We start from the raw sequence: 266,746 nt of genomic DNA, 5'->3' as shown, positions 1-266,746 counted from the left end.
AGATATAATCACTGTATGTCAAAACAAACTTCTACACTATATCCATACTAAAGATATAATCACTGTATGTCAACACAAACTTCTACACTATATCCATACTAAAGATATAATCACTGTATGTCAAAACAAACTTCTACACTATATCCATACTAAAGATATAATCACTGTATGTCAAAACAAACTTCTACACTATATCCATACTAAAGATATAATCACTGTATGTCAAAACAAACTTCTACACTATATCCATACTAAAGATATAATCACTGTATGTCAACACAAACTTCTACACTATATCCATACTAAAGATATAATCACTGTATGTCAAAACAAACTTCTACACTATATCCATAATAAAGATATAATCACTGTATGTCAACACAAACTTCTACACTATATCCATACTAAAGATATAATCACTGTATGTCAAAACAAACTTCTACACTATATCCATACTAAAGATATAATCACTGTATGTCAAAACAAACTTCTACACTATATCCATACTAAAGATATAATCACAGTATGTCAAAACAAACTTATACACTATATCCATACTAAAGATATAATCACTGTATGTCAAAACAAACTTATACACTATATCCATACTAAAGATATAATCACTGTATGTCAACACAAACTTCTACACTATATCCATACTAAAGATATAATCACTGTATGTCAAAACAAACTTCTACACTATATCCATACTAAAGATATAATCACTGTATGTCAAAACAAACTTCTACACTATATCCATACTAAAGATATAATCACTGTATGTCAAAACAAACTTCTACACTATATCCATACTAAAGATATAATCACTGTATGTCAAAACAAACTTCTACACTATATCCATACTAAAAGATATAATCACTGTATGTCAAAACAAACTTCTGCACTATATCCATACTAAAGATATAATCACTGTATGTCAAAACAAACTTCTACACTATATCCATACTAAAGATATAATCACTGTATGTCAACACAAACTTCTACACTATATCCACACTAAAGATATAATCACTGTATGTCAAAACAAACTTATACACTATATCCATACTAAAGATATAATCACTGTATGTCAACACAAACTTCTACACTATATCCATACTAAAGATATAATCACTGTATGTCAAAACAAACTTCTACACTATATTCATACTAAAGATATAATCACTGTATGTCAAAACAAACTTCTACACTATATCCATACTAAAGATATAATCACTGTATGTCAACACAAACTTCTACACTATATCCATACTAAAGATATAATCACTGTATGTCAACACAAACTTCTACACTATATCCACACTAAAGATATAATCACTGTATGTCAAAACAAACTTATATACTATATCCATACTAAAGCTATAATCACTGTATGTCAAAACAAACATCTACACTATATCCATACTAAAGCTATAATCACTGTATGTCAAAACAAACATCTACACTATATCCATACTAAAGATATAATCACTGTATGTCAAAACAAACTTCTACAGTATATCCATACTAAAGATATAATCACTGTATGTCAAAACAAACTTCTACACTATATCCATACTAAAGATATAATCACTGTATGTCAAAACAAACTTCTACACTATATCCATACTAAAGATATAATCACTGTATGTCAAAACAAACTTCTACACTATATCCATACTAAAAGATATAATCACTGTATGTCAAAACAAACTTCTACACTATATCCATACTAAAGATATAATCACTGTATGTCAAAACAAACTTCTACACTATATCCATACTAAAGATATAATCACTGTATGTCAACACAAACTTCTACACTATATCCACACTAAAGATATAATCACTGTATGTCAAAACAAACTTATACACTATATCCATACTAAAGATATAATCACTGTATGTCAACACAAACTTCTACACTATATCCATACTAAAGATATAATCACTGTATGTCAAAACAAACTTCTACACTATATTCATACTAAAGATATAATCACTGTATGTCAAAACAAACTTCTACACTATATCCATACTAAAGATATAATCACTGTATGTCAACACAAACTTCTACACTATATCCATACTAAAGATATAATCACTGTATGTCAACACAAACTTCTACACTATATCCACACTAAAGATATAATCACTGTATGTCAAAACAAACTTATATACTATATCCATACTAAAGCTATAATCACTGTATGTCAAAACAAACATCTACACTATATCCATACTAAAGATATAATCACTGTATGTCAAAACAAACATCTACACTATATCCATACTAAAGATATAATCACTGTATGTCAAAACAAACTTCTACACTATATCCATACTAAAGATATAATCACTGTATGTCAAAACAAACTTCTACACTATATCCATACTAAAGATATAATCACTGTATGTCAAAACAAACTTCTACACTATATCCATACTAAAGATATAATCACTGTATGTCAAAACAAACTTCTACACTATATCCATACTAAAGATATAATCACTGTATGTCAAAACAAACTTCTACACTATATCCATACTAAAGATATAATCACTGTATGTCAAAACAAACTTCTACACTATATCCATACTAAAGATATAATCACTGTATGTCAACACAAACTTCTACACTATATCCATACTAAAGATATAATCACTGTATGTCAAAACAAACTTCTACACTATATCCATACTAAAGATATAATCACTGTATGTCAAAACAAACTTCTACACTATATCCATACTAAAGATATAATCACTGTATGTCAAAACAAACTTCTACACTATATCCATACTAAAGATATAATCACTGTATGTCAAAACAAACTTCTACACTATATCCATACTAAAGATATAATCACTGTATGTCAACACAAACTTCTACACTATATCCATACTAAAGATATAATCACTGTATGTCAAAACAAACTTCTACACTATATCCATACTAAAGATATAATCACTGTATGTCAAAACAAACTTCTACACTATATCCATACTAAAGATATAATCACTGTATGTCAAAACAAACTTCTACACTATATCCATACTAAAGATATAATCACTGTATGTCAAAACAAACTTCTACACTATATCCATACTAAAGATATAATCACTGTATGTCAACACAAACTTCTACACTATATCCATACTAAAGATATAATCACTGTATGTCAAAACAAACTTCTACACTATATCCATACTAAAGATATAATCACTGTATGTCAAAACAAACTTCTACACTATATCCATACTAAAGATATAATCACTGTATGTCAAAACAAACTTCTACACTATATCCATACTAAAGATATAATCACTGTATGTCAAAACAAACTTCTACACTATATCCATACTAAAAGATATAATCACTGTATGTCAAAACAAACTTCTACACTATATCCATACTAAAGATATAATCACTGTATGTCAAAACAAACTTCTACACTATATCCATACTAAAGATATAATCACTGTATGTCAACACAAACTTCTACACTATATCCACACTAAAGATATAATCACTGTATGTCAAAACAAACTTATACACTATATCCATACTAAAGATATAATCACTGTATGTCAACACAAACTTCTACACTATATCCATACTAAAGATATAATCACTGTATGTCAAAACAAACTTCTACACTATATTCATACTAAAGATATAATCACTGTATGTCAAAACAAACTTCTACACTATATCCATACTAAAGATATAATCACTGTATGTCAACACAAACTTCTACACTATATCCATACTAAAGATATAATCACTGTATGTCAACACAAACTTCTACACTATATCCACACTAAAGATATAATCACTGTATGTCAAAACAAACTTATATACTATATCCATACTAAAGCTATAATCACTGTATGTCAAAACAAACATCTACACTATATCCATACTAAAGATATAATCACTGTATGTCAAAACAAACATCTACACTATATCCATACTAAAGATATAATCACTGTATGTCAAAACAAACTTCTACAGTATATCCATACTAAAGATATAATCACTGTATGTCAAAACAAACTTCTACACTATATCCATACTAAAGATATAATCACTGTATGTCAAAACAAACTTCTACACTATATCCATACTAAAGATATAATCACTGTATGTCAAAACAAACTTCTACACTATATCCATACTAAAAGATATAATCACTGTATGTCAAAACAAACTTCTACACTATATCCATACTAAAGATATAATCACTGTATGTCAAAACAAACTTCTACACTATATCCATACTAAAGATATAATCACTGTATGTCAACACAAACTTCTACACTATATCCATACTAAAGATATAATCACTGTATGTCAAAACAAACTTATACACTATATCCATACTAAAGATATAATCACTGTATGTCAACACAAACTTCTACACTATATCCATACTAAAGATATAATCACTGTATGTCAAAACAAACTTCTACACTATATCCATACTAAAGATATAATCACTGTATGTCAAAACAAACTTCTACACTATATCCATACTAAAGATATAATCACTGTATGTCAACACAAACTTCTACACTATATCCATACTAAAGATATAATCACTGTATGTCAACACAAACTTCTACACTATATCCATACTAAAGATATAATCACTGTATGTCAAAACAAACTTATACACTATATCCATACTAAAGATATAATCACTGTATGTCAAAACAAACATCTACACTATATCCATACTAAAGATATAATCACTGTATGTCAAAACAAACATCTACACTATATCCATACTAAAGATATAATCACTGTATGTCAAAACAAACTTCTACACTATATCCATACTAAAGATATAATCACTGTATGTCAAACAAACTTCTACACTATATCCATACTAAAGATATAATCACTGTATGTCAAAACAAACTTCTACACTATATCCATACTAAAGATATAATCACTGTATGTCAAAACAAACTTCTACACTATATCCATACTAAAGATATAATCACTGTATGTCAAAACAAACTTCTACACTATATCCATACTAAAGATATAATCACTGTATGTCAAAACAAACTTCTACACTATATCCATACTAAAGATATAATCACTGTATGTCAACACAAACTTCTACACTATATCCATACTAAAGATATAATCACTGTATGTCAAAACAAACTTCTACACTATATCCATACTAAAGATATAATCACTGTATGTCAAAACAAACTTCTACACTATATCCATACTAAAGATATAATCACTGTATGTCAAAACAAACTTCTACACTATATCCATACTAAAGATATAATCACTGTATGTCAAAACAAACTTCTACACTATATCCATACTAAAGATATAATCACTGTATGTCAACACAAACTTCTACACTATATCCATACTAAAGATATAATCACTGTATGTCAAAACAAACTTCTACACTATATCCATACTAAAGATATAATCACTGTATGTCAAAACAAACTTCTACACTATATCCATACTAAAGATATAATCACTGTATGTCAAAACAAACTTCTACACTATATCCATACTAAAGATATAATCACTGTATGTCAAAACAAACTTCTACACTATATCCATACTAAAGATATAATCACTGTATGTCAACACAAACTTCTACACTATATCCATACTAAAGATATAATCACTGTATGTCAAAACAAACTTCTACACTATATCCATACTAAAGATATAATCACTGTATGTCAAAACAAACTTCTACACTATATCCATACTAAAGATATAATCACTGTATGTCAAAACAAACTTCTACACTATATCCATACTAAAGATATAATCACTGTATGTCAACACAAACTTCTACACTATATCCATACTAAAGATATAATCACTGTATGTCAAAACAAACTTCTACACTATATCCATACTAAAGATATAATCACTGTATGTCAACACAAACTTCTACACTATATCCATACTAAAGATATAATCACTGTATGTCAAAACAAACTTCTACACTATATCCATACTAAAGATATAATCACTGTATGTCAAAACAAACTTCTACACTATATCCATACTAAAGATATAATCACTGTATGTCAAAACAAACTTATACACTATATCCATACTAAAGATATAATCACTGTATGTCAAAACAAACTTATACACTATATCCATACTAAAGATATAATCACTGTATGTCAACACAAACTTATACACTATATCCATACTAAAGATATAATCACTGTATGTCAAAACAAACTTCTACACATTATTCTCTCATAAACTATGCAACAGAATTTTGTAACAACAATATGGACTTAACTACTTCAAAAAATTTCAACCCTGATATCACAGAGCTATTAACAAACTCAAAAATCACAAACAATTCTACACTAATTCCATCCTTTCCCTTAACTAACATAAATCAAAAGTTTCTCATTTCCTTTTGTTCCTGAAATAGTTACTAAAATATTTCACTTATTTAACAACTTATAATCCGAAGCTAAAATTATATATACATAAAACCTTTCACGTAAGCTAACTGCTTTATTACCCACCTTAAAACAAGCTCTAAAGAATGAACAAAACCAAGGTATATATAACATAGAATGTGAGTGTGGTAAGAAAAATACTATATAAACTGTTTGATCTCTTGAAATTAAATGAAAACACCTCCAAAGTCATAGCCTTATAGGAGATTTTGAAAAATCCATCTTAACACACTGTCAATTTGAAACTGGTCATAGGAATATTTTGAAAACATAAAAACTTGCACTGACAGAACATGAAATAGAATGAAATATTCTCAAAAGCACTAAAGTTGTGAAAACAAGTTTTACCTTTAAACTGTGACAACAGCCTAAAAAACATTACATTTATTCAAATAACTTCCCCTCTCTCTGACCTTCCATTAAGTAATATTCTGTCTGTCACATGATAATACCCTCTTACACCTGATCCCTAGACATTTTTGTTCTGTATATGAACCTCTTTGTTTGGATTTATATCATATATAGAAAAGATAGAACAAGACTGTTGAAACATGTATGTATGTACTAAAATATTATGCATGCAAATTGTTGACTTGTATATACATGTCTTCTAGCATAATGTGTTTCCCTACACAAATTGTCACAATTAGTTTAAAAACACTGACTGCAATGTGATGAACAAGATGTGTTGTATCACATAAATTGTAAATAATCAAATGGTAAATCTTTTTCTACATATAATGATATGGTCCACTTCCACACAAGTCTTACTGCATCAAAGATGATGTGTTGAATGCTCAGAACACTGGAACAAATGGCTAAAAGAATGCTGAATATCAATGCAAAAGGTTTATTCAATATATTAGTAAAGAATTTTACCAAGCATAAAAACTATGAAGGTAATGAAACAATAAGTGTAAACTGTCTGTTTATCTGTTTGTCATGACAAATACTCACTATATTGATATCAGAGAATTGCTAATATAGAAGCTTTTACCTATCCTATAAGCAATGTCAAGAAAGTGATGGCTCCCTCAAGTAAATAGTAAAGTCCAAATTACTGAATGATGTGGCTGGAAAAATACAGGTTGTAGACAACCTGCCAATGTGTCCGCAGTTTGAATGTTATTGGTTGGCAGACACTATAACCATTCTGAATATGATGAACTCTAGTGGTAAGTCCTTCCTAGCCTTCAGATACAGCATTAGGTCTCAGGAAACTACTAAGAAATGGACATGCTTTCAACTAAATGATATTTAACCGGGAGCACATTTCAGTCCCCATCAAAACTGGTGGAAGAACTAGACAATCAAACTGGCCACAGTAGTAAACACATATGGCCTGATGCAACAATTACCAAAACATGTAAACCAAATTCTTTGTTCTATCTATAACTATATCTATAACGTGGAATTAGCAGATGCCTAGTGCAGTGGGTATACCTCCACATAAATGCAAGCAAGAGTAATCATAAATGGTCAATAAAGCAGCACTTGATAAATGTTGCATATTGACAGGCTCTTTTTTGAAACTAAATGTGGATTTCTGAATACTCTTTTTCACTCATCACATTCTAAATAAAATGTTTTACATGCACTCAGGTAACATATAAAGAAGCTGATTAATTTTGTATGTCCAACTATTATGTTATTTTTACTATCTTTGTGTTCACGAATATTTTCATCAATGAATACTGGTTTAAAAAAAATTGAGTATGTTTTATTACAATTCACCAAACTTCTAAAAACAATGACAAGAATGTCTTCAACTATGCTGCTAATAGTACATTACACAAATGATTGTTATAGTATAAGAGTACTGCTAAGTGAGGTAAAAGCCCAATAATGGTATTTGGTAGTTAACACGATTTTGAAAAGTTTTGTTGAGATGTTTTTGCAGATAGTTGTTTGTTACTAACCAAGATTCAGTTTGATTGTTCACCAAAACACAGGAAAAAAACAAACTGTTGCCACTAACTTACAGTTCTCTCTCAAACTGCATGGTTATTACCAAACATTGGAAAAACACAACAATCTCTTTAACCAGGTATATCAACTATGGCTAAGAAAAGAAAAGCAATGAATATCCTCAAATTCCTCAACTGATGTAACTAAATGCCAATGTGACCTTGACAAACATGGCTGCCATTGAAGATTTCATGCACTGATATTAACATACCTACATGATGCTGTAGACTTGAACCACAAAAAGTTCTGAAAACAATTAACAACACTCAGAATCATGATAATAGCCCATAAACACTGACAAAGACTAAGTATGCCCAATAAATAAAAGAGTACACTCTTCTCATATCTATACTGCTAAATAGAACTAGATGATTTTGGTGTTGGAATACTGTCAGATATACAGCTGAAAGCTTTTGAAAACCTTTTTCTTTTGTGCCATATTATGTCTTTATAAAACACCTGTAATAAAACCATAGTTATCACATCTAAACTATGTACCATGCATAAGGGTAGTAGCATAATTAGAAACTATACAATTGATTAACACCAAATTCCTGACTCAACTGTAAATTTGGCCACACTAATTTTTTTTTAGAAATAAGATTCATATATAGTTATACTGGAATATAAAACAGTTGTTTTTATTAGAATGATGTCCAAAGAAATCAAATTACAACACTCTTATCCAACCACATATCTGTCACACCCATTGAATGCAGTTTTCAGTTTTTATACCTTTGGTCAGTTTAAGTGGTTTGTTTAAAATTAAGCACAAAGCTATGCAATAGGCTGTCTGTGTTCTGCTCCCCATGGGTAATAAAACCAAGATTCTAGCATTGGAAGTCTGCAGACATACCACTGTGCTACTGGAGGTTCAGCTCAAATGAACTTTTGAAAAGTCAAAGTCCATTTATAACAGATAGTCTGTGAAAAGTCTGCCAAGATGAGTGATTTAAGGCTGACAAGGTCTACTTTTGCAGAAGACACTTCAGCTTTCACAGCAGTGCATAATCACAGCATTTAGACTAAACATAGATGATGGAAGAAGTAGCTTCAACAGAATCAGTAGATACTAAACATCATTCCTATACTGTGACTAGCCCTTAACATAAGTAAATTTACCTAGGTAATTGAGGAGGAACTAAAATTTTATAAAAAAAACCTTATATAAAGTTTTACTGAATAGATACAACACTCTTGTAAGAACAGCTGAAAATACTTTACAAAAAATGCAAGTCTTCAACAATGTTTCCTCTAATTTTCCAATCCACATGCAAAATAAATTTTTCTCATGCATATTAGTATCAAGGCAATGTGTGGACGTTTGCTTCCGATTTTTTAGGGGGGGGGGAAGTAATTTTGGACCATTGACCATACTGAATCATCTGACTGCTCTACAATGCTACTAGTTAGTTATTTGGACTTTGGCCTATTGATTGCCAAGGTCATTAAGACGATCAATGTGTTGAGACTCCTCACCATTACTTAGAATGTACATGGTTGTACTAATGAATTGCACAGCACTTGATTGGTTGTTGTGTGGCCACACAGCCTATAGGAAACACTGGTCTTGAGTGTCTCTAAATGATATTAAAAGAAATTGACAGTACAACTGAAAACATTAGATAGTTTGTAATTAGTTTGTAAGTTTCTATTAGCATTACTTAATTATGAGAATGCAATAAAAATAAATCTTCTCAAAAGGTAAAATTCAAATGTATTTTTCAAATGATATATATCTGCTTTGAAATTTACTTAGATCTTTAATGCTCACTTATAGTATTGTGCAGTTTTTTTTTGATAAACTGGTGTTATAAAGGAAATGCTTTTTTATTATTATTAGTTGATAACATCAGGTTAATTTCAATTTAATTTCTAAAACCAAATGGAACAGTACAGAACATATAAATCACTTTACAATCACCATCAAAGTACAGTTGTTTTCAGGTGATTTATCAAATACATTTCCATTTTAAATGAAAAAAGTAGTCTTGAATATTGAAAACAATACTTTCCATTGACATGAGAATTTTGTATTTGTTTAAAATATATCACACATACATAATGCTTAGCTTAATGAAACCATTATTTGCTTCATGTGGTATCTATGGTAATAAATCTCTTGTCAAAACTCCAATCCACATACATTATCTATTAGGTTGAGGAATAATTCGTGAGCGTTTTTAAATAATATCATTCAAGCATTACATGCAAGACTATACAATACTTCAATGCATGAACACATTACACCCAAAACATTTATTATGATACTTTATTTCATGTAATACCTAGGTATATAGTATGCATTGTTTTAAACGAAATTGCAAGAAATTAAATGCGAAAAGCAGATGGTGTCGAAAATGCTTGATTTTGTCCACTTGACATTCCTAAATTTATGAGCTGAAAATGAAAGCAAAAATTAAAGACATATGAATATCAAACACACCATCTATTAGAGCAAAAAATTATCTACCAAATGACATGAAATATTTTGCAAAAGCGTTTCATTTACGAATATATTTTTTTAACTTGAAAAAACGCTCACGAATTATTCCTCAACCCAATACATAACAAGCCTACTGTCAAAACTCCAACTCACAGATATAGCATTTCTCTATTGTTTCTTCTTCCAAACACTTTTCAGTTGACTGACATTCCTTCATTTCTTGTAAGTTTGACTTGAAACTTAGTTAGGTTATACCTTGGTCAAACATGCTTAGACAGCTTTTTCATTTCTTTTATTTGGGTCTTTTTAAGACTGTTATGAAGCAAAAAGCCAAACAACCCACAAATGCATGTTTTGGGCTCCTGTGCATTTGTATTTACAACTATGAAAATGAAAATTGGTACAAATATAAGCTTTCATGTACTAAACACACTGACATACAAAAAAAGTTAGGTTTGCTCATTTTGAGTCTTTTTAAAGATGTCAGAACACACAAAAAAGTGTAATTTGGGGATTTTTGGTCTATTAATCAACCATATTCTTACCAATTTACATGGAATTTGGTAAAAAGATATTTTTCTACAGGTCCCACACAATGACAAACAAAAATGGTAGAATCACCCATTTTTAGTATTTACAGGATATCAAGACTACAAAAAAAAGCATAATTTTTGACAATTACTCCACCATATTTCTGCAAAATTACACTGGATTTATTCTAAAGATACTCTGTCTACAGGTCCTACATACATATGTACAAAAATGTGTCATTTTAGAGGGTCAAAAAGTTTAATAAACCAATAATTCTAGGAGTTTTGGTCAAGTACTTAGTCTTGTGTCAATTGATTTACGTGGAATTTGGCACAAAGTTACTCATTGCATGGCCCAATCAAAGATGAGAACAGTTTAGGGTTTTTGTCTTTTGCTAAATTTGTCATCAAGGAAAGTACAATTTGGGGTTGTTTTGAACCATTAATGTGTTTGTTACCTACTTACATGGACGTTGGTACAAATACACCTTCTTGCCGGCTTAGATTTTTCTGGGTTTTAAATTATTTTTCTGGTGTCAAAACTAACCATGTTCGGATTGCATGGTAGAGACATGTTCATGTTGCATTCACCTGTGAATATTTAGCCTTTGTAATCATGATAGTAAATCTCCCCTCAAAACTCTTATCTGCATGAATATCTACAATGACAAACTTCCATTGTTGGAACCCTAACAATATGCACTGTGGTAATAAATCTTCTGTCGAAACCCTAACTCACATGTGATATTAATGATGATAAACTTTACTGCATAACAATTTTGATGACAGACTTCTCATTCTCTTTACTCACAGATTATTAAGTCTTAAAATGTACTTGAAACAAGAAACTGCAACTTTTTATATGAAATTAGAAATTGTTCATAAAAATATTTCTTAAATATCTGATAATTCAGCTAGTTACTTATGAAGAATATCACTTTTCCACCTGAGAATTCCAAGTGAGGCTCAGTACTTCACTACTAAGAAACATGACAGTAGCATATACGAATACTGTTTCTTATATAAAAAAAAAAATTAACATTTAAGAAGAATGGATTAGAAAAAAACCCAAAAACAACAACCTACAAATATAAATCACTAATAAGAAAACCACAGGACTCAACTATTCACCAACAATAAAATCCTACTTGACCAATATTGTTAGTACATTCAGATGCCAGGTTTATTACAGTCACCTTTGACGTTTTCTAGAAATAAAATCTTATTTTCTAGTTGGTCAATTTTGTGATATGATTTAACTGACCTTAACAAATAAGACTCATGACTCAAGATTAATGTTATATAAAACAAAAAACAATTTCCAACAAGTGATCTATTACTGGGGAAATTACTGAACTTGTTAACCATGAATGACAGAAAAGGTGTTTTTATGTAGCCTGCCCTCTGCAATGCTAAATAGTCAATAAGAATGAAAGAAAACCTGGTAAGCTACATCTAAGAATTTGGCATCCAAAGGTATTAAACTATATAACTGCCATTTGTTATTCCAAGCAGAGAGTCTTAAGCGTGTGAAACCTACTGTCTGAAAGTGCTTAAGGACCAACTGAATACAGAGACCTCGTGAATTTACCAAGTGTAATTAGATTGATTACAGAAGGAGTATTTCATCCACTTCTACACACTACCAAACAGTTTTAACATAGAGAATTATTATTCCATGTGATAATGAACAAAAATTGAAAGAATACAAACTGTGGAATTTATTTTTCATAATAGTCATGTTTCATATGTAAATTAACTTTTATTTTAACTGTTAACAAACACATCCCACATTTTTAAGCACTGATTTTTTATATTTTATTGAGATTATATAACTCTCTGTTTTTTAAAATAATATTTACTGGAAACAAAGCTCACATTCATAAATCTCTGCTTTAAAAAGAAAAAATGAAAAAAAATATCACAAAAAGTTTATATTCATGAGTACAGGATGCCAGACTTCTAATGCCACATATTTTTAATTTATATCAGTATCATGCTATTGTTTGTAAATATACAGTCCAAGCACACATGACAAAAATCAAAAAATGGTCTGAGCATGTTATATTAGTTTCTTCAAATACAGAATATTTAACAATTTTTAGACTTTTTTGTAACTTCAAAACATCACTCTTTTAATACTGGAAGTGTAAATATATCTCTTCTTATAGCAAAACTACATCAAGCTATGTGCTATGTCCACCGAGGGGAACCAAGCTTCTGATTTTACCACTGTAACTCTGAAGACTTACCACTGTCACAGCAGGAGACTGGTGTAAATATATGAATTATTTTAAATATATTGCTTTTATAACCTGTATGGACCTCAAATAAAGTGAATGTTATTTTGTAAGTTATAATCTATTTCTTTTTTATTTATAAATATAATAATAATAAGATTTAAGCCTGAAAACACATTTGAATATTTATGTAACTAACTTTTACTATTATTTTTATAAGATTTAGAAATATCTTAAGCTGATAGAACCACAGGAGATACTAAAATTATGACCGAAAATATTACTAACAGATGATTCAACACATTTTAATTATAACGTTTTTGTTTTCTATTGAACTTGTTTATGATGTTAAGTTTATTAATATACAGGTTTATATAGCTAAATTAATAAATTACTTTTTAATTTTGTTCTATATAAATAGCTTACTTTTCACCTTAAGTAGTAATAACCATTCATTCAGAGGTTATGTGTTTGGAATGGATCTATTTTACAATTAACAAAGTGCTATGGAATGGGTAAAACAAAAATGTTATTGTATTTTTAGATGACTGATGTATTACTGCAGCAAAAATGTAACCATTTATATAAAAGAAAATTACTTTCATTATGAGTGATGAGGCATATGCCTTTCCATAAGAATTTGTAGGCTACTAGATCAAAGTTAGCACAAGTACCAAAATTATTTTATTCTAATAGATTTGCTGAAATGTTTACATGAGAGAAAAAACATTTTAATACAGTGAATAAAACTCTTTCCTGTTCAAGAATGTGCAGTCAAAAAATAAAGTTTTTAATAAGGGTTTTCTGATTAGACAAATGACTAGATATATGTATATCAAAAAAATAACCTGTAGAGACTATCACATGTTTAAACAAAATATGTGTACTTAAAGAACTATGACAAAGAAAACAAAAACCTAAACACCTCAAATCACATAAAAAATATTAAAATAAGTGTCAAGCATTTCAAGCTAGCTGGTGATTATTTTTTAATTTTCTGGTGTTACACAACAAAACCTAAATATATTACGTTACCAAGTTTGAGATAAAGAACATTCAAAAAAAGTTTAAAAAAGGAAAAATTCACACTGACTAGAAATTCAGAATGTTAAGCTATATTTCAGTAGGAATGGCACTAATTTTCAGCAATTCCTCTCTTCTACTTCTTCATCCTTCTTTCCTACTGCATCTGGATTGGCCAAAGGATCAAGATCAGCAAACAAGTTAAACCATGCCGACCTATCACGTTTCAGACCCTGTTCACAGAACATAAGAATCAGAAGTGGAAATAACAGTCGAACTTCAAGAACCAAATACATGATTATCTTTGAAGCTAAAGCTATAAATATAACATAAATGTTAACAGTTTCAGCTATCACAGTAATTTAGACATCTCACAATATAAATGTTCTCATGCAAATCTTTCAAAACAGAAACTTAAGTTTCACATTTACGTGTTATGTACAATTATAATTTTGGTTTTCATGAACTTTTCTCAGTAATTTGGTTTCACAGTTAACATAAAGGTATAATATACATAAAAGGCATACATGCAAAACTTAAAAAGTTAGTTAACATATCTTGATGTCATAATTAACATTTTAAGGCTTAAGTTTCTCAACAATGTTATTGTATTGTGGTGGATGACACTTTACTTCCAATGTGACCATGGTGTGGTTGAATTCAGTACTTTTACATCAACTTCAAAATGTGGAAATTTCTCTCTATAATAGTTTTAAAGAGTAATAATCATGAGCAAGACATAAAAAAGAAGAATGAAACATAACAGTCTTATACACTATGGCATTCTAGGTAAACTCTGCTACTATGGAATGCTTAAATGGAAAATTAAATTTTCTGCATGTTTGTTGGTTTAATTTTATCATCCAGCTACTTCCTATACAGAATTAAATTATGGGGAATTTTGCACACAACTGTGACTTTCTGATTTTAAAGAGAATAGGAAGGTTTTTTTATCTTGACACTATATTAAGAGCAATTATATCTGATTACTGTCTTGCATATCTTGTGAAACATCTTGGCTAATACTCGCACAGAGTAATCATATAAACTCTACTATGTGGCAAGTTATAAGCATATTTTAAAATCAAGTTTCAGGCCTTTTTTGAATAAAAATTGGTAAAAGGACTTACAGCATATTAATTTTTGCCAGAAAGAAAACTGGTATGATGAAAGAAACATATACAGTTATATGTTGAGCCTCTGAATGCTTAATAATAAAAAAGTAAATACAGAAGAATGCAAAGTTTTCTTGGGATCTAAGTAAAACCTTTCTTTTCTTAGATTAATATCAGTTACCATATTATTTAAAAAGTTAAAATGAAGCCTAGCTTGCCTCTAATTCTGAGAATATTTGCATTTGATCAATTTATTTAACACATATTACATTTGTATCTAACTGGATATACAGAACACTTTATCTTCTCATTATATTAAAACCATGTAAATACTACATCTACTGCAATACTCTTAGTTGTACTAAGAATGCATAAATTGTGCAAAAAAGAAAGTGATAAAAATTTATGTCACACTTATATTCTACCTATTAAGAATAAAAAAATCATATGTATAAAAACTAACAATTTAACACTTTAAAATAAGTAGTATTTTAGCCACTTCATTCTTTCCTTAAAATAAATATAATAGCATTGAAGTGGAATCACTTGGCAAGGTTCATTTCATGTATCTTTTCCCAAACTTTGTGAAGAGAAATATTTACATGGGAAAAGCCACAAAAAATAAAGCAGATATTAAAACAGCACAGTGCAGTCAATGATGCCATAATAGTAATAAGTTTGTAAACAATGGTTAATAAGTATAATGAAGTAATTTAAATTCACAAATAAATCATTTCATTATGATTATAAATTGTTGTTTACCAATTTATTGTAATACTAGCATAATGTGCCTCCATATTCCAGTATCAGAGCTGTAATACATGTACATATTAAACATCTTCACAAAGACTACTGATCATATATGTCAAGTTTAGGGTTGTTAATTAACCCTCTCTCTACTGGTTTGGTTGATTCAATCACATTTGAGACACCAAAATCACATTTAGAATTTCCACACTATGCATTTTAATACATGATGATGAGAAACCCACTTGAAATAAAAATGTATTTCAGAATGGCTGGTATGTTACCAACATAAAGTAGAGAACAATGTTTCACCCTTCCTAGGTCATCTTCAGGTTAACAAAGAACCTGTCCTGAGATACATTTCCATGCATTTTAATATGTTTTGTGAATTTTCATGGACTGTTTGTTTTGAATTTCACGCAAAGCTACATGAGGGATATCTGTGCTAGCCATCCTTAATTTAGCAGCATAAGACTAGAGGGAAGGAAACTAGTTATCACCACTCACTACCAATTCTTGGGCTGCTCTTTTATCAATGAATAGTGGGAGATTGACCATCATATTATAATGCTCCTACAACTGAAAGAGGAGCATGTTTGGTGCAATGGGTATTCAAACTTGTGACCCTCAGATTACAAGTTGAGTGCCCTAACCACCTGGCCATGCTGGGCCTATCTTCATGGAATTTTGTAAGCTTTCATTAAACATTACAAGTCTTTTATAAACCAAAATCAAGAAATTTTAGTGCAGTATTTTTACTGAAAGTTTCTCCAGGAATGCATAGAGTCAAAGAATTGACTAATCCAAATGTAAATTTCATGACAAGATTAAAAATATTTTTCTTTACACCAAAATTGTCAAATTTCCCTTACATAATCTTTAATACCTCCCAAATAAATATAAAATGTTTTTTTTCAATAAAATTTTTATTTTATGTTATTTTTCATATCCTAACTCTATATGTATCTAATCAATTTGTCCAACATTGTTACCACCATCAAAATATGAAATAAACCTAATTTACCCATTTTTTTATTTCTAGAATGACTGAAAACTGTAACAAGAAATCATAGTTGTTTATACATAATAGCTTGAAGCTCATGACAGCATAAATCTGTTTCTACATAAAGTTTATCATTTTATTGTCTTTTCAACCATGTCACACAAACAGTAAATTGCATGGTGAACATGTAGCTCACTCTGCTGTATCTATTTACATAATGCATGAGCATACTTTGTGAAGAATTTTGATTACTATTATTTTTATCTTACTTAATCTAGGCCTGGCATGGCCAAGTGCATAAGGCGTGCGACTCGTAATCCGAGGGTCGCGGGTTCGCGCACGCGTCGCGCCAAACATGCTCGCCCTCCCAGCCGTGGGGCGTTATAATGTGACGGTCAATCCCACTATTCGTTGGTAAAAGAGTAGCCCAAGAGTTGGCGGTGGGTGGTGATGACTAGCTGCCATCCCTCTAGTCTTACACTGCTAAATTAGGGACGGCTAGCACAGATAGCCCTCGAGTAGCTTTGTGCGAAATTCCAAAAACCAAACCAAACCTTACTTAATCTAACCTTATCTAATGTAATAAGTTTCTAAACAAGAAAAAAAAGTATTTACCAGGGTCTCTCTCTCTTCTTTTTTTCTGTCATCTGCCAGTAAAACTTAAGCCTATTTTTTATACTAATGGTACTACATCACTAAATTGTTCATTTAATTATATAATACACTTAAGAAGACAGAATAAGAGCACATAAAACAAATCATGTCATAAATGTTCTAGTTTGCTAATTATGCAATAAAATCCTTTATAATTTCATCTGAGCCAGTTAATGTGATTCCCATGAAATAGACAATTCTGTATGAAAGAATAATGTAATATGTCATTTTATAGATTGAAACTTTAGATTTCTATTGGTTATAGATGATATAGCAAAAATATCAGAAAACCAACTATTAACAATTTGTGAAAAAGGAAATGTGGACAGGTAGACATAGCAAGTTGATCTGATTTTCTTGTTTGTGGCTTTGTAAACAAATAGGTTTGAAGGCTATAAAAATTATGCTTTGTCTAAGTAATGATTATATTATAGTAAGTAATGGGTGATAAATAACTTAATGAAAAAAAGGAAGACCTAGAGAGCAAATGTCACAATTCTCATACTAGAGGGAATAATTAAGGAATTTTTTAAATGTTTCTTTATAAAATTAAAAATGTAAAACTTATATAATATTTAAACTTGATTTATTAACTACATTTTGATGCCACACTTATGTGTATACAGTTATACATTTCAAACACTGTTAAAAAATAGATTTCTGGGAAACCAGGTGCATCCTTTACTGCACATGTCAAGAGGTTTTAGTGACTTGCATTCTAAACTCAATTACTAATTTTTATGTTACACCAATTAGTAAAGCATAAATTCATAGCTAATAATACATATTTTAATAGTATCTAAGTTTTTCAATTCTTAATTTTATAAGACAATATTAAATAAAACCCTGAACTTCTCCTATTGTGAGAAATATTACAATCTCTCTTGGCATCCTCTCTTTTCTATTCAATTCACCACTCTTCCAATACATATGAAATTTATTGTAAATTACTCACTAAAATCTCTTGCTGAGAAAAAACATTTTTATAACCTTCATCCTGTCTGGTTACAGAGCCATCAAACAATAAATCAGACCCCTCTTGCCACACCCACCTGTCATATCCTCTTTCAGTCTCTATGACTCTCTTAAAGTAGCCAAATGCCTCATCATCTAATTATAGACTCGCATGAATGGATTAATGAGATTCCCACTGTCCCTATCTACTATTTAGTGAAACCACAGCCAAGGGAATGAGCTTGGAGAAATCAATAGAAAGCCACTGATTTCATCTATCAAATGACGTATATTATGATGTGTTCTGAACAGGAAATTGTCATTTTGTCTGTTAGTACAATTTTCATTCCTTCAGGAAAGGTAATGACTAGCTTAAAATTAGCTTGTAAAGCCAGAGAAATTGTCTACTTTTTGTAAGTTATTATTCTATGTTCTTTGGTGCATTATTTAATTAAATAAAAATGATTTAGTGCATTACTACTATTAGAATAAAAACACAGGGTTACGTGTCATTGACAGTCAAAAGAAAAAACTGGTTAAATACTTCATTTCTTTTTTTTCATTTTTCAAGTTTATTATTTATTATTATTAGAATAACTAAAATATAGAATTAGGAATATCATTAGGTTATTTGGTAAAATAAATAATATAATAAAAATGTTTCAGGCCCTTATGTAAGCACAGCACAAAATAACTCATAGGTAGTGTAGCTCACTCAATAAAGTGAGCTCCATATAAAGTGATATAGTAGTAGTTAGACATGGTTCAAAGAGCAAAAAATGCAAGTAAAAAATGATGTATACTGTTAGAAGTCTATAGCTACTTAGAATACAAAAGTGTAGTTTTATGTTACAATATGAAGGGTAATTTAGATTCACTTTTAGTTTAATTTTTTTGTGGTTATGAGACAAGTAAAACTGTTCAATTTTGTATGCTGGTAGGGTACAAAAAACAGATAAAATGTAAAGTTTCAATGAAAATAAACACTCAACATGTATTTAGGGTTTTACAAATTATGTAGATTAAGTTGATATTTATGAGATGAAGAAAAGTATTTTAATCTTAACATTGAAAATCCCTTTGTATATGAACTAGTAGAAAAAAATACTTCACTAAAATATTTTTTTGTATGTAAAAGATTTAAAATGTTTACTGAAAGTCTGTTAAAGAGTGTGAAAACATACCTACTATATTAAAAGTTAGAAGTATAAAATTCATGAAGACTTTAAAAGAGTACAAAGGGATTATGTAGTTGGTCAAATTGAACCAAACCCATGTTGAGAATTATTAATGTGTATTTGTCTCAAAATCTTAACAACAGCCAATGTGGCTGGTTTTACACAATGACAGTTCCAAAAATAGTTGTATTACAATAACAGCTAATGGTTGTTTAAGTACAACTGGATAATTTTTAAGAATTTCCTAATTTATTTAGCTTTAAAATATATTTTTATTTATATAATACCTATTAAAACAGATTGCAAACACTTATTTTCCTATGTTATGGAAAATAGGAAATCAGTTCATAAAACCTTTAAATAAATAAAATAAAAATAGAAAAGTTTATTTACTAAAGACATACTTCATTCTATATAAATCATACTGCAGTTTCTGTGTGTTCTGAACATGCAGATAGATACCCATTACTATCTATATGTGCATGCACATGCACTTCATTTCAATAGGTGTAAAAAAATGTTCATGTAAATATATTTTAGTAGACATTTCAAACAATAACAGGTTAAAAGCTTATCAAAGTGTTCAAGAAAATCAGCATTCAGTTGCAGGTAACATGACAATACAGTGGAACCCCTCTAAGCGGCCACCCCTTGAAAGCGGTCATTCAATCACAGTCCATTTTTTGTTTAAATAATCCCTAATTATGTACAGTGAAACCCCTCTAATCAGACCAGTTTGTCTCGGTCCTGAAGGTGGCTGCTTTAGAGGGTTTCCACTGTAGTAAGTAAAGTTTAGCCCTAACTAAACTAAAGCATCAAAAGGTACACAAGTAAGTTTGTTAATTTATCTCTTTAATGATTATAGGTTGTACTTAAAGCCTTAACTGATTAAGCCTAACACAAGTGGATTTGTAGATTTTGATGTTTGTGATTAGAATTCTTCAGTATGATACTCAAAATCTTGTATTTAAAGAAGTACTGTCATAGTTATATGAAATTGACTACAAATGTTCTGTGGGTATCTGCTAGTATATACAGATTTAGTAATATTCATATTTTCTTTCAATTGTAAAGGTTGATATTCATCCAACTTTTACCCAATAAACAATTGTTTATCTATAATGATATTTTTTTATGAGTATAATAAAACAGGACACATACATATACACACACATACCAAGTTATGCAATCAGTAATTTTATTTTAACACTCCTACGAAAAGTGGGGCCTAATAGGCCCCAGAGCAACTTGAAAGGTTATTAATATTAGGCTAATAAATTTGTATTTAAATGAAATTGTCATTTCATTTGATTTCATTTCATTAAATGAATTTAAATGGCAATTTCATTTAAATACAAAATTATTAGCCTAATATTAATAACCTTTCAAGTTGCTCTGGGGCCTATTAGGCCCCACATTTCGTAGGAGTGTTAATAATTTAGTTGCCACTAAACTTCTCTGAAATATTATTCAAACTCTTACCATCTTCTCTGAGGCTGACAGCTTGACTGGTCTGGAAATTGGTGACTGAGCTATGTTATGGTTTCCATGTGACTCCTGTTCACTGACTGGTGGTACCATTCGAGACTCCATACAAGTATCTGTGGTAGAAGATGCTGCTAAAATAATTAGAAAGAATAAGAAATCTCTAGAGCATTGGACTGTATGAAATGTATATTATGTTTGTGTAATTAATTATAAAAAATACTAAAGTCACAAATATTTCTACAGTGGTACACATCTAATATTAGATTATCACTTAACAAACCAATATCTGTTTTACAATGAAGTTGAAGTTTGTGAAAGTGTATTATGTCAATTAAATGGTATTCAGACAGTTCAACTAGTCAGGCAAAGTGGAGATTGGATATGGTACTAGCAGGGTGCTAGGCTAAGAAAATACAATCTAATTTTGATCAGTAGTTCTTGATGATTCTCACTAATATTGTGGTTTTCTTTTTATTCTAGAGGAATATAAAGTTCAACAGAAGCAACATGTGAATAAGTCAAATGTACATTTGTCACATTAACATTTGGAAGCTAGCCTCAGTGACTATCCCTGAGATAATGAATAAAGAGCACCCTTGAACCTAAGTAACACACTTTTAAAATCACTTGCTCTGATAAGAGGTTATATTATCTATTTCTGTAAGCTGGCAAAACTAACAAAGAGAAGTGCTGCTGTGTTATACGATACTGAATTGTTACGTAACCAAAATATAGAAAACTCAAAATTTTTAACACGGACAATGTATAAATGACGTATACTACCAAAATATATAGAAACTAAAACTGAAACATATTTGGAATATCTGTTCAGATTACATAAATATTACTGAAAACACAGAAAAAAAAAACTATTCAGAAAAGCATAAAAAATAACAAAAACAAATCACAACAGAAAATAGCCTTTGATGGTGTCAATAAAAAATCAATAATGAAAATACCTGTCTCACAAACACCTCAGGTCTAAAAAGACTTACAGAGAAGCATGAAAACGAACATGAAAACAAAATAGCAGCCTACATAGTGAAGGTAATCCAGTTACACTTTATAACTGAGGAAAGTGAAAATCAGTTAACAGGTAAGATCATCTTTCAACATTATCTATAGGATTTTGAGTCTTTTACTTTACAGTATGGTAACTAAAAATAATTTTGACATGTGAATCATGTTGTATTTATACAAATTTAATACTATTCAGCAGACCAAGTGTTTAGTGATTATATACACGTATATTTTAAAGATTTTTCTTTTTCACTGAAGATAAAATTTAAAAAAAATAAGCTGTGTTTTAGAGGCCTAATGCATTCTTCAATTGGCTATATCCTCTGTGGTAGATTGTAATTCAAGGCTCATCAGCACAGCTTGAGTTAGCAAATCAAAGAAATATTATTATGCCTATTATAAATGTGAAATGTATGTAAAATACTGCATTTATGGGTTTTGAGCCCATTTTATTTCACCATACAGTAACTTCATGAAAATAAAAGAAATTGTTAGATTTTTTTGTTTAGTAATAAACCATTTTAAGCATATTTTACTTTAAGTTTACATTGCATTTTCAAGTTAAACCTTCATTTGCAAATGATGTAGGAGCAAAAAAGTATTATGAAGATATTACACTTCTGGTACAAGAAACAGTTACATTATTTAAGATCAGGTGATTTTTTTTCAAATAGACACCTCAACTCTAACATATTATTCTATAATTTTCAAAAAAATTCTACAAATTTAACTACACTTCATATTTCAATTCAAAATAATAATAATTTTCCTAACCAGTATCTTTTAAATGGAGGTTTGATATATCGGTAGTCATATCCAGAAGCTGAGATGGCAAAATTCCACAAGCTGTAGTACCATTTGACTGATGACCAAACTGATCCACTTCATTGTTTTGTTTGGACAAAAGTGATTTCTGTGGGCTCTGGGGAATGTTTCCAAAAGCAGCTTGCCACTGGTGAGAAAAGCTGTCTTCATTTTCAGACATATTTGGAATAAAAGGTAAGCTGTCTTTGGAAGCATTTAAGATTTCATTGAGAAGTGTCAGGTCATCTTTTTCACTATCTTCAATTTCTGGGTTGTCAGTCAAAAAGTCTTTCTGCCCTGGAAACAGTAAAATACATTCACAGGTTAAATTTGTTTTACAAAAACAAAAAGCTTGTTAATTTAATCACTCAAAATATAGTTGCATTACAAATGTGAAGCAATAAATGAGACACCAAATAAAAACAGTAATTTCTAATTTACTTTTGTTTACACACAAATGCTATTTTACTGCATCATATCTTGATTTTTTGATGAATATCACAGTTTAAGATTGATTAACATAAAAATATTTAAACTGGAAACTCTAATGCAAGACAGGTATAAAAAAATAACTTAATACTTGAGTTATATTTTTACATACATCCTTTAGTTGCTTTGTTTTCTTTAGCAGATTCAGTTTGATGAGAATGTATTGACTGGGTTTCTTCAGAAAGTTTCAGTAAAGGCATATTATTATCAGGTTTTCCTGTAGAATCAATGCCTATTAATTCCTGATTGGAAGAAAAGTTAAGATTCTTTCCTGATGGCATTACTTGTTTTTTTGGTGAGGACAACATGCCTTGAAGATCAGAATGTTTCTTCTGTAATTTCTTTGAAATTTCTTTATTTTCCTCCTCTTCATCATGATACTCAGACTCAAAGAAAAGTAACCTGAAAATACATTGAATAATTTTACTTACAGATAAAGCAACAATTATACTTCAATGATGCAGACTTAGGTTACAAAGACACACTATTATCAATCATACTAAACCACTAAGTATATTTGTGCAAAGTTATACACAGACTATCAGCTCAGAAACATTCCTAATTTTAAACAGAATAAAGGCAGCTATTCAATGATATCTGCAAATCATAAATGAATGGTTTGTTGTTAATGGTGCACAATGAGATATTTGAACACTGCTCCCATCAAGTACAGGAACCTGATCTGTTAGCATTATAAGCCCTCAGACTTAACACTGAGAGGGGGGAATGTTTCAATAAACAGTAGAATTTGAATGCTATTCTTCTCTTACAGATGAGCTAGTTCCAAACTGTGAAGTACGTTTTTGTGGTAAGGGATCATAAACCATAAAACCCCAGATTAACAGTCCAGCAAACTAGCACCACTACAGAATCCCAGCTTTTAACTGGTAATAGCTGTAATTATAGTTGGTAATAAATGCCTTTTATTTTTTAACACAACATACTGTCCTTCACGTGGACAGAAGTTTAATGTGTACAACAATAGCAATTCCAAATGCTAAGTTCTTTTTTTCTTTAACACCATATACAGTAAAATATTTTTACTCCAAACCCTTTTGTGATGAGTTATTTATTCTAGATGAATGACACATCTGGGAAGTAAAATCAGTCACTTTGAATACACTGAAAACTATTACAGGCATAATCCACTGATAAATGAATGTAAGGGTCTAAAACTGGTTAAGGTGGGTATGAACCTGGTAAACAAAAAGCAACTGTACATGCAATACAATTAACAATTATTACTGTACATGTTATCAACAGTTATACAAATTGCATAATCATTGAGCCATAAATCATCACTTTGTATAAACACTCTCAAATGGCAATTTTTACTAATATTCTATAAAGCAATTTATTTAGGGTTTAACCTCACATATAGTAAATATAGGTTTTGAATCTATGTGTATCTGTAATACTTTTAGATACAAACAGAGGAAACACCTATGTCAAATCTCTAATAATGTCTGACAATTTACATATTGTTCTAAACACTACTAAGAGTACAGTTTGATAAGCTAATCAATTACTAAAACTGAGTACCTATGGCATTAATTAGTGCCTCATAAGTTTGTTAATTAACGAAAATTAAGCATTCATGATTATTACTGTTTTTACTATTTCTTTCTTTTCTTTAAATACTGTAGCAGGAAGCCTACTGTTTGCAAAATGTATCTTGCATTGCTTCCCTTATTTACCAACTGTACCAAAAGGCTACTGTAGGTTAGAACATACTTTGCATCACTTTTCCTTTTTTATTTATTTAACCACTGTACAAGGAAGCCTACTGTTGAGTAAGATACTTTTTGTATTAGTTTCCCTTTTATACTTACCTACTGCACCAAGAAACCTACTGTTGGATAAACACACTTTTTATTACTTTTGTTTTTTAATGGAAAACAAAAATCATTTTGTTGATAGTATCATGTTACTCACAAGTAAAAAACCACTTAGAATAAAAACACTTCTCTGGTTTTGTTTGGCTTATGGTTATATTTTTTTCATATTATAATTAACGTAATCTATGTACTACTTTTACAAAGATGAAATAAAAAACAAACATTGAGCACTCACTGATCTGTATCTATGTTGTTTTCCTCCAAAACTGGTTTCTCAGAATTGGATGTTTCTTCTGCAAGTTTCTTTGATGGTTCAGTCAATTCCTTGGATGAAAAGATAAATTAATGTTCATAAAAATTATTTTAATTCTCATTACTGAATTACCAGAAGTTAATATAACTCATCAATACCAACAACTCTTTGTGAAATGTAAAGATGATTGTTTTGATTTTGTTAGTCATGAGGTTTGTTAACATTATGTCAGGCCAAAAGAAATATTGGTAAGGTTATAAACTTATATTACAGCATAATAATCTCAGACTATCTTTTGTCATGAACCATTTAATTTCAAGTCAAATGATAAACACTGTGTTTAAAACCTAATAAATGTTGAGTAAAAATGTTTGAAATTTAGTCAATAAATCCTTTTTATATTTAATACTGTTTATCTGTCAACATAAGTCTTTGTCATTTCAACCACCATGTAATCACAAAACTATATGTTATAATTCTGAATTTAATAAATGAATCTTTGCAAAATTTGATAAGCTTTTAGTAAACAGAAGTTTGTTGTGTGCACACACACACACACACACACAAGGGTGTTTTAATAAAGTACCATTACAAAGAATTTGCATGTGAATATATGAAGCCTTTACTGAGTCAATCTCAGTGAAGGTTAATTTCATGCTAAGAATAAAAATACTTTTCACATAACAGTTTTCACATTTTATTTGCAAAACCTCTAAAGCCTCCTAAATTAATACAACTTCTTTAGCATCTTTCTAGACTGACTGCAGATCATAAAATGCAATTATGATTATTTATTCTAAGTAGTGTCATGCTTTTATAGGTTTCACCTTTGCTTTAAATTAATTTTGTTGTTCATATTTCCCTTTGAACCAGGTATAAGTAACATAGTAAGGCGATAAACCATCTGGTGGAAATTAAAATAAATAATCTATTGAGTTACATCATGCATCTGGCCTTCTAACCTAACCTAACCTATAAACAGTTTTAGAAATACCATTAGTGCTTGAAGCAATGTCTTTAGTCGAAACACACTGAACTCTGTATTGCCACTAATAAAAAAACAAAATAGACCATTATTTGAGTGGTGAAGCATATAATCTGCTCTTTCTATTAGTTATAATGATGTCTAATGGCAATATTAATATAACTGCCAAAAAAGTTGAAAAAAAAATCTAAATTTCTATTTTTATTTTCTTTTTAGAATAACATTAAAGTAGAATGTGAAACTACATTGTTTATCTAGAATGTTTATCCTAAGTATCTTTAAACCGATAACAGCACAGATCTATTTATACTTAAATTTTATTGTTTTATTGCCCTTTGACCCATGTCTAACTACTCATTATATGCCATCGGTTCCCAAACTGTGCGCTGTGGCATCACGAGAACTCACAGGAGTGCCGCAGGATATTTCAAAGTTTCAAGGGAAACACTGTAATGTCGACATCTGTCGGACACCATGCAAACTACTAGCTTGAGGTAGTTCAGTTTTAACATTAGATCATGCAACATTCCTTTGATGATATTTTTGAATGTTTGACATGTATTTATTTACTTGTACTTCTGGCTAGGCCAGTAACATCTAGAACTTTCTCGCTTCTTAGATTTTGTATATAAATACCAGTCGACTCTCCAGGTCCGTCAGTAATCAAAATAACTGAAGGGTGTTGTGATCAAGTGTCTGCGAGGTGTAGCGAAGTTCAGTGAATTATTTTGTTGATTTTTAGTCTTTGTGCATAAAAATGTAAATATTTTTTAACATTAATAAGAAGTGTGGGAGTGAAAAAAAAGGATGGCGAACCATAGACCAGTGGCAAAGTTGTGAAGACACAAAAATATTGGAAATATGACGATAGTTTTCTAGATTTTGGTTTTATTTTGGTAGATGTCTATCACAAAGAGTATCTGCAGTGTGTATTATATTTAAAGTTTTGGCTCCAAAACCTACTAAAATGCCACTTAGAGACCAAAGTTAAAAAGAAAATGAGCTGAAACTAGAAAATTAATATCTGAAATCAGTTATTTTCTTCAGTTATTTTACATCTATCAGTCTTTACTAAAATGAAATTATCTACCAATAATGTTATATAAATATCCTGTGGACTAAATAATTTCAAGTGAAGGATCTTCAATGCTTGAGCTATAATGTGGTTACATAAATTAAGGACAGGTGCATTGACTATTTAAAAATAAACAAACATTAATTGGATCTCAGGCACGTAAAGGAATTTTAATGAAAAATATAGCAGTTATAAATTGTAATAATTATTTTATTTCACTATATAATTATGCCATATATTTACTTTTCACAGAAGAATAAAACGTACTACCTACATAGATCAGAACTCAAAATCAACATTGTTAATAATTAAGTGTAATAAAGAGAAGAGCTACAATACTTTATTAACACTAAACAAACTTGAAATTAATCAGTTAATTGCATTTTACATCTCTGAACTCACATCACATAAATGATTGGGTTGTCATAAGGCAACTCTATAAATTTTCCTATCCAATATCCTTCATTCAACTTTCTATATTACTTCTATCACTCGCTGCATAGAAGGAACAGATTACACAAGCTCTGACTAATTATAATTTTTATGACAATATCAGGACTTCATCAATAATAGAAAACCATCAAGTAACAGATGACATATTTTTGTCAATCACTAATATGGATTTGAGTTTATTTTAACATTGATATAGGTAGTTTGGTTTGTGCCAGTATGCTCAAATTAGAGAAGTTTTAGGCACTAGAAATGGTTCAAAATTTGAATTCAAATGAGTTTTAAATAAAACTTTGCATAAAATTACAAAAGTCCTTTAGATATCCACTTTAGATATACTAATTTATCTTCATTTTTATATCCCTGAATAGGAAAGATATTTCTTTTTTTTAACAAATTTATTGAACTTCAGTTTTTAAGTAATGAATTATTCAGACACCGGAGTAGGTGGAGGAAGACGAAATTGCTCATCAAAGAAATGATAAAAAATATTTTGAATTTTTTCCTTGTCATTTTATATACTCATCTTTGGTCACTAACTAGGTGTTGGTAAATAATATATAGTATTAATAATTTTTAAGTTTTCCAGTCACCTCACTAGGCTTACACTTGCATCTTTGACAGATACATCACAGATTCCTTCCAATACCTATATCTATGTATCTTGTTTATTTTTCAAAAAATGTCAGGGAATATTTAATAAATATTTTGTTATTGGTACAATGCACAAGCATTTTTAAAGTAAAAGACTAAACAATGCATTTTCATCATTGTATGTAACAATAAATAAATTATGCAAATAATGTTGTATGAGACTGGTTGAATGATATAAATAACAATTTCAATCCTTCTTAAATATAACCAAAACTTCACCATTGTGAAGAGTCACTTTCAAACTTTCATTTCTGATTTCACATGCTTGCTGATCTCTTACAAACTGCATCCAAACAAATCAAAGTATTTGTATAGCTCTGTATGCATTGATACCTGTCTTATGATCACAAGTTTATGGAAGTAAGATAAAGCTATATATTAGATATTGAGAAACACTTCCCAGAAACATATATATATCTTCTGATTTCTATTTTATGATCATGAAATTACAAGCTATAGATTAAACCTTAAGAAAACATTTTTCTTAGAAAAATATATACGTACTTATACTGTTATGACAAGCATTTTAACAGTAAGTTGCATCATGAAATCAAATCTTATCATCTTACTAAATATGAAACATCAAATAACATGAAAGAGATTAGATTACTATGTAACAAAGTTCTGTATTGATGTTCAAATAACATCTGAAATAACATTTTATATTGTAAATCAAAGTTTCAATCTAAATTTCACCTTACACAACACCTAAATTGAACAGCTCAGATATGGCTAACTTATAAGTATTGATTAGAGAAAAGACAACCAGTCAGCAACATTCACATATTTCTAACTAAATAACAAGACTAACTGTTACACTTATAACTCCCCACAGCTAATAATACAAAACAGTCAACAACATACTGTAACGCAAACTGGAAATCTACTGATATGCAGATTAGCATGCTAACCACTAGACCATGTCTGGCCCCATGTTCAAAAATAATATTCTCTTGGTATCTTACCTTTAACATAGAGAACTCATAATGTTGATATCCTTTGAAACTTTCAGCTACAGCAGACATTGTGCGAGAAGTTTTCTCCCAGAACTGAAGCAATGTACATTGGTATGTTGCAAGAGCAAGAGAGAGCATGTTGCATCGAGAAGCTGATAGTAGATCAACCTTTTGAAGAGTGTCAACCTTCATTTTATCAAATCTGGTTTTTGTTTTTTTGACGTAACTCTGGACCTATTACATTTGAAAGGAGAAAAATAATGAAACTTAAGCAATGATTTTGATTTCAATAATTTAATACTATATCACATGAAGTGAATAAACAGAAGGTTGTAGTCAATCTCTGTGAACGAAAAAATCTTTTTAACAACAAACAGTAGTAACACAAACATGAAAACAATAAATAAATTTGAAACCCAAGTTATATCACCACTGTGTAATTTTGTCAAGCCTCAATTTTATACTGTTCAACCAGATACGTATATTTCCTGTAATCAGAATTCTAAAAAAACGGTTATTACCAGTGCTGCATAACTGCAGACCATATAACTGATAAGGTTCTTAGTTTCATTAATTTCACTTCAATAAGTCAAATCTCACAACTTATTTTCATGAATTTTCCTGAACCACATTAAAATTTATAATTTCACACTATTTTGACATTCTTCATCTACGTTCTTTTATAGCTAGGAGACAAATACATTAACAGAGTATTTATAAGTGTTATATTTACAGAGATAAAGTTCTTTGTTTTAGAGCAAAGTCACATAAAGCTATCTGCTGCATATTTTAGCATTGCAAGTCCATAGAGGACCAGGGAGAAAGTATCAGCTTTGTTAGTCGAACTGTAGGTCTATTGATGTAAACAACTATTATTTTCCTTGTAAGAAAACAGTGATGAAAGCTATTTATGAATATCATTATTTGAAATGAGATCTGAAAATATTTTACAACATGATTAATAGACAATGATCCATTTTTCTTGTTAAAAAACAAAACAAAAAGACCTCAGTGGCTATAAACTACATTATATACAAGCAGTTTTTCCTGAAAATGATCTATAAGACTTTTAACTTCTTGCCTTTCAGAGGATGGAGATTACAGTGATTAATGTTGACTTACTCTTAGTAATGAAAGGGAATTTTCGGAATGTTTCATAAAAGTTGTGACACATAATAGTGTCAGAAAGTGCACGCATTATGAAATATCATCATTATACATTATACTATGACTAAGAGCACAGCTGGCAAGATGTAAAAATCTCAATCAAAAGAATTGAAAGCATTTAAAAGAATACCTGCCAAAAAGGAATACTATATCCACTATAAGACAGTGAAGTATTTATGAAAAATGTTAATGATGTAGAACAAAGACAGAGTTCTCATTTAGCCAAAACACATCAAGGATTGATGTTCCTTTCAAAAGCTGGCACTGTATTAATTTGTAATCAAAGATAAAGAGAGGCAATTAAAAACTTCACAGATGTCAGAAAAACACCTTCTAATTTTCCTTAAAAACTGAGAACAGATAGAATAGGTGGAATAAGTTCCACGTAATATAGAACAAGATTAGGTGCTATAAGAACTTGTCCACCATGACATTCCAAGAAGACTGCAGACAATGAAATTCACACTGTATGGCAGTTACAAACACTGTTTACAGTTACTATTTACTAAGATTTTTAAAGTTTCATGACAAATAAAATAATAATGCTCTGAAGGTTTAGCTACAAATTATTATTTGCTAATCTTGTATAATGCATCAAAAAGGCAGACTGGAGTTTTCTAACAACCTCCTGGGGATCCCTACCCTTCCTTTAGTGAGTTTTGTTCATCTAATTTCTCCCTTCATCATAAAAGAAAAAGCAACCACACACTGAGAAAATAAAAGTAATTCTCAAGTACATTTTCAGAATAACAATAAGAACTGTATAAATATAAATTAAAGATAACTTATAATATGAGTAGCAGCAGAAAAATAGTGCCATGCAAAAGTTCATAACTTTTATATGAATTTATGAAAATCAAAACAAACTCTTAAGTTTTGTTGTTGTTTTTCTACTTTCAGTTTATTCTCCACATTATGAATATACCAAGAATGTTTAAATGACACTTCTAACATTAAAAAGCATTTCATAAATGAGTGATTTTCAACATTTTAATTATCGCTTTATAATACAACATTTCAAAATGTTTTAGCAAGGCAATGCATGACACTGGTTTCTTGGGTAGTAATAAAAAAACTCTAGGCAGTAGAAGTCCAAGACTTCACTAACATATTACTCAAACTCGTAACTCATATTAGCCTGGCAGAAATAATTGAAGAATACCCAATTTATTAACATAATGAAGTTGTCTTACTCATCAAGTGACTTTGTTGTAAGTGGAAGATTTCACAAATCTATTGATATTTGACATGTACCACAATATATTTTTATAACAACATTATATAACCTAATAATTACACTTTAAATGCTGAAAGATGAAGCACCCAAAACTAAATATAATCCTACACAATACTGACAATTATAATTCAAAAATGTAGTGTACTTCAGATTTAAAAAGTTGTAATTCAAGTAATTCAACCAGTACCATGTTTGTCATATCCCAGTCAGCTTGTTGAATCCAGGTATAGAGTAAAAGGCTTTTTTTGTAATGGATGTAACAGGCAAAGTGTAATTTATATATCATTACATTCTTTACTTTCATTCATAAGTTTTTATAATCATTTCTTTTTCTGTGCAACAGGCTCAGAGGAATTAATTCTTGGATGTGGGATCCTCAGATCAGAAAAAGATATGCAGGATTTCCTGTTTAAGCCACAAACTTAAGGACTCAGTAGCAGCCTAGAACTTTCATAGGTGTTAGATGGGATGTCTCTCCTAACTTCACTTTAAATAAATGGAAGAATTAAATGAACATAGATCATTATGGTGGTACAAGATCTGAATGTCCAAAGACTAAATAAGGAAGTTTCTACAGAGCTCCACATTTGTCATCAATCAGTGTTGATGGAGTTCACAAGGAGGTATTTTATTAATGTTAACTTCTTTTCAAAGCATGTTACCTATATAGATCAAAACTTAAAATAAACCAATTGATAAGTATACTAATTTAATAAACCATTCTTAGTGAAGTGATAAAAACATATTATTTCATTGTTTGGTTAGTTCAGTATATTTGCTGTTCACAATATTTTCAACATGAAATTTACTAACCAGAGCAACTTCACACTCAGGTGAGAAAAATATTTCTCAGAGTAAGAACCTTTCCAAGAAAAACAGCAAGCTGCTATATATTGTGTGGGGATCTTTATTAAGCACAGTAAACTAATGAAGTGAATGGTGAGAAGGAAAAAAAGCTGTATGCTTGTACAAATGCTGGTACTTTCAGTCACTGAGAAAGGAGACAGTAAATCTGTTAGTGTTTCAAGTGAAAAAATGTCAGATAAGTAAGACTTGAATCATTTCTTTAACAATGCCATTCTTGAACTCCTTTCTGCATGTCACTGAGATACATTCAAAATTGTTGTATATACTGGTTGAATTATCATCATTGGTGGCTTTGTTTATGATAACACTTCAGCTGTTTCTACCTAAAATATGTTACACCTGTAGAAATGATTAAACTGTATTTAGGTTTTATATTTTACCTAGTTATGCATTATTCCTGTTTTAAAATTCATATTTGAAAGATTTAATAATTTTTATAAAATAACCAAAGCTTTCCTTATTCTGTGAGGTTTTACTACTAAGTGTGTATACAAATATGATTCCTGAGGTTAGGGTATTTCTACACTTCATACGATTCTGTTGTTCATGGGTACCTGTTGACATGTCACTGGTAAAGAATAAAAAAGGAAAATAAACTATGAAAAATAAATTAAAGTAAAAAATGGAAGAATATAAAATTATTCATGTTCCATAGAAGGCTATTCAACAAAGAGTTAAAAATATATATGCACATTTTTATTTCTTAATTTTAAGCATTTCACTGTGCTGTCCACTGATGATAATAGGTACACATAGTAATATGGTAAAGAAAATGAAAATACAATATAAACATTTACCATATAAAACTTTTGTTATTTATTTTGGAGGTTCTAGAGATTATGCAAGAGAAATATAAAACTAAGATAATAAATAGTATTTTTATATTCAAAGTGAAAATCACTTTGCAGGTGAATTATTCAGAGTCTGAGTGCAAGTAAGTAAAATAAATAAATTTTTATTATAAATATTTCATCTTTTCTCAAACTACATACTTTTATCAAAGTTCTTGTCAAGTTTTGAATAATTTTATTTATGAAAGAAAATATACTGCAAATTACATAATGTGTTGTACTTTGCAACATGTTGTAATAGAATTAAATGTTTCATACAAATAACTCCTTGGAACAGATGAACTCAGAAACATGGTACTTGAATTAACTGAATGTGAGGTTAGATAGTCTAAAACTTGATACCATTGAATATTTGAACAAGAAGCAGTTTAACAGTTATGACAAACTGATAACTAACTTTCTCAAAAGGTACCACATATTAAGGGATATTTAAAGTTTTAGACTGTGGGCCCTAAGATTGTGAGTACACAAATACTATTTCAGTGATGATTCTTGATTATCAACAGTAATAAAGTATTATTGTCCTAATGACTGTGTATGAGAATATAGGAACAAATAAAAATAAATAAAATACAAAAGGAAAGAGGAAGTACACAGGAATAAGGAAGTGGACAAACAAATGAGAGTGCCTTGAAGTTGAAACTGTAACTCGCATAACAAAAGTAGATTTTTATGAAAACAGTACAGTTAAGCTAAGAGAACAAATTCCATAACAATTAAATGAAACTAAAACTTTGCAGTTAGTTATTGTATATATCACATTACACAACATGTTGTACACTAAATATTCAATAAGTTTGTTTTTGCGAACAGGCCCATTCACACGTGTTACAGATACACTTTAGTCAGCACAGAGTACCTGCATTATACTATAATAAGTAGAAATAAAATATGCTCTCTTTCCCTAATATATATATTACACATGTTATATATATCCTATTTTACAGTTACTTTAAGAAATAGTTGACTGTTACCATCTAGTTACAAAACTTAATATTGTATTAATAAATAAGCTTCTAATTTTGGAACTCATTTCAAACACGTACTTTATCATACTAAAATAAGAGATTGCATAAATTTCAAAACTAGTGGTTTTAAACTGCATTATACTGAAGAAGAACCACACTTACCTTTTAATCTCCCAAAAGTTTAGGGTCAGTATAACATCAATAAACTTTGAAACTAAGGTTGGAGGGTCTTACATAGAAAATATCATAATTTATGTCTTTCCAATCAATGAACTAAAGAACTTTCAAGGTATGGACCACTGAAGAAAACATTTTGAAAGAAAAGTACTTGTTTGAATGAAGTAAGAAATAAAAACAAAAACTTGAACCTGTTTTCAGAAGTTTAAAAAACTGACTTTTATAATATCCTTACATCATACAAGACTTAAAGAAAACCATACAGTTCATACTCCATCTAAATGAAACAGAAAGTTACTTAATATTTTGACCTTAACTAAAAGTTGTTTAATTGCAGGTTCTACTCATAGCATATTTTAGGAGAATTTTGTGTTTTAAATTAAAGACCTAAAATTTGTATATTACCAACTTCCCATTTAATGGCAAAAACAAGACTGCAAAGAATAAAAGAAACTGATGCATATGTACACTGGTGATGCACATATTTCTTGATCATTCAAAACCTAAACTACTAAATTTCATGATAACAATAACTGAAAAATCATAAGAAAACAACATTTGAAGATTTTGTAAGAAAGGTAGAGATCTCTTCTAAACTACTAAATTAAATGTGAACAATACTAATAACCATCAACCTAAGCTAAGCCAAGCCAGTGTGCTCTACTGCTAGAGCTATCTCACTGATGTCTAACCAATGTCATGTCACTTTTGTCTAATAAGAGGAAATTTCCACAGCTCTTATTGTAACAAATAATCATATTTTCTCTATAATGCACAATGCTCAAGGATTACTATTAATATGTAACACAATGTTTATAAATTTAATTGATTACATATCTTTTAAGCAATAAACTGAAACATAGGAAATATTACTAAAAATGTCAAAATCAGTTCTCCTAATTTTAAGAAATTTTATAAATACATGAGAAATAGAAGAATTTGTTACAAATTTATATACATATTTTATGAAAATGACAGTTACTGTCAAAGTGCAATTGTGGAAATCATGGTGGTTAAAAGATACTTTTCAAAGTCAATTTCTTCATACAATGATTTTCAAGTGATATTTTCTTGTATTTAATCATTAGCTTTCATATACTTACTAAACTGCTAAACTGTCATGTGTTCTTAAATGCTGTCCTGTAAGTTTAACTTTTGCCTTAACTGTAGACCTACAAGTTCAATTTTCCAGTACAGAGCAACTATTTAATTAACCCTCTCACCATGTCACAAGGATTTTTTAATGTTATTCCCAAAAAACTAGTTATGTCCTTTTCATGATATAGCAATAAATATAGCACAAAAATGTAGCTAATAATATAAAAGTTTCAATTACAATATAAAAAACAATTTCCCCTAGTGTGTATTTGCTTTCTAAGCCTTCTGTCTTATCTAAGTTATTGATCACCCATCCAAGAAGTACAAAGTTTAACATAAATTGTTTATTATAATATTGTCATTGCTCAGGCAAAGCATAATTTTTATAGCCTTTAATCGTGTCTGGTTACAGAGTTATAAAATAAACAACCAAAATGAATGTAATAAGTTATAAAACAGAAACTATAACAAGTACAAAAGTGGTTACAAGGTCAGTCAGTTGAACCAACATCATCATGAGAGAGTTAACAAAAATATTGAATTTCTTGTAACTGATTTAAATGTACAAAGAAATATTTTACTCATTTTATCTAAAATAACCACAAATTTTCTATATATATATATACATACCATTAAATTTCCAGAAATAAAAACTACAGTTCTTATTGTAAAATCTAAGAAATTTAGTATTTGTAAATTATAACTGAGATTTAAATCAGGTTTTATTTAACTCTCTCACTGCAAGCTCAGTCCAAGAGACTGGCCTCACAGTCATTTTATTCTTGTTATAGTTTCGTGCTATAACTTAATATAGTATATCTTTGTTGACAAAATTTTTCAAGATTTTTAATAATCATTACATGTCCTTTGCATACAAGAAATCAGTTTTTAAGGGAACATTTTTACTAAAGATCTATACATTAATATATCAATTTTTTTTTACTAGTGCAAGTGTAAAGTGAATTTTAAATTAAGATTAAAATAATTCTTTGTCTCAAAATCTCACATTTCATGTGTAACCTCTAAAACCCTCCTTAATAAACAACTTTTTATCAATAAAACTTTACATTTTGTTATTTTCTATGTTAATCTCTTTACAGGTTTGGTCTATTTGACTGACTTTGTAACCACCAAAAGTCATTAGAAAATAGGTCTAAATTTTACTTTATTTGTTCTAAAATGACAACAGTTTATAATACAAAACCACAAATGTTTATTCAAAATAGCTTAAATCTTGTAACATTATAATTCTATTTATATCTTTTATTTTTGTTTTTTAACCTATCAACTGTTTCTAACATTCCAGAAATTGCATGCAGCATACGAAACTATATTATCATACTCAGTAGCATAAAACTGGCCATTACAAAGTGTAACTGTTAACTTTGTTTTAATGAACCAGTGCTTTATAAAATACAATCATTTCAGTTGTAATATATTTTGTATACATATATATATATTTTATTACTATTTATAAATATTTTTTTAAATTTCAGTTACTTTTCTTAAAACATAGAACAGTAAACACAGAAAGATAAAAAATAATGATTTCTTCTATTTACGAAATTTGTACTCTTTTACCATGATTTGCTAAGTTATGTCAAACTTCACCCAAGAGGTATGTAAAACAAAGCAAGTTTTTTGGGTTTTATGTATGAATTTAAAAATAAAATATCACAAATTACTTCACCAATACCTTATAATGTTACTGTAATTATTCAATCTTACTAACTAAGCTGTATTTGGGTCTGAAAAAAATAATCTTTTTCGAGAACCATTTCATCTTACCATATCCTTTAAAATTCTACTATGTCATAGATAAGTTTTATGATGAATATAGTTTGCAAAAGCTAAGAAAACCACAAGGGAGAATTCTGAACTTTTGCTTTGTTATAAACACATCACAGAGCAAAGAAGGTGCAAGTAAACAAACATTTCCAAAGATGGAAAAGGTGGGCAGGACTGACTTATCTGATTCACTAAATATAATATCTCAAAAATAGGAGTTTCTTATTTTATATTCTAGCTTGTCAGTATCAGTAATTTGAGTTTCTATTTCACAAAAAAACTACAGACTTTGTATTTAAAAATCAAAAACATCTAATCTGAACTACAGCTGCATTGAAAACACCATCTGATAAACAAAAATAGATAATTTAATATTTAATTTTAAATTAAGAAATTAACCAATGTATAATATTAAAACTTCAATTATAATATACAATTTGATACCAAATGTATTCACATATATTCATAAAATAATTGCTCAGTAAAATGTTTAATGTAGGTCTATAATGACGTTCCCTCTGACCCCTAACTGTAGCAAAATGGTTAAACAATTCGCACAGAATAGAGATGTGGCAATATGATTTAACCAACAAGTAACTGGCTGATTTTCACAATTATTCTGTGAAAATACAGATTCTAATACCCAAAAAACAATAAACAGGAAACCAGAGTTTCAGAATGTACAATTAAAGGTTACAGACCTTATATTAAACAAAACCAAAACCTCAAATCTAAGCATTTTGATCCATATTTTATTAAGCTGTCCTACAGTCTCGTTATATTTTAATTCTGAGACAATAAAATGATATAAGAATTTACAAATGTTATATGTAACACATTTCATGGACTTCACTAACAGTTTTTACCTTTCCGAATTTCTCTAATTGTTTGTAAGTGTCTGGATCAAGCTGTTGTGAAACATCTTTCATCCACATCAAAGCACCTCGATACATGTTTCTTGATTTCTCCATCTTCTCCACAGTGAGAAGAGTATCAGCAACAGCTCGGTAGTTAAAGGTTTCCACTTCTTGATAAATTCTTACCAAAGGAACTCTCAGGGACAACCTATATTTTGACAATTAGCCAAATTACTATGCAAAATCCATGAAAATAAACTAGTTTACATAAGTTTTCCATTGTATCATTCTCACAAATAAAAAATTATACATATGCAAACATAGTATTTAGTGAAATAATAATGGAATAAGAAAACCAGAAATAATTCAAACACAATTTTTTCAATCACATTAAATCCCAACATTAACTTCATATGTGAACAAGAAGAAAGCAATAAAATATCATTTCTTAACCTCAAAATTACAAGAACCGATACACAACTTAAAACAGAAATCCACCGAAAAATCACCCATACTGGACTATACATTTCTTGGACCTCAGCACATGAAACAAAACAAAAAAAATATCAAATTACTAAGAAACCAAATAAACACAGCCATAAAATTATGCTCACCAGATAAAAATAATGATGAATCAGACAAAATAAAACAATACTTCATCAACATCATTACATATGTAAAAATGGCTGGTATGGATATAGAAAGCACTATGTAGAGGAGTGAACAACATTTCAACCTTCTCATTCATCAACATCAACCAGCTTCCTCCACAAACTGTAGAAAACATTATACCCACACACCCAGACAAAAAGCCATATCAACTAACAAAAGTAAATACACCCCACGATTTAAAAAAATCACAAAACCTTATACTGCTGCATACCATATATTCCCGACATCAGCAGAAAAATAACCAACATTTGGCAAAAACTAGTAACAAAATATGACATTCTAGTTGATACCAAATTTATTCAAAAATCAAGCACAAAACTGAGGTCTATATTATGTAAAAACAACACTGACAAACACCACACCAACATTATTTATAAAATACAATGTGATAACTGCCAAGACTTCTATATTGGAGAAACAAGTAGAAAAATGGAAATCAGATTCAAAGAACATAAAAAGTCACCTTCACACATTTTCAAACACTGCAAATCAAATACACACAACATAACCATAGAAAACACACAGATATTAAGTAGGGAAATAAACATAAACAAATGCAAAATTAAAGAAGCCTGACTTATACAGCAACTAAAACCAAAACTAAACCAATATAAAGGAATACCTTTATACCTATACTAATTACGTGTCCCTAACACGTGTCCATCAACAGCCACATTCAAACTCTTTCTTAACGTGAAGATGACATAGGAAGGTCGAAACATTGTTCTCTCCTTGTCAAAAAAAGAATTTTCACAATGACATTCAACTACAAACAAGTAGCATGTTGAATAACAGTATTTTTTACTAAAATTAAAATAATCTCATGTCACATGTAACACAACATGCTGTATTTTTGTGAAACAGGTGCCAAATACACTGAAAATTCAAATTGTTAAAATACACTGTTTTTTGAAAATATGCCATTACAAGTACTACACATTAAGTATGTATCTAAGAAGCATTTTTCTCACTAGCTTAGGAACTCACACAACAAGACAAACCTCTGTTGAGCTGTGTAACTCAGTGTTTTTCCAGTTGATGTCATCATTTTCCCTGCTCTTGTTTTATCATGTTTTCCACACTCCTTTAGAAATCGACCCATTGCATTCTCTTCCTGAGACAGTGCTAAAAATTATGGAGTAACTCATTATACACATAATATGGTCACTTGATTAGTCATGCTTTGTTCACCAAAATGTTTGAGCATTCTGGCATTTAAGATATTCAAGTTTGACATATCTTAAAAGGAATTATTATTTACACTTGTATTAGTTAAGCAAGACATTTAAATAAATCAACCCATTTTCAAATACTTATACAAAACTTTATATTAAATTAGTCTTTCTGGATATTTCAAATGTCACTAAACTAACTGAAAACTGACCATGCTATCATAGAATTTTAATCAGAAGTAGAATACTTACAAAAGTTATTTGTTGCCGAATTTCGTTCAAAGCTATTTAAGGTGTATTTGTACTAACTGCCCATTATTTTGAAATGATAAGACTACAGGGAAGGTAGCTATTCAACATCACACACCATCAACCCATGGGATATTCTAACTGAACAGCAGGATTCTACATTTACTCTTAAAATGCATACATGACCCAGAGTCTGATTTTTGTTCAGTGAAAACAAGGCATTAGCCATGAAACATTGAAACCACACTTCAGTACGTTAACCATTGTATAGTAGAAACCTTCAGGTTCTAAGTGTAAAAATTATTTATACAAAGACTTTTAACTTTATTTTAACTGTACTGTGGTACCAAAGTTTAGTGAAATGGTAATTATATGCTTGAGTCATAGGCAGGATATCTAGATCTATAATTTCTAAGGTGTGATAAACTTTCTACTGCTACAATATTGTTTTCTGCATTTTATTTAAAAACATTTTTGTGCATATATTATGCACTATTTTAGATATTTATTATAAAGTGCATACATTCCTGTTTTGGTATTTATTTTTTAAAAAACAAATTACAGGTCAAACAGATACTACCTTTTCAAACATTACCAATACATGTTGGACACAAAGTGTCATTCATAAATTATCCTTGTGTACTGCCTGACCTCTATAAAAATTTAACTTGTTTGGTGACTTGTGGTAATCCTCAAATATATTAATGTACTTTCTGACTAGCTGGTTTTCCTCCATCCTAATACTGTCTGTATGTCAATTATTGGTAAATCTATTGATGGAACAGTACATGGCCATCTCACATGGTTGGTAGAGGATCTCCACCTATCACAAACAGGATGAAAAATACCCGATGCCACTGGATTTTGGACTGGAGTTGACTTCCTATGTTTATTTTCCTCATTACTATCTCTGCCCAGGTGTTTGGTTCCAAGGTGGTCATAAAGGAAGTAACTTTTCCCTTTTGCTAACAGGTCTAGAGATAAAGATGGTTGAGAACCACCTCCTATCATGGACTGAAAGACATATACCTGATGCAGCCTGGTTTTGGACTTCAGTTGACCAACCAAGCATACCTAACATGTCTATTTTCCCTACTGGTGTTGCTTCCTTTCTGACCAGTTTAGCAATATGTATCTTTACTGTGCACAAAGATTATACCCTGTAACAGAAGAAGTTCAGCCTCCCAGAGATGCAACCCTTGATTTCCTAGTTTTAGGGTATCACATTACATGACTTATCTTTATGACCTTTCCAAAGGGAGTCATTATGCTACATAGGTTATCTTCAAGTACCTTCCAAATGAGGTCATCATGCTACATGGATTACCCTCAAACACTGTCCGCAAGAGGGTCCATTTAGGTTAATTCAGCACTGGTCTATCTGTCATTTTAGCATGGGAATCTAGCCATTCTGTGAGAGAGGTAAGATATATATGAATTTAATACTTTCAAGAAATACCTCTTCTCACCGATTCTCCCCACTTTTAATGCCTCTTTTATTGTCTAATCTTGAAGTGATGATTGTGCTCTACAATATAGACAAGGATCCTTGCATTAGGAGGGTGTTTCATACACCTACTAACGAAGGTTTGTTACATGCTAACTTGCAAGTTACAATGCAGCTATGCAAATACATGAGGTTAGGTGAGTGCCTCAAAGCTAATGACAAGCAAAAATTGTACATACAAATGATAAAGTAAACATGTAAGCACATACTGTTTCAACAATTATCCAAGTCAGAAAACTTGACAGCCAAGAAAAAAAAAATGCAATTACAAAATATTAAAGCCTCAGAAACTATTCCATTTCACAAACTTACCACATATCTTATCCTGATAATTCTCTAAAACTCTCATGAGTGTGTTGCATGTTTCACTGATTGCTTCAAATAACTGCAAAGAAAAATATTTTGATGAAATCTAAATAAGATAACATTTAGTTCCCATAACATATATAAATTTTAATGCACATAAAAGAATATCATATACCTTAGTTCAGTGAGAGTATAAACTGCTGTAGTATAATACAGACTACTAGAAGAAGTATCTACAGAAATATAACATAAACAGTGTCAGAGATGTTTTTATGTTCCTCCATTATGTATTTGTTACTCTTTGCAAAAAATCATGCACACTGACAGCAACTCTCTCAAGTTGTGCAACAACAAAATAATATTACAGCTATCCATGCAGTTTCATTCTTTGACCATTTTTTTCATTTATAGCATAGTTTATATGATTTATGACAATTCTCCACAGCAGCATTTCCCAAAGTAAAGAGCATGCCATTTCAAGCACAAGCAATTTGAAGTCAATAGTACAATAATGTAAAAATCAAGCATTTTAATACATTTTTTGTTAATAAAAATAACAAGTGGATTTGTCAATAGTGGGATTGACTTAACAGTAACATTATAACACTCCCACGACTAGAATGAAGAGTTAAAGAGAAAAACCAAAGGATACAAATAAACAGAAATTTGTGCCAAAAATATATCCAAACTACAAATTGTAATTCTAGGTTGTAGAAGATGCACAACTTAGTAAAAGTTTTTTGTTTTTTTCTTTTTTTTAGTTTGATCAGATGAGCTAGTAATGTTCTGAAATTTTTACACGTACATTTTTATAAATGTGTATAGTTTCTACAGCATAATTCAGGTCACGGAATATGGATAGACTACTTTCATTTTAGCTACCTACTTCTATAAGTCATTCCCTCTTTAGTGTCAAATATACTTTTTGTTGGAAAGATTCATGTGTAAGGGAACTTTTTATGTAAAGATGGACTGATTTTTTCCACTGATAAGTCATATCTTACAGATATATATCCTCCTTGTTAAAAATGACTAACAATGATGTGCATATCACATGCATCCTACAAAATTTTATATATAGTACCTTTCTTTCTCTGATGGAGAAAATCAGTTTGAGTTTTAATTAAGTCACTACAGAAATCTCTCTGCTACACCCTGTAAACAGTGAGTGCACTCATTTCTTTATGTTTCTGCTAAATAAAATTTATTTTACACTTTATGTTATATACCGTGTTCATTTTCTTCCTTGCTTAAACTCTGTAAGTGAAATAATTTAGATATATTCCTATAACACATTTTCTGCCTGACATCAAATTATTTATATATATTATCTTCCTATTCTTTTTTTCAATCAGAGATGAACATACTTTGTACTTTTACATGTATAGTAATGCACTGGAACTCACAATTTTCTTCATGTAGTCACTGCTTACAATATCACTTTTCCAGGCTTAACTGTTCACAATTAAGATTAAAAAATTGTATAATAATTATTTTCTTCATGAGTGAACATTAGATGTAATAACTCCTATTCAGAAATTTCAGAATATCAGTCTTCCAATGAAATAAATTGTTAAAACTAGGTGATTCAACATAATAAATGAAATAATGGTCAATACAAATAATAAAAATTAAAGTAAAGGTGAATTGTAATGTCACAGTTCTTTGTAGGTATATGGTATATATTCTGTTTACATGGATTACTCCATCCATTTCTTCAATTTCTCTTGACACTGAAGAGCAATACTTCATTTTGAAGTTCTTTCCTTAGCTGCTGATTCATATATTACAATGAAACTTTCTTGAAGAAATCTATATAAATGAACATCAATGTGTGTGTGAGTGTCTGTCTGTCTGTTCCTTATACATTTCCACATTTCTTGATCACTCAGCATAAGTTAACACAGTTATACAGGATGACATGAAGGTAATAAGGGGGGATTGGGTGTATAGTGCCAGCCTATGATGTAATCATTATAAGACCATAGTATTTCACCAGCAGAAAAATAATACATCCTCTCTGTACAGTAATCCCCTTGAGCACAAGCATTTGAATAGAAGCTCATTCTTTCCTAAGCACTGCTCTGTCCAGATGTTTTTCTCAGAAATCAATACAATTCTTACCAATTATTGCTCCAGCATTTTGTGGCATTCTTTATTTTATTAATTTTATTGATCATGAAAAAAAATGACAAATTTGATATATTTCAGTTAGAGTTTGATTCAGATTGTTTTCAATGTGATTTTTCTTTTGGTGAAACCTGTCAGTTTGGGGCATGTGCTCCATTATCTGTAATTAGGTATCTTTGAGAGCACTATTTCTCATTGTATTAACTCAACATACAGGTTTCATTAAATATTTTCAATTGTATCATTAGGCAAATGAAACCATCAACAAGCTAATTTGTATTTCTAAAAAAGTCAGTTTCATAGACCATGTGGATTACAAATTTGTTTCCACAATTTTGACACTTCTTTTGATTTTTATGTTCCTCAACAAGAGTAACCATTATTGTAATAGCAAGATGAAGTACTCGAACAGTCACCAAAGTTACTGCCATTGTGAGCTAAATGGTTGGTTTCATTCTGATCCCAGACCCAAGAGCTCTAATCTCCTGCTTCTGTTACAACAGCTGAGTCGAGTTTGCCCCATCTTTAAATGTGTTTCACCAATGTTTTATCCACCCTTGCTTTTGCTTTAAGTTCCCTATTCCCAATGAGGATCAAGTAATACCACCTTCATCCTTCACTGTTTGAATTACATAGGTATGTGTCTTTTGCTTTCTATTTTTAAAATTATTTTTTGCTGAATATCAAACTATCATCATGAGTCTTTATCAGTTCAATCCATTGTTTTCACCTCAGGGATATTCTCTTTTTCCTTCACTCTCCCTCAGTCTCCATTTACTTATCTTCATCTATTTTTTATCTAACTTAATTATATGTCTATGTTTCACCTTCTTTGAGAGGTTATGCATCATTATCCTTTCAGTTTTACCAGAGGAACTTACACATACCTATTTTTCATCTATCCCTAATTTTTTTACATTGTACCTGATTTAAATTGGATGTACTCTGTCAAACAGCCTTACTTTCCAAGTTTGCCATAATCAGTCTTCTTTCAAAAACCTCTGTGTTGCACCATTCCTTTGTGATGAGTTTTTTGTAAGATATACAACACAACCATCATATTAGCTGAGGAACTTACACACATCTATTTTCCACTTTGCCCTCATGAATTCTTCTTCAACTGCATCCAAATTAATTAACTTAGAAGTGCCTTTGTGTTGCACCTCTTCTTTGCAAGGAGGTTGTTTTGAAGTGTTTTCTATTCTCTGGAGTCTTAAACTGATGCAGCTCATCAACCTGCATTTCTGTTCACTTAGGTTTTTTCTCTTTTTGAATCATGTGACTTCTAGGTTTCTTGTCCCCTCTTTCTTATTCCTAGTTATCCTGTTACTATTAGACATTTCAACCTTCTCTGTGGACTAATCACTGCGAGTCTTGAAAATGATTTGCTTTTGAAGCCATCCCAAAGCTCCACTCCACTAAAAGCTCAGATTTCCTACTTTATATATGTGTGGACTCCTTTTGCCTCAGACTACTAGATTACTCAGGTGCTTTTTTTCAGGGATTTCTATCCATCCTTACAATCTTTATCTCATCTAATTTGAATGTCATGGAACAATACCTTGAACCCGCTCTAGGGTTTTACTCCTGTCTTTTGCCATTTCCACGAATATCAGAAGTTGACATCCTGTCATGGATATGTCTCATTTGAATGTGGATGAATATATCAAGGTCTTAGATGCTTTCTCTACACCCAAATATGTCTGCCTACCTTTTACTTGCTGTGAAGTAGAGTTGAGGTGTTGCCTGGAAACACAGTGGAGACCACCTCATAACACTATAAACCAAGCCATTCCTTGTGGATAAGCTAGCTGGATGAATTGTGTGTTCTCCTCAGGGTGCAGGTCTGGGAAATTTCTTTTTGAAACTGATTATTCTGATAAACATTAGTTGTCTCAATATCTGCTGATTCATGTTCCTGAGATCAAACAGGAGAAAGTGTAGTAGGAAGAGATGGACGAGAAGGAAGTGATCCACAGCTATAACTATTGGTAACAAAAATAGAAGCCACAGTATGGAAAAGATACAGGAGGAAATACTGTTTGTGTAGATCGCTCCTTACAGATGAGCCAAGCCTGTTCAGTAATTTTTCACAGAGGTTATATACAGAACAAGGGTCATGAATGGTTTCTCCAGTATTAGCACTGGGGCCAGTTTGTCATGAAGTGCTGTGAAGACCTTCTCTTTGAGCATTAGAGTTTAACAGACGGGGTTGGTCTGTTAGTGGTAAGGCTTCAGAAGGATGGACAACCAAGAAACAAAGTAGATTCAGAACATTGGAAAAAGAAAAGAAAGTGGAGAGTAATCCTCTATATTATACATGTCCATCAAGACAGAAGTTTCATCATCTTCATCCTCATTATTTATTTCATCCTAATCATTCCAAGCATTCAGAGACAATCAATCACGAAGTTCATTTCCTGCAACACCATCTAATATTGGCCACATGTAAAAAATGATAGCATAAAATACATAAGCCACATGCCTAGGGAAAGATATGTCAATCACAGGAAGAAAATCAAAGTGTTCATTATGATGAGGTTTCATCAGGGAAAGAGCATAAGACAGGAAATCTCATCAAGCCGATATACTGTCAGACCCCATCTGTGTAAACCACCCACGGCTGTTGAGAACTGGTAGGTTATGAGTATCCTCAGTACATTTAGTAAAATGAATGTTTTGAACTGGTAAGAAATGAAACCAATGAGTGGGGTCAGAAATGTTAGCCAATGCACATTGCAACTGTAACTGGGCCTCAGCGAAGTCCATAACTGTAGTAAACCACTCCCAGGTGAGTTTCAAGCAGTATTCCAGGTAATACTGTAAATTATCTGACTACTTACATGGTACATCTAGAACACAAGCTAAACTTGGAGAAAAGGCAGTTTAATCTTTTAGAATTGTCAGAAGATCTGAATTATGATGAATTACTGTTGTAAAAGCTCGAGCCAGTGAGATAAAAGTAGTAGTTGTGGTAAAAGCACATCCCTGAGCAACAGCTACTGAAGAAGATATGTTTACATTCATAGTGCATCAAAGCAAAGAATGACTGATGTAAATGATTTCACCAGATCCAGAAGCAGTGATTGAGTTAGAACTTTGTTCCCTGTGGCATATTGCCTATTGCATGTGTTAAGGAACTAGGTTAAGTCTTGGGCCAGTTGCTCCTTTGCCACTAGCTCATTTCTCAAGCTGCTCATCTGAAAATGCTAGTTCCTCTGTGTTAGATTCTGTCTCCCTTGTTTTACTCTCTTCTTCTTTTTCAGTATTAGAAGACTGCTTAATCATCTTGTAAGAAGTAAAGTAAACTGGCCACACCTGTATCTGAGCCAGCAGTTGTTCCTGTATTAGCACTACACTGAGCACATGTGCTTTCCTGGTTACTTTGATATGATCTTGGTTGCTGTCACTATCACTTTCATCATCTTTGTTATCAGACTGTACATTGTAATGTTTAGATGCCTATGCTGGTTCATCTCTTTCATTTTCCTCATTATCTGAATCTCCTCCCTTTACAGTTGAAGAGCATCCACCTCATGATCTTCTACTCTATCTCCTAAACATTCTGCTTATCCCACAACTCCCAAGTTGAATGTCTGTCTCTCACTTGCACCACCAACACTATGAAACAAATTTTTTACTTTTTTCTTGTTCCTGGGCAGAAAGTGTTATTTCCCAATTGCTTATGCCAAAAGTAAATGAAAAGAACTACTTTTCTCTACAAACTTTGCTTTTGTGACCTGGATAATGAAATTTACCCATTTTCCAGAACTTTCCAGATCGATTGACTGCTGAGCAGCTGATACAGAATTTTCTCGAACTTACAAGAATTTTCAAGAACTTTCTTGAACATTGTAGAACTTGGGAGAATTTTCAAGAACCTTTTAGAATTTGCTAGAACTTTCCATAGTAATATATATATAAAGGGGCTCACCACTCACCACTTCAGTTTAGTTCTAGCTGTCTTAGTGAACACATAGACCTATCTGATTTTATCAGAGATGGTATCAAGAAGCTGCAAGCATTTTCCAAATGCAACCAGAAGCCTCAAAGCTGTGCTGCTCCATAATGAGAATAAGTATCCATCTCTTCCCCTGGCTCATTCGGTGCACCTCAAAGAGGAATACAACAGCGTCAAGATCTTGCTAGAAGCCTTGAAGTATGATGAGTATGGCTGGGAGGTTATTGCAGACTTCAAAATGGTGACATTCCTGATGGGTCTCCAAGGAGGTTTTACCAAGTTTCCCTATTATCTTTGCCTTTGGGACAGCAAGGACACCACAGCACACTACAACAGAAAGCACTGGCCACAATGGACAGAGTTCTCTGTGTGGAAACACAATGTCAAGTGTGAACCACTAATGAACTTCCAGAAGGTGTTGTTCCCACCACTGCACATAAAATTTGGTCTTATGAAACAATTTGTCACACCTATTGATAAGGAGTCTACAGCCCTGAAGTACCTTCAGGACTTCTTCCCTGAGCTGTCTGAGGCAAAGGTCAAAGCTGGTGTCTTCACTGGACTACAAATAAAGAAGATCCTGGAGTGCACAGAATTCCCCAAGAAGCTCAGTAGGAAGGAAAAAAAAAAAGCTTGGAGCAGCTTTGTTGCAGTGGTTTGGAGCTTCTTGGGCAATCACTAGGCCGAAAATTATGTGGAACTGATTGAGGCTCTGGTGAAGAACTATGGCAAAATAAACTGCAGGATGTCCCTGAAACTCCATATCCTTGATACTCATCTTGATAAATTCAAAGAACATGGAGCATACTCAGAGGAACAAGGCAAGCACTTCCACCAAGATATACTAGACTTTGAACACCGCTACCAAGGAGTGTATAATGAAAACATAATGGGAAATTATATTTGGGGGCTGATACGTGAAAGTGATTTATGTTACAGTTGCAAATCTCAAAAAACTACTCACTTCTAAACATTTTTGTTCATTTTTGTATAACTTTAATATAAATACAGGTAAATCTTGATTCATATGTTGTTTTATTCAGACCTTATATAAATGAAAATGTGCAAATTTGCCTGTTTTTACAGAGAAAATAAGTTAATTTCTAAATTTCATTATCCAGGTCACAAAAGCAAAGTCTGAAGGAAATAATGTCCATTTTCTGTGCTTTTACAATATAAGCAATTAAGATATAACACATACTATCCAGGAACAAAATTTGTGTTACATAGTATAATTTGAGAAACTGCTCTTTGCTGGCTATTATATGTCAACAGAGGATCAACAGCAAACAACTTCTCTGAAACCTGCACAGCATTAATGGAAGAAGTAAAATGGAAAATGAGGCTGTGGGTCAAGCAACCCCAAGAAAAACTGAAGCAAATAAAGAGCAAGTTGTTTCACAAACTGCTTCTACAATTAATGTTATCAGAGCTTGGTAAAGGAATAAGCATTTGGCTATTGGCTGAGAAACTCCAGCAATGTTCTTCTCTTGTCCAGTGCATGGGGTCATTTCTACCCTTAAAATAACAAAGATTCTTGTCACAGATTGAATGAACCACTGAGCAACTGTTCATGCTTCAGCTTGCTGACCAGACACAAATTCATCTTGCATCTCTCAAAATGATATGATAAATAATGTGTCCAGCATATCTATGCTACATTTGGCCAGCAAGAAGTATATGAATTTATTGAAAAAAGCTGTTCCATTCTGACTTTTCAGACAGGTTGTTCTTCTTACAACTGTTGACTAGCAGCATTTTCCACTGTTGTCTTCTTATTTTGACTTCAAAACACCATCATGCCTCTTACAGCACTCCAGTCATTTAAAAGTCTTTCTAGAGCTCACCAAGAATATTGGAGCAGTTCTAAATCATTGTCAGTCATCTCAGTTTCCTGTTTTCAATATGGCTAGTATAGGTTTTAAAACTTTTATTGAAATAAAGTACAGAACAATGTTTCGACATTCTTAGGTCACCTAAGAAAGTCTAAGTGTTGTTCTCACTTCAGGTTGACCTAAAGATGACTTAAAATGGTCGAAATATTGTTCTCTGCTTCAGGTTAATCTAAAAATAACCTCAAAAGATCAAAATGTTGTTCTCTATTTTATTTTAATAAAGAAGGCCAAAACATTGTTCTCTGCTTCAGGTTACCTAAAAATGACCTAAAAAGGTTCAAACATTGTTCTCTACTTTATTTTAATAAAAGTTTTAATACCAATATAAGCCATCTTGAGATACACTGTTACTTCAAGTGAGTTTCTCATCATCACTAGTTTCCTGTTCTGCTTGAGTTTTTCTAGGGGCAGATGGATGAGGATGAGAAGTTCAACAACTTTAAGTCCCACTGTCTGAATAAGAAACAAATAAATGCCCCTCCTCCTTTATTATTAGCAAAATCTGTTTCTAATACCAGCTGGATCAAAAGCTGGTAGTAAGCATTCTCGTGACTAGAAATTAATGCTTTTTTCTTGCACTTTTCCCAGCAGTCATAATAAACTGTTCAAGATGTGTGTTTTAGTTTGCAATCATAACCTTTATGACACACAAGAGCATATTCAGTGCAACAACAGAGTTACACAGTCAAGTGATATGTTTAACATTAAAAAATATCCTGATTGATGTGCTTAGCCCCAGTCTAAGTATAACTATAAGTATCATTACGACACAACACATGGAGTGGAGAGTCATCTGGATTGGAACCTCTGGGATAAATTACACTTGTAAGAATCTTTCTCTGAAACTCCACATCAGAAGTCACTTTTTGGGCAACACACTGAGCAGTATCTAAAAGGAGTGTAGCTGGGTATGTTTATCCAGCAATAGTTGACATGAACAAAATGTACCCTTTACCATCCCTGGCAGAAAAATCTTTCAAACATGGTCTCAATATACTTGTGATTCACACAGTATCCACAACACAGTAAAACCAGTTCCATGTCACTTTCCAAATGATGACATAGGATCTGATGTATTATATGATGGATCAGGTGGCCAAATCAAAGCAGGAATTAGAACATCCACATCTTCATCCATTTCTCTTGGTTCCAGTCCTGGTAAGTTACATATTGATGAACTGGCTTTTCTTGTTATTTCTTGCAAACAGTTATTTCCTATGTATTTGTTTTGCCTTGTTCAAATGCTAATCAGGATTACTGATCATGGAGAATACGTTACCCTGCTTTTGACAAAGGAATATAGTCTAATGATGATTCTGTCAAAAGCTGGTGGGACACAGTCCTAATTATAGGTTGTACCTATAGGAATACTAAATACAAAATTATACAGGTTTTAATTTCATTGTATAGATAACTGGTTATGCCATATTTGGAGTTGTGCATTCAATCTTCAGTGCCATACAAGGATATCTAACCAAGTGCTTAAAATTGTGTCAATTCATCATTTTCTCTTCATATTTAATGGTGAGGATAGTGGGACACAAATATAAATTTTCTAACAGGGTAGTTAGCCTTAGGTGTAGTGGTTTTATAAATACTTGAATGATAATGGTTGGATTTGAGTACTTTAATTTTTAATTTGATTTGTAAAGTTTAATTTAGTAGATGGGATGGTTTAGCTGGGCAAACAGGTCCATTATTGTCCTTTTAATATACATTCATATTATTAAAATCGTACAGATCTAAATGATAATGAAAATAATAAAGTAAGAGATGAGACAGCATTAACAAATGGTATGCCTACAGTGCGAAAGATCTGAAAAGCACAAAAGAATATCAGGGTAAAACTGAACTTAATACAAAATATGCTTAAGCAAGGAGTTACAGACAACAATAGTAGTCCTTATACTGTATGAGTAGTCTTATTTACTAAAACAAACGACAAATTAAAGTTCTCTCTAAATTTTCATAGTAATTATGGTGTGATTCAAGACATTTTACAAGAAAGCATTAGATCAGAGTATGTATTTTCATACAAGGGCTGATAAGATGGTTAATTGAAAGATGATATAGATGCAAAGTATAAATAGATGATTACTGTTATATTACTTTCAAAGAAGCACCAGTTTAATAGAACATCATTTGTTTTATGTACTACTCTTATTATGGGGGTTGATGGATGTAGTTTTATTAGGAATAAATGACTGAACACCTATTGTACAGCTTGCAATAATTTATGCACCAACATTTTGGTTATTCACATCACTGGAAAGCTTTAAATGTTGTTTTTGTTATGTATTTTAAGCATATCACAGATGCCAAATACATGCCTACATGTGAAAATTTAAAACTGAAGTCAAAATGATACTTCTAACAGTAGTTCAACAACTTTTAACTTAAACATATCTTTAAATGATATTTCATCATTCTGTAGAATTTATTTAGTGCAATTTGCAAAGCAAAGTGAATAAAATTGTTTTAAGTTTCATTTCTGCAAAGCACTTAGATTTTAGAATTTTCCTGTCTATCCTAAATCAAACACATTTTCTAAGAAATTCTTGTCTATAAATAATACAATTATACAACAATTGTTTCTAGCAAGATTTTAGAGATTTTGTTTCCCACCGTTTTATGTATTCACATCATATGGTTAGAACCATTACTGATGATGCACAGCTTCAAAAATAAAGCTACAGACAAAGTTTAATCACTGAATAAAGAAGATTATAAATTATACATGTTAACATAGGGTGCATAAACTGTTATAAACAGTAATGTGCAATTTCATAGGAAAGTGATTAGATGGAATTCTCAAAAGGATAAACAGTGGAATCTAATTAGAAGCTTACAAGAATTAGGAACAAACCACAGATCCAAAGGTGTTTTTCTAGTCTCCTTAAAATATTATATACATTCCTGTAAATACATTTGCATTAAATCAAATCTGATTTTACTAGGTAAATTTTCTCCTGAAACAAAACATCAAACAAGCTTAGGTTTATCAAGTACAGTCAGTGAAGGCAAATATTTCTATGTCTCAAATCCTTATTTACTGAACATTATTGTTGGGTTAAATGCATTCAAACAATGCACATAAATAAAATAAGAACAGTCATCTAGCTTGATAAAAATAAGGGTGACACCATCGTGAAAAGTGAGGTTATAGATAACCAATAAATATTTGTCAGTTTCCATTTCATTTTTTTTCTAATTTATAGCCAGACATGATGACTATTCTAATTAATGAAATTATATATTAAAAACAAATATGTTAATGAATGTCATCAAGTTTGATCTGAATATATACAATGGAACTTTCTGATCAACAATAAAATAAAAACTGAAATTCTCAGATGAAAGAAGATATTTTCAATGTTTTTGAAAAATAATGTCTCAAAATTTTGATAATTCATAGTGTGAAAACAAAACAATCAAATTACATACATGTTTTTAAGATGAAATTAGATACTATTTAGTAAGTTTGTACTAACTTACATACAGTTTGTGAAAATGTGAACTTCAAGGCACATTATATAACATAAGAGGGTTAAATATCTTTCATAGAAAATGAAAATAAAACTTAGGCCAAGAAAATCACAAAAATACTAAATTAATCAAGTTTAGAGTTACTTCATGTAACAAAACTCTTAACAGGGAATAAGCATCTCTCCAGGAATCTTACATATAATATAAAATTACACGAACAGTAATGATCAAATACTGCAGAAATAACACTTGTACCTTTACTTGCTTCACACAAAATGTAAATTTCCTAAATGCATAGAGAATAATTGGATTTTGACACTAATACATCATTCATGCTATGTACCATTTTTGCTGACCAAATCACTCATACTATATACTAGACTTAATTTGTTCTTCCTGAAACAATATTTTTTAATGGTTATAAAAAGTTATTTTCAAGGACTTCACAATAAAGTTATTTATCCCATATACCTTTATTCATCTCTTATTTTGACTTTCCATCAAAATAAAAAGTACACAACATCTTAGATCAATGAAATGTTTCAAAGTCAATTTGAATTTCAATTCCAGAATGTACTAGAAGAAAAACGATTGATACCTGCAACTTTGAATCCAGTTCGGCATCACTGGCTATGATACAATCATCTTCTTTTTTGCCAAGCTTCCTATACACTGCTTGCTTAGTAGCCCAGTATTGTTGCTGAACCCGTGTCAGGGTTGATGAATCTGAATGACTGATGTAGCGATCATAGTGATTGCCATACACACCTCTTGACCTGGAACTTAAAAACAAATGAAAAGACCAATTTTATTAATAATGAATAAAAATAATTTTGTTCTTCACAAGATATTCTTACATATTCTCTACTTCGAAACAAAAGGAAATATTATACATTTTATGTAAATAAAAGATACGTTTGTGTAATATTCTATAAAAATCATGTAGCTTATTACAACTTTGTAAAAAAATTTTATTGAATGTAAATACTAAATAGAGGTAAATATTTATAAAAAGTAAAATATTGTTTTGGTGGTAAAACACAAGATACAGGGCCAACAGAAAATTAATATATTCCTATAGTTTCTACCAGGATTAGCAACAGTATCTCTAAACATACATAACAGGGATAATTAGAAAGAAGAGTGGCAAATAAAGCTAAAATCATTGCAGTTTCAAAGAGGAAAATCATTATGTTGTTGAACAATGGAGGTGTTATGAACACAACTTAATAGTGATTGTGACTTCTACTCTACAGAACTTGAATGTAAAAATTAACTAGAAGAAATGCACAAAAAGACATTCACCAACACTCAAGACAGGCCATTACTATCAAAGTTATTATAATCTACAACAGTAGGTTAAGAAAATGAAAGTCTGTTGTTCCAAACTATGACACAACCAGCAAGAGTGAACATAGCAAATGACAAAAATGAAGGATGATTCAATGAATGAGGATACCATTCAGTATGACTGATCCTTTCAGACTGCCAAAACAATTATCACCCTGAGACATGCCAAGATCTTAAAGTGGCAGATACTCTTTTTTGGATCCAAAACAAATAACTCACCATTTCACAACAGAGAATTAAAGACTGTGGTTCTCTAAGTCATTTGATCATACTGCTGAAGTTCTAAAATGATATTGAAAACCTAGACAAGCATTTATAATTTCTCAAGGTCCCATCAAATTTAGTTGGTGATTTGATTGGCAACTGTTGCAACGAGAATACCTGAACCAAACTTGTAAAAGAATAAAGTTAAAACAAAACAATGGCCAAAATTCAGATAAAAGATTTAAATAACATTAAAAAGGACAATGGCCCTTACAAACACAAGTAAGGTGTGCAGTGTCACCATCACCAATGACAGTGTCCAGTGTTAAGGGTAAACCCGTGGAACAACATGTTTAAAATGATGCTGTTGTTCAGTCATAATGATAGCATGGCAGTAAAAAATGTGGGCTATTGTAACTTGAAAGTCATGAAGGACTTACAATGGTAAATCAGTCCCAGATAAAAAAAAAGGGTTAAAAAATTGTGACCAATGTGTAGCCTAGCCATGACAACTTCCTCCTTCCAAGTGTTATGAAAACAAAATAGACAACGAGAAACAGAAGGTTTAATATGGAAAAGCTTGTTATCACAGTGCTTACTCCAAGTCAATTGCCAACTGGAATGGAGCCAACCCTTGAATACAGTACCATAGTCCACATGTGGGGCAGACATAGCAGACAAACTTAGCTGTGGTGTCGGCTAGCTTATTTCCATGAATACTGATGTTGCTAGGTATCAAGAAAAACAAGATGGAAATAGATAAGGAAAATGAGCCAGCCAGTTTTGTATATCAATGAGAACAGGGCAAAAACAAACATGAAGCAATTCCAGGGCTAGGAGAGAGCTAAGAGAGTTGATATAAACAGTAAAATGGTGTATTGCATAGCTTCAACATGATCTAGGGCAAGAGAAATTACATACAACTCGACAGTTAACACAGAAACTGTAGAGGGGATTCTGTGTGCAACCATCAAACCACAAAATCCATGGCAAAATCCACAAAAAACCCGATTTCCATCTGATTGCCATTAGAAAGCAAAATTTAAAGGGGGAGAGAAGTATGCTGTCCACTGGCCTTCCAAATTTTGTCCCATATGATTTTGGAACTGGTATAGAAGAGATGCTACTTGTGAACCTAATCTAACATTTCTTCTGCCTTATCTGCTGAGTATGGGTACGAGCCCACTGGAAAGCAATGCAATTTGAAAGTGTTGGATACCTATGAAAGGTATCCCAGGCCCGTTTTTGAACTTCCATGCCATTTGGAAAGCAGGACTTTACCACAGATAAGGATACTCGAAAAGATATATCCGGGTTTTAGAAATACATTGTGCATCTGTGTGGACAATACAGTCAGTCACTGCCACCACACAGTCATCTATCAGTGGCATACAGATTATGGCAAGATCAAGTTCCAAGAGAGCAGTGAAAGAGGGCCAGTTGGCCTGATCCAATTTCCACTGACACATATGTTGGGTAGCATCAACCATAGCCAGTTTCCCTCAAAACAATAGGAAAATTATCACTACATTGTGTATCACTGTTAATCATCCAAGAAAAGTGAAGGAGAGCAGACAGAGAAATCAATAGTAGTGAAAGACTAACTAGGTGCATGAATATAAGAATAAAAACCAGTCTTGAAGAGAGAAAGATTGTAATCCAAGAGCATAGGCACTATGGAACAACCCCTTCCATCAATATCAGCACCACTCCAGAGGGGATTATTGATTGATTGATTGATTTAGTGTTTTATGGCACAAAGCAGCTAGACTATCTGCGTCAAACGTCCGGTAAAAAAGGTAAAAATAAAGTAAATGTAGTAAAATACATAAAAGGAAATGAAGGTAAAACAAAACATCATTGAAAAACAGAAAAAAGTATAAAACCAATGTTGACACATAGTCTACAATGTTAAGAGAGAAAGCAGAGTAAAAGAAGTTGTAAAGTACTAATTCTAGCAAAATGGTAATGATCATAACCCGCCATGAAGACTAACAGGTAAGTATAAGAATCACTGTCAGTCACCTGAAGTTGGTCTTTCCAGTCCTGGTTCCGGGTTATGTGTCATTATGGCCAGTACTAAAAGGTAAAGTAGTAAAAGTGTTAAATGACATGCAGCAAAAGTGTAATAACAACTCGCCAGGACGACTAACGAGTAATTCAAACGGATAGTTCAAACAGCAGCGTTAGTCACCTGAAGTTGGCCTTTCCAGTCCTGGTGTCAAGTTATTTAATGTTCTGGCCATTTTCCAATGTCAAATTGAACTAGAGAGAATGAAACTGTAAAAAAGGAACCACAATTAAAAAGGTGTAATGAATAAATATGCAACACTTAAATGAGATTAAAAAGATTAATGGCCATTAAAAAACTAAAAACTTTATCAAGGTGGACAGTGTCACCATCACCAATAATACTGTCCAATGTTACAGATAAACCTTGGAAAAAAAGATGTTTAAAATATTGCCGTCATTGAGAATTGTAACGATGGCAAGAAAGTAAAATGTGGCTGATCACAGTGATTTGAGTGTCACACAAACTACACATTGGTGCATCAGTTCCAGATAACAAAAAAACGATGAGTTAAAAAACTGTGACCAATGCGTAGTCTAGTTAGAACAGGGGTTCCCAACCGGTGGGTCGCGAAGCATTGGCAGGGGAGTCACGAAGCATTGTTAAAAGTAGCTTGGGATAACATTAATTTTATTTCATCAATTACATTTTCATGCTCTTACATTTTTTTTGTTTCGGTGCAAAGCAAAACGTGTGCTACATTAGTTCAATGTCATTAGGTGATATTATGGGTGTATGTATGCGTGCCTGTGAGTGAATGTGTATGTGTCTGCAACTGTATGTATGTGTGTACTAGTGAGTAGCGAGTATGTGAGTGCACGCGCATGTACGTATGCTTGTGTGTCTGTTTAGCTGTGATTAAGTGTGTGTGTGCTCGCTGTCGACACGTGAGTCACATGTCCGTTGCTGATTGGTGGATGACGAATCGTGTGACTGGTCACGCTCCCTTCCCTCCCAATACTTACCCCATCATTACTCTACCTGCACCCCCCACAAGTAGTCAGTGTAAGATCTACAGTTGCCAAAGCGTTCATTATTCAACATTTTTATTTTATTTTAACAAGGAAATAAGTAAGCAGTAGAGGTGAGTTGTATCCATGGCTAAACGGCGCAGATACTCAGAATGCTACCTCAACATTGGCTTCACCACTGTGCTTGCCAACGACGGCATCGAGAAACCACAGTGTATTTTCTGCCATGCTGTCCTGAGTGCAGAGTCAATGAAACCATCAAAACTCAAGCGTCATCTCGAGACGAAACATCCAGAACACACAAAGAAGGGTTTGGATTTCTTCAAATGGCATGAACGGTGTCTTAAAAGCCAAAGAATCGATAGAAGTGTGTCGTTTCAGCAGCAGAGTGCAGCTGCAGTGGAAGCTTCATATGAGATTGCATTCAAAATTGCTAAACAAAAAAAGACTCACACAATTGGAGAAACACTTCTTAAACCCTGCATGATGAAAGCAGTAAATCTTGTTCTTGGAGAACCCAGTGCAAAGAAGATGCAGCAAGTATCCCTGTCAAATAACACTATACAGAGGCACATTTCTAAAATGTTTGTGGATGTGAAGGAACAGGTTTTGACTGAAATCAAGGGTTCCCCTTTGTTCTCCTTTCAGCTCGACGAATCAACAGATGCAAGTTCATGTTCTCAGTTGCTTGTCTTCGTGAGATACATTAATTCAGGTGACATCAAAGACGAATTCTTATTCTGCAGTGCACTTGAAACCACAACAAAAGCTGATGATGTCATGGAAAAAGTTTCAACTTTTTTTCAAGACGAAGATCTTCAATGGGAAAACGTGCGTGGGGTTTGTACGGATGGAGCACCGGCTTTGCTGGGATCGAAATCAGGATTCCAGTCGAGAGTGAAGAAGCTACCATGTTTCTCCGATAATAAGACCTACCCATGAAATAAGACCTAGTGTGATTTTTGGGGATAGTTTTAATATAAGCCCTACCCTTAAAATAAGCCCTGGTTAAGAGTGGCAGGAAGAGGAAAGAAATAAAAAAAATTTATTAATTAGTTTAATAGTTAGTTAATTAGTTTGTTTAAGTATTAATCAGTAAGTTTAATAGTTTAATAATAGTTTATTTTAAATGGTTAGTTTAATAGTTTTACTTTGTAACTTCATTTTTTTAATATATCAAAATAAGACATCCCCCCGACAATAAGCCCTAGTGTCATATTTTGGAGTGAAAATTAATATAAGCCCTGTCTTATTTTCGGAGAAACACGGTAGCATCTCAAGCAAAGGGCATCCACTGCATGATTCACCGATATGCTCTCGCCAGTAAGACTCTCCCTGCCTCTCTGCAGGAAGTGCTTGAATCTGTAATCAAAATTGTAAATTATGTAAAGACATAAGCACTCAACACTCGCCTATTCAAAAAACTATGCAAAGACATGAATGCTGACCACAAAGTCCTTCTCTTCTACACAGCAGTACGTTGGTTGTCGAAAGAAAACGTTATTAATCTTGTCTTTGAAATGAAAGATGAAATAAAGCTATTCCTGGAAACTCAAGAAAGGAAAGATCTTGTAGCTCACTTCAAAGATGAAGCATGGAATAAAAGGGTTGCGTACCTAGCCGACATTTTTGACCAGCTGAACAAGCTCAATTTGAAGCTTTAAGGAAGGGAAATACATGTTCTCCTTTTTCAAGATAGTCTTCAGGCCTTTGTTTCCAAACTGCAGAACTGGCATCGGAAACCAATCTTGGAAACATCGCTATGTTTGAAAAACTTTGTGGAGTGATGGATGTGTCTCGAATCCAACTGGATCAGTTCCTCAAGGATGAGATTACTGAACATCTTCATTCTCTAGAAAAGGAAGTCGAGTGTTACTTCCCTGAGCTATCACAGGAACAGGAGGCCCTGGTAAGGAACCCATTTTGTACTGAACTTGATGTATCCAGCATCCCAGATGATATCCAAGATGAATTTCTGGATCTAAGGAACGACTCTTCAGCTCGTGATCTCTTCAAGGTGAAATCCGTGACTCAGTTCTGGTGCACTATGTATCAGTCATCCTCCAAAGTCAGCATGATAGCTTTACGTGTCCTTGTTCCATTTGCTTCTACCTACTTGTGTGAGGCAGGATTTTCCACTCTTGTCAATATAAAAACAAAGAATAGAAACAGATTGGATGGTGGAGATGACATGAGACTGGCTCTAACAAACGCTCGACCACGAATTTCAAAGCTTGCTGCTGAAATGCAACATCAGGCATCTCACTAGATGGGATGGATGGATGTTCAAACCTATGTGATTTAATTTGCTAATAAATAATTACAGAATTTTTAAATATTTTTTTTAGATGTTTCTTTCCCTCTCCTTCAGAGAAAATAAAAGAAAAATTAAGCTGCTGATAGTAAGCCCTAAGTAGGGGTTCACATGGGTTTCAAACCTTTAGGTAAGGGGTCGCGAGTGCCAAAAGGTTGGGAACTCCTGAGTTAGAACAACTTCCTCCTTCCGAACTTTATGGAAGCTAGATGGCCAAAGCCCAATATAGGGTTCTATTTGAAAAAGCTTGTTATCGCGTTGCTCATTCCAAGTGGACTGCCAGCTGGCACGGAGCCGAGCCTTGAATACAAGACCATAGTCCATGTACGGAATAGACACAGAGGTGATTGTGCCGGAGCAGATAGATTTAGCTGCCGTGTCTGCAAGCTCGTTCCCGTGAATACCAACATGGCCTGGTATCCAGAAAAACTGGATAGATGTAGCAGTTAATGAGAAATGGGCCAGACGGTTTTGAATATCAGCGAGAACAGGGTATGAGCCAACATGTAGCGATTCCAAGGCCAGTATAGAACTAAGCGAGTCAGTATAAATAGTGCAGCTGGAGTACTGCTCAGCTGCAATATGATCCAGGGCAAGAGAAATGGCATACAGTTCAGCATTGAACACAGAAGCTGTAGAGGTGATTCTGCGCACAACTACAGAACCGCAGCAAACCATAGCAGAGCCCACTGAATTACCTGATTTGGAACCATCTGTATAAATGGGAACAGAATGATTGTTTGAAAGATGTTCATTAAATAAAAGATGGTACTTCCAATCTGGAGAATCTGCCTTTTTCAGATGACTGAAAGAAAGGTCACCATTAAGCCATGGTGGGATAGGCTGACCTGTGGAATCTGCAATGTTATCCAAGGACAGACCCAATTCATCCAACTGTGCCCGGATGCGAAGGCCAAATGGAGCAATGGTAGATCGTCTGTTCTGAAAAAGTACGGCCCACCAAGGAAGGAAAACACATCCCCAGGTGGGATGCTTTGGTAAGGAACAAAGTTTCGAAGAATATTGTAAAAATAGTTGCAAATGGCGAAGGTGCAGAGAAGATTCATGAGATTTAACGTATAAGCTTTGAACTGGAGAGGTACGGAAAGCCCCAGTGCAGAGTCGAAGTCCTTGGTGATGAATGGGGTCCAGCATCTTTAAGGCCGAGGGTCTAGAAGAGCCATAGACCATTGATCCATAGTCAAGGTTTGATCGAACAAGAGCATGATATGCCTTTAACACTGAACATCGATCTGCTCCCCAACTGGTAGAAGAGAGGACAGGGAGGATGTTCAGTGCTCTTGTGCATCTGACCCAAAGCTGCTTTAAGTGTGGTGTAAAGGTCAGCTTACGGTCAAAGATAAGCCCCAAGAACTTGGTCTCAGGGACCACTGGCAGCGAAACCTCACCGATATGAAGTTCAGGATCAGGGTGAATACCCCGTTGGCGGCAAAAGTGCATGCATACTAGGGTGCGTCAGTGGATAAAAGATAAAAATTAAAATGTCCCAATTTTTTTGCTGAGTTGCTCAGTTGTGCATGAGAAACGAACATAGACAAAGTTTCATTTCAATCACGAAGTATTTACGGGTCGCGCATCCCTCGCAAAGTTCACTATTTTCCTTAAATTTACCCTACATTACATTGTTAATGGTAATTAAATTATTTAAAGAAATTATTTAATATTTATTGATTATACAATTCGCAAAAACATAAAAACTTGAAAGAAAAATTTATTTCATTGAAGTTTTATCTTGCCTGCCCCCTTCGCATTATGTTTCCCAATGTTCTTCTGCCACTTGAATCATATAAAATTGATCTTCGTTCTTGGTGCGGCCCTTTGCCGTAAACTGTTGAATTAAGGCTACTCCTCTTTCAGCTGCGTCATTTGTCACAAAAAGTTTCTTTACTTTGTCCTTTCCTTGTTTGTACTCTTCGGAGGCGTTCCACTCTTTCGGTGGTAATGATAAAAATGCGCTACTAATATCCAGATGGTAGAAAATTTTCTTTGTTGCCGAGGTAAAAAAATCTGGAAGTTTTCTGGAAACAGCATTGCTTGCAGCATCAACTGTTAAACGTGGAGTTGGCCTAGGAGATCCTTTCACGGTATTCATATTTGAGACCATCTTGAGTTTGTCGCTATTCGTTACACCGTCATCAAAGAGCGCAAGCCCAAATGCAACCTCAGATAAATACCATAAATGCCGATTCATTGCCTTTGTACCAACTTCCTTAATCATATGATTTTCATGCAATGCAAGTTCCTTGAGTAGTGTAAGGTCCCTTCGAGCTGCCACGGAAGCATTCTTAGCTGTAAACCATGAGAGCAAGTAATGTTTAGTTATAAAGACACACAAATCGCCAAGTTTGCTGCAGAAATGTGCATCAAATGAAACACGAGATGAAGCAGGCCGTGGTTGCAGTCTACCAAACTCCTCTTGGAACATCCAAATTTTTAGAGAATATATTGCTCGAGCCATCCAACGTGCACGATGTACAGCACCAGAAGTACGGAAAGAAACTGAAGAACGTCCGTGTGGAAGAGATCCAAGAAAAATGACAGCTAATTCCAAGAGCTCTTTATAATCGTCCCGTGGTTGATGAGATTGAAGGAGATTCTGACAAAATTGAATAATATCATCCTTCCAAGGCTGTATTCGAAGTGGCATTGCTTCTACTGCTGTTTGGTACTTAGTTTTATTAATTTTAGGCCAACAATCTCTAAAGTTTAAAAACAAAGTAATATCTGGACTTTTTGATGTCTCTATCACGAGAGTAGAGAATACAGCACTCAGAAGAATCTCCAAAATGTGATGTCTACAGGCAAGGTGCAAGAGCTCACGTTCAAGTAACATTTCAATCCTCAGACAGACGCCAGATTTGGATCCTGTATTGGTCGCCGTGGTGTCAAAGCAAAGTGATTTAATTCTGTCTTTTACATTCCATTCTACTAAAACTGATCCGATCTCAGAAGCTACTGAATTTGCATCCCCACTATCAATCTTGGGCACTGAAAGAATCTTCTCTACACCTTCACCTGAAACTAAAATTGCCAAACGTTCGATCTTCTCTCTGCCAACCAAGTCAGGCAGCAGCTTACCATCCCAATGTAATGTCAAAGGAACGTTTGGAGAAAAACTTTCCTTCAATTCAGCTGCTAGAAGAGTAAGGTTATTAATTTGTTTCCTCTTCATGGAACTTGGGATAATGGTAAGATCCTCGATATTATGTCCAATATGAGCTGCAAAAGGAAGCAAAACTTGCGTGGCTTTTCGGTCACTGATCTGGGTTCTGTCTAAAGCCAAAGCTAGCCTTTCACTAATTTCAACTTTTCGTTTGGTTCTGGAAGCACGTTGTTATTTTGTGCACATTGCGCAACCCCTAAATATTAATGTATTGGATTGATTTTTACGCTAGCATATTTTTTTCATTGAATGGAATCAAACTATAAGCGAGCGACTGAGTGTCACAACTTTTTGGTTTTTGGCACACCCTTATGCATACGGTTTTAGAAAGAGAGAAATTAAAGCCGTTCGCCATAGTCCACTTCAGTACACGATTGAGGGCAGTTTGTAGTTGCCACTCGATATATCTCATGTTCGATGACTGACACGAGATGTGAAAGTCGTCGACATACAGTCCATTCGCAATAGTGAGAGGGAGTTGTTCAATGATGGCATTTATCTTTATACTGAAAAGTGTGACACTCAAAACACAGCCTTGAGGGACTCCTAGTTCCTGTACAAAAGAACGGGAAAGTGTCGAACCCACACGAACTTGGAATCTCCTGTCCATTAAAACATTTTTAATGAACATTGGTAAATGGCCACGTAACACACATGTATGGAGGTCTTGTTAAAGACAATCTGTTAAGATCTGGTTAAAGACAATCAGAAGGACATCAAAAGAAGCTGGAGATAGATGGTGCAGCATGTCATAATGAACATCATCAGGTCCAACAGATGTACTGGCAGACCAATGAAGGGTCATTTTCAGTTCCACTAGTGTAAAGGGACAATTATAGTCAAAGAAACAGTCAGTTTGAAAGAAAAGAGGTGAATGCTCTGCCCGAGTCTTGAAGTGCTAGATACCCGGCAAAAGCTTTCACCTGGAGTATCAGCAATGCTCCGGACATCAGCCACCTCCTGACCATCAGAGAATAAGATCAACAGAATTGTTGTGCCCATTAAACTTTCAAATCCTTTATTATATGATCTTGGAACTGGTGGTAGAAGATATGCTAGTTGTGAACTTAATCCAAGATTCCTTCTGGCTTTGACGTTTTACCCACCTAGCATGTGCACGGGCCCGTTGGAAAGCGAAGCGGTTTGAAAGTGTGGGATATCTACGAAAAGTATCCCAGGCCCGTTTTTGAGCCTTCTGTGCTAAGTGGTAAGCAGGATTCCACCACGGACGAGGATATAGTGGAAAATGTATTGAGGTTTTAGGAATACACTGAGCAGCTGCTTGTATAATACAGCCAGTTACTGCTACCACACAGTCGTCTATTGATGGCTGATTTACGATGGCAGGATCAAGTTCTGCGAGAGCAGTGAAAGTGGAACAGTCTGCCTGATCCAGCTTCCACCAGGGTACACGGGTAGGGTGGCATCGACCATGGCCAGTCTCTCTCAAAAAGATAGAAAAATGATCACTCCCTAGTGGATTACTGTCAATCCTCCATAAAAAATGGGAGAATAATAAAGGGGAGCAAACCGAGAGATCAATTGTGGTAAAGGACTGACTAGGTGCGTGAAAATAAGTGGAAAAACCAGTATTGAAAAGAGAAAGATTGTGATCAGAGAGCATACGCTCTACAGAGCAACCCCTCCCATCAATAACAGCACTTCCCCAGAGGGGATGATGTCCATTAAAGTCCCCCAGGATTAGAAATGGAGATGGCAACTGTTCAACAAGAGTATCAAGGTCTGACTGATCATATGTCTCTCCAGGGGACAGGTAGAGAGAACAAACAGTGATGATATGACCCAAGGAAACACAGATGGCTACAGCCTCCAAGGGTGTGTTGAGTGACAAAGACAGGGTGGGCACATGCTGATCAACCAATAGTGCCACCCCTCCATGTACTCGTCCATCACACAACCTGTCATTTCTGTACAGAGAAAACTGCCGAATGGAGACTGTATCAGCAGGTTTGAGAAATGTTTCTTGTAAGGAAAGACAAACAGGATGGTAGGAAGCAATCAATGTTTTGATATCATCCAGATTAGAACGTAAACTTCGACAGTTCCATTGTATCAAAGTGGCCATTTTTAATGATGGGTAGGTGAAGTGGCTGGAGAACCCTTCTGTTTATGACCACGTCTTTTTTCATTACTGTCCTTAGTCAGAGAAAGTCTATCAACCTCCATGGATCCTGCCCTGGATCGAGTGGGCAGGTCTTTGTTATTAGAAGGAGATTCCAGTGACTGAGGACGTGAACGAATGATTGTTTTGCCTTTTGGGGTTGGAGAAAAAGATGTATCAGAAGAAATGCCTGTATTTGAAACTGAAAGATGTGGATCTTGAGATTTGTTGGACTGTATGGGAGGAATAGAGATTGGTGTAGAAGGCGATTCAACCTTTTTAACCATGGAGGTCAAAAGGCTTTTCATTTGTTTTGAAAACGATTCTCTTGGAGGCACAGAGAGATCTGTCTGCACTCCCACTGTAGTTGTGGAAAGAAGTGCAGCAGCATATGTCCGAGATGGAGTGGTGGGCAGCAATTTCCAAGCCTCAGGATAACTAATGTTATGTATCGTTTTCAAACGCTGCACTTCTTTTTCCTCCAACCATTTTGGGCAAGAACGAAAGTAGGAGGGGTGAGAACCATTGCAGTTGACACAATGTGGGTCCATGTCACATTCATAGGCATCGTGGTCCTTGCCCTCACAACGAGCACATGTCAGGGAACCACAACATGATGTCTTTAAGTGGCCAAATCTCTGACATTGGAAACATCGGAGAGGGTTTGAAATGTATAGCCGTACCCTGCAAATGAGATAACCTGCCTTGATGGTGACAGGTGCACGTGATGAAGTAAATGTCAAATTGAGGGTATTTGTTGGCAGTGTAACTCCATCTTTGCGAGTGGAGATGCGCCTCACTGCAGAAACTCCTTGAGTGGAGAGACCAGCGAGAATCTCTGACTCGGGGACGTTCTTCAAATCCCTCTCAACAATAACTCCTCGTGATGAATTCAAAGTAGCATGAGGTGTAAACTCAATAGGTATATCCCCAATTGCCTTTGAATTCAAGAGGAGTTCACTGTGTTGGGATGTGGATGTTTCAACCAATATATCTCCAGATCGAAGCTTCTTTACTGACTTTGGAGAGCCAGCAAGTCCCTCTAGCGCCTTCTGAATAAAAAAGGGGGACAGTTGCCCTAAAGGTTTTTCCGAAAGAGAATGTAATATCAGAAAATGAGGTACGTGTGTTACAGATGTTGAAGATTGCTGTTCAGAGTCTTCAAGACGTGGTCGCTTACCCATTGACTGTTTTTTCACTATTGTATTTAAATTTTTTTAAAGAGGATCCATAGGAAAAAAGAAAAATTTTGGTACCCACTGACCCCACCCACCATGGAGCCCTACAAGGGGATGCACTACAAAGTCATGCAAGGACAATGCAGCAACGACAGGGTTTCGTGAGCACGATACTCAAATACCAGCATCAGGCACAATGTCCACAACACCCATTGAGAACTTCCAACACTGGTACTTGGTTGACTCTATCCCAAGTGGACCAGCCGATTGACCCAAGGGGGGCCACCCAAAGGCTGCCTGTCTACAGGAATTCAAAGCCAAAGTGGTTTGTTAGGGCTGTACCCCCGAACCACCAGGATCCTCTCCTCCCCTTCACGGGTCGCCACGCACGGCAAACATGTGGGTGGATGTTTAGATCCCAGAGAAGGTAACCAGACAGAACAGAACCTTCCCTGGGAGGTCCCCTCACCACATACAGGAATCCACACCGAAGGGCCAGAGGGGATTATATCTATTAATGTCCTCCAGGATTAAAAAGGGAGACGGCAACTGTTCAATGAGAGCATCAAGGTCTGATTGATCACAGGTCTCTCTGGGAGACAGGTAAAGAAAACAAACAGTGATGGTGTAACCTAAGAAAACACAGATAGCAACAGTTTCCAAGGGTATATTGAGTAACAAAGACAGAGCGAGCATGTTCTGGTTGACCAGCAGTGCCACCCCACCATGGTTCCATTCATCACAAAACCTGTCATTCTGGTATAATGAAAACTACAGAAAGATGACTGAATAAAACAGGGAGACATAAGCCCTAAGGATTTCTCAGATAATGAATAAAGAATGAGAATTCAAGGTGTTGAATCAGACTGTGATGGTGACTGTGCAACAGAGTCATCCATGCATGGTTGTTTATCATTTAGCTGTGTTTTTCTTTTTTTTTTCATGGATTGCTGTATCCATGATAAATAAAGGAAATTCCAGTACCCACTTACCCCACCCTCCATGGAGCCCTACGAGGGGATGCACTAAATTACCAAACAAACACACTGCAGGCAAAGCCAGGGTTTTGTAAGCACTATACCCAAACACCATCATCAGACAATGTCCTCCACAACAACCATTTAGAATGTCCAACACTGGTACTCAGTTGACCCAAGCCAAATAGGACAAGCCAATTGACTCTGGGATGCCCATTTACAGGAACAAGGCAAAAATGCCATGATAAGATTGAACTCCTCAACCACCATGATCCTCTCCTCCCTTTCACAGGTCACTGCACATGACAAACACAAGTGGACGTTCAGATCCCAGAGGTGGTAAACTGAAAGTACAAAACCGTCTCTGAGAGATTCTCTCACCATGTACAGAAATCTGTCTTGAGGAGTGCAAATGTAGATTAACTTGAACCAGTTTTATGCCTCACTTGATTAATATTCCTTATTCAACTGGCAAAGCCACCGTATGTATTTCTATAATTATACAAATTCAAAAAAACAATTTTATCAAAAAATGATCCTGAAAATTAGTTGAGTGGATGGCAACTGCATGTTGTAGAAACCTTTCACCTTTTATTACTCATCATGTCACAATTCAATGGTGGTGCCCTTTGGGCATAATTACAGCATCTTCAATAGAGATACAGAAGCCTACAGCAAAATTATCTTACTTTCATGCATAGTACAATGTATGTTTAAAAAATGTTTAAACCTTCCAATTACACATTTCAAAACATAAATAATACATAATTAACTAAAATATAAAAGTAAGACCTAAATACAGTTTAAATGTCATTAACTATAATGTGTTTATGTAAGAAAAAAATTCACAAAAACATATTACATTACAAAGAGGCACCTGACTTGCTTAGTTATACTTTTATAGCTTTTAAATATTACAGTTTAAATATCTAAAACTGGATAAGTATCAGAATACAATTGGTCTACTTTTTTGTGATCAAAATCACTTAAATGTTCTTTTACATTCCTTTTAAGTCATCCACTGCAGATTCCAAATCAGAGCTCTTGTTCTCCATGACAGTAGCTAAAAATATCAAAATTCTTCTTATTTTGTGATAAGTATTCCAATTAATTTTAGGTTATTTTAAGAAGCAGCTAGTTGGAGCTGATGGATTAACTAAATTGATGAGTATTATCAAGTATGTTTGGGCACTTAAGTGTTATATAAAATATTCAATCAACTGAAATGATAAGATTAACAACATGGGAATAAGGAATTGAATGAAATTAGTGTTTTTGATTATTTCAACTATCCAAGTAATCAAAATATTGCAGTCATGATTTCCAATAAATTTAGATTAATTAAAGATTGTTAAACTTAATCAATTAAAGTTGACTTTTTTTGTGAAAATAATCAAAATTATTTGGGAATACTATTATTTTCAAGTATTTTACCTATCCAAGTTCAATATGACAATAATCAAGTAATGACTCTGATGATCAACTAATTAGAAAATTTCACAAACTGTGAAATTATAATGACAGTTAACTTTGATTCATCTGTTTGGTTTGGATATTATAAAACAAATTGTGAATGCTCACATAATTTGTTTCCTTGTTGTAGAGCAGTGATATTCACTTTTTCACACTAAAAGCACACTCCCATGTCTTTGGCACTTGAAATAGTGTAAAAAATATTTACATAATAATAGATAATAGTTAAATTAATAACCAACTAACATACACATTATATCATAACTGGAAACTAGTAAGTTGCAGCTCCCTCCATGAAGTTAGTGATTAGAAATTAGGAATGCTATCACACTACCTGAATTGTGCTCTGATAAATGTGCTACAACATCGCTCGATAACAAAAGTCATAAGAGCATGTGCTAAAACCTCATTTGGCATGTAACCATTTGAACTTTGTGAGGAATATCCATTACTAGAAGGTACTAGATAGTGAATAATTGTATATTTTAGAATATATAAATGTAACAAGAGATTATTAACACAAAAAGCAAAGCAATAAAAAATAGTGTTTGTTACCAAGATGTATGAAGTCCCATAATAAAGAAGCTGATAAAATAAATATTCATTAGATCACTATTGTGAGAACTCAAGTTGTTTTTTTTATGCAAGTTACAAAGTAATAAGACATTTGATCAGATCTGCTTGTCTTCTGGGAATGGTTAATCAACATTAGATGGTATGCTTTCAACCAAATAATTATCTCCAAAGTGGTCAAGTAAGGCATCATTATACACCTTGAACAAACCTTTTATGTCTTACCCATAATGTTAATAAACCATCAGGATGCAGTCAAGACTGAAACCTCATAATAAATTACACAATAAAAAGTAAAACAAGAATAAAAATCACATGCATCATACAAACTTTGTTTTAACACCTTCTATGAAAAAATAAAATAAGAATGAACAAATAAGAAAATCAGAAAAGTCAGCAAATAGAATTAAAGCTCATATTAGCATCAGTAAATTCTTTATGATCTTTGAAACCACAAAGGATCACAGCAGATCGAGTAGAATTAATAAATATCAGAGATAATCACCTGATAAAGATCATATAAATACGCAATGAAATGTATAGTTGCAATTAGTTTTGAATAGCACATTATAACTACAGGCAATATGGCAGTTGGTGATGTAAATAAAAATGACGAAGGTCCAATAGACATCATAGCCAAGGTGTAGCATCAACTACCAAGGGAATTCTAGTAAAACATCTTTGATGCTACACAAAGCCATGTATGAACTGCTGCACAATCAATAATCAGTGCTTACTGATTGTGGGTAGGCAACTGGTCTAACACTGTTAAAACTTAAATTAATCCAGTCTCATTTTCAAAACCTGTGAAACATCAAGACAAAGATCATGAGGGTCCAGACCAAAATCTTTCAAAGGATGATCTTGAAACCTACAAAATTGTAAAGCATTTATTATCATCAGTAAAAGCTTCATTTATAACTGTGATACTATCAGTGCAAATTTCTAAATTTGCTGCTATATTATTGTGTATATCACAAGCATGCTTCACTCTTCCTACAACTTTTACTTTTTTGTGAACTTCTACCTTACTCTCTCTCTAAGGTAGCCAAATGCCTCATCATCTAATTCGTGATGCTCATGAATGGATTAACAAGATTCCGACTGTTTCTATCTACAATCTAGCAAATCCACAGACAATGTGAGCCAGCACACCTGTGCAAAAATTACCTTTCATTCTGGATATTGCAATCACAATGAAGTACAGTGGTGTTGTTAGATTACACAATATTATGGAGAATGCCAACAGCTTCTTAATGCTATTGTTTTCTGAGAAAGAAGGAATTCAAGTTTATGTCTAGAATAAAATGTATTGCATTTTAAGATTTAACTGTTTACATACAGGATAAATCTATGTGATCAATTTCATAATAAGCCTATCACCTGAGTAAAATACTAGATCAGATTGATCAATATCAGGATCAAATTTTGACATTTGTGTGTTCTGCATGTCCAGAAATCCATAATGTATGTGTGTATATAAAATACTAGCAGGCATAAATTGCCAAAATTCATCTCTAAATAAATCACACTACAAAAGGGACATAATTTTATTATAATAAAAAATATAAACATTCTAAATGTATTTTGTATTTTCATAGGTAAGCAAATTTATCATTTTGATCTTGTTGACACCAGATTGAAAAATAATTAGGGAATTCTCTAGATCAGTCACAGGCTTTTTTGAAACTATAAAGTAAACATCAGAGTTTTCATACAATAACTTTTAACATATTTTATGTATCTTCATAAAATTCAACAAGGTTTCAGTAAACATTACAAGTATTTGGTACATAGAAAATATAATTTTTTTTATTAGGTATTTTTACTAATGATTTGTCTGTGAATGTCTAAGGTCATAGTCACGAGTGCTCCAAATGTAAGGCGATTTTAGTATTAAGTGTAAAAACACTTTTATGTATCTGAATAATCTCTGATTTGGTTTACATAATCTCTAAAACCTTCTAAATAAATTTCAATTTTTTTTTCTCTTCTTAAAAATGTTATATTCTATCTGTTATCACCCTAACTCTACAGGCTTGGTCCACTTGACCAACCTCAAAATCTTTTTAAATGACTGCAACTTCTAATGCAAAATTATAATTGTTTATTCTTAATGTTTAAGGCTCATAACAGTAAGTACATTTTTACTTTATTGTTTCATTGGCCTTTGAGTCATGTCTAATTAATAAGTTTACCATTTATGTTGTAAATTACTAAGCGAATGTGTAGGCTCACATTAATTTATAGAATAATGTAACACACAAGCTGCTTGCAAGTATACCTCATGAAGATTTTTTTTTCATTACCTTATCTAACCTAATAAGTTTCTTTTAAATTTTAGTTAACTTTTGTAACAAGTACTAAAAATATATACATGTAAAACAAGAAATTTTGAACTCAACTTTAACCTCGATGTTTTGTTGTCAGTTGCCAATGAAATTTAAGTGTAAAGTTGTTTTTGTAATGACAGTACTAGGACTATAAATGACTTTACTGTGACTCCCAGCAAGAATTGATAAAATTTGAAAAACCTACAGCAACAGGGAGGAATGTAGAAGATAAAAATTGAATGAACATTCATGGTAAAAAGGGAACAAACTCATCAACTATGAAGTTGGTGATTCTGAAAGTTAAGTGAAAGAAAAACAAAATGGTGGATTTTATAGTTGGGAGACAGTTTTACTCAAGCTAACTACAAACTATGTTTCAGAACCACAAAGTAAGAGAAGCAGAAGTATTATTTGAGAGTTGGAAAATGGTTCCACCTCATGGTGGTAGGCTAAAATCAAGAACTTCCAACATGTCAGATAAAGTATAACTGTTTCTTCATATAAATGAGAAGATACATTTCAGCATAAATCACAATATTTGTAAATGGAGAGAAAAACTCAAAATTTGCTACAAGACCTTTCAGCCATCAAGTAATGAGTAGGTTCAAAGCAACATGAAAAAAACTCAAAACATTAAATTCTTAAAGAACCAACAAAATATAACAACTCAAAGGCAGCTTAACCCAAAGTAGCCTTTTCCCCTTTAACAACTGTGTTGATAATCATTGATTGAAACATTTTCTGAGGCTTGTTTTGTTAGAGCAAAATCCACCTGGGAAAATCAAATACCATCACTACAAGTCTGCAATTGCCCCACAGGAGGACAACATTGACAAACATACTAAAAGAAAACACAGGAAAAAGCAACTCTAAAGTTTCTCCCAAATGTTGAGGATTGTCCTCAATTGCAGCCTCAGAGCACCCTGAAGAACCAACACAGACCCAAATATACATCTCCATTTCACTGTGAATAAAATCACTGACAGTAACCCACATGCACATTATCATGCAATGCTAGACATCAGAGGATGGGAGAGACTTTATTTGACTCTGCACCAGAAATAATAATCTGGAAATTCATGTCATAAATCAATTTGCCAATCAGAATAATTTTATATATTTATTACAGGTTACTACTACAAAAATCAACTTGATCAAACAGATAATGGTCAAAGTATCTCTGAATGATTGTAATTCTGAGAAACCTGTTAGTGATTTTGTCAGAAACAGTGAAAACATATCTGAATCAGGTATTTAGAATAATAGCTACAGGTATAAGAGGAGGTATTTATTTATTGGAATAAACATTACTTCACATATCTTTACACAAGCAAAATTTATATAAAGCACCAGTACTGTTCCTAGTGTTAAATTACCTATATCTGGTCATGACATGGGCTGTTTGAACTGATCTGTATGAAAATTAATTAATTTAATCATAATTTTGATAAATCAAACACTTAAAATCATGCTCATTGATAATCAAGTTACCATTTTCCAACCTGCAGCTCAGCATGCTAACACTAGTTTGCACCCTGTCCTACTACTTGAGACTCAATTGTAAGGTAGAACTAAGTTAATCAGCCAATTATATCTTCCAATTTGCAACCTACCATTATAAATAATAGCCTGTGTTCTGTCTCAGCAGAGATGAAATTAAAAGATACAATGTTTTCCTGATAAAATTGTAATGTAATAGAAAATAGAACAACTCTGGCATTAACCACAGTATGATTTCCACTCCTAATACAACATCAACAACTGATAACTTCAGGTAAAATGCCCATCACTACCTAAAGAAGCTCCGAGTATGAAAGATTTCATGGCCTATTCCTCGGACTCAATTCCCAAATGTAAGACTAGTTCAGTTGGAAAAATATTTTTGAGAAAGTGCAGATGTTTTTTTCTTAATCACTGCTCAATATGGTGTATAATACACACCTCATGATGTATTTTTATAATTCTTTTGTAAAATTACATCAATGCTAGCAGTGAAGGATTATCTAGAATGTTAAAAGAGGATGTTTGAATATCCTCAAATGCCTCTTTAGCAGTTGTTGTAATTATGCATATAACTTAGTCATACAAACTGCTAACATTCACACATCAACATCTCCTTTCATGAACAATAAATTTTTAAAACTTAGCCCTTTCACAGAATTCATAAAAAGTGTAAAGAACAAAATGGACACAAAACAAATATTGGCCAAAGCTGAGGAGCATTAATGTCAGTTTCATGAAGATACAAAAACTGAAAAAAAAAAAAAAAAATGGCTGGCAAAATATTGTCGGTCATTCTTACAGGGTTATATTTAGCAATGTTCTACAATAAATTGTGACACAGCTTTGAAAAGCTAGGAGTTTGGAGGCCACTAGAATTAACAGCAGAGAAAAGTACTCAGTTCTAAGCATTCTATGTCAGCAAGTTAAAAATAATTGATCTACTTTTTTTGCAGTTGAATCTAAAGTATTATTTATATCTTACTCTTAAAATTGACTTTTCTAACATAATTTCAGAATCAGGAAATAAAACAACACACAGATTCTAGAAATTTTCACTTTGTTTACATCCATCAGGCCAAGCATTCAAAAGCAGTTATCCCAGATGTAATTCTTTTTCTTAATTTTTTATTTATTCAATTAAACAAGGAACTGAACACAAAGTATAAACTTTTGAAAAATCAGTCGTTTTGTTTTAAACGAAGACTTTCATTCATTATTGAGATTAACAAACTGAAATTAATTTCAAAACATCTCTCAGATTATTATTTTTAAGTTTTTCCTTTCTGCTACATGTTTAGTAATCTTATCTGAAGTACAAAGAATATAGTTGGAATACTTTTCTTTACTGCATTACACCTCACTGCTATTATTTGAATATTTATTAGTTATAGCTTCAATACCTGGGAAATGAGCTTCCTGTTTCCTTGTAATGAAATGGCTTATCATACTAAAATGTTTGTGAAGTACCAACATTATGGATTCTACAGAATGAATAACATTCATACCAGTCAGTGTTTCATAATCCTAATAAGTCATAGCACTGTGCCAGATAAATAAACCTTAAGTTATCAGTGTGAAAAGTCCTTCCATAATTTTATCATTTTCTCAGTTCTTTTCATTTCTTCTACAACTGTGTGGAAAGTATATTATTCTTACCATACCTATAAACTTGTTCATGAAATTTCTTCATTACAAAATAAGAAATATTGGTAATAATAATAATTTATATATTTATATTACAAAAATTCAAAAATATATATCTCTCACACACAGGTACCATACTTACAGATCTGTCATTTCTTTGTAGTAGAGGTTATTACCAAGCCCACAAAAGATGTTCACAATTAGTTCTGTTTTTTACCTTCCTAAAAATAAAATGCACACTCATCAAGCAATAAAATAAAACATAAAAATCAAATATAATTAAGCAATGTTTTTAAAATGTTATACTCTCAATTACTTTATCTAATAAAGGATGTTACATTATTAGAAATGTTCAAATAAGCATTATTAGAATGATTCCAGGTTGATGTGAAAGTAGTTTCATTTTCTGCTCATGAATCTTTTAACATCTTAACCAGCTCTTAACAAACTGTTACAATGGAAGGCTTTAGTGTGTCATAACATAACCTACAAACATAAAGAAACTATTTCATCTTCAAGGTTGTCCTTGCACACTAACTCTTGGGGAAAATAAAAATTTAAACCCAACATTTATTTTTCAGAAAACCATTGATTCTGCTCTTCAACTCCTGTGAAACACTGGCTTCTACTTCTTTGTTGTTTGTAGTAAAAGTAACTAACTGATTATGTAACACTGCTTTGTGCAATGATGGTGAAAACTTCTATACATGTTCACTTTGCCTGTTTTTTATGTTTTCATCTACCTCTCTAATATTCTATAATGTTAAAAAGGTAAATTATATCTTTATACAAATAATTAATTAAAATATTTCATGCAGTTTTAGTCTCCTTACACAAAAAGGATTCAGAAGAATACTAGAATAATTCCATGGGAGGAAAGGTTACCCGATAAGGATAGGTTAAGATTTCTTATTTTCCATTAAGAAAAATAAAACATAAGAGGTTATCTTATTGAAGTTTACAAGATTAACTATTACATTAACAGGATAAAACCTCTGATTTATTTGTGCAATAAACCTGAAACCAATAGAATGAAAGGGCAAAAGTTACAGATTAGTGAAAAACAAGCTAAGTTCCAGTTAATAATTGCTTTGTTGTTGTTTTTCTTTGCAAAAAGGTAATTGTTTCAAAAACTGAGTTTCCATCAGAAGTAGTGGAAGCCATAAGTAAAAGCGAAACTACAAGTTTCTGAAAAATAAAGGGTAGATTTATGTTTTACTCAACAGTAATTGTGCAGGGGCAGCCTTGAATGACATAATGGTCCCTTGTTGTAATTTTATAAATGTTTATTCAAATACCATGTAGGGGGAAAAGCAGAAAAAAAGTAATTAAAACATTACATGCATATCCAAGCAAACGCTCAAAAACAAAGTTGTAGAAAACAGAGCAGAGGTAAAACAACACACTTTAGTACACATTTCATTGAGACATTAAGTTCATAAAGTTGCTAAAAAATGTTCGTGTAAATTACAATACTGTGCATTAAGCATTTTTATGAATGTTAAGATACTGTACATGAAGTTTTAGGTTATTTTTTGATTTTTTACATGTGAACATACTGTACCTATATTTTTTCCAACTCAAAGTAGTGAAGCAGCTGGTTGCATTGGAATGCAATCCATATTATTTTACAATTATAGGACTGAAAAAAACTATGCAAACAGACAAGCATTGTGTACAATGAAGTACTGGGTAACTGTGTAAAAGTTTTGAATAAATATAATTTTATGCCAGACCTATTTGCTCTGCAATATATTTTACTTATAACAGCTCAGTGTAGGTCATCAAATTCTAATACAGTAATACTCCAGTTAGTGCTCAAAATATGTATACTTTAGACAGGTGAAAATACAAATAGAACAATAATGAACTTTTATCAAGCAATTTTTTTTATGAAAGTCACTAATTATATTTTAGATGTTGGATCAGGCTGTGGATCTTCCGTGAACCTCGGCTTCTTGATAATGTATGCATTAATAGTTTGTCTTTTCTTGAGTTTTCTCTCACAAAGCAGTTCTCAGAAGCAGGATATCATTTCAAGAACACCTCGCTTTGCCTTAGAACCCAACTCATAGTCAGGGTCGTTACCTACGAACTGGTCCATGATTTGCATGATCGCTGTGATGCTGTTTCTGAAAAATTGTGTAGTAAGTTCTCCGACTGGTGATTCCCCTTCCACATTGGTGGCTGTAGATTTACTCTGGATGCTTTGCTCTGCTAATTCTCAAAGTTCCTCACTGGTAAGACTTGCATGGTCTGCAGCAATACCTCGACATCATTCTCATTAACACCCTCCAGTCCCACTTCATTGGTCAGTTCAACAATGTTTTAGATGACTGATTCCTCTTTAACTTCCTACAAGTTGCTGCATGCTTTTGGCCATAGCTTCTTCCACACTATGTTCATGCAATTTGGAGTCACTTCATTCCAGACTGCTCTGATGTTGGCTATGACATTCATAATGTTGTAGTCTTTCCAAAATTGTCTGATGAATTGTTTATCTTCAACATTTTCTCTATGAGTTGCTTGAATGTATGATGGAGGCAGTAGGCCTTAAAATTCGATATTACTCCCTAATCCATTGGTTGTATTAATGAAGTGATGTTGGGTGGTAGGTAGATCACTTCTACAGAAATGCAGGTTCAAAGTATGTCTAAATTATCAGGACAGCCTCGAGCATTATCAAGCAACAACAACTCCTCATAGCAGCTCTTCACAGATGGGCAAAAATGTGAAACCAATTTTGAAAAATAGCAAACATCACTCAAGTCTTCTTGTTTGATTCCAAAATCACTGGTAGACTATTTTGAAATTCCTTTCATTGCTCATGGTGTTTGAGCATCAGCTATAACTTAAAAATCAACTTTAGTATTGTTCTCTAGCATGAGAGTTAACTGGTCTTTTTTAGCTTTAAAACCAGATACACGTTTTCCTTCACAGGAGATAAAAGTACGAGAAGGCATCCATTTTCAAAAAAGGTCCATTTCATCCACATTAAAGACAAGTTAAGGAAGATACTTGCTTCACTCGATAATGCCTTTCAAAGTTGCATGAAATTCCTGGACTACATTTGTATCAACACTAGCCACTTCATCAGTGATACATATGCTATGAAGGTTAGTGTACTTTTTGAATTTATCAAACCAAGCTCTGCTAGCTGTAAATGCTTTTGATGTATCCCCTTTTCCTTCTTGAATATGTGTGAAGATGCTTCTTGCTTTATCCATTATTATCAGTTGGCTTAAGAACATGTTCTAGTGCATTTGATCATCCATCCAAATACTAAGCATTTCTTCAAGCAAATAGCTTCTTAAATAAGTTACCTTTGTTGCTGGATTTTAAGGTCACAGTTGCAAAAGCTCTTGTCTTCTTTTTTTATAATTGTTCTTACCATGAATGTTGCCAAGTTTAAAGAATCACCTACATCCACTTGATGCTCAATAGCTTCCAAGTGCTTTAACACTTGCAATTTCACATTCAAGCAAATGTGTTTCCTTTTCATTTTAAATGCACTAACATCCCTTGAAGGCTTTTTTCCAGACATGATGTGTGAAAAGTATTAAAAAATAGTTGCCAAACAATGTACATACACAGCAGATAAACATATATATTCTGTACAAGGTGCACTGAATTACTAAATGATTGTTGACAAAGATGCAGTAACGGCTGCTCTTAAAAATTACTGAGCATTGGTGTTTGCGCTATAACAAAACAGTGTTAAATGGGACAGAGGCAGCAGGGTATAAGAGTACATCACAACTTACAAAAAACTTCTGCAAGAGTTTATTAGTTAGATCAAAACATCCTATTGTAATAGGAAATACTGTTATTTACTCATTGATCAATACTTTGTTTTCTTCTACATGAATCACCCTTTGTATTTGCCTCTGGTGCACTATAGTGCATTGCTTTTAAATGGTCACTTCAAATATTCATTAACAAAAGAAAAACATGATTTTCAATATATTCTTTAAAAAATATGGAATTTTTAAATTTTTATAAATTTATACCTATTTCTAACTTACACTTTTCCTTATTTAAACAGGACAACTTTACATTATGCAAAGAATGTGAACTCATAATTCAGTAACCAATGGTTAACACAAAACCAGTGGACAACAAAGGACCACTTTGCTCCTTTTACTAACTTTCTAGATAGCCAATGTCAGTCTTGCAATACTTTGCTCCAACAACAAAACTAGTGAATAAAATTGTACAAGAACTTTCACAAGTGCACATAGTTTGAGAAACAGATCCAGGACAATGTCTCACCTTCATGATCACTGACTTTCATGTTGAAACAAACTAACTTTTGATATTGCATTCCTAATCACAAATACAAAGTTTTGCAAAAAATTTTGTGTTACTTTGATAAAGCATAAAATGCATACTTTGTGAAAAATGATAAGGCTTGAATGTAGTTATCAAATGAAGTCACCACCAAAATTACTCTAACTTTCATAAACATTCAAAAAGGTTTTTGAACAATATGTCAATTATGGGCAACTGTTCTAAGTTTTTCTTTACGTTAATTAAATTGTCATATTTTTGTGTTTTGTAATCAGATAAAATTTCTTATTTCCAATGTCTTTTGTGTTTTCAAATCATTTTTTGAAAATTTTTAGTCTCTTATATTCGACTGAAATGTGTGTTTAACAACTGTGTTTTCAAAATAGAACTATTTCATTTTAACAAGATGCCAATTTTATACAACAAAATGCCAAATATTTTGCAACAATGCATATTTTCTCATCTTGAAAAATACAAGCTATATTACCAAATTACCTAATTAAATTCTCACTTGGAAACAAACACTCTTTTGAAGTAACTTTCCATGCATAATTAACTTTTTTTTCAAACAAACAAACCAACTTCAAAGATGTCTTCAAAAAGTATTAAAAAAAGCAAAAGGTAGACTATATAAAAATATTTGGGTGACACATTGTCATTTTTATTTGAAAACATTGTGAGACATTGTCCATATCCATTGAGAAACAAAGCCTGTTAATTCTGATAAATTTATTTTTTTACATTATTAAGATATTACAAAATTATTTGGAAAATGGTACTTATATGATTATGATACTTCTGTTTGTTCCAGATTTGAACTTATTATTATTTATGTTTTAATACATTATTTTAAAATCTCTAAACTTTTTATCCACACAAATACATATTTTGTTTATTTTTAATTTGTTACTAATCACTTACTCTGCTCACAGTGTCAAGTAATGTACAGACTGAAAATAATATTTCTATGTACCTTTAAGCATTTTTACATTTTTTAAATAGGATTTCATATTTATGTAAACACATAAAATTCATTTTAATTTTGTTTCATAAACATATTTTCATTTCAAGCTTATGTTTCATTGTAGCTGTACTTTTATTTTTGTGTGAAAAAAACAAACTGAGATTAGCTGTATGAACCATATACACTTGCCATAAACAATCACGCCTGTTGGGATTCACACCAACTTTAAAGCAAAGAGGATCTAAAAATTGGTTGAGTCAAGATAGATTTATCACTGGACACCAATCGTCTATTTTTTAGGTAGCACTAATAAATGGAAAATCCTAAAAGAACAGGATCGACCCTTTATACTGCCTTTATGACTAACAACTCTTTTATGGTGTGGAATGAAGCTTCACTCACCATGGATCAGTTGAACAGCAATGGTGGAGGTGATGTAAATTGAATTACCAACCCTTAAACCAGAACATGGAATACCCATGGATCCCAGGTGAAAGAGCTCCAGATGTCCAGGAAGTGACTTTATTGTGCTGTCACTGCTAACTTTCTCATAGGATAGTCACTAACACCATTTTCATTAGTCCATTCAAGCTGAAGATCCTTGAAAATACAGAGAGACCCAATTACTTAGAATCAATAGACCTAGGAACCAAAGGAGGGGATCAGGAAACACTACAGGCCAATTGTCCCAAATTAGTTCCAGAAAGGCAAGAAGCCAATGATAATAAAGAAGAATGCAAATGAGTTGTAAGAATTTAGGATTCTAACATTTCAGGAAATCCAGCATATAATATGGGACAGAGAAAACGAATGTGTTGAAACTCTTTGAGGGTAGAAGATAGTAAACAAAGACTTCCTAACAAAACATCTCCACCCAATAAATCCCAATAACAAACATAAGTTGAGGGTGAACAAGGGAGCTGGTGGACCATCTTGGCTGTCCTATCCTCTAAGTCAGATTAAAATTATTAAATTTTTAAAAATGAAAACCAGTCTTATCATTCACATACTTATCAAACTTTATTTTAAACTCACTCAAATTTATTGTATCCATAACATCCAAAGTCAACCAATTCCAGAGACCAACCACCCTATTTGAAAAATAAAACTGTCTTAGCTGAAGACAGCATGTACCTTGCCTATATTTGCATCTCCTGTTTCTATAATTCTTGCTGTTTAGTATGAAAAAACGTTGATGCATCAACATTATAAATTTCTTTTATAATCTTAAATACTTCAATCAAATCTCCTCTAACTCTCATTTTTTCAAGAGAAAATTTTAAGGATTTTAATCTCTCCTCATATGACAACCCTTCCATCCTCACGTTTTCAAGTTTCTCACTAATTTCATCTGGTTGTTTATAAAATTCCTACTAACAGCATTTTCCCTTTATATCTACTAACATAAATCCTAACTGATTCACTTTCTTTTAGTATTACCCTTAATATTCTCAACTTCAACAGGATGCAACTCACACTTTACACATATATAGTCACTTCCCTTTTTTTCACTACTCTGTCCCTATTAAATAAACTACAACTACGTATTTCAGGGAAATTTTTATCATCAAAATCTTCTACATTTAACTGTTTCAGTTATTCCCATTCAAAATCTTCTATACCTGCCAGTATCCTAATGTCATCTATTTCTTACACTTCCAGCATCACAACAGTAACAATTAAGCCTATTCTTATTTTCCTTTACATCTCAATTTTGTTCCACTTAGTTTATCTTTGCCCTCACAACCATCTACTCCTAGTTTGAAACATTTCTTATGGCTGAGCTAATAGCCCTTGTAAAATGTCAGACCCTTTTCTACTTTCAAAAAGTTCTGTCCTCCCACTGAACTAATCCCACAAGTCCAACCAACTAATCTGCTCATCCTTACATATTAATTTCAGCCTAGCATTTAGTCCGAGTGACCTACTCAAAATTTCATCTTTACAATTAATTCTTGGCAGTATCCCTGACACAATGAATTTATGGCTTTTATCTTAAAATGTCTTCATCAATCCCTTGTACTTATTAATCAGCTCCTCTGACTTACTTTCTTGTATCTTTAACCACTATATGCACAATACAAACTGCATCATTGCCAGTCACCTTGTTTATAACTTTTGCTCTATCAGTTATATTTTTCACCTGTGCCCCAGGGTAGCATAATCTAACTCTTTCTCCCTATATAACCCACTGACTGTTCTATCTGCATGCTGTGGCAAGGAATCACCTGTAACTAACCTCTTTTAAGTTCACAATCTATATTCATCTCTCTTCCTTTTGCTGTCTCTACCTTCTGTAGTTCCTTGTCTATGTAAGTCAAGGACTGAAATCTGTTGATCAATAAAGTTTTCTATCTTTAACTCTAATACTACCCTTTCTAACTTAACCAGCCAAGAAATCAATGAAAAAATTGAAGAAGACAATCTGAAGTAGACATAAGCAAAATCTCCAACTTATCCTCAAATTGCAGAGGAAAACATTGATAGACTTCAAACAAAAGTTGGATGGAAAAGTCAGAATAGTCATGAAAGAAGATGAATACAAGAAAAGTATGATCTGTTGAAAATCACAGGTTCCAATCTAAACTCCCAAAAGACCATTCATTGAGAAACTACACAGAACTCCTTCTGGTAGTGATGGGCCAAAGTATGCTGATCCAATCATCATGGAGGACAAGACATAGCTATCCTGTTGTATAACTGAGTGGCAAAGCCTCCAGCATGAACAGCAGTATCAGGAAGAGAAGGAAAAACCAAGTAGTGATTTGCTGTTCTGTCTGCTAAAAAAGGAGGAGTCAAATGTAAAAGGAGAGAACCCTCAAAACCTGAGTAACCAACTAAACAAAAGAGCTGGAGATGACTGAACAAAACATTTTCTGTTGGGGCTGACTTAGTAAAAGAAGGAGTCAAAAAAATAAATTAAATTCTCACCAATCATCTCCAAATAATTTGGAAAAGCCATCTCAGAATACATCTCCATCTCATAATGACTCACATCATGGATAGCTCTGATTGAGAGTGATCCCTTCCCTGGTTGTTGACAAAAACTCAAAAGCAAAGGTGAAAGAAAAAGGTCTCTCATTGACCTCCATGAGACAAACATTAACTCGGGAATTCATGCCATTTGTAAGTTTACTTTGGTTAAGTAATTTATAAATATAAACAAAAAGTTAACTCTGGAAACACCAACCAAATTCATAAATCACAATGTAAATAGCAAATAATCACAACACTTCTGTTGGCAATTACTATAATAAGGATCACACACTTTATATTGTAAAATCCAGAGAAAAAACTTTTGTTACATGCTTTTCTTATCATCCTGTGATTTGTGAAATCCAGTGATTGGAATAACATGGTACTGAACTGTTGCTGTTATAAGAGAAAGTGGTATTACTGAATGGCTGGAATTCAACACAAATTAGACAAAAAGTATATTTTAAGAAAATACTTCTTGTTACACTTGCAGATTAAATATGTATGACAAGTTTAGAAGGCATACACTGGTCACTTCAGAAATATATGTTTTACCAGTTTAGTTACCTTGTTTAACTACATAATAACATACTCCATATAATACTGCCCACAGCAGTGTATATAATCATGAAAACATGTCATACAAGGGTATGTATGTGGCTGTCAGGTATCTAGACCTTTGAACAGTAAATGTATGACCAGTATATATACTATTTTGAATAGAGCTGGATGATTTAACTGATTGCCTCTGAGAAGCTATTACATCAATTATTGTGATGTAAACCACACTATTTATCAAAATTATGAATCAAGTGATTAATCAAAATTAGTGTTTCCAATTATTCTGACAGTCAACTAATCAAAACTATAATTAATTTAACCATCATGAAAATAATAAAGTAATTAAAATTAGTATTTCCAATTACTATTAACACTACTATTATGTTTCTTTGTTGTTAAGCACAGGGATATATAATGAGTTATGTATGTTCTACCCAATTTTAATCTCATATCTGATTAATGGGCCATATTTAATTGATTGGTAAATACAAATATTTACCCTAGATGCATGAACAGTGCCCTTGCTGTCTTTAAATTTTGTGTTATTAAAACATAGTTGATAATAATCTCAGTAGTTTCTGGTACATATAAACAAGTATTCTAATTCTGACCAGACACAAAATTATAAAAATACAAGTTCATTAGTGTAAATTACACAAACCCAAAGTGAGTGTTGGAATTTTTTGGCCCAGGATATGAACACAACAGACTAGCATGGCCACATAAATATTTAAAGGAAGTTTTATCTAAGTACAACATACTAATTACCTTGTAAACCTTGTTTCACTTTTGAAAACATTTCACTGAATTAAATCCTTTTTTTTAATAAATGTAATGAATGTTGCAGTTTCTTAATGAAACCAACTAATGTTATTCACTTAAAAAATAGTTAGATCAATTTTTATAAATAAAAACATTTCATCTCAGCCAAGAAATATAGAAAATATTAACAAACTAATGCTTGTTAATATGCCACCATATGGGCTACATGACAAGTTTTGTACCAGGACTTCAAAATTTTCATTAAAGCACTGTAAAAATTAAAATACACTATACATCCATCAAGTGTATAACCATTTCAACAACAGCTGTTGCATGAACATCATGCATATACTAACTATTACATCTAACATGCTCAAATAATCTAAGTACCAAGACAAACACAGTCACAATCAATTTTCAAATATATTTTTTGTATACTAAGTATCAAATTTTATAATTGTATATGTTTTATACTTTGCTACTAGTACCAGCCTCACCAGGTCTAACTGTTATCAAGCAAGTTGTAATAATAACTATATTAATAAGTTAGTAACAAAAAATACAAATATTAAAAAGTATCATCATAAAAGTTCCCAGTTTTTCTTATACTTAGATTTACAAATTACATTATCACTTAACATTTCACAAGGGAAGAAAATTTATCATTTATCTTTTCTTTCACATTCATTGTAACACTTTTTTAACTTTCTACACTGGATAAACAAACCTATTAAACGTATATGTAGTTGACGTTGTATTTTTTTAATGGGGTTTAAAAACAAAACAATTTACTATTGATAAATTATTTTGTGTGCTAACGTTATGCCTAATCTAGTTATCAGCTCAGTAACTGTGTAACTTTAAATTTGTAGTTATACAATATAGCAGTTGCTGATGTTTGTTGTTACTACTACTAATATTAATATTAAATATTTTAGTTTTACTTAATTACTTCTAGCTATTCGCACTACATTATATGAAAAACTTTTACCTCTCTAAAAATCATGTTAAAATGTACATGTCAGTTAGTATTTTTAAATAAAAAAAAACACTGCTGATACATAAATATTAAAACTTCACTCCTATTGCTCCTAATTTCTCTTCCATAGAAAACAATTTCGCACTCGTATATTTTTAAGAGTTGTCCTTTACAAACTTAAACTTGTATAGCATTCTACATACCATTTAGCGAAGAATGAAAAGTTAAATGATGCTCTATAAATATTGTTGATATATGGATAATATACGTTTAGATGTCATTAATGGTAATTTTTCCCTACATCTTCTGAAATTTATCACCATATAAATTTCTATACTTAAAAATTTAAAAATAAATGTTAAATACTTTTGAATTAACAAAGGTTTATGAAATAAATTTGTAATATACTTACCAATGAATAAGACTGTTGCTAAAAATATACATTAATGTAAAAAATAAATCTACTTAATAAAATAAAATAGCTGAAAACAAAGGTATTATGTTTCAAAAAGAATGTATTGTAAAGTTTTGAATTTTTTTGTTCATTTATTTTCTCAGCTTCTATTCTTCCTTGGTAAGTTTATTTCAAATGCATCTTCCGTCACTTTTGTGGCCGGAACTTTGGTAATTAAACGCGTTCAATACCTGTGGGCGGCATAGCGCAGCTAACACAGTCAAGAAGACTCAACGAGAATTGAATATTTGATCGTGTATAAGTTTTAAAAAATTAATTATGATCTTTAAATATCATCAAAGGGCTAACATTTGCTAAATACTACAAAAACTAGATTGTTGATGATAAAAAATGGTATTTTGGAGAAACAAGTTCAAGCTTGAAGTTTGAAATATTTGTTGCAAAATGTGAGTTGTAAATCCGTAGGAAGAAAAGTGAAAGACACTTATCTCAATGCATAGCATCTATCATAAAACATTGGAGGAGACAATGTGATGGTTCAGAGGTGTTTTTCTGTTTAGGCAACAGGAGATATTTGCAAAACAGATGGAATAATAAACCAGCACAAGTACCATCAGATACTGTTCCGTCGTGGTATACCCAGTGGTTTGCGTATTATTGGTAAAGAATTCTACTATCCAAAAGATAATGCCCACATATCACTCATCTAACCTGTGCAAAAATTACTAAACTAAAAAAGAAGCTGCTGGAGTAATTCAAATGATGCAATAGCCCCAACAGAGGTCCGATCTCAACCCAATAATGAACGTTGTAAACGAAAACTAACTTTATATGACTAGAATTGGTTCCAACGTATAACATCACGGTTTTAATTCTCAGGCCTTTAGTATCAAGACGGCCTTGGCTGACCACCACATGTTTTTGTGTAAGTTGCTCATTGCGCCCCAAAAGATAGAACTATACTCAACTTTAGTTTCACCAGAGCAGTACTATTCGACATGTGTTGTTGGCTCCCCTGCATGTATCGTGTCAGCATCAAAAATATAGACAAGGTACGAAAAGTTTACTCGAAAGTGGTCCACTGTTCTACAGGCAAAGCGAATGCTTTAATCTTACCTCTGAGATTCACTTCCTAGTGGAAGCATTGACGGTATAAGTTAAAGCATATAAACCATGGGTGAACTGGAATAGCACTACCCATTTACTGAATACCAATAAGGTTGCATCACAATATGAGCTTGGTTTGCTAGTCCTTAGATATGATCGAACCTAGCATAATGTATTTTCCTGGGTAGGGTGGCCTATCAAAGGTAATGTAACTGGAGCTTCTTCCTTTCTCAGGACAAGTTCAAGGTTACCACTTTATTCTGCATTGTGATAAAAAATTGCATCAGAAAAGATTAGATGTCTCACAATCAGGTAGCGTTATATCATTACACTGACTATCCATTTAATAAACTTTTAAATAAGGATGTTTTCATGATCCACTGAAGCAATTATGGGGTAAGCCTTACTGTGCAAACAACAAAGTTAATCCACATAAGTGGTTAAAGTTTCAGTGGTTCCTCTCTTCCAAACCTTGACCTCAGTCCGATTAATTTTTATTCCACTTTCAGTCTCCAGCATAACGCGATAACGACTGTCTCACAGGTCAGTAGTTGCTTGTCATCCTCATGTGTTCCATAGAGTCTATGGATAGGTTAGCAAAACTTAAATCTGTGTATTGCAAGCCTATTTTGGAGTCCAGTTGCAGATGTTACCTGTCTGAAATATTTCAGAAAATTATCCAACTTCAGTTTCTCTGTACCGTGAATGCTAGTGGTGTGGTTTGCAATAACGCACTCATGGAGTTCCATGATCACGACCAGATATTCTTCTTCACTTGACTCAAATATCTTTAACATCGCTGGCACAGCAAAGACATAAGAACTTTGATAAGTAACAGTCTTCTGCTCTATGATGGTAGAATAGTGAGATTCACCAGGTATTTGTTGCTAAGCAAATCATGTGTGTCAACCATCATACTCCAGCTACCTCACAAACTCTTGGGGATACTGGGAGACTTATTTTTCTTCTGAAGGAGTAGACTGTAATAACACCAGAAATAACACTTTCTATCCAGACATTTGTACGTTTGGCAAACAGCCAGTTGATGCGTGTTCCATTGCTCCATATATCATCATTATATACATGGCAAGTATCTATTGCAGTAAGTTTGGTTACGATTAATAAATTAGCTGAAACACTGTCAAAGTTCATACCTTCTGAGTTCAGAGCAATGGTACAGGCACACTTTCTTTTCACTTTTAATTGTTTTTAAATGTGTTACAGGTTATGTGAATTTGTGTTATTCTCCTCTACTAGAGCTGGATGGATGCCTATACAAGATTAGGGTCCTTCACTTGTTCATTTAAAAGTTTCTTAAGAGCTAACTTCAGCATCCATTTTTCAGTGCAGTTATCTATTTCATGGCCGACATTTACATGGTTTCAACTCCCATTCGATGCTCAGGGATAGGACAAGATAGCAATTCTCCTTTTCTGCATTGCAGTTTCAGGTAATGAACTATTAGAAAACCTTATTCATGCAGCAGTGATAGCCAATGTATTACTATTCCCCTTCAGAGATGAAAAAATTAGAAGTATTTTTTATGTTGTATTTTGTTTGTTAGCTAGATGAAGCATTGGGTCATGATGATATTAAGATCAGGTCGATCTAGAACACCTGAAAAATTCTAGGGGATTTGACGTCATTATATTAGTAAATACGAGAATAGATTATAAATATAATATCACCAATGCACCAGAAAAGTAGTTAAGAAAATGTAGAATGAATTAGCCAATGAATTACGTTTTTTGTATTTCTGCTAGATACAGTGCATATTGAATTATTTTGTACAGGTAAGTTAATTTTTTATGCTATGATAGTACAATTAGAAATATTTGTAAACGTGCTCTAAAACTTAACAACAGTGTTCAAGTGTGTGAAAACGTGAAAGGTGCAATAAACTAATTTTCTGCCACTTACATATACAAGACGTTGAATGACAATTCAAAAGAACCCATTAATTAAATATCAATGTTACAACAGTACGTTTTGTCTGAATGGAAATGCAACCTGAGCCTGATAGTTTGGAAATAAAGAAAATTTATTTCCTTTCAATAATTAATGTGCTTATTATGTGACTGGTTGATTTTCGTATTAATTTTAATATAAAGTGTTTAATCTTCCGTATTTCCGCGCCGTCTTATCATTATTATTACGTTCTATGTGATCGTAATTTCATTTCCATATGATAAAGATGTATCCTTGGATGAAAATAATATTTGACTGAAAACTGTTACCATTATCAGCAATGATCAACTAAACATATCTATATAAGTATTTATTTTTATTTCTTTATACATTCTAATATAGGATTTATCTCAGTGGTAGATTTAAGGTTGTGTAGAGCTAATAACTTTTGTGGGCCCTACATCCCATATAATTTTACACAGATTAAAATTATCAATAGGCTTCCCATTAAGAACATGAGCCCTGAGGCTGAGTCCCCCTCTAGTTCCTACCTAAATATGCCGCTGGGATTTCTATCTGAACACCTTCTCATAATATATAATCTCAGTGAGAGATACACTTGGATTTAATCAAATCACTTTAATACAATTTTTACAAACTAATCGTGACTCGTAAAGCATTTGTGCTAGTTTTCGTCCACTTTGCTTTAATATTTTTATTCTACAATTTTCTTTTCGGCATTATGGTGACAGGTAGTAAACAGTTAGAACATGAGTTTAAATTCCTGAGGAGTTTTTTTGTTATTTTCTTTCCTACATACAGTAATTGTAATATACATTAAACATATATTTGGGTGCAACTTAGGAAAAGTCAGGCATATTACAATAATTAGCATGCCAGATTCTGTGGTTTTCATCCCATTATGCCCAAAAAATAGCATACTTCAAACTATGGAGCTGTAGACGCATTTTAAGAATGATCTAAGAAAAGTACCATAAGAGTTAATTGTGGGTGGTGTTGACTAAGTGCCTTATCTTTAATTTATCACTTTAAAATGGTGTATGATAGCATAAAAACCCTTGGGTAGCTACGTGCAAAATTCAACAAAGAAACGAACAAGCAGTTTAGTAGTTTTGATGCACATTTAAAGTATCGTCTATCTGCAGCTGACCAGAGAACTAGATCCAAAGACTCTGAAAGTATTTCTTTTCATAAAGCAGTCTTCTACACACAAATTGAAGTTATGCACAACACAGATATCCCATAAAACAATTAATAAATTTTTGACCAGACCTGATTTGAATTTTATATCTGTGTCCAAACTACTAAGACGTTCTGTCAATCCCTCTAATCTTAAACTATTGACCGAAGAGATAGACTATCATTCTTATAATGCACCCACTAGTGTGGGCAATATTTTATAGTATCATACAAAGTCGAACCTAGATTTGATATCTAGAGCTTTACCATACTGCCAATTCGCACTTTTTATATTTGATTGGGACATGTGGTATTGCAATGCATGGTGTAAATGGATATATCAGAGATAATTAGTAATTAATCTATTAAGTTTACTGATTACAATAAACTGCAGACAGGGTATTTCTTTAGCTGTATTGTGAACGTTAGCATACTACGAAATGACTTGGATCAATTGGATAGTTGGACGCATAATGGGCAAATGCCTTTAACTGTAACAAATACGAGTTTATATCTATGACTAAGCATTTGAAATTTCGTCATAATTTTAAAGTAGTTTGAATCAGACAAAAAGAGCGAATAAGATCACAATCAGAGTAAGTCTATTACAGAAGATTATTGAGGTTTTAACTAAGTGAACTTCATACTGAGATAAAAGTACTCAATGAATGATTTAATCGGCTTCTCTGTTACAGGTAGCCATTAGTTAGTTCAATTTAAGTTTGTATTTCCGACAAAATACAGGCTAGTCTTGGCCAGGAGGTTAAGGCTTGTAATCTCAAGGTTTCGAGTTCGAATCTCCGTCACACCAAATATGCTCGTTCTTTCAGCCATGCAGACGTCATCATGTGACGGTAAATCCCATTATTCGTTGGTGAAAGAATACCCCATGAGTTGGCGGTGGGTGATGATGACTAGCTGCCTTTACTCTAGTAGAACACTATTAAATTAGGGGCGGCCGCGTGTAAGGGGCACAAGCTATAATGTTTTTCTTTTAATTTATTTTTGTTTCGACTTGTTTTTGTTTATAATAAACTAGTATAATTAGCCAGAGGCTTGGATTTTCTGTTTTTAACGCAGTCCTTCCTTTTGATTTCTTTTACTTAACTCTATCAGTATAAATTTTCTCTAAAAATATACATACATTTGTATATATACATCATTAAAAATCAGCGCAATGTCAGAATAAGTGGGTTGATCGAATTCTTATGGTTTAAGGTATCGTTTTAAGTTAGCAATCATAATTCTTTCTCATATTATCAATTTCAGAATTAATATTTTTTCTTTTTCTTTACTTCTTATTGCTCTTGGTTTTCAAGGTCGAATTGAAACTCGACGATGACTCTTAAAGAGCCGAAATCCAAACAAATAAACCGGAAGATGAAGCCACCTAAGGTTCGTGAGAGTTTTGTGTTATATTTATATATGCGGTCTTATATTCATCAGATTTTGGTGTGATGTATTTCCTTTTTTTTTTTTTAGAGGAGAGGAGGAATCAGACCTAGCCTAATGGTTTGAAGGATCCAGAGTTCAAAACGCCATGTTACTGAACAAGCTTCTCTCTTTAAGCTGTTGGTACGTTTTAAAAGTGAGAGTCAATTCTGTTCAAAGGCTCGGATAAAGCCATCCCGGCAACAGATTATGCTGTCTATCTGTCTGTCTATATTTTCTTTAGTCAGTACATTTAAAAAATGAGAACGGATATATCTAAATATTAGAAGTGTCTGATATAATCTGTTAAGACAAATGTGTTTGTTAATCTCAAGCCTGCCTTGAATAACCAGAATTAGGTAAAACTATTGTTTTCGCATAGTGACGTTTCATGTTTTATTTTGTTTATTTATTTCATATTAGCTATTACAGTTTATATCTGATGACGCCTTTTCATTGGTTTGATTGTTTTAGAGCAAAACTACAGTGGGCTATTTGCTCTGTCCACCATGGGGAATCAACCCCTGATTTTCGAGCTGTATGTCTGAGATACCGGGAGACGGTGGCTGTTGAACAGAATCATTGAACCTGGGGATTGATAAGAGCATGAATTTGGCCGTTAATCCATTATAATTCAGTCTACTCTCTTCTTCTCAAGTTTGAGCTTATCCACTTCTTTTCCAAGTCACTCTTTGTTTAAATTTTAAGCTTAACTTTTATATTTATACCCGAAGATATCACTTCAAGATTTGATACTAATTAAATACGAGGAAAAATGCAACTGAAAAGTCGTCAGTCTTAATTTTGCTAATGCAAAACTAACTTAAAGTCATTTGAATTCGATGTACCTTCTTCTCCTGAAATTGTGAACTGTTTGTTGATGTTTAATTTTGTTCTAGTCTTTAGTTTAGAGATTTAGAGTTTAACCTCATGGTGACTTTAAAGAGTCAATAGCTTAATAAGTGTAGAGTACAACTGATCACATTTTCTTTTTTTAATTCCAACTTTCTACATATTTTTTGGGGAGCGTCAATCCGTAAACGGTAGAAACTTGGTAAGTAAAGCCTGTGATTGAGTGTATTTATCTATCTGTAAGAAGTTTGTAATTGCTTACGCGTGTTTTGTGTTTTTTATTTATAGCAAAGCCACATCGGGCTATCTGCTCAGCCCACCGAGGGGAATCGAACCCCTGGATTGCTTACGCAACAATGGTCTTAAAGCATAAGAATTCGTCACATACTTATCTTGGTGAATCAAGAGCTGGTTGTTTTTGTTGTTGTTTTTTTAAAATAATAATTTGACTTAATTTTCAGTTTACACCTTTCACAATACTTTAAAGATTAAAAAGCTTAGAGATTAGATAATTCATGATAATTTTGTGATGCTGAACTTAAATTATTAGAAATTGGTCCATTCTCTTGTAAAGTCATATTTTGAGCTTGATTTATTTTCAGTTCTTTTTTTATACTTTAAAGTCGAAAATTTCAGAAATACACACGAAAATTATGTGGAAGTTTCACGAGATTGCTGATATAAATCATCAGAATCCTGTTCTGGAAAGATTTTGGTATTGTTTTGTTGTTGTTTTTAACATTTTTATGCGATTGTTTTTTTTTGCTTGTTCTTGAAATTCGCGCAAAGCTACACAATGGCTATCTGCGCTAGCTGTCCCTAATTTGGCAGTGTAAGACCAGATGGAAGACAGCTAGTCATTACCACTCGCCACCAACTCTTGGGCTACTCTTTTACTAACGAATAGTGGGATTAATCGTAACATTATAACGCCCCCACGGCTGAAAGGGCGAGCATATAAAAATCTTCAATATTTTCCATATTACCCGTTTTCGTATAATTGTTCATGTGCAATGTGTAGATACCACCTTCGAAATGTAATGGCATTATTTTTATAGTTGTATTGTTTTCAATAAAGCACAAAGCTACACAAAGGGATATCTGTGCTCTGCCTACCCCTGGTATCGAAACCCAGTTTTTAATGTTGTAAGTCCGCAGACATACCGCTGTGCCACCATTTTGTTAGTCGCAATACTTAATCTTCTTCAATATTTCTATATCTTCCAACAGAGGGTGTTGCTAGATAATTTCTCTGAGCTTGTGCTATTACTTTTTTCTATTCTCATCAGTTAAGGAAAGGATAAGAAACACCTTAAGACTGTTTTTTTTTTTTAAAGCTGTCACCAGGTGATGTGGATGACAAATTAAATCTGGGAAATTTAATCCTAGGTCAATAACCATGGAAGCAGTTGATTTTCTTAGTCATAAGGCTTGTAGCAGAAAGAAGCTCAAATGTTGTGTCTTATGTTCACATTCATCTGTTGAATTTGTATGTGTTTTAACCTAACATATATTTTATTGTTAAACAATGCTGTTCAGTATGTGTATCTGTGTATGCTTTCTTATAACAAGGCCACATCGGGCTAACTGCTGTCTCACGCTAGTACAGCGGTAAGTCTCCGGATTTACAACGCTAAAATCAAGGGTTCGATTCCCCTCGCTGAGTTCAGCAGATAACCTGATGTGGCTTTGCTACAAGAAAAACAAACAAGCTGAGTCCACAGGGGAATCGAATCTCTGGTTGTTATCCAGTGTATTCTCATGACTTCATTCTATCAGTAAAAATTTAAATTAATATTACAAAATTAATCCATTGAGAGTGGTTACTAGTTTTATCTATTGGAAACCTGGGAATGTAACAACATTTATTATTCAGTATTTGTTTTTTATCTTTTGTTTACACGTATTCATTCCTTGAATTATTTGTACTTTCGTTGAGGTTAAATTTGGACACTTGGAAAACTTGAAAATGGTAATTTGAAAACCACAGCCTCATACACTTGTGTGTCAGAGGACAGTGAAAACAATGTGTCCAAGTTTGTGAAGATTGCTGGGTCAGAGAACAGTGAACCCGCGACCCTCGAATTACTAGTCTGTGTAGCCACCTGGCTATTCCGGGCCCCACTAAATTATTAGATAGGATGTTGAGATACTGCCAGTGAGAGTTATAACTTAAATGTTGGTGAGTATTTAAATCGCAGGTTATCATACAGTCTATCAGATGATATAATCATGTTCAATTGTTATTATGTTAATAAATACGTTATGGTACTTTATGTATTAAAACCTCAGACATGAATTCGTTTATCTAAGTTGAATTACAAAGTGCTCTGCTGTCAGGCAGTAACAAAATAATCTGGTCAAGATGTCTATATGTGAAGTTGATTGCCGTGATCACTAGCACGTGCTAAATGAAATGCAACTGTATGGTGTAACCAATATTTTCGGTGTTGGTAAAATATGTTTGTTTTGAAAATGAAATAATCGTAAGTTCGTGAATACTTAACAGATGATCTGAAAGTAACTGGTCGGTTAAAGTACATAAAGAGAAGACTTGGTGTTGTAATTGATATTAGCAAAAAATGTGTTCACTTTGGCAAGATTTAAGTATTTAGTAACGAAATGAAATCATACATACCAAGAGAAGCCGCTGATAGTGGTTTGTGCCATAAGATTTCGTTGATTTTGATCTCAAGTACTTTTATGTGTTTACAGTTCTGTTGAATATTTACTAACATTTATTTTGTGTACAAACTGCAGTTTTTAACCACTTTGCTGCGGACTGTTAGTGCATGACTTAAGGCGTGTTTGAGTAACACCTGAATGGCGTGGCTTTTTGTTCCCTCAAGTTACTTTAAGTTTCTGTCAAAAGTTGTTAATGGAGTCTCCTGACCGGGAGATGGTGGTCGAGGCTTGTAAAGATACCAGCGTGATTCCAATTACTTGTGCAGGGACACAGGAGCACCGCACCAGATATTTTACCTCTCCTACTTCCGCACTAAACCCGGTGCTCTGTTTTTAACATCCAGACAATGGTGAAAGACTCACGTGACTGTTAATAGTAGCTATACAAACTCGCAGTAATTGTCGTCGCTAGGTAATGACCTAAAGAGGAGTATAACAAGATAAAGTACAAGCACTATTCGAAACTTATTAGACTGGGACTTCAACTGGCGCTTGTGTAAGCATGTATGTTGGAAAAAGTTGTTGTTTAAACTTCCATTACTTTTATAATAGAGCAGGTTTTTGTTGTAACTTTTCAATTGCAGCTTTCAACACATATTATACTCAGTGAACTTTTCCCTACGAAAGTTTATCACAGTTCCTTGACTTTACCTTTAGTTTACACATATTTGTTCTTTCCTAATTCATTATATTTGTTAACATTACTTCCAGGCCTTATGGTGTTTTTTATTGATACTGGTTTATGTTATTATCGTAGTTCTCAATTCTCACAACCAAAACATTTTACATAAGCTTAATTTAACCCACTTTAAAAGTAGTAAATGTAACAAGCATATATCATGTTATTGTTTGTTTTTCTATGTAAGTGTACTTGTATTTTGTATTTACGGGAAAACAACTGAGATAATCTGACGTATCGTAAATTACACGACAATGAATTGTCTTTTTTCATTATTATAGTGGAATTTCTTTTACTAATCAAATCAAGGTTTCCTGACAGTGAATTCATTGATTAAACCTTTTCAAAAACACCTACTGACAGAAGAAATTAACTGGAAACGACACATCCTGCTTATCAAACAAGATTAACGTGAAAAATGGGGCTGTGTGTGTTGAAAGTATCTCCTCATTCACGAATCTAAGATATCCACCTATCCCAACCCCCACAACAGTGGCACCCCAGAACCGTCCCTAATCACGATTAAATTATTTACTTTTACTCATATGTCCATTATATTTTCCAGATGACGACAAAACTGCTCTTAATGAGCATAGTAAAAACATCAAAATATCTTTAAAAAGCCTCAAGTCACTGAAACTTGATGTGACTTCATTTTGCTGAACATTTATGAGGTTGGTATTTTGTTAATTTTGCTTGCTTTCGTATTTTTTTATTTATAAATGATGGTAAGTCGTGAAGAATACAAAACTAATTATGGCACATTTGAAACGACTGAAAAGTTCATCATTCCGAAGTTTGTTTAAAATATATCTGAAACCATTTTTCGTGGGATGACCTGCATTTACTGCTAAATTTCTTATTAACGAAATATCAAATGATTAATTAATCCTTGTAAGCAGGTAAGGATCACATACTGTAACTTTCTTTCTTAAGTTCTAAGCTACTCTGTATGGACTTCTAAAAGGTTTGGGTATCCAAAAAAGAAATATTAAAACTGTATTTGGGGCAACTAGAATTCTAGGCTAGTAGCTAAAATATCAGAACACACGATAGGTGTCGTGTGGCCAAAACAACCCACAAGTAATTTTTATTTTCTGCAGCTAGAACTGTAGTAATCCAAACTAATAAATATTTTCAGTGGATGTGCCCTTCTGAGCCCTTACTTTGCATACAAAATTTCAAAGCAACTCATAATAAGTAAACAAGATGTGACATCTCCAATTTTGATTGAATTTCTACCATTTTACGCACCGATAATTCGGAAATTTTATTTGATAAAAAAACATACTTAACTTACATGGACTATTTTTCAAATTTGGAACACTGATAGATCTTTATAATATACAATCAGGTGTCAAATTTGGTCTAACTATAAATCGCATGTAAAAGGGTATTAAACAAAAACTACTCAATTTTAATCAAAATTTTTGCGCACGCCTACCTAGAAAATCTATTAAGCTATGAAGCTGAACTTTTTACTACAGCTTCACTTAAGAGCAAAGTTGGACCGTTTTTAGTTTTTGTCATTCAGTTTATTAAAAACGGGTGATATAGCGCAGCAAAACTATAGGGTAAAAGCATGTACAAATACATAAGTGTTGGCTATACCAAGCAAATTGGATTTGCAGTTTCTAGATTCATGTTTTTAAAAGAATCATAAGGGTTGTCGGTTACAATTTATTATCCACTGCCAACTTGTAAGCACACATTCGCTAAATTTTATGAAGTTCTTCTAAATAACGTTTAGCGTCACGTGATATTAACTTAAGTAATTAGCCCATGTAGTGATGTTTGATACAACTGTACCAAGTGCATTCGAGTAATGATAAGAAACTGTTTATCTAATTTTATGGCATATAAAAGAAATTATTAGCACTGTTTTATAGAGATAAAATAATAGTATATATACTTAAAAAACTGGTTGGTTCTGTTTGTTTAAACTAATATCGTTGCGATCCTAAAGCTAATGTTATTTACTATCGAATGTCACTTTATTACTTGCTGTGGTTTGTTGGTGTGTATTGACAAAAAGTCGTGATAACTAATCAGAAACGCTTTAGGTGGTAAAACAGTTATGGCCAAGAAAAGATTAACCGTGCAAGTTAAAGGAATGAATCAAAACTGAAACCCAAACTGATAGCTACATTTATAGCACTGAGAAGAACTATACAGAAGATATTAATTTTTCAGTTAGCTAGGTCGCGGTTTTTATTCAACTCGGGGCATGATGGTCGGTAAACATGTTGTTTTGGCTGCACGAGACATTTACGACTTTGTGTTTCGATCTGTTGACTTCTAGTGATAAACAATTCCTATATGTGAGACTTTTTTGTACATTCGTCGGCATACACCGTGTATGTGAGAAGTAGATAAAATAAAGACATCAAACTATTGATCATAAAAGGTTAGTAAGTAGTTTTATTTCGGAAAATAGATATTTCATCTCTGACAATGACAACAATTTAAAGATTTGTCTATTTTGTAGTATTTCAACAGATTTTATTGCATTTATAAGGCATAATATAGTGCATAAAATGATCGAACCATCATAAGAAAGCTGGGTGTGGCCTATTTAGGGTGCTGGATTGTCAGTATGAGGAATCACAGTTCGCGATTCGTTGTCATTTCGGGTCTGTAGGTGTGTCAGAGTGAAGATCGAATCGTACTATTTCGTAAGAGTAGCTCAATAGCTGGTGGTGTATGCTGTTAATATATAGTTTCATTTCCTCCGAACCAGGGATCCTCAAACTATGGTATGTCGGGCTATTGTCGGTTGTACGAGTAAGAATTAATGTAAATAATATAAAATCTGTAATAATCCTAATCTGAACTTCACGTGTATACAGACTACTCTCTTCACTTCATAGACTCGCCGATGTTTTCTTTACTTCATACTGGCAAGAATTGCATCATATATTCTTCAATTATGTTAGAAAATAGATATATCCTTCCCATTAATGGGTAAGTGTTGAAAACATACATTTTTGCTGCTAAACGTTTTTGTGTTTTTTAATTACGCCTAAGTTTGTCCTACAAAAATACGTTTGATCAAAAAAGTGGTAAACAACTCTGAATTTTTTTAAGAACCACTGATCTAATCTGTTAGATTAAGGGACGGTTAGTGCACGTAGTCCTTATGTAGCTTTGCGTAAATTTATGAGACGAACGAAAGAGATATAGAATACCTTAAGTTGTTGTTATTTGTTATGAAGTACAAAGCTACACAAAGGGTTATCTGTGCTCTGCCCACCACAGATATCGAAACTGTTTCAAGCAGAAAAAAGTCCGCAGATGAATCACTGTGCCACAAGGAAGCGAATACTTTAAAAGAAACAATTTTTAATTTATGTATTTCTGTGTATTTGAAGGCAAAGAAAAAAAGAAATACTTTAGTTTTGTCTTTCCTATCAAAAATTCATGTAAAATTTTAAAGGGATTCCAAAAAAAGCATTCGTTGAACGTATATAGTCAATGGTAAATGTGACTTCGAAAATCCGTGTGATGCCACAAAATATTCCCATACCAAAAGTTCTATTCAAGATAGCGTTAGTGACCGTTGTAAGTTTGTGTCAGCTAAATAATTGTATTTACATAATTTAAAGTATCCTGTCTTACACTGCTAAATTAGGGATGACTAGAGCAGATAGTCCTTAAGCAGCTTTGCGCGAAATTCAAAACAAACAAACAAGTTTATTTCTACTAGTGACAGCAGAAAACGGCGAATTTCAGTATCATACATTTTATAGTCACATTGCACATAAAATGACGACGAAACGTAAAGAACCTTCAATCATTAACGGCCTTTCTTTCAGTAAAATAAACCTCATTACCACCCGCTATGACAAAAGAAACTATATAGTAAGATCAACAGATCTGTTTATGTTCCAGAAAATGCATGGTATTTTAAAGAACCTAAATTTTCTTATCTCTTACCTTCTAACGTGAAGAAAAAATACAAAAAAATCCCGAGAGACGTAGAACAAAGATTATATCTGTGAAATTGTTTTAGAGTCTATTTATCTCACTGGCTTTTGGCTCGGAGTTACGTGTGGTCCCTCACGTCCTTTAATAGCCAGGTGGGTTATGGCTTTCGACTCGTAATCTGAGGGTCGCGGGTTCGAATCTGGGTCGCACTAACCATACTCGCCCTTTCAGCCGTGGGGACATTATAATGTTACAGTCAATCCCATTATTCGTTGGTTAAAGAGTAGCCCAAGAGTTGGCGGTGGGTAGTGATGACTAGCTGTCTTCCCTCTAGGCTTACACTGCTAAGTTAGGGACGGCTAGCGCAGATAGTCCTTGAGTAGCTTTGCGCGAAAAAATTCAAAAGATCCTCACATCCTTTATGTGTGTGTGTGTGTTCTACTTTAGGTGAGCAGTTTGTTTCTTCTGTGACCAACTAACAGATGTGTATATATATCCTACTTTAGGTAAGCAGTTTGTGTCTTCTGTGACCAAGTAACAGATATATATATATCCTACTTTAGGTAAGCAGTTTGTGTCTTATGTGACCAACTAACAGATGTGTATATATATATATCCTACTTTAGGTAAACAGTTTGTGTCTTCTGTGACCAACTAACAGATGTATATATATATATCCTACCTTAGATAAGCAATTTGTGTCTTCTGTGACCAACTAACAGATGTATATATATATCTTACTTTAGGTAAGCAGTTTGTGTCTTCTGTGACCAACTAACAGACTTCTTTAACTTCGTTCTACTTCAAAACCACTTTGTGACCAATCACTTTACCAGTTTTAATTCTTTCAAGAGAAAAGCTTGTCACCTATCTCTGAACTTTTAAAGAATAATACAGTTGCTAACAGTCTGCTAAATTCCAAATTAAAGACCACGTGAGCTATTATAAATAATCATCTTTGTATACAGATAGATGGAAACGGTTACCAACATCAGCTGAGCTGTGTGTGTCATAAGATAGGACAAAACTATATAAAGTATTTTGGTGATTTTTTTATTTCTTGTACTTTTTCCTTCACAAGCGTTCGGCCTTAATACCAGAATCTTTGAAAGATAAATTTTTAATGTGTGTCGTACTGAGTTCTACTAAGCGCAAATGCTTCTGCTAATAGAATATTGGAAACTTCCAAAGCATAGTCCCTCTAGTGGTAGCATAAATCTTCGAATTATTACAAGATACTAAGATATTAATTATTATAGGGTAAAACTTGTGACGACGATGCTTTGCGTGTTACATTTTTAACTGATCCGATGAATTATAATAGTGTTAAGCGAAAGGCTTCGTCAACAGTAGCGTGTTATACATAACGTATATAATTGAAAAGTTATTAACTTCTCTTTACTTGGAAATCTGTAGTATAAAGCCAGTAAAATATATTTATTTAAAAATATTATTATCAGTCTTATTGTGATGTCATACAAAAAACAACAGCAAAATTTACTGATCAACAGGAACAAAAACTATCTACACAAAGTTATTACCAATGAATAATTAAAACTAAAATTTATGGAAAACTATTGTGCTAACTAATTCATTTAATATGAAACGATATTGTCAGACTAAGGAAATAAAAACAAGGGAAATACTTGAGAAAAATAATTTCTTTATGTCAACGTCAATTGTTTAAGGTTGCGACTAAGAAATTGCTTGATATTTTTTAAATAACGACAACCAGTAAGAATTGAAAGAACAACCTGTGTGGCTAAGATAATTTATACTTAAATTTTTATTCTGTTTAGCTTTGCTCTTGTTTCGTCTCCACCATCGTATATAAATTTATACTGTGTTTTTTCTCGATCGTGTGATGCTACCACTGAAGTCGCTGTGATGTGGGATATCTTCTTGATGTTCTTTTATCTCGATATTAATATATGAGCTTTCTCGGATATGCTCTTTCTCTTGTGACACATTATTGATTACTATTTTTGTTGTATTTTTCTAATCAGTCATTCCTCTCTTTATTTTCTTCTGTTCGTAATTAAGTACAGGTGTGTGTGTGTGTTTTCTTTTAGCAAATTTATATCGCGTTATTTGCTGATTCTACCCACGAGAATCAAACGCCTGATTTTAGCGTTGTAAATTAGTAGACTTACCACTGTACCAGCTGGCGACAGGTATTAGTAAATATCCAGATATCTATATGAAACCACTATTATACTCTGGACTCTGGGATTGTTTTTTTTTTTTAAACTACTTACCAGAGGAAAGGCAGTCAGTAATACCCAGCTTAAAACACTTCATGTCTTCGTCTGTATCCTTACATAGGAAACATGACAACCTTTCGAGAAGGTTTAACGTTAATGCTGTTGGTCAATGATTTCTTCTTTAGAGTTTTGTATAAGCTCGTTTGTTGAATTTCGCGCGAAACTATACGAGGTTTATCTGGGTTACTCGTTCATAATTTTGAAGTGGTAAATTGGAGAAGACGGTTTGTCAACACCACCCATCAGCAACTCTTGGACTGCTCTTGTCTGACCTAACTATGGTATTTGACCGTCACTCTTGTAACACACCTACAACCCAAAGTATTAGGTATAATTTGTTGTTTTTTTGTATGTTTTTTGGTTATTTTTAGGGTTTTTGTTTGTGGTAATAGAATACGAACCACGAAACCTCAGTGTAACGATCCAGTACGCTAACCTTTGGGGCGTTGACAGTTTATGCGCTGATAATGAAAACTCACACGTGGAAGGATCGGTGTTAGAGCGAAATCTTGTGAAAAACAAAACTTTATTCAAGTATATGTTATTATAAAGCTAAATAAACTTGGGTCACATTCTAATCACCCTTAAATGGCACTCAATAATGTATCTCAATTTTCCAATGTCACTGAAAACAATAGTAAACAGTTCTGTGAGGAGGTTGTGATTTTGAATTAAGCACAAAGCTATACAATGGGCTATCTGTGCTCTGCCCATCATGGAAGTCGAAACCCGGTTTCTAACGGTGTGAATCCGAAGACATACCGCTATGCCGCTGGGGGTGTGAAGTGAGGCAAACACAACTTAATCGTGTTTGTTTTAACCTAAAATGACTAATATTAACGAATAACGAAAAGTGGAAAATAGCCGTTGATATCAACAATAAATTTTATGACCTTTGTTTAAGCCTACTTACTGCGTTATTTGGTAAATTGTATTTTTAAATGTCTGAAAAATATTAGAAATATTTAGACTTTCATTAGAAATAAATATTTTTCAGTACTTTAAGTAAGAATATTTAAACAAATGTTATACAGCAATGAATTTCTCCCTTCTTTGTTTTGGATTAATGTAAATAAAACATTTTGCTTCTTTCATTGCATTCAACATAATATTTCGTTTTAAGCTAATCGGTGTAATATATTTTAATTTCCCGTAGGTTTAATATAAAAATAAAGATTCCAAGTCAAGCGCCCTAGCCATATGGTCATAGCCGGCCGCTAGGAAGTGATAAGAAGAAATAATTCTCAAGGTTGCCATAAAATAAGGCTTTAAGTCAAACTTAAAGTATAAAATCCAAAAACATTATGAGTCACTAATAGGTTGTGTCTGCTTGGACAGTGTTCATTTCTAACAAACTTTCACATTTCAGTGATTTTGTTTTTCTCCTCCGCTTTCGACACTCTGTCAGGGTCTGTACCTTGGGTTCTATATAAAATTCTCGCTTAAAAGTACCTTCATTACCAGAATAGTCTTTTATGGATCGAAATCGGTCCAGTCTGAATTCAGGTATTAATGGAGTGCACGTTACAAGCTAACTAGAGAGACGATTAATTTATATAGTTGAAATCGGATATTTGCTGAAAGACATTTTAAACCAACTGAATAACCACAGAGAAATCCACTGAATTTGTTCTTGAGCAGATAAATGAATGCATTTTTCAAACACGTAAACAATTATCCATAAAGTCGAAAACAAAATTATTGGTTGAGGACCACCACCAATGAATAAATAAAAATATTTTCTAAGTTTGCGTAACACTACAAAAAGGCCTTGAAGTGTTTAGTTAGTTTTACAAAGAAGAAAATCTTTATTTAACTGAATTACAGATCGCATTTTTCTATTTGCAATGTAAGACAGATACTACGCCTAAACAAAACTGTAAGTTTGATTTTTATATAACAGTACTGCGTATTCGTACATAGTAGTATAATCACCTCTAATATTTGATTTTATTTTTGTTGCTTCTTATTTCACAACTAAATAAAGAAAAAAAATATTTACGTTATCACACTGTCATTACTGACCAAGTAATTAATGTATCAAGTTGCCTGTAGCATGATCTGAGGTTCGAGACCTGTCATTATTGAACACATTTCTATACATTTCCGATGTGAGGGTGGTATTCAATCTCATTATTCATTCAAATAGCCGGTCACAGTCCTTATGGTGGTAATAGCTGTCTGTTTTTCTCTTGCCAAAAGTTCATTCGCTATTTCTGAAACATGGGACCTCTGACTTAGCCATTTGTTTTATGGCTGCACGAGGTGGAAGAGTTCAATGGCAATGAAAGCATGAAAGAAAATATTTAATTAGAGATTTCTTATACACTATAGCAGATTACAAAATCAATGTCTACTTGTATTTCATACTGCTCTTACTAGGAGCCATAGAATGTAAAAATAAAAATGTATTTACATAAAGAATAATAACGAAGTCAGAGTGTGTGTGTGTTTTTATATAGCAAATTCACATCAGACTATCTGCTGAGTCCACCAAGGGGAATCCAAACTCTGATTTTAGCATTGTAAATCTGTAGACTTACCGCTGTACCAGCGGGGGGACATGAAGGCAGAACAATCACAATTGCGAAATTTGATACATAAGTTGTGTTGTCACCGCCATTAGTAAATTTTGTATTATATCTTTCATCTCTAAATATTCGCATACAACCTAAACATTTTAGTTGAATCGGTTAAAGATAGTGAAATAGGTGTCAAAGTTTATATTGTCTTATTGCCTTTTTAACAGGGGGTAATAAGAACTGGCTGAGACTACTTTCTAAAATCATTATGATAAGCATACGTCGGGATTTGTGTAACAAATTAAGTTTTTCCTCTCATCGGCGTGATATTAAATATATATATAAAACTTTGTTCGTTTTATTTATACCGAAGGAGATACATATATATTTTAACTTAGAAGAGTATGGTAGCAAGTTTAGCTATTTTTAACAGTGAATTTTTCATACCTTTACACGTAGGTAATGTTTTCAGATATATGAACTTTTAAATCGAAAAAAAGGACCAAAAATGTGTTTATGACTTTATCGATACCCATATTCGTGTTTGTTATGTTACTGCAAAGCTGCACAATGGACTAACTGCGTAATGTCCATACTGCGTAATGTGGGCTAAAAATACCAAAAGCGATTTCGATACACAGATGACTGACTGTGTAGATTTTGTTATTAAGAATAAATAAACATTTTAATTTTTTGCAGAAAAAACTTTGAATATTTATACATATTTAGGCTTAAATAAAAAAACACCTTATCATTATGTTAATGACTGTTTTTGACAATAACTCTTCATACGTAGGACACTTGAGATTTTATGTAACAGCAAAAGTAAGTACGAACTCTTGGTACTTAAGTTGGTAAAATATATATCATATACATTGTCTTGTGTTTGTTTGTTTTTGAATTTCGCGCAGAGCTACACTAGGGCTATCTGCACTAGCCATCCCTAATTTTGCAGTATAAGACTAGTGAGAAGGCAGCTTGTCATCATCACCCACCGCCAACTCTTGGGCTACTCTTTTACCAACGAATAGTGGGATTGACCGTGACATAATGACGCCCCCCACGGCTGAAAGAGCGAGCATGTTTGGTGCGACCAGAATTCGAACCCGCGACCCACGGATTAAGAATCGAACGCCTTATCCCACTTGGCCATGCCTGGCCTTAAACAAAGGAAGCAGAATTTTGCGTACAAATATCAGTAAGTAAAAAAAAATCACTTCACTATTGTTTCAATTGCTCTGTTATATGTGAGGTGTTAATTTAGCCAATTCTGTTTCAGAATGGTATAGTAAAGTATGGATCTTAATAATCGACACAATTCAGAAAATAGAAGACTTAAAGCTTCTCCAGGTGTTCTGAATTGTGTTACCTTCATTTGAATTAATTCCTCAGTGATCCAATGCACTGAAATATCTACCATTAAATAAGTTTTAACCCACATTGTAAAGTAGCTAACAGAAATACATATATATATCAGTGACCATTATAATTCTCCAGTAAAATAATCAGAGATATGTACAATTATTATTTGTAATGGGAAGCATTCAATTCTTTGCCCCAGTTCTTCCTAGTATGGCCAGCTTGTCATCTGAGCAGTACGTAAGGTATAATATTTACATCACCATAAGGAATCTAAATGGAAACTTCTTCTACGCATTGGCTGTTACGCGTGAAAGACTTTTGTGTCTTACAGTTCTGTCATTACTCCAAGTACAAAAAAAAAAGAAAAAAAGATTGTCTTAAGCCCTCCGGATAATCAGGTGTGCCATAGTTAGGTTTCATGTTTGTGTCGGTCATAAGAGTAGTATAGTGTCTTATTTTCCAATTTAAGCTGTTCACACACGTGCCAGAGGTTTCATGTTCTAATGCTGTTCTCTCGGACTTAATGTATATACACAGTACTTAAACCAAATATGTGTCTTACCTAAACTCCTGCATTGTCCTTCAATGTAATCCATTCTTATTTTGACTTGTATTGCCTGTGTGGTTTGTTACCATTGCTATATGGTATCTTGGATTAATTCTCATCATTTGGTATTCTTACCATACCGCTGTACCAGCTGGTGATCTACAGTAAAGTCGTATCTCCTAAATATTGAAGTTTAACGTGTAATTACACCTTCAAAGTTATTGAAGGTTGTAAAGCACTTCAATAATACAAAATCTACTGTAAGATTTACTTCTTTACTATAATAATAGTGATAGTAATGCTTGGCAACTATTACAAATACAAGCGGTCCTATGTTTGTTCGTATTTTCACATGCGATAGTGACATTTAGGAGATATCGACGAATGCTTCTCACCTTCCTGCATTAAAAACAATTGATCCAATAACACCATCACTTATGGACAGGTAGTTGGGGCACTTGACTTGTAATCCGAGGGTCGCGGGTTCGAATCCCCGTCACACTAAACATGCTCGCCCTTTCAGCCGTGGTGGCGTTATAAAGTGATGATCAAATCCACTATTTGTTGATTAAAGAGTAGCCCAAGAGTTGGCGATGGGCGGTGATGATTAGCTGCCTTCCCTCTAGTCTTACACTGTTAAATTAGGGATGGCTAGCAGGGATAACCCTCTTCTAGCTTTTCGCGAAATTCAAAAACAAACAACAAACACAATCACTAGCATCTGAATCACAATCTTGCTTGAAACAAATCGCCACTGGAGCCTGTACTGAAGCACGTATGGTCCTCCTATTGCATTAATAGCTCGTCATTGGCAAAAGAGGCTCCTTATCGATCGTAAACACATTTTGCTGTAATTTAACATTTGATGGTAGTTGTGATATTGAAACTTCATGTTTGTGGTTTTAAGCGAACGAAACATTATGGACTAGATGCGTGTGTCCGTGGAAATTTTACCACATTGGTTGCTGCAGTTGGCTTCTTTTCCTCCGTTTGTATTTTGTGCATGAATCTCGAGCTATAATCTCTACGTCTCATCATTTGACATTCTGACCATGCTGCTGTACCAGCTGGTGATCTACAGCAAAATATTAAAAAAATCCCCAATCTTAACTGAGCTTACTTAGCAGCCCTCCACAAAATCTCCAATAAAGACATTCTTAAACTCACCCTTGCCGTTGCAAGATATGCTTTCCTATTCATTTGAGAAATATCAATTTAGTTTTTGTGGATATCCTATTTTCCTGTTTAAACTGTGCATATTCTCTGTTAGATTGAACCAATGCTGAAATTCAGTTACTTAAGATCTTCGTTTACAAATGCTCTACAATTTTAAGCAATGTATCATCCAAACTTGGAACCACAAATGCCACTGTCTATCTCTAAGCCTAAAGATATCACCTAGTTACTTTTGATTTATTTCAGCAAACGGTACATTTGAAGCTTAACAGGTTACTCTTAACTTTTGGCATCAGAACAGGGGCTGGTAGTTAGAATACTCATTGACTAATGCTAACTCTGTGGGCTTGGTGACCCTTGTACTATATATGGTTTCAAATAGTGCTTGGTGTACTTATATTCAAGGTGAATGTTGAAGAATTATGTCAAATTCAAATAGAAAGTGTAATTTGATAGCTAACAACGTGAAACAAAAATGTTCTTTGCTATTATAAAAAAATGTAACTGCTTGTCAGTTATTTAACAAAGTTGATTCTAAAAATCATGTTGAAAATTACTGATCAACTCTAGTTATGATAGATTTATTCAAAATATTATCATATATTGAAAAATATCTTCCTTTGAAAACTACTTATTCATTGAAAATTGCGTTAAAGAATATTTAAAACTTTAAATAATGTCAATACGAGTTTAAAAAAGCAATGAGTATAATACTATTATGTTGCGAAAATATATTTATGTTATGTTCAAAACTTTCATCATAGTATTATTTTTTGTTACAAAACAGTGGCGGATCCAGAGTTGATCGAAAATGAGGGTTCAACAACAGGACGCAAAGGGACCCACGAGCGCTTATTGGGTGGGAGTTCGAAGCATATACTGGCTTCCCTAGCTTTTGGTTAGGATTCGTTTGCATACGATCGAAAGAATTAAATTACCAAGTGAATGCATGATGAGTTTGCAAATACAAGATAAGGATATTTGTACATAAAACAATTATTGTTACCACTGCAAGTTAACTGTTTGACTTGTTGCGCCTTTTGTGTGTGTTCTCAGTTTCAAGCCGTAAAAACAGCAGCAATCTTTCATCATCACAGGACTCCGTTGTTCTTGATATTGCTGTTCCATTGTAGAAATATTTTGGTGAAAGTGCTTGGTGGAAATATATTAAACGGGGCGTAAAAAGTGCATCTTTGTGACGTCATCATTTTCCTGTAGTGCTAAAACGTATGATCAACCATCTCTCTGATTTACTCAGAAAATTTTAACAACCAATTTGAATGACTACCAGGCAGAAAGTTCTTCTTGATTGAGTAAAATGTTTCAAAATCGCCATCCGTCAGATTAGTGAATTTTCGGTCCAACAGATATAATTCATTTCATTTTTGTTTCACACTGATTTTGGAAACTTGTAACACAGACATATGAAACCATTACTATCTTTGTTTATTCCTTTTACAAAATTCTTTATGAGTTTCGGTTTAATATGAAGTGAAAACAGAAACACAGTTTGAGGACTCATTAAAGATTGATATTCGATATCATGCTTCCCTGGTGTGTAATTTTTTCACTGATATTCCTTTTTTTAAACGATTTTTTTATAATTTGGTATTCCACAGATATAAAAAAAAAAAAAAAACTTTGGCATACCCACTCTGCAGGCCGGCAGGAGTGCAAGACATTTTAAATCATAACCTATTATGATCATAATAATCAGCTATTGTTTTCTTTTGTTCATGTTGTAAATATGAAAAAAATTATCAAATCATAACCTATTATGATCTTATATGATGACCTCAAGTATCGTCTGCATGTTTTGATAAATTTCTTTCATATTTACAACATGAACAAAAGAAATCAATGGCTTAGTGTTCCCAATGTACAAAAATATAGCTTTCACACTAGCTATAAATGAATCAATAAAAATACTCCATTCTTCAGTACCTATTTTTTTTCACTAGCGCATCAACACCTGTACAGAAATAGGAAGTATCTTGCACGTTGTACTAAGAAGTAAGGCTTTGATAACGACTTTGGTAAATTGAAACTATTGTTTCTGGAGCTAATAAATTCTATTGCTGTGAACGAGAGACAAGAAGTTTTCCACACTGCTTTAGTAGAGAAACGTCACGAAACAGATCATCCTTGTGTGATCAGATGAGGCATTTTGCGTTGTCACAGGAATAGGATAACTAGATGAAGATGGTTCATTATGTTCCTCTCGGGATAACACTTCTCTTCCAAATTCTCTGATGGTTATGGTACTTGAGGAAAATCCCTATGAGGTTCTGATTTCATTGCAGGTCCAGTATGTGGATATTTAATGCATTGTATAATTTTGCCTGAACATCTAGAACATGTAAAAATAAGTTGGATAATCCTTGGGTTCATATTACATTACGGGAGCTGCAAATGGCATCCTTGCTTTCTTATTATTCAGTTACTATGTTAAACAAGATATACAAACTGTACAACACACACGTGGAGCCCAGTTTTTTTTCTTGGTCACCAGTTTTACTCCAAAAATAGTGGTGTCAAGCTAACTTTATTTTGTGCGTGATGTTTCTGTTCATAAAACTGTAATATATTTTCCACAAATGCTACAAATGTTTGGGGGATTTTTTTGCACTTTCACACTTTGCTGGAACTGGAGGCAGCCAGCATTTCAAATGAGTTTTTATAAAATAATTGATGTTTACAGAAGTAGTGTTCAAATATTTTTAAAACAATTTTTTTTTTTATAATTTAATTGTATCGCAGGTACAATGTGAGGAAGAAGAAGATAGGAGTTAGTTTTGACTGTACACAGAGTGAGCCAAAGTGACTGATTAAATAAATGAGTCAACTGACAGAGAGGCGTCTGACTCCGCCCATTTTATGCTAAATTTAGAGCAGGGGTTTCCAACTTAAGAGTGCCCGCAGGCCACAACTATATTCACGAGTCTAGTGGCGGGCGGCATTATATTTTTGTCAAATTAGTGTTTGTTGGTGTATTACGTAATGCAAAATAAAGAGTAAATAGATCCATGTTAGGGTTAATTTATGTCCTTTCAACATGGTAAAATGAGTTACGATTGGAGAAGGAGTAAATCTGAATGTGACTTACTTCGCGTTATATGATATTTGAACGGGCACATTTGTGAAAAAAGATGTATTTCACTGTGAAAATAAAAGGAAAATGTAATTTAAACATGTTCAGTTACGTAATAAATAAATTTAATAAAACATGCTTCATATAACAGAAACTAGAATAGCAAACAGAGGGAGTATATAGCTGAGCGAGTCCACTATGTTTAGCAGGGGGGATGATTGTGTAATAGACCGAGGTGTATGTGATATAAGTTAAAAGCTATTACCCTTAAGTTATTACTGTAAAATTGCAGAGGCATAAATAATAAACAAATAGGTGCACATAAAATGGCCCGGCATGGCCTAGCGCGTTAAGGAGTGCGCTTCGTAATCTGAGGGTCACGGGTTCGCGCCCGAGTCGCGCCAAACATGCTCGTCCTCCCAGCCGTGGTGGCGTTATAATGTGACGGTCAATCCCACTATTCGTTGGTACAAGAATAGCTCAAGAGTTTCGTTGGTTCGGTTCAAGAGTTGGCGGTGGGTGGTGATGACTAGCTGCCTTCCCTCTAGTTTTACATTACTAAATTAGGGACGGCTCGGTGCAGTGGGCTAACGACCTACTCACTTAAATACCTGTTCATGGAACCGCAGTGTTTGCGATCCTATGTTCCTTGACGGAAATAAACTTTAAAATTTCATTAGTGAATGTCAGTTGGAGCTTTCATGCATTTTTACCTCGTAAGTTAGACTTTTTCATTTATTCACTACAAAAAAAATATTATAAAAGTAGGTTATTTTTCAATAGACCTTTGCGGGCCACACAAAACCATGCCGCGGATCACATGCGGCCCGCGTGCCGCCTGTTGGAAATTCCTTGTCTAGAGACTTCTCGAATGTTCTAGTAAAATGAGCACGTGAGGGTTTCGTGATTCCCGGGCGGAAGAGACGAACATGGGCTTGAAGTAACAATAACATTGAGAACAAATAACACATATGAACAATATATTTGTTACTTTTACATCAATACAATACAGCCAATGCCTGAAGTTATCAAAAATGTATGCATTAACCCATTAAACTGTCCAAGTAAACTTAATTTCGGAGCAAAAACCTATTGTACTGAGATGATTATGTGGTATTTCACATACTCCTAATAAAATATTGGGATGTGACAGTTACTCAAAATTTTAAGAGGATGCGCAGCTTCTGACTACATTTTTAATATCAGCGCTGTCAAATTACCCAGAATCACTTGAGTTTTCTAAATTAGCAGATTTTATGTTGTTCGGAGTAATCATGGGACAAATTAGGGACGTAATTCTAATTTTTTCGACCAATTTAATTTCATAACATGTTACTTAATTTCTGAAACAGTATCTTCATACTGATTAATATGTTATGCAAGGAATGGTTTGTGAACCACCAAAAAAGATAACCTATACATAGACAAGTGTTATCAATTCTGATAGAACGTCACATTTTAAATATAATGTCTTTTTTAAAGTTTTGCTACGTATACATTTCATTTTTTCATTGTGTCTATTAGATAAAATTTGTAAAAGAAGTGTTTATGACATATACTTTCTTCAACAGATATTTGTCTTTATATTTATGACACGCAAAACTTTTCACATCACTCAAGTCATTTATTAATATTTGAGTTTGTTTGCTTGCTGAATTTCGCATAAAGCTACTTGAGGGTTATCTGCTTTAGCCATCCTTAAATGAAAAGCGATATACTAGGAAGAGCACTGTTAATCAGCACTGCCCTTTGCCAGCTCTTTTGCACCAACAATTAAACAGTAAGATTGACCGTCAACTTATAACGTCCCACAATTGAAGAGGTGAGTATATTCGGTGATGGGTTCGAACACGCGATTCATAGAACTCGTGTCGAGCGCTCTAAACAATAGGCCATTCTGGATCGTTAACACTTAAAAGTACATGATGTTTATTTATTGTATCTTAAATAAATAATGTGATACACTAGCAACAAATGAATATTTTCTGATATAGCATAAAAATGAACATTTAAATCCACACTTTTAATTTTTCAGAAAATTATCTGTTTTTCAGTGAAACTCTCGGCAGGTTGACGACCTCCAACAATGCTGATAGCAACTTATTGCATACGTCATCCTGTAAAAGTATAACTGTTTTAACAAGATCCTTGTCTTTCCCTTTTCAAATGTTATCTTCAGGAGAGGGAAAAATATTGCATCACCCAATTTATTTCACACTTTTCTTGGTTTCTCTTTTGTATTTTCAATACTGTGCATTGTGTAAGTGTCAGAGCTAGTGTAAAATGGTTATGGACATACTGTGGTGAAACTTAACTCATATTTTGCTCATTCAAACTAAAAACTCGTGACAAACGCATTACAATAGTTAGCAAATGGGATTTTTTTTTCTGAGTAAGAAAATCTAGATTTAAAGAAAATACCACGAAATTAGCTAAAACGAAATGGTCACAGAGTCTGTTTTTTTTATTATTTGACTGTTGTACCTCTGGCCTTGATAACTGATGGCATTACCACGGCATTGAGTGCACAAAAGAATGAATGTAGACAGATGTGAGTTCGTGGTGTCACAGTGTAGTGTCTTGATCCTCTCACTTCGAAGACAGTTCTTCACCTGAGGCAATGAAATAAAACGTAAGATATAATTTTAATAACTGTAGGGTGAATTTTACTCGTTATTTCACGTCTATTGCATTGAGCGCTTGAATACTATCAGCTTTTTTAGTCCTTTGGCATGGAGCAGAGTCATCCAGGAATGTGTACTGGTCAATTTCACCAAAGTGGTCCTGATGTGTTGGCTCTAACTTAAACTCATGGATCTCAGTGTACTTGTTGGTATTTACAGTGTCTTTACCTAAGTTGAGCATTCCTCATATTGTTAGTGAGGAGGGGTTTCTTTATGTAGGCAGTTTAGAAAAATATCTCGAAAAATCAGTAATTTTGAAAATAAGTAGAGCCAGTCTGATCAATTTACAATGCCATTAAAAACGAATATTCATTATCCATAAGGTTACACGCACGTTTTTAGTTGTGATGTGTTATACTAAAGACTATTTTCCATTAGGTACTGTACTTTGTATATAGTTCATTTATTTCTTTGCATAGGCTTAGTTTTAGTAGAACTCGAAATTACTCAGCAAATTATAATGCCAAAACTTCCATTTTACTCTACTATAGTTATCTGAACTACCTAAACTACTCTTCCATGAAATCACGCTACCCTAGAATACCGCATCTCACATCAGATAAGTAATAGTCATTGTACAGCTATAAATAAATTTGAATAATACTATTCATGTGCACTTTAATTGTAAAAATGCATAGTTTGAAATGTCATCTCTCACACAAGCCACGCAAACTGAAAATGGGATTATATTATTTAATAATCTAGCAAGCCAAAATGTTTGCTATTCCTGAAAGTATTTTCACATTGTACGTCAATATAGCAAAGAATCTAAATCCACCGAATTTGTATGATAATCCCAAGAAATTACATTATTTAATATATATAAATGTATGACACTTCTATGAGTACTAATAAAAACCAAGAAGTCACAAAGAAAGGAACTTATAAATTTACGATGAAATATACGTGATGCAGTAGTAGTAGTATATATGTCTTAAACATTTTGGTCCATATCCTGATACCAAACTGCACTATAGATAACTCATTGAAAAACAAGAAGACCGCTAAACGTGTTAAGGTGAAAAATTGACCAAGTCAACCAAAATAAATAACTCCACATTCACTGGAAACTGTGAAACGTACTGGGAAATGAAAATGCATATCTGGTATGCAATTATTCTCTCAGGACCGAAGGTTGAAACACATACTGCTGAATTTCACAAATAGTAGCTTATAAAGGATTCATCACAGGAGTTACAGCTATAATACCTAAGACTCTGTTCTAATGGTGTCTTGGAAAAAAAACAGTCTGTGGTGATGACAATCTAAGCAATGTTTTGGATATGACAATAATTCTTATAATGAAGAATACTAAGGTGGAATTATGGCAAGGACCTCTTTTATCTTGCTTGAACTTGGTCTACTGCTAACACTTAATGAGCCAGAAGTGCCTTGTCTTATTGTAGCCTCTAGTTTAGTGTTGTACTATCCCTAAAATGAAGGAAGTATGTTTATAAAGACTATAGCTGCTTCAGCATGGTGATATACCATGTTATAATATATATCTTGAGCAGTGGTAATTAAGATACAAATTACAAAGAATCTACATAGAATATTTTGCTCATGCAGTGGGTAATCTGATTTGGTCACTTATGTAGAAACTAGTTTATGAAGTTTGCGGTCCCATCTCGTTTCTTTCCACCTGGACTTGGACTCTGCTTGTATAGTAAACATACAGTGGTTAAATTATCTGTTGTCACTGGGCGGCACAGTTGAATTTCATCAAACACAAGACCCAAGAAGGTCTTGGGAGATAAGAACACCCACAGGTGCAAAAGGCATATTATCTACATACCATATACATATGATTACGTGTAAAGCCTGTAAGAAAGTGGCTTTTCACATCAAGGAATTGTAACTGGGCCATTACAACTTCAAACCTATACTTCTAGCTGAGATTCTGAATATAATTCTGTTTTGCTGTTGCCTGTAACCTATTACTTCATCGGAGGAGATTTCGAAATCTATATTTCCAACCACTGTCACCAACCATTCTACACTGTAAAAGCTCTCTATATTAAAGAACAACTACCAAGAGCAGGCTAATAAATAGACAAGGAAAATGGCACGCTATAACAGTGAACAAGCCTAGCTATGGATGTAAGCAGAGATCCTGTCTCAGCTAAAGGAAGAAATGCAAGAATTATGAAGTAAACTGACACAGACTTGTAAAGAATTAGCAAAGCCCAAACACAGTCTAATAAATGACGAGTGTCAACAAAAAGTGTTGTGCTGCACTAGAGGACGTGCTTTTCAAACTCTAGCTTCTCACGATCATGCAAATATGTTTTGCCAGCAAAAGGTAGGGTTGATGGTTATATTATAATGTCTCAATAGCTAAAAGGGCGAACATGTTTGGTAACAGTATTTAAAATTGTAACCCGTAAATCATGAGTCGACTGTTTTAACCATCAGAACTTGCCATGCCATTATGATTTAAAATAACTCACCTAAAGAAAGAGCAACATAAGAAAACTAGTGTTCAAAGTGAGATTATTTTGGTGAAAATAAAATAAAACATTGTTTGAGCAAACTTAACTTTCGAGATGACTACACAAGGCAATATCAAAGATTTATTGGAATTAATGAAATAGCCAAAAGAAAATCAAGAAGAGAGAGACAAAAATAGAGAGAAGACTAAGAAAAAATTTCAAGAAAAGTAAAAGGAGATCAAGAAGAATAGGATATAAAAATAAAAGAAAAATAGATCTAAACAAAATTAAAAGATGATCATGAGGTAAGCAATGGGAATTTAAGAGAATTGTTCTTTAAATGTTAATTATCTTGCTAAAAGCAATTATCAATTAAAAATAAAGATAGATGTGATTGAAGACAATATTTATGAAATTATTAGAGATATAGAATAACTGAAGAATGGAAAGACTGTATTGACGATATTGAAAAAGTACAAAATGTCTTCGACAAAGTCAAAAGTAAAGTATAAAATAACATCAAGAAAGACAAAAGTGAAGAACAAAAAGACAAAATAAATATAAAGGAAAATATCAAGGAGGTAAATAATAACATCAATGACAGAACAGAACATCTGAAAAAGGAATCATTGAATGCAAAGATTAAATCACCCACATCTTCTTCGTTATTTTTTCCAAAGTTTCATCCTAAGCCACCATCTACTACACGATTTAAAGTATTCAAACTTATTTGGTCTAACATTATTAAAACTACTGCTGTACCCCGTATAACTGAACGAACATCCGAGGCCACTTTGACGTTGACACTACCAAATCAAGTTCCAGAATTTTGTTGAAGGTGCCATGCGAATTGTACCAGGCTCAGTTTAAAGTAACTTACATTAAGAATTTGTGTTGAATAATAAACATCAAACCGTTTATCTTGACGTCCATTTTAAAGGACCAATTTTGATTACAATAAATAATATCCCACCTGCAAGTCACAACAATCATCTATTATGGGTAATTGTCTTATCCAACAGGTTTGGAGTGACGGACAAGAAGGAACTATCTCAAGCAAAGTTCTAGAACAGAGTAGAGAGGTAAAAAGAGAATTTCAAAAGGCTTGTCCAGTTATCTTATCGTCATGCTTACCGTGAACAATGGATTCATTGCCAGGTGATCAATTTATAGATGTCGTAATGGACTAGAATATGATAATTATTTACTGAAGAAGAGTATATGTATATTTTTAAGTGAGGCAATGTAACTTTAATCCATTAAAGTAGCAAATAAATCACCAGAGGAGCCATTTAGAACTTACGAGGATATCAGGTTCTGTTGCACTTAAACATCATCTCCTCCTAACAATAGTCTAGAAAAAACAAAGAAATAATCAGATAGCTTGTTACACAGAATGAAAGAAGGAGTCATAAGAAAATAAGTATTTCATTTGTAACTTGATAGAACCTATTGGAAAGAATTGTATGTTAAGCCAGTATGCAACAAGAATTCCTCCCAGAGGATGCTAGAAAGAATAATCTATTTCAGTTGTAGGAAACATGACAATTACAACTGAGATAGTTAAGAATCAACAGCTGCTATTAAACCAAAAACACGAGAATGTGTCTCAGAACCAAATAAATTCAAAGAAATCCAAAGGAGTTGTAAGAGCCAACCAAACATAAAAAGATAGGAATAAAATGAAGTTATGGGGCAAAGTTCAGCTGATAAAACTCAGTATATCCTAATTATAAGAAAAGAATGTTATTATTGAAGAAAATCGTTCATGACTCCATGGGTTTATTGATGGAAACCCTTGAAATATGTTGATTAACAATGGTTCTACAACTACAATAGTTAAACTCAATTTAATAATGAAATGTGGGGAATTGTCCTCAAAGACTAAGAAAGAAAAGGGATCAATGCAAACAGCAGATGAACATAAAATTACGGCAAAAAGAAAGTTAGATGTTACTCTCACTGTAGGAGGCTTCTTTGTACTTAAAAATGTGTGGCAGTTGAATTACAAAGTGTGTATCTTTGGAAATGATGTCATGTAGAAAGACATGGGTATAAGGTTAAACTAACTTATGATAACTTCATAATATACAATAAAGAAATCCTTAAGTACTGTATGGTAATTATTACACCAGAGATTGAACCTCCAGTAACAACACAAAAGGTAGGCATCATATAATCAAGACGTTAACTACTAATACCAAAAGTTATTAATAATACATATTCCCCTAGTTACTGGATCATAGTGAAACCAAGTACTCTGGCAGGCCCTGTAAGAATACCTAAAACAGCTAGAAGTTTTACTATGCCGTTAATGTTTATAAAGCTCTGTTCCTTAAAGTGACATGGTATGTCTCAACAGTTCTTGTAAAAGGAGAGAACAAACTCCAAAGTTATATAGGAGTTGATAAAGGCTATACATTATACCTGAAATAATGAATTATGTGGTTGTACTTATTTTGAATTTTGCGCAAAGCTGCACAACGGCTATCTGCGCTAGCTGTCCTTAATTTAGCAGTGATAGACTAAAGGGAAGAGTGTTAGACATTAATAGCCGCGTTCAGCTCTTGAATTATTTTTTTTCCAAGGAATAGTGGCATTGAATGTCACATTATAATGCTCCCACAGCTGAAACAACGAGCATGTTTGATGGGATGGAGAATAGAACCTGCTACTCTCAAATTCTAAGCGCTCTAATCTGTGATCCATGACAAAACCTCAATAATATGAACTACAGAATTCAATATGATAAATGAACTAGTCCAAAGATCATCCACTGTAATCATCTTTGAAAGGACGTCAGTGAAATAATGACAAAATGGATGATTCCAGAGAAGATGTTGCAATTAGAAATCAACCTACTGTGAAGCCCAGCGTGCCTGCTAAGATTATTTTCAGAAAATTCTCAAGGAGAAAGGTATCAGTGGATTCACTTAATCACATACTTAAGAAAAATTTCTTTTCCAAGTGACAAACAGTATTGAATCCAGACCTTTCCATTTAGAGGAATATGAAACTGCAAAATTTTCATAAAGGTGCTTACAGGCGATCGTAATTGAGCAGCAACAAGTTAAAACGACAAGAATAGATTTGTAATTACTGAGCCAGCACACTTTAACTGATTCTAGAATTTTTAGTTGAGGTTCGTCCAAAGATCTACTAACCTTGTCCAACATGCGTCCATGCTTTGATGACTTGTAGAATAGTTAATACATATCTTTGATGACACGAAAAACTCTAGTGACATGCACGATTTTATTTCTAGCACTGTTTTAAGGCTCAAGATAAAAGATGAATGCTAAAAGGAAATTCATTATGACAGTCACGTTATAACGCCCCCACTGCTAAAAGGACAAGCAAGTATAGTGCGATGGGGATTCAAGCCCGCCACTCTCAGATTACGTGTCAAACGCCTTAACTCACCTAGCCAATGCGGACCAGTACCAGTTTAAGTTACGTTAAAGAGGGTTTTGAATATTTACGTTTACAAAAAGGAGTTACTATTGTTGTTCGTTATTAAGCATAAAGCTACACAAAGGAATATTTATCCGCTGCTCACCACGAATATCGAAGCCCCGCTTCTAGCAGTATAAATCTGTAAAAAATGCCGCTTTGCCACTTGGAGGCGGTAGTTAAGGCCAAAGAAAAAAAAAAGTTCGATAACTTGTGATAAAGGGAAAACAGCAATAATACCTACCTAAAAGTTTTACCTGATCAATTATTGGACTTGTTCGAAACTCTAACAACAGAGTCTAGGACTCCAAGTGTAAAACATCTTTCGGAGACATCAAAACACAAATTCCTAAATTTTGCGTCATTTCATTTGTACAGTTATTGAGTCCAGTTAAGTGTTTGTATTCGTGTTTTCGCATAGCAAAGCTACATCAGGCTATCTACTGAGTTCACTGATGAGAATCGAATCCCTAATTTCAGCATTGTAAATCCGTAGACTTACCGCTGTACTAGCAGGAGAGCGGTTGTTAAGACTTAGCTACAAAAAAACAGCACCTGTAAAAAATAAAATCATTAAAATAGTTCGGGAAGATAGTTCATGCATAGGGGAAATTCCCACAGAATTCAACACTGGTGGCAGGGCAGTCACAATGACATCAAGGCACAAGAAGCCATCTCTTTTGTATACCACGGGCACTTGAAGAGAAAATCTCGAAAAAAGACTAGGTGAATGGACTGTTAGTGTAGTCACAATAGTGTATAATTTTTATTTTACGATTGTTCAAGAGACTTCATAATCAAAGAAAAGAACAGTGTCGTAAGATGTATTTTCAATTTTGTAGAAGATTCTTCTGACGATCCATATTTTTTAGCTGTCAAGGTTAAACACACTCTTCTTTGAAAAGTACCAGAATTCTGCGTATGTTACCTTGAAGATCCATGGTATTAAGATCAAGTAATTTGATGTGGGTAAGCTTTGAAAGTTCTAAATTTGATCTCACAGAAGTACAGATAGTATTGAGAGTAGGTTATAATTATGAGAATCAGTGAAGCGTTGAATCGGGGTATTTTGCTTTAAGTGGACAGTGAACGGTAAATTAGCACTGAGTTGGTGAAGTGCAAGTCAATCAGTTTAATTCAGTTCTTCATGTTCTTTTCATCAATTTTGAATATGCATATACATTTATATATTTTATATCACCCTCTATTGTGCATGGGCGTATGTTTCTAAATGTCTCTCTTTGTATGCTTTCATTTCCAATTTTGCATTTAGTAGCAACGTGTTTAATAAATAAATATATAGATAGACCATAAATCACGATAGTGGTTCATAATAGAAATGTTCTCCGCTGTGACAGCGTAAGCCTTCGGATTTACAATGCTAAAATCAGAGGTTTGATCACCCTCGGTGGATACAGCAGATAGCGCGAAGTGGCTTTGCTATAAAAAAACATACACACACACACGCACACTCCACCTTTAAAAATCTTCTCCTTCAATAGCTAAGGGGAACCAAACATTGCTGATAAAAAAATAAACGATTTTATATTTGTTAGATAAAAACAAATTTTCTCATTTTTTCATATTATCATTATTCATAATATTGTTTCACAAGCCTACAATAAAATGGACTGGTACTTTGCACAAAAACCTAGACAAGTATACTATACAACTTATTTAAAATTTGATCATTTCTCAATGATTTGTTTGCTTGCTTTTTGAATTTCGCACAAAGCTACTTGAGGGCTATCTGTGCTAGGCGTCCCTAATTTAGCAGTGTAAGACTAGAGGGAAAGCAGCTAGTCATCACCATCCACCGCCAACTCTTGGGCTACTCTTTTACCAACAAATAGTGGGATTGACCGTCACATTATAACGCCCCCACGGCTGAAAGAGCGATCTCGAGACCCTCAGATTACGAGTCGCACGCCTTAACACGCTTGGCCATGCCGGGCTTATTTCTCAATGAAAGTAGATTTACGTGGTTATAAATATGTAATATGTATGATATCGTTCTGAGCAGAGCAGCTTCTTTTGTACACAACGCGGGCTAAACGAAGCAGCCGAGCATGGTCAGGTGGTTAGGATGTTTGACTCTCAATATGAGGGTCTCGGGCTCGAATCCTCCTCCCACCAACAATGCTTGCCCTTTAAGACGTGAGTGCGTAATAATGTCACAATCAATTCCATTATTCGTTGGTAAAAAAGCATCCCAAGATGTGTGGTGATGACTTACTGCCTTTCATCGTTAAATCATGGATGGTCAGCATGGACAGCCTTCCTCAGGCACAAAGTCACCTGGCTCCGTAAATAATTATTTTAAAATACACGAATGGCTGTTTAATGCTGTCGTTTACATTTATTTGAAAAGGCTGCTTTTCTACTGCTAAAATTATGTGCGTGCTTAGTGGAGGCTGTACGTCACTCTAGGCAAAGATTTCTCCATTGCTGTGCATTGAAAAGCCAATATACAAGGTAATTAAAATTGAAAAACTTAAAATCTTTGAATAGGGATCACAAAAGAAGTAAACAAAGTTGGAGATCTACTGCTGTTAGTTAGCTCAAGCTACAAATTTCTATTACGACTCCACTATAAAATTATTGCAAGTCTAGTGTGCTGCAGTGTAGAATTCCAAAGGAATTTTACAAAAAGATGAGAGAGTAGTTTTAACTTACTCCGACATCTTTATTTTTTGAACTGTGAAATTGTGTAAGTCCTTTTCCCACCATAACACGTGTGTTAGTTGGAAACTGCAGATCATGCATTTTCTTGTGCATTAATTGGAAACTGACATATTAAAGGTTCTAAAGTTGCTGTCGCATATCGTTATTCGAGTTTCCACTTTTCATTGTTACTCAAGATTGCTGTCTCTTCGTAGATTTCCATGTCTTCCTAACTCAGACAAGAGTCTTTCTTTTTTCTATGGTTTCTTATATTTCATTTATTCACAATCATGGTTTCGCCGGTGAAGGCATAATCTGATGCAGACAGAAGTAGTTTGTAATCAAGTTTATATAAAATCTAAATAAAGAACTTGAAGTAATCTTGACATTCCCACTGCAAGATATTACATGTACACTCTTGTGCAAATTAATTGAAACAAATGGTCATTTTACAATATTTTCAGCATGGCGGCCGGTGTAGGCTCGATGGACCCGCTGATTTCCTTTAATAGTCATTTTTTCACACAGACGGCGTCATTAGCTATGTTTTGCAGTACGGTCGATCTATTTTTGGGATACATGATAAAATTTTGAGGAATATTACGTCATTCGAAATTGCGTTAGAAGGGTAAGGAGACCAGTTAAAAAACAACTTCTTACCAACTCAATGAAAATAAAACGGTATCAATGGAATCTGAAATACAAGAACTGGACGCAAGAACAACGGAGGAAGATGTTATTCAGTGACGAGACTCATTTCTTCTTACAGGGTCAAAGAAGTCTGCATGTTCGCAGATCTCCGGGTGAGAAATTCGAGAATCTCACATCAATCAGTTCGTAAAACATCCCTTGAAGAAGATGTTTTGGGGCTTTTTCTGCTACTATGGCGTCGGAGGCTTACATACCGTAGAAGGTATGATGCGAGGACCACAGTACATCGAAGTTTTGCAGAGAAGAGACATTCCAGAATTGAAAAAGTGATTTCCAAATGGATCTGGCATTTTTCAGCAAGATCTGGCTCCGTGCCACACATTGAAACTTGTGAAGAATTTTATGATTACAACGCGAATAAAGGTGCTGGACTGGCCTGGAAACTCTCCGGACTTAAATCCTATTGAAAATCTTTGGGCGATTTGTAAAGAAAGACTTCGGGAAAAAGACTGTACAACGAAAGATAAGCTAATTGAGGCCATAAAATAGGTGTGGTACCGCGATCCAAAAATTAGTAAAGATTGTAGTCAACTCGTGGACGTGATGCCAAAGCGGATAAATGATCTTCTGAAAAATAAAAGCGGTCATATCATGCATTAATTTGTAAGTAATTTTTGGATTCTCAGAAATAAAACGCAAAAAATTGAAAAAATCGTAATTTTCCGTCTCGTTTCAATTAATTTGCACAAGGATGTATGTGAAAAAGAATATATAGGTTTAACATAAAACTTTGGGAAAGACGTAGTTAAGTTCCTTTCACCCTAGTTACATTTTAAACTGGGCTATTCATCAATGGTACTAAGTGTAAAATTGAATATTATGTGGATTAATTGATACTTGGAAGATACGATGTCATTTATATTTTGATGTAAATGACTGACAAGTGTTTCCTGTGTAAAATTGTATGTTTTCTCACTCTGGAACATTTGTTCAAACAAATTTTCACTCACTTCAGACAGGTTTCAAATAAACTTCCACTCATCAATTTAATTATAATTTTTGTCTTGATTAAAGTTTATTTTCACATTATTTTACACTGTGGCTAGTTCCTTTCTTTTTACAACTCAGTCAGGTTAAAAGCATTTAAGTTTACTCTAGCAAAACCTTTTCTGCCAGACTTCTTGTTCTTCTATAGATTGTTCCAATTACTCTAAAAGGAGATAGAACACCTGAGAATACTACATCCTTATGGAGAAATACAGATATTAACTAGAATTGTCTGGTAACCATGGATGTGTTTTTTGGCTTTTGTATGTGAGCATGTGTGAATAAAAAAACACATAACTGTTGTTAAAATTTACATTAATTTAATGTTGCTGTTATTTTAGAAAAACTTTGGAATACCTATTTTTAATAGCTGGAATCAAATTTATTTCGCCATTAAAGAGTCAAGTTACTTATTTTTGATTAAATAAAAGTTATTTCGTAGTTTAATATATTGACATTATGAGTTTAAGAATATTTTTATAGACTCATTAAGCCAACACTTTTCAGTTCTAATTAAGCAAAGTTTATTGTTGCAGAAATTTCCCTATACTTGAAAAATATAATCGGTCCATCATAAAGATATAATTACCAATTATTCACAGCTCAGAAACTTGATAACAGTGTTGAATATATAACATATGAGATATTGTTTAATTAAATACTTCCATTTATAGATACAAAAATAATCTAAAATTGTTTCCAAAGGGTGCTTTGCAGTGAGGATTTTGTTTAAATATGTAATTTTTGCATAACGTAAAAATAACTTCTTTATTGTCTTAGGAATTATGACCTCATTTTTGATGTATTAATATGTTATTTATGATACTGACTATAAGTTTCAATAATAAAGTCACAAATTTTGTTTGTTTCGGAATTTTTATGCAAAGTCACACAAGGGTTATCTTCATGTAGTTGGTGCTGATTTTGTACTGCTAGACTAAAGCGTCAGTAGCGAGTGAAAAGCACCCACCACCAACTTTTGGACTACTTTTGTTTCATCAAACAACAGGTTTTATTGTCACTCTTATAGCACACTCATGAACACATAATGTAGGGCACATGTTTGAAACAATGAGCTATAAATCATGGATCTAAGATTATGAGTTCGACCACTAGGCCAGGCCAGGCTCTACAACCATAGTAATATATTCTATAGGTCAACCACCACATTAGAAAGTAATACCGCTTTTAGTGACGAGGCAGAGTTCTTCACATTTTATACTTTTGCCCTCCAGTCTTATTTCATGTAGAATGTTTCAAGGAAATCTCTTCTGAATTTATCAGTGCTATGCCTCCTACAACCTTAAAAAACTCAATTATGCCTCCCCCTCTAAGACAATCTCCAATTTGCCAAAAAGATATCAAGTAATTTATTTCCCCATATGATAAAATCTCGAAGCTACGAATCATCTTGGGAGACTCTTCTTTGAACTCTTTTTATAATGGGACTAAAACTGAACACAATATTCCAAGTAATATCTGATTAGCATCATATGAAGTGAACTAATTACGTTCTTTGAATTGTGATAAATATTTCTTTGCTTAGAGCCTAAGTTCTCTTCACTTTATTTCTAGCCAGTGTAGACTTAACATATTGTGTAGTAATTGTGGTCAGATTTTTTCCTCATCACCTTCATTTAAAGTTTCACATGAAAGGCTATATAAATGATGTTGTGGTAATCAATATGCATTATGTAACTCATTAAGACCAAAAAACATCTACCATGCATTTGTTAAGTCACTAGTTAGTTCAAATATTTTAACATAATCATGTTCTTTAATATAAGTTGAAATAGCTCGTTAAATATAATCTGAAAACTTAACCAATTTACTGGGTATCCTTTATCAATATCTTTAATGTAGGATAATTTTCAAGTTTCTTCACATCTTCGAACGGTTTGTCCAAAATAATTTATTTTCTCTATACTTTGTTTGGAAAATTTGCTCTGGATACTTCTTTTTGGTGTAACATTCCGAAGCTTTTGGATAAAACGGCTACCAAGACTAAATAGTTGTTACAACTGTCAGCTGGAAAGTTCACCACTGTTTTCAAAGCTTGCCCTTTTTACAATAAGCATCAGCATAGATAGCTTGTTGTTTAGTATTCCACTCACTAATTCTGTAAATTATTTTGAACTGAGCCTAGTACTTTCACATTAATGCCCATTGATTTCTTGTTTGGGTATTCTTAAACTGACAAGTAAAATTTTGGAACTTCATTTGGTATTGTAATGGTTGGAATAGTTCAGGAAGATCCTTCTGCAACAGGTAAATACAGCGTTATTGGTAACAGGTGTAAACCAAATAGTTTCATCTATTCCATATTTTGCAGCACATGCCACTTCAGACTAGAACTCCTGAGTCATGAAGAAGAAGGTGTGGCTGGTTTAATCTTTGAGTTTAGTAATTGATTACCGAGATGTTTTGTTCTGTGACTGTTGCCTTCTACTTAACTGATGTTTTCCTTTACTTCGTTCGTATCTTTTCATATGTCATCAAATTTGTAATTTCAGCTTTCTTGTACTTTTATATCCTACATTTCTTCTTATTTTTGCTATCGTAATGTTTTTGTACATTTTCAGTAGCTTCACCGATACTGTTTTCACATTTATTTTTCAAATCCTACTTACTTTTCAAAACTCCAATTTTAAATCTCTATAACTTTTACCGCAGCCTTCTTTTAATTTCTGTCCCCCTTTTCTAATATTCTGTCCCATTCTTTCCGTTAATCCTCTGATTTTTTATCTCTTTCTTTTAATTTTCTGTTCTGTTATTTGTGATTTTTAGTCTATTTTTTCTTCTTTAAGTGCTCTGTGTCCTTTTTCCGTGTGTTTGATCTTCTTTCCATTGTTTTTATCAGGTCTAGCATGTTTCCTATCTCATTCTGTGCCCTTGTTATCATACGGAATTAAGTTGAAGTTTAGTTTACATGTTATTTTGATTTCACCAAAATAATTCCTCACTTTTGACACTGAATGTTGTGACATTGTTCGTTTGTTTGAATTTCGAGCAAAGCTACACGAAGACTATCTGCGCTAGCCGTACCTTATTCAGCAATGTAAGACCAGAGAGAAGACAACTAATCATCACCACCCACCACCAACTCTTGGACTACTCTTTTACTCTGTTTATTATATATTCAACTATTTTTCAATTCACTCTCTAATTAACCTCTCGATATTTGACGGAACCTTGTACTTATATTTAACAAATATTTTGTTCAAGAAATTTCTAGATCTTACTGTTTGATCCCAACAATACGAGTCCTGTACATAGCAAACGGCCAGACTTGGCCAGGTGGTTAAGGCGCTCGACTCGTAATCCGAGGGTCGAGGGTTTGAATCCCCGTTGCACCAAACACGCTCGCTCTTTCAGCCGTGGAGGCGTTATAATATGACGGTCAATCCCACTATTCGTTGGTATAAGAGTGGCCCCAAGAGTTGGCGGTGATGATTAGGCTAGCACAGTTAGCCCTTGTATAGCTCTACACGAAATTCAAAAACAAACAAACAAATATTACTAAGATAATACCTGGGAGGGAAAGATTGTTATTCCAGAACAAGTTAGATATCTGAACTTGTTAGATTTTGGAAAACAAAAAGTTACAGAGTATCTGACTGGTGAATTTAAAGTGTTAAAGGAATTGATAGTGTCAACTTATCCTTTTTGTCTTCGTTAATAGTGAAAATTTTACAAGCTAAGAGAGTTCTATTTTTTAACAGAGTGATTGTTTTTGGAAATAGGCTGCTTTAAGATATAGTGGATGGAATTCAAGGAAGTTTATGAGAATGTGTGGCAAATATTCAAACAGTAAGGGTTTTCTTTAATTTTTTTATATAATTTAGTTTTTGGACCAGACAGTCTAGATGGGCTGATATGTCCATTGTTGTTCTTAAGTTTTTAAGTTTTATTGTGCTGTACCGTTTACCATCAATGGACGGACACACTGTGTTGTTTAGTTAATATGGATAAGAAAACAATAAGAAATTCAATAATTATTGAATGTTACAAATGTATTTTATGTTATTGTTTTTTAAACTCATTTGCAGAGTTTAAGTACACTTGCCAATCCGTGCACAATACTTAATGTAATACTTAATTACTTCTATTATGCCCTCCAGTGGTACAGCGGAATGTCTGCGGACTTATACTGCAAAAAACTTAGTTTTGATACCCGTGGTGCGTATAACACAGGTAACCCTTTGTGCAATCTTATGTTTAATAACAAACACTAACAACTTTTAATATTTTTTATTTTATTTTATAACTCATAATAAATCTCGCCAATAGAGGGATTTTTCACGCGCTCGTAAGGGTTGTTACTAGTTCTAGTAAGAGTAAGTATTAGGGTTAAATTAATAAGTCTAGCGTTTCAAAGAATGGATTGAAGGAAGAAACGCACTCTGCATTTAAGTTATTACTGAGATTCGATATCAAATTTGGGATATAATGAGTGAAATTTATGATCCCGCGTTTCCAACAGGGTAGGTACATGCTGAATAATGTGCTTGAGTGTTGTGTTGTTAAGTGTTAGGATTTGTTAACTGTTCGTGGTGACTGATTATATTATTATTAAGTTGAAAGCCTAAGGTTAAAACTTTAAATGTTAAATTAATTGACGTGTATTATGACCTTGAACTTAGTCTTGAGCTCTGGCGGTAGATTGATATTTGTCTAAAGTTGATACTTAGAACTCGGTACACTGTTAATGTGGTACTAGATTTAATATTTGGCATACTGCCTTTGTACTGATCTTTACTTTCAGCCTGAAAAATGCGAATTTCTGATTAAACTTGAGAGCTACATTTATTTTTCAGTAATAGTATTAATAGTACTATTTTAGAGACTGTAAATGGAGAACTTAGTAGTTGGTTCTGTGCGGTTACAATTTCCTCATAATCCCACCTGCTAACCAAGTGTCTCCTGTGTTTACAATTTTATATTATTTGTTACAAGTAGACATTAGATGATTAGGTCTGAAGTTTAAAAATTGAAAAGCAGTAGGATTTTATATCAAATTGCACTTGAGTTGGTGAGGAATTATAATCCCTCATTTCGTTATTTCTGACCTAATAAAATTTATAACAAAAATCTTCCCAATTGAATAATCTTCCTATGAAATCAAATTTTATTTTTTTAAAGTAATTTTAAATATGTTTTATTTTCATCATTAAAAGGAGCAGTGGTTTCTGATATCTATTTGTTTGGTTCATACTTATGATTGATATTATGTTTCTTGTCTAATGACAGTGTTATTTCAAAGAAAAAAAAATTGAAGATGTAAAATGTTCATATGCTTTTGTGCCCAGTGTCACTGTAGGTGATTATTCTAAGAGTTATAGGTGGTAATTTAATAACTTAAGCAAGAATATTATTACCAAAAGTCATAACACCTAGCCTGACATCGGTAACAGTGATACAATTTTGAAAGGTGGAGTCTTGATCTGCTGATAAATCTCTATCAATTTCTGATGTATTTTTATGATTTATAGCCAAAAGTGGTGACCACTGCAATTGACAAAAAACAGCCAACTTGAAACCGACTGGATACACATGAAGCAGAAATTTCTGATCAATTTAAAAAAACAACAACTTAAAATAGCATTTCTGATGTGTGTGTGTGTGTGCGTGCATTTTTTTCAAAATAGCATCTTATAACAGTTTTTTTTTTAAGGAATCACAACTTAAGATTATTAGAAGTATCAAATTAGATGAATTTTAAACCATAACTAGATACTATTTAGCATGTTTCGTGCAATTTGGTTAGTATTTTGTACTGTAAGAAAGATAAATGATAGGATGTTGGGAACACCTATTTGGTCCAAAGTGAGCTAAATTCTTTTAAAAGTATCAGCCCTCATCACTACTGCTGATGGATATTTCATTCTGTAAGTCAGTCACTATTTAGAAAAATGTTAATATCTTAACTGGACCCCCTAATCTGTTTTCTGCAGATATAAAACTAGTGTTCTCTTGTCCATTTATATAGCAGAATATAATAAGATGTATTTGCTATTGGTATTCTGGATAATTTAGTGAGATTAAAGAATCATCTCTTACTTTTCTTTTCTCAAGAGAAAATAAATTGAGGTTTTGAATTTATATATATATATAAAAGCTACCATCTCCAGAATCAACCTTTTCAAACAAATCAGTATTCTGTTTTGTTTTTTTTTAATATACAGATAAAAATTGCATGTTATTCCAAGTGAGGCCTTTATCATGATTTGTTTAGAGACTAATTACTTCTTTTGATGCATAATTGGCACATCTGTAAATAGTTTAAATACTAGCAGCAGAGCACTGCATTGGTGACTTTGACTGTCTTGTCTATTAATCAATCAAAAATGAGGGGGGGGGAGATGCTTGCATGTCTGATGATTGACTCCTTTAAAGGCATGTGGAAAAATCTTGTCTGCTCCTGATGTTTTGTTTTAATATTTTTACTTATGATAAAAGGATTAATATTTTTATATTTAAGATCTTTTTTTTTTTTTTTTTGTGGAATGCTCAGTATTATTGCTAGCACATGTTCATGATTTAGCTTGCTTTGCCAGAAATGTCTTAGCACATTGATATGTGATAGTATTGAAAATGTGTTACCAAACATAATGGCAAATGTGTACATGTAAAAGGGATAAATGGTAGAAAAAGGTACTTATGGGTAACTTTCTACAGTTTGATACAAAAGTACATATATCTAACCAAACAATAACCTGATTACATTCTTGAGGTCAGTCATCTGGAAACTTTACCTTCCCAGAATACAACATCCACAAATTGATCAAGGCACAAACAAATAATGTGAAGAAGGGGAAATCTTGTTCATTCTCTACTTCTGAACACTGTCTAGACTCGTATTTATAACAACTATTAGTATTTTTGATAAATTTTTATTGTTTCAAACCTGCAAATATGGTGCGTTGTATATTGAATTGCACTAATAATAAGTCAAAGTCCTAACTTTCCTTCTATTTGATGAGTCAAGCTACTGAAAGGAGAGAAGCTAAGCCCAACCAGGTCCACCAACAAGAAGATAAATTGTCCAAAAAATATTCCAGTAAATGGGCTTTAATTGGGCCAGGCAGAAATTCAAATGAATGAATCAAAGGAGAGAAGAGGTTTGTGGCTGAAAGCTAACAACTGGAACACAAGAAACAAGAGGAAAGGTGTTGGAGCCAAAGCCTGACTATAGTTATTTGTGTTCAGCTTATTTTATATCATGTAAATATCTATTATAAATTGTTTAACACAAGGTAACTGTATACATCTGGGTACTCCACTTTGAACCATCTGTCAGATTGTCAATCCACAATTTGGCAGAGTATTAGTAGGAACAAGAATCAAAATCAATAAATTGTAACTCAACTCAATGTCTTGCTAATGCCCAGGCTTAAATCTCCTCCACATGTTGATGATAAATTGCAGTTAATGATTTGGTTATCAAACAATAACATACAAAGGATAATTGAAAAGTTTGCTCAGCAGTAACACAAAAGGCTTACTTAGCTTGTATATACACTGCTGTACTTTCTTTGCTGTTGCTTGCCCCTTTTTTAAGATGGTAATCACATTACAAGGCAATATCATATGACTGTGACACCATGCAAACATCAAGATTTGTGGGATAAATTGTTTACTTGTAAAAAAAATAAAAATGATGCTTGAATGTAAAGAGCTATTGTAATAAAGTTAAATTTCTGTTTTGATAATGTTTTATATAGTGATTCTTATTGATTCCATAGAAGAATATTGGAAATGTATTTGTCAGTAATTACAACTTAAATTTTTGTCACCTGAAGTTCACTGAAGTTGAGTGTATGTCAAACTAGAAGAAAATGTATGTATATTATTATTACTTTTCAATTCAAAACTACTTCCATGGAAAAAACAAAACAACCTATTGTAATTAGAACTTTATTATCAAATAGGACTTTAAATGTATAAAGTATTATCCCTACTTTGTTTTTAAAGAAAATTTAACATTCTTTGACAGATCTGTTTTGTTGAAAAATAAATTAAAATGTTATTTGAAAAATATCTTTCTGGTAGAAAGCATGGTAGTAAAATATGTGATTTATACATGTTTGAAAAATGTTAGAGGAAGTTTCATGTGTCATTTTTGAAACTTTTGTTACTCATTATCTTCTTATCAAAACAAACAATGAGTAATGTAGCTAATTTAATAGTCTAACAAAGTATTCTCTATTATAAAGTAAAATCTTTTAATAATTAGAGTACATTAATTCATCACTGCTATTAGCAATGAAATTATATTTCCATCCACAATCTTCACATGTAAGTGATTTAGATATCTTTGTCAGCAGTAGATTTTTCATAGGGGCTGAGGTTGCTAATGATCTGGATAAGCTTGCTTAGTGCTTGAGATTATAAGAAGTTCATTTTTTATTAAAAAGTATGAAGTAATGCAATTTAGGTGTGGAAACTCATACTTGGTGAAAGAGAAACACTGATATTTAAAAATAAATGGTAGATTTGTTTGTGTGTATGGATCAAAACAGTTAATTTGAGTGGGTGCTTAACTGTGGTGAAAACAGATTATAGAGTTAATGCTAATGAAAAATTGCACATATTGTGCAAAAAATTCTATCTGCATGCAACATATGGCACACTGCACATAATGTGTGCCATTTTCTGGACATTGATGTCTTGTTTGAACATAACGACATACTTTGTATTTCACACATACAATCAATTTTAGTTGAAGTTCTTTATTTTCTCTGTCAAGTTTTTTGTGATGTGTTTGATAACAGCTTTCTAGACTTAGATGAATATTGGTGAGACCACTTATAGGCTGGTCAGTACTGTGAAAAGTGATATGAATTGATGCCACACTGTTTTCATTGTCTTCACCAAATAGAAGACTCGTGTAATTTTTGATTACTTGTACATTTATGCCTTAGTAGTATTTTAATCAGTGATGTCGAGAAACCCACTTGTTGAGAAATTTATATGTAAAATATTTTTTCAACCCAAACGAGCCGTTTTTGCATATAAATTAGTAGTATTTTGCTCTTAACTTGAATGTGACTTTCAATTATGTGTATAATTTGTTTTTTAAGGGTAATATAATTATTGTATAAGGCAAGTGAAAACCTCTTTTAAAATCCTGTGTTCAATTTTGTTATTGTAGAAAGGATATTGGCATGCTTCAAAAGGTGTATGGAAAGACTGCTAGAATGATTCATGCTTGAGAATGGTGAGATAGGGAGAGAAGCATAAGAAGTCATTAAAGTTTCATGATAATTCTGTGTGACTGATGGAGTGATAAGGTTAGGAGTAGAGTAATATTAGGAGTAATAACTATAAGCTTTGGAAATCCAAATATAGAATCATTTTATCTAAAAACTTTATCTGCAAGAACTACAAACATTTACCTGTGTGTGTTGCTTAGCTCATTATTAAGGAATGATGTTACATATGGTTCAAGAGGAGTTTTATGGTTTGGAGAGTAGCAATGTTGAAGGGCTGATTTGTTATTTGTCACTGAGTGCATGTTGTATAATGATTGTGATTTTCTCAGAATTCTTTGTAAATGTAAGCAAATTACATAGAAAATAGCAGAGAAATAGATATTTTGTAATTTTTTGTTAGTGTGCAAATGGTGAATATTATTCACAAAAGTAAGATTTTATCATATGTGATGCTGCTTCATTTCTGAGAAATGTGATTGTATTTATGCACCTTTACATACCTAAATTTGTCACAAGGGTGTGTGATTTTCTGACTACATTTGGTTAACAGTGTAGGCCAAGTTTTAAGAAATGCATCACAGAGTTCAAGAATGTAAAAATTTTTCTTACTTGCCGTTTTTGAAATATGAAGCACTTTTACAAATAATAGTGGTAATACTTGTGTTTTTCTGTGGATATTTATAAACATCTACATAAATATAACAAATATTTGAGCATATTTTGCTTTACTACTGTTTTCAAATACAACCTGTATTATCTTGAACACACACTGATAGTTTCATATATAGTTGTGTGCATAATAAAAATTTAGCTCACATTCTGTGAAATAATAGGATTTGTGCAAAGTAACTGGAGCATGAAAAACAGCCACAGTATAAAATAAAATTTAACAATAAGAAGAAGCCTGTTGGTTCATCTAAGCCATCCCATCCACTAAACTAAATTTTGGAAAAAAAAACATACTCTAAGACAGTCTATATCAGGGGTTCCCAACCTTTTGGCACTCGCGACATGAAAATGTAATTGATGAAATAAAATTAATGTTATCCCAAGCTAGTTCTAACAAGGCTACGCGACACCCCTGCCAAGGCTGCACGACCCCCTGTGGGGTCGCGACCCACCGGTTGGGAACCCCTGGTCTATATCACTCAAATTTATTCGGAGCTTTTTCTTATACGTTCTTAAATTTACTGCATCCACTTGATCTGAAAACAACCTATTCCAAAGACCAGCTAACCTATTAGGAAAATAAAACCAGTTGAAATCTAAATGAATCTTACCTGTCAAAATTTATATTTATGTTACCTCTTCCTATTTCTATCATAATTAAGTACAAAAGAAGAAAATGTGACAATATGAGTTACCTTAACAATCTTAAAAACATGTGAGATCTCATCTATTATTGTTGAGAGAAAATAATTTTAGGGATCTTAACCTTTCCATAAAAAAATTGTCATCCTAATACTCCCATCTTTAGTCTTTTATTCAGCAAGCAGTAACACCAACATTCTTTTCTTCCCTAACATTTATGGTTATTCCCATCAAAATTATAAATATAATTCAAATTTTACGATATTGGACTTAGCTTGTGTACACGTATATGTATGTGACCAAAATACTAAATACAATGTGGCACTATCTACTGAATGGCATCAGAAACAAAAATCAGTAATGTTCTCACTTTGAGTATTCAAGAATCAGACAAAAAAAAACAACTATTAGTTTATTATAGAACATAATTTTAAATAAAAGTACTGTCTTCACAAGAAGAACACATTAACTTGAGCTGTACATGAAGGTTTGATTACATATTTATTGATGTAACTTGTAAATATAGTACTAAAAATCAAATTCTTAAGTATATTTTAATAAAGGGTACCACTTTAATATATAAGAACATTACACTTAATATCAGCACAATACTGACACTTTTCCCATGCACTAGTTCCCAGAAAACTCAGTTTTAGACAATTCTCACTTTTTAAATTTTTTTTCAGTGAGGTATGTATAGTATGAGTAGTAATTACTAGTCCAAACAACTGCCTGTAGGGTGGTGTTTTTGCTAGTTATTATATCCCATCCAAGTTACTTTATAGTAATCTTCAGTCATCAAGCTTTTTTTCAGTCAGATTTTATGTAAATAAAAGAAGTGTGAATTGTTAGAAAGTTGTAATGTAATTCATGTATTACAGTGATTGTTATGAGGAATTTTAGGCACAGTAATGTGCAATTTGTTTATTTGGTGTATTGTAAATTTTTACTTGGCAATTTTGTAATACTTTCTGCATAAGTCATCGTGGAATCTTGATGTGGATAAAACAAATGAGTTATTTGAGAAAGTTTTGTGTTTTAATTGGACAAAAAGTAGATATTTGGCATTATTTTTGAGGTCTAGATTGTTGGATTAAACCTGTGACCTGATTTGAAATCATGAAAGTCAACATGGGAAAGTTAACTTGTAAATGTAAAGTAAAAGGATGTAGTAGTGAAACATGCTTGAAATGTTATAGATGTGATGGTTTATGTGTAATGATTAGTCTAAACTGTGCAACCAAATTCAAATATATTCCAAATGATTTGGCATATCAGTTGAATAAGATATGCATTGATTGATTAATCTTCTAGCACTCTAACCTGATCAGTGCATATTTTAACTTTGCTGTTTACTAATGTATAACATGTATTTTTTAAGTGATTGTCAGACACAGGACATGGCCTAGTGGTTAGCAGGCTGGACTGTAAATTGCCAGGTCTGATTTTTGTTCCATTGCTACAAAACTACTATACCTTTGGGCCAAAGGGCAAGGTATAAGTGTAATGTTTAAATCTTCCTTTTGATTAAAAATGTTGAAAAGCTTAGAATGAGTGCTGTTGATTAGCTGCCTTCACTCTAGTCTTTTAATTCAAAATTAGGGAATGCTAGTTCAGATAGTCCTCTTGTGTTCTGATACAAAATCCAGAACAGACAGTTATATTAGATCATCTTCATTAGTATGTAATTTTCAAGTCAATTTGAATTATGAATATTATTTTCTGTTTATGCAGGTATTTATATTTTTATTTGCTATGCTGCTTTGCAGGTTGTTAGGTTGCTATTAAAAACCTTGTTTTATATTTACAGTATTTATATATTTTATTGGATAACATTTACTCAAAAAAATGTATTATTGTTTCAAGTTTACATGAGTGAACACCAGTGTAAGGTAAACAAAAAATTCTATATTGTCGTATATATTAAAAAAATATTACAGTGAACATCAAAAGCAGAAGGCTGAATGTACATTGTATTTGTCAGTACATGCATGCAGTTTCATTGTAATGGAATTTAGTATTTACATACACTGAAAAAAAACTTAAATGTTTCACAACTAAAATGTATATTAATGTATTCATGATTATATTTACCAAAATTTGAACATTTTATTTCAGGGATGAGGAGGAGGAACAATCTTCAACTACTTATCTGACCAGCATCACAGAGTCAGTTTCTTCAGAGATGAACGAAACTTCCTTAGTTACTGAACAGAAACGAAACATAAAAGAGGACATGATTTTATCTGCTTTTAATAACTTAAATAATTCTCTAACTGATGAACTTTTAAAAGAAAATACACTTCAAGCAAATAGTAAGAGTTTACCCATTCATGGATCAGTGGAAGTCACTGAAAGTGGTTGTTCATCTGGAGCTGGTAATTTTGTGCAGTTAACTGAACACAACACACTAGAATATCAAACTGAAGTAATTGTAAATGATATTGAACTTCAGAAGGAGAATGCTACTATGAATTTCCAAGTTTTACCTTTTAAGGAAGTGGAAAATGAAATTAAGACTGAAAATATTAATGAGAATGCAAGGACAGTCACTAAAGCTTCTGAAACTGACATTTCTCCCAGAGACCAAACTCTAGATGTGGAGGATGTTGAAAGCAGCAATTTGTACAGTTCTTTATTTGTTTCAAGTAATAATGAAGGAAACGTTTTAGTTTCAAGTCAGAGTATTCAGACGAGTGGTTTGAAAACAGTATTTGAAACAGAGAATATGCCACAGTCTATGGAACTTTTGATTAAAGATGATAACTCTGAAAAACAGAGCAGTTCATTAGTTCAGGAAGACTTAAATGGAGAGAGAATAACTTGTACAACAGAAAATCTTTCAGGTGTGTGTTCAAAGTCAGAGGAGATGGTTTTTATTGATACTCAACAGCAGACCAGGAGAAATTCTTCTGATCAGCAATGTGATGATGAAGCATTTAAGAATGTTATGGAAGAAACTCCATGTCGCCGAAGGAGTAGTAGAATTCGTTCCATTGAAGAAAGAAAAGAAAAGGAAAAAGCTCAAAAAGAGGTAACTACAAAAGCATCTCATAAAGGAAAAGATGAGAATGACAAACAAGAAAAGAAACAAAAATATTCCAAAAATCAGCAGAATAGAAGTCTGAAGAAAGAAAAATTAGAAACTAATATTATTACTAAAGAAAAAGACATTGTTCATACAAGTAAATCAAATAAGGTTATTTTAAATGAACCTAACACCACCAGAATGGACATGTTGTGTGATAGTGTTCTAACTAATGAAACAAAACAGGAGATTTCTGTTGATGTGTCAAATGAGGAATCTGAGACGTTAGTTCATGAAGTCTTAATTATTGAAGAACAAGACAGTCAGTTGTCCATTTCAAAGAAGGATAGTGAGACTGATTCAGAATTGACAGAAAAGCATGCCAAAGATGGTTTCAAGCAAGAAAATACAAGTATTGTTGACCTTAAGACTGACAGTTTAGGGCCTTATGAAGCAGTTGAAGATGTAAAATATTCTGATGAAATAAGAGAGATTGGTACTGTTCCAATGGAACAACAGTTCTCACCTATTTTGAGTAATTTTTCTAAACAAGAGGGTAAAGACTTAAGTACAGAAAATGAAAAGAGTGTTGAAGTAGTATTCACCTCAACTAAAAATCCCTCACTGGATCTTCCATCAGCTATTGTTAGACCATCTGTTTCAGTTTCTCCTAAATTTGATGATTTCACATTAAAACCTGAGAAAGTTAAGTCTCGGTGGCGTCGAAATAGTGAATTAGAGAGGGGAGAGATTAGTGGAGGATCAACACCCACTTATAGTTCAGAGAGTTTAGATGGAAGATCACCTGTTTTGGCAACTAGTGTAAAAGAAACACTTACTTCAGCTGTTTGCTCATTAACCAAAGATTCCAGTGGTGAAACGTGTGACTCATGTGAATTAGTCTGTAAAGAAAAACCCCCTTATTATGAGCAAATAGAAGAAAACATCTACCTCTTTGACAGGTAAGAAGTTAGTTACAAGTATAAATGCAATTTTAAGAGGTACATGTAATTTTTTCTAGTTCAAGGTTTGAGGGGTATTGACCTGAATACTTTTATTGGTTTCATCCAAATATTGCTTAAATGTTTCTTAAAGAACTTAAATTATACTATTCTTTTTTTTTTTAGGTTTAATGTAACACATAAAACTGTTTTTAGAATATATCTTCTAAATAAATACCTATATCCAACTTTTAACTTTTTGTCAAAGTGGCTAATATATTGCAGTGTCAAAAAACATCTCCCATGCATTTGTTTAAGTCACTAGTTCAAATCTTTTAGCATAATCATGTACTTTGTTATAAGTTGAAATAGCTCATTAAATATAATCTACAAACTTAACCAATTTACTGGGTACCCTTTATCAATATCTTTAATGTAGAATAATTATTCAAGATTCTACACATTTTCCAGTGGTTTGGCTAAAATAATTTTTCTCTTTACCCTTTTTTCAGCATGCTGTATGTGTATGTGTGTCACTTTGTCATCTTAGTAGGATTGAGCCAAATATAGATAATATAAGCAAAGGAAACTGCATTTACAATGGTTTTAGGCCATGAAATCTTAAACTCGTGTTTAAAAAAAATAAAACTTTATTTACATACAGATCACAGTCATTGTACTCAGTGAAATAAGTGTGGTTTTATCTCGTGTAAAACAGTATTTTTCATAGCATTTGGACACACTTTTCTAAGGTTTTACATGTACATTGTAATTTTTAGGAGCATATGGCACCTGTCACTTTTAATTTTGTACCTTGTTTATGTAAAGTTCATATGCCATGAAATTCTAAGTTTTGGGTTTAAGTTTCTACTTTATGATGGTGTTTGTTTTATGTAAGAAAGTCTGGCAAAAATAAAATTAATATAACAAAAGCTAATGTTTATGAATGCTCAAAGTATTTGAAAGGAGAGAGAAAAACCTTTTTGGGAATAAATTGACAATGTTTTTGAGGCATGTTAAAGTTTATACAACTAAAATAGTAACTATGTATGACAATGTACATGTTATGAATTTTTGTTTTTCTTGTAGTACATACATGTCTATAGACAAACAAAACTATCAGCATAGCAATAAAGACATTGTAATATTGTAAGGTATGTTTCAGCTGAAACTACTGCTTTAACTTTTACTAAATCCAAGGAACACATTATGCACTATGTTTTCATTTATGTTGGCTAAGAATAACTTCAGCTGGAAACTGAAATATTCATTAACTTGTGAGTTTTCTCTGAGGTACAAAACCTTGTAACTGACATTGACTGTGTGGAGGAGGAATATGATAAACCATTGATGATTGTAAGTACACCACCTCATTGGGTGCATCCTGAACACAGGGAAGAATTCCAATACTGAATTGAAAAAATAAATAAGCTTGTAGCTGTTCTACATATCTCAGCTTTGAGAATCTAACCATTTAATGAATGTTTTTCTTCAACTTTATAGTCTGAGAACTGCATAGATAATTAAATGAAATAATGAAACTGTAGCTTGGTCATAGGTGCAACTTCTGCCACAGTTAAAACTCCCATTTTTTTCTAAGCTAGCCTTATCATTTTGTACCTTTTCTGAATGAATAAGTCATAATATAATAGGAAAATAAATGTTTTTGTGAAACAAGATGATGTTGGTTAAGTTAGATAACATTGTATTGAACTGTGTCAAATTTTGTTTTGCCGAGATTATCGATGCTAGACTGTGTTTAAATTAGGCCTTATCAGCTAAAGCAATTGCTTGAATGGATAAAAAACAAATATAGGAAATGTATGAAATTTAAATGAATATAAAATGTTTTTAAAACTTATGACACATTAAATTAATTTTTTTATATTAATAAATAAATCAACTCGCAAACAATTCTGGTACAGTACTTTTATTAGACAGCAGTGATCTTAAAGTTAAGTTGTTTCTGTTTTCCTGAATGAAAAAAATATATAACATTTTCCATTTTATGTTACAAAAACATTAATGAAAAACCTTACAAGAATGTAGAAAAATATCAGTAATTCCAATCTCAACAAAGGTAAGCATTTTTATTGTTTCATAAACACATGATCATTGTAAAATCCTTGTGTTCACTTGCCAATCAGAGTAGTCAGAGTGGAGAATGATGGTCAATTACTTTATCCTTTCCCAATGTGCTAAGGTCGTTTACACATTTGCACACATTAAATATTTGCATTATAACTTTTGATACAGCATGTGTACCTTCACAAAATGTGCTAGACCATTAGTAAAGATTACAAGTATTTTGTACACGAAAAATCAGAGTATTGATGAAATATTTTACTGATGATTTACTTATGAAAATATTGCTTGATTTGTTACTAGTCTGAGTGCAAGGTGATTTCCTATTATGATTAAAACCTATTCATTCCAAAAATCTCAAATATTATTTGCATAATATCTAAAACCTCCTAAAAGCATTTCAAGTGCTTGTTTTGCATGAAAGTTTATACTTAGTTATTTTCTATACTCTAAATATGTGGGGTCTGTCACCTGATCAGCCTCATAACTATCATAAAGAAATTAAAAAGTAAATGTGAATTATGCTTTTTTTGAATTGGAATGGCAACATATAACAAAAAAATACAGATGTTTAGTCAAAGTAGCTCAAGCCTCATAATCTGCATTTATTTTTTTATGACCTTCCAGTCATGCCTAGGTAATGTAATAAAACTTCTATTAATGCATTGCACATACACTCATGTTGACTGTGTTGTAGTGGACTAGCATTTTGTAATATACAGTCACATTTCAATTATTATACATTATATACATGCTTTCAACCAAATAGGGTAAGTATGTTTTTTTTGTGAAATATTATATTGGAAAGAAAAAGAAATGATATTAAATAATCATTTATTAATTTTTAAATTGGGTACTTTTTTTCTTCATATAGAATACTTTGTTTCAAGGAAGGAGGTATATTGGAAGTATTAGAAGTTCTAATCCTGTTTTAAGTTTGTTACACATTGTAAAAAAAAAATTTAAAGCTTCAGTATTATTAAAGGAAGATTGTATGTATATTCAGTGAATATCATTTTAAAAGATAAAAGTTGTCCAATTGCATCACCTCAGTTGTATTATATTATTGTTAGAAAATGTGTAATAACCTTTGGAATGTTATTTTTTCACTTTGTTTTTATTTATGCTTTTATGGAATTTCCCTGCAGACGTCGCTCCAAATCGAAAAAGGAAGTTCGGAGAATGATTTGTGATTGTTCCCTTACTAAAGAAGAAAAACAGAAAGGTGGTGTAGGTTGTGGGGAAGATTGCTTAAATCGACTGCTAATGATTGAATGGTGAGTACAAAAATGGAAATGAAATGGGTGTTGTACATACACAAGTTTATAACTATGTATGCTCCCTATATATCTGTTCTTAAGCAAGTATAAGGGAAATGGAACAAATTGCCTCACTACTTAAACCATTTTTCTTCAGATTTTAGTATGATTATTGGAAAGGATAAATGTAGAAATTAAGTATGAAAAAGATATCTCCCAATGTTTTGTTTTGTCTTACACAAGTGTGTTTATAGTCATAGGCCTAAAACACTAGAAATTTTAAAATTTCTTGCACCTTGCCCTAAGCCTCTTTTAATGCGAGAAAAGAAAATAAGATTACAATGAATTTTTATTTTTTTTATGCAGTGATCAGTGAATAAGTGAACTGGTACTTTATATTCATGGGTGTGTATAATTGAATAAGCTTCAATACTTTTAATTATGTCAATTGTTAAGAGACAGTTAAAATCAACACAATGAAACAATAATGAACTTAATAAGTATTAAATAATGTTTTTTGTTAAGTTTCTGTTGTTTTAAGTTACCTTAAAGTAAAAGCGGATAATGCCTGTGTAATAGCTCCAAAATGTGTTGGAGAATGTGTGGAGATATCCCATCTATCAGACAAAATCCAAATTCTGATGTTAAACTAGCTAGCTAATATGGAAAATCAGTTGATTAATTAATGGTATGGAGTTGAATGTCTATACCCACAATGTCTCAGTTGTTACTGCTCTTCCCTGTCTGCAGCTATTTGTGAGAAAGCAATTACCCATAAAAGATATTAAAGTTCTTATAGTAGAAATAAAACCACCCTAAGGTTTGTGATTTTTAATTTCACACAAGACTAATACTTATGATAAAGTTGTAACAGGCAAATACCAATCTTTATCTTAGTAGCCTTCAAGATCAGATAAATGTAATTACTAATTAGTTACTTTTTAAATTATTACAGATTAATTTATGTCATATGTCTTGGCTTCTTATCTGCTGTTATCTTTAGAGAGAAATTGAGAAGTACTGTTTGTGGTGATAGGCACTGGGATTCTTGGTCTTGTTAGATAGACTGATGGGATTTAGACATTAACTGTTGATACAGTGGGAAAAGAAAAGACCAGTGAAAGTCAGGTTTCAAGATTATAACAGACATAAAAGACTGTAATAATGATCTATCTGAAATGGTCCTTCTAAGAGAACACCATAAAAAAATAGAATAATACAAAAATGATTAGATATGAACCACACATAAGAAAAAAAAAATAAAAGGAGCCTTCTTTATCCACCTAAATTATAACACATGCAGTCAACCTATCTCAGAAGTCAGTAAAATTTAGTGCTCGTTCTAAAACCATTCTAATATTAATTTCAGGGTATATCAAGTTAAATGGATAGTTTAGCAGCCTTTTTTAAAAAGAAAACCAAAAATCAACATTTGCCCCATATCACTACAGATAAGCTTTCTAAGGAGTTCCCTTAAGATGTTAGCATCATAAAAACGGTACATAAACTAACTGATATTTAGAATATAGTAATAAGAGTAAAACAAAAAACTAATTAATAATTAGATTTAGGTTACCATACAGAGTTTTAATCATGACAATAATTATATAAGAATAATTCATATTAATTGAAAATAAAAGGTTTTATTTTTTTCAGTTGTCTTACATTTTTATATCTTTAAAAGTTTAATGGAACCACATCTTGTTAACATGTTTATAACTTTCTGTTATTCAGTTCCTTGCAACATTATTCAGGTAATTCTTTGCACAAATGTGGGGCAATAAAATACTTGCTAGAGAAATTCAAAACCAGAAAGTTTTTCACAGAGTGTCTTATTAATTTAAATAATTTAAGATTCTAATTTTTGTTATTCTCAGATATTCACAATTTCTGTAATAAATGATGATGACACAGTCTTTTATTTTATGTTCTTTTTATTGCTCTTCACTTTATCCTGTAATCAAATTAAAAAATTCTAATCTTGAAAACCTGATGAAGTTATGTTTGCAACAATGTTTATTATAAAACATGATCTTTGTGAAACTCTTAAAGTGAATAAATGAAATAGTCTTTAAACAATACAAGGTCTGTTAAAAAATACGCGGACTGTTTGAATTGCGCGGCTCCAGTTGGTTCCAGGTGAGTCCGCTTGGTGTCACTAGGTTCGCACAGATCAGCTGATTACGACACCATTTCTCGATTGCAGATATCTTCATTTGTGTATTAGCTACTCTGTTTTAAGTGAAGTGCGATTTTTTCATTTGGCAGATTTCAGAATGAATGACCTGAAGGAGCAACAACTTGTTGTGAAATTTTGTGTTAAACTTGGAAAATCTGCGACTGAAACTTTTGCTATGCTTAACACAGCTTACGGTGATGTTGCTATGAAGCATATGGCATGTTTCAAGTGGCATGAACGTTTTAAGGATGGTCAACAGTCCATTGAAGATGATGAGCGTCCTAGACGTCAACTGACGACCCACACGTTGACAAAATCAACACCCTGGTGTGGGCAAATCGGCGCCTGACTGTCAGGGAGCTTGCTAAAGAGTGTGGGATATCAGTTGGATCCTGTTACGAGATTTTGACCGAAAAATTGAAGATGCACCTCGTTGCTGTGAAATTTGTGCCACGCCTGATGACGGACGAACAAAAAGCCCATCGCGTCCAGGTTTGTCAGGAACTGCTTGATCGTTCAGAAGAAGATGAAAACTTCTTGTCAAGGATCATAACAGGTGATGAATCATGGGTTTTTGGTTATGGCATTGAAATGAAGGTCCAATCGTCCCAGTAGATGGGTGAAACATCCCCCAGACCCAAAAAAGCTTGCCAAGTTTGATCCAAGGTCAAGGTGATGCTGACAGTTTTCTTCGATGCTAAGGGTGTTGTTCACCACGAGCACCTCCCCGAAGGCTCCACAGTGAACCAGACTTACTACATTGAAGTTCTGAAACGTCTGAGGGATGCCATCCGTCGCAAAAGGCCAGAAATGTGGAGGAGTGGCGACTGGTTTTTCCATCACAACAATGCTCCAGCCCATTCAGAACTGGCCAAACACTGATCACTTTTCCCCATCACTGAATTTTTCTTGTTCCCCAAACTCAAAAGACCCCGATTCCTGAGATTAAGGCAAATGCGACGAAGGAGCTGGAGGACATTACAAAAGAAGCGTACCAGGACTGTTTCAACAAGTGGAAAAACCGTTGGGATAAGTTTGTGCATTGGTGGAGGAGAGTACTTTGAAGGGGTGTCAGACCTGTAACTTCTAAATAAAGTACATTTTGTTTTATGACGTCAGTCCATGTATTTTTTTAACAGACCTCGTAAGAATAAACAGTTCATGATTGAAGAAATGTATAATTTTATTATAATTTTTATTCTTATACAAAAATGTCATTGAATATTTTACAATAACTTACATTTACACTAAATTCATCAATGGCTTCTACATATGAAGTATGCAAATTTCTTGCTGGGATAGCACAATTGTGTTGGTAAGAAGTGCCTGCAGTATAGCAAAATAAAGCAGACATTTCAAAGTGTTAAAATGACTAAAATTCAACATTTTTTTCTCTTTTGTATTGCCAGGCTTAACTATATTTTAATAAAGTGTGATTGCAGTTGTCCTGTGTTTTTGCTTTTGTCACATATTTGATGTATGATATAAAATTGAAAAGAATAACAGTTTTGCTTATTATCTCTAGTGACAGTCCTTGTGTGTTTTCAAATCCTGTGTTATACGTATAGATAAACATACATTTAATTGTATTCAGAATGTCATTGAAATTGTCATAAAAATTAGAGTGCTGTACTCTCACATTTTTATTCTTATGTAACAGTTATAAATGTTTTTCTGATTCTAAAACATTTATATTGATTGTTGTTTCTTTTAGTTTTATCATTCTTTGACACAAGTGTTATCAGAGATTTTTAAATTTGCCTTAAGAAACATGTTTGTATTGTGCACTTTCCCTTGTCTTTTGTTTACTCTTGAGTGTTTATAATTCCTGGCTATATAATGCATTGTTTAATTCTTATGAACAAACATTAAAAACTAGATTGTTATTTAAATATTTGTCATGAAACCAATTGATTCTCTTATTTATCCAGAAAATATTTTACCATTATAGTGAAGAAAGTGTTAATTTTTTATTTAATCAGTTTTTGTAGATATAGATAAAATACAAGGACATCATCTTAAGTTTTTTTCTCAAAGTATATACATTAATGATAAATCCAATAATTTCATAATAACTGCAATATCATAGAATATATTTAATGGTTGACTTCATTTAATGGTGAGCATGAAAACATCATTAAATTCTGTGGATTTTCACTTTTTTGTTTTCCTTTCATTATTGCAATTTCACAATTGCAATAACTTGAAATGTAAATATACAAACATTTTGAAAGCTATCAAACTTTATAGGCCTGGCATGGCCGGTTGTTAGGGAGTTTGACTCATTATCTGAGTGTCATGTGATTGAATTACCATCACACTAAAACGTACTTGCCCTTTCAGGTGTAGAGACATTATAATGTGGTGGTCAATCCCACTATTTGTTGGTAAAGGAGAAGCCCAAAAGTTGGCAGTGGGTGGTGGTGACTAGCTACCTTCCCTCTAGTCGAACACTGCTAAATTAGAGATGGCTAGCACAGATAGCCCCCATGTAGCTGTGCTCAAAATTCCAAAAACAAATGAATAAACAAACTTTGTAGTAATTACAATAAATATTTTCTGAATGTGGCAAGCTCAAATCAATACTCAGCAAGTACAGTAACTAGTCACTATGGCAGCTAGCTGTTAAGAATACATTTATATATCTATGATAACACCAAAATGAAAATTAACAAACCTCATTTTATTTAACCAATAAAGTATATTTAAGTTTTTTCTGTTGATTCATTTGACAAGAATATAAACTTGTTTTCAGTGGATCTCGATGTCCATTAGGTGAAAGTTGTACAAACAAAAGGTTTCAACAGGTAAGAAAAGTTTATTTGTTTATATAAGATCTTATACTTTAATAAGTACTTGAGTTTTTAATATTTTTCATTTGTATTAGAATGCCAGAAGCTTTATTTAGAAAAAAAGGACATATATTGAACTTGCTTCATGTATCGCTCTTTTTTTTACAGCTTAATTTGAGTTATAATCAATAACAGAACCCATAGTTACTGTAGCTACAAAACAGTTGAGTTAAAATTAAAAAAGGTTCACTTGCTTCATTTTATTAAGGTCAAACTGTTTTTCAAATGCAAACTTATACCACATTTGATATGTATGAGCAAACCATTTCTAGGTATATAGTTTGCTTCACATTCGTTGAGTATAATAGTAACGTCAATCAATCTACATTGTCCTTTTTAAGGAAAACAGGATCATGTATGATTCTGTAAAATATTTTGTGATATATCACCAGAAGATTTAGTGTACATGTTTAAGTGTAGAATCCATTTCTTTTCAGAAATTTGTAGTAAACAGTTAATGTTAATAATGAAACATTTTAGTAATGCCTTTTTATATGCATTCCAGTGTTAAAAGATTGAAAATAATTTTACATAGTAAACAAAGAGAACATTATTTAACCACAGCTTTACCTTAAATAATAAATTCCCTTCAATAAAACAGATACTGTTGCAACATATTTTTAATAGGAGTATGCATCAAAGGATAAACCATTGTCTTTAATGGGTACTTGTAAATAAATCTATCTTGTTGTTCTACATCATGTCCAAAACCTACGTAGTAGGTACTACTGACGTACTACTCCAGTGGGAATGCAGACAGATCTCTCTGTGCTTCCAAAACAATCATTCTCAAACCACATGAAAAGTCTTTTGACCTCCATTGTTAAAAATTTGATGAATCAATGTCAACATCAATCTCTGTCCCTAACATTCATACCAGCAAGTTCCACTTATTTTGGTTCTGGATATGGGCATTTTTTGAGGTACATCTTCTCCTGCTCCAAGATGCAAAACAGTCATTCGTTTATGTCCTCAGTTGCTGGAATCCTCTTCCAATGACAGCGACATGCCCAACTGACCAAGGGTAGGATCCGTGGAGGTTGGCAGATCTCCCTCAAATAAAGAAAAAAGAAGTGGTTGAAAACAGAAGGGTTCTCCACCCAATTCACCTACACATAAATAAAATTGGCCACTTTGATGCAATGGAACTATCAAGGTTTACTATCTAATCTGGATAACATCAAAGCACTGATTGCTTCCCACTATCCTATGTGTCTTTCCTGACAAGAAACATTTCTGAAATCTGTCGATACAGATCAGTTTTCTTTGTACAGAAATAATAGGTTGTGTGATGGATGAATGGATGGAGGGGTGGCAATGTTGTTTGATCAGCATGTGCTCACCCTTTCTTTGCCACTTGACTCACACTTGGAAACTGTAGTCGCCTGTATTTCCTTGGATCGTACCATCATTTTTTGTTCTCTCTACGTGTCTCCTGAAGAGACTTATGATCAATCAGATATTGACACTTTTGTTGAACAGTTGCCATCTTTCTTTTAATCCTGGGGACTTCAATGGACATAACTCTCTCTGGGGAGGTATTGATATTGATGGGAGGGGTTGCTCTGTAGAGCGTATGCTCTTGGATCATGACCTTTCCCTTTTCAGTACTGGTTCTTATACCCATTTTCATGCACCTAGTTAGTCCTTAATGCTAGTGATCTCTCAGTTTGCTCCCCTCCATTATTCTCCCACTTTTCATGGAGGGTTAACAATAACCCGCGAGGCAGTGATCATTTTCTTATAATTCTGAGAGAGTTGATGCCATCCGGCCCGTGTACCCCAGTGGAAGCTGGATCAAGCCGACTTGAACCTGCCATTGTCTGTAAGCCATCAATAGATGACTGCATGGCAGCAGTGACTGACTGTATTATACAGGCAGCTACTCAATGTATTCCTAAGACCTCGACACATTTTCCATGATATTCTCTTATGTGGTGGAATCCTGCCTCCCACATGACACAGAAGGCTCAAAAATGCACCTGGGATACGTTTTGTAAGTATCTCACACTCTCAAACTACATTGCTGTCTAGCAGGCCTGTGCACGTGTTCAGCAAGTAAGACGTCAAAGCCAGAAGGAATCTTGGATTAAGTTCAGAACCAGCATCTCTTTTACCATTTGTTCCAAAGTCATATGGGATAAGATTCGAAGAGTCAGTGGGCAATATAATTCTGTCCCCCTCTTGATCTTGCTCTCTGATGGCCAGAATGTAGCTGATACCCGGAGCATCTCCGATGCTCTAGGTAAAAGCTTTTGCTGGGTATTTAGCACTTCTGTTTCTTCTTCCACCTTCTTAGCTATCAAGACTCGGGCAGAGCAGTAACCTTTTTCCTTTTAGGTTGATTGTTTTTATGACTATAATTGTCTTTTCACACTGGTGGAATTCAAACTGGCCCTTCATTGGTCTGATGATATACACTACACGATGTTGCACCATCTATCTTCTGCTTCTCTTACTATTCTTCTGATTGCTTTTGATCAGATCTGGTGCCAGGCTATTGTCCTACCTTTCTCTATGCCTGGGAGGAAGGATACCAAGATTCCTTCAAACTATCATCTAATTACTTTGACAAGCTGTCTCTGTAAGACCTTAGAGAGGATGGTTAATGCCCCTCTTGTTTGGTTCCTCGAAACAAACAACTTCCTCTCACCCACCCAGTGTGGGTTCCTATGACAGTACTTCGCCATGGACCACCTGAATTGACTTGAAACATCAATCAGAGAAGCCTTTCTCAAACAACAACATCTTGTACCAATATTCTTAAGAAGGCTTATGATACTACATAGAGATATGGCATTTTGTGAGACCACCATTTATATGGGTTACGTGGTCATATTCCCATTTCTATTAAAACGTTTTTAGTGGACAGGCTATTCCAAGTTTGTGCGTGTTCAACACTTTCCCATTCTTTTTTACAGAAATTTGGAGTCCCTCAGGGCTGTGTTTTGAATGTCACATATTTCAGTCTCAAGATTAATGCTATCACTGAACAACTACTTCTTACTGTTGGAAACAGGCTGCATTTTGATGACTTTCACATCTCATATCATTTGTCGAACATGAGGTATATTGAGGTGACATCTACAGACTGTCTTAAATCATTTACTAAAGTGGACCACAGCAAACAGATTTAACTTCTTTCTCTCTAAAACTGTTTGCATGCACTTTTGCCACAACAGAGCATTCAATGAAATCCTGAACTCCGTATTGATGGTGACGTGCTGCTCATAGTCCCTGAAACAAAGTTCTTGGGGCATATATTTGACCATAAGCTGACCTTTATATCTCAAATCAAACAACTACAGGTTAAATGTGCAAAAGCACTGAACATCCTCTGTGACCTCTCTTTCACCACTTGATATATTGTACTCTTATTCGAGTAAAACTAGACTATGGGTCACTGGTCTATGGCTCTGCCACAATGTTAACATTGAAGATGTTGGACCCCATTCATCATCAGAGACTTCAGCTCTGCCCTGGGGCTTTCTGCATTTCTCCAGTCCAGAATTTGTCACAGTCTCATGAACATCTTCTACACTTCCAATGTTTGAAACTGTCTTTGCTGCATGCTTTGAAACTTTGATCATTGCCACAGCATCCCACCTGAGGTTGTGTTTTCCTTCCTCAGTTGGCCTTCATATCCAGGCAAAATTGGATGAATTTGGTCTCTCCTTGGATAATATTGCTGTATCCACTCTTCCGCTCATCCCACCATGGCTTATTACAATTCCTAAATTTGACCTTTCTTTAAGTCATCCGAGAGAAGCATGTACTCCCAATTGGAAGTACCATCTTTTATTTGCTCAACATCTTTCTAACCATTTCCTTTCCCATTTATACAGATGGTTTGAAATCAGGTAACTCTGTGAGCTCTGCCATGGTTTGTTGTGGTTCAGTGGTTGTGCAAAGAATCCCCTCTACAGTTTGACTCTATGCCAGTTTGCAGTCAACTTGGAGTGAGCAACTTGAAAACAAGCTATTTCAAATAAAACCTTCTTTTGGACTTTGGCTGTCTTGCTTCAGTGAGGATCAGAAAGAGGAAGTTGTCCAAACTAGAATACACACTGACCACTGTTGTTTAACTCATTGTTTTCTTTTATCTAGAACTGATGGACTAATGTATTGTCTGTGTGACACTCGGGTCACAATAAGCCACATTTAACTGTCTTGTCATTGTTATGACTCTCAACAATGGCACCATTATAAACATGTTTTGTCCCAAGGTTTATCTGTAACATTGGGCAGTGTCATTGGTGTTGGTGACAGTGTCCACCTTACAAATGTTTTAGTTTTTTTAAAGTCCATTGATCGTTTTAATGCTATTTAAGTTTTTAATTTGTAAATTAGACCTTTTTTTAATGTGATTCCTTTTTAAGAATTAAAGTACAATTAGTTCGATTCAAATTGGAAAATGGCCGTGATGTAAAATAACTCAAAAGCAGGACTGTAAAGACCAACTTCAGGTGACTAACGTTGATGTTTGAACTTACCCTTTAGTCATCCTTGGGAGTTATGATGATTAAAATTATGCTACAGAAAGTATTTTAAAACTTGTATTAATGTAGTTTCTCTCTTTCTGCTCTAAAATTTATGTAAAAATTGGATTTAATGCTGTTTAAGTTTTTAATTCCAAAATTAAACTTTGTTTTTTTAAGCATTTCATGCATTCCTAAATGTTCTGAACACTGGTTGCATGAAGTGCTCAGCTCCTCCTTATGAAACAGTCATTCACCTGTTAGGCCATGCTTTGAGGTTCAACACCTTCAAGCAACTAAAATTAGATGTCATGTTTTTAATTAAGTCTTCAGATCTGTTTGTGATACATTTTTAATTTTTCCATGTACACATCTCTGTGAGGAGTAAAGAATTAAATGCCATTCTTGGCATTTGTAAGAGTAACTGCTTTTCATTCCAACCCTACTTTCTCATCTGTCTTAGTTTCTTTTACTATAACATGCAGTTCTGCAAATGCAGCTTCACCCCAAGACAAAGCAAATGAGTAATCAGCACTGTTATTTTGAAAACTTAGTTATAATCTTGCCAGTATAAAGGGGGATTTAATGAAAGAACATAATATATAAGATAAACTTGACAGATATTAGCATTTTTAAAACTATTTTGCTTCTAACCTTTCCTTCTGTTGGTTTCAGCAATGTTTACTATGTACTGTTCTTTAACTTTGTAAAATTGTGATATAACATCAGTTACTTTGTATTTTAGCCATCATGTGCTTTGAACATGAATAAGATTTTCCAACTTTATTGTTAAAATTCCCTGAATTCCTTCAGCTCTTTGGGTTTTTAGGGGCTTCTCTAATACAAATAGAAAAGAGCTGTCAGAATGTCCAGCACTTCATCAAAATGTCTCCGTGAATGCCACATGAACAGAAAACTCAAATTTGTGAAATAGAAATCTGTATATGTACATAAACTTGAATGTCTGTCTATCTCTATCTCTCTCTACCCTGGGCTTATTCCTTATGCATGACCACATCTTTAAAGCTACAAACACAACTCTGAGTTCAGTTATAACTTTGTGCAGGAGTAACATGGGCTATGTGGCCATGGCCTCAGAAGCAGTTTTGAGGTCCCAGCTTGAGGCCAAAGTGACCATTATAGCAATTTTTTGTAAACATGGTAAGCAGTTGGTTTCAAATTGATCAAGCCAGATTTTTTGGTAAAGTCTGAAGAAAAGGGATATTGATTACATTTCTTCTCTGGATGAGGACTTTCAGTTTAGGAAAATATTAATTTTGTGTTATAAAAAAATGTATATAATAAGTAAATAATGTATATTAATGAAAACATGCCCAATAAGCTCTTTTTCACAACCCTTGTTCATCATTCCATACTTCAAAAACAGAATCAGCTTCTCTGTACTTGGAGAATCAGTTGCTTCCTGAAGGAGGAGAGAACCAAAATAAATGTCTTTTAGGTCTTTTCACAAAATTTTCCTCTAGAACCTCATCTGTTATCTATGTGAACTTGCATATTTGTCTGTTGTTGTAATCAGTACCTCTTTCTTCTCTGTGTTTATTTTCCAAACCTACAACTGTTTCAAAGGGCTGTTCTATGATGAGTGTGTAAGCTAAGTCTCTTAAATGATGGCTCTAAACCTTGAACTTGTGGTATTCCAAGGAGTGTATAAAATCAACAGAGTTTGTAGAATTGGTTTGCTTAAAGAGTAGTAAGACAAAATTCATCAAGTTAAAAAAGATAAACCTAAAGAGGAATTATTTTAAAACATTTGTTATGGTGCATGAATGTATCATGGATTGGCAATTCTTAAGTAAATAATTGGATCTCTTTATTAACAGATCATACTAGATACTACAAGATGGTGACAGAAATTAGTTTATGAACATTAGGCTAAATCTGACCCATCGATTTGTAGAGTATTGTATTATAATTAAGGTACAAGTTCTATCAACACTTCCAGAATGCATCATTAAGGCCTGGCATGGTTAGGGTGCTCAGCTCACAATCTGTGAGTCACAGGCTTGAATTGTCATCAGTTGACATACTTGTCCTTTCATTCATAGGTTGCATTATTACTTTACAGCCAATCATGCTATTCATTGGTAAAAATAATAGCAAAAGATTGTTGGTAGGTAGTGTTGACTAGCTGCCTTCCCTGTAGTCTATCACTTACTGCTGAATTAGGGATGACTGGCATAGTTGACAGGAAATGTAAGCTTTCCAGCATTACTATCTCTAAATTTAACTAAAATGTTTGTCTTTAGTAAAAAAATAATTTGTAAAATTCTCTTGTTACAATTGCAGTCAAAACAGCCATGTTTGTGGCCCCAAACTTACCTTTATAGCTTTAATACTGTAACTTTTAATATGTTGTGTGTATTTTCATAATTTCAGAAGCTTTAACTAAGCATTAAGTATTTAGTAGACCAAAAATCAAAATTTGCAATAAAGTATTTTTGCTAAAATTTTTTCCATGAACATATGGAGTCACAATATTGACTTCTTCGAGTGCAAAGGAATTTTCATGCTAAGATTAAAAATACTTTTTTTTTCATTTGAAAATTCTCAGATTTCATGTGCTTAATCTCTCAAATCTCATAAATAAATGTCAAACATTTTGTTTTAGTGAAACTATATTTTATCTGGTCTAATTCTGTAGGAGGTTGGTCAGTTTCACTGACATTGTAACCATCATAAACATATATAAAATAAATCTAAATTACCCTTTTTTTTTCTTAAATGACTTCAAATTTTAACATAATACTACATTTATTTATTCTAAGTACTTTAAATCTTGTAACACTAAACATCTGTTTCTACTTAAATTTTGTTGTTTTTTTGCCCTTTGAACTGTGTCTAACTACTAATCCTGTTGTGCAAGTTGTAAATCACTTGGCAAACATGTAGCTCATATTACCCTATCAAGTTATGTAATACACAGGCTATTCAAGAGAATATATCATTAAAATTTTTATTGTTATTATTATTCTATATTTTACCTAATTCAACCTTACCTAACCTAAAAAGTTCTTGATTTTTACCTTTTTGTTACTTCTATAATAATGAACAAAGAATATACATGAAAAACATGAAATATAATACTCACCTAGGTCTTCTTTTTTCTTTTTGTTCCAGCACTAAATAATTTTTATTTAATCAAGTAATACACCAAAAACGTAGCATAATAATACATAAAAAACTGACAATGTCCTTCAACTACTACAGTTTATCTGGCTTTATAAATATGCAACAAGAGCATTAAAAATTCAGCTAAGTTCATTGATGTGTTTATGGTGAGAATAAAGTTTGAACTGTAAACAAAATAGACATTAACTGGCATTAAAATTGAATGTCATTATTGGAATAACAGACATAGAAGTTTCACTTTTACTTAAAAAATAAGTGTTGGATACATTTAGACAGTTTTGGACACACAGTAAAAGAAAAGGAAACACTAAGATGACAGGAATTATTTTTAATGTCTTTCTAAAAAACCACATTTTACAAAAAATTTAAAGAAATTCACAACATAAGATATGAAACACATAGTAAACTGAGTTGTTATTTTAAAGCAGAAACTACATATCATGTGAAAATGTTTCAAATTTTGTGCACTCATGTTGAATATCATGAATTTGAGAAAAAGCGGACAAGGATGTCATAGCTTTACCCAAATTCTCTGAATAAGGTCAACAGTAGTTTGGTGCGACTTATAAGTCCTAACCAGATAAACAAGTGCAAAAACCTGCACTGCAACCTGAAAGAAAGAAAGAAAAAATTGAGTAAAAATACAAACATGTTCTGAGTCGTGGAATGCTTCAGTTCTGATAGAGACATAATGTTATAAATGTTTAAAGAAAGTTAAAAGCTGATTTACGGTATGTATTACAGAAACATTTTGTTTATGAAAAGGATCAGTAGAACTACCATGTTCATCATGATAAATTCCAGTATTGGAAGTATTAATGTATAAGACAAGTTAATCTTTATTTTGGGTTAGTTAATTGTCCAATTTTAAATCTTAATTTTATTTTATTGTTTTAATGAATCAATAATTCATTTAATAAACTGTTTCACTTTTATTACAGTGTATTTTCTTCATCTCAATTTTTTTAATTATAATAACCTTAAACTACTGATAATTTTTAATTTTTATTCAAAAGAATTAATTCCCCCAGTGCCTGTTTTCTACTGTTGTGGAAAAAACAAGCATTTTTATGATTTGTTGGTGTAAAAAGGCTAAACTGGTAAAAGTGTTGAAGACATTTTGAGAACTAATAGAGCCTTTAAGTTGATGCATGGTAGCAAATGTTTTTCTTCAAATTCCTCATAATTAGTCCATTTTAGATCTTAGTCAGAATTATATGAAAAGTCATTTGGAATCCATCTACAAATCTTCAAGTGGTCTTATCATCATTAAGAGCACATTGGCATAGTTAGATCTTTTGATTGTGAAAAGTAATTTCAAATGTTAGTTTTCTTATTGAACATGTTTTTTTAAGTCAGTTCTGATATCTATATTTTGATGGACATAACTTTTTTCAGAATCGGGATTTAATTATAGGCCTATAAATTTCATGTTTTAAGTTTTATATATTGAAGTTAATATAAGTAAATAACATAGTTTGCTTATATTTTCAGTCCTCAGAATTCCATCATAAGTATTATAGAGGTACACAACAAACAAACAAACAAATATTTGTATTTATAACAAATATATACATAACAGTGAACAATTTGAATATACAAATATAAAATGAGAAAATGAAATGGTTTGTAATGTTTCTTTTTTAAGAAGTTCATGTTTGGCTGTTGACAGAATTTTGAAGTTAGAGAGGGAACTTGCATGTTCTGCTTCTGTATTGTACTGATAGATAGTAGAGTTAGGAAAATTTATAACCATCCTTTCAGTTATTGTAGATATGCCCACATGTTTGCATGCTTTTAAGGTGATATTTGGTTTCATCAATATAGGAGGCCTTACAGTCTCTGCCAATGTATAAATATACAATATGTGAATAATAAGGAGTTGGCAAATTATCTTTTTATGGAAAAAAATTTTAGTCTGAAATTCGGTTTTATAATAACTTTCAGATTGATTAGTAAATGTTAATTATTATCTTTAACTGTTTCATGATATGGGAGCTTTGCCTCCCCAAGATTAAGTGGATGTATAAAGGAAGTTTGGTTACAGAGGGTATCTTCTGTGGTTTGACAAACAACACTGAACTTTTAAAATAAATAATAAACAATTTTCCTTCTGTCTCTAAACAAAACAGTCTTTGTTTGATTTAAACTTATGTTAATTTAATTAAATCATTTGTGGTAAATTATTTCATTTTCTCATGTTTTATTTTTATATTTGTATTGTTTACCCCTATGTCCTTCTGGTGTAATTACTAATATTGTGTTGTACCTCTAGACCACTAATGATGGAAATGTGAGGATTCTGAAACATTTAATAAATGCTTCCTGTCATCATGCTCATGTTTTGTTTTATCATTATGTTTTTTTAATAGAAAAGATATATAAAGACTGAACCTTTGAAAACAGAAATGAAAGGCTGGGGATTAAAGAGTGTTGAAGATGTCCCTTCGTAAGTTTGATAAAAAAAAAACTGTAGTTTTTCTGTGTGTGTGGTGTCTTGTGTTTGTTCTTTTATAATTGTTTTTTAGAGGAGATACAGATTATTGTTGTATGGTATAATTAATGTATTTATTGTTAGAAAACAAGTTGTACATTCAAATTCCATTTCTAAATAGAGTATTAACCATTGACTATTACTTTTTACTGAAATAACTTGGTTATTTGTTACTAATGGCTAAGCATCAAATGCTATGTAATGTTGTCAGGAAAAGTTGTGAATGTTGTCAGGAAAAGTTGTGAATGTTGTCAGGAAAAGTTGTAATGTTGTCAGGAAAAAATGTTGTCAGGAAAAGTTGTGAATGTTGTGTTGTGGCAGTCAGGAAAAGTTGTGAATGTTGTCAGGAAAAGTTGTGAATGTTGTCAGGAAAAGTTGTGAATGTTGTCAGGAAAAGTTGTGAATGTTGTCAGGAAAAGCTGTGAATGTTGTCAGGAAAAGTTGTGAATGTTGTCAGGAAAAGTTGTGAATGTTTGGCAGTGTATAATATTAATCAAATTTTACAATAAGAATACGTGTGTGTGTGTGTGTGTGTGTGCACATCATTGGCAGTAGCTCCTTTCTCTAGTTTAGAACTTGAAATTGGCCAGTTCTTGGTTATTTTATTAGACATGACAGTTAATTTTATCTTTGGCTGCTGAAGTAAAATTGGCTCTGAACTGAATGTTTCATCTGATTTTTGGACCTGTTTACCACAATTATCTCAAATATACCTAGGCCTTCTATATTTTATGCATTTATATACAGTTTGATGTTTATGCTGTTCTTTGGTTACTTTTAATATCATTCTCATTAAACTGATGATTAGCAGCTACAAATTGTTATAGTAGTTAATGTTGCTGTCTTCATATTGCTTTCGAAAAAACCTTTTATTTGTGCCATTTCTAATAAGAAAAAAATTATTGTATAATATAAAATTTTTTTAACCCATGGTTTTCCAGTTTCATTTGTATGATTTCTAAAATCTTATAAATTAATATCAAATTTGTTTCAATGTAAATGTATTTTATTTTTTGTTTTCTCTACTATATTACTAATTTTGTCTATTATAACAGTTTAATGATGTGTTTAATACCTTTTAACCCTTCATAGAAATCCATTAGAATAGTCATGTTTTTAGTTGCATAACTTCACATATTTATCTTTTCACTTATTTATTTTTTATTTTACTTTCAAATTCTTTTTTGATATAATTTATGCCTGTACATCAAGTGATAGCTTTAGGGGCTTTATGAAGGCATTTTGGTAGACTCCCCACAGAGATGTTTTGCAAAAACAAGATGGCACTTGGCATGCCATATTTTTTTATGACCTTTCACAATTCATGTAAAAAGTTAAACCTACAAAAATTAAATTTGTTAAATGTGATTTTTAAAATACACATGATACATAATTAACTAAAACATAAAATTAAGACCTAAATACAATTTAAGAGTCTATAAGTAAAGTATATTTAGGTAAGGAATCACTAAATGCTATAGTCAGTCAAGCAGACAACAATATGAATGAGGAAAACTGTGGGCTAATTTCAGATTAACTGTCAGTAGAGAATAGTGCAAATTGAGCTCTTTTTTTATGACTGCATATGCTGTTGTCAAGTCACTTCATGTATGTTGTAGATCTCAAGGCAAGGTGGAGAAGGGAGGGTGTAGAAGTCATCAAGAGTTGATATTTATATTTCTCTTTCCCAGAAAATACAGTTGCGTGATTTTGGATATCGAGTAGGCATTATGTACATAAAAATGTACATTGTCAGCCTGTGTTGCAAAGAGTGAACTGCTGCTAAAGTTGGTATTTTTCAAAGCACATGTATCATGTGACATGAAAACTGCAATTTAAGAGTTTTTTTAAGTTTCCTTTGAAACAAAGTAATTAAATCTTGCAACATAAAAATTCAAATTATAACATATATTATGATGTTCATTTCATTGACATACATTGATAGTGAATTGGTTCAAATAAATTCTGATTATAACACTACCATATACAGAAAGGATTTTAAACATGATGGCAGGGGCAATGGGCTTAAATCTTATTGCTCATCCAAAAGCAGAGTTTTGTATATGTATCAGCAGTAATACTTTCTTGCTTTATTTTTGGATTCAGATGGATCAGATTTAGAATTTCTTTAAATTCTGGTTTAGGTCACTGTCATACTGGAGATAAAGTTTTATATCTCTTCTATAGAACTTTAGTTGTTGTTAAAGGGGTGATACATATTTCTTCTGCCTGTACTCTTGTAAGTTATATATATTAGATACTTCTGTGGTGGATGTGTAAGTTGTCTCTTTGATATTCAGCTTTTCATTGGTTCCAGAAGAGGAAACTTTGATCTTGTAATGTTTCAACTTTGTGTTATAGGTTTGTACATCCTTACTAGCTTATTTTGTTATTTTTAAAACATTTGTTTCCATCTCATTACTTCTGAAGGTTTTGAATTTCATTTTGAAGCCTAGTGATTCTCAGGTTTCACCATTCTCTTCATATATGGCTGAAACTTTTTTTTTAGTTATTTGATTGGTTTTTACTGTGGGTAATCTATATGTAATTTAGCTTGGTGGTTTTCACTGTTCCTTCATTTACTTATGTATCTTAAGTCTCCTCTTCTCTAGTTATGTGCTTTTTATGATGTTTGTGTATTGTGTGTATATTTGATTATGTATTGTGTGTGTATTTGAATTCTACAATAAAAATACATCTTAACTGTTTTTGTCAATTCCTACAGTGCTTTACGTCTTCCTCTTTTCTTTTATCAGTTTTTCTTTCTGTCAAATTTTATAAGTCTTAAATCAGTTCTTTTAAAGTCAAACAGGTTGTAAATACTTGCCAACTTTATTTGTAATTTGAAAGAAAATAGGAGAATGGAAACCTACAAATCTTTTTTCAAGTTACACGAGTTTTTAGTTATTCTGCATTTCAAAAATTCTAGATACACAAGAGTGCTTCATTCTTGGTTTCTCATAGTTCCTCTGTTGTTTTTTTACAACCATTCTATTTGTCACTTTATTCCATTTTTTGGAAGTTAGCTATGTAGATGTTGCTGGATTGTTATTTATCCAAGTTATAAACTTCTTCATATGTAAGTAAAATCTCAGTAAACACTTATGTATTATTTGCAGTTAGTCTTGTGAGGTGGACTTGAAAAGCTCTTAACCTTTTCATAGCAGGTCCCCTTTAAATTTCGTTTATGCCAGTCACTGAGTTACATTCAAAATTTAAATAAAGAGTTTTAAACATGGTGGCAGGGGCAATGGGCTTAAATCTTATTGCTTGTTCAAAAGCAGAGTTTTGTATATTATGTATCAGTAGTAATGCTTTCTTGCTTTTCATGATTTATTTTTGATTCAGAATATACTGAATTTATTCAGTATATCAGTATATAATGTTATAATTCAAAGATTTGTGTTATTTAAGTTTTAATTTCTTTATTTCAAAAGCAACCTTTACAAAAAATACTTCAATTTTGTTGTTGTGGGATCCACTAGCTTTTCAAAATATCAATTTTCACACTTGCTATCTTAAAGCATATAACCCTAGTCTGGTAGATGTGTGTGTAGACTGTAACAATGTTTACTTGCCATATTGCCATTCATGTTCCAAAGTTTTTGGCTGAGTTTTGTTGAAACTAGAGATAAATTTTTCTAACCCCTGATAGGTGTTATATCCACCTTGTATAATATTCCATGAGCTTTATATTTAGTTGCTTGACACATGGGCACGTAGTCGTTAGAGAGAGTAGATTTTGCACTATAATCCGAAAATAGCTATTTTTAAATTGGAAATCAGTTGTTGTCTGCTTTGTCTGTACTAACTCTTATGGTTCTTTCTTAGCTAAATGTGTTGTAGTTAGAGAGAGTTAAATTTCATTTAGGTTTTACTTCTATATCTCAATTAGGTAAGTATTAGTTATGTTTTAAAATGTATAATTTGATAGTTTAAACATTTTTTAAATTTATTTCAAATACTGCCCCACTTCTTACGGCTTACGATGTTGCTCAAGGGTAATATAATTTTGCCATAGGCTTGCTCATATCTCTCAAAGATACTATAATACACCCCAAGAGTATTGTTGACTTGTATCGAGATGAATAATAAATGGTAAAAGATTGAAAAGGAAAATAACATAGTAAAATTAAGTATATATGAAAAGGAAAATACCTGAAATTACAAATATTCCCATAATAAGTTCTTTTGTATCATAAGAAAAATTAAAAGGTATGTACATCTTTCTATTTATTTTTAAACATTATATTGTTCTATATGTTGATGATAATATCTACAATTAGTAATATAGTAGAGAAAATGAAAAATAGACGATGAATATTTAAAAGATTCTAGATATTAATTTATGGGGTTATAAAGGCTGTGCAAATAAAACTCGTACTGTAGGATGATAAAAGTATTTTTATATCAAAATGAAAAATCACTTTACACTTGAAATATTTAAACTCTAAGTGCAATTAGCTAAAATAAATATAGAACATTACAACATTTTCTGTAGAAAGACATAATTAAAATAATGTCATTTTTTTTGTTTACAGGATACTTGCAATATGTAAAAAAACTTTGCAATTTGTGCGAGAATACATTAAGAAATCTCAGAGTTGCACTATGCATTGTTGCACACACATCATTCCCCAGTTGAGTTCCTGCAAATTGTAGGAGACAGATGCAAAAAATATTGATACAGTCAGTGAACTACATTTTTTCATATTCACACATGGATATTTTTTTTAATTCCTTTCTTGGCCTTATGTGCATACATCCCAAAACTCCTGTTGCCTAACTTCATAGGATTGTATACTTTTTAAAAAGTTACATGTCGTTAACACTAATTGCATAAAATTAGTCAGGGACATCTGGGGACACTCCGTTTACCGTGATAGATCAGTGAAAGGTATCTTTAACCATCTTGTCCCAGGTGACCTTTACTGCACACAACACATCTGAGGATACTGTTTACCTGGACAGATCAGTGAAAGATGTCTTTAACCATCTTGTCCCAGGTAACCTTTATTGTGCACATTATAGATATTAGTGTCTTACATTCAAAATGTTATGAAACTACTTTTTGTTTATGTTATTCCAATTAGCATAGCATGAACTCTTAGCTAACAATCCATATTTTAATACTATATAAGTTTTAAGTTCTTATATTCTACAAGGCAATATTTTTAAAAATCCTTAATTTCCTCTGGTGTGAGACACTTGACACATTTTCTTTTCTCTATTTTATCCATCACCTCTCAAAAAAGTGCAAAGTTAAATGTAAATTACTCACAATAAGATCACCACTGCTCTGGAAAACCATTATTTTTATAACCATCATTTTTGTTTGGTTACAGAGGTGTTGAATAGAAAATCAGACTCTTCCTACTGCACCTACCTGTTACATCTTTCATTTCAGGATTTGTTAATAGTTCTTTTTTATGTTTAATTATATATTAGCTATAACCAACAGGAAGTTGAGGTTTTCATCCATCAGATGACATATTGTATATCATTGTTTTCTCAACAGAAAATCATTAACTTCACTCAGAGTGCAGTCTTCATTTCCATAAATATTTAACAGCTACCTTGGAAGAATTTGTAACAGTTTTTGACACACAGTTAGAAAGTCAGAACTTGTGTTTATCACAAACTCTGAAAAGTTCAACTGAAACACTTTGAATGTTAAATATCCATTATATTAATTACACCATGTAACACAAATTTTGTTCCTGGATAGTATGTGTTATTTCTTAATTTCTTAATTACACAAAAATGAACAAAAATGTTTAGAAGTGAGAAGGTTTTCGAGATTTGCGACTGTAATGTAAATCACTTTCACGTATCGGCTCACAAATATAGTCTCCCATCATGTTTTCATTATACGCTCCTTGGTAGTGGCGTTCAAAGTCCAGTATATCTTAGTGGAAACACTCATCTAGCACCTCTGAGTATGCTCCCTTGTTCTCCTGAGTTTTGTTGAAACTAGATTCAACATGGCGTTAAAAGTCCAGTGTATCTTAGTGGAAACACTCGTCTCGCTCCTCTGAGTATGCTCCCTTGTTCTCCTTGAATTTAACAAGATGAGCAACAAGGATATGGAGTTTCAAGGACATCCTGCAGCCCATTTTGCCATAGTTCTTCACCAGAGCCTTAACCAGTTCTACATAATTTTCGGCCTTGTGATTGCCAAAGAAACCCCGAACCACTGCAACAAAGCTGCCCCAAGCTCTTTTTTTCTTTTTTTTTTACTTCCCACTGAGCTTCTTGGAGAATTCTGTGTGCTCTAGGATATTCTTTATTTGTGGTCCACCACAAAAGACACCAGCTTTAACCTTTGCTTCAGACAGCTTATGGAAAAAGTCCTGAAGGTACTTGAAGGCTGCAGACTCCTTAACAAGAGCTGTGACAAATTGTTTCATAAGCCCCGATTCTATGTGCAATGGTGGGAACAACATCTTCTGGAGATCCACTAGTGTTTCACACTTGACATTGTGCCTCCCCACAGAGAACTCAATCCGTTGTGATAAATTGGCCCACATACATGGCAGAATGTGTCTGGAGAATGCTTGCAGCTTCTTGATACGATCTCTTATAAAATCAGGTAGGTCTATGTGTACACTTAGGTAGCTAGAACTAAACTGAAGTGGTGAGTCCCTGAATATATATTACTATGGAAATTCTAAAAGGTGCTTGAAAATTCTTGTAAGTTCTACAATATTCTAAAAAGTTCTTGAAAATACTTGTAAGTTTGAGAAAATTCTCTATCAGCCACTCAGTATTAAATCAACCTGAAATGTTCAGGAAAATGGGTAAATTTGAAAATTTCATTACCCAGGTCACAAAAGCAAAGTTTGAAGAGAAAAAATAGGTCTTTTCCATTTACTTTAGGTATTAGCAATTGGGAAATAACACTTTCTGCCCAGGAACAAGAAAAAGTAAAACTTTTATTACATAGTGTTATAAATAGAAGTATACTATTAGGAGTTTTAAGCTACTTAAAAATTTTATCTAGTTTCATGTTACAATTTGACATAATTCTAGAAATAAATAAAGGATCATTTATATTTATTTCAGTCTTTTGTTTCTTTCTTGACAGTTACATGGTTGGTCAAATTGACCAGTCTTATTTTGAGATAGGTTAGGATAAGTAACTGATAAAATAAGCTTTACTAGAAATGAACATTTAAGGTGTATTTCAGAAGTTTTAGGTATTATACAAAGGAAATTTGAAAATTTTTTGGGATGAGAAAAAGTATTATTAATCTTAACATGAAAACTTTACTCATGGACTGTTTAAAACAAATATTCAATATGTTCATGGACAAATCTTTATTTTAATTTGTTAAAAAATACTGCACTAAAATCTTTTTTCTTTGTGAAAGACTTGTGATGTTAAATGAAAGACTACACAATTTTGTAAAGATATACACATTATGTTGAAAGTTAGAAAGTATCAAATATAAAAAGACTTTAAATGAGTACAAAGCAGTAATGTTGTCAGTCAAGTTGACTGAGTTCATGTTGAAAATGTTTAATTGTTTAGTTAATATTTCACCTTTTTTTCATAATCAATTTTAATTCACTGGTCAGATCCAATATAACTATATGATTGTTAAGTATATCTCTTTATTGACCCATCAGAATGAAGATGGAGTGTACTGTTTTTGTCATTTTAATGTGATAACAGAAATCAGACTTGTATCAGTTTATAGGAATTTTGGTCCATCTGTTGAGTCTTACTACTCCTTTATCTTTTGATCAAGATTAAATTATTTTTATTCTCTTTAACAATTTAATCATGATTGTGTGGAGGTTTGTTTTTCAGATCCAGTATGTATTCTTTGAAGAGAGGATTACATATAGATCACTATTTTCCATCAGGCTTTTTAATCTCATGAGTTATGATTTTAATTAAACATTAGTACCATTACTCAGGTTATTGTTTCTTTTGAGTGATTTTACATTCTCTGATATTCCAGTCATCTTGTGTTTACAGTTTTGCCACATCTTCAAATTAAAAGGTTTTTCTAGGGTACAGTGTAGATACTCGGTTGTTAGAAGTGCTTTGAATCAAAATTGTCAAAACTTTTACTCTCTCTTTAAATCTTAAACTTTATTTCTTTTTCATGATAACCTGCTGATTGTCAGATGTTCACTGTAAAACATTTTATGCAGGAAAGGCTACCTGTATCTGAGTACTTAGTTTTCTTTAGGGCTTTCACTCCTTTTGTTTGTAGAATTTTGACAGGATTCTGATTTAAAGGCCCTAACCTTGACTTTTTTATATGCTGGAGCTGTGTATAAAATTTTTTCTTCTCATGCTAACTTTACAACATAGTGTTTCAAACACCTTTACTTTTCTTGTTTGCAGTATTCTATTTTTCAAGGAAATTTTAGTCTGCATGAAAAAGTGATTGGATATTGTCTTCCATAATTCAGTGTTTCTTTTCATTCAGTCTGATATTTAAAAGCTATTATATAGAATTTATGTAGCTTATTGTTTCTTATCTTGTGCATGACAATTCATGTATGTCAGAAATTATTTGTCTTGCAACATTAGTAGGGTTAATGACCTATTCCCTACTGTATATGCAACTTGACTGACAATTCTTGCTTCTGATAGTTGCTGTGCCCTAAATAACATCATCAGTACAAGTTTATGGACCTTTCCATTTTGGCTTCATATACTTGTTCGTTTGCCATATATCAAAGTGTCTTCTATTTTGGCTTCCTTGTGGTATTTTCTGTTATAATTGTTGTTAAAGAAATTTGCGTCTAGACACCAGCAATGTCTGTTGTATCCTTGCCAGCCTAATGGCAAATGTTGTGTGGGTAGCAAAGCATTCTTCTTTGCTTTTTTTCATGTCAGCACTTAGCACTCTTCAAACCATTCAACATAAGTATGTGAAAAAAAGTCTTGGTTGCATTGAAGGCTTAAGTTAAGAAAATTTATCCAGTTACTGAAGTAAATTTTCAAAGATTTATTTTAGAGGCCAATTTTTAGGGTATTTACTGAGTTAGGATTAGTTTCTCACTAAAATATCTTTTAAGGTAAAACCAAAGTATTTGACTTTAAGCTTTGATTGTCAGAAAAATATTTGAACCACTGACCAATGAAATTTCTTATAATTAAAAAGCATAATGAATGTTTAATTTTTTCCAGTCTTCTAATGGAGTAATGCAGTGCTTTCAGAGTTTTTCACATGCATGAAGTGAATTTATGAAATATCTTCTACAGTAAGTATTCTCTTCTTAATAAACACAAAACAAAAAAAAACTGATATTTTACCTTTATGTACTATAGAGGAAGTTTTGTCATGGAGTACGTTGGAGAAGTTCTTAATCCTCAACTTTTCAAGCAACGAGTTAAGCAATATGCAAGTGACAAAAATAGCCACTATTATTTCATGGCTTTAAAGAATGATGAAATTATTGATGCCACAACCCGAGGAAACATTTCTCGATTTATCAATCATAGCTGTGATCCAAATTGTGAGACACAAAAGGTATGTTTATAATCATGATAAAAAATATGATTCTGTAAAATGAACTCTCATAAACTGTTAAGTGAAACTGAGAAATAGCATTAGGTTTTTACTTTAAGTAAAATAAATCCTAGAATGAATGTTTATTTGCTCTAAAACTACATTTTACCATAGTTTATAACATTTATGGGTACTTTGTTTTTCTGTTATTTCATTGATTTAAACACAGTTCTCTGTACTTATGGTACTTACTCTTTCACACATGAAGGATGTTCTATTTCTTATACTGCCTTTGAACTGCAGTCTATATCATCAATCAGAATCAGTTTGATAGCCATTTTAACAGTTTGCAAAATCAGTCATGGGCTACATTTTTTGACAAACTTCACCACTCCTGTTACTGTATACAGACATTATTTTCTGTTGAAGCTGCTTTGGGGACTTGAAAATTATGTAATTATATATATGTAATATAATTTTAGTTTGTTCTGACAAAAAAAGAATTGCATATTTTTTAAATCTTTGTTTGTTTTCTTTGTGTATTCACATTATACCGGTGGCTTTTTGTATAAGAATATTTTATTTTATATCCATAGTTTTCAGTTTTTGGATGGGTACTCTTCTCCATTTTGGCTTGAAATGTGGTTTTAGAGACTTTTACAACCTTATTTGCTTTGCTGTGTAAATTATTCAAGTTCTATGAAGAATACTGAAAGACTCCTCTGAAATGTGCCTGACTATATACCATATAAAACTCGTGAAATTTAATTCTTTCCACAGAAAAGCTGTCATAGCATTATAACATAGCAATTAATTAATAGCATTAATTCATAGCAATTTGCTATGAACCTGAGTGTATGTGTGCTTTCTGTGAATCCACATCAAAACTTGAACAACCAACTTGTACACAAACACACTCAACTATGTGTAATATTTGAAGGATTCTTTATCCATGTTTCAAAACAAAAAGTAAATTGTTATAAATGTTATATGCATTTGTTTTGTTTTGAGTTTACTTACAATTTACAACTTTTACAGTCAGATTATATTTTAAAATATCTGACATTTCTATCACTGGTTCAATCGTTATCAAGTACACAAGTTTTTACAATAAAGAATGTTTTAGTATTTAAATCAACATTCAAATTGTAACTATATTTAATTATATTGTAAATATAAATCCATGTGAATTTTACAGATTACTATAATTTTGATTTAAAAAGATTGAAGATATAAATTCATGCAATTTTAAAGATTACTACAACTTGATTTAAAGATAAGTAACTGCACTCAATTCTGGAAGTTAAGAGGTTTGTATTCATACTCCATACTTTTGTCAATGTTTATGAAACTATTTTTATATCTAATCATTAGTATTCCAATCTAGCCATTACTGTTTGGTACAGTAGTTTAAAAAAAGAACAACAACTATTAATTGTGATGCTAAATTTGTTTTCCAGAACTTTTAATGCAGTACATGGATGTCCATAGCTGGTATTTTTTTCATTTTTGTTTTGGTGAGAAAAACTTTCATCTATGACAAGGTATAGTTTGCTGGAAAGTAAATGTTCCAAAAGTTGACTTAGAGATTTTTATGAGGTGATTTATTTTCAACATGTGCAACCTTTAGTATTATTAACAAAATAATTAAACTATTTTATAAGATAATAGAATTTTGGAGAGGAAGTAGCATCTCTGTAACATTGTGCTAAGTGGTTTTAATGTTAATTCCAGTTTATTGTTCACACAGTACTATTCTTGGACTTGTGCTGTATTTTAGAAACATTTTCTTTCTACATCTTTAGTGGACAGTAAACGGTGAATTAAGAATAGGATTTTTTACCAGACGAGCAGTGAAAGCTAACGAAGAATTGACATTTGATTACCAGTTTCAGAGATATGGGTGAGTTTATCAGTAACAAGTTTGAAATTGTATTTATTATTTTTGATTCATTAAAATATCTTATTGAAAAAAACTTTTAAAGAAAATATTATGGTGAACAGCTACCTCTGGTATTTTCAAAGGCATTGTTTATAAATACAAGATAGCAAAGATGCATAATGTAATACTTAGAACCCTTCTTGTTTAATTTAAAATTTACTTTTTATATAGGTGCTTCAGCTAAATGGTTGACAACAATTATTATAGAATATAGTAATTTGTGGAAGTTTGATTAAAAGACATGTTTTGTTGGTCTAACTTGAATGCTTTCACTCACAATCATATTTAATCAACAAAAGTCCAAGCTGGTACTTGTGTAGGTATTCAGTGGTAAATAAACTACTTTAGTATACAGTCAAGTACAATCTCTCAAAAGATCTGTTCTTATAGTTGATGTAGACGTAATAGAATGTTTACTTCAATACTCATCCATATTTTGCACTACATTCTTTTTCAAGATGATGTTTATAATACACAGAAACAGTGATATTACACGCTGTTTTTATCATTCCATGTGTATCATCATTATTATTGTGTAATATTAAGTTTATTTTATTTTTATACAGACAGCCATGTACAAATAACATTTGCTTTTATAAGATAAAATTCTAAATGGAAGAAAAACCATTGCAACTTCCAACTTTGGAATTAAATTACAATTTTATTTAGTTAAATGAAAAGTATAAGTAAAATAAAATAAAATGAACTATTAAACATTATTTTATGCATGAAAATTATCTTTTAATTATTGTTAGCAGAAGAGGTTTGTCACAACAAAAAATATTGGTGTTTGTACTTAATTTTGAAGTTAAATTCCCACAATATTTGATCTCAGTCTAAAATTGATTAACTGAAGCCTTACATTTTTCTATGTGGTTTTTCATTTTATATTGTTATATAAACAATGTATTTTTAATTTATAAAGTATTTGGTGTTACCATCCTATATGGACAAACTTGATATACACACACAAAAATTATTTTGAAGCAATACTGTACGATACTATCATGTAAACCATGTGGAAATAAAGGTAAAAAAACTTATTCTAAAACTAAGTCAACATTTTATCAAAATAAGCAGGTTCTCTATTTCCAACAAACTTGAACTTTATTTTAAAATCCCATTGGGTTTTGCCAGTATTACAACTACTGTTGTGTAATTTGAAGTATCTTAATATTAGGAATGTACAACCTCCAGTGATAATCTATCTCTGGAGGTACGTAATATTGTATCACATAATTGCAAAAATAAAAGTACTAGAAGAAAAAACAATTTTCTTGGTGTTACATGTTCTGCAAAGAGATTGTGAAAAATGTCATCCCATTAGGGGTAAGTAGACTTGTTAGATTGTGAAAAATGTCATCCCATTAGGGGTAAGTAGACTTGTTAGATTGTGAAAAACTGCCATCCCATTAGGGGTAAGTAGACTTGTTTAATTGTGAAAAACCGTTATCCCATTAGGGGTAAGTGGACTTATTGGATTGTGAAAAACTGTTATCCCATTAGGAGTAAGTGGACTGTCTAGACTGTGAAAAACTTTTATCCTTTGAGGTGTAAGTGAACTGTCTAGATTTTGAAAAACTGTTATTCCATTAGGGGTAAGTAGACTTATTAGATTGTGAAAAACTTTTATCCCATTTGGGGTAAGTGGACTATCTAGATTATCTTCTCTGTAGTTAAACTTCTGAATCATAAATATATTATGATAAGGAATCTTATCAGAAAATTTATTATTTTTTTAATGTAATGTAACTTTCCAGCATACAACAATTGCAGTAATTCAGAGAGAATTATGAAAATTTCATTTTTTTCATAATTATTGGAGAAACTAAATGTTTTTTTTTGGTCAATGGCTATAATATTTAACCTTTGATGTGTTGTTTAAGAACTTTTTAAAGTAATGTTTTATTACCTAACCAGGAAAGAAGCTCAGAAGTGTTTCTGTGGGGCTGAGCAGTGTCGAGGATTTATAGGAGAAGATAAACAGATTTCGTTAAAGAATTATAATGGATCAAAAGTATCAACATCCAAGAGGCGTAAAACATCTGAAGACAAGAAACGAGAAAGCGTAGAAGACATTGCAGTAAGTTATGTATAGATATATTTACATATCCATGTTATGTCATAAACATTTTGCACATTGTATTTTTATCAGTAACAAAAAGTATTGGAAGAAGTACACAATATTAATTGCATATAAAATCCATAGCAAATGTGCCAGACAGTATGTATTCTATGTGACAAAATTATGAGACATCTTATTATCAAAAGATATTGTTATTTTAGGTAGTTATTAGGGATAAAAGATAAATACACACATTCACACACATATAAACTTTATTTTACTAAAATATTGTAATCAGATAGAATTGTATTAACGCAGCTGTATTTCATTATATTTAAGATTCATAAAGTTGCATTACTGTAACAAATGTTATCTCATGGCTTTAGGAATTAACTATTAATTAGCCTTGGATCATTTTACCCCAAATAATAATTATATTACATGTGCTTTATAGTGTTTGACTATGTGAATTTAATCAGTTCAAACATCTGTGATCTAAACATTCTTCTGTTTCTGAACTGTTAAAAAAAACTAGTTAAGTATATGTAATGTTTATCTTTTGCGTGAGCCTGAGAAGAATCTTCTCAAAATTTTGTACTGTCTTTTACTTTGGTCCATTTCTCTGTTACGGGTACTAGCACTCTCTTTAATAGCAACTGTTGGCTAAACAAAAGCTACTGGTGTTCATCAGATCTTCTGTTTAAAATGATGAGCTAGGTGTTGAACTGACAAGTATCTTGTATATTTTTTCCTTTGATAGGTGCCCTTTACTCTTCAAGGTTTTGTGGTTCTTCAGTATTATTTATAGAAAACTGTGGCTTTAGAGGCTTTCTAGCAGTTCTTTTGTGCCTTGGTGATGAATTTGATTTTAAGAAATAAAATTAGCTTTGTAATTTTTTGGAAACAGATAAATTTCCTGAACTCCTGAGAGTGCTGACTGATTGCTTATATCTGTCTGTCTGTCTGTCTGTATTTTGTTTGAATGGGTGTATTAGTTCCATCCTTCCTTTTCTTCCATGAAAAAATTTAGGAAGAATTCAGCATTCGTATCTCATGTCATTTCACAATTTTTTTATGCACATGAGAAGTGAATGTGATATTCATATCAAAAAGAAATGTTCAACCATTCTGCTTTTTTCTTACACTGAACAAAGCTTGTATATTAAGGACTCTTACATGTTATTACATGCTATTAATATGTAAAAGTCCTCCTGTTAAATTTTGTTAATATTGTAAAGTATTTTCTTAAAACAGTTTTTGTATCATAACTTTGAGACTATTTTTGATTATGATGATTTTGTGGCAGTTGAAATGCTAAAACTCAAAGTCTGGGGTAAATGTACTCAAGTTCCACTACTGAAAGGCTACCTACTTTTTATCTGTTGCTTACTGAAATATTCTTCTAATTATTTTAATTTTCCATGATAAGAATGCAGATAATTACTTTTTTGATAGTTATTATACACAGGATTATTTGAAAGATAATTGGCCTATTTTGATAGCCATAACTTACTGTTCATCAAGAAACTATAATATTTGGTAGGTAAAGTGTAGAGAGTGTAAAAAGTGATTTCAATGCCAAAAATAATGATCAAGAGCTAAACTTGTATTCTCAAGATGGCTGGTATGGGTATTCCAACTTTAATTAAAGTACAGAGCAATGTTTCAACCTTCTCAGGACATCTTCAGGTTAACAAAGAGAGTTTGCAACTGATCGTTGTTTGGCACGTGCCTTAGGAATGAGAGTGTAAACGGGTACAGAATTGTAGGGGTTATTGCAGTTAGATGTCAGGTTATTAATTGGTATAGGTGTAAAGGTGTTCTTTGATATTGGTTTAATGTTGGTTTCATCATTAATTTTATCAGGTGAGCATAGTTTTGTGGCAGTGTTCATTTGGTTTCTTTATATGTTGAGTTTCTGTTTTGTTTCATGTGCCCAGTTCCAGAGAATGTATAATCCAGTATGGGTGACTTTTCTATGGCTTTTTCCTTTGAATTGGGCATCAGTTGTTGTGATCTTGAGGTTGAGAAATGCTATTTGGCTAGTTTTTCATGTTCGAAGGTGAACTTAATGTTGAGGTGTATGGAGTTAACATGGTTGAAAGTGTGTTCTGTAGATGTGAATCTAGGAATTGTATCATCAACATACCTGTACCAGTATAGTGGTGGGTGTAAGGCTGAATTGATTGTTTATGATTCAGTCTGTGTCATGAAAATGTTGGTTAGAACTGGTGACATGGGATTGCCCATACTAAGCCATTTATATGTAGATAGTTTTGGTCAATGAACATAAAGTTAGTTTTAGTGGTATTGAATTGTATAACGGTTGTTAATTGGTTGCCGGGGATGTGTATCGATGGGTTGGAGTCTTGGATATACAGTTCTAAGGCTGTCTTGCAGGTTTCAGTTGTTGGGACTTCTGTGAAGAGGGAGATTACATCAAAACTGCCATTAAGGGTTTATGGTTTAGTTGATCAAAAATAGATTTAAAGTTAAGAGTCTTTGAGAAAGGAGCTGATTGATGTTACATATTTAGAAAATGCCCACACTATATATTTACCAAGGTTATAATCGAATGTTTCATAGGTCGACATTATGGGTCATAGTGGACAATCAGGTTTGCAAGGTTTGGGGGTGTTATATAGTTGTGTGCATGAGTCAATCTTGCATAGGTAAGAATAAAGATTTTTCTGAGATTGTGTTTTTGTTGGATTTGTGTGTATTTGTTTAAATTTGTTTGTATCTGATGAGATGTTCATTTTATTTTGATGTATTCATTTGTGTTCATAATAACTAAAGCATTGCCTTTATCTGCTTTTAGAATTTTGATGTTGTTGTCTTAATTTGTTTATGGAATTAATATCTTTTTGTGTGAGATTGCTTTTGAGTTTTCTTTGTGAAATTATATTTGGTTTTGCGTGAAAATTCTCTGAAAAATTTCTTTAAGATACTGTTTTGAAGTGTTTTGGAGAAATAGATGTTTTAAGTTCTACCTGGAAAGATAGGTTGGTGGTTTTCAGTGGAATTGTTTTCGAAGTTGTCTTCTTCCTGCTGGTGGTTTTCCGTTGTTTTGTTGGTGTTTCTGGTTTGTGTAGAATGGATCACTAGTCTTCTTGAGAAGTCTTTCAGACAGGCTTTCATTTCAAAGGAAGGAATATTTCTAGGTGTTGCTGCGAGGTTGAGTCCTTTGTTGAGCAGATTTATCTCATCACGAATTATCATAAGGGTTTGTTATTAAATTTTCATACTTGAAACTGTATAAAACAAGCATAAAGAATAGATCATCTATTCTTCTTTTACAAGTGGCACACAAAAAGCTGTCTCTAGAAGTCAGAATTGCTCTTTCAAAGCACTGGCAATAATGCTGGTGTAACATTAAGATTGTATTGGCATGAAGGTGGAAAATGAAGACCATACTGAGACTTATTGGAATAATAAAACAAATTTAACAAACATGATTGGGTGCTAATACAACTGATAATGATACTTCTAACTTCACAGTGAAGTCAGACAAAAGACTTGTTATTAGAGAAAAATATTCTGAAGAGTAATGTTGCATCAGTTAAGTTGCAAAGCACGTCATACTACAGCAGTCAATAGTCTGGAAAGTCATGAGTAACATGATGAGACTGAACCCCTACAGGATACAGACTGTTTCTGAACTGCTGAACAGGCAATGCACATGAGCTGCTAAACTTTCTGTTTTCAGTTTCTTATTCTTGACTTGATTGAGAATCATAAATATCTGTGTAGAAAGACGATGTCTTGTGACCAAATTATTGGTCCACCCTAAGTCATTACTGTATTGTGAGACACTGGTGCCTTTGCAGTGAGTGATACTTGGAACTGTTGGGATTTGTGCAGTGTTTTTGCTATGTATCATATTCTCTAATAAATGCAACTAAAGGACATGAATTGATGTAAACCCTTTTGATGCATCACTCTTTTAGACAATGTTTACCATCAGTTTTTTTATAAAAAATGAAAGTCAGCATTTTGAAAATTTTATTTAAAAATAATGTTTGCTTACATGAGGATTTGAGAAAATTTATTTACTTTTTGAAAAATGTCAAAAAATGAGTAAAAATATGTTCCCTTATATTTTTGAAATCGACAAGAGTCCACTCTAAAATGCACTTTCCTTCCCTACATTGTGGTAATCGACAATTTGATCTAGTCAGCTGTTGTAGATTACCACAGCGAAGGGACAAATTTCTTCTTTGTGGACTTTTGTCGACTTACACACTTAAGGGAAGAAACAAAATGATTAAACATTATTGACACATTGGCTTTGAAAATTTGATCATAAATGTAAGTTGGTAATAAATTATTTTACACTGGAAACATGTTTTCCAGTGTCTCATTTGTTCTAAAATTATAGACTTCAGATGATTAGTTTTGAATTATGGACATTATAATAATATATTGAAGTCTTAGTTAAAATGTAAAGTATGCAAGTTCTTAATAACTTTCATTTTTAGATTAATTTTTGTAAGTTTTTTACAGCATAAAGATGCCTGATTTTTGTGCTTTCGCCTTCTTAAAAATATTTTGATTAAATATTTATGAATGTATATGTAAGAGTAATGTCAACAATTACTTATTTTATGTTTTGTATCGTATAAAATTGAAGTTTCCATAACATTTTTCATTACTTGCTTCAAAATGCTGTGGCAATAATAATTAGAAGGTGTTTTAGAATATACGAAGAAATAGGTACCAAGTTTCACATCTATAGATTTGAACTTTTTGTACAAAACCTAAAATGTAAACACATTCCAGTTGTTTTTCATTTAAACCATCAAACAAACAACTGAGTTGGAGTAAGGTATTACAAGCATCTCACCAATCTTTGCTGCAGAATGAAATAACCAACAAACTTAGAATAAGAACAAATTTTTATTTAATTGAAATATTGATGTAAGAAATTGAAAGTTATTTTATGGCTTGACACATTAAAAATATGCTCTTTCTTTTCGTTTTTTTTTCTTCTTTCTCTTTTTTTGCAGCACATGGTAAAAATATGGTAACAAATAATATCAGTTATCTCAAAACCTAAAAACTTCTATTTGATAAGCCTAATTACAAAAAAAGGTTTCTATGTCCTTCACATAACATCACTCTCTTTTCTGATATCATTTGAATAATACAACAGAAAAAAAAAAGCTTATTGATGGAAGTCTTTTTTTTTTTATGTCCATACACCTAGATTCAATTTAGTTGATTTCTTGAAATGTTTTTAATGTATTTTATAATAACATTAGATCTGTTGCTTTTCATCCAGTTTATTTTTATGTAGTTATGGTTACCTGAAACACAAAATAATACAACCAGTATATTTATTAATTTTTGTTGGACATTTAAATACACACTGACTTTTAGATGCATGGTTAAAATAATTTTTGTGTTATCACACCCATTTGGCTTAGCCTTACATAACTTGTATGGGGTAATGAATTTGAACTTTCTTAAATCTGCCTTTATGGCTAACTGTGATATTGACTTCATATTTACCAATATTCTTCTCACTAAAGCTATTGATTTGACTATCCGTGTGACTTACGAGAATAATGGTGTTATGCGAGGCATTCCATAAAATATGTTAAAGACACTACTGGATTTTTATATTAAGAACTCACACATTTTATCTTTAATAATGCTGTAGATTCTGCTTCAGTCCCTAGTCTCATTTGTTTATCTTGTTACCATGTAAAACAATAAAAGAATGATAACTTTATTAAGCTGATAATGGCCAGAAAGTTTAGGCTTAATAATGTTTTTATTCTTTTATTATTAATATTTTCTTCATGTTATGCTGTTGAAGTGCATTTATCGTTCTTTATATTCTATGAAAAGTAGTAGCTGTATCATTAACTAATATGCTGTAAACCTTCATTTTAGACTAGTTATGTTAAGGGCATTTTTTAAAAATTATTTTAGTACGTGTCCTTCATGAGTCAGGGTAACATTCTTCAGTACCAGCATGGGAACCCATGCTTCATGTACTTTCCTACTGAAAGACAAACATCTTAACCTTAAAGAAGTGAATGATGTTGAATTTTGTCAAAGCCATTATAGGTGTATATGTCAAGTCTTATTTGACATCTATGTTTACCAAAGGTTGATGAATTTCAGTTTTCTATGAGGGGGACCAACCTATCAGTATACTTCTGTGCCAGGTAGGGTATTGGTCAAGTTGGATTCCAAATAAAATAATCATGAATACCAATAGTGTCAGTGACTTCAATTGGAGCTTTGCATTTAAAGCTTCTATGAGATTTCAGATAAACAGGAACAGCACTTATAGAATGGCCATCCTGAACTTCCTCAGTGTCACTTGAAGATTTAATTGCACCATCATCATCATCCCAACATTCATTAGCATCACTAAAATCCTGAAATATAGTTTCAGTCTCCTCAATTTTTCTACTTCTCTATTTCATAGTGCAATTGTTTGCTTACCCTCACATTTACGATGTTACTTTGCATTTCGTAACAAATCATCACAAGAACATTCAGAGTAACTGCATTTTATGCATGAAGCCCATTTAGGACACTTGCATTTACAAGTCAACCTTCCAACATGTAACACTTTATATCAAGAATTTAGTGCCTTTATCTGGGCAACAGAACTTTGCCACTGGTCTAAGTAGTGTGTCAAACATATCCTTTTTGACCAATCAAAATGCTTGCAAATTTTTGTAACAGCACAACAAATGTTTCAGTGAGGCAATTAACTGGGTTAATTTCTTACACATTAATACTAGAATTTATTTACTTTTTGAAAGCAGTATTGGGAATTTTCTCTTTCATTCTGCTGATGTGATGGTTTTTTTCAAATTTGAAGTCATATTTTCTATTGCCCACAATATAAGTCGTGTATTTAACTGTTCTGCAATACCACCTCTACAAAAAGCCTTATCATTCTCATAGTTTAATTTAAATGTCTCAAACATTTTGTATATCTCTTTTAAGATGCAAATAACTGTACATCATTTCAAGATTTTAAAAACAAAGATTACAGATGCACAGACAGTTTTTAAGAAGGGCACTAATATCCATGTTGAGGAATTAAATACATAAACATATACATTTGGTTTATATTTTGAATTAAATGTAATGATAACTAGAAACTTAAATCCTGAACATGAAGACTGCTTAGTTGAAAAACATTACTAATATAGTTGCAGAAAAAGAATGTGAACTTGTAAAATTTATGATGTATATATTTAGTTTCTATTGACATAATCTTTGTTTCGAAAAAAGCAGAGAACCCCAAAATTACCCATTTGTACCAAAAATGCAGAGTGACTTTATTTGCTCAGTGAGTGACAAAAACTATACGGTACTGGATATGACCTTTTTGTACATTTTTTATTATTATGAATGAAAAATATTAGCTTTATATAAAGGAATGAATATGTTTTTGGTTTTTACATTTTATTCAATCATGGTTTCTTAAAATACATCATGTCAGTTTTGTTTTGGTAAATGTAATCAATGTGCAGATGTTGACAACGATTAAGAAAAATAACAGGTTTTTGTGATTTACTTGTAGCAGTTGGAAATAATTGATACATGTACTTGTATAATTTTCCAAATCAAAGATAATCTTACATTATAAAAAACAAAACAAAAAACAATTGGACAAACATTTTGTGTGTGTAAAGGAAGATTTGTCCCCTAAACAGAATTATAAAATATTAATAGAGCAGTAACAAAGTATATCCAAACTTTTCTTGATGAATTTTATTTATGATAAAATTATTCTTATACCAACATGAATAACATTAAACTTTCAGAAGAGCTACAACACAACTTTAGGGAAAAAAAAAAAGTTCATATGATCTGCAAAACTGGACATTGTTTAGGTGAAATTTTGATAGGCTAGTACATCGTGGAATCCTAATACTAGCTTTTTCTTACAGCCATTGCTACCTTGCCAAAGTGTCAGGCCTCTGGATGACAAGAAGCTCTCTGGAAAGGTGGCAACAGCTGTAGGTTTTCTGATTTAAAAGTCAGGTAATATTTGTTTGTTAATATCTTGGTATAACAGAAAGACATGATTCACAAGCACATATCAACAAAAAATAATTTATTGCCCTTTCTTCCTCTGAGGAATAAAAGCATGTATACATACATGTATAAAGAAAACAGATCATGCCTATAATATCAAAGAACAAGGAAACAAGCCAAAATTGTACTAATGTAAAAATTACAAAGAAGTACAGCTTTTCAGGAGAATAACTTCAGTAGTAGCTCCCAAGCACTGTTGATACCTGACATTTTTAATTATCCACCTAATCATAGATTAAAAATACAGAACACTATTCTAACAGCTGCAAACTAAGTAAGTGATGGAGCCCAAGTGCTCTTCCTCACAATGTCTTGAGTCCAAATACACATCCATGATCGATTGTAGGAGTGGTAATTACCAATTAATATAGAAGTATAATACTTACCAGTTCAATGATATAGTCACCAGTTTCTTCCTGTCATAGTTATTATCATTCAGCACTAATGGGTATAAAATACTGGAGGGTTAGTAACTAAAGTATGAGCTATATTGGTGGGTAACATTGTCCTGTATGAAACTACCATACCTTCAGCGAGTAATGGATATGTAGTTAGATTCATGATGTTGTGGAATGTTTGAACATGTGGGCAATACTTGTTAATTGGTTTACTGTTGTGGCATACTACTTTCTTCACCTACAAGTTGGTGGATAACTGGAGAAACAGGGTATACCCAATTTTACATTGGGAACTTTTACCACAATTATTCTTTAGGAAAGTTTTACCTTTTTCTAATTTTTACATCTTATACAATGTTGACTTATTCAGTTTTTTGCCGAGACATGGTCCATTATATTTAGATCCTCTTTACTGTTCAATGAAGGTAACAGTTATTGTCTCTATAATGGCTACAACTCTTAAATTGTCATGAGACCTATAAGTGCGTATATACATGATCTACTACATAATATAATACAAAATCTTATACTTTTAGGTAGCACTCTACAGTTTGTAAAGAAGTATTATTTATCACATCCAAACGTTTTCTTTAACCAATTGTTCAAGGGTATTTCTGTATTGAAAATGTTCACACTCTTACCCACTTCTTAGTGTACTTGTAGAGATTGGCTCATATCAAACTGAGATCTGTGCCACAGAATAAACACTGATGTGTAGCACCATCTGTTAGTAGATGACAAGAAAGAAGTTTTATTGTAACATTTCAGGATCATGCTACATTATTTATATGTGTGATTAAAAATTCCAAAGTAGTTAAATTTGCCTTTTTCTGAAACCAAGATCTCTTAGAAAAGTTCCTGAAATGGTCACTTCCAGTAAAAGTAGACAACAAACACATGAAAATCCTCACTGAAAATATGCCACCTTTCATTGCATGGTGACTTGTGAAACCAAGTACAAAACACACTACTTACAAACAGCTTGATTATGTAGTGATTGCAAAAGTTGGGGAGTTTCAGATGAATTCATGATATTAATTGTCCATACAATATCCTAAGAATGAAACTTGAATCTTATTTTATAGTCAGTTGGATAGTTTGGAGCCATTTTGTTTGAGCTGTGTGCATTGTATTTTGTTTTCTGCTGCTGCTGACTAGATTTCTAATCTTGCAGGAAGTATTGTGTAATTGCAATACTAGTGTGTAGGAAGTGTTGTGTAATTGAAATATTGGCATGCAAGACTGTTCTTCAGCTAATATTAGAGACACTGACATTTTGTTAAATTTAATTGTTTTTAGAAGATACAGACTGATTGCATGTAAAGTTAGTAGATACTATATGTACTTGTCTTATAGACTCATGACTAATGCTCAGAGGAAGTTGTTCTGAATGTGGAGTGATACACAAAGTATATCTTACCTAAATGACATAAAAGTTATGAACATCAGACATATTCTGAGAAGAAAATTCTCTGTATTCAAGTATTATACATATATCTCATATTCTTACAAATGATAGAAAGAAAAATAAGGAATGGGGACAAGTACACACATTCTTCTGTTCCTAACATTTTAATTTTCTGTCTGATGTATATCCTACAGTAATATTAAATAATTATATTTGAGCTTCTTTATCATAAATCTACATACTTAGACGTGTATTTATCTGAGCATGTTTTCATTTGTAAGGATAATATTCTGTTATTATTTTAAAACTTACTCCTTCTTTTTAAAGCTTCCATTATATATGAAAACATTCCTACAATAAAATTGAGTATTAAAATGCTGAAAAATTCAATATACTTAATTTTATGTCTAGTGAAGATATTGCTTCTTGTCACAGTTTCTGTAAGTTCATTTGTTTTTGTCAAATGTCATCAGTGTACTTCATTAGCTTTTAATTGTTAAACTAAGATTTGCATTTAAATTCTTTTCTTTACAATTTCACTGTCGAAGATTCTGTGGTAGCACACTAATTTTGTTGTTAAGAGCTTGTTTTTTTAGCTTAATGGTAACAATTCTATTAATGTAAGATTGAATTATTCACAGAAATGGAGAATTATGTGAAAAATACTTACAGTATACACAAAATCATAGTGGTTGGTAACACTACTGGTCTTGTAGGTTTTACTGTAAATTTTATTATTTTTGAATGCAGTGTCTTTTAGTGGTTTTTCCAATGTATCACTGGTTACACATTGGGTACATGAATTTGTACATCATTAGCAAGGTATTAGTGGATATTGTTTGTTTTGAAAATGAAGATCTCTTGTAACCAATATTATGATCTAAAGACAGAGTTTAACTGAATTTTTTAGTGCAGCTGTTTCATAATTTGCTTCTTAATATTGTATGAAATAATGCCTAATTACAGTATTTCTACATTAACAGTTTTCTTTGGGACATCTAACAAAACAGATGGATAACTGAATTAACTCATAAGTTGATATACCTTGATAACAGCAAGACTGAATAATGACATTGTTATATAAACTTTTGATCTTGTTGTGCAATACTTAAAGAATGAAAAGAAAGAAGCAAATGGCAAGTGAAGAACATTTCATAATCAAATAATGTTTTTCATACTACCCATCACATCAGTATTCTTTAAGGCAGTAATCCATTTGAATTAGCTATTAACTGAAAACACTTTCAGTAATAGTTTTCCTGTAATTTTATGCATTTCATTTATGTCTGTTATCCTTTTGAAAAGTTTTTGTTAAATGTACAAACCCTGGTCATCATATTCACAAAAATAAGAGCAATCTCATATTAATATCTTGACCCAATAGTTTACACATTTGCTAATGTTTTAACAACTGAGCTGCCAAGGTGTCAAGCTTATATAGGAAATTAAAAATTTAAATGTCACTACCTTTCACTTAGCACAAACAAATCTTCTATTGTGTCCAACATGTGTAAATGTGTGCTTCATTAATTTGGGTAGCAAGTGTGCTTACACATGGAAACAAAAAGCGTAATTGTTTGAGCCATTTTATTCAGAAAATTTTGAACACTGATTCTTTAACTGCATCTACAACTTTAAGGAGATATTTTGCTTTCACTTCATGCTATCAATACCATCTTAACATAAAGCAATATGTTATTCAGTGGAAGTTTGTAACAGTATAACATTGCTGTATGAAAATATTTTATTTTTTGTAAGAAACATTTTCAACTGCTTGTATTTCTTCAAGTGTAAAGAGGATTATCTTTCAACTTTCTAATAGTTATCTTTATGTGCTGGTTAGTTCTCATAGTTGTGTAATTCTTCTATCATTCTTCCTGTATTTTTATAGCATTAGTGCAAAGTCAGACCAGGATAAATAACCTTTGACCCATGTTGTAGCTTGATATAAATATTGTCCAACAATAACAAGGGTAAGAAAATACAAGAACTTAAAACAGAAATGCAATGAAGTAAAAAAAAAATCTGTTTAAATGGAATTTACTAAATTTTAAATTGTTCTTTTCTGTGCAAAAGACTTTATCGCTATAAGTTAGTTTGTGGTCAAAGATGTGTAAAACTATTGAAATCCACCTCAACGTTGTTGTTTCAGTAATAAGAGTAAATGCTGTTTGCATTCATTTCAATACATATTTGTAAATTTAAAATGTAGAGAATGTTGAGATAAATATATTTTTTATGGGCTGGTAATTCAGCTCCTTTCTAATAAGTTTCTTTGGCCAAAAATTCATTTGATATCTTAAAAAAAAAACCAACTGATATCTTTAGTAGTAATATTTAAAGTTAGAGTAAAAATCATAATAACTGCACTATTTATTTACTCAAAAAGTTGGTATCACTTCATTTATTCCATTTTATCCCTTAATGTATTTGTAATAAAACTATATATACGTTTCCTATTATGAGCTTGAAGTGATATTGTAGCATACATGATGTAAAAAAGCAAGGACAAGTAATTGTAAATGGTTTAGTGAGAATAATCTTTCTTTACTCCCTTGAAAAAATTCATTTTACATGAAATATTTTTGTAAATAAATTCCTCTTATTATTTTGTTTATTTGTGATATTGTCCCCATTTATTGCATGTAATTGTACATTTAAACATTTCCAGAACTTATAATATGAGCATATCTTTGTTTTTAATGTATTTGAAAGTTTCTAGTTCAGCTTTCTGTGTTTAGTCACAAATTCCAGCTAAATAATTAATATCTGCCCAACATTGAACTGTGCTAATCGTGCATTTGTATGAGTACAGGTATGAAGGGCAAACAAGACTGATCATGCCCTTTTCTTTACATGACCTACATTTTACATTGATTAGTTTTAAATAGCTGTTAAGTATGGAAACTGGTGACTGTTCCTGTGAATAAGACTAGTTGGATAAAGTGGCTGGCATGAAACTGAAAAATTCCAGTGATGCTTTAAATTGAATGTAATACTAATTCAATTTAACTTCTCTTAAGACTACTGTGGATATCATGTAGTGAGATCATATATTTGTTTCTCTCTAGCAGCCATTCACACAGTTAGCTAGCCTAAGTAAAGAGTATTTTTAATCATTCATTGTTTTCATCATAAATGTTAATGCACCTGTTATTTACTAATAAATTGTTTTTTTTCTATTTATTGGGTTTTGTCTCCCTTTTAGAGTTGTGACTTAAAGTTTTCATTTTGTATTTATGACCTTCTGGTATTATGATCATAACTTTTTAAGGTTTCAGTGTAGGTTTAGGTTGTGTAAGTACAGGTGTCAATGACAGTTGAATTACAGCATTATTGTCACAGTTGCAAAAAAGTGGGGAAATTGTGCTTATTTTATTTTAATAGCTCATGAATGTTGAGTGAAAAAATAATTACATGTTAATGTTTGTAAAATGCTAATCTGCTTGTATGGTAGAAAGTCCACATATTTATGAATTTCAAGAACCAGAATAATATGATTGCAGGTGTATGATATTTTTGCACTTCATCCTCCATGACAGAGGTGTAGTAATACTGATGAATTTTCTTTCTACGTAATGAAATCCTGTTCATTTGTAGAATGATCAGATTGTGGATGTGATGCAGTGAAATTCACGGTAATAGTAATAACTGTAAGTCCATACAGACAGTGATGGTTTTAATACTTGCTGGATACAGTCTATGACAGCAATGTTGAGTTCATTACTTGAAGCACACAGGTTTGGCAGTGTTGTATGTTAAAAGAGAAGCTACAACAAGACAGTGAAAGAGCACAAGTTCAAGACTTTCATGCACTGTAGCATCTTGGTTCTGATTGACCTGATCCATTTCATGCTTCAACAGTTCATTCCATTAAATTATAATCCATATTTGACACAATTGTGTAAAAATGTGTTTAACACATTGACCAGCTAAAGTTTTACGTCAGTGACAAGTCTTCTTGATTAGATGAAGAATCAGAGGTTGGGAAGATTTACAGATCAGGTGTGTTGTTTTATCTGTACCTGACTGATGAAAAAGATGTTGCAGGAATATTTCTGTTCACCTGTACAGAAAGTTGGTGACATTGATCTCCAAATTGATATTGTTTTAACTAAAACTGCTCAGCAGAATTGTAGTAAAATCTCAACAGAAGGTTTTATGAGATCTGAAAGCCAAAAATGGTTTCCACTCCTTATTGTTCCAGTTGTAAAGTGAAAATTTTATAGTAAAACACCTCAGTTATCTTTACCCTTTATCTTTATTTTTTTCTGTAAAATTGAATATTCCCTAGATTTTTATTTCTTTCTCTCTTTGAAAGATTATCCTGCAGAATCACTTTTGTATGTAAAGTTATATTGTATTGTGAGATATTTAAAAATCTGTTTGTATCAAATTTGATACTACATTTTTGTTTTACTGTAGTATTAATGTTTACTTTGACTAAATACTGTATCAAGGTAAAGGCTTATGCAAGCATCATGACTTCTAGTGTTAGTTATAGTTTATGATTGTGTTTCAAGTTAAATCATGATTCATATAAAAAATAAAATTAAACCCACTGATATTATTTCTTTCGATTCAATTTATTTTTGCAGTTGATTGGAAAATCCTTTAAATTTTGGTCCAGTTTAATACAGTTTTAGTCATTTCAGAGCTAGTCTTTTGAAGACTTTACTTATTTTGATAGACAGTTTTTATTTTTGATTACAAACTTTTATAGCTTTGTGTAGATTTTGCTCTTTGTTTTTTGTTGGTTTTTGCTGAACAATGCCCAGCAGCCAAGATTGAATGTATCTTTTTGAATCAGATTGTGTTGGAGAAGCTAGCATTGTTTAATTTTTTGTTTTTCTTCTTTTAGAATGGTAGCATTATTAATTGTGATGAAAGAATAATCATAATTTGAAACCCCATTGTTTGACTGAATCATGGAAGTCATAGAATTATCTTTAGTATATTTTGAGGCTTGAACAAGACACTGTAAACTGCACTTTGCGTTTCTTTCTTTCATGTCTTTGAATTATATGCATTTAATAATTTAGGCAAGAAAATATGATTCCAAAAACAGTCATTTTCAATTTAGGAATGCATGAAACATTACTCGTAATAAATCATTTTCATATGACTTAATTTTTCACACAATTTTAATTATTGACACACGATTCAAGCTGTCAATCCTGTTCAAGCATTGTACAACAGTTTCTGCTATTGAGTGTTTTATCCACCTGAAAAAAAGAATTATTTAGTCATAATTGTTAGAAGTTAGTATCTACTAATGAACAAAATTTTTATGTAGAAAAGGCAATTTACCTACCACTGGTTGATTGTGTGTGTAAAAAAAACTTGATTTAGTGCCTTCACTAAATGCTGTTACATTGAACATTTTCCAAAATTTAATGCTGACATTCATTGTTGGCATGCTTTATTTGCTAAATCAACTTTGTGGTTGTTTACCCCTGGTTTTCAACATTGGGTCAACACATTTGGTGAGCCAAAGGAATATTGAAAGTGAAGAATTAAAACCACTAGATTCTATGGGGCATGTGACACTTGTGATAAGTGACTAAATGTGGACAAGATAACCTCATTGTTATAAAATAAAATCACTGTTCAAATGCAGGGTTGAAATAGAAACACATTTATCCAGTAACATTTTGAGCAACTGTTCTTCTTTAGGCATAATACAAAATTGAATTTTAGCATAATGAAGAGTATTTACTTGGAACATCACAAGATAAAGACATTTGTTACTGTTTAGGTAATGCAAGGAAAGAATATTCATGGCAGCAATTGTTGCCATACTTTTCAAAATGACTATGGTGCTCTTAGAAAATCACTAAAACCCATGATTATTATGTCCACCCTTTAGTATTCTTTCGGCCATTGTGTCCTCACGATCTAAATTTTTATTGAATACCTTTGTAAAGGGAAAACTATTGGTGATCAGAAATGCTGCACTTACAACCTACAGAAGTTACCTGGTTACAAATAATATCACATGAAATGCACATAGTGGATGGAGTGAAGTTTTCATTGTGATTGGCAATAAAATGTGTAGTTTGCTGAATCGTACCATACTGCAGGCTCTCATTAATACCAATAGAGTGACAGCAGTGCATGACATTCAAAGTCAGCACATACATATGTTTGTCAGAGTGAATTGTATAACTGCAAACACTCCTTGCATTAAACATGTCTAAAAAAATAATAATGTAAGAGGGAGAAGGCAATGGTACTGTGGCAGACCAGAAATTGGAACAGTCTTCTTATCAGTAAATATGTAGATTACATTCTGATTTTTTAGAAAATGAAGAGAAATAGAATATATCAATAATTCAGTGTGATGAATTTTATGTGTAAACACACAAAAGGCTTAGATCTGCCACATTAATTAGCTATGTTTAACATAACTGATTTACAAGTAGTGAGTTGTGCAATACAACATGTGATGAGTGTGACTGCATGCTAGTGTAGTTTAGGTCTAGTTTACTGTTTATTGGTACTAATCTACATTAGAAAGTACATGAAAAAATACTGTGATGAGTATTGTTTTGAAACAAAATGTTGACCTTATGTTATGGCAGTGTATCTTTTTATCTTATCTGTCTGTTCATCAAGATTTTTGAAGGACTGCTGATTGGAGACCATTTAACTGGTTTTCATTAATCTTGGTCAAGTAGTCAAGCATGTTGGGTTGAATCTTGTTGATAGAAATATTAGACCTTTAAACTTCTTCCTCCATGGATTTTATCTGGTTATTTTCAAGATTAGACAAAGTAATTACTGGATAGAGTTGCATAAAAGTTGCATACAAGTCTTATGTTAAAGGACATTTGAGATCAGGAGGGGACAAAAGCTAGAAATCTAATAATGCACTTGTTCTGTTTATAGGTAAATCTGATCTTTATCAAAGTTAGAGAAATTAATAAGTGGATAAAGATGCTTGAAATTTGTTCATTATTTGTGAGGTCACTAGAGATCAAATCCTGGAAACATTTAAAATGCTTCTTTTCCCAGGAATTTGATTTGATTTTTCCAAAGTTAGATAAATTAGTAAGTGGAGAGTGGTGCCTAAAAGTTGTGATTTTCAGGTCAAATATCATTTGTGTCAAGGGGATAAAAACTAAAAGTTTTAATAAGGTCACAGGGCATTTTAAGTTACCATGATACCTCTTCTCTTTTTTTTTTTTTTTTTTTCTCTCTCTCTATTTTTTTAACTTAAAGCTGATGTAGTGTTATGTCATAAGTCTCATTGGTTGAAGATTATACTCACCTACCTGGTAATGTGGAAAGAAAGATCAGTTTCGTAAGTCCCCAGTGAAAAATAAACTTATTGTTAAACTCAGTTCTATTCCATTAACATTAGTAAATTTTTTTTGGTATTGGTGTCTTTGAAATGAAAGAAAATCCAAGGTCAAATAGTCTTGTCCCAAAATGAGTTTCCTGGCATGATAATTTATTCTTACATTGCATTTGTCTCCCACTGTTGTAGGAATTTTATTTCTCTTGAAGAAAATTTCATTTGTCTGACAGCCATCTTGTAACTTCTAACAAAGCATTCCAGACTTACAATCAGCATTTAGCAAATAATATCATGTTGCACCATTACTACTTAGTATCACTAAATTTTGAAATGTGTCAATTGGAGACATTATTTTTAAGTCAAAAACAAAACCTAAACAAATTATTTAGTATCTGAACAGTGATTAAAAAATGTTGTGAAGTGAAATCTTGTTCTTGTTTTTTAGTGAAGAAAAAAGGAATGTGTTTCTAGGTTTTTAAATGTAAATTACTTGCATGTGTCCATGTCTCTTTAAATAAGTGTGTTTTTGAAATTTCTATAACTCTTGATAAAAGGGTTAGAATATATTTTTCTGTTAAGTTATTTGGAATATTATGGATGTTGTATTTTGGAAGTGAATGCTTAGTATGGTTAAGCTTTAGGCTCAACTTTATTTGTTTGGTGGTAGTTTTGGGTATATATATGACTGATGCACAGTGTAAAGAAGAAACATCAGAGGTAACCAAAACATTGTTTATCCATTTAACTGTGAACTTTTTGTGTCTTAATCTTTATGCATACTTATATAGTTAAATCTTCATACTTATAGTGTCTTTTCATTATTCAAAATACAACTTTCTTTTGTATTTTAAATATTTGGTGTTTTATTTGTTTATAGTAGTTAGATTTCTCAAGTTTTCATTCACATCTTTTTGTCCTAGATCATTTTAACACTTTCACTTATTAGTTAGGTCATATTTTTACAGAAAGTGTTATTAATATTTTAATGCATTAAATATTGTCTAATTTATTAGTCAAACATTGTGACAACATATCTCAACTAATGCTTAATTTTTCATATTGAAAAATATGCTGTTTTAAATTCTAACTTGATGTTTAATTTGTGATAAATGTGAACTCATTTGTGTTATTATGCATGTCTACTTAAAATGATATTTTTAATGAAACCTTTTTTAAGGATCATTTTAGACCATGCATTTTAGGGTAAGAAGTTTTATTAAGTTGAATCTTATCTTTATCAGCACATGCTTCACTTAGTATTAAAGCCTTTGGTTAGAATGCTGTTTGTTGTCATTATTTTTATCCTCTATTGCTTTGTTAACCCATTATATGGCATGTTTTTCATATATACCTGACTGTCATTTGTATTTGATCTGTAAATTATTACATGATGGATAAATACTTACATGTGTAATTTATATTTAGAATCAACTTGTTTCCATATGTTTTCCATTTTTACAGTGATGAAGTATTTTTGTATGTGGGATACTAACTCTCTGTTATTGTATTAAATTACATGTGTAATTTATATTTAGAATCAACTTGTTTTCATATGTTTTCCATTTTTACAGTGATGAAGTATTTTTGTATGTGGGATACTAACTCTCTGTTATTGTATTATTCTTATCTACAGAATTAATGATTTTCCTAAGTTTTCATTCTGGAACTCTAAATGTAGTTGGAGTTGCAACCTGAGGTGTTGCTTTTTGTAGCTTGACAAGTTAAGGAAGTTGTATATTGTTTCATGAAATAGTTACATTGATCCACCTTGAATTTGGAAAATATATACTGACTGTCACAATATATTTCATATTTTATTAGTCTTTTGTGATTGGTAAGGTAAAGAGAGAATGTTCATGAAACATGTAATTTTGACACTTTTGGAGAGATTTTTCCAACTTCTAAGGAAAATGGTTCATATGTGATCTGAGGGAGCCAGAAGCTGCTGTGTAAGTCCAGCCTTTGTATCATCTTATTTCCAGTGCTGACTGTCCACATATTTTAACTTAATTCCATCTTATTCTGCTTCAACATCTCATAAATCTAAAAGCTATGTAACACAGTTGTGTTCCTTAGACTTGTTGGCTTCTTCTCATGTGTACTTGCTCTTATATTAACATTCTATCCAGACATACCTTCAAATGTCTTTTTTCTGTTTTTATGTGGGGTATTCACTTGTGCACTATTATTCTTCTAAACCAGTAATATGACAAGTACGAATTTTAACATAAGTTTATTTTCTTTTAAGAAATTGTATTATGAAAGTGTTTCCATTTTTGTATTGTTTTCTTAGATTTTCAATTCTGTGATGATGTGCTTGTACAGCATGCACTCTGTTTTAGATGTGAGATATTGGCATTTTCCAATTTATCCAGATTTTTGTTTAGTTTTAAATTCAAATCATTATGTAAGAGTCAATAAAATATGCTTATTTCTAATAGTTTGGAGAAGAGGTTGAGAAACTGAGCTTAAATGGTGGATTGAGAAATAGGGAACAGACTTTGATGTTGGCTAGACTGATGGTTCGTGCAGAAGACAATGCTTCTCGTGAAAAACTTCTTGACATCCTCAAGGTAAAGAGTTGTTTTTAGTTCAGTAGATCTCTAACAACTCCCAGTTATTATGCAGCATTCTTAAATTTTAATTAAAATATGTAACAGGTATCTTAAATATAAAAAGAGAAACCCTTAAACATTTTCCATGAACAAGGTCCACCCAGGTTTAGGGTGTTTGTTTGTTGTGATCCTACATCCCTGAAAATGGCCTAATTACTTGCCAAGTAATGTATACCCATCATTAAAATTTTATTACTTTTTGTAATCCAGTATGCGTAATTGACTGATTTAGTCCTTGGTCTGAAGAGGCCATAGTCTGTTCAGGTACATGCTTACACTATAGCTCTTGTCATGTATCTTCTTTATTCATTATTTTAACCTTCAACACCAGCCAGCTTACTTGCCACATCCTTTGATTTAGTATACAAGAAGGTAAAGGGTAGAAACAATTTGACAACAAGACTAAATACTCTAGGAGTTAATTGAGTCTGAATTTGTTTTTGGCATCTAAACGAGAAGAATTATTAGAAAGTAAAAAATTGATTGCCCAGAAATATGACACATTTTTTATTTTGTGAGTCTTTTGCTGTGTTGTTATGTAGCCTTCTTTGGTCTTAGATAAATAAACATTTGAATTATAACTATTATGGTGATTTTTTCAATATAATTTCAGAGTTTTTGAGGCATATTTTTATTCTTTGTTTAATAATATCAATACATTAAGCAATACTTTGCAATCAAACTGCAATGATTCTTTCTCATAAATTTGAAATTGTATAGATTAGTAAAAATCAAAAGAACTATTTGTAAAATAGATTATATAAAACAAATTCACTTAGATCAAACTATTTTATACAGAAAAAATATCACTGTTGCACAAGATTCTGCTAATGCTTCCATATACAACTTGTTGATATTTATAATAGATTTAACTATGAACCAGTTATAGAAAATTTTGCTTATTAATTAATTTAGACTTTACAGAGCTTTTAATACTTATTACCTCAGTCAAACATTATTGTGTGTTATAATATTAAGCTCACTATCAAATTACATTTTTAATATTGATTTTGTTTCTTTCATACCTTGATTTATTTTTATAGCTGTGTTACAGTCTTGAATCTTTTGTTCACTAGTTACATTTCAAGAACAGACATGCATATTAAAACACTTTTTTTTCTAAGTCATTTTAGGAGACTCTTACTATTACTGTCCCCCTGTTTTTTTTAGCTTGAGTTTCTTCTGTTGTGTTATTCCTTTAATGTTCTGCCTGTATGTTTTCAGAAGTTGTTTCTTCATTTCTTGGATTAAATGAGTCTTACTACATATTATCTAACTGTCTGAATATTTTCAGCATTACATAGATTTTATACATTAAATTATGTGGAGTCTTACCACATCATTACAGTCCATTTCACCTTATCTGGTCATGCTATATCCAACTACCATGCATGCTGGAAATAGTCTTGCAGTATAGTTTCCATTGGGCTTTGTCATAACATTGTCATGTCTGAAACATACCCATTCTCCCTACTGCTTTCCCCATTATTTCTAGTGTAAGAAGACAAAGACTTCCTTGCATGAGTGTTGATAGCCCAATCACATACAAATTCATTAGTGCTGTTTCTGACAACTTGACACTTATGTCTTTTGATGGAATATTGTGAATATCCATTGAAACATGCAAGAGTTGAACAGATGTGCTTGTGAAAGCAGCTTGTATACACAAGACTTTCCCAGATGGATTAGGTTGTCTGATACACATGAACAGCTTTTGGCACTGACTTTTATGTTCATGGATTCTGAATGAAACAAGATATATGTTTCTTACCATGGCTGGAGCATGACATGTCACAGGTCACTGTCGGAATTGTCTTTGTGCTCAAGTTGATGCAAATTATTTTGGTTTGCAGGACTATTAAGTACAAGGGATGTTTTCATCATGTAAATTCTAAATTCCCATTTTGAAGTTATCTTTGTTATCTGAGTGTATGAATCTTTTGTGTCAGAAAAGGCTGTTTATAAATTTAACTTTATATCAGGTGTGGTTGTCATGCAAATAGCTGATATGAATATTCAAAATTGTTTTTCTTTATCATACTCAATTTTCTGTAGAACCTTATTAGTATATAAAGGCTCATAATACTCCAAAAAGGAAGATGATAATTGAAAGTATATTTAACTGTATATTTTTTTACACTTGTAAATAATAAACTGTTTCTGATCTGTTGTCAGAATTTTCCTATAACTGCTTTTTTTTATGTTATATTCAAAATTTATACACAGCATTGGTTTCTTGATTTCTTTGAAAAACAAAAAATTAAGTTAAAAACTTCAGATATTTAATAAAAGTTTGTTTGTTTATCAACTGTGGGTAATGTAATTTCATGGAATTAAGAACTTTTTCTGTTAATGTTTTATTTTTGAGATTTTTTCATCAACCAACTCAAGTTCATAATATTTCTTAAGCTTAATAATAAACCTATAATTACTTTGTTAATACCTTTGCTTTTAAATTCAATAGGTAATTGTCATTTATCCTAATGTTAAGCTCTCAAGCTTATTCTTTGCTTTCATATTTACAGGCTTAGTGCATTGTCATTGAAGTTGTGTACATTTATTATGACTTTTATTTATTTATTATTTATTACTTATTTATTTATTATTTATTTATTACAGAATTCTCATTAATGCTAGAGTTAACTTGATTGGTTTTAGCAATTCAAGCATCAGTCTGTGACAGGGATTCATCTACTAGTAAAATCAAAAACAGTCCTAGTCTTAATTGTCTTTGGGCCTGATTCAGTTCAACATTAAGTTGTATAAATATGCAAGCTCTATCAGGTGGTGGCACACATACTGGGAGGCTTGATGGGTTATCAGAGGATGGAAAAAACATGGAGATACTTAGCTTCTGATTATAAACAGTGTTGACATCAGATCCTTAACTGGGGAGGTATCTCAATGGTGGAAGAGTATCTTTGTCCTATTGGCTTTTGTATGTCCACCTCAAGAATGGCAACCCCAGTCTGTCGTGTTAGGGTGGACAGTGCTAATACCAAGAGTTTTGAATGTTGAATGTTAATTTATTGTCTGCAAATAATGAATGATTCATTGAAAAACAGTGTTAATTGAAGCAACAGAGATTATGTACTTAGCAGTGAGTTTCAAATGCCCAAATGAAGAACAGGGTAACCAAGGCCTACAAATTGAGATGGTGAATAGAATATATATATATATATAAAATGTGCACCAGACTCCAGTAGTCTCATTTTATGATAGGCAACTGCAATACCATAAGATCCAAGAGGAAGTGAATAATGCCTTCATAAACCCTATATTTTGACATCATAGTCTTTCAAGAGACCAACTTTCGGATCATAAATGTACTCTCACTGGCTTTATACTATATGCTGACCTAGAAGTGGGAATGGTCATAGCTGTTTAAAATGAGAAGCATGCATTATGAACTATGACAATACTCATCATCATAATTTCCACTGCAACCTCTGAACTGTCCAGATAGCTTATCCAAACTTACTCAAGTCTAAATCATCAACATATGCATGGAAAGAACACAGTGCTGAAGACTGAAGGTTTCTTCCTAGCCTGCAAAGGAACACTACACCAGAGGGCTAGTTACTCTTAAAGCCTGGAAAGCATGCACTCAGGTCTGGACTGAGTTCATATGGATGAGGCATGACTCAGTTAAAGCATGTGACATTGAATAGAATGAACTATGCAACAAGGTTAATCTTGAAAGTACTTGATTTTAGTGGTTTCAAAACTTTGATTTGCATAAGAAATGAAATCATGGCTATATCACTTATTTATAATAATTACTTTTTATCAAATTCTTACTTAAACCTATGAAGTACCATTCTTATCTTACAGGCCATTCAGTCATTGTCCTATTACATATCAGTGGCAAGATCTTGGAGAAGACTTGTCTATCATATTGAATGACTACTAACATTACCATTAAGTGGTAATTGCAATGGAAAAAAAAACCTGGAGCAATACTGCTGGATTCATAACTAATTCATGAGAAAGCTATAAAATTGGTCAAAATGCTGTTATTTGATTTAGTTCATGAAGATGTATATGGTAAGGTCAATCTGTCCATTTTTGCCCAAAATGGACATCACTGTAGCATGTTGTAGCTACATTGACTACTAGAAGATGCATAATGAAACATGGAAACTGGCATTCGTACTGGGTCACCATCAGCAGTTCTGTGCCTCAAGGTTCATCACTCTTGCCAGTCCTCTTCAATGACTGTTCTATGGATCTAGCCCATCTTGAAAATCAAACCAGATGCTTTGTGTAAATCTTTGCTGGCAGTGTTCTGGTTTACAGTGGATGCTCTTGTAAAGCCGATATTGAAAGCAAGATGCAATCATCACTTAGCAGGGTGAGTATCATTTCCGTTGAAGCTACAACCTTGTTCTGCACACTCAACAACAAATATGCTGATGAGGACAAACCATTACCATTGTTTGCAAACATTGTTATTGTTTTCGAAAAAGAAACGCTGAAATATCTTTGACAGGTAACTTCACTTTCTACATTAACACCATGATAACCAGAGCTATCAAAGACATCAGTGCAGTAAACATTGTTGCAGTAAATAAAGTTGAAGAATGCCAACTAAAGTGTTAACTGATCTCTCCAGCTGAATAACTAGATAAGATTGAAAAGTTGGAAAATGACTGTTAGAATAGACATGTGATATATTTCATCGACATCACAAGCATTAGTAAGATTGTAGATCACCACTAGTGCTCACAAACAAAATTTTGCAGTCTAAAGACCATGAATTAGATCACCATCTCTTTCTCTTTTTCACTGGGATTTCAACTCTCCAGTCACTCTGCAGGCATCAACTATACAAGATATTGCCTAAAACATGCCTCAGCAAATGAAGCAGATGCTATATAGCTCCCACTAAGATACTCTAAAATGAACAAGTCTGAGATTTTCTCATATGGAATAAACACTGATATCACTGGGATGTTTAAAAATGGTCTTAAACAGAATGTACAGAGACTGGACAGAGTGTTAAGCACATCCTGTCAGCAGCTATTTAAAGACCTTGTTTGAGTGTCAGTTACCATCATGTGCACTGATGGTTCTCTACCCCAGAGATATTCAGAGAGCTGATTGGACTTGTGCCATATTGTAGAACAATGACATTGTGGATAAGACCAGTGGAGCATCCAGGCTTTCCACAAGCAACAAACTCTAAATATACAGAGTCATAAACATAATATTTGTGACTGACTCAGTGGCAGTACAATGTACAATTCAAAGTGATTGGTTACCAGATGGATATCAAAAAGTAAAGTGACTGCATGGTAAAATAATCATTTTGATGTACATATTAAGTCATTATAGAGGTAATGCTAAACAAGGAAACTGACAAGCTTGCATTAGAAGCCTGATTATCAAATCTAGTAGAAGTTTACTGTTTAGATATAGACCTCCTCCACTGTAGTAAAGGGAATGAAATTGCTGGAAAAGAAAGTATTGTACAGTTTAGCTTGGTAAAATAAAAGATGTGAGAATCAGTAGGACAGTACGCAACCAGAAGGCCACTAATAATATCAGCAAACAAACTCTTGTCTGCTGTGAGGTAACCAGTCTCCATATGAGGAGTAAGAGATTGTCAGCACAAATGCTGGTACTCAACTTGGCAAATATTACTAGATTAAAACATAATTAAATGCATCACTAGAAGTTTCTTACAAGTAATGGTAAAGCATCATAGTATTCATAAATTTTTTTAGCCACTGGTGTCAATTACTCCATTCATACTTTTAATAACATGGTGAAAAGTTGTCTCTCAACAGCAAGAAATGAGTATGATTGCTTACATCTTTTATATAATGAAAGTTAAAGCCTTTTTTTCCATCCGAAAACTTGAGAGAAGTTATTTGCATCATTTCCTTATCTTATGTATTCTAAAGAAGTATGAAGTTTTAACAAAGATTTATTATAAGAGGTAAATTTATTTCAATAAATACCTTTACTAGAATGTGTACTTATAACTCAACACTTGAATTGTTTTTAAAATATTATTGTGATTTTTGCAGGAGACAAAAATACCAAAATAGATTATTTAAGATCAAACCTGTACAGTATTTATTTATTTTAAATCTTAAGGATTATAATAAAGCTTTTTGGATACTGTATACTCTTAATACATCTGAGAGTTTAACTAGAGTTGTATTTATATTATCATAATGTGATTTCTCCAAGTCTGTTCCCTTGGCTGTGGTTTTTGCTAGATAGTAGGTAGGGATAGTGGAATCTAGTTAAACCATTCATGTGCATCATTAATTAGATGACGAGGCATTTGGCTACCTAAAGAGAGTCGTAATGTGATAGTATTAGTTTTAATATTTATTTTTAAATAACAAGCCATTTTGGTTTCAGGGGGCTTGTGGCTAATGTGTAATCTAGTAGCTGAACCAAGTATATGTATGTATGTGCGCATGTGGATTGAAATCATTGTAAAAGACTTCTTTGGTATTTGTGAGACCAGACCATGAGAACTTTGTCTAGCCAGATTTACAATTAGGGATGTAATTTTTCTGTACTAATTGCAAGTTTTTTTGTGTTTTTTTTATCTTTTTCCTAACACCTTCACAGTTTGCTATAAGTTCTATGAAACCTTTCCAGCAGTTTAAGTGGGCATATATTAGTCTGGCTATATTTGTTAAATTTTTTTTTGTTATTTATCTTTTATAGATAATGAATCTAAACAGATTGTGTGCAGTGACATCTGGCATTCCATTTAAATTGTTCAAAAAAGAGGGAGGTTTTTTTGAAGAAAATAAACAATGATGCACAATAATATGTGCCAGTACATTTCTGTACAAGAAAATTCCGATGTACACTTTTGATCCTTCTGTGATGTTTAGTAAACACTGGATGAATATATGCTCATGTGTCTTTTATTTCAAGTGTTGTGTGAACTTTTCCTCAAACCTTAGTATTTTAAAATAACTAGATACACTGGTGGCTGAATGGTTAATTGTAAACAGTAGTGTTGTTTATTATTTATGAATAGAATTTTAACTGCACAGAGATATTGCTAAGTCCAATACAAAACCTCTTACAACCCACCACATGACTATTATGTCACTTTAAGACATGACAAAACAAGTGCTTTACTCTAACTTAACTGTCTTTGAATCTCTGCAAAGTCACAGGGAAGATGATTTAAACATCAGCTATATGCAGGCTACGTATAATGGGACTCTGTGCAAGATGACCTATGGTGTGTATCCCTTGACCCACAAACCTAAACAGGATAATTTGAATTAGTGATGTGAACATATATTTTGAACATCTTATCAAAATTCAGTCTATACATGTACCATTAATCACAATGCACACTTATCGAGAACTGGATTCCTATGATGGCCCAGGTAAACATACTGATCTCTGTGTGTTTGAGAGTGGTATTGTGACCTGCTGGAGTTACAAGATAATATCTTGATTTACCTGTGCTAGACCACATGTAAGTGCAATAGGTGATAACTTCCTTTTAATAAATGACAATGCTCATCCACACAGGGCATTGTTTGAAAGACTACATTAGCAGGTTCTCCTGAACTCAGTCTCATAGTGTGATGTACTCCAGGAAGATGTGTTGTTTTACTATAAGAATATTGCAAGGTGTGAAAACTGCTCTTTTAAGCTTGTTCCTTCTTTTGCTTTTCATTTTCATAGCTTGTCTTTCAATCAGTATGTTAAGATGTTTGAGTTATGTTTAAACCTTGGGGGTTACCAAACCACCTATGAAATATCTCTTGTTTCAACTTCATTTTTATTTAGACATTCTTGTCTTCCTTTCTAGACACATTAAATTTTATTCCTGTCTCTCTTGTTACAAATTTTATCATGTGAACACAGATACGTAGTCAAAATCTGATGAAACTTTGCACCTTTTACCCACTGTTTTAGGTTTAGGTTTGTTGTTCAACTTGTGGAAATGAGTGTAACATGAAATTTTTAAATTTCCAGAACACTTCTGAACAAGCCTGTCTGCGTTTATTTTTGGACTACCATGGACTTTCTCTTATTTGGAGTTGGATGGTGGATCTTGGCAGCTGTGTTTATGCCCAAAAACTTAAAATCAAAGTAAGTTATAGAAATTTAAAAACAAATGCACTGATGTAGGATTACATGTACTAGAAGCGTATTTGGTTTCATAAGTGTGAAGATGACATATTTATGCTTTGTTTTTAAAGTTATTGTTAAAACTTTTGTCTTTTAAAAAGTTTGTTCTTATCCTTTATGTCACGTCCTTTCATGCTTTTTGGAAAATCATTTTGATTTGTAAATTCCCTTATTTATTTTGATAGTTTGTTTTTTTTCCATTAATAAATGCTGTAGTTGGTAATACCACAATAGGTTTGAGATATTTAATTATCAGCAACCACCTATTTTAAGAAAGGAAGACCACATTTTGGCTTATATACTGAGACCTTCTCCAGGTTCCAAAGAAGGTTTTAGCATAGCAACCAAAATATTATCTTTGCTTTTAATAGGTTGTTGTAGTTCATTAGAGTTCTTAAACCTGCTATGTCTACTCAGTTTGAAGTTCAAATGAAACAACATGATAGTAAAAAGTAATCTTATCCTTGAGTGTGTGTAATTGATTAGATTTTAAAAAAACAACAAAAAGACATTTCAATAATGAATTAATATAAGCCAGGAAACTGTTTAGTCGATAAGGGTATTATAGCACATGCACATAAATACGTAGCTATTTTGACTTCTTTTTTTGTTAATCACACACATTCAGAAAAGGAACAGTTTATGTTCCAGATTATAATTGATAATGTTTTGGTAGGTTCACTAGTAGGCTTGTGAACTCCACTCCAGCTGTTGACTACCTGCTTTTCCCGTAGTCTGTCAGTTCAGAATTAGGGTCAGCTACTACATGTGTAGTAGAATGTGTAGATTGATGCTTGTTTCTGTGGCAAACAAACAAACCTTATGCAAGAATTAGAAATAAGTAAAATTACTTTTTTAAACTGAATGATGAGGTTAAGGTGGTTGACTTAATTTTCAAGATCAAATTTGAAACCTATTATAATTTGTAATTCTAGATATAAGCATAAGTAAGAACATTTAATTAATTTAATCAGGATTTATCTTTAAATTCTACTTCCTGGAGTGAAGAACTGTTTAGTCATTTTTAGTTTAGAGGAAGTACAGGAAAGCAATTTCACATGCTTCAATTCATGCATGTAGACTTGTACAGCTCTTACCTATTGTTTTAATAGCATGATGATTATTTTTTGTTATGCAATTTCATGCTTTAACGTTGTCACTAATCATTATTCTTATAAAAGGCTTTGCATTCACATCAGTTCTAGTATTATTAATTTAAATTTAAAAGAGCTACATCTCAGTTTGATACTTTACTTTAATAATCATGAAGTAATGTAGCAAATTGGGCTAAAACTTGTGTTTTTTGTAAACTAGATTGTGATGTGTTTGAGTCCTGAAAAAATAGTAAGTTTCTTCTTGGAAAGTTCTTGAAATTCCCTGAAAATATCATTTTTTGTTGGATTTTCACACCTTATTATCAGTAAATTTAAATAGTGATAGGAAACATTTTTTCTTGTCTAAGTATTTTTATATAGAGGAGGAGTTAATATCTGGTCAAAGCTAGACTGAATACTAAAATAAACATTTTAAAGAGTTTTGAGGGTTTAGAATATCTAAACATAGCTGAGTAACCTTAAAAATTGTAAGACTTGTTTTGTTACAAGTTAAGTGCAATTATTATTGTTTTTCTTAGGACTAATCAGGCTTAATGTTTCTGATTTAGTTAGTATGGATAGCTCTTTGAAAAATATTATATATCATTATAATAAGAATGTGTTGTCAGTAACTGTTTTATTAACCTTGTTGTTGAACATTGTAAATTCTATATTTATTCATTCATATATGGGCAGAAAATCATTAAACTATGTAGATTTAGGATTTATAGGAAATGTATTTTTACCTAACAGATATATGGATTATAATGTAAGAAGTGTGACAATGATAACTTTTTTCTTATTCAGATTAATTGTTGCTTCCTTATTTTTTGCTCTTCCACCATTAGATCTTGGAAGTGTTGTCAACTTTACCAATACCTAATATGACAATGCTTTTAGACAGTAAAGTCAAGTCAGTTATTCAGCAGTGGGCATCTCAGATATCGGGGAACAAATCTGGAGGAGAAAGTGAAGGTGGAGAAGTAGAAACATCTAGTGAGCCTCCATCAGGGGCAACTACACCTCACAATGGAGATGGTTCAAAACCTGTTGAAACATATGCTGAAATGCCAATTAAAAAAATAAAGTTGTCTGAAGAATCAGTATCAGATAGTGAGGTATCTGATTCTAGTCCAAAGAATGCCAATACAGTGACATTGGAGCAGGACAAATATATAGCATCACCTGCTGAAACTGCTGAAAATCAGAATACAGAGGAGAAGCCATGTAAATCTGATGAAGAAAGTCAGGATATGGCATATGGAGTTGACAAAAAAAATGAAGTATTTTCTATGGCCTCTAAGTTATTAGATTCTTGGAGTGACTTGAAGGTGAGAATTATGAAATTGAAGTACCATGGTTGAGTTATTAAAAGCGTGTCTTTCAAATATGAATACTTATATAACTGTATGTTTGGTTTAATAGTAGCTATTCTAAGCTGTAATTTGATAGATGCATAGAAGTGTTGAGAGCTATCCATGTATGAAAAGTTAAAACCATAACTGTGCATATTGTTATTAATGGTTGAGCAAGACAGTTAAAAACACAACTGTACATGCTGTTAATGGTTGAGCAAGTCAGTTAAAAACACAACTGTACATGTTGTTAATGGTTGAGCAAGACAGTTAAAAACACAACTGTACATGTTGTTAATGGTTGAGCAAGACAGTTAAAAACACAACTGTACATGTTGTTAATGGTTGAGCAAGACAGTTAAAATCATAACTGTGCATATTGCTGATGGTTGAGCAAGTAGGAAAATTCAATGGAAATGTATTGTCAAGTGTTTATATAAACACATCAGAAATTTAATTTGTCATTTTTTTCACAGGTAATAGCATGTTTTTATATACAACAAGCTGTTATCTTGCTGATATACAGAGGCTATAACATTATCTTTAATACTTTGCATATGCAAAAAACTTGCACTATAACAATGCATAAAGTTTAACTTTAAAAATTCCTCATTGCATTGTTTAATATTGATTTGTTTAGATTCTCATTATTTGTCGAACTTTTTTTTTCTAATTTATATCATATGCATATGTTTATTTGGCATTTTTAAGAACTAAGTGTAATTTTTTTGTTAACCTTGGCTGTTGATTTACATGTAAATATGTTGTGTGTGTGTGTGTTTAAAGAAGTATATGGATGTGATAAAGGGAAACTTTCCATTTCTCTTGTAAAAATAATACCAAGATGTTGTTAAAAGTACCCTGCTTACATTTAGTGAAATTGAAAATACACATCTAGGCATGCAAGTTTAGTTTTTATCATTGCAATGAAAAGTATTGTTTGGTTTCTGTAATGTTCATATATGTACATTTTTATTAAATTGTGAAGATCTGTATTACTTTTGTACTTATAATTTTTTTAAAGATATTAAAATTCAATTATGTCTGATCCTCATGAACCTTTTTGTTTTAAAGTATTGTTAAATGTATTTTTAAACTCCAAACAGTGAAAGAATTTGACACAAACCAAGCATTCTTGAAGGTATGATCACCATACATTTGTGTTACAGAAAAAAAAGTAACATTGATTAAAATATTATTGTAAAATGTGATAAAAATCAAGAAAATGCTGCTAAAAGTAGAGATGAAGCATAAGTATTCATGGTGAAACCTACATTTTTAAATTTCTGAGTGGATTGGTACTTGCTGAACTTCAATATCTTTCAAATAAAGGATGCCTAATTTTAGGGACTATTTAGATAGTTTCAAAGTTTTGCATAATATTTTTTTTAGTTAGTTCTACTATTAAAAATGTTAAGAAATCTCTTTCTTGAAATTTTTTATTGTAAAATAGCATCTTAGGACATGATTTCCCACTAGTGTAACTGACTTTTTAACAGCTGACTGAGGACTGTCACTTGATGCCATGAAATTTTCATCCATTTGCTACATGTATTTTATTTCTTACCAGATAGATATGGACATTGAATTTTTTATTAAATTAGTTGTGTTCAAAACAATATTCTATTCTTCTTATACAATGACCAATTGAACTGTCTTTCTTTGATGTTATTTGTTTTTTGTTTTCTTTACATATTTATTTCAAAGTTAGCGATGGTAATTTTCTGTTGCATTTTTTATGAATTGAAAGCTTCTATTCTTTATTTTTAGCCCATACTCATGTATTATTAACTTGACATTACATTCAGCATTATCATATAATATATAACTATTTTTGAGTTATATTATTCGGTTGAGTATTGCACATGCATTATAATAAAAATATACAAATATTTAGTTGAAAGTACAGGTATTTGTGTATTTTTGTTGCTGTGCGCCTTTTTCTTCACTATGGATAAATATGACCCACATATATTGTAAATATAGTGACATTATTGTATTTTTTACGTGTTTTATTCTGAAAAAAAATCATATTTAATATATACTTTTTTCAATTAACTGCAATCAAACTTAAAATCTCTGTCATTACCTGAGGTATGATTTAGGTATAGAACATTTCACACAAAGAAATTTAATAACATTGGAGATAATACTTCAGTTTATTGATAACTCATCTTTTTTTAAATAATTATCAGTCCCTGCTTAGTGGACATTACTCTCATTGGAACTAGTTTGTTGATAGTTGGATTCCTATTGATATACAAGATTTTTATGTGTCACTAGTAATCATTCTTCATGGAATTTTGTGTGGTTAACATGAATTTACAGACAAAAATGAAATATTTTTTACATTTTATCCATAGACTGGTTTATTGGGTTTGGTTACAAGTGTTAATCTACAGCTATTATTTTGCCACCAGGGACATTTGGATAAAAAAAACAAAAAAACTGCATTTTATTGAGCTTGATAGCTGAAGAATTATTTAATTTGACTTCCCCACTGTGTATTTGTATGAACGTCACAGAGATGCACTAAAACGCATTGATTAAAAAAGTGTGCTTAGTAGATGAACAATTTATGTATGTTTGAATAACTACTCTTTTCATTGATTTTCATATTTAACCCAGAAATGCTTGACAGCTATTTGATGCAATTTGAACAAAATATTTTTCAGGAAGAGAAGTATTAGTTTTAAAAGTACAATATTACACTAATAATCAGTGTTTAAACTGATATTAAGTCATCTTGTATTTTATTTAAAATTTTGAAACTTCCAAACGGAACTTTATTGTTACACAGTATGGTGAAAAATAGTCTTATTTATTCTGTTCCATTTCTCAATTACAGAAATGACTGTGTGTGTGCCAAAACTCAAACCTGTATGTCTGAACAGTGAATGCCATTTTATTGTAAATTAGACATAAAAAATACCATTTTTTTAAAAGTATACTTAATGTTCAAGATCTTGAAGCTACTTTTACACATTATTCACTATAAAGAAATTATCATTTTGTTAATAGTTACTGGATTATGGTTTCTGCTATACCATAACATGTTTTTTTATGAATATTAACATGTACAGATCCTATGAAATGGAAAATAAACATGCTTTATTTAAAGTTTTAAATATTAATTTTCTTACTTTGTACCATTAATTAAGAACTAGTAACAACCAGTGAACTGAGTTTTTGTTTTTTCACATTACTTTGAGAACAAAGATTCTCCATCCAAAAAAATATGCAAAGTTGGGTTTAAGAACACAATTATAAAAACAACAACATATCTTTGATTTTGTTTCCAGGTTTCATACATTACATATACAGGGTTTGTGCAGGTCTTTGAACATCCCAATTTTGTGGACAAAAGTGCTTGAAATTCCTTGTATTTCTCTATGTGTTGAATAGTATATATTTTTATAAAATGAAACTTCATGGAAGCTTACTAAATATGCAATTATTTATGTGTGAAGATGCCTCAGGTGTGTGTTACCTGTACATTATTTGTGACATTTTTGTTAGAAACAAAAAAGTACAAATTTAAGTTTTGTTTATTTCAATATGTCATTATGAATCTCATATTAGTGTTCAAAGTGTCATAAATTTGGTTATTTAAATTGTTAGGAAATTTTGTGGAAGTCCCTTAATTTTGGATCTGTAAGACTGTACAAACCCAGAGTAACTACTACTGAACTACATTGGATGTACATTTTTTTGGTTTTTTAACAAATTAATAAAAATGTAAAAACTCGGGTGATCACCATTCAAATCTTTTTCTTTTTAATTTCTTGATGTGCTGCATAGATAATAGACATAACTTACTCATTTATAATTTGTAATGAACATAACATCTCTGTACACATATGAGAAGAATAATTGAATTACAACTTGCTCCTCCAATAAAAACATCATGAATATATTAAAGGCAAATATTTTCATGAGATTTGAATTATTGAATTTTCATGCTGCAGAAAAGTTTGTTTTATACAAGGAAATTAATGATATCATAATGATCCTAAAGTATTTAATTAAATAATGGAAGCATCTCAAATAATACATTACTTTAAGATTTCATTTATTTATTTAAGTTTTTATCAGACATTTCTACAGATTACAAGTCTGTGAAAAATTTATTTGGAATTATTGTACATTTCTAAGAAACTACATTTGACTTTGTAATTAAGTTCATTAATTTAAAATAATTACCAAATGGTATAATTTCCACCAGATGGTGCTACATTAAATAATAGAATAATTGGGGTAAACTCAATAAACTGAGCTCATGCTGAAAGTTCTGAGGACGTGTATATGTAATTAAGAACTAAAAACAGACATATATAGTGTAAAGGTGATGCCAGAAATATTTTAGGAAGTTGGTTAACTATGAGTATGGTGTTTGATACACACCTATTTTGACAAAATTAGTGAATTCAACTTCAGCTTTGACTTTAGCAATATAAAAGTTTTAAAAAATGGCAAACTTTACCATAAGAGATTTCAGATACTTATTTTTGGAGGATTTCAGTTTTCAGAAACAGTAGAAAAAGGATAAATTATGTTTAAACTGTTAGAATGTTTCATGATCAAAATTCATGGAAAAGCAGAGAATACCTGACACATACTTTGCTGCATTAATGTACTTTGATGATAATAAACAGTATTGGCTAATGTGTGATTTAGACAAATTTCATATGATAAAATTGGTTTATTAAAATTACTGCAAATGAATTAAAGAGGTAAAAACATTAAAATTTATTAAACATATGATAATTGAGACACTGACTCAAAAATATTATAAAATTATTTTACTATTTAAATATTAAAACAGTTTATAAAAAGTGTGCAAGTTAGCAAATCAGTGAAGTTGAGATCAGAACATTTCCATAAACAAAAACACTTCAAGTATAAAACTTGAACCTTAAAGTTAAAGTAGTTGAAACAGGAACCACAAGCTCAATATTTTAACCATCATTCATGTGAATAGCTAAATTAGTATTTTTGTTTTTATGTTTTACACGAGGGAATTAAGTAATAGCATGCTTGTATGTTTCCTTAATGAAATAATTTGTAGCTTCTTTTACGTTTTGTAACTTTTGAGTGTCAGATAATAAGTGATTAATCTGGTAGCTATGAATTAGGAACATTATTTTCATCACAGGGATGATTTTATTCACAGAATAAAGAATTTACTCACTGCTTTGTTTACAACATGAAATTTATTTTTCAACTTTCATAAACTGGCCAATAAGTACATTCAAGGAAATTTGAGCCAAGAATGACCCAGTGGTTAGAGTGCTTAGGTGTGTACCTGCAGGTCTGTTGTTTGCATTCTGTTGCATTAAAAAGAAATACTATTTACTTTGAAGCCATGGGTGTATTATAAAGCCAACTGCCAAAACTCTATTCAGTAAGACCAGAATAGCTGAAAAATTGACAGTGGATGCTGCATTATTGACTAGATGCCTTTCTTCTCGAGTCTGTCAGTTTAGAACTAGGAACAGCTGCACAGGTATCTTCAATTAGCTTTGTATAAAAAAATCCCAAATTAATCAGTCTAATGATCTATATTTTCAAATCTGTTATTCATTCACCATAATTTAGCTAATTTATTTTTCATGATGCTTAGGTCAGTTTTGTGTCAGAAAATGTTCTTCAGGTTAAAAGGAGAACAAGTGTTGAAAAAGTGACAAATCTTATCACTTCAAAGAAATTAAGAATCACATGCAAAAAAACAAATATTGCTCAGCTCTACTTAAAAATAAATCCAAGACAAAATAATCCTTTTATAATGCTTCAAGCAGTAAAAAGTAATGAACAAAACAAAAGCCTGGCTATAAAATGCTGCATCTTAATCAATCATGACTTTTGCTTTTCTATTATACGTTAAGAGCTATGTCATTTCCAGTTTTCGTTGAGATCATATTTGACCTAAGAAAAACGTTGGTTACTTTGCATAATTTTACCTTTGTTTCCATATGTTCAAAACTAAATGAGGCTTGGTGTAGTCTAGTAATTACCATGTTGAACTGTGAATTCAAATGTCTGTGGTTTATGTCCTATTGCCCTCCTCTAAAAAAAAGATTATACTCTGCACTTTGAGGTGGTGGGTGCATTATAAGAGTGGTATTCAAATCCCATTATTCAATTAAAGTAGTCTAAAATTTGCTAGCAGATGATGTTAACAGACTATTTCCTCTTAGTCTGTTAGCTTAAATTAGGGACAGTTAGTGCAAGTAACCAGTGTTTAGGTTTGTACAAATAAAAGAGCAAAATAATCTAAACAAAAGAAGTTTACAGATTTATCACAACATTAAGTATTATAAACAAATTTTATGTGTGTGATATAGAAACGAAAATGAATAACTTCACTTTAAAATATTCCAAATCTCATATATGGAAGATTTCCATGTGGTTTTTGTAATTTTAACAATTATGTTGTTTGTTTTGTAAAATTATTTTTCCAAAGAAAGTTTTAAGAAACTATTCTTCAGTTAGGTGCAGTTTAAGTAATACTGCATTGTCACACATTAATTCTCTTAGTTAAAAAAAACTGATTTAAAGTTAGGAAAATGTAGCATTGAAAGTTTGTAAGGAAATAAACCTAACAGAATGACAGTATAGGAATGAATGATAACCAGCAAGAATTGCTATTACACAACTCAGGTTTGCTGCTTATAAACCAAACAAGTAAAGAAGTGAGAAAATTTTAAAAACTATATAAGGAAAAAATATTTTATAAACAGATTATGAAATACGTTTTTTGTTGTTTTTTTTTGAGGGGGGATTTTAAATGTAAAATGGCCAGAAAGTTGTGATTTATACTGTTTAGATTTTAAATTTATTTTCAGTTGTTAGTTCAGTTTTGTTGCTTCAGATGATATGTTCAGAAAATAATATTTTTGTTGTATTGGTACTTCTTTTTTGTTTAAAAAAATATGTATCTTAACATTTTTAGGAAGTGTTTCGAATCCCCAGACTTGAACAGCAGAAGAGACGTGAAGATGAAAGAGAAGCTGATCGTCGAGATCGAGAAAGAGATCATCGTGACTCAAGGAATTATGAGCGAGAACATCGCAGGGAAAGATCTCATTCAAGAGAACGATCCTGGGAGAGAGACAGAAGACGTGACTATAGTCCTGACAGAGACAGAGGATACAAAGACAGGGGAAGACATAATCGAGATAGATACAAAAGTATGTTATAATTATTCAGTGTCATAACTTTAATAGAATCTAATTTTGTGGAAATAATTTATTATAAGTACCTTTTATTTTACTCGAGTTATAAAGTATGAAGTAAATCATTTGATTGTTCTATACAAGTAACATACATTAAACCTTTTTGACAGTGTCATTTTTTAGAGTTTGATTAAGAAACTTAGATGTGAAAAGTAATAAGAAAAAGAAATGTAAGAAATAAGTAATATTTCTGTGTGTGTGTGTATATATATACACATATATATATCTTCTTGCACTTAAAAGTCCATTATTACTTTAACAGTTTGTGTCATTTCTTTATCAACAGATGCAAATATATGCTAATTATTCTAAAGCTTTCAGTACTGATTTAATGCTGAAGTCATATTTTGAATCACTAACTGTCTAGAAAGTAATTTTAAACAGCTAACAGTGATGTATTTTGATTGATGACCAGATGTTAATATAAATTTTATGTCATTCATTTATAAAAGATGCATTCAAAGCATTTAAGGCATATGTGTTAGTGACTACTTTGCTTTCCACCCTTTTGTCACCCATTTACATGATTACTGTATGGTTTTATAGTTTATAATTGTATAGAAAAAAAATTTGTGTGTTGTTTTCCAAAAGATGCCTACTATCCACTGACAATGTAGATGTTCTTTGACATCAGCTTTGCTTATCTAAGCATTGGTTTCCCACGATCAAGTCTTTTATACCTCTTTAAATGCCCTTAGCAGTATCTAATTCCCACACTTCTCCACCTTTGCCAGTGTATCTTCATTCTTGTTGTTGTATAGGAACATCTCACTTAGATAATGTAATCACTTTTCTTAACAAAGTGTTATGTGTTATCCAAATGTGGATTATGATTTTTGCACTGTCTTCTGGATTTCAGTGTAATTATAATTTAAAAAATAGACCAATGTCAAGGCCAACGTCAAGTGACTGACAGTGGTTTTTGTACTTACCTGGTGAGTTGTGATAATTACAGTTATGCTACAGAAAGTCCTCGCCAACTTGTATTACTGTAGTTTTTCTCTTAACTTTGTAAACTAGATGAAAACATTGGTTTTATGCTATTTATGTTTGTTTTTTTAGCTTTGTTTTGTTTTACGATAATTTCCTTTTATGAATTTTACTAAATTTAATTTTAACTCTTTACCGGATGTTTGGCACAGATAGCCTAGCTGTTTTGTGCCATAAAACACCAATTCAACCAACCAACCAATCCTTTGGTTGAGTACTGCATACATGATTTCTTCAGGTAGAGGAAAGAGGTTGTCCAATTCATTGTTGCTCACTTTCTTATTGTGATCATGGTAGGGTGAAGCACAGCAGTCTGTGGCTATAGGTTGGGGTCCAATAATAAATATAGGCAGGTAGTTCTCGATTTATGCAAATTCATATATGCATTTTTGGGTTAATGCAATCAATGGTATAACACCATTTCTTGATTTACGAGCTTGTGAATTAGGATTAACATGGTTTTCAAGTGATCTGTGTATTCTAACAGTACACATAGAAACATTTACTCACCTTGTACTTGAAGGTTTAGACAATGCAGATGCTTTATTATGATAACATCCTTGATAATGCAATGCATGTTAGTTGAAATAATGTTACAATGACAATAACATCATGGTTATCTGTGAAGTAGCCAGATGGTCACAGGGTCCATTTGGTCATACAATGAAGTAAGTAAAATCAATTTATCATGCTTCACACTGGAGTTCATAATTTCTTTAGATATGTTGACTATGTGAGCACAGAAAGCACTCCTGCAGATGCTTTCTGTATGAATCATGCTTGCTTTGGGCTCTCTATCTTCTCAGTGTGGTATTCCAACATTAGTATCAGCGAATGGTAAGTATATCTTGGAAGTTAACATTTTCCTAAACTGAAAATGTGTTTCCAATCATACTTACCTCTGCTGACACTCTCCTTCCCTGCTTCCCCTACTAAGAGCCAGTGTAAGTCTTGATAAAGTGATTATATTACCTAAATGAGGTGCTTTACATAGCACCAGGTTAGAGAGTACGTCGACGGGGGTGGAGTAGTTTGCAAATTAGATATTGCCAAGGGACATTTAAATGAGGTATAAAAGACTGGAATATGTGAGACCAATGCTTAGGTAGGCAAAGCTGATGTCGAAGAATAGCTATATTGTCAGCAGAGGTAAGTATGATTGGAATTGCATTTTTAGTTCAGGAACATGTTAAATTGTTGCTGGGTTTCTGTATTATCTTTTACAAACAGCAACACATTTTATAATTTAATAGATGAGTCACATAGGAGTGAACGCAGGAGATCTTCCATCTCTCCTGAAAGAAAAGATGACAGACGACGATCAAAAGGAAATAGAAGAAATGACGATTTTCAGGACAAACCAAAAAGGTATGTTTGCTCATGTCATAATGTTTCTACGCTGAATTGTTATCTCAAAATAACAAATGGCGTTATCACTTTTTCAAACCAGGTCTTTAGCATCTTCCTCAAAACTTTCATGTTCTGTAAAGAGTACTTGTCACTGAATAAAATTTCTTGTTCCAGTTGTTTAATATACCTTAAAGTTACAAAACAATATCAAAATCATAACTGCAATGACTTTCTATTGTTGCATATAGTAGTTTGGTGGAAAAATCCCAGGTATAAACATAAAATGTAGAACAAGTACATCATCAATGATTTATTGGAATTATAACAAATATCCATTCACAGGCTTGAGTCTTTGATATACATGGGAATGTATGAATTGAGGGTAGAAAAGTTCAGAATATAAAATGTCATGACTAAAACTTGTTGATTGAAGCATGTAAGGTTAGCCATGCTCTACTGATGACAATTATAATTCATCTAAGTCTTTACATGATGAAAAGATAGGCTGGAAAATATAAACAGGTGGCAAGATACGAAGAATGGCCATAAAATATTTGAAGTGTAATTGTAGTTGTATTGTTTTTAAATATGAAGAGAAGTGGGTTTCTTGTATTAATTATCTTTTTTGTAATTAATGGTATGACATTGTTATTGACAGTCATTGTCAAAGATACTTATGTACATTTTCCATTGGTTTTGTATTCAGAGTTAGCAGGTGTGTATTAAGTCTACAAGATGGGAGGCTCAAAATTTGATTTTGTGCAGATTGAACAAGGGCAAAGAGACTCAAACTCAAGATTGTAAGCAGAATATGAGATTTTATTTACCAAGAATATATTGTGTCCTACAGTACTGATTGACCAGCTTCTTCTGTTGTTTGAACTTTTTAACTGCTGAAATAGTGTGGGAAAATGTGTACTTGTAGGAATGACAGAGAATATTCTGTCTATACTATAGTTTTTGTCACCCGAAGCCCTGTGTTTATATTATACTACATTCCTACATTACCTATGTAAGTAACCACATTTATTATACATATTTCAAAAATTACCTTTCAACTCACACCAGCTTGTGAAAAACCTTTTATCACTCTTTCACTGGAGTATGATTCACACCCCATGCTAGAGACAACACAAAATCTTGGCCAAAAGCAAGTGCACAACCTCTTAAATGGACTCTGTGATATGTAATCTTAGGTCATGATGTGGCTTAGTGATAAGCATGTGAGACTGAGTTCTGTGGTGTATGTTGTATTGTTTCAAAATTGTGTTCCCCACTGTTAAACCTTAAGTTCAAGATAAGAGTGCCAGACAAATTCCCACTATCTGATTAGAGTAGCTCAAGAATTGGCAGTGGCAACTGTTGATTAGCTGTCTTTTATGAAAACTGTCACTTAAAAATTAGGACAGTTCATACATGTAATCCTTTTTGCAAACATGTGAAACAAACAAACAAGTGTAAACTTAATAAAGTACAGAAAACCTGTGCATAAAATTACAGAGGAGTAGAAATGTGTCAACTCTTAACTGCCATACTGCAATGTTTCTTTTTCTAAATATGGATTATTAATTTCTGGTGTATCTTTTTTTTATCATACTTCCTCGAATAATATCGCAGGTCTGAGATGGTTTTATTCTCTTGAAGTTTTTATGTGTTTGACAGTAATGTTTCTCCATCACATACAGACTTAAAATTGGGTAACTTTTTTATGCTTAAAATGTTGACAACCACTGACTACAGATTTCTCTAAGCCAATTGCAACTTGAGAGTCTTATCGATCATTTTAAAACCTAAATATAATAATACAAAAACATTAATTGTAACAAACAAAATATTAATCTGATATAAGTAACAGTTTTGTGTTCCTGATTTATAAAAATATATTTGCGAAACTGAATTGTGGAAAATCTGTTATAAAAAACCAAATTTGCAAGCCCCTTTAATTAATACAGATTGGATAGTTACTGTGTAATTAACCAGTTTGTTGAATACTGCCCAAATGATATAAAACATGGTTTGAATCATTACTAACTGTTAAATTAATTTATTGAGTAGTATCTTCCATATGTAGTACTTGTTTATTCAGTGTTGCAAAATACAATTTTTTTTTAACCTATGCTCATCCATTGATAGTTGTGCAACCATACATTATTCACTGCATTACATGATATTAAAGCAAAAAATTGAATGTTATATTCTACTATTCAAGTGTAGAATATTATCAATACTTACCAATCCACCAGTGCAATACATAACTTATTTTGTTAGTTTCATGGAGTTGGAGAGACAGTTCTCATGTTTATCACTTGTTGGCACTAAAACATATCAAGGGAGAAACTGAAATATACCAAATTAATAAAAATGGGATAAAGGAGGTTGGAAAGTTGGGATTTTTTCTATTATAGACATCCAGAAAGAGATTGAGATACAGACAGTTTCATGGTAAAGATAAATATATACAGAGTTAGCTGTATCCTCCTACTTAGGAAACTGTAATTAGTCATGGTGTGCATATATTTTTGAGCATTTAAATGTAACAGTGTGACATTTGGTATTTTATGGTTTTAAATGTTTGTGAGTAATCTCAAAAGTTAAACATACACACTCATTTTTGTATTTGGACTGTTTTTCCTTATAATTTGTGAAATATGGGTGCATTTTGAAACATGTTTTACATATTTATCTTGAAAATCTCTGTACAATATAAATGTAATAATAAATAAAATTTCTGATTTTTAGCCACTTTGAAGTTTATAACAAAAAATAATATAAAAAAATTGGTTTTAAAAGTAATTTCTCCTATTGTGACATAAAACTGTATAATCTTTTTTCAGTTCTTTCATACTTGTTTAACATTTGTTATGTTTCTCTTAGCAGCTTCTTATAAATGAACTATATATAGTTATCATTTGATGTTTATCTAAAGAGAATTGCAAGACAAAAGCTAGCACTATCTTTGAATTCAGTGTTTCTTTAGTACATCAGTTCTCATTAGTGCTAATAATAGGAAGGTTTTTTCTGTTCTTATTTTATTAAGTTGGTGAGAAAGGACAAGTTTTTATGTTTGCATATTATGACTGATTTAATCTTTATTCTGGTCATAAATTTATTCATTAAATTTCAAGTAGTTCTTTTTCTATAAGTTTTAGGCTATATATTTATGACTGATCCAATTATAATTCACTTTTTTGTTCATCCAGTAAAGATTAAACAGTTCTTGATATTTGACAAATTCCAGGCCTTTGTTTCTCTTTTAGTTTAAAAAAATGGACGTACACTAACATACAAAGTTTTAATTTTCTATCTTTTAAGCATGTAGTTGTATGATTTCACTAATAATGTGCAAACTCATTTGCTCATTGTTTTGGGTCATTCCTCTGTACTACAGGTTCACAGTTCTGTTTATTTTTTTCCTCAATCTAATGGGATTTGTAGATGTATCTGACTCTTTGCTTCCAATTTGTTTTAATGGGGTGCATTCTGGAAGATAAGTTGTATTTGAATTTAAACATAATTTTCCCAGTAAGGTTAAATCAAATCTGTTTGTGATTGTTCATCATCCAATGAATACATTTTTTATTGATTGAAACAGCCTTTTTATAAGCTGTTTGTGTCATCATTATTAGATATGACAGATATAAGGTAGTTGGAATACTATTAATATACACTCTTCTAATTTTTGAAAATCCTTAAGAACTAGGTAAATAATGTAGTGTTTAAAAATATAATAATAGGTCTAATACCAATGTCTTATGACAAGTATAACTGTAAATAAGTATTTTGTTTTCTGTACAAAAACAGAGTAAGCCACAAACACTCAACATTTGACAAGAAATGTTTTGCAAAGTAGGCATGTGTAAACTTCATTTCCCAACATCAGCATGTTAGATTAATAAACAAAGTGATGACCTAAGCCTTTAAAATATTTCCTGAAGCATAGTGACAAGTATTATGTTATAGCAGTAATGGTAAAATAAATCATTGAAAAATTGAGATATCAGTTTCTTTAAGTGTTTAGGTAATTTGATACCCCAGTTACTCATTTATGTTGTAAAGCCTTTGTTTATTCTAGCTTTTCATCAGATAATTTTATACAAATTTGCCTTTAATGTATTGTGTAACATTCACTATGATTTTAAATCCTTTTATTGTTATTTACTATTGTCAAAAAATTAAACATACACAATGTGATCAAAAGTATTGCCTAATATATTACAAGCTAAATTTTAGCAGGTGCATTTGCTGTCTTTAGAGATTTATCCATTATATACTAGAAATAACAGCTTCTTTTTGTTCTTTCTTTTCTACATCCATTTTATTGACTAAACTTTATGCAACCTGTCTAGCACAAAGTAATAGGTCATAAAAACAAATTTAATCACCTGCTTTGCTCAACTTGTCTAATAACAGAATTAAAGCAGTCTTAGATTGGTGAAACTTTTTCATCAATGCATTAACTAACTGAAGAAAAAAACATAGCGTTTTCAAAAGTGATCTTGAATGAATATATTTGTTTTTATGTGCAAAGGTTAAAATCACAGTAATTTTAGCTACCACTTTTGACAGATTAAATGTATGATTTTACTTCAGTTCTGTGATATGAATTAGCTGCTGCTAAAATTATTATTAATAATATTAAAATGTATTTTCATAAACATATATTGTTTTTTTATTAATTTTTAATCTAAGAATTGTTCTCCAAACATGTCAAAATATTCTTATAAATAAGTTGTGATTAGATTTTTAAAAAAGGAATATTCATTAATTTAAATTGTACACTATCTTTGAGAACATTTCTCAAATGTTTCAAATTAATAATTCAAATACTGGATTAGGTACAATGATCCTTAATGAGTTGTGTTTCAAAGGCTTAATCAGAAATTCTAAATTTATCTATGACCTTTCCCCTCAGTTTTTTACTTCTTTTTCTTGCTCTTGCTAAAGGGGACCACTTCTTCCTACACCTTCCATGAGCAAAGAAGAACGAAGACAGTTGTTTGCTATGGAAATCCAGCAAAAAGACCATGAGGAGGCATTAAGGAAACAGCAAGAGCTTATTAATTTTGCACCAGGATTAACTTATGGTTATGATAACACATCAGCTTCCTATGCACCATTTTTTGACATGAATGCAGGATTTTATCAAGGTCCTGTACCTGGTAAGCTCCAAAATTTCAAGAGATATTAATAATGTAGTATTGTTTTTAGTTTTGATTTTTTATTTTGAAAATATGAAAATTTAATAACAAAATGATGATAATTCTAGAACATAAAAAGATGGTAAAAATAAATAAAGTTTGTAATTTTGTTTGTTAATACACCTAACATATGATTAATAGTGTGTTTCTAATAATAACATAAATTTTATCAAAACAAAATTATTGTAGTTTTTTATTGGTAAACAAATTATACATCAGGAGTCATATTCTTAAAGTTTCTTCACATAAAAAAGTACCTAAAAATATCATACATCCTGCAAGAGTTAGTACAACAGCTGCCATGAATTAATAATATGTATTCTCATTGGTGTAGAACAAGACCTAAAAAAATATCATGTCTCTTGCAAGAATGATACAGCAGTTGTCATAAATCAATGATTTATATTCACAGTGGATTAAAAAGACAAATAGCACAGTAACATTCTTTTAGAATATACAAAGTCCCAGTCAAATTTATAAACATTATATACTAATAAAGTTATGGTATAGATGATTTAAAAATATGTAAAAGATCCATAAAAATACAGAAAAGTAATAAAAAATGTGTAATATTACATTTTACTGAAAATAACACAAACAAAAGTTCAGTTTAATTTAACCCCATGGGCACAGGTGATAGTTGAAGTGTGCAAGGAATAACCTTTTATAGTTGACCATTCAGCATGATTTTATGTATTTGATGTTAAAGTTATCAAATATTCATTTTGCTTTTCATTGAAAATTTAGCAACAGATGGTGACAGAGAAGAGTAAATACTAGGTACATTATAAATGAAAAACTATAGATATGCATTTTGGAGGCTCAAGAAGTTATGCAAGTGCACTGTGCAAACTGTACAATGGATAGGAGTATTTTTATTCTACACATAAACATCACCTCACTCTCTGACTCGTCAAGAGTCTGAGTGAGGCTGATGTTGACAATTCATAAGCATACCTTTACTAGAAATACATTTGTACTTTATCTGATTTTTTTTGTACAATAGATTTTTGTGTCTTACTTAAAGACTTTTATGTAGATACACTTGGTAAGCATGCAATACAATCAATATTCCTTCATCAGTACAGTGTCAGTTTATTGGACTGAACCCATGCATATTTGGTTCAAAATAAAACTTATTTTTGAGATTTTTAATGTACACTACAAATTAATTATATCAAACTTCTTCTGGCATTGAAATATTTTTATTTTCTAAATAATTTATTAATAATTGGGTAATTACTAGTTTCACATGCAAATAAGAAATTGGTGTAAAATTAGCCTTTGACTAATTTGCATTTTTTTTAATTTGCAGATACTCTGAATTAAGAAAGGTTGTTTTTACCTTACATTTCTCACTATTCTATTTGAATAAATCTCAAAAAAAATAAAGCAGAGTGTGAAAAAAAATTGGTATTTCAAAATTGAATTCAGAAAGATGATTTAAAAAGTTAAAGATTGAATGTTCATCACACTGCAAAATAATACAAGTTGGGTTAACTAAAAGAATAGGCTGTAATGAATGCAACTGAAATATAGGCATAATCTGTCAAATAAATAAGGGTGTTTTACTGTAATTACACTCTTTTCTTGACTAATCATGTTTCTTTACAGAACCCCCTCGGTGTGGATTCCTGTACGTGGTGAGGGGACTTCTCAGAGAAGGTTCTGTTCTTTCAGTTTACCTTTTCTGGGATCTAAACATCCACCCACATATTTGCTGTGCATGGTGACCAATGAAGGGGAGGAGAGAATACTGATGGTTGAGGGGTCCATCCCTAACACACCACTTTGGCCTTGAATTCCTGTAGACAGGTAGCCTTGGGGTGGCCACCCTTGGGTCGGTTGGCTGGTCCACTTGGGCTATGATAAACCAAGTAACAGTGTTGTATGTTCTCAACAGGTGTTGAGGACACTGTATCTGATGCTGGTGTTTGAGTATAGTGCTCACGAATCCTTGACATTGCTGAAGTGTCCTTGTTTGGCATTGTAGTGCATCCAATCATAGGTCTCCATAGTGGGTGGGGTCAGTAGGCACTGAAATATTCCATTTTTTATTATGGATCCTCCAAATAAAAACTTAAATAAGATAGTGAATAAAGAGTCCACAGGTAAACGACCAAGCCTTGAAATTTCTGAACAGCAATCTTCAACATCTGTAACACCTGTTGTACCTCATTTTCTAATACTACATTCAGTTTCAAACAAACCTTTAGGGCAAATGTCTCCCTTTTTCATTCAGAAGGGACTTGCTGGCTCTCCAAAGTCAGTAAAGAAGCTTCAATCTGGTGACATATTGGTGGAAACATCCACATCTCAACACAGTGAACTCCTCTTCAAATTCAAAGGTGATTGGGGATATACCTATTGAGGTTACACCTCATGCTACTTTGAATTCATCATGAGGAGTTATCGTTGAGAAGGATTTGAAGGACATTTTGGAGTCAGAAATTCTCACTGGTTTCTCCCCCCAAGGAATTTCTGCAGTGAGACATATCTCCATTCTCAAAGATGGAATTATGATGTTGACAAATGTCTTCATTCTGACATTTACATCACCACGTCCACCCGCCACCATCAAAGCAGGTTATCTTAAATGCAGGGAACACCCATACATTCCAAACCCTCTGAGATGTTTCCCCTGTCAACGGTTCAGTCTCACGAAGACATCATGTTGTGATTCTCTGATGTGTGCTTGTTGCAGGGGCAAGGATTACAATGCCTAAATAGTTGGAAGAAAAAGAGGTGCAGGGTTTGAAAATGATTCATAACATTACTTATGAGGCTCAAAAGTTGCTGTCCACCACTTCATCTTAGACATATCCAGCTGCACTTTATTCCACTACTTCAGAAGGAGTGCAGACAGATCTCTTTGTGCCTCCAGAGAATCATTCTCAAACCAGGTGAAAAGTCTTTTGACCTCCATAGTTAGAAAAGTTGATGAATCAGTGTCAACACCCATTGCTGTCCCTAACATACATTCCAGTAAATACCAAGATCCACTTATTTTGTTTTGGGTATGAGCATCTCCTTGAGTATATCTTCTTCTCCCACCCCAAGATGTAAAACAATCATTCATTCACATCCTCAATTGCTGGAATGCTCTTCCAACAGCAATGACCTGCACAATTGACCCAGGGCAGGATCCATGGAGGTCAAGAGACCTCCCTTGAATAAAGACAGTAAAGAAAAAAGATGTGGTTGAAAACAGAAGGGTTCTTCACCCCATTTGCCTGCACATAAATAAAATGCCACCTTGATACAATGGAACCGTCGAGGTTTACGTTCTAATCTGGACGACATCAAAGCACTGATTGCTTCCTTCCATCCTGTATGTCTCTCCTTACAGGAAACATTTCTGAAACCTGCAGATACAGTTACCTTTTGGCAGTTTTCTTTGTACAGAAATGACAGACTGTGTGATGGACAAGTGCATGGATGGGTGGCACTGTTGGTTGATCAGCATGTGCCCACCCTGTCTATGTCACTCGACACACCCTTGGAGACCGTAGCCATCCTCATTTCCTTGAGTCTTACTATCACTGTTTGCTCTCTTTACCTGTTGCCTGGAGAGACCTATGATCAATCAGACCTTGATGCTGTGATTGAATAGTTACTGTTTCCCTTTTTAATCCTGGGGGACTTTAATGGACATCATCCCCCTCTGGAAAAGTGCTGATATTGATAGGAGAGGTCGCTTTGTAGAGTGTGTGCTCTCTGATCACAACCTCTCTCTTTTCAATACTGGTTCTTCTACTTATTTTAATGCACCTAGTCAGTCCTTTACTTCTGTTGATCTCTCAATTTAATCCGCTTCATTTTCTCTTCATTTTTCATGGAGGGTTGACAATAATCCACGAGGCAGTGATCATTTTCCTATAATTTTGAGAGAGACTGGCTGTGGTTGATGCCACCTGACCCACATATCCCAGTGGATGCCAGATGAAGCAAACTGGCCCTCTTTCACTTCTCCTACTGAACTTGATCCTGCCATTGTCTGTAAGCTGTCAATAGAAGACTGTGTGGCAGCAGTAACTGACTGTATTATACAAGCAGCTGCTCAATGTATTCCTGAAACCTCAACATGTTTTCCACGATATCCCCCGTCTGTGATGGAATCCTGCCTGCCACTTGGCACAGAAGGCTCAATAACAGGCCTGGGATACTTTTCGTAGATATTTCACACTCTCTCACCACATCGCTTTCCAGCAGGACCTTGCACATGCTTGGTGGGTGTGATGTCAAAGCCAGAAGGAATCTTGGGCTAAGTTCACAACCAGCATATCTTCGGCCACCAGTTCCAAAGTCATATGGGATAAGATACGAAAGGTCAGTGGGCAATATAATTCTGTCCCCCTCTTGATCTTGCTCTTTGATGGCTGATACCCAGACCATCGCTGTTACTCTAGGTGATAGCTCTTGCCAGGTATCTAGCACTTCTGCTTCTTCTTTTACCTTCTTAGCCATTAAGACTCAGGCAGAGCAATCACCTCTTTCCTTTTGAGTTGATTGTCTCGATGAATATAATCATCCCTTTACCCTGGTGGAACTCAAGCTGGCACTTTATTGGTCGGACCTGGTATTGCACACTACTAGATTCTGCACCATCTATCTCCTACTTCTCTTGCTGTCCTTTTGATTGTTTTTAACTGGATCTGGCAGAAGAATGTTTTTCCTGATGTCTGGCACCAGGCTATTGTCCTACATTTCTCAGAGCATTGGAAGGATCCTAAGATTCCTTCAAACTGTCATCCTGTTGCTTTGACAAGCAGAATGGGCCATATATACAAGAGCACTGAACATCCTTCGTATCCTGTATTCCACCACTTAGGGAGAGGATCGATGTTCTGTGCTAAAGATATATCGTGCTCTTATTCAATCGAAACTCGACTATGGATCTCTGGTCAATGGCTCTGCCAGAACCTTGACCTTGAATAGGCTGGACCCTATTCATATTGGAGCCTTTGGCTCTACACTGGGGGCTTTCTGTACCAGCCCCATCTAGGGCTTGTGCATAGTTTTGTGAACCTCCTTTACACCTCTACCCTTTGCAACTTTCTTCACTGTATGCTTTAAAACTTTGTTCCTTACCACAGCATTCCACCTGAGGTTGTGTTTTACTTCCTTGGTGGCCCATTCGTTTTCAGAACAGACAATCTAGTATTGTTCCTTTTGGCTTTTGTATCCAGACACAGTTGGTTGAATTGGGTCTGTTCATGGAAAACACTGCTGTATCCACTGGTCAGCTCATCCTACCATGGCTTCTTACAGTCCCCAAATGTGTCCTATCTTTAAGTCATCTGAGAAAAGCAGACACTCCTGATTGGAAATACTGTCTGCTATTTGCTGAACATCTTTTAAACCATCCTTCCATTCCTGTTTATACAGATGGTTCGAAATCAGGTGACTGTGCGGGCTCTGCCATCGTTTGTTGTGGTTTGGTGGTTGGGCACAGAATCCCCTCTACAGCTTCTGTGTTCACTGCTGAACTGTATACCATTTCTCTTCTTCTGGATCACATAGAAGCTAAGCAGTACTCAAACTGCACTATTTATACTGACTCGCTTAGTTCTCTACTGGCCCTGGAATAGCTTCATGTTAGTTCACATCTACTTCTATCCAGTTTTTCTGGATACCGGGCCATGTTGGTATTCATGGGAACAAGCTCACAGACACCAAAGCTAAATCTATCTTCTTTGGCACTATCACTGCTGTGCCTATTCCATATATGAACTATGGTCCTGTATTCAAGGCTTGGCTCTATGCCAGTTGGCACTTGAATTGTAGCGAGAAATGTGAAAACAAGCTTTTCTAAGTAAAGCCCTATATTGGTTGGACTTTGGCCATTTTGCTTCCATGAGGATCTGAAAGGGGAAGTTGTTCTAATTAAGACTACACATTGGTCAAAGTTTTCTAACTCAGCATTTTCTTTTATCTGGGACTGATGCACCAATGTGTTGTCTGTGTAACACTCAGGTCACAATGAGCCACATTTTACTGTCTTGCTATCGTTTTTAGTTTTTTTTTAAGGCCATTAATCTTTTTAATGCCATTTAAGTTTTTTAATTTATACATTAGACCTTTTTTAATGTGATTCCCTTTCAAGAATTGAAGTCCATCTCATTTGTTTTGAAATTAGAAAATGGCTGTAAAGTCAAATAACTCGAAGTCAGAACTGGAAAGGCCAACTTCAGGTGACTAACAGTGCTGTTCAAACTACCCGTTAGTCATCCTGATGAGTTATAATTAAAATTTTACTGCAAGTCTTTTAAAACTTTTTTACTTTATTTTCTGAAAATGGCCATACGTCAAATAACTCAGAACCAGAACTGGAAAGGCCAACTTCAGGTGAATGATAGTGGTTTTTGAACTTACCTGTTTGTCTTCATGGCAAGTTATGATAATTACAACTATGCTACAGAAAGTCCTTTCCTACTTGTATTACTGTAGTTTTTATCTTACCACTATAGACTGGATATAAACATTGGTTTTGATGCTATTTATGTTTTTGAAGTTTGTTTTGTTTTTCCTAAATTTCCTTTTATGAATTTTGCTAAATTTACTTTAATTTTAACTTTTTACCAAATGTTTGGCACTGATAGACCAGCTGCTTTGTGCCATAAAACACCAAACCAACTCATCAATCTTTACAGAAAACGTTGTAACAGCTGTGATATCAAAACTTTTTGTCCTGATTTATTTTTTACTTTTAGTGACATATTTCCACACATCTACTATATGCAGTTTTAGTGGATATGGATTGATGAAGGTGATGCTTTAGATATTACCAATACCTGAAAAGAAAATAGATGTGAAATTTAATTCTTGAAAAGGAACTTAACTCTTTTTCATACTGGCTCACTCAAATCAACCTCGTCCATAACCATTTTGTACCTGTTACAGTTTCTGTGCTATAACTTTTAATGCAGTCCATGTATCTTCACAAAATTTATAGTATTTCAGTAAACATTACAAGACTTCTGTGATTAGAAAGTTAGATTTGTAATTAAGTATTTTTAATAAAATGTGGTCTGTAAATACACTGAGTAGTTATGTTTACTCATCTTAGTGCAAAGTGATTTATGTGTTAAGACTAAAAGTACTTTCCTTCATCTGCAAATTGCCAGATTTCATTTCCTTATCCTTTGAAACCACTTATGTAAATTTCAAACATTTTTTTTTCAATGGAACTGTATATTTTATCTGTTATTTTCTCTTATCTTAACTCTATGCATTCTGTCACTTTGATGCAGCTTATAACCATTATAAAATAATAACAAATAAATTTAAATTACCATTTTTTACTTTCTAGCATGTCTGAAAATTCCAACAGAAAACTACAGTTGTTTAGTTTGTATAGCTAATAATTCCACCACAAAAGTTGTTAATCACTTGACAAATGTGTAGGTCATGTTACTATATAGAGTTGTTATATGCACAAGCATGTCTAGTGTATTTCAGTAAATACTAATAAATAAAGAATACACATGAGAAACAAAAATTATAGTACTTACTGGATTAATCTTAACTATTTTATAGTAATGGGACTACTACATTTTTTATTTCATTGAATTAGGCCCTTATGAATGCAGAATAACAACACATAAAAGAGCAGACAGTATCCAATAACTGTCATGTTTTTCTGGCTCTAACTATTAGATGAGAGCTGTTAAAAATTCAGCTGAGCTTGTGAATGTTTTTCCTGTGGGAATAAATTTTGGACTGGAAATGAATTAGACAATTCTTTGTACAGAAAAAAACATAGTACATCATTTGATATATTAGAGCTCTGTCTTTGTGTTGGTCATTAATAATATAGTATTAAATTTCAAAGGGAACTATTGGCAACTTGTGATAGAGTGGATGTGGCAGGTGGGTGTGGCAAGAGGGGTTTGATTTTCTAGTTTATTTCTATAAAATTTATGCTTTGTCTGAGTAATAACTATGTTATAATGATTAGAGAAGAGGGAAGACCAAGAAAACAAGAGTAACAATTCTCACACTAGGGGAAATTGAGGATTTTTAAAAATATTTCCTTATGAAATTAAGAACTTAGAACTTGTATCACTAAAAGTGATTTATTAACTGTGTTTCAATGCCAATTTTATTAATGTACTGAAATAATAATGAAGTACATTCACGAAATTCTGGATGTGGTAAGAGGTTTAATAAGTATCAATGTAGTAAACCAGCATAAACTTATTTTAAATAAAATTATTGCTACTCAAGTAATATCCCAGCAGTACTTTTTCTGAAACAGAGAAGTTTTGTATTTGATGTATATTTTCTGAAAACAAACAGTGTATAGTTCCTGAGCACTAAAATATTTGCTTAAGTATGGAAAAAAAAAAAGATAAATTCAGATTCAGGGCTTGAAAATTTTGGGGTATTTTGGCAAATTTTGACACTTACAAATCTATAAATCCTGCCAGCTTTATGGACATAAAAAAGAAAAAGACAAAAGCATAAGATACATCAGCTATTAAGCTGGCATGTGTTTCTAGGAAGTGTTGCCTTTTTAATGTAATATTTGTTACTGTATTATCAGTGTTTATATTTTTTTAAAAATTAAACTTCTTAATGTGAAAAGAAAAATGATTTTTTATTTGAACATGATGTTTTAAAGTTGGGTAATCCCATTAAGCTGAAAGATGCATCAGAATAATGCCTAAAGATACCAAAAATGGTTCATTGGCCAAATATCTTAGTGTGAGTGTATTCTCATAAACATTCTTTATAATTTTGATACTCACGTGTGATAATTGGCTAGAAAAAAATGTTAGTGACTGTTGATGATCACTGGTTTAACAACAGAACCCATTGATTTTTTATGTTTTCCCTTTTTATAATTTAAAAAATTAGGGTGAAAGAACTGCTTTCAATAAAATAAATAATAAAATTCAGATGTACCATAACGGGGCCTTAATTTATTATAATGCATGAAAATATATTCATGAGAACTATGAAGCCATTAAAATACATTATACCAAAAGAGAGAATAAATTCTTGAATTGTATGTAAAACCAAACATGTTTCGATAATCGTGGAAGTTGGTGTTGCCATTGATCGATCTCTTACAGTATCATGAATATATTAATGGCAGAATTTTAAAATCGATCTTTAATGACATGTCCCATCATATATTAAGATAAAATAAATATTTTGAAATGTTTTTCTTCTATATACTTTGCAACGAACTCTCTCATTGTGGGCTCCCAACCTTATAATCATTTTGTCCTTGTTTTAGTTTTCACACTATATCTTTTAATACAGTATACATATCTCACAACATTGTGCAGCTTATTAAACATTTTGAAGCAATTATACAGAAATTGTCAGATTTTTTTTATTCAGATTTAAGATTTTTTAAGTAATAATTTACTCATGCATTTTTCTTTTCAAACATTGACCATTCAATATGTAGAGTGATTTCGATTTTAAGATTAAAAATACTGTTATACATCAGAAAGTTGCCAAATTTCAAATGCAAAATATTTATAATTATCAAAAACTTTTATATAGAAATAAATATATTTTAGCTGTTATTTGTATCTCTGTATAGGTTTGATCAATTTGACTGACCTCGTAGCTACCGTAAAAAATTAGGAAATAGGTATAAATTATGTTTAGTTTTTGTTCTAGTATGATTACATATAACAAGGAACCACAAATGTTTAGTCTTAATGGCTTAAATCTCATAACTTTACATATCAATATATATTTATTTTCATTTCACTTATCATTCAGTGGTGTTTGAATAACTTTGCAGGAATTGCAAAGATGGGGCACACATGCAGTCATGTTACTATATCCAGTAGTTTAAAATTGTCCTTTACAAAGTGACCAGTATCTTGTAAAATACAATCGTGATGTTAGAAAAACATGTACTTTCAAGAATTCTTGATAGAAATTAATAAAAATCCCATAACAGTAGATCTTTCTTCAGAAGCAAATTAGGAATGTTGGTATAAGTTTCTTTGATTGTGCATTAAAATATCCAAAGAAATCACTTTTGAAATGAAAAAACACTAACTTGTACAGTACAAAAAATGCAATTGCCAATATCTTGGACACACAAACAACTCTTAGAGAACATTTCAACAACCATAAATCATCTATTAACGCTGAAAAAAATCTCCCCTGTTGTTCAACACTTTAACCAGCCCAGTCTTTCCATTAATGTTGTTACTCTCATCAGTATTGAAAAAGAATTCAAAAATAAAGCAGATTGAGAAATAAAAGAAACTTATTGGATTGCTAATATAAACACTTTTCAACCTTTCAGAATTATTCTAGATCGTAGAATCAGTTATTTCCATTCATCGGTTTTGACTTGATCAGAAAAATAATTTTTCATTGTTTGCTTATTTTTGTTATGTGATGTGAAAGCTGAATTTCCGGAATCTTACAACTTATTTAAGGTAATTTTTCATACCTTGTTTTACAAATTTGTTAGTATGACAATAACCACTAATAAATTGAGATAGATTGGAAACTGAATTTAAAGTAAAGAATTTCTTCTACACTGAAAGTTAGGAGAATTTATTGGGTTGAATGGATAAGTGATTAGTGGTTAAAAATGAGAGGTATCATTATCAAATGATTATTCAGATTTTGTTTTCAAATAAAATTATTTTGGTTCATACATCTTTTAATGAATTTTTTGTGTTTTTGACACACAAAAGCAGTGCTGGCTATAAAATGCAAGTGAATTTAAAGCCTTTATGTAAGCACTTTCAGAAAAGTACCATATGTAAAATAATAGTCATGTTATTTGAAATTTTCTTAATTTATTTACGTGATAGGTACCATATATTAAATGCTGTTTAGACTGATTTTTAATCTTAGAATTAAGTTTTATTTTAATAATACAAAGTTCCATATAGGACTTTTTTTTACTGATTTTATTCCACATACTAAATCTTAATATATATCTTGAACAAACTGTCTTAATTACTATTCAAATGGAATTATTCAAAATTTTGGTAATGAATCTCATTGCCTCAAATATGATGATATCTAAAGCAAGCAGTGAGCATTCTAAAGAATTATAAAAATACTTTCCAAATAATTTTAAGGTGTTATGCCATTTGATTGAATGTAATCTTATTCAAATGTGTAGGTGTTGATAAATTTATATTTGTATACACACCCATCTGAAAAAAAACATTTGTTTTTCTTTTCTTAATCACAGTATGTAATTACAATACTGATACTTACCTGTTAATATTCTATGCCTGCTTTTTATCCTAATGACAAATATTTCATTTTATGCAAAACTCACCTCAACAAATACAAATATTACTTGTGTAGTTACCCATGTAATAGAAAATACTACAGTACCTTTGCTTAAATTGAATTCTGAAGAACATCTGTGCAGATTCCTGTATCAAGTTTTTATATTAATTATCAGTATGACTGAACAATAAAAAATCTGTCATATATTCCATTGTGGGTACACTTGTGGGAAATGATACATAGGAGAAGCCAGTAGATTATTGGCCGAGTGTGCCTGAAAGCATCTCAGAGACATAATAAATTGTAACAAAGATAAACCATTGGCTCCACATTGTAATTTGACAGCCATAGCCTTGAACATTTTAAAATACTTGTTTTAAAGAAGGTCCCTATGAACAAGTAAAGCAATGAACTACAAGAAGTTATTTTTTTGGTCAAGAAACTACTCATTTCAATTGAATAAATGAACATTTTAAATTTTGATAGTGTGTCTATGTATGTATGTATGTATATATGTATATTTTAGTGAAATTAAATAATTACATCCAAATGAAGCTAAATGAATAAACAAAATCATGAGTAAGGACTGTATTAAAAACAGCAAACCTCAATTTCTGATTAATTATATTCATAAATTTTTAAGCCATAAACAAAACATATTAACATGAAACAAAATATGCTGCATATTTTTAAAAGGGATCCTGGAGTACAAGCTACAGCCTGGGATTATAAAATGTATCCTAGGTTTTGGAGGTGACTGCAGAATTAGGACCCACATTGCAGTGGGGATACATTGTCTATCAGTCTTAACCTCCAGTTTGCTCGTCTCATATTAGAAAATTAGAAATTAGGAAAGTCATATGTGGGTACTCAAGCCCACAATATCACACATCTATATCACCCTTCACTGCCTACAGACAGATGTGGGAAGGTGTCTGCTCTTCCAAGTTAAAATAAGAATAAGAAAAAAATGAAAAATATCAAGCATATTTTGTTTCATGTTAATGTGTTTTGTTTATTGCTTAAACATTTATGGTTATAATATGTATGTGTGTAAGGTATTTCTATTCTCTTTTGATCCTTCAACAACTGCCATACAGAATTTTCTTTAACTTTACTGTTGCATGTGATCTGTTAACCCTGTCTGCATGGCATCCTTTACTGTTTGTGTCACAAGGTTTTTAGTGGCTTACATTTAAAATTTTATTGAAGTATATTTTGTTTATGTTGTACAGATTAGTATAGCATAAAATTTTATCTAATAATTCATAAGTTTTTAAGTTCTTAATTTCATAAGGCATTTAAAAAATACTTAATTTTTTCTAGTGTGAGAAATGTAACTTCTTTTTTTTTCTGTAGGCTTTTTTTTATCTATTAATTTATTCATTACCCCTTCAATAAGTATGAAATTTAATGTGATTACTTATTACAATATTGTCATTATTCAGGCAAAGCATAATTTTCACAGCTTTCAGTCTTATTTGGTTACATTGTGTGGACAAATCATATTTTTATAACCTTCAATACTATCTCATTACAGGGCCATCAAATAAAAAATCAGACCTCTCTCACCACAACCTCCCTTTCAGGATTTGTTATTAGATTTATCTTATGTTTAAATCTTTATTGTTTATGACTAATAGAAAACTCAGGTTTTTATATATCAAATGGCATAGCATATTTTGTTATTTCAAAGAATTGTCAATTTCTCTTTCAGTACAAGTTTTGTTCCCATATCAGTCAGCATATATGAATTTGTAATTGCTCTTATTGCATAGTTATAAAGCCAGAAAGATTGTGACAGTTATGGGATATTGTCTGCTTTTTGCATTTCTTATTTTATATTATTTGGTGTATTATTTAATGAAATAAAAATTAATTAGTGTACTATTATCATTAGCATAAAAAAGTAGGGCTAAATGTCACTGACAAATATACAAAACAAAACCTGGGTAAGGATTTTATATTTTTTATTGTATATTTTTTATTATAAAAGTAACTGAAGTGTCAAAAAGAAATATCTTTAGGTTAGTTAAGGAGTAACTCATGAGTAATGTAATTTAACAGTGTAACCCTTTAGTTCGAAATGGACCAAATAAGCAATAAAATGTAAGCATAATTAACTGCTTGCTGGTGTGAGTTTAAAGCTATATGACAAATAAATGTTAAATATATATATTTATTCATTGACAGTTTTGTTTGTATTTTATTATTATTATTATTGCAAACACTTCTCTAAAAAATTTGCAAAGTTTACTGAAAGTCTGCCTAAAGTTTGTGGATATATACATACTATACTTACAATTAGTAGTATCAAACCTATAATGACTTTAAATTAATACAAAGTTGTCAGTCAATATGGCTGAGCCCATGTCGAGAGAGTTAATAGTCTGATTCACGTTTAGTCAAAAATAATGAAAATTGTTGTTGAAATTACTGTAACAAATAAGAATTAATTTAAATAACAAATGTTGGGGTTTATACCATTACTGATGTGTGAGTCTTGGTGACTTGAAATTTGGTTGTCTAAGTAGAATATAGCAGTTTTACATCATTGTATTACATTTTAAACTGTAACTAATGCATGAAATCTTTAGTTAAAGTTGTCAAGTTTTAAGAAATATTGCAAAAGAAGATAATTTTGCTTAAATATTTTTTTGTTTATTTGGAGATTTTTATCTCTACGTTAAAAAAATCTTATATTTACATAGCTTTTCCATAACTGAAAATATAAAGTATATTTTTCATTTTTCTAATAACACAAATTAAAACTTCAATTCAGAAGTGAAACATAAAAATATTTCTGCTATTCTTGATCAGTTAAAGCAAATGTATATCATTACTTTTCCAAAGCTTTTAGACATTTGCTTAAGTGCAGTATATTCTATAAAATGAACACTAAACATTAAAAGATTTCTAGGCTAAACTCATTAGATACCTGTGAAAAACAAAATTGTTTCTAAGATGAAAAAAAGAACATCACCACCACAGCACATAGTATGAATCTCATATATGTACATTAAAAATGTACACACATGTATCAGTTACATGTATCTTTAGTCTACGAACATCGGAGTCGCATTCAGTATACATAAAATGACATTTATATATAGTAACTTTGTTATGGTTTGCTTCTACAGTTTAAGTGAACAAACACACAACTGTGCATAAAATGCACTTAGATTAAACTTGTGGTTGTAGTCATTTACGAATGTTAAGATAAATATGTAAAGCCCATACAGTGGACAAATGTTTGTGGTTTTCTAAAATGCTGATTGTGTTTGATAATAATGAAGTAGAAAGGTCTTGGTAAACATATTTTTGAATTTGAAATACTTTCTGCTTAAGTGTTGTTGAACTTATTTATTGAAAACTTTGGACAAGTTCAGTATTTACTGTATCCATTATTTACTTTCAAAAGTTTAAGTAACTGTAAAATAACTTATTAAAATCTTGAAAGAATCCAAGGTGTATATGTGTGTTGCTAAGACTGTTAAATTATATTTTTTAATGCTTGTATTAAATGAAATTCTTTCACTGTGGGAACTGTTTACAGGGGTTTTAACAGGCAGACAAGATTCAGAAGTAATAGAACCACCACTTGTTTCAAACTCGGATGTTTGTAGTACACCTATCCAGCCCTTGGGTCCTGAGTTGGTTGGAGGTCCTTCAGCTGGGTTATCATATATACCATTACCAGGAACTCCACAGACTCCTCATGTCCCAGAAGAATCATTTGTTCCAGTCCTAGGAGCTCCACAGCTCCCTCCAGTTTCAGAAAGGACAGGCCTTCAAAGTCAACCACCAACACTTCTTTCACCAACTGGAAATTTTAGTGAGATAACACCTATACCAGATATGACAGTCAGACCTCCTTCTTTGTCTTCTCCAAGTCAACCAAGCAACATAGTCTATCAACAAGGAGGAATGTTGTATCACCATCCAGCTAACTCAGTAGCAGCACCAGTAAGTCATTCACATATTAAGTGTAATGAAAACTAGATTATCGCATTAATTAGATTATACAAGAAATACCATAGTGTTGGGCAGTTGAAGCTGAATTTTTAAAATTTATAGCAAATTGGCAAGTCCAGCTTAAATTCAATGTGAAACTTGAAATCCCTGTAAGCAAGTCAAGTTGTCAACTGTATGAATGGAACCAAACTGAGTCCCCAGAAATGGTTTGGAAAAAGAACTAAGTCTATTTCACTTGAAAAACTTTAATGTGAATATTGAAAGGTCTTTGTGAATGCTAGGATAGCACAGAAGTAAACCATGAAAACAAACTACAGTTCATTTCCAAATGAATTTGGTGCATTTGTACACTGAAACATATGGATTGAACTGAGACCATTTGAAATTATTTCAACATGAAATACTGCCTTAGACCAATATTAAATTCCTAAGGAGGGTTGAATAAAATATACATTGGTGTGCAGCATATATTTATAAAAAGCTGTGATACAGAATTTTTGTCAGTGATACATTGTTTTGATCCATGTTTTTAACATTCCTCTAAGGTGCAGTTAAGAAATGATTAAGTTAATTTCCATTTGTATGAGTATCTATACAACAACCAGAGGATTGAGTTGCACAAATGTGTAGTATTTTTCTTAACAACTGTAAAGTTTATTATTGCAGACTACTTGTTTTGTATAAGGAATTTTATGAAAATAAAATTATTAAAACTTGGTAAGTGGATTTTGATTAACATAAATCTTTTAAAGTTAATTATTTTTAACCAATTCTTGTGTAAAAGTTAAAGCTGAATAACAGTTTAGTATTTTTTGCTAGTTTTAGTCTACTTTAGAAACAACAATAATATTTTTAACATCGGTTATTAATTAGATATTAGACAAATAAAACACTAATCTCTAAACTAAATTATATGAGTAACATGAACTAACTACTATTGTCTAAAGCCTTAATTAACATATATTGACATGTGCTGCAGTAACCACTCTGTAAATATTTGAATCTTAAGTCTTGAAGTAACATATATTACAATAAATAATATATAATATGGTAGTTACATGTACTATAATTACAAATATTCAAAACTAGTGTGGCAGTGAACTGTACTACAAGGCTTGTTATCTAACTGTAGCATGTTGTGTAAAAACTAATATCTGGAACTAATGGTAGTAACATGTGATATAATGTCTTTGGTAATTCCAGAAACCAAAGTTTAATAAGTCATTAAGTTTCTTAAATTATTAACTTCTTTTTCTAAGTTCTGTATAATTAAAGATAAACTTCAGTAATCAACAAATGGTATTATTAGATCTTAAACAATAGGCTTTACAGTAACTGTGTGAACAATGGGCTACTGGTATTTGGTATTAAGTATTTACTTTTAGGCTATAAGTTTATATACAATGGTTAAGGTTAGTGTAGGAGTTAAGTGTTCACAGTTTGTTAGGTGTAATGGATACAGTGAGTGGGTTTTATTTGGGAACTCAGGACTGGCATGTACTTCAAGGGAGTTAGTAATGAAGGTGTGTAATTTTTGTATAAAGTTTATAGGGTGTAAAAGAAGTTGGATGTTATTCTAATCAAAGTAGAAGCAACAGACAAAGAGAAGTTTAGACTGTGGTAAATAGCATGAGGATTTTTAGCATTTACATGCAAGGGATACATCAGTAGAAAGAGTACTTATTAGAGTGGAGAGAAGTAAACTTAACTGTAATGAGCCAATTATGTTGAGCAAATATTTCAGTCCATGGCTTCTACAGATTAAGAACTGTTGAAGGAAGAAAATCAAAAGGGTAAGAGAAGGGTGTAGTTGTTAAAGAGGTTGTAGGTGATTCCTTGACAAAGCATGTGGGTAGAATAGTCTGTAGGGTAAATGTGGAAAAAAATGTGATTATTCTACCCAGGGTCACAAGTGGAGGATATAATTAAGGGGGATAGCAGAGATGCAGATTTTATGATGCATGTAGGGAAAGATTAGTCAAAGAAGCTAATTAATAAGTGCAAAAGGTTGATAAAGTTATTTAAAGAAAAGGCTGTAACTTAAGTTTGTCAGGATACTGCCTGGAATTAAATGTGGAGATGAAGGTACCAGGGCTTAAGTTAGTACGTAAGGATGAGCAGATGGTCGGACATGGTTCAGTGGAAGAAAGGAGCTATTTGGAATGGATTAACTTGGTTGTAATGGAAGTTCTAAACTAGAACTAGACAGTGGTGAGGGTCAGAAAAAACTAAATAATAGAAAAAGAGGCAGAGAAAAGTTTAACATAGGAAATGAGAATAGTAGTAGTTATAAGGAATGAAATAAAAACCCGATAATCCAAGCACTTTTTAAAAATGGATCTTTCTTCTTTAGGGGCAAACTGTTATAAGAATAAGCTTAATTGTTACTATTGTACTACTAGAAGTTGTTACGCATTGTAATTTGTCTCAGACAATTTTCCAGTTTATTGTGTTTCATATTACAATTTCAAATAGTTTGAAGTTGGAATTTGAACTCAGAAGTTAATTGAATCTTGAAATGTATCAAATTTATAATATTTGCCAACAAGATTGATACACACAAGTATCTATCTTAACACATATACTGTAATAAACAAATAACAATACAGTTTATAATAATGCTTATAACAGATGTTGTTGTTTTTTTTATAAAAGTTTCATAAGCTTACAAGCAATAATCAGTCTCCTCTTATCTGGTGTGGAACTGAATATATTAGTGATTGTTCATGATAAGTAAATCAGTTTTGAGTTGATGTTATACTTTGCGTAGTTGCTAGATATTTTTGGCTGGTCTCATGCTGTTTACAAGCTACAAGCTTTTTTTTCCAATGAGATAGCTAATGTCAGTATAGAAATACTAACATCCAGCATAAATTCATTGAAGTTAAATGGCTTGTGAAGGTCAAAATCTATCAACATTCATGATCAAATATCTGTAGTTTTCCAATTAATAGGCATTTATTGCAGTTATAGCTTCTGAGGTTTATAGCATAGTAACTCTAGCAAATCAGCATGTAAAGAGACTATAATACTGGCAGTCACTAGTATTTTACATACACACACTGTACATTGTTGATTCTTATGCTTGAAAATCTTACACAAATTTAAAGAATCAATGACACTCTTGCAATACACATTTAACAATATAAATTACATGCATTTCTTAATGTATATTAAACTAAAACAAATGTAGATATTAGATATATAAAAGTAAATCCATTACAAAGTATAATGAATAGATGACTAGAGCATTGATGGGAATGGAGAATTTTGGTGTGATGGAAATAACTGAAACTGATTAAATGTTGATTTCGATGACAGAAGTTTCTTTGAAATACAGAATTATATGATATCGAATAGGGCTAGTGTATTAAAGAGGGGGAGCTTAATATGTAACAATGTGAGTTACATCCTGTTGAAGTTGAGGTTATTAAAGATAATAACAAGGAGATTAGATCCATTTGGATTTCTATTAGCAGATACAAAGGGAAAATACTTTTTGTGGGATTTTATTACAAATCACCAAACCATGAGGGAGAAAAGTATGGAGAAATTACTCAGAATGGCTTTTCTTACCAATTAGTCAAGAAATCTACTGGAAACAATTCCATTTTAAATTTTTTGTTCACTTCAAACATAGAAATGATCAACAAGGTAGAAATTTGGGAATATCTAGGTGCAAGTGATTATTTCTCCATTAAATTTGATGTTTAACTGCATATGGAGTTAGGTGATAGTGATAGAAAGCAGATTTTGAAGGGAACAAACAAGGGTTAACTGTTATGAATTGGCCAGCTTGAAATTTTAAAGATAAATGTTTGAAAATTTAAGGTAAACATATTCCTTGTGGAAAGAAAAGGGTAGCTGCAAGTGAAAAACCATGTTGACTCACAAAAAGTTCAATTAAATAAAAGCATAAAATTAAAAATTTTAAATTGACTGGTATGACAGGAGACTAAGAACATTATAGAATTTCAAAAAGTTGATGAAACAGGAAACTAAAAAAGATGTAAAAGAAAAAGATATGTGAAAACTAATGAGTTTGTTTAATTCATTAAGAATTTTAAAAAAATTAGAATGAGATTAGAACACTTGAAGGATGATAAATGAAGATGTGTCTGATTATTATGAGATAACTTGGTTATTAAATTTTTCTTTCTATTTGTTTTTTTTACTAACAAAGGTTTAAGCAGTATTTTACATCTTGAACAATCGATGAATGGAAATGAACAAGATGACAACATTAATTCTAGGCTGGTTAAAAAAACAAAATTGGGAAGTTCAAAAAACAATAAGGCTGCTAGGGCAGATAATATTTCCAAAGAGTTTTGAAGGAAGTTAAAGACTGCATATGTGAGCCGCTTAGTACTAATTTATTATCAATCCTTGAATAGAGGGCAGGTACTAACGTGACATCTCTTTTAAAGGGAGGTGATAAAAATTGTCGCAGTAATTATAGACCTATAAGTGTCACATCACTTGTGAAAAAAGTCTTTTGAAAAGTCTGTTAAAATATGCTTTGCAAAGTCATTTAACAAAGTTTAGGGTTTTATTTGATAGACAACATGATTTCATTAAGGGAAAATTTTGCTTTTAGATCTCTTCACTTTCTTTCAGAAGGTTACTGCTTAAGTAGATATGAGGGTATAAAGTAGATATTATGTGGTGTATCTGGATTTTCAGGAATCATTTGACAAAGTGCCATATAAAAGGCTTGTAAACAAAATTATCTCTAGAGGTATAGGGGATAAGTTAGGAAATTGGATAGAAAAGTGGCTTAATGGAAGAAAACAGAGGTTTGTTACAAATGGAGTTCAATCAAACTGGATTAATGTTACAAGTGATGTATCTTAGGACTCAGGCATAGGACCTTTGTTCTTTTTATTTAAATCATTATATTACTTAAAAGTGCAGATGATATGGTGTTGCTGGTTATGAAGTGGCTACTGCTGCTTAAAAAAAGGATTTAGATCATTTATTGAGGAGGGCAAGTAAATAGTATATGGATTTTAATTATAATAAATGCAAGATAATGCATGTGGGTTATTATAATTTGAATTATAAGTATTAATGGATGGGAATAACCTTAACAGTATCATGAAAGAAAAGAATCTTGTCACAGTCGATCAGTTTCTAAAGCCATCTGAGCAGTGTATTGTAATTAGTAGTGGGACAAATAGTACAGGGTGTTTGGAAAATCACTGTGCACTTGTATATTTATTAACAGACATGTTTCAATATAGAATACAGGAGGTAAGTATGAATAACAATTATAAACAATGTTGAAAGGGACCCCCGTTGGCATCAATACAGGCCTGGATCCTTCTTATTTTGTTTATAAACACTGCTATCTGTTGCTGGCTTGAAATAGACTTAATGAATGCTGATTACAAAACTGCACAGTGACTTTCCAAACACCCTGTATTTTTGGTTATGTTTACAGAAATAATGAATACAAATCTGAAGAGGTTATAACTTCATTATACAGGTCACTGGTTGGGACACATTTGAAATATTATGTTCAGTCTTGGTCTCCTTACCTAATAAGAGACATTGAATTGTTAGAGTTCAGCAAAAGGTTACTAGAATATATGGATGGATGGATCATTGTATGAGAGGAGGCTGAAATCTCTCAATTTGTTTTCTCATAAAAAATTAAAAGAAGGAATTTAATTGAGTTGTTTAAAATTTTTAATTGAATTGATAGTTTTTCATATTTAACAAAGAGAATAATAGTACTAGGAAACACAAGTATAACTTTTGGCAGGGTAGGAGTCATCTTAAGCTAAGACATTTTTTTTTTTTAACAGGGTGGTTGGCCTTTGGAATGGATTGCCTTCAGATATTGTAGAGGCAGTACATTTGACTGAGTTTAAGAAAAAGTTGGATAACTGTATGAATTATAAGGGCAGGCTTTGTTGGTTTTGTTTTTTTAAGTTAATTCTGTTTACAATGTAGAACAGCTGAGATGGACCAGTAGAAACCCCATGTTGTTCCAAAATGTTATAATGTGTGATGTTAATAGTCTTGTAGTATAATAATTGATATCCATAGTATGACTAATATCATAATCTCAGTAGTAGCAACATGTAGAATATTACTATTTAAAACTAAAGTCTAGATGTGTGAAATGTACTGTGATACTAATATTTGAAACTGGAGTGTTTTATTGACAGTTACTATAACAGTTAACATCTAGAACTTAATGTTTCATAAAAATATGCTACAATGTATCCAAAATAAATATCTAGTGGTGACATAATTTATTATGGTATTCTAATATTACATGCTTTACTTTCATGTAGTGTATATTTTTTCTTCACAGTTTCTTTCATTTTTTAAGTTCTAGATGGAACAAGTTAAATCTGTTTGTAGTCCTATGCTAAATTCAGCCTGAGGTGTTACTTTCTGTTAGAGATGCCAAAGTTTGAAATTTGTCTAACCAGTTAATCATCATGCTTGAACCAATTCATAAATGGTTAGTCTGTGAAGTTTAAGAACTGTCATTATTATGTTATGGAGCCGATACATATCACAGAATTAAACTCGTATCTCCTTTGTGTTAAGATTTTATTATTCATTCGCACATTAAACTGAAAATAGATTATTAAATCACTCCTGTATTTGAAAACAAAATTCACAAAATAATTTAGATGAGATTACATATTATAGTTATATTGCTGCTTTGGCTCACATATTTAGAATTAGACAGTATATTCTCACAAATTCTTTGTTTAGGTATTTCCTTGTATGCTGAAAGCCATCTTATGTTCAAAGATTCTGTACATTCTTATCCACTATTTGCCACATGTCATATGACCAGAAGAGTGTTTGCTTAAACACATTTCTGATTATAAAGTAATATTAAAGTCCTAGTATATGGTTTTGTTTGCCTTCATAAGTCTAAACATGTATGATATAACTAAAATTAATTTTTCATGTCAGTTCACTTTTGATGCTAAAAACAGTAAGGTCATTCAGTTTTCTCAAGTTAATGTCCTCCACATGAAGTTCTTTATCAGGCTTAGCTTAATGAATACTCAGCTGATGCAATGCAAACATTTTAAGATATCTCATCTAACTTGAAGACTTTTATTTAATGCATAAGCCAAAGTGGAATTGGGACCTCTTCAAAATTGGAATGTGAATTGCTTTTCAGTGGAGAATTTCATCTTTCAGTTAACACTTCAAAACAGTTATAGTATTTTGATTCAAAATATTCATATGCATTTTCTGTTTGCTCTGTTAATAACTGGAAGTAAGACCACAGAAGGCTTAGGAAGATATTGATGCTATTTTCAGCATAATAATGGCTAATTAGACCTACTGTTATGGAATCAACAATAACTTATAAAACATTTCATTTAAATAATGTCTTTTTCTCTTTCACTATCTATATCATGAATTAATAGCTCCTTGGGAACCTCCTTGAAAAAAAACACTTCCCATGAGGTTCTTTACTTCTACTCACATACATAGTCATTCTCCTTCAGTGTTTCCCTCTATTTGCAGAAAAAAAAAAAAAACATTTTACAAGCCTTTCACTCCCATACACCTCTCAATTCACATAATTTAACTGATATTTGTGACTACTCTAAAGTGTAATTGTTTTATATTTCTACCTAGTCATTACAAATTATTTTCTACTTTTTAATTTTTCTGCCAATACAGTTGTCCTTGGTTATTCATTTTGGATATTAATTTTGAATTAATACTTTGAAGGGTATATCTTCTATCAGCATATTTACACTGGCTTCAGGTGGCTGTCCTTGACTGGAGAATTTTCAGTTTTACTTTGTTGGGGGATTGATCATTCAATAAGCTGCCCTTAGTTTCTCATTGAATTGAGTTTAGGGTCCCAAACATTTTCAAATACAGTTCACTAATTTTGGAACGATAAGGTGTTATTCCACTATTGTTTTTGAGTATTTTTATCTGTAGTTATTTGGGCTCAATGACATAGATTTAGGTAGATTGGTGAATACTCATAATTACATTTAGGTTTAAACTTAGAGCTTAATAGTATCCTTTGTCCTTTAATGTTAGATTAGGATTCTCATGGGTCTTTATTATTTAAGGATTACTTACAATTCATCTTGCTGATATTGAGTTAACTATTATTTTTTTTTTCATCAAAATATCACATCAAATGTAACACCTGTTTGATTTTCTTTATTATGTATAATTTATACTTCATATTAAGTTTATTTGTGTGGACTTCTGGAGTCTGAAGACTGCACAAACTTCTCCAAATGTTCTAATTATTATTATTAGGTTAGGATTTTTGAGTTAGAGCTTTGTGATAGTTTGATTAGGCTTAACAAGTTTCTTGTTATTTTTGGTTTAGGTCCAGCATGGCCAGGTGGGTTAAGGCATGGGACTCATAATCTGGGGGTTGCGGGTTCACATCCCCATTGCACCAGTCATGCTTGCCTTTTCAGCCATGGGGTGTTATAATGTGATGGTCAATCCCACTATTCATTGGTAAAAGAGTAGCCCAAGAGTTGGTGGTGGGTGGTGATGCCTAGCTGCCTTCCTTCTAGTCTTACACTGGTAAATTAGGGACAGCTAGCACAGATAGCCCTGGAGTAGCTTTGTGCAAAATTCAAAAAACAAACACAAACATTTTTGGTTTACCTGAAGTTTATATTATGGGTAAATTAATAATTAGGTTAAATATCTTCATTTTTTCAGCACATGATATCTGATACATATGTTTGTTTCATTGCACACTTTGTATCAGCTATTTCATTTTCTTAATTCTTTATAATTTATACATAATTAATTTAGTCTGTGAGAAACCCTAGGGGTTGGAATCTGTCCTACCTTTTTTGATATTGCTTGCCTTTCTTCTACAATAGTTGAAACCATTTTGTCAGTTTTCTTCCATCTGATTATGGCTTACCTTCCCAGGCCTCTTTCTACTTTATATCTGCTGATTTTCCGGTGTCAAAACCAACTAGTTGGGTTTAATGTGACATTCTTCATTATTTTTCTGTGGTTTGGGGCCTCACTTGACAAAGTGAAACATTCATCAACTTTCTTTCTCCTGTTCTGTAATGGGTTGGTCATCTGCAACTTTGCCTCTTTTGTTCTGAGTCATTAACAGTCAGTTTAGCAATATTTTGTTCAGGCAACATTTTTAACTTAGGCTCTTTCATGTCAATATCAAACAAGGTATTGGAACCAGTGTTTCTTCCTTGTGACTTGTGTTGTTATAACTAGTATGTGAAACAAATGATTATTAATGATATTTACTGTAGTAATGTGTATGTGAAGAAACTGTGTTATAATAATATACTTTACTAACTAGCATGTTTAGTAATGGCATTAGGTAATAACTATTACCCAAAGAAAGTGCTTATACACTTTCAAAAATGTTCAGTTTTAGGGTTTTGTATTTTTAACTTCAATTGATTTTTTTGAAACTACATGTTTTCCTAACATAATGAAGAAAAGAAATCTTAGTTGTGATATACTTTGTAAAACAAACCTCTGAAGGAATATGTATTGTTTATATACACTGTAATAACTACTGCTACTACACATTTTCTTCAAGTAGTAATAAGTTACATTGATTATATTGACTGGTGTCATGTAAAGTAATCAGTTAATCAAAGTCATGATTAGATCTATTAATATCATGAAAATAGTCTATTTGTGTTTCCAGTTATTCCTGTTTATAACAATTCTGTATTTTATGATTCCAACCATCCAATAATCAAAACTAAAATTAAGTTTATTAACATTATACAAGGACTCGGACATTTTTACCAACCAAGTAACTACCCTGTAATAATGCAACTATATACATTATAACTCTGACAAGCTTTTTGTAAACATTAAAAGTCTTGTACACAAAAAATAATATTTATAGATAAAGTCTTTATTAAAGATTTGTCTGTGAAGTTACAAAAAACATTACTGGGTCAGTAATTCAGTATCGTTGAATTCAAAGATAAAAATACATTTTTCATCTTTGTGTTTTTATATTTCATTTGTAAAATATCTACAACCTGTTAAATAAATATCAAAATTTTTTTTTAAACAAAACTTTATTCCTTATCTTTTTTCTCTACAAGAGCAATAACTGGAGCAGAATCATCCATAATTAAATTTGAAAAATACAAAATCAAAAATACATTTTGTTTGTGACTGCAGATAGTAACACATAATTACAATCGTTTATAAAAAACAGTTTAGGCTTATAACACTTTTTCATCTGTTCTCACTTAATTTTATTACTTTCTTGGTCTGTAGTTACATTTTACTAACACAGCAAAGTGGTAAATTACCTGGTGTAAGCTTAGTGCAAAGAACATCAAACAGTGGCAGCTCACTTGCATACCTTCAGAAGTTTTCTTATTTAAATTTTTTTTCACTTAGGTTTTCTCGCATAACCTGATTAGTTTGTAATTTTTACATTTTAATTAATTTCATTGAAATGTATATACCAATAAATAAATAATTTATTGCTTTATTTAACCTTCATGTCCCCACTAGTACAGCAGTAAGTCTACAGATTTACAATGCTAAAATTAAGGGTTCAGTGGACTAAGCAGATAGGCCAATGTGGCATTGTTATAAAAAAACACACATTTAATCTTCACTTCCTTTGTATGTGGGAGCTTGATTTAGTGAGACTTTTTCTCTCTCTATGTTGGATCCAAACAGAATTGATGTAACTTTTAAATCTGAATTAAAACATAAAATATGTATGAAACACAATATGAGAATATCTCAAAACTACTACAATTTATCTGTTTTTTTAACTGACCTATGATTAGGTTTAAAAATTTCTTAACTTACTGGTGCTGTTGCTTTAGTCCAAACTTATCAGTCTCTTATGACAAATTATTGGCTTTTATCATTAAACAAAACAGTTTGCTGAATTAAGTAGTGTAGAGTTTGCTCTTTCTGTTAGTTATAAGCAGGTCCAGTAGTAATCTCAAGGAGAATCATAGACATTTCTTAAAAGATAGAGGATGTGAAAGCAGCATGTCAGTATGGATTTAAAAACATAACAATATATCATAAAGCTAGAGACAAAAAAGTTGAAATTTTATAGTCTGGCTTGTGTGAATATCAATAGTAAGTGGTTCTAATTTGTTAAACAATCTTTAGTTCTTATAAGGGAAGACAAATAATTTAGGAACAAAATATCAGTGCTTTTATGTCATAACTTACAAGTGCATATTCAGAAATTACTTAAATGTTTCATTAAGAAATTATGAAATTAAATCATAGATAATTTTCAACTTGTGTAATAAAGTACATTTTGATGTCAAATTTTCTGATATACATTGAAAATGAGGTTTTTTAAGTTTTGTTAAAGCAAGAAGTTGTGGCATGCACTTTGACCTACCTGAATTATTTAGCGCTAACGTCAGGAAAAAATCAGATAATTGAATTCATTATTTCCCATTATTCCAAATATTGTCATTATGTTTTTTCATTACTGTTTTAATCTATTAAAATATTGGTGAATGTCACAACTTACAAAAATAATAAAGTAATCAGAATTTGAGGTTTCTATTATTACTGTTTGTGATTTTTCAACACATCCAATTATTGCCATTATGTAGGATTGATGTTAAGCACAAAACTGTAAGTTGGTTATCTGTGCTCTGCCCATCACAAATTTAAAATTAAAGTTTTGTTTGTTTGTTTACCCTCTCTTTTTGTAATAATTGTATATAATCAATTAGTTGAGTGAAGTTAAATAATAAGTCTGACAGTTTATTAGCAAGTTCCATCAGTCACTCAGTTCCATACAAGTAACATTTACTGTAAAACCACCATCTGAAGAAAATGTATGATTGAGACTTATACTGTTTTAAATAGTATTTTTAGAAGATATTTGCTCATGTTTTTTTAACTCTTCTGTTTTTAGCTTGATTGTTGATTTTGTTAAAGGAATAAGTGGATGATTATTCTCTTGAGTGTAATATACATTTAACTGCTGAAGATATTTGTAAAATATAAATGACTATTGGGATACACTAAAATTTCAATTTAAATACTAGGTCTGATAGTTTTAATTTTCTGTAAATACACTGCCAGGGTTCAAGAGAGGTTTCATACCCAGAACTGGCCTTTAGGCATCTGCTTATGCTCCTTACTATGGTAAATCTGGTTAGATGCTTTTATGAATAATTCTTATTGATAAAACTATAAAAATCATATAGTTGACCTATTAATGGATGTACCACATCGTTCTCTTGTAATGTTACCATCACATTTGTTTATTGCAGAATACTATTAGGGACTCTGCATGTTCTGTTTTTCTTGGGACCCCACAGTGTAAAGGATAGTTTAATATATATTCTTGTACTCTTGTATTTATAAAAGTATTTATGTTTTAATTATAAATTTTTTTTCCTTTTCAGGTCACATATGTGGATCCAGTACAACCACTTTTACCTAATTCTAGCATAAGCATGCCTCATCAAACTTCATTTTTACAGAATCGTAGCCACTATATTACTCCTGATGGTCAGCCAGCTTATTATGTCCATCCAACTCCTCCTGTACATCCTGCTGTACCTGACAGTTCTGTAAGTATAAAATACTTGTAGACTGCAATACAGTGTTTACTTAAATCTTGTATAATACCAAATCATCTGTTTTTAAAATTACATCTATCACAACATGAACATTATCAGTTGTTTTTTTCTTTAGAAATGGGACTGAACTGAATGATAAAGCCATATTACAGAAGTTTCAATAAAATAATCCTCATGTGAAAACAGTTTCTTGATTTTTTCAGTTTGTAAAATCTGTAATATTAAATCCCATTTACACTATACTTTAACTTATTAAGCTGTACTACTTAACATATTAATAGGTAAACTTCTGTGTTTTTCAGAGTTTTCATTATCAGTGGTACCTTGGTATGTCTTTAAATAAAAGTATGTACAACAATAAATAGTTTCTTTTTTCTCACCATGTATGCACAATGAGGGATCATTTGGTCCTTCAAATTTGTCTCTGTGTATTTACCTTTGACAAAAACAAAAATTTAAATCAATCATTGAATTTTTAAGAAATTAATAATTCCTCTTTTAATTTTTTTTTAATACCAGCTTTCACTGCTGCTAATGGCAATTTCCATTTCTATCAGATGTGTTATTCCATGGTAAACAAAGTGCATCATCACTTGTCAGATATTTGTCTAGGTAGCTAATTACTCCAGTTCAATCTATAATACATTAATACATCTAGAAATACCCATGAGATTAATGTGATCCACAAACTTTACTACTTGTGTTCCTATCATATCATCCATTTAAATAAGAAAGAGCAAAGTCTAAATTACTGTATTCTGAAACACACTACTTATATAAAGTGTTAGGTTTGAGTAGATCCACTTATAACAAGTGTTTGATGTGTTTCTTTACCAAAATAATCCAAGCATTTAGATTCCACAACTTATTAAGTAAAATTTTTGTTAAACTATTATATTTTGCACTGTATAAAACAGCAGTCTTTTAACTTGAATTTACTTAATGTTTTGGTTTTAAAAAATACATATATTTTTCTTATTTTCTGATCATGAGACTTACACAGATTTTATTTGTTTCAGTATTTTTACTTTCAAGAGGGTATATAAGTTATCTGATCACTATTATAAATATGATATTAACATACCCAATTGAGAAACATCAGCACAGTTATAACCTACACTGCTATTCATGTTATGTTGATAAATATCTGACATCACTAAAAGTTATCTAACTTAAAAATAGAATGTATCTTCATGAAAATTGGAAATATCTCAGTAAACATTTTTGTACACCAAAAATCATATTTTATATATATATATGCTGCTGGCCAAAATTTTATGGCCAATGAAGATAAAGAAAAAATATGCATTTTGCATTGTTAGGCTCAACCACTTATTTGAGTAGAGCTTTGAAAGAAAAGGGAAAATAAGAATAAAAAAAACTTTTCAGCACTTAATAGGGAAAATGTGAACACCATGAAATTAGCCTAAATACTAGCTGGTCAAAAGTTTAAGACCATACTGAAACGAAGCATTAATTGGTAAACATTTTCCCTATTAAATGCTAAAAAAGTTTTTTAATTTTCCTGTTCTTATTTTCATCTTTTGAAGCTCTACTCGAATAAGTGGTTGAATCTAACAATGCAAAATGCATATTTTTTCTTTATGTTTGTTGGTCTTAAGATTTTGGCCAGCAGGTATTTGCATGAAAAGTGAATTTCATGGTAAATTGTATTTATTTTCATTTTGTAGTTTCCAAATTTTATTTGCATAATCTCTTGAACCTCTTAAATGAACATCAAGAGATTTTTCTTTAATAACCTGTATTTTATATTTAGATTTCTACATAAATAATACACTTAATTCCATAGCTATTAAAGATGTCATCCAAGAGTAATCAAAATAATGGTTGAAAAACATGAAATAAGTTAACTAACATAGTTCTTTCTTTTTCTGTATTTACTGTGAAGCTACTTGTATCCACATTTTAAACCTCTGTTATTTTTTGAAATATGTTTTCAGTTGTTTCTTTTTATTTTGCCATATGTAAAAGGGTTATTAAACTGCACAGTGATCAATTTCCTTCATATCAAAATTGTGTCAAATAGCTTTATGCTTTTGGATAACAAGGATTGGTTTTGAAAAAGCCTTTTCTGCAGAAAACAAACTCAAGATGAAGTTCAGTTGCTTTCTGAAGACTGGAAAGTTAGATTGTTTAATGAGAATTTTATTGTCAGACCCAGTACTGCTATTAAAATGTGAGACAGTGCTTAAAACAGAAGAAGGATGAGGCTTTCACAACCATACAGAGAGAACTATGAGCAGTAGAAATTCACGTTTTTAAATTGTGTGTGTTTTTTTAGTACTTTCTTAAGGCCAGGTACATAGTAAGATAATGTTGACACATTCAGATTTCTACAAGTGATTAAATTTGCTACATAAGCCAGCATACAGATGCTTTTCCACATTATTGAATTCCTGACATCTTTTAGCAGATACTGATATAGACAAAATTTGATCAGTACTGCAGTGATTGTGGCAAAAATTATTTGCAACACTGGTGAGTATAGAATTATATCTCTCAAGCATTTGTCCAGAATGCTAAAAAAGAAGAAAGATACTGTTTGTTTATTTAAAATAATTATAAAATTAACAAGTAAGGAAAATATCAAGTGCAAAATATATTTTCCAGGTTCATATTCATCATAATCCCAACCCTGTAGTACACCTAGTTTCAACCTCAGCTGTGGAAGACCATATTGGATTCCCTCCATCACCACCTAAGCCAGTAGTTCTGCCTCCTAACTGGAAAACTGCAAAGGATAAAGATGGAAACATTTACTACTACCATGCTATAACAAAGTTTGTGTTTTGGATATGATTTAATATATTTCCCTGACTTTCAGAAACAAAGCTATTCTGTGCATGTGATACATAATTAGTTATGATAATAAAAAGTATATTCCAAAATGTGAAACCTGACAGTTTGAGTGCTTTTGGAAGTGCCTTCTTCCAGAATGAAGGAAAAAGGTTTACCTTCCAAAAGTGCTCAAGTTATTGGGTTTCAGTCATTGTACATCTATAATAAATAAAGAAAGGTACCATTAGATTATCTGTCTATTATTAATTGTTGTTAAGTTCATCTGACAAAATACAGTTTCAACTTACTTGATGGAGAGGCAAGAATAGTACTGCTTTATTATTATAATTGTTTAATAGTAATTGACTTAGGGATATGGCATGGCCTAGCGCGTTAAAGCGTGCGCTTCGTAATCTGAGGGTCGCGGGTTTGCCGAGTCGCGCTAAACATGTTCGCCCTTCCAGCCGTGGGGGCATTATAATGTGACTGTCAATCCCACTATTAGTTGGTAAAAGAGTAGCCCAAGAGTTGGCGGTGGGTGGTGATGACTAGCTGCCTTCCCTCTAGTCTTACACTGCTAAATTAGGGACGGCTAGCACAGATAGCCCTCGAGTAGCTTTGTGCGAAATTCAAAAAAAAACAAAGACTTAGGGATAAAATTCTACTACAGGTAAATTTTGACCTATATTGTCTTATAAAATTACACATCACATAAATTGAAATTAAACTAAAATATCAACATATCTCAATTTATTTTATTGCAAACTCATATTTCCTGAGAAAAACAAACTGAACCATTTCATTTTTTTTCAGACCACTTATAAATAATTTTTATTTCATATGTGATCTTTAATTTTCCACTAAAGCATGATATAAGAGTAGCTATTTCTTCTCCTTTAAAGTAGTGTTCTGTAATAATCAAAATAATGAAATTGTGTGCTGTCTGTTTATTGTTTGAATTTACTGTCAATAAGTCGCAGATACCTACTGTAGACGAATTCCAGCTCACACATATATTTAAAACCATGATATTTGGTGAGCCAGCCATTATTTTGCAATGGAAAATGACAGTTAAAGAAGACATGAACCACAGTGGGAATAAGTAGGCCAATATATATGCACAATTGTAGTGGTTGTGAAAACAGTGCAGAGATTAAAACTATGTCAACAGATTTTGATAAGTGGATTGTCTTGGGTTAAAAAACAGTGAACTACAAGAGTTTCTTAAACAACAAGGTCTGGAGAGAGAGTGTGGTAGGTAACAGAAGAGAGAGAAGGAGAAACAGAGAAGAGATTAAGAAAGACTAAAAGAAAAATGGGAAATAGAGAAAACAAGAATCAGAACAAAAATTGAGAAAGAAGAAAAAGAGAGAGAGAGAGAAGATATTAGAAATGGGAGAATGAGAGTACAAACTGAGGTTGCAAAGCTTTCTCAGTAGAAAAATGAAGGACTCAAGAGTGACAATGTGGTCAGGGCCAGTTGACCCAAGCTGGCCAGATCTAATGAAAAGAAAGATGACATGGATGTTTTCCTGGAGAGATATAAAAGATTTGCCTGAAGTGAGAACTGAGCAGTCTGTCTCATCTCACTTCAACAAGAGAAAGACTACAAGTGTAAGCAGGCACAATGTCAGAAGATGCCATGTACTATGACATATTAAAAGTGACATTACTGGAATGATATAAACTTACTGAATAAGATTTTCATTTGAAGTTCAGAGAAGTTAAACTGACAATGGAGAAACTGTATTTCAGTTTGTGGCACATCTACAACAATACTTGACAAGATTGACTAACATGATGAAGTGTGACAATAGTTTTGAGGAACTGGCAGCCGTACTAATACATGAACAGTTCATGAGCATGTGCTCAGATGACTTTTCACTGTTCCTAAGGGAGAGAGCTTCAAAATACATGGAAGAGGTGATCAAGTTGGCAGAACAATATATGGAAGCCCATCTAGGTAGTGTAACTGGTAAGTCCAAGAATATCCAGTTAAAGTTGAAACCAGTGGTGGCTAACCAGAAGCAGGAGTCTATCAAAGGTGACAGGAGATTAACAGACAAGTGGGATAAAGCATATCATATTTGTTATAAAACAGGGTACATTGTAAAGAAGTGCAATTCCATCATCAACAAGCAACAGCAAAAAATTCAACGTAACTCAACTGGAGCTACTTATAAAAATAATGCTGGCAAAAAATGGGGAAAAAAAAGATTGTCACCATTGTCAGAAGAAACAAAATCAAGGAAACCTGTTAGATTCACCACAAGAAGGAAGTGTTGTTGCCATGACTGATTAGTGCACGACTAATGGTTAGCTCAACAGCACTAATAGTGATTGGAACATGTTACAAATATTAAGAGGTGCCAATGGGTGCATTAGTTCACCAAGGAATGATGTTCACATTAATGTATTTGTTTAGAAGTTATCTGTTAGAGGCTGAAAGCCATAACTGGTTTGCTATTAATTCCAATTGTGTTGGCTTTAGAAAACCTGAAAAACAGTTTTTTTCAGTAATTAATAGACTAATAAAAAAAAACTGACATCTAATATTAGCTTTTTGATTCTATGTGGTTGTGTAAGAATGTTTTTTTTTATTAATTTCTGAAACAAATGGAGTATCTCTAGATTTGCATCTTTGCGTCTGCTTATACAATATTAAGTAATATGGTTATTAAAAATATATATATGGAAGGGTGTGATGGGAATTTAACCTCCCTATTCCCATGCTTACTTATACAATTATTAATGCCTAAAAAACTTGCAGGATGTAACCTCTTTTTCCCTAGATATGCATCTGCTTCAATTATATTAAATACACTTAATTTCTAGAACAAAACAGGATGCAGGAGTCTGGGTCCTTCCCCTATACTAGAGTCTGTTTATATTGCATTACAGAATGCAATTACATGATTATAAATTAAAAACTTAATGTAAAAAAAAATAGTAAATTTACACTTCATTTAATATTTAAGTATCCAGTAAGCTGATGATAGGTATTTCCAGCCAGTTGCCATTCCTCTAGTCTGTAGTTCAAAAATTGGTCACTGGTAGCAGATAGTGTTGGTAGCTTTGCAGTAACAAACACAGGACAAACAAGTTTAATGATGGTTGGAATCAAAGCCAAGACCCTGAAATCATAATGCATCCCACACATGTAGCTTTGTGCTTCATAACAAATGTATGCAATGGCAATATTTTGATTAACTGATTTACTTACAAAATATTAATTGTTAGAATTGCTGCTCATGAGATATTTATATGTATCACATAGCATATTGTTGCTTCCTTTTCTTTGTATTATTAAACATTTTATTAGTATTATTTCAAGGAACAAAGATTATTTTCAAATAGTTTAATATCTGCAAGTAGTCAGAGAGAAATTAAATGTTTTTATCCTTTAGACAAACCCAGTGGGATCCTCCAACATGGGATCAAATGGAAGATGATTTAGAGTTAAGCTCCTCAACAGGAGATGAACCATTGAAGGTAAGACATTTATTCAGTTTTGATTTTATGTTAATATTAAAAAATGTTTTATACACAGTCTAGAGTAAATTGTGTGTGACATATTGGAATTGAAATATATTTTTCACTGCTGATATTAATACTACAGTATTTTTTTTATTATGATTATATATTTTAGTATATGGATCATCAGCTGCCTTCCTCGGTTTATTCAGTTAAATTCTGCTCTACAACATGTTTACATGTCGTGCTATCATCCAAGATATGGAGTAATTGAAACTTCATTTCAGTTCAATGCACTTTCATAACCTAATGCAGCATTTTCAAATCTACTTTATTTTTTCTTGTAAATTTTGATACAATATCTTATAGTTTGTTCAGATTTATTTCATTAGCTAAGCACATAATCTTTTATATAAATTAGACATTATCACAATTATATTTTGGGTGTATATCTTGAACACTAACTTCCTCTGCATAATTTATAACTAAGAAACTTTCTCTTTTATTTGTGTCAAAACTTAGAAAATGTAATGTAAATCTTATCTGCAGGTAACCGTATTAAAATAAATCTGTGTATTGTATGATAATAAATTATCTAATTTATTTAAAGCATCATTACAAGTTCCAGTTAACCTTATATCTCTTTTTGTGTTTCCAAAATCAGTTTTTAGATCTTGTTTAATAATATGTAATCATTTTCTTTACAATGTTTTTAAGCTTCACCAACATTTTTTGATTTATACAGTATCTGTAAATTTTTTGTACACAAATTTCATCTACACCTTTTATTAAAAAAGAAACCTATAGTATTGAAAAGTTTAAAAAACTATATTAAACTTAAAGTATTGCTAGTGTATGATTCACAGTGATATTTGTAATAATACATGGTTAAATAGTCATTAAAAACTATGTGATAATATATACATTCATCACAAAGGTGTTAGTAAATTAATCTGATTTTAGGCATATAAAATCAGTTAATTAAGAATGCTCCAAAATGAAACTATATGGAATTACTTTAAGCGTGACACAAACAGAAAAGCAGCATTGCTTTCAAAATTCGTGGTAATGAACTGATAATGTAGAAAGTTAGTAGTAACAGGCTTGTTACATGTTTTTTACATTATCTTGAACAAAGAACATAAGCATTGATAGAGATATATTATTGTTCTCAACTATAAAACCTGTTTAAAGCCAAGAATGTTTGTGAGAAACAAATTTTGCATTACTTCCATTTTATTGGATAATGTTAGTTTCATTATCTTGGTTAATTTTAACCCAGATTGATTAATTATGAAAGATGTATAATCAGTTGCACTGTGCAACATTATTTTTACCTTTCTTTTTATCTTGTAGTCAGATCTTATCCTGCAATGCATGCCATTTACTTAACTTTCAGCATCACACATTTTATGATATTTACAAATGCAAACCTTTGAAATCTTATAAAGAATAAATATTTGTTCAACAATATATGTTCTTTAGGTTTCACAGCCATTTCTTCTAGCTGTTTCTTATGTAAAAGGAAAGCAACTTCATTATGAAAAGCTTAATTGTATAATGAATTCTGTAATAATATTAATGTTTCAAAACCATCATAACAAGTTACCTGTACTGAGATACTCAACATACGATGTTCCCAGTTGTGAATGTTATTTAACCCTGCCCTTAGATAAACATGCATGGGAAATGTTATGGCAGATGTGTCTCCCATTGTGTGTGGTTATTATACCAGATATCTTGTTGTTGAAACTGTTATTCATACTTGGCAGATTCAGAAATAGGGACACGTGGGAAAAGTGTCTTTGCCCTTATTTAATAGTAATGCCACCTCATCTGATGTGTATGTGAGGCTGTTTGAGAAGTATTACAGAACTTGAACTAAAATATAGTTCAGAGTGAATTTCAGTCACAGTCTAAAACAAATTGCAGTTGCTGTTTTCAAGTGAAACAAAGAAACTGACCAGAAGTTGAGAAGACTATTTCATCTGAATCACATGCTGTTGTTTGTCTGTAAATGTTTTATTTATTTTAAGATAATTCATTTGCACGATTGTCTTTTCTTTTGGCTAAGTCTTTTGTTATTATTGTTCAGCATTTGTTGATTTAAGTTTTACATAAGACTAAGTTCTTCAATTACATATTTGGAGATGTCCAGAATGTTTATTTTGGAGTTGAAATCAGATAAGTTTGTCCGTACTTCATTTGAGGTGGAAGGGCTGTAGAAGATGAAGCAGTAGTTGATAATCCGATAGTCCACTCTTGTACCAAGACCTTTCATTTCAGAGCACTTGAATATTGATGAATGCAGTGTGGAAACAGAAAGCTTGCAACACTTGTAGAAGCAACTAATGTGAGATGATGTGTTAACCATTACTGTTAACCACCTAAACATAAATCTAGTGGTTCCATGAGTCCTGAGGCAGGAGGTAATTTGGATTTTGCATGATCCAAAAACTAAATACTGCCAACATCAATAAAAGTATTGTTTATTCTACCTGTATTTACTTTAGGATGTTGAGATATGGTGTATACAATGTATTGTGTAAATTTCAAAGAAATAAAATTAGATACAAATTTAACTCCATCACAGAGTTTTCGATTTTATTTAAAAGGAAATAGCTCTTGATATTGCTTTTTCTCTCCTGAAGATTAATAAGAAATTAGTATGTGCTAACAAGAAACAAGTGACCATGGTTGCTGTTGCCAAGAGAAATGAGGTCAATGAAATATCAGAGTCACCACTAAAAAGAAGTGTCATTTCCAAGATTGATCAGTTCACAACTCAACTTATTAAATGGATAAATTAGGTGAACAATGAATGCTACAATTCAGAGATTTTTATAAAGATTCACCTGAACCAGCCAGTTGTTTGCAGATTTTAGTAAAGTAATAGGTGTAATAATGATGCACATTTTGCTGTACCCACTTGCAGTCCAACAGTTTGGTCCTACTGGTTATCTAAATTGTCAGGCTTGTGCTTAAGAAGTCTCTGAAGTCAAACTACACTGATGGATGAACACTTTCTGTATATTGAGATAAGAGTTTACATTAAGTAATAATAATTCCTTTCTTCTTCAAGCTTACTGAAAGTGCTTTAATAAGTCTAAGGTGATCAGATATCAATTGCTTTCATAGTTGTTAGCTTATATGATCATTTTAGTCAAATTATTAATTAGTTACTTTTTTAATTTAAAGATATAGCTTACTAATTAGTTTTTGTCTTAAATTTGTTATGGTGTTGGGTGTATTTGATCATTTCTCAGGTCTTGACAAAAGACAGCAACAGATTAGTAGCTGAAACATAAGATAAAAGCTAGGTGCCGAGTAATACCTAATAATTTAAAAACTAATTAATAAATAGATTTTGATGATAATATAGAATATTAATCATGACAATGAACTTACTGAAGTTTGTATGTGAAGTTTATCTCAAGCTAAATATGATGCATAGTTCTCCTCCATATGCAGATAAACCACAGCATGTGCATGAATGCATGGATTTGCTGTGACCTGTTTTGGTTTTGTGCATCAGTGAATGGGTAAGGCAACTATACATCAAAATATATTTTATCACAGTGCAGAAGAGAATAAAAATTAGAACCTGAGTTCTCTGGGTATGGCTTTAGTACATGTCAAAAGTATGAAGAAATTCAGTCCTGGCTGTACTGGTGTTTGTGTCATCTTTAGACATCTCAACCTGTCCAACTAAGAGCTGTGTGAACCATATGGTGTGGGAAAGTTTTAACACTGTCAAGCTAAAATCATATATCACAAATAAATGTGTCTTGCACTTGTAGGTAAGGGCATTAAGAATACAGTGCCATATTGTTTTGTCACAGTTACCAAAGAATGAACATCTATCTTACTGTTTATGATAAGTGAGACAAGAGTGAGAAAGTTAAAATAATAGCCTATCTATTTGGAGATTGCCTACAGCATTAGTATCGATTTTCAAGTTATCATAACTGCAGCTTTCAGGATGATGATGATAGGGGTCAGTAGTTAAGATAGTTGAAAGACCTAAATACCAAAAAGGAGATGCAGTGCTTACTTTTAGATATAATAAATTACCTTCTATCATATATTAGCTTTTCCTAATTTTGTTCTGCACTTTATATGCACAAATGTTTGCTTGAATCCATGAATCTCTCACCTGAACTCATGCTACTGCTGTGTTTTATTATGCAAATGAACATGCAACAACCTTCAACTAATAGGAGTGTGACACTACTTCGTACTGCAGCTGACACTCTCTGTACTGATTGTTCAGTTGCTGTTCACTTCTTGATTTAGCACTCATTTGTAAAGATGTCTTTTTTTTCAGATTTAGGCAGGTTATTTAGTGTTTGAATCAATTTTGCCAGTTTTTTCCCACCACATTTCTTTGTCTAGTCTTATACCCCATGCTGTCTTGAATCTATTTGTAATTTCTGTGTATGTTTCTTTACTTCACTTTGTTATTCATTTCCTGATTCTTGCTGTTGTGTTTTTACTTCCACTCCATATATGCAAGTCCATATTTGATTACCTTAATGACTTTGGTTTTACAGTGCAAAATGTAAACCTCATATTTGTATAAAATGTGTCAGCATCATATTCTTGGTGTGGAGATACATTAATAAAGCATTAAAAGAATTTGTTTCTTATTTGAATAGCACAGAACCATCTTTATAATTTACCCATGAAACTGAGAAAAATAATAGTTTAACCTTTTTAGATGTATTGGTAAAAACTAATGAACAAGAGAATTTAGAAACCCCTATTTACCAGAAACTGTTTCTGTTCTTGTGCCATCATGCTATGAATCATGGTATATTGAAATACAGAGAATGTCTGCATATTTACACTTATGTTTATAGATGTTTTAACCTGTTCGGTGCTGTAGATGAGATAACTCGTCCAAGCCGATTGGTAACACAGTGCCACGGACGAGTTAATTCATGCTCAATAATACCTAACTTCCATGCTAAATGTCAGCACCATACATGCATTTGACCTACTTACAAATTGTTTCACTTTTGATCCAAAATGGCATCACAAAAAAAGGTTACAAAATGAAGAAGCGTTAGAGTTTTATTGTAGCAGCTGAAAAACTTGGCAGTCAACAGGTTAAAGATGTTTACAGAACAAGAAAACTTAAAAAATCTATGATTAATAAGGACATACATAGAAGTGCAAATGGGATTGAATCTATATATTGTAAATAGAACAGTTAAGAAATTCACAAATTGATCAGAGTACTACCTTATATACAAGTTATGATAAAATTAAAAGGAATGTTCAGTTTTTCCATGTGCTCTAGTTTTAGCTAATGGGTTATTCAGTGTTTTAAAGACAAATATTTTATTCTACCTAAACCAATGCAAGTGATAACATAAATTTTAGATAATGCTATAGATAGCATACAGTTGATGTAAAAAGCTGGACTTTATGAAATTAAATATGAATGTAAAAGTATTTGTATTTAACAAACAAATGATTTAAATGTTGTTTTGCAGCAAACATAAAGAATGTGTAAGAAATGAAAGGACTGAAAGTTTAACTTTAGCAAAACATGTATAAAAAACATACCAGAAGAAAAAGCAGATATACATTCTACCAAAGGATATTAGACAATTAACAAATTTTTACAAATTATAAAGATTAAAAAGATCATGAATTATTAAATAGAGTCGATATTCCAGTGAATATGTACATAAGAATGTGTTGGAAGCTTCTTTGGGAGTTATGCATAAATAAACCGACATACAGGTCACATGAACCTAATTGAGAAGAAAAATAAATATGAAACTTTGGACATTAGTATTTCTACTAGGATGTTAAGTATCTTTATCAGTAAAAAGTCAGCTTGTAAGCAGTGTGAGACCAGTCAAGAAGAGACAGCTAGCTAACTTTAGCAAAGTGTAACAATATCAACATGGAATTAATTTGTTTTTCATGAATGTTGATGAAAGGTTTGGTTCCTGACCAGATGGAGGACTCACCATTGTTTGTGGTTTTGTGAAGCTCTTGTATATAAACCATTGTTTGTAATAACTATTTATTATGACCATTATTATGGATTGTATTGTTATTTGTACATTGAAGTATATTTATTTTGGGGAGAGAGTGGTGTGTATCAGTCTTGTTGGCAAATATCATAAGTTTGATATATATTAACATTTAATTAACATCTAAATTCATATTTCAGTTTCCATTTATTTGAAATTGTAAAATATAACATATGTAACATAATAAATTGTAGACTCATCAAAGCTTAATTATAATATGTAACACTTGCAACTTCACTCCTGATGTTGACATGGTAAACATCAAAACACGAAAATGTGGTAGAGGCCGTAGATTGGCCTTCATTAATAAATTGTTTTAGTGATGTATCTGTTTTATAATTGTTTGTCATTTATCTATTAGTTTAACATAATATGCAAGTGCCAAGAAAATAATACAGAAACATTATGATGTTTTTAAGTCATAGAAAATATATATTGTTTCTTCTTGGAAAGTCCTTGAACAGCTTTGTTGAAAGTTTAATTTTTGATTAATTGTATGAATGCTTTACTTATCACTTCCATTTGTCTGTTCTTAGTAACTGTATGTGATCAGAACTGACAATTTATTTACAACTAGCTGCAGATAGTGGATGGTAGATTATGAAATATGAGTTTGATCATCCATATCTACTTCTCTTTTCAAACTGTTTTTACCTCTCATTTAATTTCTTGTTTGAGGATTGGCAATACACATTATGTCTGATGAGCACTCCTTTAATGAAGACATTTTGCCCATTCCACATTATAGTTTCTTCTATTATTTTATTTGTCACTAGCAGTTGTTTTCTTTGCTATTTTAACCTAGTTGAGTAAAATTTAATTGAATCATTTAGGTCAAGTGCATACTGTTAAGTAGTCTCTTTTTTTTTTAAGATGTTGAAATTAACTGATTTATTAAATTTTTTCCAATATATGTATATTAAGACAAATAAAATATAAAAACTTCACTTTAGAGGATTACAGTTACCAGAATCAAAATTAAAGCTCAGGGATTGGCTGAGATAAAAATTGAAGTTGGTTTTACTTTTCCCACTTCTGTGTGCTTTAGATTTACACCTGATGTCATTAGGTTATGTTTCTGATAAGACAGTGACATTGGTTCAGTATTTGGCCAGTGGAAAGGTTTATTAAGTTTTGGCTTGATCCATTTTTCACAAATGGTTGTGTGGGTGTATCTATTTTGTACTCTGTTACATTTTTACTCTGAGATAGATGGTTTTGCAACTTATATTTTGGAGATTTTATAATGTTTTTTATTATGTTCATCATAGAAAATGAGTATTATTTGATGATCTTACAAGTCTTAAAGACAGTAGTAGTTTCAGAAGAAATTTGGTTAAGTTAAATGAGTGACATGCTCTTCACTTAGAGATTATAGATTCTTCACTGTTATCAATTTGTTTTTTTACCTTCTGATTTTTATTAATTTTTTTAGATTGCATATCAGTTTCACTGTATGGTAGTTTTAATGTGTGCATGCATTTTTATCGCTTTTATGAAAATAGATGTTCTCACTGCACAGAACTTAATGCATGGGAATTCGGAAGTAAATACAAGCACTTTCAGTAATTATGATTTTTTGTTTGTTTACCCCAAATAAAGAAAATTTTATATTCTGAAAGTGATAATGTTATTTATTTGATTTTCTGATGCTGTCATTTTTCTGCTGGTCCTGTATGCTTTGAAAAGTCTTGACTGAGTAATAACTGATGCAGCTCAGGTTAGACAAAACCCTTTATAAAGACATCGTGCGTTCATTGTGTTGGTTTTCTCAATAAAGATTTTCAATATCACTCATAAAGTTGTTGGAGAAGTTAGGGCTCATTCCTTCACACAAACGTAACCTAAACTTTTGATGCTCATTATTGGATTTAAACTTCGCATAAAACTAAAAGGTTTTTCTTCAATAACGTCTGTTGAAGGATTTAAGTGAATTCAGTCAATTCTAAGCAGTTTTTAAAACTTGGATCTTCATAATATAAGGAGGACATGTTTATCATTCAGAGAAAAAGTCAGGAAGTGGTGGCTCTTTATCTTGTTAGTTAGTTTCTTTAGGCACGAAGTTAGTATGTGAATATTGTGTATAACGTAATTGATTTTTTTATATAAAGCATTTAAATGCCATTGTCAGATATTTGTGTATTATGCAATTAATAATGAATTAATCAGTGCAAATGTTTCCAATTCTGTTGTACACCTTTCAGATTATATTTGTTGGTTCTTTGGTTATCATATGCTGTTGTTTCTTCTCAAAAATAAAACTTGTTTACAGATATTTGCTTATTAAGTTACATGCATTTGCTGCTTCTCAAGGACAAACCCCATTTACTGATATTTTAATAATTACATATTGTTATTGCTTATGAAGGACAAAACCCATGTATTGATGTTTTCATAATTGCATGCAATTGTTTTATTCTTACTGTTCTTATTTAATTATTTGTACCTTCATTATTACATTTTCTGTACCTTATGTTTTTTCTCATTATCTAGACAACTAAGAAGAAATTTGCTACCCAAGCAGCAGCTGATACTTCCAGTGAAGTAGCAAAAAAATTGAAGGAACTCTTCCGTACAAAAATCTCTTCTTTCATCGTACAGTGCCTCAACCCTTATCGGAAACCTGACTGTACACTTGGTAGAATAGTCAGTACAGAAGACTTTAAGCACCTTGCTAGGAAGGTAAAATATTTAAATTTCAATTCAGAATATTTAAAAACCAGTTAATTGTGTTCCTTCAAGATATTTTCAGTAAGTCCTTATCTCTGTTTACTTATTTCTCATTATTTGCAATTTAAATTATTCTTGAATTTAGTCTCTTGCTTTTGTTATTCAAAAATTATGAGTCAGTTATATGTGCATAGTTATTTATATTACTTGGAGCATATAACTTTCTAGCTCAGTTTTTTAGCCAGAATGTGGTGTCCAGTATTACAAGTTGAGAGAAATTAGGTCTTTATTTTCTGAGTTACAAAGATTTATCTTATAGTGTGATATTTACTGTCTGTTTCTCAATGATTCTTTAAAGACTTCAGGGCAAATTCACCTACATAATCCAGTTTTTACCACTAGCCTTTAATATTTATCAATGAAAACTCATTTACTGAACTTGCTTTTCTTTGAGATATTCTGACTACCTCATATGAATAATAATTAGGTTACGTGACATGAGTGTGTGGGAATGTAATTTTCATTGCTGTAGTGAAAGTTTCATTTATTACATTTTATCTCTTTCCACAAGGGTTTGGGTCCAGTTGACCAACCATGTGACTGTTTTATACTTGTTTAAATTGTTATAGTTTTGATAGTACTAACTTTTAGTATAATATGTATATCTTCATAAAATTTGATGAACTTTCAGTAAACATTACAAGTCTTAAACATACAAAATTCAGATCTTTTTAGTGAAGTAATTTAATAAACTGTAAAAAAAATATTCATGATTATGTCAAGCCTTTTTTTTACTAGTCCAAATGCAAATTGATTTTCATGTTGATGTTTTTTTTCAGTACAATTTTATACATTATATGCTGTTTTCTCTACCCTAACTGTATATGGTAGTACTTGATTTGACTGACCTTGTAGCTGTAAAAATTTATGAAATAAATCTGAATTACCCTATCTTTTTTAGTGACTGTAAATTGTAATTGTAAACACAAACAGTATACTTCTATTTATATATTTTGTTTTATTAACATTTGAACTGTATCTGACTAGAAATACCCCTAAACAAGTGAAAAGTTACACAGTGCACTTGCTAAACATGTCACTGTATCGAATAGCATAATGTATAAGCTGCTTGTTAATATACTTCATGAAGTTTTTTTTTATCACCATCTTGCATAATAAGTTTATTGGTTGTTTTTACATTTTAGCTAATTTTATAAAAATAAGAAAATAAATGAAAGATTATACAGCTCAGAATGGTTGGTATTGGTATTAACACTTTTATTGATAAGGAGAGAACAATGTTTCAACCTTCCTAGGTCATCTTTAGGTTAAGAAAGAGAGAGTTTGAATGAGACAGTTAATGGACACATCTTAGGGACAAGAGTATAAACAGGTACAGGATTGTAGGGGGTGTTGCAGGTGGATGTTAGATTATTAATTAGTATCGGTATAAAGGTGTTTCTTTATATTGGTTTAATTTTGGTTTTGTTGCTGTATAAGTCAGGCTTCTTTGATTTTGCATTTGTTTATATTTGTTTCCCTACTTAGTATCTGGGTGTTTTCTATGGTTATGTTCTATTTATTTGACTTGCAGTGTTCCAAAATGTGTGGTGTTTTTTATGTTCTTTGAATTTGGTTTCTATTTTTCTGCTTATTTCTCCAATATAGAAGTCATAGCAGTTGTTACATTGTATTTTATAAATAATGTTGGTGTTGTGTTTATCAGTGTAGTTTTTACATTCTATTAACTTTAGTTTTGTACCTGGTTTTGAATAAGTTTGGTGTTTACTGGAATGTTGTGTTTTGTTATAAATGTTTTCCAAATGTTGGTAATTTTTTGCTGATGTCAGGAAGATATGATATGCAGCAATACAAGGTTTTGTAGTTTGTTGTATCTTAGGGCTTGTTGTTAGATTGCTGTTGGTCTAGGTGTGTGCATGTAGTCAAGTGGGTTTCTTGTCACCAAGAAGTGAAAGATTAAAAACCTCATAATTAAATATCATATACTACATTCAGTAAAGCTTTATATTTTACCTGTCATTTCCTTTACTCTTAATGTTATAATTGATTCTCCAAGTTGTAAAACAGGAAATGAAAGTATTATAAAAATAAAGATTGCAAAGTGCAAAATAAAATGTATAGTATTGACCACAAAGCTTCAAAAGACTTGTGGTCAGAGTGCACTTCTAACGTTTTTACACTTTGTTGTTGAGAGCTGACCTAGAAACTAGGTTAACAAAATGAATAGTGTTGTCTGTCTTTTTCAGTAAAATTCCTGTGAGTTTCTTCTAGTCATTTGACACTTATTTTCCATGCTTATTCTAGTTATCAGCTGACTTATAAACCTGCTGCATATATAAAGCAATGTATTTCCACTCATTACTCAGTTTAACATTGTCAATATCAAATAAGTTCATGCTGTGTGATTCCCAGAACTCTCCTCATTTTGAAAACACAATGTGGTAGATTTATCAGCTTGTTGATAAGTTTAAACAACAATTGTTTAAAGTATTATAAAATGTTTATGTTGAGACTTTATAAAAAGTCTGGGCTGATCCAAAAAGTTGCTAAGTTTACATTTCCTGGAGCATCTATTCAAATTTTGGCTCCATGAACACAGTGGGATAGATTTTATTGGGTTCTTTACAGTGCAATCATTGCAACAAGAATTGTACAAAGTACTTATGAAAGTTAGAGAAAATAAATAAATGTGATGTTGCTCTGTACAAAGTTGTATCTGATCCAGTAAATGTTTTGCGTATTCAGATGTTAGTTATACTTCTGGGTGGTGGAATTTTAGTTTTAGTATAGGTGTAAAGGTGTGCAAGTCTTATTAACATCCCATTTTCTATATTCAGATGTCAATATGCATAATATCCACTAATATATAGCTTATTTTGATTCTAATATATTTGGTGGTGGAATTTTAGTTTTAGTATAGGTGTAAAGGTGTGCAAGTCTTATTAACATCCCATTTCCTATATTACTATGATTACACAGTAATCAATAAATGCATAATATCCACTAATATAAATACAGCTTATTTTGATTGAGCTAATATATTTGACTTAGTCTTCTTGCTTATTACTTTATAAACAAATCATTCAGTGATTACTTTTCATTTTAAAACTTTTTTGTTTCTTATTTTTAATCTTGGGTTTTTTTCTAGAACAGTGTTCATTCCACGAATCAGTAATATTATGTTTTGATTCTTCTATTGTGGTTTTATTCATTATCAAAATTTACAGACAATTTTTTTTCATAAGGCTGTAAATATTTCCATGACATCATTGTTGATAGGTTGAATCTCTTACTATTTTATCATATTTTTTTCATCACACTTTACTAGCTATCCAAGTGACCACTAGAAATGCTAATGTCTTTGTCATAATAGTTTTTTCTTGCTCTTCATTTAAAATCAGAGTTAACAGAAAAGATATATTTTTTTCCAGGTAATATTTTCCATACTGTAGTGGTATTCTGCAGTACTGAAGTTTCTAGTTTTTATTAGACTTCGCTCCCACAATCACATCTTTATATCAAGATAAAAAAACCAACATGTACTTTATTATTCCATGACTGCTTCTGTATGAATTCTTTCTCCATTAAGGAAATGTATATCTCTAAAGGAAATTTCTCTGCTATCATATTATGACAAGTAATTTCACAACTTAAAGTGGAATATAGCCACTCAGTGCAGTGCATTTAGCAACAAACAAATCATGTAGTTTTGTATGATTTTGTAACTGTAATTTTAACTTTGTGTTAACTTTTTAGAATTTTGAAGGTAGCATACAGGGTGTTCGGAAAGTCACTGTGCAGTTTTGTAATCACATTTTATTCAGTCTATTTCAAGCCAGCAACAGATAGCAGTGATTAGAAACAAAATAAGAAGGATCCAGGCCTGTATTGATGCCAACAGGGGCCCCTTTCAACATTGTTTATAATTGTTATTCATATTTACCTCCTGTATTCTATACTGAAACATGTCTGTTAATGAATATATAAGTGCACAGTGACTTTTCAAACATCCTGTATAAGAACTGATTTAAAATTCATGTTTTGTTTACATAGAAACACAAAAATATACTTTAATTTCATGTACTACTTCTGTTGCTTTTATTTATTTAAGTAATGTTATTCTTCTCAGCTAACACACTTTGTCATGGCCAAGGAGCTGAAACACTGCAAAAATGTGGAAGATCTTGAATGTAATGAAAGTGTGAAACATAAAACCAAAGACTTCATCTTTAAATATATGTCAAAATATGGACCAGTGTATACAAAAGACAAGTTTTCTGCCTCCCCTAAAGATTTGTAGTATTAGTCATCAAGGTCATGGTCACTGCCGAAAGAAAGCTCAGGTTTACAAAGCCTTATTGTGATAGATAGTGATGTGTTGGTCCTCCATCCATAACCTAACTACAGTTGCAAGGAAATAGACCATATTCTATTAGTTGTTCAAGTCAGAAATAAAATACATCATTTTGTATTATAACTTGTTTATCATAGATTTGTAGTGTGAGGTAAAATATACAGCAAAGTTTTGTTACAATTGATTTCTATTGCTTGTTAATAAATGTTTTGTGTGGCTGTCAATATTTGGCATGTGTAAATTAATACACATACTATTTTTAAAAAGATCAAAGTATGTGTAAAAGATAATACAGGAAGAATGTGTGGATGTGAATAACTAATATTTCCATTGTTGTCATAATTATTTTGTTATCTGTGTCTTTTTAAAACAACTTGTGTCTTGAAGAGGTTTTCAACTGATCGAAAAATGGTGTTTGTACTTGAAGTGACATTTTTTGTACTGTGTTCAGCGTGTACAAATTTTCGTTATGAAAAAACTGTGTTCGTTATGATATTTAAAATTGAACTCAAATGTCTCATTAAAATCATTAAACACATACAAATACAGTACTTTATGAGGTTAAAATTTAAATTGTTTGTGGCTTTTCCTTTAGAATTTACTAAGACTGAATTTAGACTACATTAAATATCTAAAAATTTAAAACAAAAAGATTGTTTTATTATATAAACTGTTTATGTGTTGCATAAAATCTTGATGAGAATGTAATGTTTTTGTATATGTTTTTATCTGTCCTTAAATATCATATTGTCCACTTTTTTTTCAGGGGAGATAATTTTGTATGTTTACTCAAAATTCTACATTCAGATTTTGAGAAATTATAATTCAGCATAAATAAATAATGTTTAAGGCTTTCTCACAATAACTCAATTTTGTGACTGTATAAAGAGGATATATACTTCTGTTCACTTTATGTAGTAGATTTTGTGGTTATTATAATATTATACAAATTACTTAACTGTTTGAAAGAAAGGAGCACTTCAGAAGTACTTTGAAATAAGTACATAAAGCTGTGAACTTATAAAAAAATTTAAATTTCAAGGACTACTAAAAATAGTGTGTCATGAGACTTAAATTTTACTGAAGTTAACAAGAAGTTGTTTCCTGGATATTTTAAGACACCAGTACTGATAGAGAAGGCTTTCTACATTCCTTAATATGTTTATCTCTTTTGGTAACATCTTAATTTCATTCAGTTTTCTGTTTATTTATTGTTTGATTTTTATTTTCCCTTGACTAGAACAATGGTTTTAGAAACTAAATGTACTAACATTTTCACAAACTAATTAGATTTTGTTTGTGGGTGTTCTATGAATAAGAATCTGTGGGTAACACGTATGACTGAGATTTTCTAAGTTCTTAGTCACAATTTTCACACCATGTATTGTTTTCATTGAAGTCTCATTAGGTTATATCAGCAGTTTGTAGGAGCAAAATAACACTTATCATTGCTCATAAGGTTCCACTTTCTCAAGTTGCCAAATTTGGCACGTTAGGTGCTGTAAACGGCATTGAGTCAATACATAAATATGTTTGCAGAGAATAAAATACTTGTACAGTAACTGACTTTTGTCACGTGAAATATTTTCACATTGAAATAAGTGGCTTTGTAAGTGTAGTACTGGTGATTGTTAGTAAGTTCTATGGAAACATCCTCTTGTATATATTTTAACTGATATTTTTCATTAGGAAATGAGAAATGTCCCTTATAACCTGTTAGTTATGAATACTATAATTTTTATATTATTATGTTACAAAGGGATATGTTTTATCTGATATTCTTAGCACACACTGCAACTCATTTAATTTACAAAAGCTAGATTTATGGCTGGATTGTGAAGTTATGTGAGGAAAATAAAATGTATTTAATTACTTGGGTGATGCTGAAAGTGATTCATTCTGGCTGTTGTTGAAGCAATGACAAACTTCATTTTAAACAATTTTGATGTGATATGGAAAGTCCAATATTATTTCACTTTGTGTTTGTTAGTTTGGTAAGATAAGGTATTCATTTGTGTAGTCTCTACAAAAAGAAAAAAAAAGGAAAATATGTCCATAGATATTTAAAAAAAAAAGTCCTTTGTTTACTGATTCCTTGTATCTCTTTTTCTTCCCAGATTTTATTGTACATTTAATTTTTTTTTCTAATTTCCTATAATGTTAAAGGGACTATGTAAATGATGATGAACTGCTATCCAGAGGTAAATTGTTTGATGTGCACTGATATGTAAATAAAACATCTTTTGGAATGTGTTGTTGTTTGTTATTATATTTATTGACAGCTTTAATCTTTCTTAGTTTTAATATTTATCTGAATTTATTGGTGTATGTTAATTTATTCAGAGAATAATTTCTTTAACAAAAATAGTATATAAATATTGTGCAAGAAAAACATGATATATAGACATAATTAAACTTGAGCTTAAACTTCCATAAATGAATAGTAATGAATCATAAATAATTAATTAATTTTGCATCTTACTTTGAGTGGTAGTTTTGTTTTTGTTTCCTATATGTTTCTAGTTTATTTCAAAGATTTCATGCTTGCTTTTTTTTTTAATTTTGCACAAAGCTACTCGACGGCTATCTGCGCTAGCCACCCCTAATTTAGCAGTGTAAAACTAGAGGGAAGGCAGCTATTCATCACCACCAACTCTTGGGATACTCTTCTACCAACGAATAGTGGGATTGACTGGCCC

At 32.0% G+C, this 266,746-nt stretch overlaps 2 protein-coding genes across 8 annotated transcripts; one reads left to right on the top strand and one right to left on the bottom strand.

The window, feature by feature from the left end:
- Positions 1 to 13,234: 13,234 nt before the first annotated feature.
- Positions 13,235 to 87,443, bottom strand: ICA69 (islet cell autoantigen 1-like protein). 5 transcript variants are annotated; one of them, XM_076495677.1, is made up of 12 exons: positions 87,377 to 87,443; positions 76,784 to 76,862; positions 55,343 to 55,526; positions 43,279 to 43,351; positions 41,040 to 41,163; positions 39,376 to 39,574; positions 30,366 to 30,590; positions 26,219 to 26,307; positions 24,258 to 24,547; positions 23,627 to 23,953; positions 21,827 to 21,963; positions 13,235 to 14,926 (listed from the first exon to the last, which is right to left on the bottom strand). In XM_076495677.1, exons 2-12 carry the CDS (start codon positions 76,792 to 76,794, stop codon positions 14,813 to 14,815), a joined length of 1,773 nt encoding a protein of 590 aa, XP_076351792.1. In that variant the 5' UTR covers positions 76,795 to 76,862; positions 87,377 to 87,443; the 3' UTR covers positions 13,235 to 14,812. The 5 variants fall into 5 exon arrangements, with proteins under 5 accessions (XP_076351792.1, XP_076351791.1, XP_076351796.1 ...); XM_076495676.1 differs by lacking the exon at positions 87,377 to 87,443 and adding an exon at positions 87,186 to 87,342; XM_076495681.1 differs by lacking the exon at positions 87,377 to 87,443 and adding an exon at positions 87,186 to 87,342 and having other exon boundaries at positions 21,827 to 21,960.
- A 42,133-nt stretch (positions 87,444 to 129,576) lies between these two features.
- On the top strand, positions 129,577 to 266,302 carry Set2 (SET domain containing 2). 3 transcript variants are annotated; one of them, XM_076495673.1, is made up of 20 exons: positions 129,577 to 129,754; positions 137,915 to 139,786; positions 142,999 to 143,127; positions 148,044 to 148,095; positions 158,141 to 158,217; positions 167,558 to 167,759; positions 169,544 to 169,641; positions 171,601 to 171,763; positions 191,372 to 191,503; positions 199,520 to 199,636; positions 201,618 to 202,100; positions 209,077 to 209,314; positions 211,603 to 211,717; positions 216,644 to 216,858; positions 231,692 to 232,101; positions 244,500 to 244,667; positions 247,308 to 247,477; positions 250,883 to 250,967; positions 259,496 to 259,684; positions 263,823 to 266,302. In XM_076495673.1, exons 1-20 carry the CDS (start codon positions 129,720 to 129,722, stop codon positions 263,991 to 263,993), a joined length of 5,121 nt encoding a protein of 1,706 aa, XP_076351788.1. In that variant the 5' UTR covers positions 129,577 to 129,719; the 3' UTR covers positions 263,994 to 266,302. The 3 variants fall into 3 exon arrangements, with proteins under 3 accessions (XP_076351788.1, XP_076351790.1, XP_076351789.1); XM_076495675.1 differs by lacking the exon at positions 129,577 to 129,754 and adding an exon at positions 132,330 to 132,439; XM_076495674.1 differs by lacking the exon at positions 129,577 to 129,754 and adding an exon at positions 134,441 to 134,563.
- Positions 266,303 to 266,746: the final 444 nt, after the last annotated feature.

The sequence above is a fragment of the Tachypleus tridentatus genome, chromosome 3 (genome assembly GCF_004210375.1).
Source record: "Tachypleus tridentatus isolate NWPU-2018 chromosome 3, ASM421037v1, whole genome shotgun sequence".
NCBI classification, from domain to species: domain Eukaryota; kingdom Metazoa; phylum Arthropoda; class Merostomata; order Xiphosura; family Limulidae; genus Tachypleus; species Tachypleus tridentatus.
Note: the sequence above shows the minus strand (reverse complement) of the source record. Positions and strands in the feature narration are given on the sequence as shown.

Coding starts and splice junctions, on each gene's coding strand:
- ICA69 (XM_076495677.1), bottom strand. Junction 26,308..30,365: donor ATGAGTTCTCTATGTTAAAG/GTAAGATACCAA, acceptor TTTTCATCCAAG/GAATTGACTGAACCATCAAA. Junction 24,548..26,218: donor AACAACATAGATACAGATCA/GTGAGTGCTCAA, acceptor ATGTATTTTCAG/GTTACTTTTCTTTGAGTCTG.
- Set2 (XM_076495673.1), top strand. CDS start 129,720: ATGAGTGAAATTTATGATCCCGCGTTTCCAACAGG. Junction 139,787..142,998: donor AACATCTACCTCTTTGACAG/GTAAGAAGTTAG, acceptor ATTTCCCTGCAG/ACGTCGCTCCAAATCGAAAA. Junction 171,764..191,371: donor AAAGCGTAGAAGACATTGCA/GTAAGTTATGTA, acceptor TATTTCTAATAG/TTTGGAGAAGAGGTTGAGAA.